Raw genomic sequence first — 277,758 nt, 5'->3', positions numbered from 1 at the left:
CTTTTGGCCTGGTGAACCTGCCCCCCAGCCACCCTTCCCTGCCTGCTACACACATAGGGTTAAATTTATATTACACACATCATTTACACACACAAACACACACACACACACACACACACAGGGTTACACTGCAGTCCACAATACCAGGTGTACCACTCCCCACACACAGGAAGTACTGTCAGCAGAAAGAAGGCACTCACGTTGTTCTGCCAGTGAGCTGGAGGGTTCTGGGGCATTCCGGAACCCTGCAGAGACTGCCACACATTACTGAACTCCTCATCCTTGCTGAAGCCCTGAAAAAAGCAGAGATGGTCACCCCCACACGCAATGCACACGCACACAGGTAAGTACAGTATACTGACACATACGCATTACCTTCTGTGTGTTCTTCTTGTGTGGCGAGTTCCTGTTTCCCTGAGTTTCAGCCCTGAGATTCAAGCCTTGTCTCCCATTCTGCTGCTGGCAGAGTACATCAATCATTCAATCAACCGTCCAATCAGTGGTCTTCATTGACACTGTGGTGTTAAACCCCACTATGCCTGGTGCTCAGATGTGGGCATCTGGGGCCCTTACCTGCGTGGGTATGAAGGGCGAGCGAGGGGAGTGGTTTAGGCCACCCAGCTGACCCTTGTGGGTGTGGTGCGAGGAGGACGCGGGCTGTGGCTTCACGATGGCGGTTAGCTTGTGGCCACTGAACTCCTGCCGACTGCCGTGGGTCAGGTTGATTAAGGCACTCGGGGGCATCCTGTAGCCCCGGCCAGGGGAGCACCTGCGGGGGACAGGTGGGTCAGCATTAGCTAAACTGGAAACTTACCCCTCATATCCCCTTATAAAAGACCCGAGGAAAAGCCTGGTCCAGACAGATGCCTCACCTCATTGCAAAGATGCAGACACAGGGAGGTTTTGTTGCAGATGGAAGCAGAGAGATGTCATATGACCCCACATTCTCAACCCTCTAAACCCTTCTGACTGTCAGGGACACAGGGGCCTACCTGATGGTGAGTCCTCCAGCAAACTCCTCATCAAACACAACTTCGAACAAAACCTCTGCCTCCCTGTCAGCTGCAGGAGAGAGAGCGTGAGAGAGACCGAGGAAGAGAGAGAAAGAGAGGGAGAAGGAGGGATACAGAGAGGGACAGTGTCTCAGGAGCAGCATTTGAGGAATAGCCACTGTAGATCGGGGTAGCGGAGGGCAGATCAGCCACACTCACCCCCCTTGATGCCAATGATGGTCCCCCTGAGACCCAGTGGGACAGAGAAGCTCTCCCTAACGTTCACCACGCGGTCAAACAGCCGGTACTCTGCATCAGGATCTGGGACCACACCAAGCTGCTGCTCCAGGGGCTACACACACACACACACACACACACACACACAAAGTCACAACAAATAAGATTCATGTTTGCAAAGACAACTATCTAGTACTCACTGCATCTGTGCCTGCAGACAGACAGACAGACAGACAGACAGACTCGCACACTCACCCTGAAGAGGAGGTGTGGCTTCACGGTCACACGGACTTTCTTGCTGCTCTTCTTCAGCTGGCAGACAGAGAAAAGAAGACGAATGAAAACCTTTGTAAGATCTGAGACCTGCGTGTTTACTGTCTCAGGTCACAACTGTGAAGCAACAGAAATGCAGCACTTCTGCAGCTACACTGCCATTGGCCGTTGCTTCTGTCACACAGCCATGTCCTGCAGTGATTGGCTGTCGCGTCAGTGACCCCGCCCTACCTTGGCCTTCTCCAGCTCTTCCTCGATCTTCTCCACGATGCCCGCATCAAGGATCTGCAGGTCACATGATGCCCGAGAGGAGGAGCTAACAGGGTGCATTTTCAGCCAGGAGGTGATCTCCTGGACCTTTTCAGCCCTGAGGGAAGCAACCACAAACATCATCACCATCATCATTGCTGTAATCACCTTTGGCAAAATCAACTAATTCTTTGCATTACCCGTTCTCATCCTCTCCAGGCCAGATATCGTCCTCGTAGAAGACGTCATCGTGGCTGTTCCTGGAGACAAAGTCAAACACCTCCGAGAACCTGGCACAACAAGGAGCGGAGAGCACAGAAAGTAGTGATACAGAAACTGTATGCCACACACAAACACCTACATTCACATGATCACACAGGGACGCACAGATACACTCACGACGCACTCACGCACATACACACACACACACACACACACACACACACACACATACACACATACACACATACACACACACATATATATACACACACACACACACACACACAAAGAAGGCTACATTCATTTATTACACACAGACATGGACAAACCTCTCCAGGTACTCAGCGATCAGCTCCTCGACGGCCGCAGAGTAAAGCCACTCCCTCTCGGTCCTCTTGGTGTACCCAGGAACCTCCTCATTCTTCTTGTTAAATTTGAGGTTCAGTCCCACGTTAGTCTTCTGCTCCCCGTGGGGGCTGGTGGGAAAGGCGGAGGGTGAACGCTCAGACGACAGCCAATATGACACTTTAGCCCAGGAGCCAGAGGAATGCAGATACCCCGATTCCACTGTTGAGCTTGAGCCAAGCCAGCTGGTGTAGTCGTTTACCAGTATCTTTTCTATTGTTAGGACCCCTGTGAGCTCAGCCTGTGAGAGATACTGGCGAAAGCCAACATCCAAACGATCTGTGGGCAAGCTGTGTAACTGTGTTGCTTTCAGTGGTGCCAGAGCTGGTAATTGATCAAATAAACCTGGAGCTGATAAAGGTGCAGGCTGGCACAGCTGACTCCAGCAGGCAGAGGCAGACAGGAAACACAGAGGGACGTCAGCCTGAGGTCCCGCATGAACACTGGGCAGTCTCACCCTGCTCTGATGACTACATTCGGCCTGACACCACGTACTACACCTATGGCTGCACGCAACAATGGAAAAGCAAGGGTGCTGCTCCAGTTCAGCCAGCTTTGGCCGCATCCCTACAGTGGAAAAGTGGTATCCGTGTCTCCAAAGAACCACACTCACTTCTTCTTGGAACCTCGTCCGATGAACACGCTGCCGGAGAACCTGGACACCAGGTAACTGGTGATACCGAGCCGCGAGGCCAGGACGTACCCAGGGCTGTACTTCACGGAGTACTTCTGCAGAGGAGAGACAAAGAGCATGAGCTGTGTGCTGCTCCGAGAATCTACACTGCGCTGACTGTATGCTGCGTGCGGCCAATCACTACGCAGACTGTATGCTGCGTGTGGCCAATCACTACGCAGACTGTATGCAGTTTGTAGCTGATCACTGCAGACTATGCTGCAGACTATGCAGACTACATACCATGTCTGCGTGTGTATCCGATCACTGAGCAGACTGTACGCTGCATTCAGCTGATGATGGACAGGGACATGGGAGACTGAGTTTGGAGCACAGATGCTGTGTTTGACTCACATGCTGGTTCTGTATTAAGGCATCAAGCTGAGGTTCACATGGCACAGTGAAAACGACCCGGATCCGCCCCTCACTGATGACATCACCGGACTCCAGCACCTGTCGGGAATTGTAAGAGATCAAATGGAGGTTTGCGTGAATGCCATGCGGTTTGTTATTCTCTAAACCACAGAGCTCTCTCTCACTGCAATTAGTGGCACGTCTGTGCTGTCACCATGATCCCCAGAGCTCAGCAAAAATGACAAGTTGAGGAGTGAATGTTTTAATGTGTGAAATTCCGTTTTGCTCTGCTCTCCCAGCTGTCTCACAGTGCAATACCTTACCACTCAGTCTGAATGTTTAATTAATTTATTTATTATACCCCCCCCCCCCCCCCCCCCCCCCCAAATAGACCAGCATTCCCCTACCACCCACCACACTCTTTCCCACATCGAGCAAAAAATTAGACCCGGGACTCCCATCTCTATATCAGGATTTCTATAGGCTCGGATCTCATCTTCCTGGTGACCTAGGTCAAAGGTCATGGTACTGACCTCTCCCATGGCACCGTAGTATGGATTCCCCACCATGAAGACAGTGGTTGTCGGTGGAAACAGCTCCTCCAGTGTTTTGAAGCGAGAGAAGGCGGAGTCAAAGGCCTTGATGTCCTGCAGAAACAAAGAGCATGGATCAGCTCGTTCTGACAGAAGCATCATGGGAAACGTCGCCGGGGTGATACGTACCTTGACAATGGTCTGGTAGGCGAAGGGCAGGACCTGCTTGGCCCACTGCTTCTCCAGCTGCACTTGGCCGTTCTGGCCGACCACATACTTCCGTCCCGTCAGGAGCTGCCCGTACACAAGCACTGCTGTCTCGTTAATGGTGATCCCCTTCCGCTTACCGTAACTGTCCAATCAGAGGAAACACACTCAGGAAGAGGAGGGACAGAGCCACCATTTAGAAAGTTAAATTTTGAATTATGCATCTAGGAAAAGTGAGACTGATGATCCTAGTGCATTGTGGACTGGAGAATGGGATTATTGATTGTGAAGAAGGTGAAATTGCTGGTTGTGAAGTCAAAGGTGAGGTTTATTTGATAACGTTATTTGACATTTGCTTGTATAAAGTTTAAAGTGAGATTACTGACAATCAGTTGTGGAGTGGAAGATGATATGGTTGGGTATGGAGGTGGGAGGGAAGCGGGGTGTTGCGTACTGTTCAGTGATGGTCTGCACCTCCTTCACCCAATCCTTCTGCTCCTTGTCACTCAGGTACGACACCTTGGTGGGCGGTGGCATGCTGCCCAGGTACAGTGTCTGCACCCCTGGGGCCTCCTCCAAGAAAAACCTGCAGGACAGGAAAGTGACTGAAACACGCCCACCGAGACATGCCCCCACACAGGGCCTGGATGTGGCAGGCAGGAACCCAGCCAGAGCCAGGATGTTTACGGCACAAACGGACTCTTACTTGGTCTCTCCGTCCGACACGGCCACGATCCGGGCCTCCTCCAGGTGCGGCCAGTTCACAAAGATGGACTTGCCCAGAACCAGGGAGGCCACGTAGTCACACTCCTGAGAGAGGACAACAAGCGCAGGTCACTCGCAGCTCTGTGACATCACACTGCGTGAGAATGAGTCGGTGGCAGTGTAGCATAGGAGCAGGGCTCGTAGCCGAAAGGCTGCCGGTTTGATTCTCCAATGGGGCACTGCTGTTGTACCCTTGGACAACATACTCAACCCAGAACTGCCTCAATAAATACAATAGGTAAATATAACAGGTAATATCCAATAGCAAAATAACAGCTAATATGGTATAATAACTATAAGTGGGTAACATGTAAAAAATAGTAATCTCTGTAAGTTGCTCTGGATAAAAGCGTCTGTTAAATACCAATAATGTAACACAATGTGTCTGTGTGCTGAGCAAGTGCTCACCAGCTCGTCCTCCGCTTGGCTGGGCGTGATCTCCAGCATCATGTTCTCCCCTCGGCTGCTCTGCTGGAAAACCACCACGCCGGCCTTCTTCTTACTGAACTGCAGAGCGGGAGAGAGCCACACAGGGGCGTCACCACACCAGACTCGGCACCTTACACATCTGCGCTGCCTGATGATGTCACCGTCCCTCCCCGGCCCCTCTCACCGTGTGACGGATGTGCTTCAGCGTGGGGAAGCCGCAGAAGTACAGCGAGCTGGCGTCCACCCGCCGGCCCGCGCGGTCCCGCGACACGTGCCACGCGTCCATGGGGATCAGCGTCTGCCTGGAAACGGCAAATCACATCACAGCCCATTAACATACATTCGTCCATCACTGGCAGGGGTGTCATGTGACCCACTAACAGCTGTTAAAATTCACGACATCCACGTAACACACTGCATCACCGCTGGCACCAATGCTGGTATACTCTCACACCAGTGCAATGTCAGCTTGGCGCTGAAGCTTGTTCTGTTCATGGCCGGCGGGCAGCGCGTGACAGACAGCGTGTGACAGACAGCGCGTGACAGACGGAGGGGGACGCGCAGCGTGTGAGAGACGGACCTGACGTGGCAGCGTGTGATGTGAGGGAACATGTCCGGCAGTGGTGAGGAGTAGGCGAAATCCAGGTCACCGTCGTAGCGGTACAGCGCGCACTCTGTGTGCCTGTTCCTGGCCTTCTCCGACGGACTCAGGAGGTCATTGTAAGTCTCCATAGCTGCCAGCAAACGTTTCTGAAAGCAAGTGCACACACACAAATATAAATGTACTGCAGTCGACTATTTCTCTGGTCATAGCCCAGTCCCTCAACACTTCATTCTCTAGATCAAAACTGCACTCACGCAGACTAGATCACGAGGGCTTACAGGCTTACAGTTCATGTCACCAATCTGGTCAGATACACCTTGACTCAAGTGGACTCTGAACTGGACTCTCGACTCTCTGGACTCTCACCTCGTCGATGAAGGGGATGAGCACCACCGCTTCCCACTCCTGCTGCTTGCCGTTGAGGTCCGTTTTGAAGTCCAGGGGGTAATACTCTATGATGGATGAACTCTCCGACATCATCAGGTGCTGAGGAGGAGAGATTCATTGTCCATCTTAACAGAAGACAGCACATACAAGCCATGACAGGAGAGCGTGTATGTATGTATGTGTGTGTGTGTGTGTGTGTGTGCGTGTGTGTGTGTGTGCGTGCGCGCACACCTGGTAACACTTTGGCAGCAGGTCCTTGCTGGCTGCAGGCAGGACCCCCAGCAGCTGTTCGAAAGGCATAAAGGGTTTCCCGAGGTTGAACTTCAGCTGCAGCCCCGCAATGTTCCGCACGTCCGACAAAAAGGGGGCGTAATGGTAAGGGTAATACCTAGGACAGGTGGGGGAGTGCAGGTTAGCACCTGAGATCAGACCAGACGAGAGTGACCCACCTCACATGTGTAATCTCTCACCAGCTCCAGGACTGGACTCCATGGTAGTAGTAATGCAAGATCCACTGGATGCCTTCGACATAACATACTGCCTGATTGGCCAGGAACTCACTGCAGGGGGGAGGACACGGCATTACACAGATGCACTTCTACACAGACACACAAACTGTTCCTCTTGTTAGACATTTTTAATGTATTCAGAGGCTAGGAAGTCACCGTCAGCCATGGATCCACAATAACCATTATTTACACATCTCTACACTTGCACTGAGGAAAGAAACAGTATGAAGTACTACACAGAAACGCTGTGGGCATGTTTCGAGTTGGAGGGGCCTAGCATGACAGAGACCACCAGCCTGTGAGAACAACAGTCTGAGAACATCAGGGTGTGAGAACATCAGCCTCTGACTCACTCTGAAACCACTTCCACGCCCATCTTGGTCATGTAGTACGAGCGTTTATACTGTCGGAACTCCGTCTCAAAGATGTCATCATCCTCGCCGTCCTCCTCTGAACAATCTGAGCCAGGAAGAGGAAATGTGTGAGACCGGAGCACAGAGGTTATGGGGAAACATCAGGGGAAACAGAGGAGAGCATGCGCTTTACCTTTGGTGTTGAGGCTGTCCGAGTCTTTGCCTCCATCCAGAGCAGCAAGACAGAGAGAGTTGTCCAGCACCTGAACGCAGAGGGGAGAGAGCTACTTACCACAACTGCACCAGCTGATAAGCATGGCGACCACAGCCTTTGACCTCATCCTGCTCCTACCCACTGCACACAATAGCTGACAACTAAATAATGTTCTCAGCAGACTACTGTTAGCAAGAGCAGCCACTTCCTGACAGGCCTACAGTGAAATAGGCCGTAAGCAGGCCATGCAAGTGCATTCAGGGTAATATTTAGGTGCATTCAGCTGTGTGCGAGTTATGCTCACCTTGTTCCTCTTCCCCTCCTGAGCTCGGGCCTCCTCGGCCGCCAGCCCCGCCGCCTCGTTCAGGTATTTGTTCCCCACTTTGCTCTCGAACCACTTCAGATCCACAAAGACCTCACTGAAATGCTCCCGGTCAAACTAGGGGAGGACAGACGAGAAAGACAGAGAAAGAGAGTGAGGTCAGTCTCTCTCACGCATGAACACTTTCTGACTGCTGCCGCCCCGCCACTGTCACGTCACTGGCCTCACCTCAGAAAGTTTGTCCAGGTACTTCTGAAAGTTGGCGAGGTTCAGGTTGCCGTTCTCATTGAGGTAACCTGGCAACAATCACACAGAGATATGAGCACTGTGGTGGAGGTGTCAATCACAGAGGTATCAATGCATTGGTACAGAAATTAGTGTCACGGCACAGGTATCAAGCCCACAGAGAGATCAGAGAAGTCACGAACATTGCTGTGGGTGAGTTCTGGCTCGGCAGCTGGACGACCCCATCTCCCTGTTAAGGTCATTGACCTTGTGCTGCATGTTCTGTGTTCTGTGCCGCGTGTTGTGTGCGGTGTGCGGTCAGCTCACCTGTCAGAGTGGGCAGCACGCTGATGTAGGTGCGGTACAGGAGCGGCAGGGCATCGTGGTTAATGTGCAGGTGAGGTAGGTGAGGTATGAAGTCGTTGCCCACCAGGAAACCCATCAGGATCCAGTCATCGATAATCCGCTCTAGGTCGTACTCAAACGGGATCTTATTCTGGTGGCCATCAAATACAAACAATCCATTAGCCAGTCCAATGAATATGTTCTACTAATACTGCCACAGACATGCTTACTTTCGTACACAAATGATACTTCTACACCAAAAGAGGAAGTAACCAGTTGGAGAGTTTTATATGTATCCACATTGTTATCAGTGAAGAAGTGTATATTGTGAAGCACCGAAAATGGATGCGGTTTAACTGTCCCACTCACCCTCAGTTCTGAGAACTCGTAATCGATGTACTCCCTCATGAGTGACAGGTGCAGCAGGTGGAAGGTTGTTTCCTCCGGGGCTGTTATTCTGCAGTACAGTCACAGAGCAAGCATGAGAAAGATCTGCTTCACCACCGAGGGAAAGAATGGCAACACTCTGGAGCAGCTTAATGAAGCCATCAATGAACAGGACAGACAGCACATATCATATGGCTTATTAATCTCTTTCATGTCTTTGTAAATGTGCATTGTAATTATATATAATCCATTCTCAAGAAGGATTTATCTGATATTAGAACATTCTATGGTTCCCGATGTTTAAAATTCATAATACTAACACATATCCATGAGCACTGCATGAAACACTAGTGTTCTCCAAGTAAACTATGACTTGTGCTCTCCGTATGACTATGACCGCATGAAAGAAGACTGTGCAAGACTAAATACTGTTCCATATAATCAGCTGGTGATATCACAGTCTGACAGTGGAATGGCAGAATGTTCTGTCTCAACCCTGTATAACAGACACACCTCTTCTGGGCCTTTCTCCCACCAAAGCGAACCTCTTCTCTCAGGAGGGAGAAATGGGGCTCGTGGCTTGTCAGACCCAGCATTATCTACAGGGAGCAGCAAAGAGAGGAAGATGAGCGTGTACATCCTTACATTCACAAAACAATTCCCCACAGACACAAAATTACAGTGAGCAGCATCTGATGCAGCAAGACCTGAGGAGGAATTCTGTCCTGGAATTTGAGTTATATGGAATGCACCCATTTGTTACTCATGTGCTGCCGGGAATGAATCCAAGATGGGACACTGCTGCTGCGCCTTTCACTTTCACTGCTCTGACGCAAAAATATCGCTGCACTGAAGGGCGGCAGAAAGCTGCAAACAGACATCCACATGGATCAGGGACCCACCAGGTCCGCGTCCAGGCCGTAAAGACAGTGCCGGGTGTTGGGGTCGTGACCTGGCTTGGCGATCTCTGAGCGGATGAACTCCATGATCTTGTGCTCTCCTTCCCCGGGAGTCTGGGGAGGAAACCAAAAAATAATTTCACGCATACTGAGAACACAGCCGTCACAAGGACCAAACGCTGCAGGCAACAGCAAGGACTCGAGTTTATCAGAACACCTCGTCATTGGTTACAGCCGTCACCTGGTGTGTGCGCGACAGCTGCATATGTGTGCATATGTGTGCACCTGTCATTCCTTTGCCCTCCTACTCACCTCGTGCCCCGACAGGTACACGCTGACCTCCTGCCATGACTTGTCAGAGGACAGCTTATTGTGCACAAAATACTTCAGCTGCTCCTGGAGCCTGGCCATAAATTCCGTCCCTACGAGAGGTAAAGAGAGAATGAGGCGGTTTAGCATTTGAGATTGGCACACCGTGTGACAGACAGGTGAAAGGTTCAGTCTGCTGGCGGAGGGACTTCACCTGGCGTGATGCAGTTTGAGTCGAACCTGGCCTCTGTAGGGAGAACCTCCCCCTTCTCCAAGGCCTTCTTTATTTTCTCCTCTGCTTCCTTTGCTGATCTGCAAGGGAACAGTGACGTTACCAAGACTGCAACAACCTCGCCAGGATTGGGCAGGACCATCCTGGTGTATTGGCCTGGGTTTAAACATCAAATCATACCTGAATCGCCTCCCGCGTTGCTGATTCATCTTGGCTCTCGGAGCGACACCATCCACAGCCATGAAGAAAACCTTCCGGGGTTTGATGATACGAAAGAGAACCTCCAGGTAGTGGAAGATATCTGCAAAGATCTTCTCCTCAGAGATGCGAAAGTGCACGTCCTCATCATTGGGATGGGAACACTGATGGATGATTCCATTCATGTCCAGGTACAAGTTGTCAAACTCAGGAATCTAGGGAGTAAATGATGAAAATATCCAACAGTTCAATTTGTGTTGGCAAAGACTGATGAGGTGTGCAAAGGTTCCAGCTTTGAAGGGATGTTTAGCAAAAAGATCACAATATATGCAGCCTGTCCATCACAGTGAAGATAAAAAACAGTACTTTACAAGTGAAGCTTCTTTTTTATTTTTCAAATGTTATTTTGAGGGAATTCTATTCCATTCATCTCCAGAAAGATTTACCCAAAAATTTCACGCAGTGCAATAACATGTGTTGAGTTAGTCCATAATGTAAATACCGAACGAGAGGGAGCGTGTGCATGGGCGGATTGTCTTTGGATATACATGTTATCGCTGGGCTTCAAAAATCGTTAGCTGAATATTAACAAGATATTGCTGGACTGTCGAAGAGACTGAGTTTGATTATCCTAGTGAATTTACCTGCGCAATTTCAAAGACATATCGGATCAAACTTTGCTCGTTATCAGTTTCAGGTGGGCGCTCTTTTGAAATGGTATAGTAAATAGGACAGCACTACTTTCGTTGATTGAACGTGCACTCTTGCTCCACAACTTAAAAGTTTGTTTTACCTGAGGTAATGATTAACTGGTTAGCTTAATATCTTAGCAAAGATACTTGTCGCTTTAATATATTGCATGTGGTTTATGTTGGATCATCTCATTCACAGATCCATCTATACACCTCGTTAGTGAAGTAGCTCGCTGTTACAGGCTGTTACACACAAGTTGATTAGCTACGATAGCTATTTCATACACTTTTGTTGCTATTTAACTTTTGTTTTCCTTGTAATAAGTCCAACAGCACATAAGCTCAGCTCAGATGACTTGGACAGACCCGCTGTCAAACATAGCTGGCACACATTTCACGAACTTTACTAGCGTGTACTAGCGTAACAATTGCATAGTTGACCAGTAAATTAGCATCAACTCTCCTGACAAGAATACGATGAAATTAGCAAACTGGTAAACTGACGTTAATTGGACAGTTAGCTATCGCTAAATCTCCAACCTTGCTAATTGTTTAATAATAATATGAATCGCCTCAACGCACGGATGTCTCAGGATACAGAACATGTCACCCAGTCGAATTTAAACAAATACTACAAGTAGAGTCTAATTACGAAAAAGCCTGTTGTGGAAACACTGGGAGACATGGAGGTGAAACTCAAACAGGCCTGCTTCCTAGCTATATTTAGCAACCTTGCTAACAAGCTAGCTATATCGATATCATACCTGATGCTCCTTGACAACTTCACTGAGGCAAGGATATCGCTCCGAAATCCATCGGTAAAATTTAGGTACACCCATCTTCACCAGAAAATCTTACTATAAGATTTAATGTATTTTTAAAAACCTAAACGCGAAAAGAAGTCTTCAAAGTTAATGAAGAAGTTGATATCCTACGGAGTCCAGGTTTTTGTTTCTGTGGTAGCTGTTACTGTACAGGCAGTGATAAACGTCCGGACGGAATCCGTGACGTACTAGCTAGAAACCGTGAACCGACAGATCACAAAGTGACGTTTTTCAAATTGACACAGTGAATTAAATCATCACAACTACAATTGAAAATAAACAGTATTTCGCATGTGCTTTGCAACACCCAATTAGCATTGAATTTATATTTCAATCTAGCAATGCTTTATTTTTCTTCCTGTGTAACTAATAATCTACCCTGAATGACACTCGGTTGGAAAACACAGTTCCTACATTGCGTCAATTGACTGAAGATTTCAGTATGTTTACATAGCTAAGTACTGTTAATAATAAAAAAAATATGTTGACTTCATTTTGCGCTTCAGTTTATGTAATCAACATCTGTGAAATATAACATTAAAAAACACAGACATTTTTGGAAATTTATGCACTCGTTACCATGGCTGCGGAGTAGGCTACTGTTCTATGCAGATAGCTACCTAGAAAAAAAAACTTATCAAAGTAAAACAGCTTGTTGGGCAGAGTTTGGAGCCGATCATATGAAACTGCCTGTGCTGAAAACATTATTCAGACTATGGTGATCTTTAATGTCTTTTGACTATATCTTGATCCTTATTGTAATTTCGCGAGTAACATATATGGTCACTTGCTAATGCGTTTGCTGTAACATTGAAGTTGAAACTGTATAACGTGACTAACACTTTGAAGCGCAGAAGAGTCTCGTTCGGCATTTGGCCAAAGCAAAGTCCAGAGAATAGAAGCTTTTTTACGTTCGTAAAAAAGTACTCCTTACAATAACCCGAATGAAGCAGTTTCTAGAATCGTGAGCGTAGCTGTCATTGTCTAAAAATGACATGACTTGTGTATCAGCAGGTGAATTGGTTTTAGGAAAATATTATGTTAGGTGCATCGTAATACGACAAACAGTTGTGTTTGTTGCTCTGAATGGACTTTGGAAGGGTATGCAAATGTAATCCTGTTACGAGAAGTATCAGAATCATAAAATACATGAAGTCAAACAGATGTGTGTACACAATATATTAGAATCGACGACATATTTTGGTGAAATATAAATATGCCACTGTAATATATCTTTGCACACTCGTATAAACAATTAGGCAAGTTACTAATTACTGGTTAGTTATTTCATTAGGTCATGCCGACTGGCCAAACAGCAGGACTCCAGCAGGAACATCAATCAACTAAAGTAGCACATACAGTACTGCTTTCTTTGATTAGGATCCCTAGCTGGTGTCAAACAACATTTCGATCTCATGTTATTTTTCAGTCTTTAGACAGAACTGCAGTTCTCGCGTGTTAAGGACGTCGATGTACTGTATCATGGAATGTCCTTTCTGCTTATCACAATAAAATTTGCACGGATAATAATAATCTGCATTTACAGATTACATTTATTCATTTATCAGATGCTGTTACAAAGATTTACAGATTATTGCATATAATAAGACTATATCAAAGAAAATACAAAAAATACTTCACAACATACTTGATACAAAATCTTACATTTTTGTAATTTGTGGGGATGTGCATAGCCTAAATAAAGCAGCATGAAAGGCTGTCCATACAGGACACAACTGATCAAGTTCAAACACATCAGTCCCATACAGTACTGAGATGACAAGTGAGGTACAAGTTTTGATACATTACTGCGATGCAAGATACCCTATACTATGCCTCCAACAAACTACACCAAAACTTCACAACAGGGCTGGGAAATTTTATGCTTGGGTAAAGGGGGCTGAGGTGCAGCCTGAAATGGTGGGACACAAGATGCAATCAGGCTCTGTGTGTTTGAAATACTGCTAGAAATAATGTACACAAAAGGGTTGGAGTGACAAGGGAGCGGCCCAAAATAAGACAAAATTAAAAGTGCAACAGTGCATAAGCATGAAATAAGCCAAAATAAGTCATAAAGTAAGATATAAGTCAAAGGTGCAACAGTACACTATAAGACAGTCAGTCGTGGCTGCACAGTGGTGGTTGACATTCTGCTGGTCTGGCACACAGGTAACTCCTTCCACCACTGGGGGGTCAAGAATCAACAAGAGCTGCTGTACAGCAGGAAGTTGCATGTGGCTTGGCCCTTTCTGTGTGCTTGGTAAAGCTGGTTTTCTGGTCTGGCTCTTCGGTGTGGGCTGGAGCAGGACACAGCTGGATCCCTTACTCTCGATCCCTCTTTGAAAATGAGGCCTGGTTCTGTCTCCTGTTGATGTTTGTGGTTCTCCTTGGTTGGATTTGGAGGCAGAGATCTGTGTGTAATGCTCATTGAAAGTCTCTTTAGCTTAGTTTCTGAGTGAAACTAGGCTGGTGAATGAAGGTTTTTGCTGTCTCAATCGGAGTCTTCCATTGTGAGCAACACCGACTTGGATTCCCACTACTTCATTCATCAGGTGCTAGCATCTTAGTCAGTTGACAAATGACACACTCACCATGCGGTGAGGGCTGGGTTCCTGAGCAGACTGAATATGAGAAGAGATATTTAAAAATTTGCTAATCTTTCAGTGGTGGAGAGAGTCAATGTCTGATATACCTTTTCAGATAAGGCAAGTATGGATTACCGGTTACTGTGGATGGTAAATGGGGATAATATGGAGTGTACCTGGGTATTGCTGGGATGAACACTGGTTTCGTATGGGTATTCATACCCTTGGGTAATGGACAATGGAGCCTAGAACACCTACAACACCATCAGTTAGAGATTCATCACAGACAAACACATCTGGCATGAGCACATATGGATTAAGAACAGCAGGAGAAGGGTAAAACAGAACTGTACTGAAAGAGTATGCCATGCCTGGTTATTATGTTATAAAGGGCAACAGGGCAGCAGCCATTCAAATTTTAACCACTGGTTAATATTTTTATGAAGTGGTTTTAACTGTTAGCTCTGCAGATGTAAAGGTGTTCACATTGTGCAACATGTATGCAGTTTATAATGCAGAGTCAGTGTGTGACATGCACAGTGGAGATATTCCTACCTGCTGGAGGTCCTGAACCTTTAAAGTATAAAGACAGAAGTACAAATACATGGTCAACACTTGCTCTGTGACTGGTGAAGTGAACTCAATGCATTGAACACACACAGGTTTATTTTCTTAGATATTTCACACACTCACACACACACACACACAAACAAGTACAGATGAATAACCTGATGTGTATATAGCTACAGATACACAAATAATTTATACCTAAATATGATTACTACCAACAGGAATTCAGTATTGGTCTTTATTGAGCTTTTTGTACTGTTTGGAGATCAGTCAGTAACATCAATGCTAATGGAGTCTTTCACAGTATCACTCACCCTTTTTAAACATGAAGAAGCTGACTAGGATCATGCTGACAAATGCCACTATTACCAGGATGGGTAACAGATATTTCAGAAATGCCTCTGTAACACAAAGCAGTCAAACTGTAAGTTGAGAAACATGCGTGGGAGAGAGAGCGTGTGCGTACTCTCTTGGTTCTTTAGCTCCCTCACATCTCACAGCACAGTTCATGATACCCCTTTTCCACTAACAGAACTAGCCACTAACCACCCAGGTCATGCTGGAACCTACAGCAGTTGGGCTTGACTGCCATGTTTGAGCTGCTTTTCCATTATAATCTCCAGACTATCATATGATAGTTGAATTGAAATAGAGGCTGATGTGGGAGAGAAAAAGGTGGGTGGTGGGTGGTGTTCTGTATTAATCTTTGTGAGAGCAGTTAATTTAAGTGTTCATTTGTGTAAAAAGTGTAAAGTTAGCATAGCTATTGACAACTACACCTGTTATCATACTTAACTTGCTGGGGAAGTCAAAAATGAAAGTTGGATAAAAAACTTTTTGCAGGATGATCTGGACATAGCTTAGCTTAATGGATAGCTAGTTGAGGAAATGTTATACCTTATGCAATATTTCCTCTGTTCTGACAATTTTGGAACTTCACCCACACATGCTTGCAGTTGGGTCAGCACCAGATTGATGTGGAGCTGAGTTTGCACAGTATGTTTTCATTAGACATTAGGCATAAGAGAAGATTAAAAAAACACCCAGACACCAGGAGACAATGTGGGGTCGGTTCTTCAGTGGAGAAGCAATATTAGAGCTAGCACCAAACAGATTTAACTGCAAGTATGAAAAGACATTTGACAGCTGAACAGGAAAATTTTAAAAGACTTGCACCTCTTGTTAACAGGCTATAAAGTAAATATTTAATTGAATTTAATTCTAAGGTTTATTTTGCCCAGTCTTCACTTAACAGTTTCAAATACCTATGAGAGGAACAACTCAAAAGCAACAAATACCTCTCAATCCTACATGATTTATGCCATTCCACCTGCAGTTGTACAACATATACAGTAAATACAGCTTGCCATTTCTTGTTTCTCCTATACTGTACTATCAGGTGTAGCAAATGGACATATGGACTCTTCAGTGGGGCCTCCTTACCTGTGGAAGAATGCTCGCTGCGCGTGATCTCCTTTAGTAACTCAGTGCATCTGTTCTGGAGATGCATACTCTGTAGCCCTGTGCGTGCAGGGTCGCGGTCCAGTTCCTCCTTCATCTGGAGCGCCTGCGGCACAGCCGCGATCCAGGCGTCCCTGGTGCTTTCCAGGCTCAGGTAATTCTTTCCGTCGTACTGGATGCGCTCTGACATTGTCAGCATCCCGTTCCCTTCCACCCGGCACTCCAGCAAGCGCTGATACGTGTGATTGCCTGATCGTACAGACGAAAAACAGACAAAATGAATAAAAAGCACAGAATAAAAAAAGGAAGTAAAAAGCGGTTTCACTAAGTGTAATTACTCGCAGCGGTATGATTGTAGCTTTTGACGATCATCTGCAGGATAATGTCAAAGTCATTTTCCCTGTTGATTGACAGAATGCTGATGCTTTTATTCCATGGGACCGGGACATCGTTGATGGTCACCATCTCCACTGTTGTCTCCGTCTTACCGACGACTCCAGTGTGCCGATATTGAATGATGGTTTCTGCAAAAGTAAAATATTGTTCATACAAAGAAGGATATTTAGGATTCAGTTCAGTTCAGTATGTACCCAGTGAACATTGTGGATTATATTACTGTTGATTGATTTTTGAGAACTATGTTCAACTGTAGACGTCTGGATATTGTCCTGTGATCTGTCTGTAACTACCTGATCTAAAATGTCCTGTATATGACAATACAGCAGCATTGATTAAAATGTGCATAGGCCTAAACAACATCCGAGTTAAACTTTGTCTTGTCGTAAATTCCCGATTATTTGCATTGCAGGATGTATTTTTATTAGGTTATGTTCACTCGGTAACTTTTATTAGACTATGTTCACTCGGTGAACTATATCCATCATACATAACTGTGTCAGTGATCAAATTCTATGAACTTCCGAAAGTTCAAGGCCACGCAGTTTTGTTTCTTCTTCATGACGACAACAACAACAAAATGTGAAATTGAAACTGACACTTCGATGCACATATAAAATGTCTTCTCATACGAATTTCTCCGTAGTTAGCCTTAGTTTCCTCTAGCTGGCTCTCGCAGGCTACATTACAACACCGCTTCATATTTTAATTAATTAAAAGGGAATCATCAGATTTGGAAGAAGCGGTTCATTTTGGAGGCACTAATTTAGCAAAACAGAGCAAAATGACAATCAGTTTATGTCACGTAAAATAAAATGAAAGCTAAAGCTTACCTCTGGGCAGAGCAAGAAATGGATTCCAAAAAATTGATAAAGTGAGAAAAATCCGGAACATATTTTATATGAAAGATATATTTTCAAGTCAGAATCAAAAGCGAAACCAGCGACAACAGCACCTAATTATTTTTATGCTTTGTTTCGTGCTTTCTTCTTTTAATCACGTTAAATAGGTCTTATCGCTCCAAGAGCCGGGGTCGTCTGAAGTTGCCTCTTTGAAAAATAGACGTCTCCCTTGCAGTTAGTTGTGGGTGTACCCGCATGACTGTTTTGTTTTGTTTTGTTGTCTTTTAAAAGGACGTCTTCTGTGATTGGCTGGCTGTCAGGTTGATGAGGAACCATCTAGGGATAAAGGTTTCAGTCATTTAAATGCAGAACTCAAGTCACGATGTTTCAATACAAAGTACAGTAGGCGGGTTTCCATTAACCTGCTTAATGCGCAATTTGAAACCGTGAACTAAAAAACGAGTAATGGAAACACGTGAATTTCAAAAAAAAACTCTCAAATATCGCAAAAAAGTTTATACGCTCGCATGAGGTGGCATTTAAGTCACATGACATGACATCGATTGCTCCATACACTTGAGGTATTTTGTGTGCCTCATAATTGCGCTGTGCAATCTGCAGCGCCTCATGCACATCCAGCAAAGTGATGTACTGCCTCATCAGTTTAAGCATATGGCCTGACACACCCCAAATACACATCTGTGGATGGTGGTTTTGCTCACACCAAAAGTCTCAGCTACTACCCTGCACAGGTAGCCAGTTTATAAAGAGCGATGGCTATGCGTTTCTCGGTTGGAACTGGCTCCCTCTGGCATGATACGGCAGGCGCCATGAGGGGTCCTATTGCGTTGCATAACTCATCAAATGTTAAGCGGGTCATTCTGAAGTTTTGGTTCCACAGGACCTCTGTAAAATCATTGCGGACAATGACCTTCCAGAAATCTGGGAGCTGCCAGGGTTTGCCTTTCCGTTATTGCGTGCATCACATGCTCTCGTCGCCTTCGATTAAACACTACCACGGCTGTTGCGGTGGATGCAATCGAAATTACCGTGCCGACACTTATCAGATGTTGGAGATCCGTCGCCATGTTTAATTGGAATGATTATCGCGAGAGGAGAAAACCCAACTGTAATCGCATAACATCACTCAATGGAAACACAGACCATTCGCAACTGTGATTTGTCGACTTTTTTTTTAATCGCTTCTATATTGTCGTCTGGTGGTGTTTCATGCGAACGGTCTTGAATAAAACCCACACTGTCTAAAACCCTGAATTCCCTTTGTAATCGCAACATAACCCTGCATTTGGTTAGTTATCCAGCAAGTTTTCACACGCTGTCTGTTCAAACAGCTGGATACAGCTGTATAGGCTGCCTTGAAATTTGACATTTGAAATCTGAAGCTATAGACTTCGTTGTAAATGAACATATCTCCCATGTCAATAGAAAACGACTGTGCTACCATCGGCCATATAGCCTACACGTTCCGTGTCAAGTGCCAACATAGTTTTTAAAGTGAAGTGTAACATCTAGCGGTAATCAGGACAGTGTGACCCAAGAGTCAGTGTTGCAAGATATAAAGGCAGAACATTTGGATATCGTGTGCTAAGTGTATCAAGTGTATTGCAGAACGTTCTCTCTGAAAATTATTTAACGTGGCCCTGCTGAACATAAACAAAATTCTGACGGATAAGAATAGAATTACAAAGGGTAGAATTACAAAACATCCCGATTAAACCAGGCAAGGAAGTCAGCACGTCATAAATTGCCAACAATTGTTAGAATTAGCCTTTCACATTTTCAGTGTATCACAGCAGGTTTCTGTAAGCCACGTAGCCCCTCTCCCAAGATGGAATAATGTCTGGACAGAATTTCCCTAATGTTAGACATTGATCCTAAGTGGAATTGTAAATAATGTTTATTGTGGATCTGCTGTTCAGGTATAGTGTGTCTGAAGTTTAATTCCTGCCTCCAGGTCTCTATCAGGCGGAACTATGTGCACGTGTGTGCAGCCGATCTTATTCTTTTTAAAATAATAGTTAGTCTAGCTAGGTAGCATTTTATTATAACACAGTACAATTTGCAGAGGAGTACGGACCCTGCAATAGGCATTTATTTGGCACATGGCCTACCAGTATGTCGTCATGCCTTGGCCCTTTACCGTTCCCTACCCCAGCTATGGGTCAAATAGTGCTGCTGCCCTGCAGCTCGACCCAGTCAAGGTCAAAGGCTAGAGGACCAGCCCGGACAGAAAAGGGTGGCTGAAGGAGTTGTGCCCTCAGTTTCACATAACAAGTCAACAAGATATCTCGGCTGCAGCCGAAGGATGATGACATTTTAACACTTATTTTTACACAGTTCGTGATAGGGTAGCATAAACTAATAATTCAGTTGTCCATATGAATCAAGTATCGAGTCAACAAGGTCCAGACAGGGCAGAGTACTATGAAAGAGCTGAAACAGTTGCTTAAAAACAGTCAAAATGCAGCCTCAGAGTGTGTAACTTTGTGCCTCCAATAACATACACATACAAGGAAGATAAGTCTATATATCAAAATTAAAGTCTTTGTAGTGCGGTGTTCAGAAAAAATGTTGTGAATAAGTCACTGTGCATGCATATTCATGACATAGTTACACTGGAGGAGTGCCTGTGTCAGTTCATACACACAAACACAAACATACGAACACGAACACACACACACACACACACACACACACACACACAGTGATCCAGTTATGTGATTCTGCTGCTCTGGCCATTGTGGGAAGCTCATTCCACCACATGGAGTGCTGAACAGACAGAAGTCTTGCCCAGGATGTGCAAGCCCACAAAACAGGGACACCCTGACAACTAAAGGGTCCAGAGTAGAGTGATCTGACCAGAATGTAAGGTCCGATGATTGGTTGTCGATATGGAGTCTTCCCTTTTGATGCATGGTTGACTACCACCAGCATATTAAAATGGTGGGAGGTCAGGAGGCTGAGACAGATATGTATTTGGAGATCATACACCATGCTGATCTTGCTGATTCTGGATGTGCTACAAGAGCTTTATTGCACCGACAGGGGCCTGGACCATAAACAAACACAATAGCGTTTGCATACAAGATATTCTTGTCTTTAAAAATCAACTCCAGGATGATGCTGCGCAACGTGGCATATATTTCATAAGTCATTGCAAGGAAATATTTACGCATACCAAAGGATTGGCCATCTCGATGATCACTGCATCCGTGCAGCATCAATTTAGGCACGACCTCAAAATTATCCTCCTTAGCGAAACACAGTACCTTTACCGGATTGGCTTGTGGAGTTGTCAATTTAATGACGGAAAGAGAGAGGGTGGTGTGACAAGAAAAATGGCTTCCCTGTCAGTAAGCGAGCCGCAAGAGATGGAAGGTGAGTGAAAACCAGGAGTGAACACAAGTACAATCTGAATTCCGTAACGGTGACTGAGGCAGTCTGTGTTCTTTTAACAAATGTTTAACTTCATGTGGTGTAATCAAAAGCCAAACTGTGAAGTCAGAAATGTCGGGTCGATCAGGCATGCTAGCTGGCACGGTTCACGTTAGCCATTCATTCCCTTGTTTACAATCGTTGTGTATTACCTAACTAGCTAGCTACCAGCGTTAACTCTTGTTTGGCAGGCACACTTCTGAACGTCGCGATCTGATTGATTAATTGCATGCAGATTTTATACGATATCTCGACACCGAATAGCAAAAAACGCATGTAGTTGACCTGAAACAGTTAGCTAGCTAGCTGACTGGCTTGCTATCTATTTTGAAAATCTACATTACAGCTAGCTCGCTACAGCTCGTTTTTGATATTCGGGCATATTCTGCTGCGTCACATCCGCACCTGTGTTGTTAGCTAGACAACAAGACTATAGCTAACCTTGCTAGATTGCTCCACGGCCTAACCCCGTGGTTGTGCTCTGTGTGTGATTGTCATTCTGTGTGTTTTTGACACGCAGGTGACAAACTAGAGCTATGAGGTTGGGTTGCTGCCACCGAGCTAACGTTAGCTAACTGGTTTATTGCATGCGCATGATGTTGATGCGGGTGTAGCTTTCTGAAAGATTACGGTTTGATAGCTAACCGTTACTTTACAGGTATGTTGACAGGGGAGTCTGACCCTTCATAATTTTGGCTTCCTAACGGCCTACTAAAAGTTTCCACCGTTTAAAAACTTGATTGCGCTAAGTTGATGTTCTGTACGTTATCTGTGTCAGAGTGAACCATACACGCCTTTTGCGCCTTCTGCAGCGGATGCAACATCAAGTTTGACCCAGACCTTGTCCATGGGACGGTAAAATAGCTTCAGTGGATGTGACATGTGTCTCTTTCCCGTACATAGGGCCTGGATTGCATTTCGGGCGCAGTCTGTGGATTTTGCCCGAGCTGTCAGTCATTTTTCTAGCTCGCTTAGTTGGCTTCACGTTTCTACATTGCAACCGCTTCGCTAAAGCATTATGCAACGTTAGGAGAAATGTTTAGCCAGTTGCACACCCCGTTAATGACAACAGGCGTCACATGATACGGCAAAGGGATATATCCTTTGCGGTTTACTGTAATATTTTACAGAGATTGCACACTTATCAAAGAGGATGGTTGGGTATCTTTGCATGTAGGCCGTGGCTTTTTTAAGTAGGTTATGATAAGTGCATATGCCGAATAAATAATAATCATCATTATTACTGTTATGCATGTTTCTTTTTTCCTTGCTCCACAACATGCTCAGTTGACAGGAAAGGTGAGTCGGAGGAGTCTGGCGATGAGGAGACCAAAAGGAAGAGTCTAAACGGGGAAGTGGATCCCCAGCAGTCCTCCCTTACCGGTGAGCTCGGCCCTCTACACAGCAATGGAGTCAGGGTGGCATTATTTGTGTCAATAAAATCACATGCTTTCCATTTTGATTGTCTCTCCTCTGCCGCTCTCCTTACCTGTGTACCTCTGTCTCTACCTCTCTACCTGTAATCTGTCTTTCATCCACTCCTACCCTGTCCCTGTGAAGGAAAAGAGGAGATACCGGTGGACATGGACACCATAACTCTTGACCCGGAGGAAGAGGTGAGTTTGGGGTGTAGGTTTGATATTTTAGCATTTTGTTGGTTTCCCAGTCACCTCTCCTGTCAGCCATGTAGCATTTGTTGTTTTAGGAGGCTTCACAGACATCTGTCAGTGTCAAATAACTCATCCAATTTCATAACTAATTTGTCACAACTGCATAATGTTGTCTTGAAATATTAGCATTTTTCATATTTTTCCTTCAAGAAGTCATGTGTCATCTAAGGCTTTTGCAGTGGGGTTAATTCCCAGGCACTTTTGTTAGTATCGCAAACTGTATTTCTCTTCTCTTTCCACTTTTCCTTCCATCTCTCCTTCTGCTCTCTAGGATGTGGATTTGGTTCACTGCAGGATTGGGAAGATTGAGGGCCTGGAGGTGCTGCAGAAAGCCAAGGTCAGCTGGTTCTGTCCCAGGACGAAACTGTGTTGTTTTTTACTGTCTTGCATCCAAACCTCTGGACCTATTTGGTTAGTTTTATATTGAATTGTATTATATTGAATTTGTATTATGAGAAATGAACTCCAGTTTGTCAGTGTGAATGATGCCAGTGTGTAACGTTATAAGCAATGGTACATGGCTTTGTTTAGCAGACATCAGCGTAGCTTGGTTTGCTCTCTTGTGGTCCTGGTCTCTTGTGGTTTTAAGTAGGCCACATCTGGCTCCATCTCCTGAAATAGCCTGAAGAGAAAAAGGTATCCTTTGCAGAATTCAGGATAGAGTCAGAAATAACAAACTGTGTTACTGAAGTATTTAGCCATAATAATTAAAATGGAATTTCTAGTTTTAGTTAACTAGATTTTCAGTTATAGACCTAATCAGCTATTAGTTATATGTTTATGCAACATTTGGCTTGCAGGTCCGCTCAGTTTTGTCATAAATTTTGAACCCAATAGTTTTTTTTTTCTGTTTGTATCAAAAATCGCAAGTTATTTTGCTCTTTATAACCAGTAGCTGTCAAGTTTGATACTATTGTGCGTTTTGCTGCATAAGGCTGAATTGCACACCCCCACACTCCCTCAGGGTGGTACTAGGTTCCACCCCTGGAGCTGGAAGATGATGCTGTCGTACCTCTTACTTTGAATAGGTCTAACTGGAGCCCACACAGTTTGGTTTGTTGTGTGTACAGTACCACAGTATAGTCAGACTTGGGGTGTGACAGTAAGACATTACATGTAATGTATTCAGATAGGCATTGTATACATCAAACATTCATGTTGTGAAATTGATAGGAATATCAGATAACAGTTTACATTCTCACATTATTGCCTCCGTATTATGCCAATATCAAAGTGTTGCAAACACTACACATCTGTGTCATAAGAACTTTGTTTTAGCAAGGTTATTTGAAAGGGTAGGTAAAAAGCCAGGAGACTGGGGAGGAAGTCCGTGTGACAGGACCATTGCTTTGTCCTTCAGACACTGTCTCTGAGACAGAACCTCATCAAGAAGATTGAGAACCTCGAGAGCCTGTCTTCGCTGAGGGAGCTGGATCTCTACGACAACCAGATCCGCCGCCTGGAGAACCTACAGGCCCTGACCGAGCTGGAGTGAGACATGCACACTTTCATGCACCTCTCACACACTTACACAGACACACTTATCACACATGCACATGCATGCACCTGTCTTTCTAACATGTGAACACACACACACACATACTTCTCTCTCCTTTTCCTTCTCACCTGCACACACATCTCCCGTTCTGTTCTTGTTACACACACACACATCCTTCACGTAATCTCACACACTTCTGCCTTGATATCCCCCCCAGGGTGCTGGATGTGTCCTTCAACATCCTGCGAAAGGTGGAGGGTCTCGAGCGTCTTACAAAGCTGAAGAAGCTCTTCCTCCTACACAACAAGATCACCTGCATCGACAACCTGGCTCACCTGACCAGTCTGGAGATGCTGGAGCTAGGTTCCAACCGCATCCGGGTAAGGGATCATCAGTCAAACACACAGGCAAACTACAGACACAGCGGCCATTAATCTAGACAGTTCTGGCTGGCCAATGTAGGAAGAGGCTCTCTTTGTGCTGTGGAGAATGTTTTTTTTTTTCTAGTTCAACCTTGACTCCATGTGGCTTCCCAGCAACAGCACAGACAGCAGAGTACTGAAGTTGATGAATTAATGAATGCAACAACTAAAGACTTTACATAGTCTTCACCAGATGTACATATCTTATCATTTTTACATGTTCCTTATTCATACAGTTAAAGTACCTCGGCCAAAGATTCAACAGCCATGATTCATTTGGGAATCAAAACCAACATTTTCTTTCTTATAGGAATGTTGTTGTTCATATAACTGTTTGAATGTGCTTCTGTCTTGTGGTTGTCTGTGTTTGTGCTTGTCTGAATGTCTGACCATATATTTGTGTGTCTACAGGTGATAGAGAACCTGGACAGCCTTTCCTCTCTGGACAGTCTGTTCCTGGGGACCAATAAAATCACTCAGCTGCAGAACCTGGAGGGACTGCACAACTTAACTGTCCTCAGCATCCAGGTACACATTGCCCTCACCTGTGTGTATGTGCATTCACTTGTATGTACGCATGAGTGTGCATATGGTTGTGTGCATGGGTGGGCGTGTGTGTGTGTGTGTGTGTGTGTGTGTGTGTGTGTATGCGCGTGTGCGCGCTTGTTCTAACTACAGCCCCTACTACAGAGTAACCGCATCACAAAGATGGAGGGTCTGCAGAGTCTGGTCAACCTGCGTGAGCTCTACCTGAGTCACAACGGCATAGAGGTCATCGAGGGCCTGGAGAATAATGTGAGTCCAATGCTCAACATTTACGCAACCTTGGCACAATGAAACCTTAATGCAACAGTGCAACAGGCGCAATGTTAGCAAGAAGTTTAGTGTTAAAATTCGTGCCTACCATTTTGAGTTCACTTCAGTTATGCAATTTCTATATTTAGTTCTCTTCTACCACTGCAGTCCGTCCCTTCAACTGACTGACTGTTGCCTTTTCCTCTAAACCTTTTATCTCCGTCGGTTCTCTGGATTAGAAAAAGCTGACAACTCTGGACATCGCAGCCAACCGGATAAAGAAAATTGAGAATATCAGCCACCTGACGGAGCTCCAGGAATTCTGGGTGAGTGGAGGAAGAAGAACAGATAACAAAAGAGCAGGGATGAGTGACAGTGTGAGGGCAGGGCCACAGGACCTCTGACTAAACCGCTTACTCCCTTTCTTCCACTTTCCCTCTATACTCCTCTCTCCATCTTTGCTTCCGTCCCTATTGCCTTTCCCTCTCTATTTGTCCCCTTCTTTGCTGTCCCACTTTCCTTCCCTCTCCCTCCCTTTCTCAGATGAATGATAATCAAATAGATAACTGGGGGGACCTGGATGAGCTGAAGAACGCCCGGGGCTTGGAGACAGTCTATCTGGAGAGGAATCCACTCCAGAAGGACCCGCAGTACAGACGCAAGATCATGCTGGCCCTGCCCAGCGTGCGACAAATCGACGCTACCTTCATCCGCTTCTGACCTATGCCGTCACGCCAGTGAACTCCACACCTCCATTTTAAACACGCGCACATCTAAACCCTCGCCCCACCACACACCTGCATGTCACACACCTGCACCTGCACCCGCATACACAAAACCCTGTCAAAATGGTGAATCTCAAGGAAGACCACACATTCTGTTTCACAAGCACATACCCACACACTCCAACCTTGTGCTATTGTGTATGGAAGTCTCTTTTTTTATTCAGACCTATGTGGTTGGCTAAATACCTTCTGGAAAGAGAGGGGATAGCTAGGTAGACTCTTTGATGTGTTTAAATGACCCCTCCTACTTGTTCACACCCTTTGCATGTGGGTTGGTGCGTGTCCCTTCTCCCACATCCCACACTGCGTCAGGAAAAACAGTGAGTTCTGTCATCATTTTGATGGCAAGTGGTAAACAAGCTGTGCTTTATCAGCTCTCACCCACCCTCCCCACGCCTACTCACACACACACACACACACACACACACACACACACACACACACCACTCTTGTCCTGTATCAGTAGGAGAGGATTCTACAGCCCATGGAACAGAGGATGTTGTAGTTTTTTTGTTGTTGATTTCTTTTGCACTCTGAGGGATAGCCTCTTTGTCTGTTTTATGTTGACTGGTTATTGTGTCAGTATTTATCAATCTGCCACAGAGCGCTCATCAGCCTACAGCACCTCAAAGGTACAGGTTGTTTCAGTCTTATCTTTTAATTTTGTTTATAAAAAAATTAGCCTTTTTATGGAATAAACACACTAAGAGAATTGCTTTCACTCCCCAGCAGTCCAGAACAGAAAGTCACTGTTTTAGCATGGTTGCGTTTGTGAGGGCATGCCCTGCCCCTCCCACACCAGTTTATATAGAGCACCCTTTATTTGAGCGAGACTGAACATTTGCAGGAATGTTATATAGTGTTTTTTTTTTAACTGTACGCTCGAGGGCCTGATTTCAGGACCAGATGTGATTCTTTTGCTCCCTTACACCTGTTTATGATCACTAGAGACAGGTGTCAGGTCCTTCAGGTGATCTGGCAGACACAGCAACATGCTTGGTTGGGAGGGGGTAGGTGTGTGGAAGTGAAGCAGATGTGTTTTTATGAGCCTGAGTGTTCCAGGCTGTACCAACTCTGACCCCTGCGAACAAGCTTAGAGCCTCAGCCAGCTATCCAGCCAGGGGAATTCTGGGTAGTCTCAAACTGCTCGTGCTTCATAGGATAGCATCAGTCCAGACTTGAAGGTTTCAAAGGAAGACTGGGATTTCTTTTGTTTTTTTTTTTTTGTTTTGTTTTTTTTTAACTAAGTTCTGCAAGTGCTTGGTTGACTGTTTTAACCTGAATGTATTATAAAATATTAAATAATTAAATGAATCCAAATAAAACATGGGCTTTTCTGCAGTCCATCCAATTTCATGATTTTCAGTTTTATTTTCACCTTGGAAGAGGTGTGGTTAACAATGGAGGAAAGCAAACAATGTGCTTAAAAAAAAGTATTTTAAAAAGAGTTTTAAAAGTGCTAACGGCAGCGCAGCACCACTGATTAGACCCCTTCACCTAAATGATATACCCATTTGTATTGCTGGATACTTACAGTGTAGTGCTTTGTACAAGGACCCAAAATAAGTATCTGGGATTTGAACCTGCAAATTTGAATTGTTGCCCCTTCAAGCTGAACATTTCAAAGAAACATTTCTAACTCTCATAAAAGGAAAGGTCATTTAAGAAATTTTAATTTGTTTTGCATTTGAAGGAAGGTGTGCTGAACTACAGGCAAAAGAGGACTTGGGTAAGAAAGAGACCACAGAGAGAGAAGTGGAAACAGAGACCATGTTTACTTAATGAAATTATGCATGTAAGATGGATAGTGACTGAATACCTTTATATCTGAGTGTAAAATACAATAATTATAACGCAATATAATATACATACTTATTTAATGGACTTTTGTTGCAAATGATGTCAATCAGTTAATATCACTTTTCAGTGTCCTTCAAAGGTTGTACAATTACTTGCAGTCCAACCTTGGGACTTGCTGTGCATATTGGTTATAGCACCACTGTAATGGTCCAGTTCAAGTTTTGTTTGTGGGTTTTAGAGTGGGTATTTTGTTGAACCCTCTCTTTGAAGAGAGGGCACAAACCATGTGTGCTGTGTAGAGCAGTGCATCGAATTGAAGGCCACCATTCACGAGTATCTACATTTGCTTACTATTGAACTAAAGATAGAATGGATGTCAGACCGCATACTCGATAGTTCAGAGAACAAAAATACATTACCCATAATACCAAAGGCCTCTGACGCATACCTCCAAGCAGTGTAAGAATTCGCGGATGTAACAGAGCAATGCGCATGCGTACCGTTGTGTTGTTGTCAGCGGCGGTAAGATGGCGGCGCTCGGGGATGCATCAGCTCCGGGGCTGAACGGGTTAATACAGCAATTTACAGCCATAACGGGTAAATAATCTGTTTTCTAAATGTTGCAGTTTTGTTTTCCATATGGTATCTTTAAAGAAAATGTAGCGTGACAAGCACAAACAAACTGCAGAAAACTCGAGAGGGGCATTAGAAACTACCGCCCCCTCTGTCATGCAAAGGGAAAAAGCCTAAAATCGAAAGGAGTCACATAGAGACGGGCAAACGTGCATGATCACCAAAATAACACATTATTCATTTTGAGTTAACTAGCACGATCAAAGCAAAACAATATCATGGTTAATTCAAGCCTAGTTTTAAAGAGCCGTGCATAGATTTGCAATTTTGATATGCAGGTGCGCCGTTTTGTTTAATTTCTGGAATAAAGAAATGGAGGTTGTGTTCAACATTTTCCTGATGTAGCTTGCTGGCAGGCTCCTCCTAACCGTGGAATGGTGGTTCGACATAGCTAACGTTACCCTGAACTGAGGCTAGCGAAGAGATGTGCTCGCATTATCGCAGCACATCTAGAGAGTTAGCCAGCTAACAGGCTAGGTACCTGCTCGCTGAACTTGCCAAATAAACTTCTCTACTATTAGCTAGCTATTTCAAAACAATTTCACGAGGGCTAACGCATTATTTAGGTATATTATATTAATATGACGTTTTATCTTGACAGAGTCAGGAGCACTTGAGCGAAGTGCAGCCTTAGCTAACAAAACTACAGCGAACTAGCCATGCATTAATTGTTCCCTAGCTTGCTACGGCATAATGCCCAAGCTAAAGGCGCGGCATAAGTGTTGTAGCTGGAAAATATATATTGGTATCTGATTTACTGGCCATCTACCGCTGCGTGTTGTGGTAAAATAAAAAATGTAACGTTAGCTAAGTTGATTGCAACATGTTTTAACGCATGCGCACTGCGAGAAGGGACTTGGAGAACAGTTCTTTTGGGAGGCAAGTTGGATTGAACCACAGTAGTATGGTGCACCCCTTCAACTACATCTGGGAACGATATGAATAAGCATGAACTGTCTTGTAGCGGAGATAATTATGATGCACCACATTGAATTCACATTAACGATAGTCGGGGGGAAAAGCGCACGAATAGTTGACACAAATCTTTACAAGCGCATCAAACATGTCTGAATTAAAATAGTATTTTTCACTAGTTCTTTTTCAGATAGAAGTTTTACAGAAATATTTGTGATCCATCTCCAGGCTTGATGTTTTTCATACAATGTGGCTATCAGCTGTATAGGAATGTCCACCTCTCTGATTACCTTAATGATGGAAAGCTATGAATCTCTTCTTTAGTGGCATGATTATTCCTATCAATGGTATGAATCCATTTAAATGCAGTTTATTCTGATTTGCTTAGGTATGTATGTATCCACCAGGCATAACTTTATGTGCTTGCAGGGGCCACTGAAAGCGTGGGGAAGCACATGCTAGAGGCCTGTGACAATAACTTGGAGATGGCGGTAACCATGTTCTTGGATGGAGGGGGGATCGCTGAGGAGCCCAGCACCAGCTCCAGCTCTGCAGGGGCGTCCAGCAGCAGACTGTCCCGCTCGGAGTGAGTACCTCCACTGCTTCAGCAGCTTGGGGGGCGCTGTTCTGCCACTGTTAAGCTGTACTTTTCAGGCAAAAGCGTGTTAAATTAGCCAGAAGTTCTTGGTTCTTGGCTGCTTTCAATTGTGCAGTTATTGATAGTGAGGAAGTTAACACCATATTTGAGTGGACTTATGCGGTGGGTAAGAATCATGAGAACGTTTCTTGGATGGGTCCTTGTGGGACTTCTTATGCGGGGTTGTGTGTAGTTCTGACAATTCATAAATCTTGTAAAACCATTCATACACCAACTTGTTTCTCAAAGCATTCACTCCAGTAAGTGGTAATAGCTGATCAGGTGTTTGGGGTCAGTGCACCTCTGTAGGTGGTCGTGCCCAAGACTACTTGTAGGTAGCAGTGTTTGGCTACACAGGTGTGCTGATGTCTCTGCTCCTCTTCAGGGATGACGTGCGGGCACCTATCCCCCAGAAACAGGACATTCTGGTTGAGCCGGAGCCACTGTTTGGAGGTACTGTGCACCAAAGCCCTTCTTGCTCCAACTGCAGAATGACCAAGCTTTAGGATGCTCACAGACAGTTTTCTTCCATAGTGCCAAAGAGGCGGAGACCAGCTAGGTCCATATTTGACGGCTTCCGGGATTTCCAGACAGAAACCAGTAAGGAATAGTCTCTCCGAGTCTTCTTCCCCTTTCTCTCTGGGTCGTTGCCCTCTCTGCATCTTTGAGCTCTTTGAGTGATTGCTTTCACTGGGTCTATGATTCCATGATGTCATACCCAGAATCTGGGTTTAGCTCACAAGTATTAAGTCTCTAGCCTCATTAGTATCATCCTTGTAGCTGCCCGGGTGACCTCTGACCTCCTAAGTGTTGTGTAATACTCTTTGTTGTCCTGGCAGTCCGGCAGGAGCAGGAGCTACGTAACGGGAGTGCAGTGGACAAGAAGCTGAGTACCTTGGCTGATCTCTTCCGCCCACCTATTGAACTCATGCACAAAGGCAGCTTTGAGACAGTGAGTGCCTGACACACACACATACACAGAACATAACATCTGAGCTGTACATGTACATGCTTTATACATCCAGACGCACCCAGTCTTAGCTGTCACACTTAACGCCCGTGTGTACTAGAATAGAGCTGTATATGCCCTGTTTCGTCGCAGGGATACTAGATGCCTAATCTTTGGGCTTTCACTTTTTAGAAATCTTAATTCAGATGTTGATTGAGCACACAGTCATCTTGTGGTCAGGGTAGACACTCAAATCGGAACCAACGCTGATCGTCTTGAGTATGTCTGATAGCGCAGTGTTGGATGGTGGTGGTGACCATTCCTGTGTATATCTGCGTCTGTCTGTCTGTCTAGGCGAAGGACTGTGGGCAGCTGGAGAACAAATGGCTGATGATAAACATCCAGAACGTGCAGGACTTCTCCTGTCAGTGTCTGAACAGAGACGTGTGGAGCAACAATGCTGTCAGAACCATCATCAAAGAGCACTTCATCTTCTGGCAGGTATACACATTCGCACATGAGCACTGGGATGCAGGGGAGAACAGTGGGCCCCAAGATGAGCTCCTTATAAAGGTAAGCTATGCCAGTTTGTGTGTATATCAGTACTTACCTACTATGTATGTATGTGTTTTTGTGTATGTGCGTTCAGGTGTACCACGACAGTGAGGAGGGACAGAGGTACATCCAGTTCTACAAGCTCAATAAGTTCCCCTACATTTCCATACTGGACCCCCGCACAGGTAAGCTGCCAGCACAGATTATTTCGTTTTAAGATGTATTGTACCAGACTGGGTGATGGTGATTGTTGAACCTTCTGCTCTGTGTCAAATCCAGGCCAGAAAATGGTAGAGTGGAACCAGCTGGATGTGTCTTCATTCTTGGAGCAGGTCACGGGGTTCCTGAGCGAACATGGCCAACTCGATGGGCTTTCCAGTCGCCCTCCTCCTGCTAAACGCGCACGCTCTGTGAGTGTTCAGTTTTCCCTCTTTCTCTGGCCCCACAAGTCTGTCTTATTTGCTCTCCAGCCTCCCCCCCCCCCCGTTGTCTGTCTGCCTTCTTTTCTCTCTTGCTCTCTTTCTGATCCCTCCCCTTCTTCCTGACTCCACCCCCAGGAGAGCTTGATTGACGCCAGCGAGGACAGTCAACTGGAGGCTGCGATTCGGGCATCCCTGCAGGAGACGCACTACGAGTCGAACCCGGACCGGGCGGAGTCCCGCTCCGAGGACGACTCGGAGGCCGAGCCCTTCTCCGACAGCGAGGGGCTCATCTCCGTGGACGGCTCGGATGACGAAGGAGGAGGGGAGGGGCCCTCCAGCGCCCACACGTCCCCCCAGGCGGCTGCCGTGCCCTCCCGGCCAGACAGCCCCGCCCGGCACAGGAAGTCCCCGCACAAAGAGTCCAGCCACAGGAAGGAGGAGAGCAAGAAGAACCACCTGGAGCCGCCAGAGAGGTCGCGGCCGGGGCCGGGGCCGGACCCATACGACGGGGAGAACCACCGCACCACACAGGGCCAGAATTCGGGTTCAAGGCCCGCGGAGACCAGCGCGGAAGAACCGGGTGACCTCAACCAACCTGATGACAATGGTATGGAATGAGAGTGTTGTAAAACATACAGTGTGTTCTTCAGGTTGTCATCGAGATGCTCAGTGTTCCTTTTTCAGTCAGCTGTGGCATTCTCCGCAGGACTGCAGAGGTGCAGTAGGACCCACACTGCCTCTCTGCTTTTATCCTTTCACATTTACATTACATGTACATTTATTTATTTAGCAGACGCTTTTATCCAAAGCGACGTACAAAAGTGCATACAGTAAGTATAGCGACAGTACGGGGACAGAATGTGTACAGTTCCACAACGAGACAGTAGTTCTCAGCTGAGAGCAAGGTCTGTTTGAGGACACAGTACTATCTGATTTGTACAACTACAGCGTTATAGGGCAACTAATACGATACACCTTCAGACTTCAAACAGCAGACTTCAACAACTTCAAACAGCGCAATGAGTGTCAGAGTAAAGGCAGCATATAGTGTCGCCTTATAGTGTCACCAGGACTCAGTGCTCCTCCATGTCACTGGTGTACGTGCTCCCTGGTGTTACAGCATCAGTTAATTTTTTTTTGATAACTCTTGGGTTTGAAATCACACAAGCGGCTGGTCCTCAGCTCTGAGGTGTTTGCAGGTGGCGTTGGTCATAGCTTTGACTGAGATCTCCTTGCAGGTCCAAAGGCCAGGCTGATGCTCCGTTACCCAGATGGTCAGAGGGAGCAGATCACCATGTCCACACAGGCCAAGCTTATGGTGAGTGGAAGGAGATTCTGCCCAGATCAGTGGGTTTGGCAGGAGCAGCCTGGACGCAGATCCATCTGAAAAACAGACTGTGTTTCCCTTAGTTCATCTTGAGCAGTGACAGTTGGCTCCAAAAGGACATAGGAGTTCAAACTATTTTCCAACGTGTTTCTTTCACGCTGGTAATCAGGTAGCAGTCTTGCAGTAATGCTGGCTGCCTATCTAAAAACTTTGTATATGCTCACTTGGTAGCATCTAGCTGTAAGGGAAATTTACCCAACTCTACATATTTTAATGTTCTGCAACATTTGGTTTGTACAGCTTGATAATTTGTAGTTCTTTTATCTTGTGTTTGCCGCCCCGCTACATCCGCTATTGATGTTTAGAGGGGTTTTATAGGTATGTTCTCTAGATGCCAGGCTCCTCCCATAAGAACGTAAACAGTGGATGGCACTCTCTAACAGTGGATGGCAGCAGTGCTTCATGTGTTGTCTTTTTATGAAAGAAAAAAGGATTCTTAGCTCTTACCTGACTAAAGGTAACATATTAGATATTTTTACTCTTTGATAATGTTTTCACTTTTGCATATTGTAATGTCAGTGAACTACACATTTAGCCAGCTAGAATTTGAGTGAATTAATGTGTATTCATGCAGCCATTTTAGCCATTTCTTTTACAAAAAATGTGTATACAATGTATTGTTTAACTTCTAGCTGGCTGGATAGTAAGTGTGGAAAAAACCCCAAGAGTGAACAGAAACAAAAGTTCTCCCTCCTTCCTTTGCACAGCAAACAATACCTCCATCTCGCTGAAGTCTTGAGTGTTTACTTTTAGAGTAATTTCTGTTTGCTGCGGATTGCGCAGTTTACATGCCTTTGTGTCAGCCCCCCCCCCCCATGTCATAGGACAAAGAACCACTTCTGATAGATGTAGGGTGACCACATCCTGGCTACAGCGAGTAGCAGGTAGCCAACTATATCCCAGCTGGCATGCTTTCACACCCACCTCAGCTGTAGCTGGTTTTAAATGGAAGAGACCCTAATATATATGGCAGCATTACACCTGGAATGTCCACCTGGACATGGGTGAAGAGAAATGAGCCAGTGGTCTCTGCAGTGGATTGTTATTGTTACATTATCAGCCTAGTCATTGAATATAGTTGATTGAATATAGTAGATGCTGTCCTTGTATATAAACATGCAAAAAGTGTGTAATCACTGTGTAGAGCAGCTGTTTAGGTGGTGTGGTGTGTTGTGTGTTGAGGTGGTGTTCAGGACAGTTTGTCAAGGTGACGTGGGCTTCATTGTGTGAAAATGGTGTTGAGTACTCTGTTGAGATGGCGTGGGGCACGGTGTGTGCCAATCTGAGCACCAGGCATTATCTGAGCATTATCTTCCTACCTAGTCTACACCCAAGGAGTTGTAGTGCCTAGTGTGTCAGGGTCAAAGGTCAGATGGCAGAACTTTTCCCAACAGTGTTCATGAGAGGTGTATTTCACAGCCAGAGGTAAGATTAAACTCACACTTAACTCCCCCCGTCTGTACAACATGGCCCCACTGTTGCAGTAACCGAGCACAGCCGTACTAACCAGGCTAGAGGGTATGAGCTGGGGCCAAATATAGCTGATCTAGTGCATTGATTGTCTGTTACATTACATGCAATCATGTACTCATAACACAAGGCATCAAGCAATTGTGATGCACGCCCAGATTGAGACCACGGCCAAAGCTGAGGTTTCTCCCAAAAATAAACTCTTATTAGCTCTGTGTCCCTCTGGCTGTTTGCTCTGGTTAGCGATGGCTTGACTGGCTGTGCATTGGTAAAACAGGGAAAAGCCCATCTTGTTTGGAAGACATCTACACCCTTAAGCGTTGACCCCTTTAGTTGTCAGCGCTGATGCTAATGGATCACGCAGCTCACAGAGTACACCTGAGATTAATCGGAACAACAAAAACGAATCTGAACTAAGCAAGCCAGCCTAGTTCCAGCTCTCCAGTGGAAAAAGATATTTTTGGTGGGCGTGTTGGTGTCAGGGCTGTCAGGAGATTTGTTTTAACCTGCCCTCCTTTCTCTCTCTCAGGCGCTGGTGAAACACGTACAGTCGAAGGGTTACCCTAACGAACGCTTTGAACTGGTCACCAACTTTCCCCGGAGGAAGCTGTCTCACTTGGACTATGACATCACACTGCAGGAGGCGGGACTGTGTCCGCAGGAAACTGTGTTTGTGCAGGAGAGGAATTAGTGTCTCCGCCCACTTCCTCCCACTCTTCCTTCTTTTTATTTTTCCTCCATGGATCCAGGAAGACAGTGCAGATCATGCTCCTTCCTCCATGTTCTTACCGAGTAAAACTCACCCATTGCCCATCAATGAATTAACCACACTTTGGTTACTCTACTTGCAGTCACTGATATCTGTATATTTTGTATGGCCATCATTGTTTAATTCAACAAACTCTCAACACAGTCCACTGAAATTGGCTGACAAATACCTTGTACAAACCATAAGCCAATAAGACTGGAATGTGTTGATTATTTGTTGAGCCAAACATGAAGCCCAAATACAGATTTGTGTGTGCCACCTGTGTTTCAGGGAATTAAACATGTTCAGTCACAGGACCTAAGACCTTTTTGCTGATCTCACTTAGGAGAGGATATCATTGTTTGATTGTTTCTTTTTTTTTTGTTTGGATTAATTTGTTAAAGGATTGGTGTCATGAACATCAGCAGCCAGTTAAAAAATCCTCATTGACTGCAGACAGAAAGGATGTGGAGCACTTCCTCTACAGGAATCCCTCGAGTCAGTGGCCCCCATGGTGTTGTCATGGTGACGTGGGACCGTGAGTGCCCGGGTTACCGTAGAAACTAGCCTGAGGTTGGGGATGGATGGTCCTGGGGGGGGAGGTGTCATCGTTGTGCTCGAACCTGCACTGTAAAGGAATGGTGTAGATTGAGGTGTAGTCATAGTCATTTTCTTTCTCTCTCTTTTTTTAAATATGCAGCCCCATTTACAAAAAAAAGTTGTTGATGCTCAAATATAATCATCGAAACAAAGGGAACTTCAGCCTGCTTTCTTCGTCTGCTTCCCTTTTTTCTGTGGAACACTGCTGGAGCAAGTGGGTGGAGCCTCAACTGATGTCACAAAGGGGCGTGCCTGCCTGCTTTAAAATGAGATTTCGAGCCTTGTGATGAAAGAGGAAGAGCATAGTGTGTCTTTGCAGTCTGGCTGAGAAAAATGGTCTTTATGCATTTGGGTGTTTTTGGGCTGCAGTCTGAATGAGCAGCAGGCAGCAGTCATGACCGTGTGACCGCATTTCAGCAGTCCGTCAGTTATACTGATAGCACAATTTCGTAGCGTGACTGCCAAGTAGAGAGTGGTTCCTTGGAGCAGCGTGCATCCAATGTCTGTTGCAAATAAACAAAGACCACGGGTGCATTTTAGGAGACGCCTTTCTTAATTTCAATCACAGAAGTTAAAACACATTCATAAAAATGGCATTAACAACATGCAATATTTGTCATCAGCTCAAAGACCCTGATAATATTGTGATTGCTCAACTGCTGTTCAAAATGTGTGGCTGTTGTGGTCCCTTTCAGGTGACTTACTATTGAGCATTACTGACTGCAGTCTCAAGGTTGTCTATCAGCAGAAGCACAGCTACGGTTATATTTTCAAATTCAACTCTGATTAGCTCACCCAAATTCACCTGCCATGTGCTTGCCATCCACAGTGGACTGCATGGGCCCATGCTGGGTAATTGTTGCCTCTGTTTTCGATGAAAGGGGTTCTTGTGCTTCAAAGAGCATGTTATACACACCTGGACACAACTCAGCCCCTGGGGCGACATAGACCCCTGTATCTCCTGCCCTGTGCATAAGAGAGAGGGGTAGATTGAGTGCTCTTTGTGGCAGTCCAGATATCGGGTGGAAGCAAAACCAGATACCCTTGAGCTTTCTAGAACTGTGGTTTCTCTGTCCTAAAATACAAGTTCACACAATGGTAAATTTTTTTTTTTTGGATTTGACCAGAGGGGGGCAGTGTAAGTGTGGAACATGCAGGCTACTGCATAGTTTGCAGTCAGTGGGGTATTTTTGGCAGTCATAGCATCAGGATAGTTCTAGAATTTTCTCATGCATGTAAGAACAGTGTTGACTGTGACTTTCCATGAGTCCTTCCCTCGGTTAATGACCGATTTACTGTGCCCCTGGTACTGCATCGGCTTTGAGGAGCCGAGGTTTTGGTGACATTAAACTGAAGAGTTCAAACTCCTGAAACGGCTGACGAATTGATAACTTCTTGGACATGGTGTTTACAAGATCTGAATGCCATCGCCTAGACTTGGCCATTAAATGACTCTGTTAGCATTAGGTCATTGCTTTTAGCTCTTGTTTGTTTCTCGACTGGCCCCTGTGGGTAGAGTCTTAAATTTTATGTTTCTCTGCTGCAGGTCAGACCTGCACACCCCCACACAGTGGAGGTCTAGGGTGCGGGTGGGGAATGGGGCCTGAAGAACATGTGTGGAGTTGTCACTGTGAGAGGGTATCAGCAGCAGTCACCTGGTCTGTGGAATATTTGCACAATATGAGTGGAATGCAGTGTGTTCACTTAGGCGTGCACACAGAGGCTCATGTAGTGTAATGTACTGGTTTTATTCAGCACAGTCAGAACATACTGACTGACATGTCTTGTAACTGAAGTGGGGAAGGGGAGGGGTTGGGAGGTGGGGGGGGGGGTCATAATTTTTATACAGAGATGAGATCAGAGTGGGATTTTGTAAATAGTCCCTTTGCAGCGCTTCTTTTCGGCAAACTAGTCGACTGCACGTTCATGTGCAGTTTAAAGAAGTCTAAACCTCTCCTTGAATTTGGTCTTTAAGAGATTTAGTATCTCAACAATGGGAACAAGAGGCCTTGTTATTGTTTTAGATACAGAAATGCAACACTTTCTGTCCTTATAAACTGAAGCATTTTTGTGTTGTAATTTTCCCTGGACTGACTCCCCTGTTCATGTGGGAAAGATGCAGGTAGGAAGACTGGGTGGTATCCTGGCCGGATACCTGTGCTTATTATTATACCCCCTCAGCATAATCCGAAAAATGGCTGCATCCAGCAAATAGGCTTTTTACTGTAAATAATGACAGGGAGTAGCAGTAGAGCTGTGTGTTAGAATGAGTGTGTGAGAGACTGACTGTAAAAAAAGGTGTATGCTTTAAGGGACCAAACGTTTGTTTTTACACAACTTGTCTTAATATTGTAATATTTTACCTGCAAAAAAATCAACCAATAAATAAAAAAGTGCTTTTTCAACACCTGTGTTCTGGCGTCCTCTACAGGGTGCATATGTGACCAAAGGAGAAACCCTTTCACCAAATAAAAATATTTTTCAGTTGTGGATGAAACATGACACAAAGCAATCTGATCTCCCAGGGAGAGAGGAGCAAAATGTCCACCCAGCCAGGGCCATGGTGAGTTCAAACTGGTGGCAGGGCTGGTTTAGACACTCGCTGCTTTCTGGTCTGTTACTTGACTATAGTCACCATGGGTTATGTCAGGGCCGTGTGCAGACCGTGTGCAGGGCAGAGGCGTTAGCATGGCTTAGCAATAGTTGATTTGGCAGAAAAGAGCACCTTTGGCTTTAGGATGTTTGGACTTTTAGGGGACTGAAGCCCCCCGAGCACCCCCACCATGCTCATATGCCTGGGTCATGTGCTGGTTTGCTGTGTACAGGTTTGAAGTGCTCGCTGCTTGCTGTTTGGTGTGGTTTGACGCAGGGTTAGTGATATTATGGCACATGTGCGGCCTGGGAGGGATTGATGTGTGTCTGGTGTACAGTCTACCTGAGTGTAATAGCCCTCTGATTGGATGGGTGAGAAGGCTGAAGCTGAAGCTGCTCTTCTGGGTTAGGGCTCTGAGGACTGAAGCTAAGCCCCATTTTCTGGTGCTTTCTGATCTGGGGCTGGTGTGAACCCTGACTCTGCTTGAGTTTGGCACACACCTGCATTTATCTCCCCGCCAGTGTTGAGCAGAATCTGAGAGGCCTCACCTCATAGCACCTCGACCATAAACCCACCTTCACTCTGCAAAGTGAATATTTCTGTTTGTACGTTATCCCTGCTGACCTCTGACCTCTCGTACAAATGTACCAGGTCAGAGCAGAGTGAGGGAGCTACAGCTGTTCAAACAGTGATGCATGAGGCCCACACAGCTACAGAGGCACTGAACTGTACAGGTGTAGCTGTGAGATGTGAGGATAACGCCACATGCTGTAGTATGTCCAAATCTAGCCTGACATGGCTACTCTGCTGCTCAGGTTTACCTTAAATTAGCTTAATGGATGTCCGCTGTATGCAACACCTTCACAAACCCATTTTTATTTCTTGAACAATCCACAAAATGGATAAACTTACAGTGACTATTAGTCATATGGTAGTTTGGAGCTGAAATGCAGAGCTCAGTGTGTGGGTTGTATTATTTCATTCATACTTTTCTGCTCGCACTCTAGACGAATTGGGATGTGTGCGTATTTCTTGTCCTTGGAGCTAAAGGTTCACATAAGCACTCCACCAGTTAAACCCCAGAAGAGGATCAATGTGAGTTAATGTATGACTGTGACGTGTCCGAAGCTTGACCTCTGAATGAATGCACTATGCTTTTCAAATCTTTGATAAAAAGTGGGTCAGGCACGGTCCAGAAAGGCCAGCCCTGAATCACGTGTTCAAGCTAAAATGCAAAGAGGCCAAATCTGACATTGAGGAAACATTTCTGATCCATTGAAACGAAAGTCCCACATAGTTCTCTGCGTCTGACAGACCCAGCTGATCCAGGATGCCCTCCCTCTCTCATTACATGTGTCTTAAACCTTGCAAAAAAGGCTCTCAGATTAGCCCTGTGTTCTGGTGTGATGACCCAATCAGCTAGGAGCATCATTCTGTCTGGTGTGTCCAGAATCTTTCAGAAAAAATACAGATCAGTCTGTGAAATACCTGTAAACGCTCAGCCTCCAAAGTGTACATCAGCTTGGACTCTACCCTCATCAGTCTTAAGGCATTTTATACTTTTTTTATACTCAACAGCACTGTACTCTAAATGTATGTTATAGTACATTTGCTTAGCAGGTACTGTTATCCAGAGCAACTTACAATTTTCATGTGTTACCCATCTATGCAGCAGGATATATACTGAGGCAGTTCAGGTTAAGTATCTTCACCACAGGTACAACAGCAATGTCACACCTGGAATCAAACTGGCAACCTGCTCCTTACCACTGTGCCATTGACATTTTACAGGAAAAAATACAAAACATCATCTAAACCACCTCTTCCAATACCTTAAGCTCTAAGGAGCCCTAAGAAACAAAACTGATAGGAACTTAATGACAGAAGGTGCCAACTTCTTCATCGCTGTTCAATAAAAAAACAATATTGAACATCTAAATGTGCACCCCCTTTCTTCGCTTCCCTGAGGAGAATGGATTCCCCTTCTCTTCCCCCTTCCATTCATATAGCCTCTTCTGTATACTACAAAACACCATACCTCTATCTACATATTGTCTTCCTCTTTACTTCCTCTTTTATTCTTCAATAATCTTCAACAGTCTCAAGAATGAAGGCAGCAACATTCACAAACCCCTCTATGTAGTTGATTACTTTCATGCATTGCCATGTTATCATGACCCTGCCTGCCACAGTTTTTGCACCTCTCTCTTTGTAATGTTTCTTTCCTCTTGCTGTTGGCACCCCTTTGTGATTATATAATGTTATTGTTCTGTTATTAATTAAAAAAAGAAGCAGGTCGGCGGGGGTCGGGGGGGGGATTGGGGGAAGGGGGGCACTGCAGGGATCCCATCAAATGGACAGCGAGGTGGTCAGTGGGAATTTACATAATGGCAGTTGAGGCACAGAGACACAGGGGTGAAGTTTTTGCCTTTAGGAGCACTGTTCTAATGAGTTTTCGTACCACCCCAGAATCTTGCATGGCACTCAGATTACAGCACAGCCCAAAGTGCTCAGATCAGGACCTGGGCTGAGGCCAGGGTTTTAATCTTACTATGCCAAATGCTCACATACTTGATAAGTACGTGATTTTATTTTGCATGAAGTAAACCAATTATCTCCTATATTGATCATCTTCGATGATATCTATTGAGTTTTGGTTACAGTTTGCGGAGGGAATATAGTTTCAGTGTCTCTCCAAATTGTCTTGGGGACAAGAAGTTTTACAGTACGATATCACTTTTGATAACGAATGGGCCCCTCCGGTATGATATTGAACTTCTGTGTGCAGACAACAGGTGTTGTATGTTATAACATACGTGTCTATTCAGTCATATGTGAAAACATTTAGTTTGGAGTGCAAGAATTTTTGAGTACTACAGCAATTAACCCAACCTGTCACAGTACATTACAATTTGAACCTCTGCAACAACAGATACGTGGAAACAGATAATAACCATCTGCATTTGCAGGTCATAACTGGTTGTTAAAGGGATCATATTTCAAAATCATTTTCCTTACATAATGATAATATTGACCCCAGCCCCTGAGCTGACTCCAGTCACGCATTTCACGACAGCTTTCCTCCTGAACCTGATCTCAGTTCAGGTTTTTTATAAAGGATGCCCCCCTCTCCCCCTTAATCATATTCAGTGGTGTCTGCGTGAAGAGGTGAGCAGGGGGCCGTCTCTCTGGGTCCACTGAACTTTACTCTGCAAACAATCCCAGCAGGCTTTTGGAGAATCATGACAAGGCACTTTCCAGTCCACTGGAGCCAGGCTGCATTCCAGAGAGTGAGAGCAAGGGGAACAGTGAGAGACAGTCCCAGCAAGGTGTCCATTGCAAGCAGCAAGAACACCACACAAGGAACAGTTATTCTTTGTTCAGGTGTGTCCGAGGGCAGTCCTCTGTTGGGAAGGAACTGGCTCGACAAGACCGAATTCCCAAAAGTCATTTGACCACCCCCCCCACCCCCCGCTACCACCACCACCACTACTCTCCCCAAACCTGCAGATGCAGTTGTGCCACTAGCTGTCCATAGAGGAAACCTTTTCACAGCCAGAGATATGTGACAATATTTGTGTTCTAGCAGAGGGATTAGGTGAGGGTGGAGGAAAGGTGAACAGTTCCTTTGTTATGGTGCTCAGCGAATGTTTTCAAACAGCGTTCGATAATCGCAAGTTTGCGGCCATGGGTTCAGCTGTTACCTCAAAGAGGACCCTCTCCCTCCTCCCAAGACCTGGTTCCATGAGTGCAAGTGGGGTCCAGGCCGCCGAGGAAACAGTGCAGAGCGGAGCGTGGTGGCCCTGCTCTCCATCTCCTGTGATGTGAGTTATTGACTGAGCAAACATGGGTCCTCGGTTCCCTGTGAATGCACCTGGTGCACTGCAGTCTGGTCCTGCTTCTATAGGTGCGCAAGGTCAGGGGAATAAACCTGCAAGCACCATTTATTCCACATTCGGTTCCTCTGGTCACCCCACTTATGCTGGCCAAAGAGAACCATTTTAACCTCTCATCTCTGTTTTTTGCTCTGAATGGAGGTGATCTGAAGAATAAAGAATGAGCTGGACTCCAGCAGAAGCACACATTGCCATCGCTGCACTCATTGTACTGTCAAAACATCAGCGTGTCTGTGTGTTCATTGGGAAATAGAGACCGCTTGTGTATATTGTGCGATAACCAGATTAGACATTTTACCAAATTTCTCAATGCTCGCTGTTTGCTGAGGTTGGTAAAAATAGTCAGAAACAAAGAAAGACTGTGCCACATTCCACGGGCCATACAAAGTCTGTTTTTAAAGTAGTTTCATAGTACAAAGTCATGCCACGGGAGTGATCCAGACTAGTCATTTTCTTCTGCTGCAAACCTCAAAGTGATCTGAGATTATGAGCCTGCATAAATCCTTATGGTATAAATGATGTAAGGTACTGATTTGTTGCACAAAGGTGCCTTACTGTTTCCAGTAACACTGCAAGCAGAAGCCCACTGCTCAACCATCTTATTAGGCAGTGTACCACTGGGTTTGCTGCTTTAGGATATGCCTCTGTACCTATGTCTGGACCAAATACAGGATCAGATTAATCAGACTACTTCTTTTCCAAACCACCATTTGTTGCAAATAAAAGGATCTCATACCAGATCCTAAGACCTTGGAGGCCACTGGGTCGTGCATGTAGTAAAACAAGTTATCAGCATATTTATCTATATAGCACAGTGGTGATACTTGATTCTGTGGCTAACAACAGCCCCAGCCCTATCCCTCGCGACATCCGACGATAAGGGGAGCGATGAGATGTATACTTAGTATACTTCAGGGGAGCGATGAGATGTCTTTCTGCTCTGAGGAGTGTTTGGTTGAAGCAGCTGCATATGGCAAAACCGCAACGCAGGACAGCAGCTGTAGACTGGGCTGTCTCAACATACAATATCTATACATGTGCCCATACAAAACGCTAGTTCTCTATTAGTATTCTCTAAACAGCCCTTAAACCGTTTGAGAGAAAATAACTGACCTGATAATGCTCACGGCACATAATCGGGTCTGCTTGTCATAAGCGCTGCAGGGGCAAGTGGCGAGTTTGGGACCTTTGAGCTTTGTGTAACCTCGCAGCAGGAATGGGTAATTGCAATATGTAGTACATCTTTATCTTACATTTCCACATTCCCGCGCGCGGAAATTCCCACATGAAGAAATATCCGACATCAAATCGACCTCTACAACTACCCCCTCCGAGAGTAAATTTGAGCCCCCACATCTTGTTTGTCGCCGTATTCGGTGTCCAGTTATGTTCGCCAGGTATTGGGAAAGCTTAGACAAATAGTGAGCTTTTTTTTCCAGCAAGCTCAGCCCACCGGTCGGGTATAAAAGCTGCAGCTCGCCTAGGTTAGGTCTGCTGCGCTCCTCCGGAGAGTTCTGCTCTAGGTAACAGCTCCGGGACTCGCCGACATGAACCTTCTCCTGTCTTCCCTCCTCCTCGGATGCCTCGGTAAAGTATAGACCCTGCAGTTCCCCAAATACAATTTACATTTATTTTTTTACCTGTTCACCTTTTTTCTCTTTTTATCAAAAAAGATAGGGATAATAGAATCTCTAAGATGACGATGACAGAACTGATTCTTGTTGACCGCCACCGTAATTACTGACTATAATAATGTTGTTGCAGTGATTAGAGTCACACTGTAAGGTTAGTATGAAAAACTGTGTCCGATATTATACTGTCCGCTCACTGGAGTGGTGTTCCTCCGTAGCCACGGCGCTGGCTGCTCCTGCTGATGTCAAGGTGAGATGGTGCCTGAAGTCTGAGGCAGAGAAGAAAAAGTGTGACGACCTGGTGGCGAAAGCGCCGCAGTTCAGCTGTGTGCTGAGAGAAGGGTCCGAGGCCTGTATCAAAGCCATCAAGGTAAAACATTTCGTTTCGTTTGTCACCCCCTTCGCAGCATCCGGCGTATTGTCAGCTCTCTGGTGTATATGGAAATTAGCCATAAGAAGTGATGATAGTGTGATAGTGCCGATCGAGACATCTCGAATGTATGTCGAGACATCTCTTCAGTTGCGTGCTGCTTGTAAAAGTGACTCGATGAAATGGAATGGGACATATACCAACTACTTTTACAGTAACAACACACATTAAAAAAAAAAAACAAAAAAACAAAACAAAACAAAAACCGTGATCCCATAGCAGGTATTAATACAAAAACAGAACCATAATCTTTAGAGGCAGAATCTTCAGAGTAATGCAAACACCAATCTTTTTTGTAAAATGCCATTGAATTATTCACTTAATTAACCAAAGAAAAAACAAATTTCTGCATAACAAATTACATGAACAAACAGGAGACAACCACAAAAACCCACAATACGTGCATTGCATTAGATATTTGAATGAATGTGCTCAAAATAAGAGATAAGAAAATAAAATGATTGGAGTATTTTGAAAACAAACTCATAAAGCATTGGTAGGTCAAGTGAGAAACATTGAAAGTGTTATGTCATGAATAAAGTAGATTAGCTTTTGAAAACTGCAAAAGAAATACTTTTGGTTGTGGTTTTGATTTTTGTATTTTATGTGTAAAATGATTTCTGCAAAGCATGTTATTTAGGGTTGTTTGTCCTTATAGTCTTAAAAACACACCACCGATGTATAACTGTGTAAAAAAACAATGAGGCACAGCAATTGCCTTCCTTGCAGACGAATTCTAGAGTCCTAAGGGGTGTCTCCGGCCCCAGGTCTGGAGAGGGCGTGGTTCAGCATAGCATGGCTTGGTACTGCGTGGATGGAATGTGGCTACAGCGGTGTGTTTTGTGGGTAGTGTTGGAGCATGTGCCTCACACAGCCAACTGTCAGAAAGACTATAACAGTATCCCTCACTCCCTCTCCCTTCTTTTCTCTCACTGCCAGGCAGGAGAAGCAGATGCCATCACCCTGGATGGAGGTGACATCTACAAGGCAGGACTCGCCAACTATGACCTTCACCCCATCATCGCCGAAGACTACGGCAAAGGTAAGATACAGGCGGTGCCACGGCAGCGAATGACATCATAACATCATCGTTATGAACGAGGTCATCCCTATACATTGCAGTAGGAGTCCAGCATCATCAGTAGAGACATGCGTCAGTATTTTGCAGTCATTTAGGAAAGCAATTTTATCGAAGAAGAAGTCCATAAAAATGAGTGCTTTGATACTCCTCAGCATACTTTCTTTAATCTAAATCTAATACTGAGATAGGTTGCATAAAAGAGAGTTGGTTCTCCTTCTTCCTGCCTGTAGACTCTGACACCTGCTACTACGCTGTTGCCGTGGCAATGAAGGGAACTGGCTTTGGGCTGAAGGACCTGAGAGGGAAGAAGACCTGCCACACAGGTCTGGGGAAATCCGCTGGGTGGAACATCCCCATCGGCACACTGCTGTCGCAGGGGCAGATCGTCTGGGGCGGCGTTGATGATGAAGCAATTGAGAAGGGTGAGTAGCCGTACTGCATTTTGGGACTTAAGAGGAGTCTGTAGCCTCCGCCATCTCCATACCAAAGAGTTCTGGGTCCACACTGTAAAAATGTAAAGTTTATAATCCCAGGAATACTAGTTAAGACACACCCACATTCACATAAATAGTGAATGTGGGTGTGTTGTAATGGTTTCAGTGGCATGTCAGCGTAGTAAAAACGTACGTCAGTGTGCTTTGAAACGTGTGAATATGTGTTAGTGTGTCAGTATACTTAAGTGTTGCCCATGTGCTGAAGTATGTTTCAGTGTGTTTAAAGGTGTGTGTGTGTCTGCACGTGGAAGGAGGTGTCCGTGTGTTGAAGCAGGTGTCCGTGTGTTGAAGCGTCTGTGTGTGTGTGTGTGTGTGTGTGTGTGTTTATAAACATGTGTGTGTGTCTGTCTGTTGAAGCGTGTCAGTGTTTTTAACAGTGTGTGAGCGTGCGCACATGTGTCGAAATGCATACCACTGTGTTTAAACATGCGTAAGTATGTGTCCACGTGTGAAATGTATGTCAGCGTGTTTAAACGTGTTTCCTGGTTATGTGTGCAGCTGTGTCAGAGTTCTTCATGGCGAGCTGCGTTCCCGGGGCAACTGGGTATCCCAAGCTGTGTCAGCTGTGCAAGGGCGATTGCTCCCGCTCACACAAGGAGCCCTACTATGATTACGCTGGCGCCTTCCAGTGAGTACCATGCCCTCCACAGGACTGCCCTCACTCATCCTTCCGTACCTACCGTATCTGTCTCACCCGTATCTGCCCCATGCTCATCTCTCTACAGCAGAATACATTACATTCTCACTGAATGTCACCAAATTGTACTCCAGGGTTAAAGCCCTGCAGGTTTATCCAGTCATTCACAAGTTGTTGAGCAAAAAGGTGCATCTCATCTGCAACCCTAACCCTAACGTGAGTCAAAGACGCTGGGCCATGACACTTAGAGGCTGTGTCTGATTGTATTTGAAGGTATATCGTATTAGTTGCCCTATAGGCTGTAATTGTACAAATCTGATAGTATTGTGTCCTCAAACAGACCTTGCTCTCAGCTGAGAACTGTCTCATTGTGGAACTGTACACATCCTGTCCCCGTACTGTCGCTATACTTACTGTATGCACTTTTGTAAGTCGCTTTGGATAAAAGCGTCTGCTAAATAAATAAATGTAAATGTAAATGTATTTCTCATTTATCCTGATGCTAGTGCCCTCCCATGTCCAAGGCGTTGTTTTATTCATGCTGTGCCCTGGTTAATGTGCCCATTGTGGCTCAAAGGAACATGTAGGAGGAGGTAAAACATGCAGGTTAGCAACTGCGGCTTGTTCACTAAGCTTGGCTCCTCTGATATGCCTGTGGCTTCTCCTCCCACAGGTGCCTGAAGGATGGAGCTGGGGAGGTGGCCTTTGTGAAGCACCTAACTGTACCAGGTGATTGAATTCAAATTCAAATTCTAGTGGTGCTGTACTGGCAGGGCTCCACACGACACAGTATTACCAAAGCAGAGTTACAAATGTGAAATATAGGATGCACTGATAACAATGGTGGTGACAACAGTGCTCATAAAGGTGATAATGCTGACTTTACCTCACAGTGGCCTTGATTATGATAATGGCAGGAATAGCGCACGCAATGCTGACTCCGCCTCCTGCTTCCTGTCTGCAGCCTCAGAAAAGGCGGGATACGAGCTGCTCTGTAAGGACGGCTCCAGGAGGAGCATCGATGAATACGCTGAATGCCACTTGGCCAGAGTGCCGGCCCACGCCGTTGTTAGCCGCAAGGACCCCGAGCTGGCCACCCGCATCTGGGAGAGCCTTGAGCTCGTCAAGGTACACGTGTTGGAACCTGTGCCGCCTAACTGTTCAACTGTTACACCTGTACCATTCCCCTGAATATATGATTCTAATATCATCTTTGTGTGTGTGTGGGGCAGGACTTCAATCTTTTCTCCTCTGAGGGCTACCCAGCTCAGAATCTGATTTTCAAAGACTCTGCCAAAAAACTGGTCCAGCTGCCCAAGTCAACAGACTCCTTCCTCTACCTGGGTGCAGAATATATGAGCACCATCCGTGCACTGAAGAAAGGTGAGACACACACACACACGGACACACACAGAACCACGCATGCACACGCGCACGCGCGCACACACACACACACACACACACACACACACACACACACGCGCGTGCACAGGCATACAGACTGTGTGATGAAGGACCTCCAGTATCATTGCTGGCCCTTTGACGTTTCCCGGACCTTGTGCCCACAGACGTTATCAGTGACCCTGTGTCAAAGGCGGTGACATGGTGCGCTGTGGGACATGCTGAGACCGCCAAGTGTGACCAGTGGAGTGTCAACAGCGATGAGGGTGACGGCAGACCCAAGATCGAGTGTGCGCAGGGGGCCTCCGTGGACGAGTGCATCAAAAAGATCATGGTACAGGGGCTGGGGGAGAGCTGGATGGGGTGGGATTCCGCATGCTTCTATCTGAGCTGACCGCCGGAGGCCTTTCAGTAAAAACAAAAGGAAACACAAAGGAAAAATTAGTTAATATTAGAAATATAAGTATTTTCAAGCTGTTTCTTCCCTTAGAATCTAGTGGCGATCAAAATTGACCACACCAAGTTGTCTCAGAAGCAGAGAGCTCATCCTTTCATTTTACAGTTTTTATTCACTCTGACATCAGAACATTACGCTGAGCCTGTCAAGTATATTAGTGGTGAATGGGCACTTGATATCAGACCTGTTTTAAGTTTTATAGTATTCCTACAGCTTCTTTTCCAAGATCCACCACAGCAATTACACAAAACATACAGACGATTGAAGCAAAACACAAGTCAATTTTACTTTTATTATTTGTACCTCCCCTGTGACCTGCTCACCTGCTCTCTGTTCTGTTTCTTTCTGCTAACCCCCCCCCCCCAGCGTAAAGAGGCAGATGCCATGGCGATGGATGGTGGGGAGGTATACTCTGCTGGGAAGTGCGGTCTGGTTCCGGTCATGGTGGAGCAGTATGAAGCAGGTACAGGCATTCACCTTTTCTCCTGTCTTTCCATTCATCCATCCATCCATCCTATTGTGTCTGAACAAGAAACTAAACCTCTATGTATCTGTCTGACTCTTTTTTACAGAGAAATGTAGCACACCAGGAGGTGAGTGTGCTATTCTCAACATGTGCTTGTACATTGCATGGAATCTGCAAAAATTCCCTCTAATCAGAAGCTTCTAACTGGTCCTACTGTCCCCAACAGAGACAGCATCGTCCTACTACGCGGTGGCGGTAGTGAGGAAAGGTTCAGGCCTGACCTGGAGCGGGCTGAAGGGAAAGAAGTCCTGCCACACCGGACTGGGCCGCACCGCCGGCTGGAACGTCCCCATGGGCCTGATCCACAACAGCACCGGGGAGTGCGACTTCTGTGAGTGCCTCCTCCCGGGATACGGGGATCTTGGGTCACAGATCGCATGGATCAGAGGTCAGAGGTCTTGGAGAGTGCTGAACGGGGGTGTACTTTCGTGTACAGCCTTATAGAGGGATGGACCTTACACAGAGTTACAGAGGCCGGGGCTATGGGTACGCAGAATGGACACAGCCAGGTCCCAGCAGATCCTGGGCTGGTGGGGGGTAACGCCGCTCTCTCTGATCTCCTTGTCTGTCCCGTTTCCACTGAACAGCCAAGTTCTTCAGTGCAAGCTGTGCCCCTGGTGCCGAAAAGGACTCCCCCCTCTGTGCTCTGTGTGCTGGCAGCGGCAAGCCCGTGGGGGATGACGACAAGTGTAAAGCAAGTGCCGAAGAGAAGTACTACGGCTACGCCGGGGCATTCAGGTATGGCAGGGCCGTTGTGGTGAGCCCTCTCTCATTTGGCCTGCGGTGCATGTGGGGAATGTCTGTCTCTCTCCATCTGTGTGTGGCATGTGTGTGAGCGGTGTCTCTCTCTCTCTCTCTGCAGGTGTCTGGTGGAGGGTGGTGGCGATGTTGCCTTCGTGAAACACACCATCGTACTGGAGAACTCAGATGGTAAGAGCGTCTGTTTGTTCACCTGACTCTCACACACTTTGCACGTGTGTGTGTGTGTGTGTGTGTGTCTGTCAGGGGCTTGCAGTAAACTTGCCTATCCCTTTGCCTTCTTCTCCAGGACAAGGTGCTCCCTGGGCGAAGGACTTGAAATCCGACGACTTTGAGCTGCTGTGCCCCAGTGGGCCCACCGCCACTGCCCCTGTCAGGTCCCACCTGGGCTGCCACCTGGCCAAAGTGCCCGCCCACGCTGTGATGACACGACCCGAGATCAAGAGCACAGTAGTGTCGGTCCTGCAGGACCAACAGGTAGGAGACCTCTATCACACCCCAACAGCTACACTCTGAAAGTCTGAAAGCTACACCCCAACAACTACAGCCTGAACATTTGCTCCCAACGAACATGCCCCGGCGACCCAGGAGGGTGCTGACATGCATTGTTTGCACGGGGGTTTGCTGAGGAAAACATGTGGTTCACAGATAGCCTTCTGATATTTTCACACATGGTCTGTTTATCATAAAGCTCTTTGCTTCACATCCCAGTGAAGAAGGGATTAGTCCAGTTATTGATGTGATTTACTCTATCACAGACTTTGTATAGATGTTTCAGAGGTGGGTTTTCAAGGCAACTCCTATCTTCCAGACATGTGTCAATATGAAGTCAATAGAGAACTTTTCCATATCCTCCCACAGTCCAAGTTTGGAGCCTCCAGCTCAGGCAGCTTCAAGATGTTCCAGTCGGATGGAGGAAAGAACCTCCTCTTCAAGGACTCCACCAAGTGCCTGCAGAAAGTTCCGGATGGTTCATCTTTCAAGGCGTTCCTGGGGCCTGAGTATTATGCCTCTATGACCTCCCTCAGGCAGTGTGCTAGCAGTGTGTCAGGTGGGCTCCAACTCACACCGCTGTGTCATATTCTTTCATGCTATAAGGTGGTTTGTCATATGTGTGGTAGTGTCACTCTTGAAAAATACAATTTAAATCACAGTCTGACCTAGTGAAACAGCAGATGTTGAGCACCGTCCAGCTCATACTGTTAGCCTGAGAAGGTGATAGCTGACCCTATGCCTGATGGCGCTGTAAAGTGATAACTGACAGCACATCTGGCAGTGGTGTAGAATGGTTAATGACACCCTGGGTTTTCCTCTTTTTGCCCCCCACAGATCTGGAGCAGGCCTGCACCTTCCATTCCTGCCAGCAAAAGGTGTAGAGGAATTCTCTGGAACCCCCCCCCCCCTCCCCCCCGTCCTCCTCTGCCTCTCAGCCAACCACTAACACCCTCTACCAAGAGTGCAGGAGGGGCAGGGATCTCTTTACTTTGCTGAACTTCCAGTTTGTTACAAAAATGTACAAAAGAAAAAAACGCTTTCCTAATAAAAAAGATTTTCCACCCCACAGATGGTGATCCTGATGTTCATATATCTGACATTTGCTGGTGTTAACATTTATATTTGATGTCTGCATTTCTTTGCATGTTTACATATGTGTGTGTGTTAACTTCTGCAATACCATATTTGTGGTTCACATAAGTGATCAGAATTCTAAGCCATTAAAGTAAGATAGATGAAAGCCAGTTCCCTGGCCTTACTGAGAATGCCATTCTTATGAGTATTAAAATGAGGGAGGATTCTTATATTCAGTCTGGCATTTAGTCAGTTCAATATACTGACATCTATTTTAGGATTAGAGCATTACAATCTTCATTCTTCCATTTAGAGCTGATATTTTGAATGCCATATGCATCCACACACTACACACCCTGTGTGACACACTGATGGAAAATGGTTGGTCACTGATGGTTCAAAGATCAAAAGATAGTCAACACATATCATTAGGTCCCCATATAACCGAGGAAAGGTTACAGAGGCACAAACTCAATGCAATCCTCCATTCTGGCTCATAAGCTCTTGACAGGAGTCCACAATTTCATTATGAGTGTGTTTTGTTCAATAAATGAAAAGGCAAAACCTACACAGCAACAATAGCAATGTGTTCAACATTTATTCCCTGATGTTTCAAGATGTCTGCACAAAAATAAGGCACATAATGAAGGTTTCCCACTGCTAAAAATAACAAATCAGAAAGAATGGAAAAGGAATGTAGCCTTAAACTGTAAACTGATTGAATGTAGCATTAAACATGGATGAAATGCTGTATTTTACATTCTCACAATACAATGATGAATGTAGAAACAAGCATATCATTAGGAGTATGTACGAGTCTAATTGTTTTGATTTATCGTTGAATTAATGGAATGCTGAGTGTAATTCCAAGAATGGGATTATCACAGCGAGGAAAGATCAAAGGGTACAGACACAGCAAGGGTGACGTTTTCTCTGAATTTGAGACAGATGTTATAGTTTGTCTTTCAAACAGTGAAAGGTTAAACCTTTACCATGATGAACAGTGACCGCCTGATTCATCGTTTGGCGACATTGCCCTTCTCATCCAAACTCCTGTTGACGCTGGGGCTGCACTTCGTGAACTCCAAGCACACAGACAGTTAGATGTGCTTCTTCTTCTTTCCCCCCATGGACACTAGTACCCTCTGCTGGCCAATTCTGAGACATCAGGGAGGTATAGCACTGTCTGGGTTACTGCTAAGAACCCGTAAAGGAGAACTCATCCTGATTGGATCTGTGGGTGATGGCACGATGTTCATTAAACTGGAACGAACCAAACAGTTCACCCATCTTTTATAGCATGTTGCTGCTCATGCCATCTTCAAACTTAGTATATCTCCCTCCTAATATCTATTTGAAATGGTATGCAAGGTTACTGCAAACTTTGCAGGATTGGTCTATTTTATTGAAGTCATTTTTATGCGGAATACTACAAAGTGCTTAAAATGACTGAAATTTAATTGAGTTCCTTAAAAATAACTACAGCGAAACACAAAAGAACATCTCTCTGAAGCAATATTAAACTATAACAGCATTTGTTAAGCAAATAGATGAAATTTGTAGTAATAGTTAGAAAATGTGATAATTTTATTAATGTTTGTGCCAGATACGAGAAACATGTATATTACAGAAGGGGAATTGCGTACAAATCATCCAAGGTGTCCAAATAAATGCATATTTATAATTGCAATCTCGTGCCACACCAGAGAACATCCACTTCAGAGACAAAATGTACTGAGATATCATGTTTTTAAAATACCATACCAAACACATTTGTCATGTGTAAAAATTGTTAAATAATTTCAAAGATTTAAAGAGTTTAAAACACTATTAATTAATTAGATATGCTTTTGATTATTTGAAACCTTGTTGGAGACAGTCAGATCAGAAACGATTTTGCGTTTTAATTAATATTATATAACTTAAACGTAAAATGACAACATTTTATAAAACAAAATCATTGTCAATATCGAAAACAACATACAACATCATAAAGCAATATCGATTTTATTTGTGGTGTTCCTAGAAACAAACAAGCAGATGTGTCCATTTATCACACTCGATACTTTTTTTTTTACTTAAAGGATGAATGCCCGTATGCACAAGCATTCACTCAGCAAACATGGGCAATGAACAGTTAATTTAAATATACTTAGCTATTTATATTTCCCTAATATGATAAAGAGAAAGCTAAGATAAATGCTTGAAATTGTTTAAATAACAGGGTTGTTTGATTTTCTGGTACTACACAACACTGGTGGAACTGCTCGTGAGTATCGGGTAATGCCCATGACTAGTATACACAGTGTTGTGTGATGCCAACATCCCATAGTTGTTACATAACCCCCTAAAACTTTACAGTCAATAAAAGTCGGGACAATTGCAGATTTGAACGTAACATTACCTGCGTCTCTTTGTGTTGTCTCTGCAGACTTTCGACACCAGTCGCTAGGCAGTGAGGCCAATTAATGTAATTATGAAAGCATGGTATTCGAACGCCAACTCAAACCAATATTTTTGGAAATAAACCTGCGATCAATCGATGAGCTGACTGTCATCGATCTGAATACCATATTGATTGATCCTGAAATAAAAATGGGAGGGAGGAAATGTTAGGGAATCTTTTTTGTAACATGCAGGTCCACGGATGCTCATAGTATCTGTATCCCTTAGTAGGCTAAAACAGATGGTCAATAATGGATAAGATGTCATAAAAGATCAACGCAGACACAAAGGCTGACCAAGGACCGCTCAGGACCCCATATCTGCTTTGTCACATAAAAAGGGGAATCGCATGCTGTAATTAACCCGGAAGTACCCATGCGGCATCTGTAAAGAGTCTGTCCGGCTCTGCGGATAGAAAGGTAATGGCATGGCTCCCCAATGAACTCTGCTAAATTTGAACCGTGCGGCGAGCTCACCGTCAATCCGCGTCCATCCACGCTTGAAGCATGGACCCCCAGGCCTGCAGGTCAACCCGGGGGCACATGCTCTGTCAATAATCCTTTCCCAGGGCCGTATTGTTCAAGTTTGCTTCTGTTTTTGTTTTGCACATTTCAAGGGATTTACAGATTGAGCTAAAACACTGTCAGTTCTCACCCCAGTCATTCAATTAAAAGGGGTAGGACATCCCATTCCCGTTGGAGCTTGAGGATATGAACGACTTTCAAAGTGAATTGAACTAGCTGTTAGCTATCTAGCTAATGAAACTGGCGAGGATATAGCTTACGAGGTACAGAAAGGCGAGCCCCATTCTCTCTCCAGTCTTCATAACTTCAATTAATTCCTGGTAAGCAATTTCCTAGGTTACCTATATGTATTAGTTAACAAACTACGTTTAATCTGTCATTGATCGTTTGAAAGAGGTATGGGAACTGTTCTTCAAAAAGGCATTGGAAACCGGCTAGCTAGCAAGCTTTCAGAACCATCGAAAAGCTAATACAGACTAGCTAATGTTAACTTAGCCAGCTAACAACCGAGTAACTCTTTTAACTCTAGCTGTCTGCTGCATTGTGTTCTTATGCAGGTATTTGAAAGCCAATTTAGCAACTCCTAACTTTCCGCTTGCCAGTTAACTTGTTTGCCCTGTTTCTGCAAGCATTTAGCTAACCTGTCAGATTGTACATTACGAGGCGGTAAATTGGCTAGTTAGCCAGCTAATTGTCATGTCGGGAGAACTGTGGTTTATCCATTTGGCATGTAGGTCGCTGGCAAGGCCCCGTGAGTGTTAGTTAACTCAGTAGCTTACCAGCGGTATCCAAAGAAAAAAAAAATCAATAACTCATGTAGCTGGCTGTATTAAGCACTGGACTAGATTCATTCCTGTCATAAATGTTTATGATGGTAACAACTCAAGAGTTTAAGAAGTGCATGAGCTTACGTTAATGTTACGTAGCCAGCAACCAGGTATTTTGTCCGCAGTTTAACAGTTATTTTCCTGTAAATAGATATATTTACTACCTCGTAACAGTGAAAAGACAATCGCTTTCTAATCCAGTAACTCACTGGAATGAGGTCCGCCGCGATTTCACTTCGCAAGCTAACGTTAGCCGGTGAAGTTTTTACGCCATGACTTCTTACTGTGGCATGAATCTAGCTAGCTAACATTAAGCTATCTATCAAACAAGCTGACAAATGTCATTCAGCATACCTGACATCTAAGTAGCGAGCTAACTGAACTTATAAGGACAAAATGTGTTCCGCTGAGCTAGGCAACGCTAACGCATGGATTTGAAAAGTTCTGATGAGAATATGGGGGGATAAATGTCGTTGGTCCCATTTTCATTTACGAAAACTGTCGCCAACAAAGCTAACAGTGGGCTGAGTTAAATACCTGTTAGATAACATTAGCTGGGTGACGGTAATAATACTGGAGAAATAACTGAAGAAATATTTTTGAACGAGCTGGACATCAGCCAGTTCGCTAACAGCAATGCTGCGCGATGTGTGGCCAGTAACCGGCTTTGACATCTGAACCCTGAACGCTTGCAACCTAGCTAGCGATTGTATATGCTATCTGTCTGTCGTTAACAGACGGACGGTTTATGCGTCCATTTGGTCGTTTTTTGGACTACTATCACTTAGTAATTTAGACTGCTAGTTAGCTGTTGAATTGTAGCTAGGGTAACAGGCTACTAAACATAGCTATCGTCTGTAGCTAGCATTTGTACAATTTCTTATCACCCTTGCGGATCAAGGCATTCGTAATTTTAGCTGAGTAGAAATCACTCCTGTGCGGTCAGACATTGCAGGGGACACGTCGGTCAAACATTGATAGTCAGCTAAAATCTAGCCACCTAGCTTGTTCAAGCGACAGTCACTGTCTGTGGCCAAAGCTTGGAGTTGTAGTGAAGGAATGCCTTGCCAGTCCGTAAATGAACTTGGCAGGTGGCATACTGTTCTTCCAACATGCGGCATCGGTTATCCTGTGGCTCGCTAGCTAGCCAGTGAAAGTGTCACGAAGTGAATTTATTTTGATCCATCTGTTAGCTGGGATATCATCCGTCAGGTTAACGTTAAGTGTTGGTGGGGCAATACTCCATTCTTAATGTTTTAGGCTACTGTACAACATTATAGATAGGTTCCCTGTGGGGTGTAGCTACATACATCAGGCTCAGCCTGCATGGTTCCTGAGCACTGCATAATTTTTTTTGTCTCGCAGCCGACAAGCCTGGCGAACAGAAGCATCTTTGTTAACTACCTTTGCATATAGCGAATGTAAATCTACCTTGTTGTTGAATTTGTATATATAGACTGAAAGCAGACTTCCGTGGCGTGGCGTTAACGTGGTGAAAATATTTGCCAGACAGCGTCACGGTACTAAACGCCAACTGAAGTTTGAAATGGCCATTTTGTATGAGCACGCTAATCTGGCGTCCCTTCTTTTTAAGTCACGAGTTGTTAAAAACCTAATAGCATTTTAAAACTATAAAACCTATTATAGTTGGTTATTTTGACCAGCAACGTCTTGGAAGAATGCGTTTGTGCTTTAGTTTAGTGATAGTCTTTAAATAAAGCGTAGACAGCCTCCGTAATGTGTACGTTTTGGGTTTGTGCAAACGTGTGTTAAAAGCGTGAAAGGCACAAACTGGGCACTAGAAGCAGGAACCACGTGGTGCGCTTGGTGCCTGTGGCAGACGCAAGCTCCATGGCGTCGCGTCGCAGTGTCCATCACATTTTACTTTAAAGTGTGGTTTTTTTTTTCCATCATGTCTACTTTATGCTCCAAACTACCATGTGGGCGCGAATGAACATAAATGAGCATTGCCGATGTCACCTGCCGTAGAAGAGCCATGTGCAGTGGGCAAACGATTCTAGAGACAAACGGGACTTTACTGAAAAAGGCTTCTAAATTTGTGAGCGGAAAGAGTCTGCGTTAGTCTGGTCTTTGTTAATTATCCGTCCGCATGGTTGTGGAGTAGTGGGTAGAGCATAGTGGGTAGCGTGACGTTGTAGCGTGAGTTGGGACGTTGCTTTTGTACTCTTCATCTGACTCAGGGGCACCGAATCCAGTTTTTTTGTTGCAGGATATGAAGGAGAAACACTGAACAGCAGCACTGAATCAAAGGTGGGTCACAGATTGTCCTCGCCATACTGGAGGTGTGTACTGTGTCAGTTAGCTGAGAATTGGGTGATTTTAGGGTTAGGTGAAAAGGGTTCAGTAGCCCTGCATCTGTGGAATTTAGACATTGGTGGTGAGTCACCAATGCGTTTAATGATCCAACCGTGGACGCAGTTAGATTGACACATCTGTATAGATTACATTACATTCATTTAGCAGACGCTCTTATCCATGTATAATTAAAATATTAGTGGATCCACACAACTGTCTTATCTAGGCTAAACAAATAGTGTGTGCCTTCCCTCCTCCTGCTATTCCTCTTCTCCAGGACTGACCTCCAGTTGAGCAGAGGTTCTGTAATGTGACCTCTTGCTCTGGGTGTTCCCCGCAGGTCAGCCATCTGTTAGATCGTTAAGATATGGGCTCACTCTCTGACCTGCCTATTGTATGCCATCCCTGTGGAAACTGTAGGCCCTGCAACTGTCCTGGGGCACTGTAAAGGGAGCCCCTCCTACCAGTGAATGATTATTGATCCCAAAAGATGGCTGCCTCCTGTTCGCTATGTAAGCACATGACCATCTGGTTCCTCGGTCCCCATATTCACGCTCTGATGACATCATTATTGATGTCACCATTGGAAGCTTTGGTGTTTTACAGGCTGACCTTAAAACTGCCCATTAGTTTGGGTGCGTAGGTGTACGCAGGCAGGCTTTTTGTATTGCTTTTTAAAAGAGCAGTGGTCAGCATTCAGCTGTCACTTGTGTTAGCTGTGCTGGGTAATTGGGGATGTGGGCAAATGTAGTTATTTATCTCCTTTTTCCCCTGTCCCCACCCCATCTCGCTCCCTCTTCTTTCGCCTGTCTCTCCCCCCCCCCCCCCCCCCCCAGAACGTGACTGTGGAAGAGACCACCACATTGGCACTCAGCCGGGCCCTGCTCCTGTAGGCGGGAGAAGCAGAATCTCACCAGTGTAGGTGGTGTACTGCTCTCATTTCCCCTCCTTCTGTTGAAGTTATCTTGCTGAACTGGTGCTCACTCGCTCCTCCTCAGATTTGTCTACAGATCTGCGGCTCTCCATGCGGAACCAGATGAGATGAACAAAGTGCCACAGCAAATAGCAACACCCCCTTCCGCCCCCCACCCTGCCCCTTCCCCTGGACTTCTACAGGTAAGAAAAACACACAGCCTATGAGATTGCCTTTATGACCCATAGCCTATCAGATGGCAACTTCTTGCAGTGGCTAGGGATGAGAAGATATGAAAATTAGAACAAGTGCCACAATTCTCTTAACACAAAATTTAAAATGCATGTGTGAACAATTTAGCAAGTTTCAGAAACACAGAGCACATTTTCTGCTACAACTAATTCAGGATAAAAATGCGTGATACTGTCTCCACCCTCCCCAGACCGCCTTTCCTCCTGGTCAGCCCACTGGTGTTGTCTTTGCGACCCCATCGGCACAAATGAACGCAGCCCCACAACCTCGCCAGGTATGCCACTCCAACAGCTGTGGAGTTTCCTCACTTCTACCCATAGCAGTGACTCATGTCTCTTTGGACCTGGGAGCTCTGTTCATTCATTTCCTCTCTCCCTCTCACTGTCACTGTCCCTGCCTCCGTGCTCTGCTAGAGTATCCTATTTCTGGTTTCCGTGGCAACCTGACTGACCGTTGTGTGTGTAGAGTCACTTACAACTGACAGGGAGCTGCCGGTTCGGGTAGCGTAGCATGTCTTCCTGCATGTTAGACAGCTGTCTTCTGGCCTTGTACCTCCCTCTTTTGTTGTCCACTTAGTTTGCTGTAAAGCCTCGTGATTTACACCAACGGGTATCAACACCTGGAGCTGGTCCCAACTGTTGAATGCGACATTGGCTGAAACAGGGAGACCAGGGCTCGGACGTATTAGATGTCCGCGGGCCTCTGTGGACAGACTGCCTGTGGCTAATGACATCACTTTGCTCTCTCACATTTTCTCCGCGTCTCACCTGTTCTCTCCCTCTCCGTTTTCCGTGTTGCTTCCTCTCGTGTGTGTTGTGCTGCTGAAGGGAGGATTCAGACCGCTGCAGGTAATGCCTTCTGCCTCCTTGCTCTTCTGCTTCCTCCCGGACGTTAATAGTGAGCACAGCGAGAGCTCACATCAAAATCAAATCCATCGCTGCTCGCACCCGTCTGTCCCTGCCGTCAGAGACGTTATCTGTGTACACTGCCAGTCAAATGTTTAGATACAGCAAATATTTTTATTTATACTATCTTCCACCTTTTAGAATAATAGGAAAGACATCAAAACTGTGATATAATGCAAATGGAGTTATACAGTCACCAAAAAGGGTTAAACAAGTCAAAGATATCTTATATTTTACATTCTTCAGAGTAGCCAAAAATATTTTTAAAAATAAAAATTTAAATACATTCATGCATAAGCATCAATTGCACAATTTATTTGTCTAAGAAACAAATTGCAAACATTTAAGCGTAAATCTTTAGGTCAAAATGTTCCCATTATCTTAATCAGGTGTGTCCAAACTTTTGACTGGTACTGCATGTGAACTGTGGAGCATAATGACCTATTCTGTCCAACTGATGCCCCCACCACACTGCAGCAGTACTACCAGAACCGGCCCGGTTTGCCCGGTGCCTCCCCCCGGGTTCAGACCAGCAGCGCACCGCGGCCTGTAGGGCCGACCCACGTCTTCCAGCCTGGGACACAGATGATGATGATCCCCCAGCAGCAGCTATCGTTTGGAAATTCACAGAACCCCGCCTACCTCTTCCCGCCTGCACAGGTAGCCCCCCCGCCTCAGACACACGCTATGCGGCCATACATGGAGCATACGTCATTACATATGGTATAACTGAACACACACGCACAGTGCATACCTGTAGCTGGTACACCTGTAGCTGTCTATAGCCTTTTTTGTGGGGGGGGGGGGGGGGGGGGGGGGTGAGGGTATCTATGTTTTAGCACACTGCTAGAAAACTTCTGGTTGCTTTCTGCCTTTCAGCCATTTGTAAGAAATGGGAAAAAAGGAAGCTAATATACTACACTATAAAATATTAAGCAATTCACACTGTACATTTTAACATAATTTCCACAAAACATTGCTCGTCATTAGATTTTTTTAATGTATATTTTGTTAATACATATGGGGCAGCAGTGTAGCATAGTGGTAAAGAGCAGGGCTCATAACCAAAAGGTTGCTAGTTCCATTCCCTATTGGGGCACTGCTGCTTCACCCTTGGACAAGTTACTTAACCCAGAATTGCCTGAGTAAATATCCAGCTGTACCAATGGATAACATGCAACAGTTGTAGCCTATGTAACTTGCTCTGGACAGGGGCGTCTGCTAAATGCCAATAACATAATGTACCACAAACATCCAATATTCAGTGCTTCATGATAATTTCTATCAATCACATGTGATTGTTGGCTTTCAATTAGCCTTAAATTTTCATAAACATTATTAAACAAATAGTTTCTAAATGTAATGCTGTTTAACATTTAATTGAGCCTTTTGTGTTGTACAACAAGGACGTTTCCTCGCGCTCTTTGTTTCACTCTGCTTTCAGAGCATGTGAACGTGAGCATTTCGATGTACTTTAAAGAGGGCTGCAGCTGACACCCATACTCTTATCAATAGGCTCCTGCTACACAGAGACACAGATGGGGGCAGTTGATTTCTTGATCAGATCGAGACAAAACTGTAGGCAGTGCGAGAGTGGGGTCCTCGTTTCATACTTGTTCAGCTTGTCAAGTTAAAAGTTGAGCCCGTGCTTGTTGTGTTAGTTTTTTGTCGTTCACCAAGACTCTATTGTATTATGAGCATTGCCAGCCAATGAGGCTGTACTGACAATGCCATTGCGATTGTCTGCTAAGTGGACAGTTATATACTTTTTTATATCAGTGTTGTATTTGTACTTCTGTGCAGCTTTGGGCTTGCTGTTTGGGTGTTGAAAATTTCGCATCATCACGGTGTCCCAAATAACCGCTGTGCGTGGTTTAACCATTGAACTTTGAGCTGTTATTTGACTCACTTGAAGTGGAATTTTGAATGCAGGGCAGAACTTCGACTTGTACAAGTGAATATTTGATTGGTCCTTTGAATTGTCAGAAGATGAAAAGCTAAGTGATCACAGAAGAGTGGATAATGGCTATGATATGACAAATGAGAATGGTTGCCCTGTGATCCTAGCATTCTCTGCAGGTGTGGATGATTAATTGTTATGTTACTGTAGGGTAACTGGGGTCGTAATAGCCTTCCTCCGTAGTAGGCATGGAAGGGAAATTGATATTCAAGGAGAGTCTAGGTGATGCATCCAAGTTGAGCATCTCAGATGGTGTTTAATTACAGAATACTCCTTTGTTGAAATAAATATAGGTTGTTAAATCAATGCTTATATTGAAAAGCCGTGAATCTATCACTTTGTCAGCCATGTTCAATTATACTGCACAAAGGCCAAAGCCTACATTTTACATACTGCAGGTAAACATGTTTTGCCACAATTGTTTGTGCATATTGTAAGTGTTTAGGTTCCTGTCTCAAGGAATTTTCCTTGTGATCTCCCATTTTGCATAGACACACCCAATGTGAATTTTGTCATCAGTGGGTGAATTCAGAAATGCTGTAATTTACTACTGCTGTTTTTTATTTTCAGTTGGAGTTGTTCAGCACAAGTTGCCACTAATTTCCAATTGATTTTCTGTCTCCAGTAACACTATCAGTGCAGGTTTTATGGTTGGTATGGCAGTGCTGTTTGATGAACTTTGGCTTGGGGCCTGCAGCGTGGGTTATTTCTCCTTAGATTGCTGGGGTCATCGCTCCCTTGCTGTGGAATCCCTTACCAGCTCTGGTTCTGTAGTTGAAGATTCCCTGTCTTTGCTTTCCCTCACAGTACCGGTCCACCTATGTAGCCACGGCCCAACAGTACCAGTTGCCCAGCGGAACCCCTGGCTTCTACCCTGGATCAAGCCCGGCAGAATACGGTACGTATTATCTGAGCAATAACGAGCTGCTGAGCTCAGAAATGGGCACAACCAATTTGCCCCCACCCGTTTTAATTCCCCTCTCCCCTTGATTGTGGCATAAATGCGGTCGTAATTTCTCAGGAAAAATTGAAATAACATTAAGCCTTTGGGTAATGTCTCCGCATCTGGGGCTAGTTCTGAGTCCATTGGTTTCATAGGTTAATTGAAATCCTCAGCTAAAGTCAAAATCCTCAAGTGAAGTCAAAAGATCTGTGATGTCAAGGATGTTCAGGTAATGAGGCTCTAGCTTGTGGCTATACTAACATTAACCGTGGAGCTCTAGACTCTTCTCTGAGTGGACAGGACCGGGGAGGGTGCAGTCCTCTTCCTTGCGGCTATTTGGAATGGGGGTAGCTCAGGGGGGATGGAGGTGGAAACCCCTCCTCTGTACTGGTTATTGTGGGTGTGTGTTCGAGAGCTGTTGGTATTTGGTATGGTATGGGAGAGGTGGGGTGGGGCTGTCTGTGTCTAACGGTGTACGTGTGGCACTAAAATGCTGCGTCACTCTGCTTAATCTGTAGCTCCTCTCGATCTCTCTCACTCTGCCCGTTTCCTTCTCTCTGTCCCTCTCTTTCCTTCTCTCCTGTTCCTCCCTCCTCCTGGTCCCCTGCGTTTAGAGCCCCCTCTCGGCAGAGGAGGGCGGGAGGGCCGGGGGAGAGGGAGCGGCCGAGAGAGCGGTCTCCGCGGCGCTCCTCCTCTCGGCACCCAGCGCTTCCCGGGTGAGTGAGCACGCGGCGGTCCGCGCGTGCCGGTCCGCGCCGCTGATCGCCGAGTCTGCGTGTTTCCCGTACCCTCTCACCCACCATCCGCGACGTGCTATTGATCGCTTTCCCTGACGCCCTCTTTCACCCGCTTCCGTAGACACTCTCTCTCCGCCCTCTTAACAGCCTGTCTCACCCCACTCTCATGCGCTCCCTCTCTCAGCCGCTTTCACTTAAACACTATCTCCCTCTTTCATCTCCTCCGTCTGGCCTACACTCTCGCTGCTCCTGTAGTGACCCCCGCTGTGTCCGTGTTCACTGCATGCCTTTGCTGTGAGTAGATGACATCTGCATACATTGACCAGGTTCAAAGTTTGAAAGCAGTGGCTGTCTGCACCTGTGCATGTCTGTATTTCATTGCATAACTATGCTTTCCAAGGTTAGTTTTTTTTGGGGAGCTAAAACCCACATGTATGCTCAGGGCAATACCATATAGCCAGGTCCTGACAGGGATGATAATTTAAAATTGAGCAACGAAGGAAAGCATAGCCTTGTGGCAAAGTGAATTTAAATGAGCAGTACAAAATGAGGCCACAGAATTCCCATCAATCATTTTGGACTGCGGTAGCATACCTTGTGGAGGAAGAAAGCAGTTAAAGTTAAAGAAATGCAAAAGGTCTGGCGGTGAGCGCTATTATTATGATTTAATTATTTATATATTTATTCATTATTAATTTCATCGTTAATAGCTCTTTCTACTTAAAGCCAGATCTGTCAGACAGGCAAAGATGAAAAACGGATGAGCTATGTAAATGAAGACCCCTCTTGAAAACAGCATTTTCTGTATTTTCCCCCTGATCTTTCAGATGTTACAGGGTTGGAATTCACCATATAAATTGATTCTGTGTTATTTTGTGTATCTAGACGTGGCAGTACAGGCAATACAGATTGTCTCCACACTTGCCCAATGAAGAAAAAAAAAAAAAACAACATGTAGCCAACTTTGGTGGCATCGTTGATAAAGCTGAATGCTTGAAGTGAATGCTCTGGGCAGACTCAGATCTGTTGCTTTAGGCTTGTCTGTCACATGGGAACAGGGTGTTTTTGGAATTTATTACAGTACTGAGTGACACAGCTTGGGCAGCATGTTCTTATTGCCCAGGACATGCAGACTGTAAGGATAAGCGCTCAGCAGGCAGTTAGCATTCCCCCTTCATTTTTTTTCCCCCATTCTTTTCCTCCCTCTGTCCCTCTCCCTCTGTCATCCCTTTCTCTCCCCCCTTTCTCCCTCTTTCTTCCTCCTTTGCTCTCCCTCTGTGTCCCCCCTCCTCCCGTCGCTTCTCTCTCCCTCCGTTCTCTTCCTCCCCCGTTCCTCTCCCTCCCTCTCTCCCTGCCTGGATCATGACTATATTTAGTCAGCTCCTCCTGGTCGGCACCACAGACTGTAATGTGAGTCAGCGTGCGTGTGTGAGAGGGAAGGAGAGAAGAAGGGAGACTGGAGGAAGAGGCTGGGTGTGGGTTTTGACTCGGGTGCGCCCCGCTCAGAGAAGGTAAGGGAAGAAGAGACAGGGCTTCCGCTCGCCTCCTTCCAAACCCGGCCCCTTTCCTCTACTTTCTGCTGTCTCTGTGGCTTTGGCTGTCCAGCAGTCCGGGCATGTCTGAGGTTAGCGGTGCTTAGGTCCTGCGTGGACGGCCCCTGTCCACGAGGCCAAGGCGAGAGAGTGTGTGTGGCCCTGCGTATCCCTGAGTGAGGGCATTCTGGCGTTTTCTCTCTGAAGATCTGTGCTGTGGTACCCCCCCCCCCCCCCCCCCCCCCAGTATGGCTGGGTTTGGTTTCAAGTCGCTTGCTGAGGTTTTTAAGGCAACCTTAAATTTGTGAACTGGTGTTGGCGTCCCCCACCCGCACCCCACCCCCCTCGCCCCGGTCTTGGCTCTTGGCTCTTGCCTCTGGCCTCTGCTGCCCTCTCGATTCTTCTGCTGTTTTGGTCCATCGCCGACCTTCTAGGTGAGGGCAAGGCGAGGGGGTAGTGGCTGGTCTGTGGAGGGGCGAAGACAATGATGTGGGAGTTATTTGGCGGCCCTGTCCGCATTCTGGACGCAGGTGTGTGAGGCTTGAGGTGATTTCCCAAAAACAAGAGTCAGAGACACCCCGGGTCCTCTGCTTTACACCCCGCCCGAGTTAATCGATGACCTCTAAGGGGGTCACTGCTGATCACCGTGTGCTGTACCAGCTTTGCAACGGAAGCGTGAGAAACCCCTGTGTTCCATCCCAGTGCTGACCGCTGTTTCTCTCCACCCTCCCTAAAAAGGAGCCTACTACTCAGCCCAAGGGCAGTACTCCCCCGCCGTGCCAGCTGCGCCCGTCATCATGAACGCCGCCCAGCCCCAGCCGACGCCCCCGCAGCAGCAGATGCAGCCCAAAAGGGAACGAAAGCAGGTACCACACACCTCCACCTGCCCGTCTGCCCGTCCTCGCACCCTTAACGCCTGCATCTTCCTCCACAATGTCTGTCTGTCTGTCCTCTCGCCCTTAACACCCGCATCTTCCTCCGCAATGTCTGTCTGTCTGTCTGTCCGTCCTCTCGCCCTTAACGCCTGCATCTTCCTCCGCAATGTCTGTCCGTCTGTCTGTCTGTCTGTCCGTCCGTCTGTCTGTCTGTCTGTCTGTCCGTCTGTCCGTCCTCTCGCCCTTAACACCTGCATCTTCCTCCACAATGTCTGTCTGTCTGTCCATCCTCTCGCCCTTAACACCTGCATCTTCCTCCACAATGTCTGTCCGTCCGTCCTCTCGCCCTTAACACCTGCATCTTCCTCCACAATGTCTGTCTGTCTGTCTGTCCACTCACCCCTTAACACCTGCATCTTCCTCCACAATGTCTGTCTGTCTGCCCGTCCTCTCGCCCTTAACACCTGCATCTTCCTCCACAATGTCTGTCTGTCTGTCTGTCCGTCCTCTCGCCCTTAACACCTGCATCTTCCTCCACATGTCTGTCTGTCCGCTCACCCCTTAACACCTGCATCTTCCTCCACATGTCGGTCTACTCACTAGAGCGCAAGAAGGCAGTTATAGGGCCTCCCACCACTGGCCACTGCAGGACTGGTGGTCCCTTTACCTTGCACTGTGTGACGTTCTGATGTGAATTGTCATCTCTCCAGAGGCGGACACCCCGGCTTCAGAAAGTAAAAGTCCTGCCATGTATTTGTTCTAGTCATTCACTAAACAAGGTGATTTCACTAATTAGCTCCTCTACCTGGCTGAAGAGTTGTGCTAATTAAATTCAGTTGGTGTAATGAATGGCTAGAACAAATATGTGGCAGGACTCTTACTTTCTGAAGCTGGGGTGTCCACCTCTGCATCTCTCAAGAGCTCATACGTCTTTCTTAGGCTTTTTTCACAATTTTTTTTCTTGAGAATTGCCTTTTGTACATTAGGCCCATGGCACTGCGTCTCGCTCCTCTCCGTGGAACAAATGCTTTCGCCAACTGAGCCCCTCAGAGACTTAAGCCCACACACAAGATGAGATGTGTGTGTGTTTTCCCTGTTGGAGAGAGCAGCTGTACGTTGTGTAGGAGGAAAACAGTAAAACAGTGTGTCATAAATGTATGTATAAACCTAGTTGTATTGTCTGTTGTGATGTATTTTCAAAACCTAAATCCTGCAGTACTTCACATACGTTTCCAGGAGGTGGCGCTATTGGGGCACTTGTCCCAAGTACACGGCTCAAGTTACTGTCCTCTGTTTTGACTGGAGGCTGCTGCCATGTGCTTGAGCTCGTGCTCATTACCTGTCGTGAGCTGTTCGGACTGGGCCGGCCTGCGTGAGCTGAGGCCTAATCTAGCTGTCAAGATAATATAATAATATAATAAGTGAGCCACCTCAAAAGTTGAGCAGAAGCTCCCTTTTAAGTAGAGAGAGGTGGGTGAGTTTTTGCTCAGCTGTGTGTAAAGCATTTTTGAAAAGTGTGGCCGCAAGTGTGTGGTATGAGGTATCATATGTTTGCAGTGGTGAAAGCACTGAACTTGTGCAACCCCCCCCCCCCCCGTTGCTGTGCTGGCAGCCGGCTGCAGGGGGAGGGGGCGGCAGTGAAGGACATGTCAGCACACTGCGCGGCTCCACGTTGCTTTACCCCCGCCCCAAACTGATCCCGGAAGCAGATGAGCTCTGAGCTCCAGCTGCTGCTGTGGCAGTAGCACCCCCCCCCTCCCCCTCCCCCCTCTCCCTCACCCCCACCCCCACCCCTTACCGGGGCTGAGTGAGGGAGCACAAGAGAGAAAAAGAGAGGAGAGAAGCAGAGGCAACGGGAAGGAGTGAAAGGGAGTGAGGAGGAAAAAGTTTGGGGGTGTTAGTTTGTCAGTCTGCCCAAAAGCCCTCCCTCGTGTGCAGCGTGTCACTCGGTGGGAGGAGGCGCATTCCATCTCTGCCGCTCGGCCAGGGAGAGAGAGAGAGAGAGAGAGAGGGAGAGGGAGAGAGAGAGGCCCCGTCCCTGGGAGAAGCGCAGGCAGGCAGCCCGGCAAACCTGAACCGTTGCCCAGCCCTCTGCACAGCGCGTGAGGCCGGAGTCGTACTCCAGTCCCAGGATGAGAGAGGCCTGCTCCTGGGGTCCGTCTGCTCGCGAGCTCTCTCCGCTCTCTGCTGTCGGGGCTTCTGCAGGTAACGGGGCCGTGTGCCTCTGTGGCGCACGGGGGCACCGGGTGTGTGTGTGTGTGTGTGTGTGCGCGTCAGTGCCTTTCCATCATGCGGCGTGAGGAACGTGAGAGGCACAGAATACTGCAGACATGCAGTCAAATGAGTTTTAGTGTGTAATCCTGAAACGGAGTTTACGTGCGTGCACACATTTGTATGAGTGTGTGTGATCTGTGGAATGGGTTTTTCTTTTTGGCTGGCCATGAGCGGTCGTTCCCTTGTGATTCTGCCTTCATGTGTGTTGTGGTATTGCCTCCACTCGTGACGGCGGAGTTCCTTTTTCCTTTTCTTTTTTTTTTTTTTTTCTTTTTTGCATTTTTTGCATTTTTTCACCCGTTTTGTAATCACCGGTTAGGCTCGTCTTCCCGTGACAACCTCTGCAGGAGCGTAGGGCGTAGCGAGAGCAACATATGCATGCCAGACGCAACTGTTTTTCATAAGCCGCGTCCCACCAGGGAGAAGAGGAAGACGCCGAACCGAGGAGAGGGGCCTGTCCTGCACATAACCCTGAGCAACCCGTATGCTCCTGAACTGTGGGGCTCCCGCTCATTGTGGGCAGATGACACTGCTAGATCTGAGGTCTCAGCCTGCACTCTGGGCTCAACGCCTTATCTGACGGAGTCGCTCAGAGGGGCCGGGGCAGACTGGCCTGACTTCTGTTTTCCCCTGCCTCACCTGCTTCTGCGGGAGAGAAGATCCTGGCAAAAGTCCCCTCTCCACTCGCTGTGTTTACCGACGCCTGTAGGGGGCAGTAGAGTCATAACCCTGCTGTCTTCTCTCTCACACGCAGATTAGAATACGAGACCCCAACCAGGGTGGCCGGGACATCACAGAGGAGATCATGTCGGGTGTCAGAACTGGTTCAACACCCACCCCCCCACAGGTAAGCAAATCTACTTAAGTCTTGTGTCTGTGCCCAGCCACAGGGGGCAGCATGTTAGTTAAACCTGAAGTCCGTATATCTGCTTGTGAAGTCAAGCTCCTCTTTTCTCCCACCAGTCTGCGGTCTCTGCGTCAGAGGGAGGCAGCCACGCACAGGTGAATGGGGAGAGTGCCCTGCCCGCCCCCACAATGGTCAGACCAGGTGAGTGCGTTTAGGTGTGACAGATAGGGGGCAACAGATAGGGTCAGATAGGGGCAACAGCCCTGGAAGGTGAAATTTGAGCTTCTTTGTCTGGTCACGTTGTGGTCATGTTAAAGTTGAGATTCCCACTTGAGCATAAGTTGGGGGGGGCTTCTCAGAGCAGGGCCTCTTTTACCTGACCTCTTTATTCCACTCACAGATGATGGAGAGAAGTCCTTGGCCCCAGCTGGCGGAACCCCCACCCCACCACCCTCTAGGAGTCCTGCGCCGGTCTCCACAGCGCCCCCTGCAGATGAGAGTCAACCTGACACAGACAGCAAGGTCTCCACCCATGATGAGGTGCCCGTTCCCCCAGGAGAGACTCCTGGTGACACTCCCACCATACCCTCTGTGAGCCCAGCTTCTGACAGGGTGGACACCCACACGCCACCTCCTGCTAGCGTGTCTCCTCCTGCTGCCATTGGTGACCATGCAGTAACCATAGCAACAACGGAACAGCCACCCGCCCCTGAGGTGGACAGACTGCAGCAGGAAGAAGAGGAGAAGGAGAGGGCAGTAAGGGAGAAGGCGAAGGAACAGGAGAGCGTGGACCTAGCAGTCGTCGAAGCTGATCCAGGCTCCACCCCCATTCCCGTAGCCATGCCCACCAACCCACCGTGCAAAGCTGCAAATGGTGTCAGTGCAGAGCTGCCGGAGTCCTCCACCATGCCAGAGGGCGCTGCGGAGCCACAAACAGCCCCGCTTCCGGAGCTGCAACTACCCAACGGTCATCCTCCCCTGGCACAGCAGGACCCGGAGGGGGCGTCAGAGGACAGCCCCGTCGCCGAAACCGAGGTCGCCCAGCCACAGGACACCCCTGCCATGCCAACACCAGACGTCACCCCTGACACTACACCGCATGTGCCTATAGAGGAGCAGAGGGGCACGCCCCCACTCCCGACCAGTGCCCCTGCTGGGGAGACCTCTATGCAAGGTGAGCTTCTCAGAGGCTGTGGGTCAATGCTTCTCAATCTTGTGTAATATAGTGTCCCTGCAAAAGCGGCCACACCTGCTTTTTGCAACCTATTCATTGCCCCCCAAAGACAAAAAACCTTGAACAGCAGACTACGTGAATTGAGTACCTTATTAAAGTACCTTAATATATATCTAAAGTATAAAAGCCAACTGCTTGTGCAGTACAGTTGAATTAACATGCTCAGTTTTATATGAGTTGCTCAATAAATGGCTAGCCAGCAGTTTCGTCTTGCTTTCAGCTAACCACAGATTTGCTTTACAAAGTCGGAGGAGTCAATGCAGTCGGTTCCGTAAATTGTGATTTGTTTCATTTTTTCTTACCAGTAATCTGTCAGTGAATGTTGAATGTCTAAAATAATGCCACTAGCATTTTGCGTTGCCTTATTGTATGTAGCAAATTGGTGTCAGCGGGGTTGCCCAGTTATTATAGCTGTGTAAATTGGATGTTTGTGCAGTGACGAGCGCTCAGTATGTTTGCGCTTATGATGTTGGAGGTAGCCTAGGCATACCTGAGGTGCCTTGATGCCACACTGCTGTCGATATCTACTGGTAGAGATAGATAGTTGCACTCAAACTCTGATCTGGATGTGCTTCGGCTCTTAACACAAAATGGGTGTGTCAGATATTAGGGATTGGCTAGCTTATCCTGGATCAGTGCTTTGGGGCACACCCTGCCCAAAGCAGTGTCTGTGTGTGTGTGTGTGTCTGTGTGTGTCTGTGTGTGTGTCTGTGTGTGTGTCTGTGTGTGTGTCTGTGTGTGTGTCTGTGTGTGTGTCTGTGTGTGTGTTTGTGTGTGTGTTTGTGTGTGTGTGTGTGTGTGTGTGTGTGTGTGTGTGTGTGTCTATGTGTGTGTGAGAGAGAGAGAAAGTGAGAGAGGGAGAGAGTACTGTTCCCTAACTTTCGCATGGGAACCAAGGGAGCACTGATTCCAGTGTTTCTGCAGTCCTGGCCATGTGTGATGCCACACGCCGGGTCTGTTAGCTCAGTCACAGTGGTGTTTCTGTGCACCCACTCCTTGCCCCCTCTCAGCCGCAGTGTCCGTGCCAAAGAAGAGGAAGAAGCTGAAGGACCTGAACAGGAAGGAGGCTGTGGGAGATCTCCTGGATGCCTTTAAAGAGGTGTGTTTGCGGGGGGTAGAGCGCTGTCTGCTTTTTCTGGTCGAGGATATTGTGCTGGGTGGTGGAGAAGGAGGCGAGGGAGACTGGAGATCTTTAGTGCTGCTGTCAGCTGGTTTAACTTCATTATATGCGGTTCACTTATAATAGCCAGTTTTGTTGTCATGCTTCATTTGTGCATGTCTTTCTCATTTTGACAGTATGTGCTGGTAGACTCGGGCAATTTGTCATGAGCATGTTCATGTGGCGGGCACACTTGCTGCCACCTAGTGGTTGCAGGCTGAACCTACAAGATGTCAGTGCAGGATGTTTTTCTGAATGTTGAGTGTAAATGTCATATTAAAAACCCCCAGGAGCAGGTGGTGGAAAGTGCCCCCGAGTCAAAGCTGGTCCAGGCAGAGAAAGAGGAGCCGTCCCCCGCCCTGGCCTCTGATGGACCCCACCCTGCCACGCCCGCGGAGGAGACCCCCGCTGCCAAGCCTACAGAGGAGCCAGATGAGACCTGGGAGGAGAAGGAGGACAAGCTGGATGCCGGGAGCGTCGAGCCTGAGGCCGTCAAGCCTACGGACCTGAAATACCAGTACAAAGAAGGTAGCGCTCTGCCAGTAGTTTGCTGGTGTTTCTGCTGGTTTTGAGTGCTTGACTCACTTTCTCTCGCTCCCTTCTCTCTCCACCCCAGAAGAGTGGAAGCCCCTCAATCCCGAGGCGAAGAAGACGTACGACCGCGAGTTCCTGCTGGGCTTCCAGTTCATCAGCATCAGCATGCACAAACCCGAGGGCCTGCCGACCATCAGCGACGTGGTCCTGGACAAGGTAGCGTCGTCTGCCTCCTGCTGGCTTGGTGGACTTACTGCGCTTTTCCCCACAAACCCATAAGAATGGTCTGATTGGTTCCTCTCTCTTTCCAGGCCAACAAGCTGCCACTGCGCCCCCCGGACCCCGGTCGTATGACTGGCATGAACTGCGGTCCTGACTTCACCCCCTCTTTCGCCAACCTGGGAAGGCAGTCCTCGAGCAGCAGAGGCCCAGTGAGTATATTTGCCTTTTTACTTCCTGTGGAGGTGTGGGTATGCCCCACCCACAACTCAGATTCACTCTGACTTACTTGGTCAGATGGATTCACTCATATTTTATTCATTTACTTGCATTTACTCAGATTCACTTTGTCAGATGGATTCACTGAAATGGGATTCACCTATTCTGAACAGATTTCATGCAGGGGTGCATTGGGGGTATACTGACTGTCCTCCTCTTCTGCCCCCCCCTTCCCCCAGCCCTCTGGAATGAGCGGCCCCCGGCGCTCACAGCAGGGCCCGCGCAAGGAGCCGCGGAAGATCATCGCCAGCGTGTCCCTCAACGAGGACATCAAGCTCAACAAGGCGGAGAAGGCGTGGAAGCCGGCGTTGAAGAAGCAGGCGGGGGCGGAGGAGCGGGGGGAGGAGGACCCCGAGGTTGCCCGCACGCAGGAGCTGTTCCGCCGGGTGCGCAGCATCCTCAACAAGCTGACGCCGCAGATGTTCCAGCAGCTGATGAAGCAGGTGACCGAGCTCACCGTCGACACCGAGGAGCGGCTCAAGGGCGTCATCGACCTCATCTTCGAGAAGGCCATCTCCGAGCCCAACTTCTCCGTCGCCTACGCCAACATGTGCCGCTGCCTGATGGGGGTGAGCCGATGGAGCCATCTGTCCAGCTGTCTGTCCAACTGTCTGTCCATTTAGAGTCTGTTGATGTGTTTGAGATACTGAGGAGCCACCTCCTGTCTGTCACGTGTCCTGAATATGCGGTTTTCCCTTTCTCCTGTCCTACCTACTCTCTGTGACATTAAGGAGTAGAATAAAGGATCAAAGCTTCTTTTAAAATCTTTGTTTTTCCCCAGTTGAAAGTCCCTACCGCCGACAAGCAGGGAGTCACTGTGAACTTCCGCAAGCTGCTGCTCAACCGCTGCCAGAAGGAGTTTGAGAAGGACAAAGACAACGACGAGATATTCGAGAAGAAGCAGAAGGAGCTGGAAGCAACCACTGTGGTAAACTTGGGTGGGGAGGTAGTGTGGCTGGGTTTATTATAGGGGAATTAGGTAAGGGACAGACTAAGTTTGAGTCAGGTGTGGGGTACAGATGGAGTAAGTGTCACAGGCAAAGGGCAGTGGGGTATGAAAGTGGCTGCTCATGATGGTGTGGAGCCACCCTGCATGTCAGAGGTCATTTGTGTAATTCTAGGAATCTATTCCAGGGTTGTCGTAGGGTAAAAGGACAGGTCATCAGTCCTGTACAAGCGTGGAAGACAAAGCAAATGTAAAAATGTCTTGTTTTTTTTCCCCTTTCCCCCCTTTGCTTGGCTTTCTGCGGGGTCCAGGAGGAGGAGCGGCAGCGTCTGAAGGAGGAGCTGGAGGAGGCCAAGGACAAGGCCCGGCGGCGGTCGCTCGGCAACATCAAGTTCATCGGCGAGCTCTTCAAGCTGAAGATGCTGACGGAGGCCATCATGCACGACTGCGTGGTCAAGCTGCTGAAGAACCACGACGAGGAGTCGCTGGAGTGCCTCTGCCGACTGCTGTCCACCATCGGCAAGGACCTGGACTTCGAGAAGGCCAAGGTACCGCGCAGCCTGTCTCACGTTACATTACTTTATTGGCATTTAGCAGATGCCCTTATCCAGAGTGACTTACATAGGTTACAGTTTTTACATGTTACCTGTTTATACAGATGGATATTTACTGAGGCAGTTGTGGGTTAAGTACCTTGCACAAGGGTGTAACAGCAATGCCCCAGTGGGGAATCCATCCAGCAACCTTTCAGTTACGAGCCCTGCTCCTTACCACTATGCTACACTGTCTCCCCTGTATGTGTAGCCCCGTATGGACCAGTATTTCAACCAGATGGAGAAGATCATCAAGGAGAGGAAGACCTCGTCCAGAATCAGATTCATGCTGCAGGATGTGCTGGACCTCAGACGGGTAACATCCCCCAACCTCACCCTGGTGTCCCTCTCACCCTCCCCACTCTGTATCCCTAGTAATTGTTCCCAGAGGAGTTTCTGGCGGGTCCTCTTCTCACTTAACCCCTCTCCTTCCCAGAACAACTGGGTCCCCAGGAGGGGCGACCAGGGGCCCAAGACCATCGACCAGATCCACAAGGAGGCGGAGCTGGAGGAGCACAGGGAGCAGATCAAGGTGCAGCAGCAGCTCCTTTCCAAGAAGGACACCCGGATGGGCGGGGGTGGAGGCGGGGGCGGGGGCCGAGCTGGGCCGCACCCCATGGGGGGCCGCGGCAGCCAGCCGCAGGAGGAGGGCTGGAACACCGTCCCCATCTCCAAGAACCGCCCCATCGACCCCAGCCGACTCACCAAGATCACCAAGGTGAGGCCCGTACCTGCGCTGGATCGGCTTCGTATGAAGAATCTCGAATCTGTCTGATCCTCTGTCCCAGCCGGCGTGCTAACAGGCTGGAAGCTGTTTCAGTACAGTAGCTTTTCGGCCCTGTGCAGTCTTTTGCTTTGATTGATTGATTTAATTAGGTTAATTTGATTTTGATTTAATTTGAAGTGGCTGCTTATTCTGTCCTCCTCTCTCCTCAGCCTGGAGCTCTGGACCTCAGCAATCAGCTTCTTGCCCCCGGAGGGAAAGGCTCCTGGGGTAGCTGGGGCAAGGGCAGCAGCGGGGGCTCAGGCTCCAAGCCCAGCGGGGAGTCAGGTACGAGTGTGTGCTAATGCACGCGCGCGCATTGCACTCACACGCATGCACATAGACGCATGCACACAGACACACACATACATATACGCAATGTCACTCACATACACATATAAGCAGTGTCACTCACTCACTCACTCACTCACACACACACACACACACACACACACACACACACACACACACAGACAGACCGACTCACATGCACACACCCACATACATATCCATATGCTAACAGTGTGTCTCACATACGTACATACACATACTGATGCTGACATGCATATAGATGCACACAGGCTGTGTCCACAGGTCAGAGGTTTTGAGAGTATTAGTTTTAGTTGTTTATTTTTGAAAAAATTGCCCCTACAAAGTGATGAAGCCAGCATCTCTTCAGTGTGGTGCAACGGTTAAAGCGTCAAAGGTAAAACCCTCAGCCTCATCTCGCCCACAGCTCCAGAGACGGGACGTCCCACCACGAGCACCCTGAACCGCTTCTCCGCCTTGCAGCAGCCCTCCTCGTCCGCCCCTCTGCCCCGCCCTGCTGAAAGCGAGCGCAGGGTCCCTCAAAGGTCAGCGCCTACCACCCCCCCCCCGTCTGCGTGTCATTTTTCCAGGCTGTCTTTCTGCCTTTGGAGGATCATTGCCGTAAGAAGTCATGTTTGAAGCAGTCAGGCGTGTGTGATGCTTTCAGACCTCAGGAATATGTCACTTCCTAAAATTTGCCAGTGGATTTTTTGATCAAACCCCCCCCTTCCTGCAGGAGCAGCTCCAGTCGGGACCGAGGGGAGCGGGGCGACCGGTCCGAGCGTCCGGGCCGCGGAGGTGGCGACCACCCGGAGCGGCGGGAGGACAGGGGCTCGGACCGCCAGCGGCCGCCGGTCAGCAAGCGCAGCTACAGCCGGGAGACGGAGCAGCGCGGGGCCGGCGACAGCCTGCGCAGGGTCAGCAGCATGACGGACGAGCGGGACCGGCACGGGCGCGAGGCGGGTGAGAGAGGGGGGGAGGGGACGCACGCAACCTTCACTCCGACGCGCCGTGTCCTTGTATGCCGTGAGCCGTTTTTAATGGGTGACGGACGGACGAGTGACGGACTCCTCTCAGGGTTTTGTCTCTTTTTTCAGGGAATCAGTATTTTTTCAGTGTTTGTCTGTGCTTTTTCTGTGTTTTCTGAGAGTAATGCATGGTATGGTACTGTATGTTTATTCACAGCTGAGCGTGGGTCGGCCTCCATGCCCCCGCCCGCCCCAGCCAAGCCCGCCATGAGCGAGGACGAGCTCGAGAAGAAGTCCAAGGCCATAATCGAGGAGTTCCTGCATATCAATGACATGAAGGTCAGCCGGGGCACTGCCGCATTTAAATGTTAACGGTGTACATCAGTCAGTAAATTGCGTAAATCGGCCGGTCACCACTCCCCGTTAAACCGCTCCCTGACCCTGCCTGCTGTTCTCCGTTCGGCCTGCAGGAGGCGCTGCAGTGCGTGCAGGAGACGAACTCGACGCAGTTGCTGTTTGTGTTCGTGCGGAATGGCGTCGAGTCGACGCTGGAGAGGAGCACCATCGCCCGCGAGCACATGGGCCTCCTGCTGCACCAGCTGCTGAAGGCGGGCACCCTGCCCCCTCAGCAGTACTACAAGGGGTGAGGGCTCGGGCGGGGGTGAGATTGGGGATTGGATCCGATGCAGTGCTGACGGCTGAAGGAGTGTGGCAGTGTACATGGCTAAGGCTGTCACTGCGGATGCTGCCCTCCACACGTTCAGGGTGACTTAGCATTTGCTTTGTCTGTGGCGGTGGCTGCAAGCGGGTGCCTCTTGCTTTGGCAGAATTTCTGACGTTCGTGCTGATAAAAAGGACGCCGTTAAAGGGCAGCGGTGTGGCGGAGTGGTAATGAGCAGGGCTCATAACTGGAAGTTTGCGGGTTCGATTCCCCGCTGGGGCACTGCCATTGTACCCTTGGGCAAGGTACTTAACTGAAAATTGCCTCCTTAACCTAAAAAGTAAATATCCAGCTGTATAAAATGTATAATTGTAACCCGTGTAAGTCCCTCTGGATAACAGCATCTGCTAAGAATGATGATATAAACCGGATGTAATGTAATATAAACCGGATTTTGCTGTTTTCTCTGTTTTGTGCAGGCTGCAGGAGATCCTGGAGGTGGCAGAAGACATGGCCATAGACATCCCCCACATCTGGCTCTACCTGGCTGAGATCATCACTCCCATGCTGAATGAGGGTGGCATCCCCATGGGCCAGCTCTTCAGGTCAGTTCACCACCCACCGCGTCTGGAAGGGCCGAAGCAATGAGAGAATGTTTAAGCCCTCTGACCCCTGCTTCTGTCCCCCATGCAGGGAGGTCTCAAAGCCGCTTGTCCCACAGGGCAAGGCTGCTGTTCTGCTGGTGGAGATCCTCTCCCTGCTATGCAAAGGGATGGTGAGTACCGCCTGACCCGCTGTCGGCACCGGCGGGCCCATGTCCTGGGGGTGAGGTGGTGTTGCAGACCTGGGTCGCATGTGGAGTGTGTCAACTTGAATACATGTACTTATGTTCTGTTTTGCTCTACATAAGAGCATCTGCTAAATGAATGTAATGTTATGTCACTCTGGACGTGACACTAACAGTGTGTGATTGCCTGTCCTTCAGAGCCATAAGAAGGCAGGACTGCTGTGGAGAGAGGCGGGCCTCAGCTGGAAGGACTTCTTGCCCGAGGATGAGGATGTCAACAAATTTGTAACAGAGAAGGTGAGTGAACAGCAAGGAGCAGAGAGGCTGAGGCTGACAGAGATAACGCTGTATGCGGGTAGCAGGGGCTGCCTAGCATGGGAGGGGCAAGCTGAGATGGGTGGAGCTGAGTTCTGATAGGGGCGCTGGGTAGAATGGGAGGGGCTGAGTTGTATAGGAGGGCTCTGTGTGAAGTTCGAGCAAGGGGTTGAGGTGCTTGGATTGGCTGGGATGGAATGGGCCTGACTGAAGCCGTTTTCTCTGCAGAAAGTGGAATTCACACTGGGAGAGGCCTCTGAGAAGCCCAGCAAAGTAGAGATGTCCTCTGAGGAGCTGTGCAGACGCCTGGACAAGCTAATGCAGGAAAACGTCAGCAACCAGAGTATCTTTGACTGGGTTGAGGTATGTGTGACCGCATATGCGTTTTAGCGCTTGTGTTCCTGTGGGTATTTCCACAGAACGGATGCTTCCTTTACTCGTGTACACTCACTCACTTCTTTAAAGGCCTTCTCACCTGTGACCCTTTGACCCTTGTGGTGACAGTGTCATGACCCCTTCAACAGGCAAACCTGGACAAGCAGCAGATCAACTCCAACCTGCTGGTGCGGGCGCTGATGACCTCAGTGTGTCGGTCAGCCATCATTGGTGAGCAGGTCCCGTCCACACACCCTTGCTAGACATGTGTCTGCTGCACAAACATCAGTTGGTTGGGGAGCTGCTGTTCCGTTTGGAGCTCCTGATACACACTTGAGCTCAAGAAATTTCATCATGGTTGTTAGTTCATATCCTGCATCGGAGAGCAAGAGCTTTTAATGTTCACAGAAGTATTATTGGAAGTGAAATGCGCTCGATTGTCCAGCACTCTCAGTGTGGTCTCATGTTTCAGTGGGATTTGATTACTTTCAGTTTGCTTCCCGGCTCGGCTTTGATGATCACATTACAAGCCACACCCAGTGTGACAGACAGACAGGCAGGAGTGTGTGTGCATCTGTGACTAATTGTCTACGCCCTGGCCATTACATTTAGCAAAAATGACTGTACTAAAATGCCATCTGTTCGCATGGTTCTGTAACTGTACCGTGTTTTTGGGGGCTGATCTCTCTCCAGGTGAGAACCCTTACAAGGTGAATCCTGCGCAGATCAAGCTGAGGGCCAAACTGCTGCAGAAGTACCTGACAGAGGAGCAGAAGGAGCTGCAGGCTTTGTATGCCCTGCAGGCCCTCATGGTCAAGATGGAGCAGCCAGCCAGTAAGTACTGTGTCTGTGTGTGTATGTGTGTGTGTGTGTGTGTGTGTGTGTGTGTGTGTACACATTAATATGACTGTATGTGTGGATGTGTGTGTGTGTGTTTGTGTGTGTGTGTGTGTGTGTGTGTGTGTGTGTGTGTGTGTGTGTGTACACATTAATATGACTGTATGTGTGGAAGTGTGTGTGTGTGTGTGTGTGTGTGTACACGTTAATATGACTGTATTTGCGGAAGTGTTTGAACCTGTGTGTGTGTCTGTGTACACGTTAATATGACTATTTGCGGAAGTGTTTGAACCTGTGTGTGTGTGTGTGTGTGTATATGTGTACAGGTTTGTAATTAAAGGTGAAAGCACACGATTGAATGTGTGTGCGTGTGCACTCCAGGCTGTGTGTGAGCGCTGTGCGTTTCCTCAGATCTGCTGCGGATGTTCTTCGACACGCTGTACGACGAGGACGTGATTAAGGAGGAGGCCTTCTACAAGTGGGAGTCCAGCAAAGACCCCGCGGAGCAGCAGGGCAAGGGCGTGGCCCTCAAGTCCGTCACCGCCTTCTTCACCTGGCTCCGCGAGGCCGAGGAGGAGTCCGACAACAGCTAGGCCCGCCGCCGCCACCTGGAGCACTGGAGTGGAAAGGCGTGTGCAGAGCAGAGACAGCCGTGATAAATCTATATGAAAGGGTCTTCCGAGTGATCATACAATCATTTATTTTTATTTCCTCATTTTTTTTGTCCTCTCGCCTAGCAAATGACTAAAAACATGAAATGAAAGGCCAGGATATGAACTGGTGGCGCCATCACTCCGGTGTTTCGTGGATTGATCTCCAGTTTTAAAGCGTAAATCTACAGTGTTCCTGATGTTCAACGAACAAAAATAACCCGACAGTATAAACTAAGGTTGCTTACCGTATGAATATTTCATGTATTATGTTGAAGGGACCTGATGGATATCATGTGTAATATGTGATGAAATATGGAGCTCTGAAGTAGGTGGTTATATTTTTTGTCCTGAGATTCAGATCTTTCACCTTAAAGGAAGAATGCAAAGGATGTGAACAAGCTGGAGCTATCTTTTTTGGACATTTCTGATTGCAAGCCTTTTTTGTGTGTTTTTGACTTCCTGTTGACCTCAGGGGTCCTTAGGGGTGGTGTTGGGGGGAGTGGACATTGACCTTGGCTGCTGGGGGTTATCAGCATGTTTGTTTGCCCCCCTCCTCCCCTCCCCCAACCCCATGTCTGCCTTTGACACCTACAGTTCAGAACCGGGGGTCCTGCAGATGTTTTAGGACCCTCAAACAAGCCTGTAGTGGATTTTAAAGAACAATCATTAAAACTTGAACTTATATAGAGAAATCAGCTTTAAAAGAGAAGCCGTACACATCCTATAGCCTTTCTGCTTATGTAAGCAGAAAAAATTCACAAGAGTTCTGTAAATGTTTTATTTTTCAAAAATAAAGAATGCTGATGTAGTGCTGTCATTATTCTTTAATAAAAAAGGGGGAGGGTGAGCCGAGATGTTCGATCTTGTGCTCCGTTAGCATCTTTAAGACTTTTTATGCTGGATTAAACCATTATGTCTGGCCCTGGACAATTTTGGCAGGTGTTGTCATATCTACTGTACACTGGTTTGCCCTTTTTTCAGTGACAGCTGCTAGTTTAATCCACGGCTCTGTATGAGCCCACAGGATTGACATGTTACTCTCAGCTTTCCCTTCATTGCAGTTGGTCTTCTGGTTAGTTTTGTGTGTGTGTGTGTGTGCGCGCGCGCGCGTGTGTGCGCGTGCGCGCGTGTGTGTGTGCGCGTGCGCGTGCGCGTGTGTGTGTGTGTGTGCGTGCGTGCGTGACATTTAAAAGCAAAAAAAAAAGTTTTATCCGAGTACAAGAGAAACTTACAGTTTGCCTTAGTGGGCCCTTGCTCCCATGATGTCTTACTGAAAGGTTTTATCCAATGAGCTGTTTTACATTATATCCACTAGAGAGAGCCATTGTTGTGTGTGTGTGTGTGCCCCAATGTACATACAAAAGCACACAGCAGGTTGTGCACAGTAGTGGCGTACAGATGAGATTTCGGAGGTGTGTATCGAGCTGTGGAGTTAAGGGCACAACCTGCTGGAGTTCATTTAGAAAAGGATGTATTCTGATGAGATGCACAGAAGGGCTGCAGTTGACTTTAACTGACTTTAATTTGGCAATTATCTCAACCTGTTTTTTTTTTTTGTTTTTGCGAGATTAACAATCGCGCCTGTTTCTGTACAGATCGCCCATTAGCAGACGATCTCTTTTATCTTAATTGCATCTGATGTGGCAGTCCGGCCTTTGTGCACTTCTTATAGAGTCATTTAGTTCGACGATAAAAAGAGATTGGTCTAATTTAAAGACAAACCCCTGATCTTTTTGTTCAGGCAGAATGACTCAACATAATCCTGTCTTAAAATTTAAAAATAAAAAGTGCAGATGCTACCACATTAGACAGTCGAGAAGCAATAAGACGCAGATGCGTGATTCTTACTATTTCATATCTGACACACATGACAGATGTCTGTTAAAATGCAGAAAACATTGGAAGAGGGTCATACACACCCCCGGTACTCGCCAGGTTACCCACAGTTCTGTGCTCCTTTGTGACAATGAGACTGCATCACTCTGGAGGCCCGTCCTAGTGGTGATGGCCTGTGGAAATCCTCTGCTTCGGTTCGACCAGATTTCTGCATTGAGTGTGGAGAGAGGGGGTAGATCCCAAACTGCGGAGGGAGGGAGCACCCCACTGCCCTCTGCCTTAGTAACCCAATTATTGTTCTACTGTTGTGAGAACATGAGTGTTGGGAGGGTGAATGATCCAGGATCAGCTAATATAAATCTAATTGTATCACCAAATACTATTATTTTGTATGGAAATCTGAATCTGGTTCACTTGGGGCTTTTGCCAAATGCCCACACTTCAAACTGGTAGCTGCAGAACCTGCCTTGGTAATCGCTGTCCAGGGACTCTGAAACGGATTTGGGTATTGGGTAACAGATACTGCCCAAATTCCACACCGTTGCCCTCTACCAGCCTGAATATATTGTTCTAATTTCAGAATTGCATGAGAAGAAAAATAGTCGGGGGAACTTCAAGTCTTTATTCTGTCTCATGGCAAAATAGCAAGAGTTTTAACAGAATTAATGGCCTGTATTCGCTCTCGCAAAACTTCTGTTAAAATTTCATGTCTAATGCAAATTAGTACAGATCCTGTTGCATTTGGCGAGTGTAAAGGCAATGGCATAGTGTGTATGACTTTTGTGTGGTCACATGACAGAATCTACCCATGTCTTACCAACTGGCTGCTGTTTCTTTAAGGCGTGTAGGCATTTAAATGTAGATGTTTTAACAGACGCTCGATGTCGATGACGCTGTCAGAGAGACACTGTCACCGGAGCGCCTGCAGAATTCGGGTTTTCAGCAGCGCCAGCGGATCCTCCAGCTCTCACTAAACCGAGTGAGCGCGCAGGGCGAGCTTGAAGTGCGTTTTTCACCGTTAGCGGGGAAGGTGCTGTGTGTCGGGAGCCCTCTGCAATCACCTTTGTAACCGAAACACTTTGTATGTGCAATGCTTTTGACTGCATTAACCCAATTTGATTTCAAGGTAAGTCAGTACCGCTTCTTCTTGATACGCCCCTTCTGTCGTCATTACTGCTTTACACGAGAAATGGTGTGATATTTTTCCTTATCGTGTCATTTTGAATTGACAGTCTGAATTGCCTTTACGATCAACTGCGGTGTAAGTATTTGGCGGATAAAGAAGCGAATGCGAAAATTGCAGCATTTTGTTCGAACGCACCACAGTTCATTTATATGCAGCTCTGGTTTTCTGTTGCTAGGAGACAAGCTTCTTTGGTTGACTTCTCGATTCGTTGCGAATTTAAGATTGTCGTTTCCGTCGTTCTCCTTTCAGTTATCTTTCCATTAATCTGGGGGGTGATGTCCACTTTATCCCCGCAACGTCTTGGGTCTTGTCTTTCCCCTTGTGTGCGATGATTCATTCGAAAGGCCCTCGTTGAGACGATAAATCTCTCTCTCGTTTCATCCACGCGCTCGCACGATCACAGGCGCGCTTATCATTCTCATGAGCGAACAAGAAACATAACCGCCGTTCTGCAGCGTCAACAATGCCCGGCTGAATTTCCCCCTTTTTTCTTCCACCGTTCACCTTTTACAGTTTCCCCCAATTATGCATAATTTATTAGACTTCCAGACGCTTAAAACGCTGCGTAGACAAGGTAGCATGGCTCATTTCACTGTGTTGCACTTTTAAACGCGAGCACAAATCAATGCATAACGAGCATGCACGCACCTAGACTTTTTAACTTTGCAAAATTAATTGCATGAAATTACCCATAAGAGGTAGTGACATTCTGGTTCAAGAAATGCTGTATTTTGAAGTATTCCTAGCCTATATGCTATGTCCAAAAATTGTTTTTAAATCATGAATAATTCCTTGTTATTGAATCAATGGTATTTCCTTTTCTGAATATTGCATTGCCTTCCTCTTGACGAATGTATATTTTTACAGCACGGTATTCTGTAACAACCACGGAAACAGCTGTTCAGATACCTCTCCACCAGTTTCTCATTCGTTGAGATTAGGAAGTGACACCAGAGCAAGTTAAACAGTGACAACAGCACCGCATTCGTTTGATTCAGGATTAAAACTGCTCAGTTTTCCTTCTAAGCCCCGCATAGAGCAGTCAGTCACAAAACAGACAACATTTCTGCGACCAGATAGGAAAATTACCTATATTTTAGCCTAGAAGCCACCATTTTCCACTCTCCCTCTCCCACTCCCACCTTTATTCACTGAGGTATCACCGCTGTGTCTTTTTGACCCAGTTGCTATTTCTTCGTGTGTCTTCGCAGTGGATCGAGGAATAAAGACGAGTGGAATAAAGTGGTCGGTTTCAGTGCTGTTACCATAACAACATAACAGGGTGAGCCTTTAAAACGTGAGGCTTTAAAATGCGCAAAATAGTCGTCTGTTGTGGGGGTACACTCACGCTCACACGAGCACGGGCAGGTGGATCCCCTCAGCACAAACACCGGAAACACACGTTTGCTCATTTTACTGTGACATGAAGCTTTTGTTCTGTAATGCAGGGAATTCAGATCCATTGACAGTCCAGGGCGGAGTTTTGTCTTGTGCTTCTGCAGGTACAGGCCATTTAAACGATGTGTGAGCCGTTAGGCCGGCTAAACACTGCACTTTCGAAATCTTTGTCATACTACACAACTAAAAATCGCATGTTCATGGTAAATCTCTTCACCATTTGCGCATGACACGCCCCCTTCTCTGTCGTCCCTGGCTTCTTCCGCTATGTTGGGTCCAATTTAGTAAGAGTAGGCCTACCTGGGGAAGTTAGGTAAAGTGCATTAGCTTGCTTACTATGGACTGTTACTTAAGCTCCAACGTGGACAATCGGCCACCGATTCGCAAGAATACTCACCGACTTTGCGCACTTGTTGCTTTAACAACTCAGCGCAAATACGCTTCTTGTGCATATTAAAAATTTATTTGAAACATTTCCATTGCAACTCTGCGTTCGTGTATCAGACTTCAAAAGCACGGCCTTAAATATAATTAGAAACAAAACTGACAGTTAATGGGTTGCGCATTGTTCTCAGCTGTGCAGTCAAACGCCTAAAACGGTTTCAAAGGTTGGATTGACTGGAAGAGGATAAATAAACAATGTCTATATTGACTGAGCTCGGCGGTGGTTCGGCCTACCATTTGTACTGTTAGTCATTTGTTCGTTTTAGCCCGGGAAGAATCAGTTGGAGATCAGTGTGTTGTCATGGAGACATGAAATGAGGTGTGCGGGGTCACAGCATGTTAGTTTGGGAGCGAGATGGTCTGTAGTTTAAAACCAGCGTTTTCTGTGTGGGTATTGGTTTCTTTATTGTGGGATTCGTGTTAGCTGAGACTGTACTCCTGCAAGTGCTAGGGAATTTGGATATAGCCCCTTTCGGTCAACCTGTGGACATACCAGTTACGCCAGTGTGTTTGCATGACGTAACACTGCATTTACGTTGCCCTACACGTCTCCCTACACATTGATCATTAACGAGGACTTTGATTAATAATGAGAACACGACAAAACCAAAACCAGCTAAATAGTCACCTCCTATGGAGAACTGAACTGGGTCGCTAATGGAGTATGTGTGTAGGTGAAGACGGGTGCAGGATTGAGATGGGTGCTAAATGTCACATTTTGTATGGTGAAGTTCCTAAAAACTAAATATAACGTCCAGCTAATTATGGTAACGACATCCATAGCTTGCAGGATTACATACACTGTATATCTGTGACAAAAACACGTTTACGTGGAAAAAACGAACCTTAGAAGAAAAGAGGATGATAGTTGACCATAATGATATTATCAAATAAGGCGAAATTTCACAACCTCCAAAACTGCGCCAGGAATGGACATGGAGCACGTGAAAGTTAGGAGTGAAAGTATCGCTCTGCATTTTACCTGCATGACATGACGAGGCAAAGCCTTCAGGCTTGTGCAGTTAACATTCACATGAGCCAGTCTCATTCGCAATCATGATCCCTTTCAAAACGTTTCGGGGGCCATCGATGCGCATCTTCAAGAATAGGCTTCTGTGAAAGGGTTCTGCTCTCTGATTAGGCAGGACCTCTGATTAGATTTTATGTTGATCGTTGTTGGTGAGTGTACTGACTTTCCTTTCGAGAGACCAAGGAGAGCCCAACCCGAATTTAGCGCGGAGGGCCTTCTTTGACTCTGTGCACTTGTGGAATGTCTGGGTCTCATTCGTTCGGGGATTAACACCCAGAGCAGCCAGAGGGCCGGGGCACTTTGTTGTCCTTATCTTTGAATGTGACACACTTCTCACGTCACCAGAGGCCTGTGGTTAAGTATCCGTTAGCGGTTTAAACAAAAAAATCTCCTTAAGGATGACTGACAATTCTCCTTTTATTTAAGCCCTGCACGTGCGCAACAGTACCGTGTTTTATCCGAATAACCAACCGTGCATTTGTACCGTAGTGTTTATTGTAGAGAATGAAGATTTGTGTGACTTAGGTGGGCGTATTTAATTTAATCACACATGAAAATATTGCAGAGCAACACGCTGTCCGCCAGTAATCAGCATGGGTGTACAAACTGTCCAAGCTCGTGCATAGTCCGACCTAGTTCAGTGTCTGTGAAATGCGATGTGATACATGGCAAGAGAAACCAAATAATCACAGCTGACAATCGCTCTCAGAACAGCTCTTGGCGATCTCTGTAATTCATGATCTGAGGCAGAAGATAATTTTCCCAACCTCTCTTGGTTTAATAATCACCTAATTAACCAAAGCCATCATAGTCGTTAAAGAGTAATTTTGCTTCAGGTTTCCATTTGTATTTTCATTAAATTCATTAAATGTCCACTGGTTAGTTTTCTAATTATTCGCAAGTCATTCAAAAAGTAATTAGCAATTATTTTTAATGCCGTTCTCAATCTGAATCTCAGTGACATTACGTGTAATACGTCATGCTTTCAAATAAATGCTGTTCCTGCGTTTTTACTGTGGAGGTTTGGACCGTTAACCTCCATCAAATGAGCTTTTTATTCGTCAACTGCTTCTTGTTTCGTTGATTTCTTTTTCTGTACTCGCGGTAATGTTCATTTTGCCACCATAATTACACCTCAAGCTTTTAGGAAGCGTTTATTGCACGGCAGACTGTGCAGGGCTTGTGTTCGGTACCAGTGCGGTAGGGAGGTCGAGCAAGCTGCAGACATTAATGTGAAACCTCCTGAACTTCTCGATACCTGTTTCACCTGGAAAGAGCGTGATACAGATTGACACAGTAATTCTTCAAATAAATGTATTCTAAGGGACAAAGCGCTCATCGGCTGTTGCTCAGTGCTCGCAAACTGCAAGTAGATTTATAGATTAACAGTTGAGTTCCGATGAGGAGTATGGTTTTTCTGTTAATTACGACCATAAATCCAGCTAAAAATCCACCTTTTAAATACATGGTCATGTATTTAAAAGGTGTATCATGTAATATTATGCTTTTGGTAAAAACAAAGATACATAAAATACTTTACGTAATGACACATATTCTTTTAGCCTGGATTGGTTTAGGAGAAATGTGGATTGGTTCCAGCATTTCAGGAGAGGGTCTAGAATTATATCGAAGATGATGCATCAAGAGAGGTCAGGATCCTGTGAGGAGCTGGACCCTCCACAGGATCCGCTCTCCAGGGCTTGGTTAGACTAGCCTGGGCTTGTCTTTCACAGTGGACGCATAACTCTTAACTTTGAGGATTACAAATGCAGCTTCGTCAACGGGGTAGATATTGCTATCGCTGAGCGATCTTTTTCCGAGACAACTACGCTTATTAGGTAGCAATAATATTTGCTTTTTCCTGTCATAATTCTGGGAGATTAGAATTAACATCTGGATTGTTGCTGAGTTTGGGTTCATGAGACGGCCCAGTGCGAAAGCATACTATGTGCATGTTTACGTGAGAAAGCTGCCACTGAGCAGTGCAGTGATACAGATAGATTATGTAATTAATAATGGAAAGACTGCGTATTGCCCTGTGAATTATTCTCAAGCGACACCTTCACTATTAAACTGACTTTACGGTGATAATGATCATCAGGTTGTAAGCAGGTGCCCACAGTTTTCTTTTGACACAAACTACATTGCATTGAGATATGGCAGTCTGATTCGTAGCTGACTGAAAAACGACTTTCATTCCCCTGTCTGTAACATATGGGGCCTCAAATGCGCCAAAACTTTCTTAGCGATTAAGCGGCTTCGATTTTTGCCCGCTTGGTTCCTTCGCTGCATCCAGACGGCGAGCGCATTACTCTGCTAATGAGGATCTAGTTTTCCACAATGAGATAGGGAACCTGGAGCCGCTTAAATAGCCATAGCTGCAGCCATATGTTTGTTTGGTACTTGATGTCCTCTGTGAAGTATTGCGACCGAATGACTTCACTGGCTTAAGGACTTTAGCATCAGCTGTTGCATCTCACCGGGTACATTATCTTCAGCAGTTACTGTAGCACAATCACTTCTTCTCGGCGTCTGTGCCTCGCAAGATCCCTGTAGAGCAAACGGAGACGCTCGGTTTCCATAGAAAGAAAAGGAAAAGGGACAGGAGGCTGGCATTGGAAGCACTGAGCGCTGCACGTGACGTCATCTGTAAATCTCCCCCCGTATCCTGGAAGAAATCGTTCCATGGTGACCGGTTGCTATAGGAATGAACCTTTCCTAGTTGAAAGTTGGAAGATGGAGATTCGTTTTTCCGCACGGGCGAGCGAAGGAGGCCACTGCAAGCGGCGACGCTGCATGTTGGTGAAGAAGAACTCGCTCTGCAACATTTCTTCTGCGGAAAGGCAGCTATTCTGCGAGAGAACCAGGGGCGTCGTCACGGAAGAAGGCATTGGGGTATTATATTCATTTTAAAGATTTTAAACCAATATATTAATTCCGTTTTTTAGCTATCATGTGCTTGTGTTGAGATTTGCGCATTAGTATGCAATACATCTCGCAGTCGTTCACGAGCAGCGAGGTCAGGTTGTGTTGTCAAAGACAGGAGCTGTCCAGTGCTGAAACCTGTAGAGAATTGCGGTCTTCGGTTACAGCCGCGCACAAATTAGTGGCATTATTTTAACAGTTATGCAAGTCTATTTGTGTATAAATTATAATGAGTATGCTGCTACAATACACTGTCTTGAGTGTACTTGTAACTACCTCGTCATCGTCAATTCTCATGAGTATTTTCCAGGGAAATTGTAGGAAATTCTTTTTTTAGACTGTACCAGCGAGAAAACAGCAGTCAGTCACGCCGCCGAGACTAATGTGTGAATTGTAGTAACGGAGTAATGGCAGATTCAATAGGTCTGCGATGCTCGTCAGACTATGGGGCTGTCTCAACAGCGTGGTAAATCTCAGAATTAATGCGCACAGTTTGCGCACTGGGAGTCAGTTCTTTGAGGTCAAAGTCGCAGCGTCTGAATCGATTCCACTGCTAACCCGCGGCGTTCAGTAGGGCAGTAGGGTGGGTGAAAGGTGGCGTGGGTCAAATAAATAAACACCAACCATCGGCACAACATTTTCAGAAAAAAATATTATTTAGCATGTTCCTTACACAAGTCTTTGTGGCTTTGTGAATTGACAATAAATAACAATACTAACCACAACAATAATAATTCATAAATACACAGAATCCTCAAAGACATCTGTCCTGTTCATTTGTTATTTGGATTGCTTTTGTAGTATGTTCAGAACACCTGGTTCTGCTCGGCGTAACGCCTGTCAGCTTCCTATAATTTCGAGCACTGCGCGCAGTCTCAGGGGTTGCTAGCGATTGCCTGTCGTTTTCTTGTCCGTTGCCGGTTCTTTTAAATGCGAAAACATCGGGACAGAAAAAAAGGAAGACAGTGATGATTAACAGTGATCCCCTTTACCACGTTATGCTTTTTAATCTAAAAATGAGCATTCTATTTGTTGGTTGCGTTCATTTCATATTACTGTTAAAATAAAACATTTTTCATAGCATGTTAACAGTACTGAAATGAGGCAACCTGAGATTAAATATAATGGGGAGTGATATCACCTCCTGGAGGGATAGCCGCAAATCACAGATTCTGCTATTACTCCCTGATAATTGTCTCCTCTAGAGATCCACAGTTTATGGTTTCTGTTTCAAAGAGCAGGCTATTGATTGGATGGAAATCCAAATAACCTGTTGATCTCGGCATTAAAAAGCTTCAGGTTGGAAGCTGTCTTACTTTCAACTGTCTATAATTACACAGCATCTGTCATCTATATGCTCTTGCAATGAAGCATGACAACTTTAAGGAAGACATGAAAAAGTAATACTGCCTTAATTTCCTACTCCATTAAGCCCAAATCACTTTGTAGGAGGATTGCCTCTAGAGGGCAGTGTATTGCTGATACAGTGAGAAACCTGGGTTGAAAAAAGGAAGGTTGGAGTTTATTGTCTTTTCCAGACAGGTTTGACAGTGACTAATCTATGTTTTCTGTGCTGCACCATTGTGGCTATTTTGTCCCCTCCAGCTCCACGGCCTTTAATTAACTTACAGAATTTAATTAATTTCAGTGAGTTTATATTTAGGTGTGTGTACCCTTCTATGCACAGCGATAAACACTTTTTGCTTTCCAGGTAAATGTTGAAGAAGCTGCTGACATGCTGCCTAAATCGAGGAAAGCGCTCACAATTCAAGAGATTGCAGCGTTGGCCAGATCGTCCTTAAACGGTAAGGAGAAAATGCCTCCACCCGAGCCCAAAGGTAGCACCTTCAGCACAGTTCTCTTCTGAAGATTCTTTGCAGCATTTAACAGCCTGCAAATTCAAACCTTAACAACCAGGGAGACACAGGAGGGTATATTCTGCTGTGCTACTGTTCTGACAGGAACACGGTCACACATCTTTCTCGTGTCAGGTTTTCTCTCTCTAAGAAACACACCGACAGACCTATACTGGTCAGACTCTGGTGTTTAGAAAACAAAGACCTCAAGCACAGCAAGGCTTCAGACTTTGCTTTATGCATTCTATAACTGCGACACCCAGACACCCAGCCCTCCCTCATGCCGTCACGGTGTCTCTGCTGCAGGTATCTCCCAGGTGGTGAAGGACCACGTGACGAAGCCCACAGCCATGGCGCAGGGGCGGGTGGCGCACCTGATCGAGTGGAAGGGCTGGTGCAAGCCCAGCGACTCGCCCGCCGCTCTCGAGTCCCACTTCAGCTCCTACTCCCACCTGACCGAGGGAGAACAAGAGGCCCGCTTTGCGGCAGGTGAGTCTCTCCATCCCCGCCTCTGTGTACCCAGCCACACCCATTCACTGACCCCGCCCTAACCACACCCATAACCAAAACCCCTCCCCTATACTCGTCACACAGCTGCTAGCCCCTCTCCCCTGCGATTTCACTCAGCTGTTATCCTCTCTCCCTGCATCTGTCACAGATTTTAGCCCCTCCCCCTGCAATTTCACTCAGCTGTTATCCTCTCTCCCTGCACCTGTCACAGATTTTAGCCCCTCCCCCTGCAATTTCACTCAGCTGTTATCCTCTCTCCCTGCACCTGTCACAGATTTTAGCCCCTCCCCCTGCAATTTCACTCAGATGTTAGCCCCTCCCCCTACACCTGTCACATAGATTTTAGCCCCTCCCCCTGCAATTTCACTCAGCTGCTAACTCCTCCCCCTGCATCTGTCACACAGATTTTGCCCCCATCATCCTGCACCTGTCACACAGTGATTAAACTCCCTCTGTCATGCCTGCTCACATCACTTACTCACGTCTCTAGTCCCACCTGTCAGCCAGCTGGCCCAATGTCAGAAGTGTCAGCAGATTGCACACCATTAACTCATTTGAGACAGGGGGCAGCTCCCTTAACCTCGGCCGTCTTCCATCATTACCTCCGCATGGCACCTGTATGGCTCCCTCCCTTATGGGCAATGTGATGGACGTGTTTCCACTGTGAGGAGTGAATCAAAACCTGCTGCCAATGACTATGTAACGCTCCTACATGCAGGAGCAGCTGTAGAATGACTAAGTAAGCGCATTAACTCCAGGATGATATGAATCAACTAGGTTTTAAATCGCAAGTCTCTTATTGCACCTGTGTTGGGAGGACTCCTTGGTGTGGCTGTGTGGGAAAGCGCATAATACCCAGTGTAGAGCAGCTGAGTGGCTGAGGTGACAGATGGAGCTGTTTGATCACTAGCTGCGTCGATACGCGAACGTGAGAATGAATGAATGCAGGTCTTCAGTTAAGGGAGGGAGGGAGAGAAAGAGGACAAGAGCACACACACGTGCGCGCACACACGCAGTCACTCAGCGTTTGATGCGGATGAAGGTTAACCGAGAGGCATTTGCAGCATCATGTCCTTGTCCCGTGATGAATTGTGAAGTCACCTGTACCCACAAGGAGCTGGACTCCCTCATTTGGAGTCGTGGCAATGCGGGGCAGCGGACAAAGGGGTGAGGACCTTCATCAGTCATTTGGCAAATTGCTGGGGGGGGGGGGGGGGGGGGGGTGAAACAATCCGTTCCCTGCTGGATCAGGGATCACAGTGAACTGCAGCACTGAATGAGCAGCTCATTATTGTGAGCAGACGGGCATTTCATACCTTACCTGAACCCGTCGCCCATACACTGTGTGTGCAAGTGTTCTGCCTGCGTTGATTATGAGTGGCGTATGTTCCTCGTCCCCCCTCAGGTGTGGCGGAACAGTTTGCCATTGCTGAGGCCAAGCTCCGCGCCTGGTCGTCTGTGGATGGAGAGGACTCCAATGACGACTCCTATGATGAGGACATCCTGCCCGCTAACGACGCCCTGACAACCCAGAGTGGAGGTATGGACTGGTGTACACCTGTACAAACCTGCACACTCATTACCTGTTACACAACCATGCAAATCTTCCCTATTACACTCCAGCATGGATGCTACCTGCATTTACCAACTCATAATGTGCATGCATACACCTAAAACAAATTAGTTAATCTATGATCGTATGACAACACTGAAACCAGCTAATAATGACCTGACGGAAACAATGACACACACCAATAACACAGTCCACCTACATACACAGACAACACACTACCAGGAAAGATCGGGCTGAAACGCACTTCAATTATGTGTGGAATACACCAAATTGGTGTTTGGGTGTTAGGGGAAAATTGGTGTGACATAGAATCCTAAAGGGCTTTTTTGCAGGATTATTGTACAGGCTTCTGCTCACAATTCTTGTCCCACTGCCCCACTTTGCATTGTTTTGCTCCCCCGTACACGTCTCTGTTCGCATTTTCCTTTCCCCTGCAGGTTTGTTATAGGTCCACACACTTTTGTGTCTACGGCAGAGTTAGGCTCTTTTACAAGCTTGGTTCACGCAGTGTGTCGGACTGAATAAGCGCTGTGTTTGATGAATCTTTACACAACCCCCCCTCATCCTGCCATTTATACTGCACCCTCCCACCCCCCTTCGCCACAAATCTCTTCCCTTCTCCTCCTCCACTCCCTCCTTCCTCTGTCCCTCTTCTCGATCTGTCTCCACCTCTTCATCTTTCTCCCTCTCTCCTTCTTCCCTTACCTACCTTGGCCTTTCTCTCCCTCTTTCCTTTTTCCCTTTCCTACCTTGGCCTTTCTCTCCCTCTCTCCGCCTTTCTCTCCCTCTCTCCTTCTTCCCTTTCCTACCTTGGATACCCCCCCCCCTTCCTCCTTCCCCTCGGTCTCTCTCTCTCTCTCTCTTTCTCTCTCTCTCTCTCCCTCTCTTTCGCTCTCTCTCCCTTCCCTTTCCTACCTCGGATACCCCCCCCTTCCTCCTTCCCCCTCGGTTTCTCTCTCTCTCTCCCTCTCTTTCTCTCTCTCCCTCTCTCCCAGTTGTTCTCATTCCCCTCTGCTCCACCCACAGACCCCGCGCCCTACCCTCACTGCCCACAGGACCTGTGGTACAGACAGGCGTGCCAGCCGCAGGCGCCGCCCCCAGCTGAGAGCGACTCCGCCCCTTCCGGGGCCCCCGCCGACTCGCCCGACACTCCCTGCTCCAGCCTCTGCAGCCTGGAGGACCACCCGCTGGCGGGCGACTCGCCCGGCTCGCCCGCCCTGCCCACGGATCCGGCCGCCGACACCGAGTGGTGCCCGCAGGGGGGTGAAGAGCTGCTGGCGCTGCTTCAGAGGGCGGGAGAGGACTGCGCCTCCTGGCGCGGGGGCGCGAGCGAGGACTCCATCTGCACCCCGCCCCGCTGCCGGTCGTGGCTCAGAGAGGAGGACGACTCCGAGAGCTCCTGCTGGGACACCTCGGCCCGGTGGGGAGGCCGAAGGAGGGTCTCCGACGAGCCCTCCTCCGGCGTGTGCTCCCTGGAGGAGGAGGAGGAGGAGGAGGAGGAGGAGAGGGAGCGGAAGCAGCCGCGGCAGTGACTTGGACGTCCCCCCTTCGGTTTTTTTCAGTCATGTCGGTCATGTGAGTGCTCTCCGTTCTCCCTCTGATGGACACGCCTCCCTTCTCCCTCCCACGCTTCTGCCCCACCACTCCCAGCTGTGAAACACATGGACCAGTGAGCCTCACCTCAGCTGGAGTGGTGTGGGAGTGGAGTAGCAGACAAAAAGTGATCTGTTTTGTGGGGGGTGGAAGCGGGTATAGAATAATATGTAAAAACTTTTGCATGTGTGGTAAGTGCTGAAGTGATGATTTGTAATTCCAGCTACTGTGTACCCCAATACCTCCGGCCACCCCCCCAAACTCCGTCCTGCCCCTCCAATAACCACTCCCCCCTACCCTGACCTCATCGCCCGGGCTCGAATAATCAGCGTCCAGCAAATGAAAGTCGGCGCTTGGCATTGTTCTCCTCTCCTGAAGGACTACAGCATTCCTCTGGCATGGCTTCACACAGCATGCCGGTAATTATCCAGTCACAAACAATAGCAAGGAGCTGCTTGAATAATCTCAAGCTGGTGAGGTTACGTCTTTTTAAAATGTTTCTCATACTAATGACAAAAAATATGCTTTTATTGTACTAGTTTTCTATCATTCAGTTTGTTGTTATTATGGTTATTAGTATGATTTTGGTCTTGATGACGTATTACTGCTGAGAGTTGTAGAGTTAAAATACACGTATTGTCTTAAAAAAAACGGAATGTTCCAAGAATTGACCCTAAGATGCTATAGAAGTAATAAGTTTGGTTTAGAAAAAAATGGAGAAAAGGGAAACAACTGAACCAGTAGTCTTCAGTGGCGCAGTAAAAACTGTGGATGATATCTCAGATTTTCTCTATTTTTCTATGCTTTGTCTGGCTTTGATCTCCTTGACTGTGCTGTGTCTGTAGTCTGCACGATGCTAATGTGGCCGTCAGTATCACCTCTCTTTTTTATCACTGTGTGATATCCTCTACAGGAAGAAAAAATACATTTTTTTAAAGAAGGTCCCGTGTTTTTGTATTTTGTTTGTGATGTTCCCTGTAATGTCATTCCCTGACAGAATTATTCTTGCCCATTATTAAGGGCTGATGTGTTGTAAATCTTGTATTTACATTTAGACTCTGATAAGCACTCTAATCCAGAGCGCCTTACAAGGAAAGGAAAATGTAATTGCATAAAATAAGGCCACATGGATAACACTACACCCAGAAACAGGCAGAGAACATTTGAACAAAAGTGTGAATGTGACTCACAGCGCTACAGTAACCAGCGCCATCCTGAACAGTACGTTTCACAATAATCAAGATGTCAGCAACATAACAGAGTATGAATGTGTCAATCACCTGAAAGTGCTCCAGCAATTAGATGCAGTCTGAAAAGGCGGGTTTTTCGTCTGTGCTGGAAGACGAGCGGTCACTCTGCTGTTGGACTGTTGGAGGCCCGTTCAGTGTTCTCTGTGAGAGGAAGACATGCAGTAGACCAGTGATAGCTGGTCATTCTGGGTGAGATGCCAGCCTGCGATGTATGATGAGACATGTGCCTGATGGGGAAATGAGAGAAATACTCGTGTCATCAGCACAACAGTAATATGAAAAACCCTAATATGAAATAATGGAACAAAGGAATCTTGTATACAGGGAGAACATGAAGTACATAGCCCTGGGGGACTCCAGTAGAGAGGCTTTGAGAGGCTGATACAAAGCATCTCCAGGTCACCTGAGAGCAAGGTCCAGAGAGGCATAATGTAACCTGCTGAGAGCAGTGTCCCAGATGCCCATCGTTGCCAGAATTGAAGGATACGATGGCCACCTATTTAAGAGGTGAGAGATGGGTCCAGAGAATCAGACTAGAAAGGAAGCCACTGTTGCAAAGTGAAGTACCCTTATTGAAGAAGGTAGTTTTGTTAGTGACCAGCCATGAAGCCAGATTGATTAGCTAGCCTGTTTCAGGTGATCTCTATCTCTCTTTCCCTCTGTGTCCATTATTATCTCAAGCCTTGAAGCTGCATGACTTTAGTCCCAGTGAGAACCTTAACAAGTTTACTGCGATGAATATGAAAACTCAATGCATCCATTCTTAAATCACACAACAGCTGAATGCTATAAACACAAACAATAGGTGGACAGAAAAAATCCAGGCAACATTAACGAGAGGGAAGGTGATGTGGTATGTCTAAGAGTAATGTCAGGAACTTCACCTCTCAACAAGCTAGCAAGACATGCACAAGCTTGGTAACTTTCATAATAATTATAGTAGCTGCAGGCCAAGAGGGAGACACACTATGACACACTCCCCAGTTTCAAAACCCATGAGTAATGTCAGTGCAGGCTCCAACAAACAGTAGCCACCTAGTGTAGTGTGCTATATGCTCAGTTCATGCTGTGTGTTCTGCTATGGGCTCATTCTGTGCAGGCTTGAGGAAGAATCCCCCGCTGTGGAAATGGAGCCTGACATGTTGTTAAGGTGACATACCGCTTTACCAGAAAACACACAGAACATTTTCAACCTGAAAGTGAACAGAATGTACCAATTTATGTGTCAAGCAGGGGGGAAGTGCTTCACAATGGGCTGCTCCATTTCCTTCAAACCTAGAAGGGGAGGCAATAAAAAACAATGTTTTAGAAAATTACCAGAGTGACCCCCCCCTCCTCTCTTTTGTAGGGTTAAGGTCAGTGATCATGTCCTTGGGAGTTAATTAAGGGTCTTTAGTACCATCGATCCATTCCACGGCTCCATGGTAACCACAGTTCCATCATTCTAGATCCCACCCCCACTATGAAATGTGTGTGACATGCTAGTGACCCTAATCAAGTGACTAATTTTGGGCTGGTACTCTTGAAGAAAGCCATACACCTAAGAACATTCCTCAGTACACCCAGCTGGAGAAATATATGACACCCATGCATATAATATATGTTGCAGAGGTATGTCTTGAAATTATGCATGCTATGTAACCAGCAGGCTATGAAACTCAAGCACACACAAGCACACCTGACATAAAAATATGACAGATAGTAAAAGGACCCATTGGTTAGCTTTATTCATCCCTGATGTACAAAACACAGTTTTTTGTTGTCTGTTTATATGCACAGTATTTACAGATGTGGGTATCAGTTAGGCATTAGCTATCCTTCAGTAGATGACAAGCTACAGAATAACACAGACTTCTAAAGTAGTGCAGTCATGAACATTTTTCTTATATAGTTTGTACGCCTTATACATTCTATGTATTTACAAAAATTGTCTTGCATGGACCCAAACCTTTACATTACATTAATGTTATAGTAATCTGACTTAACTGGAGCAGGGCATCACTTCAAGAGTGAGGCTGACTCCCCCCACAACGTGCTTGCTCGTGATTCCAGTTTCTACTATTCCGGAGTGGCAAACACCCATGAACGATCAATACTGTATACTGTAACTGCTCAAACAAGTTTCAACACAGTTCAATTAACAAGTTATCGTCAACAGACAACGACAAACAGTGCTAGCTAAGTGATGACATCCTGACAGTTTGAATGCAAGAATAATAATTAAAATGCAACATTGGGGAAAAATGAGAATAATAATGACATAGGACCAAAAGAAAACAGAAGCATGTCAGTAATAGAGTTCTCAGACAAAAAGTCAAAATTAAATCATACACCATGAGAACATATGTTTATCCTTGTATATTTAAAATTAAAACTTAATCAACAGACAATTTACAATCGATTGAATAAGGAAAGAGGAAAGCACATCATTCCAGTTGTAGTTCTTTAGATTTACAATGAAATACACATTTATATAGATATATTTGTATATATCTATGTGTCTCTATATGTATATATATATATAGAGAGAGAGAGAGAGAGAAGATCCCACACTCACTGCCCCACAGAGGTGTTTGCTTTGCTGGTAAAGGTGGGCGGGGCTGGTGGCTGAGGTGGCCTTAGTCGGTGCAGCTCGGAACCCTCTGACAGTGATACGCTAGGAAAGTGCTTTCATCATACTCTCTTCTTACAAACAAACGGGAATCAGTGCCATTTATTATCACGAGCATACCAGTTGTGCATTATATTTGAAAGTTATGTGGGTTTGTGTAGCTAGTGAATGTAAATGGAGTAGAACCGAATAGCTTAGGGTGGTGAGTAACATGGTGGTGATTTAGTGGCACAAGTTTGTTCTGAAGACAACTACCATTACGCTATCACAGAATCAGCATTATAGTCCTGAGCAAAATTCAAAATAGATTTAATTAAATTTCCCCCCTGCAATCACCTTCCTCACACAAGTCAATCTCCCCCGCTCTTCATACGGAAAGACAACAACTTCAAAAACATTTCCTTAACAGGCAAAACATCCGACAAATTCTTGGGCTAACATCTTGGCTATCAAGCACAGCTGTTAATACCTTTTGGCACCTCTTGGTGACTATCCTGGATATTTTCTCACAACTCAACATGCTAAATGCTTGCAAGTAATTATCCTTAGAAGTCCTTTCGCTCTGTGATTCCAAAAGACAAAACAGGACTGAACACCTCAGAATGACCAATCAAAGAGCAGAAGGACTTGACGTGGACCAAAATTCTATTTACTATCAATTATCCAAGATAGCATTGATGAAGCACCTGACAAAATAAAGGCAAAGCAACAAGAAATGTACAGTGATTTTGCCAAGGGATAAAGGCATTTATTTTGCGTGTATATCTACCTGGTTGTGTAGGTTTGCTCTCCAGCTGCACTTATGACTCATGCCAGCTCTGTTATGTTTGTTGAAGAGTGTGAAACATTTACATATTGTTTCTGCAGAGGAGCTTGTTAGCTGACTGGCTTTCTTATGGTCTCCCTAACTGGCAAGCTAGATAACTAACTCACTAGGGTGATGTGAGATAAAGCAAAAACTGTTCAAATCTTGAAGTCTTCTCAACTCTTTGGAAATTTTGAATAATTAATGTTTCCCTATTGCTTTTGCAGTTTCGATCTTGCATAAAGCACTGGATTGCATTCATCGCTACAGCAGTATCGGAACCAGTTTCCTCATCACTCCTCCTGTCAGTCAGACTATGATACATACAATCAAATCATGTTTGGTAACTCCATGCAACTAAATGGCACAATCTTACTTCTGGTTTGCCACCAATAACCAGATATATTGCAGTCTGTCTTAATTTTTTAACTGTGATGTCACTTTTTTCTAGCATATTGCTGTTTTCAGTACCAGTTATTGCACAATGATTTCTGTCCCCTCTCTGCTCTCTCCGCCTAAGCTGTATTTACAGAAAAATGTAATCTTGTCAATGTGAACGGCATTTGCAGCAGGTGAGCTTATGGGTAAGGTGCAGTTCAGACACACATTCACACATGCACAAACATACACGCCTGTACACACACACACACATATGTGCTCACACGAGAAGCCCTGAGGTTTCAACATGATTCCCTTTTCGGTTGCCCTCACTTTCAGTTTTCCCTGAAGTGGGTGGGGCTATGTTCGTAGGACTGCTCTGATTTGTCCTTGTTATGGTGGGAGGGACTGTATTTACATGGGAGCTGTGATTTAAACTCATTATGGGAGGGGCTGTATTCATATGGGTACTGTGATTTAAACTCACTGTGGGAGGGGCTCTGTTCATATGACAACTGTGATTTGAACTCATTGTGGGAGGGGCTGTGTCCATATGGCAACTCTGATTTAAACTCATTGTGGGAGGGGCTATGTTCATATGGCAGCTGTGATTCGTCCTCGTTGTAGGAGGGGTTGTGTTCATACGGCAACTGTGACTCATCATCATTGTAGGCGGGGTTATGTTCATATGGCAACTGCGATGTGTTCTCATTGTGGGAGGGGCTATGTTCGTACGGCAGCTGTGATTCGTTCTCGTCATGGGAGGGGCTTTGCTCGCATGGCAGCTGTGAAAGGTCCTTATTGTGGGATGATCTTTGTTCATGCGAAAGCTGTGATTGGTCCTCGGCGTCGGAGGGGTGGGGTTCCCGTGGTAGCGTCAGCCTCCTGTGGCGGTCCCACAGCTTGTGCAGCTCCGTGGCCTCCGCCTCTCTGCTGCTGGTGCCGCTATCACGGAAACTGGCCAGCGGGGGCCTCACTTTCACCCCCTTCACCGTCACTGAGCCCTCGATGGCCTTCCGCAGCTATACGCAGGGAAAAAGAAAAAAACAGAGTAATGAAAAAGAGAATGATGTCATTGCCTCGGGGTGAATGAGAGCTGGAACAACCTCACATCTTTCAGGGAGACGACTCCAACTAGTCTCCCGATGCTGGTGACGTACGCGTGGTCCAGACCCAGCAGGGAGAAGATGGTGTGGGTCTGTGTGGGTGGAGCACAGGAGAGATGGCACTATTAGAACAGGCAACACTATAGGTCTTTTAAAAGTGAGAATTTTGAGACTCGCTTATCGCAGAGGTCTCACAGGATTTCTCTGTTTCACCCCTCTCCCCTAACCAGTCTCCTGTGTTTCTCTTCCCTCTCCCTTCCTCTCCATTCCCCTCTCACTGCTGTCTCCTGACAACCGAGCCAGAGGGAGCACCGAGTTTGTTTATATTGATAATTTATGCTCATGTCTTCGCTTGTCAGACAGGTACACGGACGTATCGGACAGGTAGACAGAGGAAACGGAGAGGTGGCAGCACCTTGTGCAGTGATGTACGCTCCACCAGCTGGAAGGGGGCAGGGTCGATCTTGCAGTTGTTAAAGTTGACGGGCTCTGACAGCTGCTGTTCTTCCCACTCAGCGATCTACAGGAAGAAGACCCGGAGCCAAGTCGCTCATTCCAACGAACGGCTCAGCAACACTCTACTGAGGTGATAACTGACCAGTGTTGAGCCAATGACTGCTCATTGATTACTCAGCTGAGGCTGTGACTACATCTTGAGAAGATGATGAGGAAAAACTGACTAGAGGTGACAGATGGACAGCTCAGGGGCTATAGCACACACAAGGAAGGACAAGGACCATGTTAGGGAGGGGGACAGTACACACTGACCCCTGAGGTGGGGGGGGGGGCAGCACAGATAAAATTCAGATTCACCTCTGCCTTGGTCATGTCATCCTCCACATCTGAGACATCCTGCAAAAAAAGGAGGGGGGGGTCACACTCAGGCATGCAGGAAACACACAAGCACACAAAATAGGAACACAAACACCATGAAATAAACTTCATGAATAAAACAGGTAGGCCCTGGATCATCTTCAAAAAAAAAGCACAAAAGCCAGAAAGAGAAAGGGAGGGAATGTAGTTGGATATTTCCCAGTGAGAGAGAACAGATATCATTTACAGGTCATAAATATTTCACATCAGAGAAATCAGCCACACAGTTTTTGTGCCAGATAGGAGAGGGAGAGGGAGCACAGAGGCTGAGCTTGGCAAATTGAAAGGATTGTTCTGTTTTCACATTTTGCTATGAGTGTGTTCAGAAAGTCTTCAAAGCATTTGGTGAATATCTTTGCATATCGAAAGCATTTCAGGTCAAACTAATAGCCTCCAGAATTGTTTTGGAATGAAATAGAATCAGAGCCGTTGAGTTGTGTTAGTTCAACCAATATAGCCCTTGATGAATACATTTTCTGGCATTGCTAAACATACCTAAACAAACAATTTATCAGTTTATTGCAATATATTTTCTGCATAACATACACACACACACACACACACACATTCAAATACACAAGCTCATATAGTCACACACTCACACCCAAGATATTGTCCAGACGGAGATGCCCTCTGATTGGACAGTTTCTGGAGACTCTTACCGCAGTGGATATCCTCACTCTCTTTGGCCTCCTGCTCTCAGGAGCTACAGAACCACAGTTGTTCTTCCAGAAAAACAGAGAAGGAGAAACGGAAAACAAATATCAGGTCACCAGCGCAGTACTGAGGTAACACATCTTCTGACATCCCCAAAACTCTCACACACAACACAGCGCACGCCCTGCACGACTTGGCTTCACGATGCAGGAACTACAGGGGCCGCTATGAGTGTTAGCTCCTGTGAGATTGGAGTTGCAGACGCATTGCATTGTGGGAGGTGGCACCTGTGCATGTGGGAGCTTGAGCATCTGTCTCACCTCCACAGGCCCCTTCTGCAGGTTAGCACGAGCACTCCTCAAAGCACCTGTGAGGACAGACAGGGTGTGAGTGTGTCTGCGAGTGCGTGTAAGCGTATCTCTGCGAATATGTGTGTGGGGTAGAGTACATACAAGATGATGTCTCCATGTCTGTGATGGTGGGTTCTCTCTTCAGGACAGATTTTAGAGGCTTCTGGGAGCTGAGAGAAGACCTCTCTGTAGAGATCTATGGAGGAAAACTGTTATTACACACTTGATCTCATACACTCACTCATATATACACACTCAAACACAGTCAGGTACCTAGACCTACACAGACACACATGTACACCCACACGCATGCACACACACACTTATACAACCAGTCCTTTGCTCACCAGATAGTGGACCTCCTGGTCATCTTCTAGGAGGGTCTCTTGGCTGTGGATCTGCTCCTGCATGGAAAGGTGGCTTACACACACCTATACACCTACATACACACATGTACACCCACACGCACACAAATGTACACACACACACACACTCACGCACCCTGACCTGTCCCTTGCTCACCAGGTAGCGGACCTCCTGGTCATCCTCCAGCAGGGTCTCCTGGCTGTGGGTCTGCTCCTGCATGGAAAGGTGGCTTACACACACCTATACACCTACATACACACACGTACACCCACACACACACACTCACGCACCCTGACCTGTCCCTTGCTCACCAGGTAGCGGACCTCCTGGTCATCCTCCAATAGGGTCTCCTGGCTGTGGGTCTGCTCCTGCATGGAAAGGCAGCTGCGGGTGTCCTTGGCGCGCTCCCTCAGGTACTCCATCCTCCGCGGGCAGCCCAGCTGCTGGGAGAGCAGCGACTGCAACTGAGAGCGCTCGATAGAGCCCAGGAGGATCATCGATTCTGCGGGGGGGGGGGAGAACACTATGTCTGTCACTGGGGAAGAGATGTATTATGGGACTGTGTATCACAGCAAGAGTGATGCATTATGGGGCTAGGTCTGTCACAGGGAGAGAGGTGCATTTTGGGAGTTAATTGGGCTGCTTATGACTAGGGCTTACATTTTTCAGTTTCATCCAAAAATAAGCGAAATTCATACCCAGCGGCCTGATTCAATCATTTATTTTAACCAGTAGCATGCAAGCAACATGTGGTACCTTTCAAACGTGCACAGCCTGCTTCAGTTCTGAGAAAACCACACTCACTCTTAAAGCTTCTGGATTACTTTTTGTTTGCAAGTGCAAATGCAGACTGTATTGTGTTGACCATGGCCTACCATAGGGCATACAACATTTGAGGAAAAAGAACAGCTGGAATGAGGTACAAGGCAATAACCGTACTGTAATTATGTCAAATATCATATGACATCAAGCTCCTGTTCATTGCAGATACCACTTTCCAAAACTGTTAGTACATTACATTTATTAATTTTGTCATGGTCATTATTACCAGTTTGTTGGAGTGTTGGCACATTTGTTTTGATTTTGTTCTTTGTATAAAACTGACAAAAATGGGCACATTAGAATCATTGTTTGTTTTTCTTAAAACAATGATAACTTATTTTAGCAAATAATTAATAAGTACCAAAGTACCTGAAAATTCCCCTCACTAAGGGACAAATTAAACTGCAAAATGAAAGCCATAATTTTCGATACACCCGGCTAGAGCTGACACCTGCCACTCACCGTGGGGGACCAAGGACCAGGGACATGATTTGCCACATAGCAGGGGAAAATATGAGCAATCTGTGACACAAACAACTAGGACAATGTGAACAGTGTGTGAGTGGGAGGTGGCTGAATGTGTGTGCATATGAGTTTTAGAGTGAATCTGAGAGTGTACATTGTGCGCATGTATATTTGACTGTGTGTATATGTTTCAGTGTGAATATGTGCCTTTACCTCATGCTCATTGTACAACAGCTGTATATAACACAGTGCAATAGTTGTATATAACTAATAGCTGTACAGATCCACAGCCTGCACTCATATATATTTTCACCCATGTCCTTGGCGCAGTAGCTGTACATATAAACCTCATCCATTCCATCCTTTTTCCATGTATGTGTCCTGCACTGCTGTTGTTGTTTGTTGTATCACCACTGTTGTTTGGTATTTGTTGTTGTCACCTTGACGTTGTATAAAAGCACTACGAGAGACACTGGAACCGGAGTCAAATTCCTTGTATGTGCAGAAGCATCCGTGGCCAATAAAGTCTGATTCTGATTCTATGTGTGTTATTCCATGTCTGTTATTTCCTCTCTCACGGCACAGGTCACCCCCCCTCCCGGACCCACCGGCCGACTCCACCAGCGCCAGGGTCTTGAGGTGCCCCGTCATGAGTGCATCCTGCAGGTCCCTGTAGCAGCAGTTGAGGGTGATGTAACGCACGTCCTGAACCATAATGTCCTCCACGCGGATACTGTACCTCCTGAGAGAGGGGGAAATGAGGGAAGCGTGGGGGGGGGGGGGGGGGGGGGGTGAAAGAGAGAGAGTGAGGAGGAGGGGAAGGGATGGGGAGAGCTGTGCCCCATACAGACACGCGTTTACCCCCCTCCCCTTCCAACATGTTCCTGACCAATTTAACACATTTTCTGCTCTTTAGGTACTCACAGTGCGGCACAAACAACAAACAGATGTGTCCTAACATTCTGCACTTACAGATGAATGTTTAAATTAGAGGAGCAGGAAGTGAGAGCTGCAGACTAGTCTGGAGGGCTGCAGGCTCCGCCAGCGAACGCTGGAGGAGCAAATAATTTGTTTACTTAATTGACCCTAAATCATCCGCTGATTGACCTTGAGGCTGAGGTAATTACGCATCAACACAAGCACACAGACGTACACACACTTAAGGAGAGAGAGAGATAGATGGAAAAGGAGAAGAGAGACAGGGAGAGGGAGAGAGGGGGAGGTAGAGAGAGGGAGAATAGGGAAGAGGTGAGAGCGGGAATGTATTAAGAGACAGAGGGATTGAAAGAGAAAGGGATGCAGAGAGAAATAGAAAGAGAATAAAGGAGAAGAGAGAGAGGGGAATGAAAAAGGGATGCAGAAAAAGGGATGCAGAGACAGAGACAGAGAGAGAGAGACAGAGAGAGAGAGAACAGATGAGAGGAAAGAGAATGGAATGCATTGAAAGAGAGAGAGGGACTGAGAGGCAGAGAGAGAAAGAGACAGAGAGAGAGAGACAGACTCACTCGTGGTGGCCCCAGCCCAGCTCAGGGAGGTAGGGCAGCTTCTTGATGCGGATGATGGAGTCATACAGGGAGGGCTGGAGGCTCTGGGCGACCGCGTTGGCCAGGATCACCGCAATCATCACCGGCAGGATGTGCGAGATCTGGCCGGTCAGCTCAAACACGATCACCGCTGTGGAGACCGTGTGGGTGACCGCTCCAGACAGGGCTGCAGCACCTGGGCCAGGTAGAGGTAGAGGGATTTGTTGTTACCCCTCTGTCCCTCGAAGCAGGGGTCCACTCAGAGGGACTAAGCACACAGCACAGAAAAGAGCTCCTGCCATCCGATTCGTAATTATAACCGAATGGGTTATGTGACATCCAGCCAGTGATCTAGTCTGTCACTACATTGCTTTGCTCCCCAGCTTACCTGATCCACGGTAATGTTTGGCCACAGCGAATGGACAGCCAGGCTCTACACATCAAGGTGTATGAAGAGAGAAACCCTTTAGCGACAGGCAGAGCTCAACTGTAGCATTTAGTTTACAAAAGAGGCATCTAATCCAATTACGGCTCTTCCGTTTAACCTCCAATTCTTTAACAGTAAATCAATGACAATGTTCAAAATCCCTGTGATCGCAACTCCTATGGCAATTCCACCGAAGTGGGGTGTCATTAGTGCCACGTCGGGTGTGCATCTCCACCACTGGAACAGAGTAAAATTATAATGAGCACGACATCTCATTAAAATTTAAAGCTAAGTGGCACTGAGAATAAAGAACAGGACACCTTAATAAATAAAGATCTGTTGGTGTGGCTGTTTGAAAGAGGGAGACAGGAACAGAGAGAGAGAGAGAGAGAGAGAGAGAGAGAGAGAGAGAGAGAGGCAGGAACAGAGACAAGAACAGAGACAGAAAGAGAGAAAGAGGAACACAGAGAGAGAGATAGGAACAGAGAGAGAAAGGGAGTGAGTGAGAGAGCTGGAGAGAGAGAAAGAGATAGGAACAGACAGAGAGGATAAGGAGATGTTACACAAGGGAGAGAAATAAAAAATAGAAAATCAAGGAGAGGATGGGGGAGTAGGCCAGATGGCGTATTGAGTGTGTGGGATTGAGCACACAGCACTCCCAATATGTATCGGGTTATTAATAATGCGTGGCACAGTACCTCTGACACAGCGTGGATGGTTATTAATAACCCTGTCAGCTTTTTAATGAGTAGATGAGAGGCCCCTGAGAGGCTGCGTGGGATGTGGGCGTGTTTGTAAATGCTAATGCTAGTGCTAACACTGATAACTCCCACCACCACAGGAGCGCACTCCCGGTGACCTCAGACTTGCCCTTTTGCTTGGAACATCCGTCACTCCACATCCGAGCAGACATTAAAGCAGGCCTGGCGCCATGGAGTGCACGGCCAGGCGATGAAATCAGGTTCTGTGTCTGACCAATTAAGTCAGCATTAAGGCGTCAACTTTCCTCATGACCCATAAAATACTGAAATCACATCGAAAAAGAAATGTGGTTGTGTCTAATTTGGGGTAGTAACTTCACTTGACTGCTGCCATTGCTGTTCCCTCCTCAATACAAAAAATGTACTGTGTAGCATAATGGTAGGGAACAGGACTCATAACTGAAAGGTTGCCAGTTTGGTTTCCCACTGGGACACTGCTGTTGTACCCTTGGGCAAGGTACTTAACCCAAAAATGCCTCAGTAAATATCCAGCTGCATAAATGGGTAATGCAAAAAAACTGTAACCTATAAGTCGCTCTGGATAAGAGCGTCTGCTAAATGCAAATAAAGTAATGTAGTGAATTCAGGGGAACCACTAGAGAGCAGGCAGCAATTTGCAACATCATTCAGAAACGGATGAATTGTTCAGCGCTGGAATACTTAACACATCATGTCATTTTTTGTAGCTGCACACATTGATCAGAATGTGGCTAAGATTATGAATAGTGGAATAAAAACATGTTATTGTACCTCAGGTTTTGTGGATTTATCTGCATGTGGAAAAATGGTCCACCATAAAGACAAAGGCATAGCATGGCATGTGTGGCACATAAAAAAGGTTGCTGGTTTGATTCGCTGCTCAGGCACTGCTGCTGTACCCTTTGGCAAGGTACTTAACCCAGAATTGCCTCAATATCCAGCTGTATCAATGGGTAACATGTATACAGTAGTTGTAACCTTATTTAAGTCACTCTGGATAAGAGCGTCTGCTAAATGACGTAATATGACGTAAACAATGTAATGTAATGCAATGCTAAGGCCCTTCTGTTGCGTAAGCTGCAGTGAAACATGCATTTATGTTTAGGGCTTCAAATGCAACTTGTAAAAATACTTTTACCACTGAAAAATTCCTCTCAGAGCACAGGCAGAGCACACACGAAAACCCCACTCACTCCCTTTGGCCTTTTAGAGAGACCTCACCTGGAAATTTCACCAGGAGTGGTAAGGCAGGGTGCCAAGACCTGCTTTACTATTCAGCATTTTGATCTATGAAACGGTTGTCTAATTAGCTGAGATATTATCACAAGTTTAAGTGTTTACTGGTTGTAAGTATTTCAGGCTACCTGTTTTAACAATCGTCCAATCCCTAAGCAGCAAATGATCATGTTTTAATGGAGGAATGGAAATATACTCTCTGAAACTGGGTATCACATTGTTTGCTATTACTTTGACTTCTTTTATTTTGTTCTCTGTATTCTAAATAACCAACTGCTCAGTGTGAGCCATGCAACTCAGCATTTTATGAAAATGTAAAAATGATGTGATTAAATGCTGAAATCATAGTGACTCTTGCCCTCTGGCTACATAGCAAGCCATTTAGATCACCAGCTAGATGTTCCCATTAAATAGCAAAGAGATATGTAGCAAAGCTACCCAGCTGACACATCGATGGCATATATCATGTGGCTAACACGGTACAATTTAAGATGAATTTCAGTTACTGTGAGTCATGTTCCCTTACAGTGTGCATTACATTAACATTTTCTATGAAGGAACCAACATAAAAATACATAATTCCAGGTTTGTGTGCCATGATAATGTCAGTTATGACATCAAATCTACGTCACATTAGTCAATGAATGTGTGCATAGTGATTATAAAGGCATTATGTGGTGGTGATGTATGAGTCTTTTATAGAAGGTTTTATTGACATGGCTGGCAGAATCCCAGAATGACAGGAGAGCTTTATTACGTTACAGACAGACGTTAGACAGGAGGGGAGGCAGGAGCAGACTCACCCACAACAGCATACCCGCCAGGCACAATGGGGTAGATGCTGCCGTCAGAGTGGATGCCATCAGGGAACCAGGTTGCCATGATCTCCCCCACCAGACGCCCAAACGCAGCACCTGCAAACACATACACTTAAGGTTCATTGCGTGTGCACACGCGCACGCACTTACACACACACACACACACACACATTCACACGTACACGTACACACATGCACACACACATGCGCACGCACACACACATGCACACACACACGCACACACACACACACACACACACACGTATACATACACACACTCATGCTCAATGCTCATATTGCATGTATATATATTCACATTCAGAGCCCATCTCACATACACATTCATACCCATTGTCCATCTCACACACACACCTATGAGGAAGACTGGCATGAAGGCTCCACATGGCACTGGCATTGTGGTTGCCAGAGCTGACATCCAGAACTAAGAATAGAAAGAGAGACAGAGAGAGAAAGAGAGAGAGGAGGGTGAGAAGTAAGCATACCAAGTGGAGTAACAGCTGTTACAAATTCAGAAAACCTGTTACAGGAGCAGCATCAGACTCCCTGGGCATGCGAGGACGAGGATGAAGAGCCCTACCTTCATGATGATGAAAAGCATGAGGGTGATGAAGACGTTGACCTGCGGGTGCTTCCAGGCATGGGCGTGGCCGACGTAGTCAAACTCGTCCGCCACGCCTTGCTTGGTCCAGGTGCGGTTGTCCAGCAGAGCCACTAGCGACTCATACTGGGTTAGCTGAGGGGGAGGGAAAGGACACAGCATATGAGTATGGTGACTACATTTCCCAGGATGCATTGCTTCAGCTGTAGGCATGTCCCTTCACTGATTGGCCCTCTGTCCCTTGTTTGTATAGCTTTGGGTGACACCTGAGTAATGGATTCAAAGTGGCAACAAAGAGTACTTCAATCACTGTCTCATACAGGCTGTGCAACAGCATTCTCACCATCTTTAAAAAGGTCAGCCTGAGTTTAGAGTGACCATCAGTGCAGAGGAGAGAAGATACACTTCAGTAAAACATAAGGCGTGCTTGATATTCCTGGACACAGCTGCAGAGTGTGAACCTGGTTGACAGCCTAATGAAACACATGTTATTCAGTTGTTTAGGTGAGTAACACAAGGAGCTGAGTCACTTGTTTATTAAAGAGAGAGACAGAGAGAGGGATGGAGGCATATAGAGAGGGGTAGAGAGGAAAGAAGAGAGTGAGTAATAGATACAAACAGGGAAATGGAGCGAGGAGAGTAAAGAGGGCAGAACCCGACACTTTCTAAATACAATTAAATTACAGGACTGCGGTCCGGAGCGCAGCTGAGATAAAATAAGGTACTTCCTGTCAGAGAACAGAGTGCTATTTAGAGAATAAAGCACTACAGGAGAGCCGGCGAGAGGCCCCGCGTCAGAGTAAACCGCAGGGTTTTCTGCTCATTAGACAGGCGAGGCGAGCGGGAGCAGCGGTGCTTCCTCACTCCACCGGGCCATCCGATCACCACAGGAGCACAGCCAGACCAGGAGAGCAATGGAGAACCCCAAATACCCTCCAGCATGTTGCTTTTCCTGACAGACACAGAGGCATGTACATCCAGACAGACGGACAGACTGACAGACAGAGGGACAGACTCACGAGAGGGTTGGAATCAAGTTTTGTCTCTCTCACCTGTCCGGCCATGAACTGTCCGAACCCAGGGGGGAAGGTCAGAGTGGACACCAGCAGAGTGACAACGGCTGGGAACAGTAGCCGGCTGGAAGGGAGGGATGAACAACGAAATCACGACACTTTCATACTGAAATCATAATCTTTATGAGAATGTGTTTGAGGGTGTCTGTATTTGTTTGCGTGTATATATCTGCATGTCTGTGTGGCCTATGTATGTGTATCTATGTCTGTGCACACATGCGTGTGTATTCATATCTATGTGTGTGTGTGTGTCTCATGTATCTGTGTGTCTGTTTGAACTCACTTCTTCATAAGGACCTTGCTGACGGTTTTCTGCTGCTGAATGAACTGGTCAATCAGTCTGTTCAAGTAGACAAACAGCGCCCCCCCAAATCCACTCACAATCCTGAGGGTGAGAGGGAGAGAGAAGGAACCTTGTAGATGCTGACCCTACATAACCCTAAACACAAATATTGACAGAGTACATATAGACTCAGAACAAAAAAAAAAACCTTAACATAGTGCAGACTCAGTGACCTCAGCCTGGCAACTAAAAAGGGAAGGTGTCTGTTTTTGGAGAGAAACTGAACAGATTGTTTCTTTCTTTTCATCCTTATTTTGGGAAATCTGTATTATCCTTTAGTAATAATCTGTCACAGCGCTGCTGTTCATTCTAAATCCACGGCAATGCTGCATGGTTATGGTTATGTCAATAAAGCACATTCCAATTTGATTTTGAGAGAGAGAGAGAGACTGTCATGTCCAGGGCACCTGCAGGTTCGGACTGAGAACGTAATGGTGAGGTTCAGATACATGAGAGCTCAGAAAACTGGCCCAGGAACAGGGCAAGCACATTAAGCTGTTTTAATATGGTGCACCCACCCGAGCACAGCAAAGGCTGGGAGCTCCTGCAGGTCGAAGGGGAAGTCCAAGCGGAAGCGTGTTTTAAACAGGGCGGTGATTGTCTCTGCAAGCAAAGAGATGCACACACACAAGGATTCACAAAATGTAGAACACAACATCTCATTTACACAGAATACACTCTACTCTCTACACATCTCTTCTTATTTCAGCAGTGTAGTATTGTGGTAAAGAGCACTGGCTTTGGCCCAGGGGTTACTGGTTCGATTCCCTGCTAGGGCACTGCTGTTGTAGCCTTGGCCAAGGTACTTTACCTCTTACCACTTTCTAACTGTATAAATTGATATCATGTAAAAACTGTAACCCACATAGGTTGCTTTGGGTAGGAGTGTCTGCTAAGCAACTAAATGTAAATTTCATTTATCACAATATTACTGAAACACGCACACACACATGTGCAGACATGCACAGTGACTCACCCTCTTCATGGTTCCACACGGCCAGCACTCTGAAGATGAAGGCACTGAAAGTGGCTGCAAAGAAGCCCCTCCAGTAGTTCCTCACAGCAAAGAAGGTGGAGGTTACCTCTATGCTGAAGAGTACACCTGCAAACACACACATACACGCACACACACACACACACACACGCGCACAGACACACACACACACACACACACACACACACACACACATACACATAGTAACACACTTGTGCACATACACACCCAGTGAGAGGGCCTTTGGTGTCACTGGTACAGGGGAAATGGCCACCTCCTGTTCGGTTTGGACTCACCTCCAATGGGAGCAGCAAAGCAGCAGCCCACCCCGACTGCGCAGGCGGCCGACAGCATCTCGATGTTTCGCAGCTCGTTCTGCAACGGCAACGAGAACACGACAAGAGGGCCAACTGAACCCCGCAGAAGGCTGTGTGGAGATATAATGGGAAGGTGTGGAATGTTGGGATGGAATTCTGGGAAGGGATGGAACAGTGGAGGTGGAATCATGGGAACAAAAGGAATGTTGTGGGAATCCTGAGAAGGGATAAAACACCACAGAATCTACAGGAGGGAAAACCATAGATTTTGGATGGCAGGTAGGCCATCAGGTGAGTTTTGGGTGGGCAAGGCATAAACCATACATGTACAGCACCGAGACTCAGAATGACCACAAAGACCCTTTGGTCTGACTGATAACAAATGCTTAATCTATGATTTAACATCATTTGAACACACACAATTAAGACACAACTTTATACTGGCACACAATAAATGGACCAGCTATTATCCTTATATTGTCTTCCTTATTATATTCTTCTTCAGCTTCTTCTGCTTCTCTGCTGCATAACAGTATCACAAAATGTCTAGTATACCTTTCACCATTGGTTTCTCATATTCTGGAAATAACCATTTCTGTTCATCGTAGCCAATTCCAAGTTAAAGACAATATTAATACTTGGACCTGGTGTCTTTCTTCGCCTCACAACAGATCTAGGATCAACTTCAGCATCCACAATCCTTACCCTAAAGATTTACAGTGTTAAATGTTAAATGTTGATTCGGATGTGTGCAATGTTTTGATCTGTGTAGACCTTGATCACCTGAATACCAAGTTTTGGGTTGAAGAAAAAAATAAATTTGAGTTCAGATCTGTAAACGTAATGAAACAGGCCCAGTCTCTTTGACAATTTCAGAAATGAATTTCGCAATTTCCTTGTTCGCTGACTACTCCAACCAAAATTTTGCTTTTGCAAATACGAAGAAAACCACTGATGTGGTCATGAATTTTATAAACTGTGAGGATGGAAATTTCAACAGAGCTAGACAGTCTACATTTTCGGCACTGGCAAGCCGGTTCAATAGAGTGAAATTTCTTTAGGTCAAAGTGAGACATTACTAGCTCAGTGTCCTTACCCTGTGCAATGCATGATTTGAGCAAGATTTATTGAATGTTTTTTCATGTCTTTTTCTTACCAGGGATTGGCTTGTTATTATTCTTCTGTTATTGGCTTGTGATTGTTCCTAATTCTTTCAGGACTGCTGAAGCATACCACTCAGAAAATGAAAAGAAAAATGAAAATATTTCCAATTGAGTTTTAAAGCACGATTTAATGATTAGGACTAATTGAAGATCACAGAGTGATGCCAATGAGGCATAACTTCTAAATCTGCTGATAATATAGACACATGCATGAAGTCACTCAATTTACATTGTATGAAAACATTTCAGTTGGAGTAGAGAATGTACAGAAATTAATATTTATTTGAAGTAAAGTGTTTTGAGGAACTATGTTCCCCACATAACAGGAATTGTGGCTTCATTTTGAATAAGTTATTTATATTAAACCAATTTTTTGCTTTTAAAGACTTATGGAGAATGTTTTTGTGTTGTTGTTGTTGTGTATGTAAGTAACTTGGTGTCTTTGTATGCTGACAGTGTTCTTTTGTGGAGATTCTATTTATGGATCAGACATTTGACTTGGTGTTGTTAACATTGAAAATTCTGTCCTTTTCAAAGCTGAGAGTGCTGCATTTTGCTGTCTCATCACTAAGGATGCATGAAGGGGGGGGGGGGGTGACTACAGAGAACAGCACTTAACAAAAAGACAGGACATCTAGAGCCTGTAGCTATGGACACACAGAGGGAACACTAACCTGACAGCTTCCATCCTGTGCAATGGTCTCTGGAAATGTTTGGTATGTATGGAATGGAATTCTGGAAAGGGGTAGAATGTTGGGGTAGGTCACCAGCGTGAAATGAGACTGACTTCTGAAATGGGGTCCCAGGACAGGTAATGATGATAGCTTGAATCTTGCATCTCGCTGCCTACCTTGTTTGCTTCAAAAGGCTCCTCCTTTGGCAGCAGGACAGAGAGAAAACACAGAGCAAATTATATTCTCCATAGTAACTGTCCTGCAGCTGACATTCTTCTTTGGGAACAGCATAGCTGCCATCACCCATTGTCGTAAAACTACATTCCACACGGTAGTACACATCACGTTTTAAAATATCTACTATGTCCTTTGAGCTATGCTGTGAAATATATTTTTATTATATGTTCAAGACAAAAAAATTCTGTACACAAAGCGTAATAACTGATATATTTATGCTTAAATTCTTGAAATTTGTTTCTTAGACAGATATAAATAGTTGATGTTTATGTGTGAATTTTTAATTAAAAAATAGTTTTTGACTACTTTAAAGAATCTAAAATATAAGATTTTGAATAATCAATATAAGTTTTTATTTGTTTGACATTTTTGGCCATTGCATAATTCCATTTGTGTTATTTCATAGTTTTCATGTCTTTACTATTATTCTAAAATGTGGAAAATAGTAAAAATAAAGAAAAACTCTTCTATGAGTAGGTGTGTCCAAACTGACTGGTACTGTATATGCAGTGTATGTTTATCTTGTGGTGTGGATAGCGGTAACGTAACTACAGGTGTGTACTTCACAGGCAGGACAGGTGTTCATCTGATGTTGAAGTGGGGTGTGGGGTGTATACAAAAATCTCTCACCATGTAGACCCCACCGAACAGTGCCATGAACTTGCTCAACAATGCAGCGCACAAGCTAGCAACGTGAACAAAGGGACCCTACAAAGAGGAAGAAACCAGGGAGATGGAATTTTACAGATGTCACAACACTGATTTAACCATTCTGAGTTGAGGCTTATGTCAGTTACATCTGAACGTAGGCTGGAAGTGAGGTCTCGCACCTCCTTCCCCAGGGGCATTCCGCTGCCCAGGGCGCAGGTCAGGCCGATGACTTTAGCCACGAAGGTTTTGAAGGTGAGGTATTCTTTCAGCACCACACCCCGAAGAATGGTCTTCATCTCCGGTATCCCCGAACCTGAGGAAGAGGAGGGGGCAAGAAGAACAGGAGGGTGAAGGAGACATGCACTGCTGTGTGTATGCGCGAGAGAGTGAGACAGGATGTGTGTGTGTGAGAGCTTGTGAGAATATGTATATGTGTGTGTGTGTGTGTGTGCGTGTGTGTGTGTGTGTGTGAGTGTGTGATTGGTTGTGACTGTGTCTCACCCACAGCTTGTGGAGCCAGTATCTGGGTAAATCCAGCAGAGAAGGTGATGAGAACCACAGGGTATGTGACCCAGGCCAGGTACTGCAGGAACACATTATTGTCCAGACCCCCGTACATCCACTTTTGTGCTGTAGAGACACAAGGTGCAATTGGGCGACATTTCCATCTCGCTTGACCAATTACAGGCCTTCACACTGCAGCACAGACAACCCTCCCCAGCTCTCCGCCCCATGACAGTTCACCCTATTCCTCACATAACGAGGTGACTGAATCATCGGTAGAACAAAGGGTTATACAGCATATTCCGTTCTGAGTGGAATGAAAACCCTCTCACAATGATTTCCGTGTGTCATCTGTCAAAAAGTAAAAGAGCTGAGAACAGACAATAAATGCGATTTGACCAGAACACCACTCGCTTACCTTATTACTCACAGTACTTTTAACAAGGAAGAGATGTCATTATCTTCTCCTAGAAGAAACGGTTTCAAAGCCATTTGCACAAAATTACCAGCATAATGCCGAATGTAAAAACGCCAGGACCCCCCGCTGATGATTAAACTCTCTTATTTTCAGAGTTTGGGCTTTCACAAGTTTCTTCCCTCAGTGGCCCCACGGCTGTGAGTGTGTGTGAGTCCGTACTGTGAGTGTGTGTGAGCGTGTGTGAGTGAGTTCACACTGTGAATGGGTGTGAGTGAGTGCACATTGTAAGTGTGTGTTAGTGAGTGTACATTGTGAGTGTGTGCAAGTCCACACTGTGAATGTGTGTGAGTGAGTACATACTATCAGAGTGTATAAGTGAGTCCACAACATGAATGTGTAAGTGACTCCAACATTGAACATGTGTAATTTCGCATGATGAATGTGCGTGAGTGAGTCCACATTATGAATGTGTGTGAGTGAGTCTTTGCTGAGAGTGTGTGTGAGAGTTCATTCTGTAAATGTACGTGAGCAAATCCACCACTTAAGCAAACAATAGCTAAAATTTTAAACTTTATGTCTTCACTACCCTGAACCATCCCAGTTTCAGGTCTGCAGTGAGTGTGGTTAAGCACCACACTACAGTTACAGACCTAAGAGGTAAAGGACAGCTCACCCCAGACTAGCGCACACCCCCTTTGAAACGTCAGAAAATAAAATCTAACCCCTGGCAGTGCACTCTCTTCCTCCCTCTTTATCCGTTTCCCCTCATCGCTCCTCCCCTTCTCCGCTCTCTCTCATCCCCCCTCCCTCTCCTTCTCCTCCCTCTGGCTCACCTTGCTGGAAGAACGCGATGGCGTAGTCCATGAACCAGCTCACCAGCGCCATCACGAGGCCCAGGAGGATGAGGAAGATCCAGTCCTCGCCCACGCGTGAGATCACGAACCTCTGACAGCGCGATGCGCAGGCTGCATGCGGGGGGAGAGGGGCAGAGCACACGCACAGCACTGTCACACCTGCTCTGCGAGAAACTACATAACCCACAATCCCACAGACAGGGACCGAGCACATTCCCCCAGTTATTCATAAAGGACTTATACAAACAAAATAGCTAGGGCTTTGTCAGTCAAAAGGCAGGGGACTGGACAATGGAATCAACAACTGGTAACTGTTCCAATTTGATTTTGATTTGGTGTTCGATTTGATTGCCTGCTCCATCGGGATGAAGTGTCTTAGAGCAGAATAACAAGAGGATGTGAAGAAAACTGAAGGCATGATGTCAGAGAGTTGAAAATACATGAAGTCACATTTGAACCAGAATCAAATCTATGAAAGAGAGGATGAGAGAAGAATGAAAAGGATGAGAGTGAGGAAAATACGAGATGGAGTGACAGATGAAAAGAGAGATGAAGAGATGCAGATGAAATCAACAAATCATTTACGATACAAAATCACTGACATCAAGAAAATAATAATGATTTCATTCATTAAGTAAACATGTATACGTTGATTTCATACCTTTCAGCTGCAATAAATAATTTTAGTACGAGTTAATAAAACACACAGCTGTTTTTTTTTCATTCTATTAATTGTTTAAGCTCTGGCAATAAATTCGGATATGTCACACCAATAAAGGATTTCAAAATGAAATTGGAAATAATTGGGACGGAGATCGGAGAAAGCAGAGCGGCTTCCCCCTCTCTCCACACAGCCTAAAATTGAATATCTCAGGGGAGACAGATGAGGATGTCAAAACCACATGGCTCAAAGTGTCCAAACATTTTCCCCATTTTTTATATTAAAGATAATAACAGGACATTCTGGGGTGGATGGAGCTGTCAGGGTATGAGTAAGCGATGGGTTTTTAATCACCCGTTCCCCCCCCCCATCCCGCTCCTCTCCTCTCCGCGCTTGTTTGCCTCTCTCCGTCTGCTTAATGAGACGTCCTCCCCTTGCCGTCTGATAGCTGGGGGAGAACTGCGTCTGCTTAATCAAAACTGATATGGCAGCCGGCTCTTTGTACACACTGCCGAACAAGATACTGCCAAGATACCGCGCTGAAAATGTCTCTCCCTGTCTCTCCCTCCTTCCCTTCCTCTCCATCCCTCGCTCCCTTTCTCTCTCGCTCTCTCGGCGGGGACAGCGGAGAGGCCAAGACGCAGTCATGTCGTGTCCTGTGTGCTTGCGTGTGAGGGGACACAGCTGTGCGTGTGTGTGTGTGTGTGTTGGGGAGTGGGGGGGGGGGGGGGTAAGATGTCCATGAGGGATGCTACCTGCTGAGAGGCCCTTTAGCCAGTGATTCCACGGCTGGCTGGGCTGCGTGGGCGATACCGCCAGGTGGCAGGTGTTGCTACCGTATGCTGGATGACACCGCCAGGCGACGCAGCGTTCGGCTTCTGTTCGCCGTACTCAGCTCAAGGTCACATTCCAGAAAAGAAACTACCTCCGACTTTCAGCCAATGACGGTCAGCGAGAAACAATGACACTGACACAGGCTAAATGACAGCCTCCGTCCAAGCAGGGACACAGTTTACCACCATCTTCCTCTGTCTGTTTCGCTGTTTCCCTCCATCTCTCTGGCATGATCGCTGTGTTTGTGTTCATGAGCGCGCGTGAGTGTGTAATGCGTGTCAGCAAGGGTTCGAACCAAATAACACAGACTCAGCGGAAACACACGTCAAATATCTAAACACACAGGCGCAAAATTGCCACTTGATATAACTTAAGACTTGCGCTAATCAGAACTTAAGAGGCTAATCAGAGCAGCATGCGTGTGCGTGTATGAGAGCTTATGCGTCTCAGCCTGATTGCAGCAGGTGCAACGGGCACTTTAAAGTCTTCTCAGCTGACTCAACAGAAATGCACAGCAAATCATCTGCATTTTAAGGTTGGGGAAATCTACTTTCCATTTTTTATCAGTGACATTCGGGGGCTGGTTCATCCCTAAGTGGTCGAGGTGACGAAGGAGATCAAATAAACACAGAAAGTAACAGGCTTCTGTAGCCAGTGATTTTGAAATCATTGAGCCCTCCTTAATTAACACATTAATAATTAACATGCATAGTGAAATAATGAAGGCAGAAAGGCTTCATTTTTTTCCACTCCTGTCAGATGACAAATTTCAATTTTTAAATCAAACACATTTATCTTTTTCATATAATTATGAATGTATTTATTTCTTCATATGGTAATGGTTTAAGATTCCCTTTAATTTACCAACATTCCGAGAGCTAGAAAGAATTCTTAAACTTGTTCAGTTTCGTCAGTGATTATTGGGATTTGGATCTTACAGTGGAGGATCTTTAGCCTGAAATAGGGACTTAACCCTTAATTTTAAAAGTTGGGGCTTTGTAGGTTTAGGATGTTAGGTTTTTTAAATAGGTTGTTTATTGTTCTGCTTGATTGATAAGTGGTTCAAATTAAATACATAGAGAGTGAAAGGAAAGACAGAATTCTCAATCCTGTCCCATTTGGAAAAATACTTCAAAGACAAAAGAGGCAGAAGCACAATATGTCACGGCCTCTCATACCCTTAGAGACAAGTGCAGAAAGCAAAATTATTTGTTGTATTGAATTAATTGCATTTGAATTAGATTTTTTGATTTCTTGATTTTATGTTAACATATATATATTGGTTTTTTCCCTGCTGAATGTGATGATTTTGAGTTAGAATTGGACTGTCTTCCAAAATGCTGGACTAATAAGCATATTTACAGCGTACAAACTTTAAATTGTAAATAATTAATTAACATGTACCCAGAACAAAGGAAACTTTCTAAAGTTAATGGCATAATTAAATCAATATGTGTGCAATACAAATATGGAATACAACTGGGCAAAGCAAGGCAGTGCAACACTATTCAATATCTATACTGATAAATATTTACATCAGAGTTATCAGTATTACTGGGGGAATCCTAAGGCCACAAAAGTTAAGTTCCTACTCTGTACAGGTGCTCTGAACCTATTGTTACCCAGGGGTCTTCAGAGGAACCTAGACCTGCTAGAAAAATACTACCAGAACAGAGCCCTGGCACTAAATTGCAAAAAGAGAAAGATTGTGGTCTTCTAAAAAAAAAAAAAAAAAAAAAAAAAAGCAATATCTCAGGAAATTAGACATTGCTTTAATATGGGTAACACCACCCCACAACAAATATTGAGTCACCGTGGATGGTAAATCAACGTGTGAGGGAGCTTTGCACTGGAATTCAGTGAATTAAATGAAAAAGCCCATAGAGCTTTCTATACAATCAAAAAATGATTGTATAATATATATAGTCCTGTTAATTTTGGTCTAAAATATTTTGATAGAGTAGCTTATGGGAAGTAAAATACATGGTTCACTCAAATAGCAACACAGCATCACATAGGAAAACACCCTGCATGCAATCCTGCATGTAGAATTCAGTTTAAAAAACACTGCAAGTATAGAGCTGTAACTCCTAATAATGCATTCTTAAAGTCTTAGGTAGGCTTAGGTAAATATCCAGTTTACATCAATTCCTGAGAGAGGTGTGCATTTTATAGAACATTTAAAATAACATACTCTTTACAACACAGAGCTCTCCAAACCCAGGAGTGGACACCAGAAACATGTCCCCTTTGTCTGCCGGTCCTGAACCTCACTACACTAACACACACTGACACAAATCAGCTTCAAGCCAGCACTGCTTCACATCGGGCAATTACAGTTAACTAGGTTATAAAACAAATGAAAAACTCCTATCTGGATTATTGCAACAAAGAAACTCAATCCCAAAATAAACATAATCGTAACCAGATCTTACACAGGGAATAAACACTGACAGAGTATCCCCCCACTGTCAGAGGTACAAAGCATGGACGTGACTAAGTGAAGACTCAGTGACCACACCCTTAAGAAAGAAAGACACTTAAGAAAGACAACACAAAGTCACAGTTTGCTAAACAAAGACAGACACAGAAATGCACGTCCTCTCACATAAAAGGAAAGCAGAAAATATTTCAACATAAAAATAGATTTTTTTCAATTTCAGAATAAGTGCAGAATAAATAATAAAATGCAACAAGTCTTTCAAGATCAACAGCCCCACTAGTAGGACAGTATATAGCCACAGCTTGGGGGACAGTGAAAAAACTAACCAGCTCTAACAAATGAATGATCAGACAGACATATATTTCATTCTAGAATTGTATACAATTGATTTCTCTAATTGAATCTTTTTATTCTTACCATGTTTAATCTATGTGAATGTTTAATTCTGCATTTGTAATAAGTTCCTGTTTGTTCTGCATAGTGTACTTTGGCATTATTTATATAATGGGTTTCATTCCACGAAAGCATACTGAATTGAAATGAATTGAATTTTATTTAATTGAACTGTGCAGAACTGAGAGGGTGTGAGAGGGAAGGGTTGGTCACAGGTTGTCGTAGCGATGGGGGGCATGAGATGCACTGCCGGATGCCGTCAAAGGTAAGGGTGGAGGGGCAGACAGTCCTCTGTGTCCCACACTCATCCATGTGCTCCACACAGGAAATGGGACCAGCATATCCTGTCATCTGTCATGTCCTCACCATTTCCATGACGGCTGATTTGCTCGCCCTACTCCCTGCATTTCCTAACTGCAGGGAGAGGCTGGAGGAGTGAAAGGGGGGGTAGGAGGGAAAGAGAAAGAGGGAGAGAAGCAGACAGAGACCAGGGTTTTACTGGCTTCCTGTGCTATGGTCCTGCTGATGTCACACTGATTGGTAGAGTCCTGCTGTGTGGGAGAGCACAATATCGATGTACAGATGCTGTTTATTTCATGTGTAGTACTGTGATGTGTTTTGCATTCTGTGATCTAGTGACTGATATATGGTAGCATACTTGGCTTCCCTTGCTGAGTCAGGTTGCACAAGTTAACTTGGGTTAGGGCTTGAACAGTGGTTATGCTCACAGTCACTGGTCTGGAAGTGTTGTTAGCCTGTTCTGACACTGTTGCTCATTCAGCTTGAATGGATACACTTCTGTTCTTTTGTGCTGGAAGCCGCTCTGGATAAGAGTGTCTGCTAAATGGATGTAATGTAATGTGTTTGTACGGTGCTCTGTTCTGCCCCTCCCTTGCTTTTAAACACTTTAATCATCATCGTTTCCTGGTAGTGTCCGGTGATTTGATTGCATAAACTAGAGAGTGCCTGTGCTTCAGCGCCCCACCCATACCCATCTAGGTCACACACCCTCCCACATGCACCCTGGTCAGATTTCCTTTGACCATAACCATAACCAACCCACCGAATGATCTCTGAGCGCAGCGGTGAAGCCAGCCGTAGGTCAGCATTACCCCTCCGCTCTCGTCTCCATTTACGAAGACTGAGCCCGTCCTCTGCTGGTAAACCAGCGCTACTACATTTTCCCAGCACTTCTGCATTTCTCTTTGCCGTTGGCGACGGCTGAAGCGGAAAAAAGTGACTTTCTCTGTCACCCTCTGTTTCTCTTGCTCTTTCTCCCTTATGTCAGTTCTGCCACCATCTCTCTCCAACTCATTTCTCAAGAAAACAAAGTTTGCAGTTGCTGACCAGTCGGTCGTGCTGGAGAAGGCAGACGAGTTACTGTGGCACACTACGGTGGAGTACACCAAGCAGGGACAGGCCAGACCTATGCTGGAAGTCCACCTTAAATTAATGTAAATTATAGTAGCAATTTCCATGGTGGGCACAAATCTCATTTGGGTCAAAAAGACAGTGTAATTGTACACCTGCCAGGGGTTAAATGCAATTCGGAAACAGATTGGGTCTGTTGTAAGGCGAATCTGGGTGTCGAGTACACCTAAAGTTCACAACACAAATCAATCTGCGAACAACCATCTGGGCCCCCACACTGTCCTTTCTGTCTCGGCGGGGCGTACGTCCTACGGGTCCGGCGAGGAGCGGGCGTGGGACGTGGGCTCAGGCTGTTCTCCGCGGTAACGCAAACCGGAGTTGTCACCGAGCGCCCTGAGGTTTCGAGCAAATGGCGCGTCGCGGACCGCCGTGGAGAACGCGATCAGCGTACACCGACTCATCGCAGCGGCCTGTCAGAGTGTCACTGCCAATGAGCGCTGCCTAGCAACAAGGATTGTTATGTCTTTATTTACACGGACGCACATCGCTCCCACTGGACGCGGGTACAAACTGCGCCGATTTTAGACTTGGTGCAACAGCTGTAGGGGCGGATCAGCCAGTCAGCTGTGGGAACATTGGATTTGGCACCTTGAACCAAGTTTTTTACACCCAGGTGGTGCATGCAGTCTCCGGGGCCCGACCGCCCGGGAGCAGCTGTACACATGTTGGCTGAGCGGATAAAGCGGAACAGGAGAGAGGCACATGAGGTACAAGACCTACAGCAACGTGCCAGAGCACTAACACTGAACTGACAGCAGGGGGTGCTCTATCCACACCAGGGCACAGCGTGAAAAGATTAGACTGAGTTCCATTGTAGGGCTCGCTCCCTACAAAATAAACGACATGACTTCAACAGAGATACCACACAGAAAGCCCACGCTGTTGCTCTTTATATGACTTACATCAGCTAACACCTTTTGCTCACAATCGATTGTGCAAAACAGTAATACAGCTCTGTACCCCAGCTCCGAGTCCTCCCAGTCTCTTCAGATGGACTCTTCTGTATTGCCTTGCACCTGCCGCCCCCCCCCCCCCATTCCATATCTTTCATTCCATGCCCTTCCCTCCCTGCTGCTCCCCTCTACCAAATGCCTGCCCAGCTCGACGGTCATTCAACGGTCATTCAGCGGTCAGTTCGCGGTCGGCCGAGCGGTCAACTCACTCTTGCACTTGACGCAGCAGTTCTCCTTGTGCTCCAGCGGCTCTGCGGTCCGGCTGCGCTCGTTGGCTGGCCTTCGCGTGCCCCCTTCCTCCCGCTCCTGGGTGCACTCTCCATTCATCTGCAGGGAGGGAGAGAAGGAGGGAGGGAAAGAAGGAGGGAGAGGACGAGAGAGGGAGAGAGAGAAGGAGGGGGGAGGGAATGAGAGAGGGAGGGAAGGATGGATAAAGACAGAGAGAAAGTCAGAGAGAGAGAGGGAGGGAAGGAAAGAGGGAAAGAATGAGAGAAGGAATAAAAATACAAGAGAGGGAGGAAAGGCAGGAGGGAGAGAAGAAGGGAGAAAGAAAGAGAGAAAGTGAGAGAGAGAGAGAGAGAGAGAGAGAGAGGGAGGGAGAGAGAGGAAGATTCGTTGCTTGATGCCACTTCCTATTTTAGCAAAATTGCTGTCTGTCACACCATGAGGGAGAGAGAGGGGAGGGAATCAGTAAATACGAATACAACAGAGCCGGGGAGGGTCTCAGTGTCTGTCCCCTTCTCTTTTTTCCCCTCCCCTCTCTCCTCTCGCCTCAGTGACACAGCTGCTCACCAAAGCATGTGCCAAGAGTAAATAAATAAATAAATGAATAAATAAATATGTGATCCGGCTGTCTCCCAGCTGTATTTGTCTCCTTCTCCGTGCGGTGTGACTGCAGGGGACGAGCAGATGTGTCTGTCACCCACAAGCCAAGCGGCGGCGCGAGGCGGGCCGTGACCTCTGACGGCCGCGGCACGTGACCTGCGGGCTTGTTCCGTGGGGCGGCTCTGATCCGCTCCCCCCCCTCACCCGGCGCAGGAAAGTACCTGCAGCGAGCGCCGAAAACGCCCGGCTCCTGCACGCGTGCCTGCTGGCTCGGGTCCCGCGAGGCCGAGTCGCTGTGAATGAAGCAGCAGGCTGAGACTGCGCTGGGATCAGGGGATATCGGGGGATGAATGAGGCGACTTTCTGCTTTAGCTGTGGAACAGAGGCCCCAGTCCCACGCTTGTGGCTCATATCCACCGCCACGTGGAGGGAAAGTGTGGGGGGTTCTCTCCGAGGGCGCGGGCTGCAGACGGCTCCTCTGCACTGAGGCCCCCCTGGGTGACCGGGTGGGGGGGTGTGTGTAGCAGGACGCAGGGGTTTGATTGACAGCGTGTCTCAGGGGCCAGAGCAGAGCAGGTGAGTGGGGCTGTGTTTACCTCTTCCCCCCTCTCTGTCTCTCCCTCCGCAGTGTAAACACACAGACACCCTGCCAGCCGAAGCCAGCGGCACATTGAGATGAGGATCACGTCGCAGCCAGATTCTCTCTGCTCACATGAGCAGGAGGAACACCAGCGGAAAGCAAACCAGCCCGCCTCTCACCCAGTCTGCCCTGCCTGCACTCGCCACTGGATGAGCAAGGAGCTCGCACACACACACACACACACACACACACACACACACACACGCGCACGCGCACACACAGACACAGACACATAAACACACACACACGCGCACGCGCACACACACACACACACACACACACACACACACACACACGCACGCGCACGCGCACACACAGACACAGACACATAAACACACTCACAGATACTGTCAAATACACATGAGCACACACACTCACACACATGCACACACACACACACACACACACACACACACACACACACACACACACACACACACACACACGCACGCGCACACACAGACACAGACACATAAACACACTCACAGATACTGTCAAATACACATGAGCACACACACAGACATGCACTTGCGTGCGCTGACACAGACGCAAATAGAAACACACAATCACCAATACTGTCACATACACATGAGCACACACATTCACACACAGAAACACACATCCATGCATGGACACAGACACACACATATACACACGTGCGCACACAGACACACATGTGTGGATTTACACAGACGCAGAGAAACACACAAACAAACTCACCAATACTGTCACATACACACGCGCACACACACACACACACATAGAGACACAAACACACTCACATATACTGTTACATGAACATGTATGCACACACACATGCACACAAAGACATGCTCGCACACATACACACCTTCATTCCATATCAAATTAAGCTGCTTGATCAGCAAATGAGTTCAGAAAGCTAATAATAAAAGGGCATTAAGGTGCAATAATAGAGCATAGTGCAACTGAATTTATATGTAAATAAAACTGTGTAATCTGTTCAGTCTGTTTAATATTGAATTACACTGAAGAAATTAATTACATGGCAATACTGTAGTTATGTAACTACAATTTCCAGAGCAACATGCAATATTGGTTCTCAAATAAAGTCAAAGTCAAATTAAGGGGTCATGATGTATGCACAGGTTTAAATGGTGGGTTACAGAAATGTGTCAGTATTGTATTATCTGTATTATTGGAATGTAATGATGAATTGCAACTATCCCTTGTTTTAACAATTAATTGTGGTGATGAAGCAGCTTTGGGGCGCAAAACAAATTTCTGTGAAAAGAGACAGCAAAGAGTTATGTCATCTCATCCCTCATATCATAAACACACACACACAGGACTGGACTGTACCTGATCTTGTGTGCAGCCCTGGGGGCCATTGAGGGGCATCGCAGTTACTTTGTGGTGATTATGTGTTTAAATTGGATCCGTTTATCACCTCGGTTGCAAGTCCTCCTCATTTTTTAAAATGACAGTAAAGGACCATCTGTACTGTGGCCCCCTGGGGCCCCTGCTGGCAGCAAAGCGCTAACACACTGTAATTCACACAGACATTAAGCACAGCATTATCTGTATCCATCTCCACCTTGTTATCTTCATTAGCTGGAGTCCTGCAGGCAGGCAGGGCGTATGATTACCCCTCTGGAGTTACACCTTGAACGATTTGTATAAAGGTTATGTTCAGCCACTGTCACCCCTGACCTTTGACACTGAGTACCTCAGGCACCTTAAGTGTCAGAGTTTCTAAAGCAAGTAAGTGAGCCCATAGATGTCTGACAAGCAGTGAACAGTTGGGTATTCCTCTAACCCAGGACACATGGCATGAAAGTATGCCATCATTATGAGACAGGAAGCCGTTGGAAGCTCAACGCTGGCTAGAGGAGCAACGCATTATGGGGGTCTGTCCCACTGAAGTTGTGTCCCAATCCAACTCCCACACACCCTTCCCCTAGCCCCTACCCACTCAGTCTTTCTCGTGCATACATGAATCCACCACATTCAGGGGTGTCCCAAAGTTTAGGGAGCGCATTTCCGGGAGGGTTGAGTGGTTATTTAGCCTTCAGTTGCCCACTTTTAATCAGCAAACACCTTTGCTGGCTGCAAACCGAGGGGCACCGCACAATGGTTTGCATTACATGGCTTACAGGTGCATTGGTTACATACAGGTGTAGGTGCACTTCACAATAAAAGTATTAAATGTACTGGGAGATGTACTGATGTACTCTATATGTTCCCTCTGATTTCAATAAACCCAAATACTGTATCAGCCATACAGTAAAATGTCAAGGTGGTTTAGGTACTGTACCAGTCAAAAGCTTGGACATACCTGATTAAGATAATGGGAAACATGCATAGATGTTGATGCTTATGTATGAATTTCTTACCAAAAATTTTAAAAATATTTTTGGCTACCTTCAAGAATCTAAAATATAAGATAGTTATGATTTGTTTAATACTTTTTTGGTCACTACATAATTCCACATTTGTGTTATTTCATAGTTTTGATGTCTTTATTATTATTCTAAAATGTGGAAAATAGTAAAAATAAAAAAAAACCCTTCTATGAGCAGATGTGTTCAAAGGTTTGAATTTCAACATTTTGATAATTAATGATGTTTTTTAATACATATTTTTTAACACCTAAATTGAGAGAAATGGTTCAATATCTTACACATGCAAGTGATCACACAAACTGCCATTATTTGCTGCACCAAAGGCTAAGACAAATGTTTTCGCAATTATTTTATATTTTCCTCACTGTCTTGTAGAAAAAAATAGGCAATGATGACAAAAGCTCTTGAGGCAACTGCTGGTAGCACAGATTTTTATGAATGGGGATGTGTGTCCCATTGAGTGTTTTTAAATGCTCCCTAAAGCCTAAAACCCTTGAGTGGGTTATATCCACTGTCAGCAGCACATGACATAGAGAACCACACACAGGAAGGGGCTAGAGGCTAGGAGCTGGATAGGGATGCAACCTCTGTCACATCAACAGAGATTGTTCTGACCTGATCTCAGACACTCAGAATATTATCACAGGCGTGCCCCGCAGCACAGCCAATCAAATCCCTCAAATACTAAAAATAATGAATATGAATGAATGAATAATGAATAACGAAGTCGAATAAAGTCAAAAGGTCCACACACAGAGCCACAGTAACAACAGGACAGTGGTGGGTGGGAATTTATTACATTACATTGTGAAGCCGCACTAGTTTCAGTTAACCTGCTGGGGTAAAGGTGACATTACATAATCATCTTCATGAGAGCCAGCATCCGGGGGAAAACTGCAACCGTCAGCAGAAATCGCAGCTCCTCAGCTTGCTTTCCAGTCAGGGCCAGGGGGCATGCTTTGGGGGAATCTCCACTTTTAATCAGCTAAAGCGGAGATGGATTTCAGTATCACTCCTCTCTCCTCTCTCCTCTCTCCTCTCTCCTCTCTCGTCTCTGCGCCATTCCCCAAAGGTCCCTCTCACTCTTTTCTCCCCCTCGTTCTCATTTTCCCTCCTTCGCTTTCTTCCCCCCTCCCCTCTGCCCCTCCCCCTCTTAAAGGCCGTATGACTCACCTAGGTTTTTCCGGCCAGCAAGATGACCTGTCCCAGCATGCACTGCTCTTGCCACCTGCTCCTCGTTTTCACAGCCGCAATCTGCGGCACGGGGGAGTGTGACCAGTGCAGCCCTGCGCAAACCCCTCCTGCCCCAGTGCCTGCAGCCCCGGCCAGACCACGTCAAGAGAGTGACAGGCACGCCCACACCTCCCCCACCTTGCCCAACAACTCTGCTTCACATTGTGTAAATGACTGCACTAAACCATGTAGCTTACTCAAATTGTTAGTATTTGCTAACTATAAAAAATTGCCACATATTATATAGTTACTGTAATAAGGAAATGAGTAAGATTCTTGTTGGTAGCCCTGTACCATTGCTGTGTTCCTGAGCACAGTGTGTGTGTACTGAAGCATTAAACATTGGGCAGGTTTACTGTGGTGTAAGGCAATGTTGGTCTACTCGAAGGATTAGACACAATTTTGGTTTACTGTCGTGTTGGATACAGTGTTGGTCTACTGGAGGATTAGAGGCAGTGTGGGTGTACAGGGGTATTAGTCACATTGTAGGTGAGCAGTAAAAACATTAAATTTAGTTTCATCTACCATTTTAACTGCACTTGATATGGGTCCTCTGCAGAAGCTGAAATATTGTTACCTCATCTGTACTGACACCGGTCAGACCACCGGTAGACAGGTATGGTGATGCGAAACGCGAATGACTGGACAGGACCAAACTCAGAAAGATAAGGTGACAAACTGGATGTAAGGAGTCGGAGGGAGAGAAAAAGAGGGACACGCTGAACAATGGGGCTTCTGTCACACTTTCCTCCTGCTTTTCACTGTCCGTCTCTTTCTTCCTTTAATTACCTCCGTCCCCATCTCTCTTCCCCCGTGAGCCACTAAAGCGTGCTTGAATCTCGGAGTCTGGCCTCGAGCAGCCGGCCTCACGGACACTGTCAGGAGGCATTTGCTGCGCTGGATTAGCTTTACCTTATTTACCCCCTCTTCAGCGATAAAAGAACCTATAGGTGAAACAGGACGGTGGATCCCTGAGTGTGGAGGGGAGCGTGGCATCCCACTCGTTTCCCCCGCAGCCTGCAGTGTGTCTGAATCCCATCACGGTCTCACGCAACACTAACAGAGAGAACAGCTCAGAAATGCATCTCTCCCTCCTTCCCTCTCCAAAAAGGATTACGTTCCTGCCATGAGGCTTGTGCTTTTCATGCACTGCGGGTGAATTTGTGAGTTTCTTAACCTGCCCAGGAGCAGTTCAAGGCAGTAGGGGAGGTGTTCTTTTGCCAGCTTTTCTTTTCAGAACAAAATATGATCGCCCAATGTGATTGATGGCCAGTTTGCTTGACTTCTTGCTTGGTTAGGCTAAAATGGTGACTTAGGGGACCCAGAGAAACAAATTCCAGGGAAGTGAAAAGGCTGTTGAAAGATTGATTTCCGCTCGCCTCAAGTTTGAATTTCCATTTAATGAACTCATCTGACCAGTATCGCATATGCTTGATAACTGAGTTTTGATAACTGTCTGTATGTAAGGTAGACTGAGAAGGTATCTGGCCAAATTACTGGAAGTTTTTTTGATTGCAAGTTTTTCTGTCAGTTTTCTCCTGCTGGTGCGTTCTCTCTCCATGGGTTTTTTTCTGACTGTACAGCACCAGTGGGTGGGAAAGATGACGCATGAATCAAGTAATATTCAGAGGACTTGCGATGGAGTGAAAGAGAGAGAGAGAGAATTTGACTTTTAAAAGCCCTTTTGAAACGGCAAACAAAGGGCAGGATTATTTCCAAATCCGTCTTAAATTCAGCCACCTTAAGACCAACCCCTCCACATGCACCCTGCAAAGAATGCCTCCTGTCACCCATCTTTTTACAGACACTACAGTGTCGATTGTCAACTTATGAATGACAAATTTAAAACTTAATCCGGCTGTGATTGTCATTCTCAAAACTGCCATCATCACGTCATTGGCCCTCCTGTTTAGCCTTGTGTTACTGAAATATAGCCAGGTTTGACGGCCCTACCATAAAGATGATCACTGAGCACAGCACTCTCCTCTCTTTGAAGTATGGCACACCAAAGAGTAAACTCGGGTTATAAGGGCTGTCATATGTAACAACACAACCCACTGCTCAATGAGAAAGAACTGTACAACTCTTCTCTGCTGCCCTCAGGTACCAGCCAGTTCTGACCATAATGTCTGTACTCTTGATTACATCTTCAATCACCTGGAGCAAGCCCAAATATGCAACGTACCCACAACAATTGAAAGGGCATACACATGAACACACTCATAAACACACACACACACACACACACACACACATACAGGCAACAAATGACAGGCATATTATAGGATTAAGTCATGACTAAGAGACACCCCTCACCATAACAGAGTGACGCATCAAACCCTGCCTATTTTTATGTGGATTATAAAACAGAATCATTATGAAAATAATTGCTTTTAATTATCTCAAATCTGATTAGTAGATCAGGTGATTAGCCTTGGTGCAGGATATGAATGATGACTCTTTTTTCAAAGATGAATTGAAATGTCATTTGCATAATGGCAGGTTGGGGAGGAATACGGGGGTCTCAAGACCCCTGCAACATCAGAAGGGGCATAACTATGCATGAATGGATTACGTGGGTTATCAAGGCTTCTTTAACAAGAATTCTAAGTCTCAATTTTGAAGACCGACAAGCAAGCAAAAGATGGATTCCTTACTGATTGTATGCTATCGTGGAATCTATTTCAATCGTAACTCACAACATGAGGACATACAGATAAGTGTGTGTGTGTGTGTATGTGTGTGTGTGTGTGTGTGTGTGTGTGTGTCTGTGTGTGTGCCTGCCTGTGTCTGCATCTACTTCTGCATCTGTGAGTCAGTGCATGTGTTAGTTTGTTTAGCTGTTTCTCAGTTTGTTAGTTTGTACTGTGTGTTTGAGTGGGAGGTGAATGATTTTATGCCCTGGTTATACACTTAATCCCTCCGTAGCTGTGGGCAGAAAAGAGAGCACCTCTCTCACACTGACAGGGCCACAAGAACCCGAGCTTTAGATTACACATAGACAGCTCCTGACTGACAAGTAACATCCAGTAGCTTCACAATAATGTACAGCACATAAAATGTCAACCAAGACTAAATAATAATCATTTTGTCAATGAGTAATGGGTACATACTGAGTAATGGTTCGGTACTGCACAACTGCTCCCTTAAAATCACGGCAAACTCTTCTCTTCTGACTCCCATCTCTGCGGAAGAAAGGGAGTGCTGGTATCCAGCGTCCCCAAAATTGCTCATAATTCCCAGCCCTGGTTCTGAAAGACTACAGTCCAGCTGGATTTTGTGTGTCTCTCTGTAAGACCATCTGGCCTGAACCTGCCACTCTCTCTGTGTCCCCTCTGAGGCTCCTGTCTATGGCAGTGTGGTTAAGTGGAACACTGTGGGCCCTCCAGGACCGGAATTAGGGCTGAGCCTTCTGCCACCCCTTCAGAGTCCCCCAGGTGCTACGGGGCTGTCCCAGTTCAAAGAGCATCCCCCCCCCCCACCCCCAATGCTGCATGTGGGAAGCAGAATAGGAAGCGTTGCAGACCCCGGTTGACCCAAATGCACGTGTGCACACACACACACACACACACACACACACACACACACACAAGCAAACAAAATACATGCTTACATCCAACACAAAAAGCAACAAACCATGCACATCCGAATAACTCAAATAACACATCTACAACATATATAACACACGCGCATGTACTTGAACCTATCGAGGGTACAGTTGAAGACACTAAATTAAGTATCCCTCATTAATAATAGATCAAGTAATGCTCTGAATATGGATGTAGATATATTTTCTCTGGGGTGCTATCAGCCCTCTGGTTATGTGCAGCCCCAATTTTTATATTGCTGGATGAAAAACCAAATTTCCTGGGTGCAGTTCTTCTGATTAACTGTCAGCACAGTAACAGGTTGAGAGCCAGCCAACACCCTAGCAGGTGCTAACAGGAAGTTTTCCTGGACTGCAGGGGAAACGGGTATATTTACCCCCAAAAAAACCTGAGGGCTGTATTTACCCCCCTGACAGCTGTCTATCATTCAGGCTGGTGTGGGTGCAGAGAGGGATATGCTAGCAGCAGAAGCACAGCTTCAAGATCAAGGGCTAGTACACCAGCACAGGTTGAACAGGCCAGCAGTATCAGAAGCAGTAAGATCCATACAGCACACTGCCTTTGTCTTCTTCAAAGGTGATTTTTTTGTGTTTGATTCTACAGTAACATGCATGTGTGTGCATATGTGTGAGTGCATACGTGCATGTGTGTGTGCGTGTGTGTGTGTGTATGTGTGTGTGTGTGTGTGTGTGCGTGTGTACATGTGCGTGTGTGTGTGCGTGTGTGTGTGTGTGTGCGCGCGTGTGTGTGTGTATATATGTGTGCGTGTGTGTCTGTGTGAAAGAGGAGGGAGAAACAGACTGCCTGCATGCAAGAGTGTGCCCGCACATCCACCGTTTGACACTGAGATGTCCTCAGCGAGCAGCATTGAGTGCTTTTCTCTCTCCCGCTCTCTCTCCACCCCCACTCCCCTTTCTCTTTCCCACACAGAGTGGCTCAGTCATACTCAGCCTGCTCCTCTGTCTGTGCCAGAGAACGCGTCATATCTCTACATTTAAAAACCTGCAATACCAGCCACTGAGGGCCCGAGTGTGATGATTCAAAACCACTTAACTCCACGGAACACGGACTGTTCTTTATAAGCATTTGTACCACATTCATGGTCTTACCATTGTATATTTATTTACTCTTAATTTTACCAGGTAATCCCACTGATATCAATACCTTCATTTTCAAGACAGCCCTGGTATGATGAACCTCCCAGCACTCAGAGTGAGAAATGTCTTGGATTGGCTGTGGTGACATTAGAGAACACAGTAACACAACAGAAGAAAGAGTGTAAGGTAAGGCATCTCCTCAGACAGACCCCCACAAAGCATTGCTCCTGTACTCATCTCAGAATCTTTAGATATGTTCATCCCTCCCCCATCGGTCTGTCTCACATTTTAGCATTCTCTGTGTCACTGCGTAGGGTGTGTGTAAGGTGTGTGTATTTGTCCCGCCTCTTCAGAACTTCTCTAGATCCAGGTGCTCCACAGCCCCCAGCACTGACACACTGACACAATTATTGCTAACTGAACTAGAACTTTCCAGAAGTCTCACCTGAGGCCTTTAGAGTTTATTTCTAAAATAAATTGTTTCTTATTTTCTTTGTGTCTAACTTTTCAGTACATGATATTTCTCTGTTTTGTACAGCTAGTCAACGAAAAAAAAAGCGAAAAAGAAAAAACAAAGTCAAGCATTACATAAAATGAACAGAAAATGGAACACCTCTATGTATTTGAAATCATTCGGGGTAAAATTAAAGGAGCACTGCCAAGAACGAGAAACGGTAACGTCCTGAAATTTCTTTGAATTCTTGTCCTCTTTCTCAGGTTTGAAATAGACTTCTTAGAAATTGTTGGGGAATTGGACTTGTTGCAAGTCGTAACCTTCGTAACCTTGAGCAGGGCTTCGCCTTTAAATAGGCTGCTCAACTGTATGAATGGGAGACGTGTAAAATCTCAATAAGCACATCACTAAATTCATAATTTTACAACAATCTCCTAAAATGATTGCGATTTCCATTACGACAGAAGGTATTTGGCAGACACAGAAATGAGACACAGCGGCTGTGCGAATTATGGGTGGGGAAGATACGGATCGCTTATCCGCGTACTTACATTTCCTCCTCCGGTGTCTTCGTAAGCGATGGCCCCAATTATAATCCCCCAGCCGTCACCTGTGCTCCCTCCATCTCTATCCCGCACAGAAAGATGCGGGTGGAAAGGAGGAATAATCCACACACGTCCCACGGGCTGCCACGGGTAAAAGAATGGACGGTGTAGCACTAAGTTCACCTTAGTTTCACATCGGTCTGTGTCCAACAGAACAGGTGGTCAGGTCTGGTGTGTCAGAACCGTCTTTGGAGATTTTGATCAGTGCTTCACTGTCACTGGCTAACCGGTTTTGTCGATTCGAATTCTGCACCCCATGTCTTCCAAACTTCCAAACGCCTTTCTCCGGGTTCGTCTCTCTCTCGATGACAAACGGGAGCCGTGGCACAGTGCGAAAATGCTTAGTCTGACTGCGTGTCTGATTTTAGGGAAAAGGAATTAACCGGCAGCCGGGTGGCCGAGCGCTGACTGTGTTGCAATGCGGGTTCCGTCACTGCCGCGGCTGTGTGGACGCCGAATATCCAGACACATTTACTGCTTGAACAGGTGTATTTATCATTATTGCTGTACGTCCGTTAAATGGTCAGCACATTAGCGTGTATGACCGATTCGCTGTGATATTCCGTACTGCTGTGGCTTTCCTTCGTCTCAGAGCAACCTATACGCACGAAGTTTAATATGTCTTGAAAGGATGTTGTGCAGTAGAGAAGACATAAAAAGGAATGGAGAAAAATCTGTCTTGTCTGTAGTTCATGTGTAATGGATGCAAGAGTGAGTGTGTCAGAAATGCAAACTGAAAGCGCCTGCTCCATGGCTTGGAGCTGTCCACGGTATGGCGGTGATTGCGTGCCGAGCAGGGATTTCGCACACTTGGAATGGTAATGTTGTTGCGTAGCACATCTGTGACGCCTCGAATACTGCAGAATGAACGATCTGAAGACTGATTCGGCAGCAGCCTACGGCTCCTTACTGCCATTTACATTTTAGACTTTGTGGGTAGCAGGGGGGAATACTGAGTCTTTCGTGCGCCCGACCAACGGAGGTCATGTAGACAAATGATCAGTGGCTTCTCCAGCTGTAGGCTTAATTTGTTGCAACGTCAGAACCCTGTTCAGTGGCGCAGATAAGAAGCTAGCAGGTGGCACGAGGGTACTTCAAGGAATAGTGAGCGCGTGACACTTTACCGCAGTCTTTAGCGCCACATTCGCAGATTTTTCCAACTATGAGCCGTCTATTACGCCCAGAAGAATTGGTGTAAAACAAACATAATCACTGAACCGGTCTGTCTGCCGTTCCAGGGAACAGAGCAGCCGCACACAGGCCAGGGGCGTTAAGTCTGACTGTTATTGCCTTTACTAAGACCCGTGGTAATTAATATTAAACCAGCTCGCCATTAGTGGACGTGCATTTTTACACAGTGAACTAATTTCATTCAGGGCACGCGGCGACCGACGTCCCATTCTCGACTAATCAAAAGGATGTCAGGTGAAAATGCATGTATGTAAAAAGGGGTTCAGTTTTTTATTTGCTGACAGCTTTTCCTGAGCCTTGACATATTGACCGATACAAATAGATACGAATAAAAATACTCAGAACACACATTCCAAATGCACCTTCTGCCAGTTTCTTTATTCTAATATTCTTGATTTTTTGTAACATGCGTCTTTGTTTTATGAAATGTCATTTATTATCCAAACATGATCCTTCCCGCGACACTCTGATGATTTAAATAATCCCCCCCTTAAGTTTTCCTAAACTAAAAATCACATTAGACCTTACTTTCAATTGACGAATTTACTTTCAATTCATCGTTGATTCTCTAAATGCAATTGCTTCCCACAATTATTAATACTGCAAACGAACGAGAAGTTATTTGTGTATTTGTTTGAATGTGGCTGGTTTTATTAATGAAAATATTTAACATTTAATATCCAACTGATTAACATGTAAGCAGTTATACACTGGAAGTCACCAAGGACATGTGTTACAAACCCGCGGCTGTCGCCTGACAAACGCACTGTATTGTCACCCCACTAGGTGGAGTCATACACCACTTTTAACGTTTGAGTGCACATCACAAGGACTACACACATTTCACACGGCACGAAGCGCATCCTCGTCGTGGCCTTTGGCTGCGCAACATATGCAGGTGCACCGTCCCTGCAGATATTGTCCCACGCGCTGCCACTTAACCAAGCGCCGGCTCTGAAACAGTTTCAGATGTTTTTACATGCAGTAATAGTGGGTTTGGTTTGTGGGTTGCATGATAAAACGGTCGTGGGTCGGGTTTCGGGGGACAGAAAGGGCCTGGATCGTTTTGGATTGCCTCCGTGATTCCTATTTCCGTCAGGGAAGGGATTCATTCGCTTGTTTCCTCAACAGATTGCGTCTCTTCTGATAACTCACTTCACGTAAATTCTCATCTGTTGTGCGAACGTCAGACAGGAGACCATCCCATGGTCTGTTTTTTTAAACCCTTCTATCACCAAATTTTTCCTTTTACTTTTCACTTTCTCTTGTATTAAGCACGTTACGTTAACAGGAAGCATCCTGTTTTCGCTGTTCCAAGGAAGAGGAGCTGGCAACAGACTGGGGTTCAAGTTTGCGTCACTAATCTCACAATATAGGAGGAGTAACCGATTGGACACTTAAAAACCGCGGACAGTTAGTCAGGAGCAAACAATGTTAGTCATACAAAATGTACAACTATTTGTCTAAAGTATTGTGGTGATCTGTTTTGGAATCTCGCAGGGTGATAGTGTTGTCGCAGATCTTTCTAAGCTACACTCCAGAGCACGTGCTACCTGTTCCAAACTATGTCCGATCTGTTTCAATCATGCAGATATGGGTTGAACAACTACTGACTGCTGTATGTTACAAAAGAGCCACATCTTTTTGTCTGTTGTTTACAGTAAAGCCAATGTGAATGACTCCATTAAAATGATACTAAATGAATAATCAAAAAGATATTAACTCGTACAAAACACTCAATGATTCACAAAAGAGGCAACGCCTAATACAAAGCCCTGTAGGTTGCAGAAAGCCAAACATTAGTATTGTTAAGTGTTATTCAACTTTGCGCTTTTTCTTCGTTCCCGTATACACGCTTCCGCTCAAGATTGACCATTTTGGGAGAAATTCCCGGATCTGATCAGTTGTTGCTCGCCAGAGAGCACGTCGCTAAAGCTTAGTAGTAAAATATTAACTTTACTTACAATATCATGGTTTGCTTTTCTTTTTTTCCTTTCTACGCGGCTGAAAATAACCCCCTCTATGATATGTTCTTTGACTTTAAGGTGTTTTGTGATTATCCATACATACACTGCAAGAGTTCAGAGTCGTTGTATAAATCTTTCTTTCCCATATTAATAGTTTTTGGTAATCTCTCCGGTGGTGAGGAAAGATCTAACAACAGGATCCAAGCCAAAAATGACATAAAATATACCCCCCTCACGACTCACTGCGTCCCCCACCATGAGTGGCGTCAGAAGCCAGAGTGAGATAGGAAGACGGCGGGGGTGAGCAAAGGCACTGATCTATGCGGGGGTGTGAAGCTTTTTGGACGAGCACGCCGCTCTGGCTGTGGAGATTTCGGCTGGTAGATCTGGAGGAGTTCTCAACATTTAAATGGGAAGCACGCGCGTAAAGTACACCAAGAGGGACCTCATGCGCATGGGAACGGGGGATGGATTTAAGCAGTGAGTATATAAACTGTCCCGTAGAAATTCATCGTGATAGTATAGACGCATGAAGCATCGCCGTAGCGATCCGTCGGAATATCCTAAATGTAACTGAATGGTAAGAGAGTCTAAACTTTTAACCTTTTTTAAGAAACACTCTTATCTTTGTATTTTTTTGTGCCAGTGGAACGGAAACCAATAGTATTATGTTGTTCTAATCCATTATATAAAAGACTGAGTACCAATCTAGAAATGGGTGGTCGGGGCTGGACTGCTGTATGCCATTTATGAGATTTGAATGAATCAACTTTGAATGACTACTTCAAATCAAGACTTCTTTTGGATAACTTTACACAGTTGTCATTCCATTTTACGCAAAATTGATTACTGATTAATGTACGTCAGATACACTTTGGGGAACTGAGCAAATGCTATCACCACCTATCACTGTATAGTTCTGAACCACGTGCTGGCCTGAAAAAAATATCACCTGGTTTGCCTATGTTGTTTCAGCTGGAGGACTGCAAATACAGCAGCACTGCTTTGGCTAGACTATCCACCTGATCTTGGCAGTCATGTGCAAAGTCAAGTTAAGACGTGCTGCCTTCAGTGTGATCACGGTAGCAGTGTGGAGCGGTCAGGGTAGTAAGGGCAGCAGTGTGGAGCAGCGGTCAGGACAGCAGTGTGGAGCAGCGGTGTGGAGCAGCAGTCAGGGCAGCAGTGTGGAGCAGCGGTGTGGAGCAGCAGTCAGGGCAGCAGTGTGGAGCAGCGGTGTGGAGCAGCGGTCAGGACAGCAGTGTGGAGCAGCAGTCAGGACAGCAGTGTGGAGCAGCGGTGTGGAGCAGCAGTCAGGGCAGCAGTGTGGAGCAGCAGTCAGGGCAGCAGTGTGGAGCAGCAGTCAGGGCAGCAGTGTGGAGCAGCGGTGTGGAGCAGCAGTCAGGGCAGCAGTGTGGAGCAGCAGTCAGGGCAGCAGTGTGGAGCAGCAGTCAGGGCAGCAGTGTGGAGCAGCGGTGTGGAGCAGCAGTCAGGGCAGCAGTGTGGAGCAGCGGTGTGGAGCAGCAGTCAGGGCAGCAGTGTGGAGCAGCAGTCAGGGCAGCAGTGTGGAGCAGCGGTGTGGAGCAGCGGTCAGGACAGCAGTGTGGAGCAGCGGTGTGGAGCAGCAGTCAGGGCAGCAGTGTGGAGCAGCAGTCAGGACAGCAGTGTGGAGCAGCGGTGTGGAGCAGCAGTCAGGGCAGCAGTGTGGAGCAGCGGTGTGGAGCAGCAGTCAGGGCAGCAGTGTGGAGCAGCGGTGTGGAGCAGCAGTCAGGGCAGCAGTGTGGAGCAGCAGTCAGGACAGCAGTGTGGAGCAGCGGTGTGGAGCATTTGCCAGAGCAGAGCATGGGCTTCCATCTCCACTTTTGCCTGTGAGGTCACCAAATGACCATAGGGGTCAGGAACTCATGACTTGTCATCTCAGAGCAGTTGCTGACTTTCTTGTTTGAATCTTTGAACTGTAATTCACAACATTTAGCTTCACTCATATGAAAAGGGTAGTGAAACTATTCTCAAAAATCCTCCTGACCAGCCATGGTCCTGGAGACAGTCTTCTTCACTAAGCTTTTCCATTTTTGATTGTCTAGGACTCCTGCTTCTGGTGTTCTGTATGGTTGCTTCTGAGGTCCCGGACATTCAGACCAGACCAATCGACTTTGTGTGTGATGACCATGCCAGGAGAGACATGAACATGGTGAAGGAGCTGGAGGCTGCCATGGTGAGGCCACTAGAACAGCTCTACTGCCTGCTGTCACGCGGAAGACATACAGCTCTAAGCAGCTGCACTCTGTTATGGGACACGTTGTCTCCCCAAGCAATTTAATACAGATTTCTAATTTCTCTTGTTCCCTCTCTCTGCCTGTGCATTTGTCTCCCCTTAGAATGACTGCAGTGGTTCGGCCCTTCTCCCCTCATCGATCCAACTGCCTTGTGTGAAGATTAACAAAGCATCTTGGGAAAAAAAATCTGTGAGTTTTCAGACAGCCTCCCTCCCATTACCCACCCCACCTGCTCTTTATTGTTTATGAATGTCGTAATGCTGTACAGAGCTGTGTGTGTGCGTGTGTGTCTCAGTATACAGTTTGCATGTGTCCATGTGGCTGTGTGTGTGCCTCCCTAGATGCAGGAGAAGAGGGGTGACATCCTGGCAGCTCTGGGAACTCTGGCACAGGGTGTGCGGGTGACAAGGATGCTGACCACGCCCGGGTGTCAGTTCTCTCTGCTGGAGCGGCTGGAGCACAGCATCACCAACTACTTGCACATAGTGACACATCTAGAGCTCACGGTGAGACGTGCACACAGACACACACACACACACCTGCTTCCTCTAAATTACTGAATCTAATTGGAGCTTATTTTGATTCCATCAAGTTTGGTTGAGAGTCCATAGGTGGCTTCTGGGAGTGGTTTTAGCAGGCCAGATGAGGGTGCGATTCCTACAGTAGAATCTAATGCTGCAGCTGAGTGAGGGGAACATTCGGCAGCAACATGTGATGCATTCCAACGGAGATGAAGACCCAGACCCACTTTTTTGACCTGATATGATGGTCAGACGTCCACACTAGCCAATTAACCAGCCCCCAGTTTGGATATAGAAAGGTTGCCATGCATTAACCAGACGGGGACTACATATTACTGATGGATGAGACAAGTTATGGCCCCCCTCCTCCCCCAAGTCTAAGGCACTTCTATGCATCCTCAGAGGAAGGGCTGTATAAAAGCATATTATTATCTCAAGGGCTGACTCATTAATCATGCCCACAGATACCCACTGGACAAATAATGAGCTCCTGTAGTCCAACACTTTTGTTTTCCCATAAAGAGGGAATTTCCTGCTTTCCCAGAAGCCCCTCATTAGCCTCCTGATCCTCCATGAGTTTGACCCCTGTGATCTCTGCTTTCCTTCCCCAGGAAGGACTGCTGATACTGGTGCATACTCTGCTGTTGACGCAAATACAGCCTCAAAAAGCATTACACCGTAAAATCCAAGATTCAAGGAATATATTGCTAATGTTGCAAATGGACACTGAATGTTTTAGTATTTTATATTGCTGTTGATTCTCATGTCATTACTTCATGCTTGAAGAATATGTTGTAAAAAAATACATATACTACATTGTAAAGTCTGCTCCCCAGTCATTGGAAAACATTGTATGCATGAAAATTACAATATGTTATATTGTATGATATGCAACATATTTTGCCATATTTTTTTTACCACGTATTATATACGTACGCTACTTCTTACTAAGAGCAGTCTATAGGTTTTAAATGACTTTAAATCACTAGTCCTGCTACATCATATGAGGAACAGGAATGATCACATTCTACTTGTGTTCACGTTCTGTCTTCAGTCATTGTGCAGTAAGCCATTGTATGGTCACTCAACATGGAGAGTGTTGCGGTTTTGCAGGTTTGCTGACTGCCTCTCTGGTTCTGTCCATCCACAGGGTGAAGCGGAGAGCCCGGTCACCAGCTGCCCCAGCCAGGTCACACAGAACCTGGGTCAGGTGCTCCGGCACTTCAGCTGGCTGCTCACGGGCAAACTGGAGTGGCTCATAGCAGAACTGAAGACCCAGTGCCAGACAGAGAGGCTGACTTCCAACCTCTAACCCCTCCAGAGGGATTCAGTGACTCTGTATCAAGGTGCTGCTGAGCTCCATTTCCTTGGCATTACCATCACCATTCAAGCTGTAGAGGGGCCCGGCTCCAAGCAGCCCTCACAACCTTCAAAGCACTAACCGACCCTGTAAGTTTGGAAACAGCACCCTCTGCTGGTGAGGTGTTGGATGGACCGCAAATTACCGAACCTTTTGCTAATGCAGAGCTGCCGTGGAAGTGTGTTAGCTCTGGACAAGGACAAGAAGTGTTGCTGCTGGACTACAATACATGTTTGTGGAGATACTTAGATCTCATTTTTAAAATATGTCTTTACATGATTATATTACTGCATCAAAGGAGGACAAAAAACGGAAATGAGACTTTTCTGAGGTAGACACACTGAGCACTTTTACCTCTCTGATGACTGGAAAAAGACAGAGACCATCTGTGATGGATGTGACACCAGGGCAGATCAGGGGGAGGCTTAAGCAATATGCCAAGAGGCTGTGCAGGGCTGGCTCTCTGGTCTCTATCCCAAGGGCTTATGCTTTCAAATTCCAGCTGCAGCCAATGAGAGAAATGGCACCTCTTGCCTTTTAAAAAAGATCTACACAAGTGACCTTTCTTTGAATTGCTCTGCCGAAAAATAACTGTCTTCTCTGGATTCATAAATGGAGGACTATAATAAATGAAATGCATTGATGGAGAATGGCAAAGGTGAAAAAGTGAGTTTCACAGAGACTGATCACCAGAAAGTGTGCGTCTGTAAAACAGTACACAGTGTTCCCAGAACATGGGGTTGAATATATAACATGGTTTTGTAAAACATTGTACTTTACACTCATATATTTCGTTGCACATTAACCTTGTTTTTTATTTCATGGTTTTAATTGTTCATTCAAACAAGTGGAACATGTCAAGGGCACTTTTTAAAATGTGAAAATTATCATCAAGATCGTTATTATTGAAGTAAAAAAACCTTTACTATGTTTTTATTCATCACACTATGTGTACAGTTTTGTACTATTTTAATATGTTATTGTATTATGTACTGACGTTTTAAATGTTTAAATTGCTTCTGTCAGAATATGTGAACCTCCAAATATCTTTTCACAAATTCTGCAAATGTTTTATAATCATGTTGGCCATTAATTTTGCACTGGCGTATGATAATGGGCTTTATATGAAATGTAAATATATCAACTGAAGACGTTTTCTCTCACACTGTGATCGTATATGGTTAAAACAGGTTGTTGGGAATGCACGGAAGATATAACTCCTTATCCATGGATCACTCTCAAATATCACCCATGTAGGTTTTCGAAATAACCAAAAATCCAAACAAACAGGATTTATTTATTTCGAAGCCAATCTGAGGGAAATATAACTGTGAATAATGGTGAATTCTGACAGGCCTACACACTTGTGGGTTTAGATCCAGCTTGAACCAAACCTTCGGCATCTTTAATGTTGATTTCACTTGATAAACATGCTCCAAACTCCTGCTTAGGTTGATCACCATCCTGGGGAGGGAAACATTCCTCATTAAGCGTAATCTCTACATTTTTTTCTTCTTTATTTTGTTTACATTTCATTTAATACCATGAATTAATTGTATCATCTGTCTTTCTGATAAGCAAATATATCATCATTATTAGCAGTTGTACTACTCGCGGTAATAATAAGAAAAAGGATAAAAGTAGGCCTACACTTTTGTACATCTTGCTTGCTTTCTCATGCAACTCAGACCGATTCTGTACCTTTCAAACGGTGGCCCGGTTTTCGCAAGCATCCTACATTTTCATTGATGGCAGCAATCGTGTATTTCTGTTACTATGCTCATGCTGTCAAGGTTCCGTCACTCTTCAAGAATATTTTGATGCCCTGAATTATATTGGAGTCTCTCGTTAATCTATAACTTTCAGTAGGTGGCGCTAAAAACTAACTAAACTTTTTCTTTGTGACGTTAATCAGATCGCAATTAAGCGCACATGATACCTAATTTAGAAAACTACGGTGTTTATTTCCTTGTTTGATTGTTTAACCAAGTGATGTGCCTGCCATTTAGCTTAGTTATGCATCATATACGATATTGTTTTCAAATATATAGTTTAACTAGCTACAGGACAGAGAGTATTAAGAATGGGCATTAATTACATGGTAAAATGTGTATCAGCAATTAAGACGCTTTTCTACAGCTTGGGAAATTAATTAACTGGGTGGAAGCGAAGGCTCGATCATGTGACTCCAGCCCCCAAAAAAACTCACAAATATCACATGAGAGGACCACCTAGGCGGCTGAACAAGTGGAAAGTGGAACCATGCGCTGAGAACTTTAAAATGCGAGCGTCGGGGTGTGGCGGTTTTTAATTTTAATTATTCTGTCGCTGACCGAGAGTTTTACGGGTACATTAATCTTGACACACTCTGGGTTATAAATCTTTCTTGATTGTGTCTTATTTTGGACAGTGTTGCAAACGACGAAGTTTCGTTGCGGTGGACAGATTTTCTTATTAGGCACGTTACATACAGCGACGGTTTTTTGTTTGTGGATTTTATGTATTTGCAGTGATTTTTTTTTTACACCGTTTTTCACCCCTCTCGCCATGACGGAGCGGACGCCACTCCTGAACTATCGTCTCTCAATTAGCGTCCATGAGTCGGAAAACCTGCCCATCCCCGCTGGGAGCACGGCGAAGCCGTCCCCGGCGGTATACCGGCGGAAAATGGCCAACGTCCAGCCGCAGAAACTTTCCACCTTTTTCGGCGTAGTTATACCAACTTTACTCTCAATGTTCAGCGTCGTTCTCTTTCTCAGAATTGGTGAGTGGATGTGATTCATTCTTGCACCGTCACGTATCCGTTTAAGTTCAAACGTTCACGTTCAGACGGGCGCATGTTTATAGACTCCCTTGTACACGCCACAGGTATATTTTTTTGTCCGGAAACTTAATTATAGAAATGTAGCTGCAAACAGCAGCCGTGAGCTTGCCAAGATGGATAATCAGAGGCATGTAATTAGGAATTTATCTAGCGCGGACGTGGAACAGCAAATGCTGATAATGGTTTTTTTTGTCACTCCAGAAGTAAAATGGTAAGGTGTCCCAAAAGCAACTCAAAACCGTTCAAGACTTGGTTAAAGCCTTATGGCTCCAGGCCACATTTTGGCCACGCACACATGCCTAGAGCCACGTAGAACCGATGAACTGCGCTGTCCAACAATGGTGGGAAAGTGTACATCAGATTTAAATACGACTTAAGTTAAGTTAAAACTGAATTAAAGTTGGTAAATAATACTGATTTAGAATGAAAGACATCTGTACCTCCTGGTAAAAGGACATGTCATATATTGCTTGCTTAAATTACTGCATAAGTAGCTAACAAATGTTTTGTTTTTTTTATATTCACTTGAAGGTTATAGTTGCACACAGAAGGAGCATTATCTCACTTGAATTTGTGTCTCCGTGTGGGCGCGCGTGTGCATGTGCATCTGTGCAGAGGTGTGTCCCTGCGTGTTTGTGCGCCTGCCTGTGCTGGCTGTCTCCTCACTCTTGTGCTGCTCGTTTCTGCAGGGTTTGTGGTGGGCCAGGCTGGGCTGTACCAGACCATCGCCATGTTCGTGGTGGCGTACTTTATCATCAGTATGACTGTGCTTTCAATCTGTGCCATCTCCACCAACGGGGCGCTGGATGCTGGGGGAGCCTACTGTATCCTCCCGTCTCTAGACCCTCCCAATCTCTTGTCTCTCACTATCCCTCTCACACCACTTCCCCTCAGTCTCCCATCAAATCCTGCCTGGTCTCCCTCAATATTCCTTTCCTACTCTGACCCCCATCCCTGCCCCTTCCTCCTCCCCTTCCTCCTAACCTTACACCCCAACCTCCCTTATGGAAAATGAATCTGTCTGAATACAATGTGAAGGTGTGCAGGGAGAAATGGACTGTATGACCTTACACCAGGCGGTGGCCTGACTCCATCTCTTTGTCTGTCACCACCACTCGGCCTAGGCAGCCAAATGCAATGCGTTTCCATCTTGACTCCTTGCTGCAGACATGATCAGCCGCGCCCTCGGACCAGAGTTTGGGGGCAGCATTGGGATCATGTTCTTCTTCGCCAATGTGTGCGCCAGCGCCCTGTACGTGCTGGGGCTAGTCGAGGCCATTCTTGCGTCTTTTGGCATTCCAGAGGGTATGTTTGTTCTGATACGAGTTTGGGGAATGGTGTGAGTCAGTCTGCTCAATGCAACCTCCTTTATTTCCCAGTTTCCTGCAGAGCTGAAACCCCAGAGCCACAGACATGGCTAACACATCTGAACTGGTGATTCTATAGCCTACCAGCTCTTAATTCAAAATCGGATCAACAGAACTGTTTAAAATGTTGCTTAAAGTGCTCAAAAACTGGGTAGCATACATCAGAAAATATAACCAAATGGCTAATATTCATTTGCTGACTAGTTAAGCATTTAAGTGCTTTTAAAACTCACATGGCTAAACTGAATCAAAATTGGAGTGTTTCAAATCATTTCTTGCTGTAATGGTCTTTAAATTCCTGCTGTCAGCAGTGGCTAAATTTTTTTGTGCCCCTGTCCTTTCCCAGATGGGATGGTGGCCGCTGTGAATGCCCAGCGGGTCCTGCCGGGGGGTTACTGGTGGTCCCTGCTCTACGGGACGGGCATCCTCCTGCTCTGCCTTGTGGTCTGCCTGGTGGGCGCCGACATCTACGCCAAGGCCACCTTCCTCATCTTCCTCATCGTCATGCTGGTGCTGGGCATAATCTTCATCAGCTTCTTCGCCGTCAGCCCCCGGGTGGTGCTCCTGCCCCCGCCTGCTCTCAACTCCTCCGGCCCCGTCAGCGCCAACTTCACCGGCTTCAAGCTGGACACCCTGCTGGGCAACCTTATGGGTGAGAGCATGCAGGGATTTGGGGTTTCCTTACTTTACTTTCTGCATATTCGCAAGTAGTATTGCAAATTTAAGTCCAAAGACCAAGTCCTAATTATCCCAGTTTAATTAGCGTGGCGGTCTCCAGTTCAGTCATAGCATTTTGATGCTCCTCTAAGTGCCAAGGGAAGTGCTATGGTTTTATCAAGCCCTTTGGAAGGTGCTTGGATGAGCTGAATGTACTGTTCTGTTGACTTGAACCCACAGCCCCCCCCCCCCATTTTAGAATATATTTGCCTGTGATATTTGGAGTGTGCACCCTGGATGTCCCCCTGTTGAGACTTCTGCACCTGTCCTTACTCCTGCAGGTGATTACACAGTGGACTACACCACGGGCACCATGATGACTTTCGCCACAGTCTTTGCGGTATTGTTCAATGGCTGCACTGGAATCATGGCTGGATCCAACATGTCAGGTGAGTTGGTGGCATGCCAGCAGGGGGCAGCATGGAGCCAGGACAAAGTACTGCTCGCTCTCAGTGAGCCTCTCACCCTTGTCATGGCTAGTTGTATAGGCCCACAGGTTCTGAGTGCTGCTGAGCTGTGTGTGTTGGGTAGTGGCGGTTATGCAGGAACAAGAGGCTGCTTTAGAGGAGTATAGTAGGGTGGGGGAGGGGGATGCTCTGGAGTTGGGTGGTTTTGATGTGCAGAGTTTACAGTGAATTAAATTGGATGGAAACGCCGTTGGTAATGCGGAGGCTGTTCTCTCTCTGTCCTTGTTCACCTGTCATAGGGGATCTGAAGAACCCCAGTTACTCCATTCCCCGTGGGACCATCACCGCTGTCATCTTCACCTTCATAATCTACAATCTGCTGAGTCTGCTGGTGGCCTGCTCTTGCGATCGGTCAGTCTTTCGTTCCATCTGTCCCTCTACACTCACAATTATTTCTCATTCAGGAGGTCTCAATGAATCTTGGCTTTCTTTGCCGCCTTGCCTTGTCTTCTTACATTTTTAAAGCATTATTGTGAATTGTTTGTGTATTGTTTTGACCCCCCCCCCCCCAATCCTCAGTATTCTGCTGCAGAGGGATTACAGTTTTCTGGGGGATATTAACATCTGGCAACCCTTCGTGACAATCGGCTTGTACTCATCCACCCTGTCTGCCGCCATGAGTAACCTGATCGGGGCGTCCCGTATCCTGTACGCCCTGGCGCGGGATGACCTGTTCGGTGAGGCCCTTTCTGCTCCTGTCCTCAGTCGCCCTGTTGACTTGGTACGACAACAGAAAGCGGGTGTGTCCCACTCAGTTCCCCACCACAGCGGTACGCCCTTCAGCCAATGTGCTACACTTCAGCCCTGGTGCCAGGCCACGAGTGCTGGGCAATTGAGTCTCTGGGCCCTTTCTCTCCATTTCTTTCTGGCCCTCTGCAGGCATGTCTTGCGGTTGAAGCAGTCAGGTTTCATCAGTGTTGGCGAGAGCTCTGCGAAATGCAGGGGTGGATAAGTCTCTTGATGCGCTTTCGCCTCTACCCCTTCAGGCAGAGCTCTGTCCCCAGCGAAGATGACCTCTCTGAGCGGGAACCCCTGGATGTCCGTGCTCATTTCCTGGTTCCTGACCCAGGTGAGGGTGGTTGGGGGGTGATGCTGCAGTGTGGATTTCTCATGAGGGTCATGGCCTTTCATCGCTGGTTACAGGTGGGTGGAGGGATTGTTGGGAATGTCAGGAAATGAGTTATGAGGCTCTGGAGTAGGTTTAATCTGCCATGGCATATTCCAGCAGGCCATCTGTGCTAGGTGGTTAATGCTGGCATTTAGTAACGATAGTGTATGGTATATGTTACTGTGTAAGAAGACCTATGTCTCTCCCTCTAGCTGGTGCTGTTTGCAGGGAAGCTGAACACCATCGCCAGTGTTGTTACCATCTTCTTCCTGCTGGTGTATGCTGCTGTGGACCTGGCCTGCCTGGCGCTTGAGTGGGCATCAGCACCTAACTTCAGGTACTACCCCCCTGACCTCTGACCCTTGCTGCAGATGTTTCCCACTTTGGAACAATAAAACCAACCCTCTACCACTCCCTTTCCCAGGCCCACGTTCCGGTACTTCACCTGGCACACCTGTGTGCTGGGAATTCTGGGATGCGCAGTAATGATGTTCCTGATCAATGCCATCTATGCCTCAGCCAGCATTGCCTTCATGCTGCTGCTGCTACTACTTATCCACTATCTATCCCCCACCAGCAGCTGGGGCTACATCAGCCAGGCACTCATATTCCACCAGGTATATACTCTTACACACACTCGGACTGCAGGTATGTAGAGTACCAGTCAAAGGTTTGGACGCACCTGAATAAGATAATGGAAACATGCGTTCAAAGCCATTTTGATCTAAAGACTTATGCTTAAATGCTTGAAATTTGTTTCTTAAATATAAAGTTGATGCCTATGCATGAATTAGTTTCCATAAATTTAAATATTTTGGCTACTTTAATTCAAGTAGTTTTTTGATCAAAGTTTTTGGTCACTGTATAATTCCATTTGCGTAATTTCATAGTTTTGATGTCTTTAACTACTATTCTAAAATATGGAAAACGCATCCCTGGGGGATAAGTTTCGCCCTGCCCTGACCTTGTACAGGTGCGTAAGTACCTGCTGATGCTGGATGTGCGGAAGGACCATGTGAAATTCTGGCGGCCGCAGGTGCTGCTGATGGTGGCCAACCCCCGCAGCAGCACCGGCCTCATCACCTTCATCAACGACATCAAGAAGAGCGGGCTGTACGTGCTGGGGCATGTGGAGCTGGGAGACCTGGGTACGAGAGCGGGGCGGAGGGGCGGGTAGGACAGAAGGGACTTGGCTGGAAATAGATGTGATTGGGGGTGATGTAGGAAGGAGTAGGAGTTGGCCGGGGGAGCTGCATCGATGTTTGTGACGTGTGTCTGTCGTCCACACCTCCACAGATGCGCTGCCCTCTGACCCCCTGCAGTCATGGTACGACTCCTGGCTTTCGCTGGTCGACCGGCTCAATATCAAGGCCTTCGTCAACCTGACGCTGGCTGACTCCGTCCGACACGGAGTCCAGCACCTGCTCTTCATCTCTGGCCTGGGTCAGTCTGTCATTAAGCCTCTTGCCTTGTCATACCTTTGCTTGTCCCTCATGCAGTCATTCTCTCTGTCCTTTTCCCCACTCTTAGACTGGCTCTTATGCTCTCTATCCCCATCTGCAGGTGGGATGAAGCCAAACACTTTGGTTCTGGGTTTCTATGATGACTGCCCTCCTCAGGATCATCTGCAGGACCACCCACTGCTGGTGGGCAGCTCAGTGGACACCCTCTACCCACCCCAGGACCCTGAGGAGAAGCTCCACTTCCATTTCCCTGCATTGAGGACTGGCGGTGCCAGTGGGGACAAGGCACTGGGGGCCCAGGAATACGTGGCTGTGATTGCCGACGCGGTGAAGATGCTGAAGAATGTGGCGCTGGCACGGTACTTCTGCCGCTTCGACCGGGCGGAGGTTCTGAGCAGGCGTGGCGGGGCGGGGGTCTTCGTGGACGTGTGGCCCGTGAACCTGCTCCGCCCGGACAGCACCAGCTACGTGGACACCTGCAGCCTCTTCCTGCTGCAGCTGGCCTGCGTGCTCAACATGGTGAGGGCGTGGCGCAGGGCGCGGCTCCGCCTCTTCCTGTGCGTGGAGGAGGGGCGGAGCCTGCCCGGCTCGGAGTGGAAGCTGGAGCAGCTCCTCCGTGACCTGCGGATCGAGGCGGACATCCACACCGTGCCCTGGGACCAGGTGGTGGCGCTGCACTGGCAGAGGAAATGCGAGGAGGCTCCTTGCTGCGAGGAGGAGGATGATGAGGAAGGCCTGGGGGATTATGTCAGCAGCTTCCCCAGCAACACCACCCGGCTCACAGACGAGTACCTGCAGGCAGTGAACCGGCTAGTGCTGGAGCAGGCATACCCTCCTCCCGCGGTGCGCTTCCTGTACCTGCCCCGCCCGCCGGCCGACACTCGCCGATACTCCGCCTACCTGCACCAGCTGGATCTGCTCACCAGAGACCTGGGCCCCACTCTGCTCATCCACGGGGTCACCCCAGTCATCACCACTGACCTTTGACCCTGCTTATAGGAAGGGGAGTTGGATTGGTCAGTTTGTACTGTAAAGAAAATGCTGCAACTCAACTTTGAGAAGAGATGTGATGTTTTTCCTTTTCATGCTTGTATAATGGTCATTGGCAAAATCCCATTATGTTTACAGAAGAGAATAGCCATGTGGAATGTACTAATAAGCAATGTATTTTAAGTGTTCTATTCTGGTGTGCAAGTCTTTTTGGGGGTTTGTCACTGTTTAACCATAGTGTGTTATGGTGACTTGGACACTGGTGTTTAAGACAATTGTGGTTTTCAAATATTGTATATTTTAATGAAAATTATGTATTAATAAATAAATGGATATTTTAAGTAAGGATGTTGTATTCATTGTGTTCAACTTGAAGTGGCTGAGTAATACTGTCAAATCTGAATGGTGAATATCCATATGTATAGCACCAATGGATTGTTCTGAAACAATCTGATCTGTAATGGTCTTGGAATCTTGGCCCAAGTAGCCTCCTACTTTTAACAAACTCCAGCACACTTGCAAGACTTCTTAACATGATTCTGGGTTTTGTTGCTCAGAGACTGAAAGGACCCATGCTGTCAGAGACCTGGGCCAAGCCATTCCCATTTTTTTATCCCTGAATCTCTAGTCCCAATGTAGGAAAAGCTGTGCTTTGGGTGTAAAGCACTTTTAGTTTATGAACATAATTTAGCTCTGTCTTGTCTAGCCAGTACTTTGAACACAGCTGGGTGTCGGTTATTTTAGATCAGAGACTTTGACATCATAGCAACATCTTGCTCAATGAACAAACCCACTCCTCAGTAAATGTGTGCCTCTGTTTCTCAGTTCTCACAGCCCAACTAAAATGAGTGAGTCAGAGTTCAAACTGATCTGTTTATTACTGAAAAGGCCTTTATATAGTTTTAAGATAGATATTTACAAGTCCAGAGAAAAGGATAGGGTCTGAGTGTAAGTCTAGTCACTGTGACTGCTGGTCTGACAGGACCTCAAAACAATCTTTAAAACAAAATGGGACAAATATCTGTCCAAGTATATACAGAGGATAACTCATGATCCCCACCCAGTCCTGGTGCCTCCAAAATGGTGAAAGTAGGGAGGCAAGACGGTAATGCTACATTCAGACCTCAGATAAAAGTGGCCCAATTCCAGTTTCTTCCCTCAGATGTGACCCAGTTCAAATGTTTTTAGAACAGTGTGAAAAGTGAAAAAAAAACACAAAGTTGCATCTTTTCAGTTCTACTGTGGAACTTATTACCAACACTGGAAATAAGTTGGGTATCCACCTACGTTACCTGCATGCAACCTGTGTGTCAACATTCAAATCAGAATTGAATGTGTTTAACATGGCCAGGTGCCTTTTACACCACTCTACAGATGATAGATTACTCTCATCATAATTCTGTGTGACTACACAGACAGCGTCTTTTGCTGTTGTTTATATGCGTGTGCAGGACAGGTCAGGACAGAAGTCTGTTTACACTGATATCGGATATGGGGCACTTTCAAAAATGAATATAAACAAACAAAAAAAACTGGATCCGAGCAACAATTCGGAATTAATCATTAAAGCTTGCAGTCCAAACTGCAGACACCCAGCTCGAGTATGGTGATTCAAAAATGGGCAGAATCTCTCAGCTGGCTCAAAAGTGATTGGAGGACACATTATGACACGTGCATACACAAATGGCCTGCAGTGTGTCCAATCAGATGAGGTTATAGCTGAGATCTCATAGTGCTTCTCATTTTCACCAAATACAATCTCGCTGTGTAGCAGCATTACTGAATGTGTACAGGGTACAGCTGTCCGACCACCGGGACTGTAAAAACTGTAGAGCAATGGGGCAGAAGGCTGTGCTCCTCTCGTAGCCATCAGTGAGTGACCAGTCCTAAGGCCCTGAGTGAGAGGAACTACCAACTGACTGATGGCCGGTGTATCTCTGCAGTTCAGGCAGAAGGTTAACTTGCAGCAGGAAGTGTCCTTGTCCCAGGACAGGAAGCGCTAGTCACTGAAGCGCTTGCGGGGCCCGGAGCGCGCCCGCCCCGACCGGCGGATGGTGTGCTTGGCGTCGCGGCAGTGCTGGCAGGTGAAGACGTCGGGCACGTGGTTGCGGCGGATCTTGGCGCAGGACAGGTGCACCCAGGTGCCGCACTCGCCGCACTCGATCATGGGACGCCCCGCGAACGGCTTCATGCAGAAGCAGGTGATGAGGTCCCAGGAGTCTTCCTCTAAAGTGAGGAGAGAGAGAGGAACCCTCAGGTCTGAGAACAGCCAAGAAGAGACCACCTGATGATTCAGGGAATAAGTACAGACTCACAAGTCATACATCAAGTTACCTTCAATCTGACTGTTGCTGGCCGATAAGTCCTCTGTACTGTCGGCTAAAATAACACAAAACATACCTCATAAATGCATTTAGTTACAGAAGCAGAAGATGAGAAGTGAGTACTATGGTGAAAATGACTGATGGACAAAAGAGAGCAGGAGACATGAAGGCAAAGAATTAACTCTTAACATTTAACTTGAATGAATACACATATGTCCTATTGTGCTGGAAGTCGCTCTGGATAAGAGTGACTGCTAAATGCATGTGATGTAATGAATTAGGCACTGACCGGAGATGGTAGTGGCGTTGCCGTCTGCGTCTTGGGCATCCTGGTCCATGTCGCTGCCCCCTTCGGTGTGGTATCCCGTGTCCTGGTCATCAGCGACATACCCCCTCAGACACCTCTCAATCACCAGGCGAAGGATGTCCGTGCCCCCGCCCTCTCCCTCGCTCCCCTCTCTCTCCTCCATCGGCCTGCAGCCCCTCTTCCCCCTCTCTGCCTCATCCTGCTCGTTGCTCTTATGCTTCTCCTTCTGCACATGCACAGTCCCATCCATCGCAGTGAGGTCCTCTTGCTCCTCCCTCTCTCCAATCTCCCCGGGAAGGGCTGTGATGTCACTGCTATGTGGTTCTGCGGTGTCACGGTCAGGCCGGTCACCCCGCTGGCCGATGAGATGACAGGTATCATTTGCGAGGTGAACAGGAGGAGGAGCTCTGTCTGTGTGGCTTTCCGCGGACCTCTCCAGAACATTCTGAGGTTCTGAGTCAGGCCGCTGTTTCTGCGCTGAAGATCTACCCATTCCAACGTGTGCGTTCCCACAATCCCCTGCACGGGGCTTGGGTGGGGGGAACAGCAGGGTGACAGGTTTGCAGTCTGCCACTGAACTCCCTCCCACAGTGTTATGGAGAAGGGTTCCATTTCTCCACTCAAACTGGGGCATCTGGTGAGTTGAGTTTATGAGGGGCTCCTTGGTTTTGGGGGACTTCAACCTCCTTCTACGAGGCCCTTTGTCCTCATGCAACACACCTCTCTTCTGTTTCTTTCTCTTTCCTTTCTCAGCTGTCTCTCCTTCATTGCCTCCAACCCTCTTCGCCAAAATGGGGCCACAGGGTGAGCCAGGGAAGGAAGAAGAGGAGACCCGGCTGTCACCATAGTTTGGGCTGTCTTTTGGTGTGCTGTTATTACACTTCCATTCCTGGAGGGGGAGGCAAAAAAAAAACATTTTCGGTAGAGGCAAACATTTTAAAGTACCCAGAAAACTGAAAGCTAACTTCGCTCAAATTTAATTTGTTATTTAACCAAATTTAACCCCAGCTAAATAAGCACAACCACATGCACAGAACCGAAAGCAACATTTATTTTATTGTGGCATTTTATACGGCAGGAAGAAGCACTGTAGGTATACAAGTTAAGAATAAGTAACAAAGTACGGCCATAATGTGAGGTTATGCAATAACTTTTCTTGAGCTGTTGAATGCGTACTGCATACCTCTGAAGGATTAGGGATATAACCAGTGTACGCCAACACAAAAGTGCAGAACTGGTTGAAGTCCTCAACCGTACGTTTTCTCTTCATCGGTGGCTGCTGAAACAATCAAATAATACACACATTGTTATCGTCGACATTGCACCACTTAAGAAACAGACAGATCGTCAAACGCACATCTCTTTTCCGAACAAAACACAGGGTATGGGGAGCGCGCAAACAGTACGTGAGCTTGTTTGAAATGCGCGCTCACGGTGTACCGAAGCAGCGCACGGTAGGCGGTGTCTGAGCTACAAGGGGTTGCAATGTAACGAGTCACCATCCAATAACTCCAACCGTATTACATAAGCGATTCCCAAATGCGTAACAATCGCCTGGCGTTTCGCTTTTGGATGGCTGGTAATCGATGGTGATGCTTTTAGACAAATTCAAGTAAAACACGTAGGCACCAACACCGATATTCACAACCTTGGTCAGTACCTTTCTAGTGTAGCTAATATGTATCCCACTTTGTGTTGTTACAAAATCAGGAGTGTAAACTACTTAGTTTGCAATAAAATGTCTTCCCTTTAGACTTCGAATAGCTTCAGTTGACAATTTTTCGGTTCGTCAGATAACAACAGACGTTTAAAGACCAAAGTCAAACGTAAAGCTGTGGTTTGGAGAAAATGTATCGATGTAACGGAATTTCGTCAAATTCGGTGTTTTACTCATATACAGAAACCCGTCACACGATACATTTTGTTCAATTGCCGTTTACCGCGTCCCTTACAGCTATTAGCAAAAATCGTTCACCGGATAACCACCCACGAGGAAACACTGGTTTGATATTAGAAAACCGAATGCAATATTTTTAATTTATGATACAGAAAATCAAACGAAGGAACGTTTGGTTAAATCCATCTACTAAAAGTTCAGCCTGTGACAATGACCAGAAAAGCAAAAATGACTTGGGTTAGTAATCATAGAAACAGTCTTTTGTTTGTCTTCAGCGTCTGCCGAAAAGCTAACGAATCAAAAAAAAAAAAAAACACCTTGAATAGCCTACTTCCATCCATTTGGTGAGCGACTTGGAAAATCTCACCTACCGCTTTGGTCTTGTCGATTTCGACGTTTAAACACTTGGGTTTCAAACTGGTATGCCTTAACACCTTTCTTATCAACTATGAAAAGAATCGCTAAATAATGGAAGCGCGATGAAAACTGAAACTGGAATCCGTATGACATACAGTGTTCCAACAGAAAGAAAGCTCGGAGCTTAAGGTACAGACATCTGAAGCAAAAACAACTTTTATTTTCTTCATTCGCTTTGTGTCCTTTATGTAGCAGGCTTACACACTGGTTATCAAGCACACACGATACAACTCGCCGACATAGTACCCCCTCCCCTTTTCTGACATCTTAAACATAAATCCTTCTTTTCAATAAAGATGGCGACGGCGATATTTAACCTGTCGTGATATAGACGACCACGTTATAATGACAGATTAAACAATGGAAGCATATACATAAAAAGGTGTGTCTGCCTTGTGATGATGTCGGCTGTGCAGCCTTGTCAATAAAGATCACCATTTACTGCCTGCGTTTCAGAGATATAAGAAACTCCTAATGTCATAGTTTCTCGTAGTTACTCTGTAAATATCCCATGTAACACAACCGCAAAAGAGGAAAAAGCTCGGACATACATTTCCGCCACATTTCGCGGTGACAAACAGTAACGGGGACTCCGCGACTGCAGGCACACCATTAACACATTTGTTTTCGCAGGGCGCAAAAGAGAAGTCAAAGATCGTTTGTTTTCATAGGACTCATAACAGTTATCATTGAGACTGATCATACATTCTTACCTGGGCTATCATTGGTAGTTCCAGCGGAAGGTCTTGCACTGTAAAGATTTGCTTGCTCCTCAGCCAAGAGATCCTTAATTAAATCACGCCGCTGAGGACGAGTTTTTTCAAGTTCAAGTGATGATACAATGACACTGTTTTACTGAATGAACACGGGGGTTGATATGGCGCGGTGATGATCAAAAACACGACGAGACCCCAATCCAAACATGCTGGGGAAAAGGAAAACGGAAGGTCGAAATATCTAGGAGCGAATGGCTTTAGATTAACCCAGCTTTACCGTCTTCGGCACGAAAAACTCCGGATGGAATGTGTGTCTGTGCATTCACGACACAGTTGCTGAAGCGGATATCAAAATGTGCGAAGAAAATGACCCGTCCAAACCAAGGCGATGTGTCAAATTGTCGCCAATCTCTTTCAAACGGAAAAACTCCCCTCATCGGCACACATTTTCTGAATGTCTCGGAAAATAAGAACGGTGTGGTTGTAACGGATGACGAATCTGCATGAAAAGATTTGTCATTTGCATCGTCTTTTTTTTTCTCCGAGATCGGACACACTTCGGGGGGGGGGGGGGGAATATGCAAAAGTAGCTGCACTCGAGAAAACGACACTTAAGACTTCACACGATCTGTTCTAGTGACGTCACTTTGGTTGACACAACTGAGCCACTTTACTCAAACGAATGTGGCAGAGGGGGTACCTCCGAAACGCTCAAGTACGTGAGTGAAACAAAAGTGCAACACAGTTACACTGTCATACTATCCAGATAATTTCAAATTTATTTTTACCCACAACAGCACATGGTCAAGACCTTATGAACGCATCCAGACGAAAACGACGCGTGGGAAGGTATTTGAGAATTCCCCCCATCGCATTGGTATTAGAATGTCCAAGTGCTGGCAAAATGCCACAGTAATCGACCACTTTTGCGGATACTGTTGGGGGTTTCAAGTAGGCAAGAAATTTCTTTTGATCAGATTGGATGATTCTGTTCCGATTTTATGTACTATGGACACTTTCCGTTTATATGGACTGGACAACGGTCGATTGCATGGATTACGTTTTTCTTGTGTAAGGTTTTCTTTGCAAGCGACGAGTAGCAGTCGTGCAAATGCACGCCCCCCTCACTCGTTCACCGAGAGAGGGGGTTCCCCTCACAGACGACACAAACGAAAACCTAGCGGCATCCGAGTGTTACCGCTACACGTAAAAGAGGTCCTTATTTTCAGTGCACCTGTTTCACCTACAAAGAAATATGAACTTCTTTGTTTAATCGTGGGGTTGTGATAATCCTAGGCAAACCGTCCCCCTTGGAGCTCGGACCAACAACTTTCACTTCACATAACTGCCTGAGGGGAAAGTTGTCTGTATAACTGACAGGATACAGGATAACAGGAATTAAGAATGAATTAAGACATTAAGAAATCTACAGATACATCAGACCCTTAAACAATGAGCAAACTCACTTGTGTTGGAGGGTACCTCAGTATTAGTGGCTTATATATAGACAGCAATAAAACCTTGTGAAATGAGACATATGTCATGGTCAAATTAGAGAATAACCTGGTCCAACAGAACCACACTCGCAAGATTCATATGCTTCATCTATCACTGTACACCGAAAGACCCTCACTTCCTGGACAAGAGAGGAGCACAGCATCTGTCAGATGGTTCACCTGTAATCTGTTCACCAGCATCTTTTCAAAGTACAGAGTTTTTCCATCAAAGTTTAGTAGTGTGATATGGAAGAAACGCCTCCTCAGTCCTTCTACATAGCTATTTATTAGCATATTATTATGAACATTTAAATCAGGTATTCATAATTTACGTACAGCATCAAAACTTGAGAAACCATGCTCATTTCTGATGGTATTCTGAAATGCACGTATACAGTACATGGACACTGATTTTCCTCCAGTGTGGCTGGCTGGCTTGTCTATACAGGGGGGTACCAGGGCTAAGACAAAAGAGGATTTATTTGGCTCCATAAGAACCCCAGCTGTCACACATTCTCCCAACCTTTCTGTAACACTGTGACAACATAATGTTTGCAATACAATGTCACACCAGTATTATGCATTCAGCTGGGATCGTGTCAAGTTAAGAAGGGACAGATCAGCATGACCTGGTTTCTGCCACAACCCCCCGCCCCCCACACACGCACACACACAGGTTTACACACACACACACACACACACACGCACACAAGCCTGCCTAACACAAATTAATGCAGCCCCACCCCACTCCTGTTTTCTCACTCATCTTGTTGCTTTAATTGCTTTCAGTCTCCTGGTGAAAGTGACCTGGATTTTCGCCTGCTGTTATCAGCCTGCACAGAGGCTTCCAAGTGTACTGTACTGTAACCACCTCCTCCAGCAGTCACAGAATGGTCCTTACCCCCACCAGTACTTAATGAACTAAGGCCAATCCATGGTGTTGAGAAAGGGGGGGAGGAGGCAAACTGGGTCAGGGTATCACCTCAGCCAGGCTTGTGCTGGGCTTCTGGTCAGGCTGAGATGCCCTCTGGGTTGACTTGGTGATCAAGCTGAGTTGCTGTTTATGTTTAGCTGGCAGTTGGGTTGAACTGGCAATACAGTTGAGTTGGTGCTGGGATGTAGCTGGCAGTCGAGCTGAACTGATGGACGGGTTGGATTGACGGAGCAGTTGAATTAGGCAGCTGTAGTTGTAGTCAGTTGGCAGTTTCTGCATGTTTGCGGAGACGCTCCGCCTGTGCAGCTCTTGTGTCCTTGGCATGCACCCTCACAGGTAGCCCTCCTTTCGGAACTGTTCCTGCAGGATGTCCCGGTACTCGTCGAAACCGCCTTCCACGCGCCTCACCTTCCCCCCCTCGCACACCCACAGCTCCTTACACACCAGCCGGATCAGCCGCTCGTCGTGGGAGACCAGCACCACCCCGCCCTGAGAGAGAGAGAGAGAGAGAGAGAGAGAGAGAGAGATACACACATACAGACAGGGAGGGAGAGAGAGAGACAGAGAGAGAGAGAGGGGGGGAGGGAGAGAGAGAGAGAGAGCGAGAGAGAGAGAGAGAGAGGGGCACAGTGATTACCTCTGTTTTATTCAATCCCATTCTGGGAAAGAATTAGTAATCATGCCGTGATATAGCCATCAATTCTGAGCCGAGAGGTTTAATCCCCCTTGCACACACACATATGCACATGCACAAACACACACACACATATATTCACTGTGTATGTGATGTTCCTCACCTTTACTGTAGTAGGAATCCACCCCGCTCATTTCTTATTAATCAATACAACTAACTCATCTGTTATGCTTTCCAGGTTTCAAGACCATCTTGGCAGCAAATTACATCTCATACAAACCCTGCAAGGCATTTTACATTTGAATGGAGAGAAAATTCAGACTTGCTGTGTCTGTTGTGGACCAGAGCCAGAGACTAGTAATGTTGAAAGGATGACTGTCTATCCCTGTCCATGAAATTTTATGAAATAACAGCTTCCTCATAAAAATGCCAAAGTATTTGTTGGTCAAAAATAGCCACCTACACATGTTTTGAGAGCTTATATTGAGATAAAAGCTAATGACTTGTTGAAGAGTGTCAGTGACTCATGTGTGCTGTTTGATCTTGAAATGATTCATTGCATTTATTTTGCATGCCAAATGCAGTGTAAAGTCAGGAACAACATGAAAATCTGGTGTTTTCCCTTTAACAATGCATATCTGTTCTTCACCAGTGCACCGCCCCCACCTGACCTAAGCCCCCAATGAGCGCTGGCCAGCCATACCCAGCTGACCTATCAGACGGTAAATGGAATTTCTATAGCAACAGCAATGGCACAGCAACTTCACTGCTTTCAATCTTTTCCCTTGGTGTAAGTTTGACTGCCCAGAGGAATGGCTGGTTTAGACTTAAGTTTTAAAGTTATTTAATAATTTGATATTTGTTTAACTCGGTTCAACTATGAAGAGTGGCTTCACAGGGTCAGGGTTAGAGAAGCTGTACCTTGAACTTGTTGAGAGCTTTTGCCAGGGCCTCAATCGTCTCCATGTCCAGGTGGTTAGTTGGCTCATCCAGGACGTAAAAATTTGGGCTGAGAGAGGAAGGGAGAGAGGGAGGAGTTGGAAGAAAAGGTGGGGTTAGTAGCCAGGTGCACATTGACACAAACTCCTCAGAAAAGATTACATGAAAACTGAAAGAAAAGACCTTAAACTGTGCTAAAATTAACACACAGAAAGGGGGCAGAGGGGAATCACATTACAGTGTGACAAATGAACACAGACATATGGGTACACATTAATGCAGACAGACAGCTTCGATAATACAGACACACACACAGGCAGACAGACATGAACACACACACACACGGACATGTGGACAGATGGACTGACAGAGGGACACAAGGATACACCGATTCTAAGGTACCAGGGCATGGTCATCTGCGCAAAGGCCACTCGACTCTTCTGGCCCCCTGACAGACTAGCCACCGGTCGCATGGCCAGCTCTCCTGTAATCCCATACCGGCCCAGCTGGTGCCTGTACTCCTCCTCCGGCCGGCCTGGGAGGAAGCCAATGGCAGGGGGGCGGGGGAAAAGGGTGGAAAAGAAGTAATGAGAGGAAAAGAGAGAAGGAGGGTGGGAAGGGGATTTATAGACACTCAGCTCTGTGTGTTTCAGTGCATAGCTCACCATGTGTGCATGCATATGCATATTTTTATGTGTGCGTATGTGTGTTTAAACAATATGTAAATGCATCCAATGTAATGTCATGCAAACAGTACCTGGGAACTTGTTGAGCAGCAGCTCCACTGAGCACACATTCAGGTCCAGCTGGTCCACATGGTGCTGGCTGAAGTAACCGATCTTCAAATTCCTGTGAAAGAAACTCTTATTTACTCACACACCGATCCTACATGCACATATACGCACACGCATGCTTCACCCAGACAGACACGCTCACACCATGGCTCCCTAATGAGTATGGAGGCTCATGTCAGACTCACCTGTGAGCGTGTCGGACGCCGTTAATGGGCGTCAGTTCCCCCATCAGCAGTTTTAACATGGTGGTCTTCCCTGCTCCATTCTCCCCAACCTGAGAAAAGAGAAAGAGATCAACAGAGTAGGAAAGGAATGGATGGAAAAGAAAGGTACAGAACAAGATATGAGGGGGAAAACCATGAATGAAAGCATTAGGTGTAATAATGACAGTGGTATGATTGGAAGCTATAGCAGCAGTACTGTGGCAGCAGTACTGTACCAGTAGCAACAGTATTTTACCAGTAGTAACAGTATTATAGCAACAGTCCAATAGCAACATTACAGTGACAGTAGTATTGTAGCGGTGTCAGTGTTAGCATTAGCATCTCAAAGCAATACATACGATGCAGATTCGGGACTCCAGGTCAGCAGACACGCTCAGCCCGGCGAAGAGCCGCTGGTCTGGACTGTAATAGAACTCCACCTCATCCAGCTGCAGCACCGGAGGGGACAGCTTCTCAAAGTTATCCGGGAACCTGACACGTGCACAGACACATGTACACACCGAGAGACATTACAATGCAGCACAAACAACACAACCTGTGGGCCACTGTATATTAGCTGCGGTAACTGTATTTGTAAAATCCATGACAGTGCCTTACTTTAACGTGACCTCCGACTCCTTTTCTATAGGCTTGAGTTCTGGCCTGGAGCAGAGGGAACAGGGTGGGGTTAAAGATTGAGATACAGGTGGCCTAGGGAGTGAAATGTGAGATGGGTAGTGTAAGGCTGAGACTCACAGTTTCTCCAGCAGTTTGAGCTTGCTCTGCACCTGTGCGGCTCTGTTAGCATTGTACCGGAATCTGTCAATAAACACCTGTGGGAGAGGGAGAGACACTGAGACGTGTGTATGCCTGTGTGTGTGTGTGTGTGTGTGTGTACGCATGTGTATAAGTGAAAGTGTCTGCATATTACATTACATTTAACTTATCTACCAGACACTCTTATCCAGAGCGACCTCCAGCACAAAAGAACAGAAGTGTATCGATTCAAGTTGAATGAACAACAGTGTCAGACCAGGCTAGTGAGTGTGAGCATAACACTATTCAAATCCTATGTAGGATTAAGAGTGTGCTTGTACATTTGTGTGAAAGTATGTGAGTATGTGTCTGTGTGTAGCAGTGTGGTGTTTGACAGTCTGTGTGTGTGTGTGTCTGTCAGCATGCTGGTGTGTGTCCTACCTGAATATGTTCTCTGTACTGAAGCTGAGCCTCATACTCTCTCTGCTGGTTCTTCAGACGGTCCTCCTTGGTTTTGACAAAGTTCTCGTAGTCGCCCCGGTAACTCTCCAGCCGCTGGGAGTGTAGGTGAATGATGTCAGTCACCACAGCGTTCAGGAAGTTCCTGTCGTGGGAGACCACCAAGATGGTCGACTGCCACGTCTGTGGGAAGGCGGGGCACAGGCGGTCATTTACAGAGACAGAGGACTACAGAAGTCAGTGTGTCACAGGTATAACTGTAGAGGCCAAAAGGACTAGACACCTGCAGGTAATTCTCTAACCAGAGAATGGCTCTGACATCCAACATGTTGGTTGGCTCTATGAGGAACAGAGAAAAAGAGCACAGACTGGTTAACACTACAAGGAAACCATTGTTCTCTGTCAGAATACCTGCATTGATCAATTACATATGAGCTCTGGCATTAGATCATTTCAGCGAAAAAATTCCACTCACCATCAAGTAACAATAGGTCAGGCCTACAAAGAGAAGAAAATAATATCTTAGTCACCCTTTGGCAATGGTTTAACTTATATATAATAAATCTGAGGGGCAAGGACTGAGGTGTAACTCACCTAGCGAAGAGAGCTCTGGCCAGCGCTAACCTCATCCTCCAGCCTCCAGAGAACTCCCTGCACAGAGAACACACACAAAGAGAGAAAGAGAGGTCATATGATATTACATCACTCATTTCCTTGGCAAGCAGCCTTCTCCATTTTGACAAACACCTCCAATTTCACAAACGATCATCAAGAACCAATCTCCTGCAATTACTGAGATGAAATGGGGTTTAAACCCAAAACCATCAAGTCCTGGGCACACCCACCAGCCCACGCATACTGAGTACCTACTTAGTTGGCTGCTGTTGCATTTTTGGGGAGAACCCCAAGCCCGCCAGGATCACTGAGGCTCTGAGAGAGAGAGGGAGGTGAATTAATTAAACACAGCCCGCATATGTAACCCCTGCCAAAGGAGATAGGATGGGAGCATCTTGCCTCCCAGCCTTACCTGGCAGGTGCCTTGTCTGCCTCGATTTCCTCCAGTTTGGCATAGATTTCTGACAGACGGACGCTCTCCAACCCATCCGCTCTGAGAGGCAGGCAGAGACGTATAGACAGGTCAGTTACCTGGAAACAGTCTGACACCTGGGGACCATTGTTATCTTCATTATGTGACCTAAACTCTTGGCCATGCATTTCAAACAACATCATAACAACAAACAATAATAATACAAATACTGTCTCAAGTCAAAATGCAGACAATGAAATAAACGCTTCAACACTAGGAGGCGCCAGCAAAGCACTCATTACTCTTTAAAAAGTAAAAGAACAATTTTAAAAAATGTTTACCACACTTCCCACCCCTGTACCATACTTCAACCCCAAATTTGACAAACGTCTTCCTCTTTCCCCTAATCCCATTCCCTGTGTATTGGTTTGACATTCAACTTGAATGGATACACTCCTGCTCTATTGCGCTGGAAGTCGCTCTGGATAAGAGCATCTGCTAAATTAATGTAATATAATCCCAGTCCACTTTCAACCTACCCTAAAAAATTCTAGAAAAAACATCTATCCCCCTATTCCCAGCCTTTCAATACTAACTTGCTTTGTCACCGATTGATGTGGCAGGGGGACGGTGTGAGAATGTGAGACACTGGATGAAATGTGTGAGTAAGAAAGCGTGTGTGCGTGTCTGCCTGTGTGCCTCCCGCGGGCAGCACACTCACGTCCCGCTGGCGATGCGGGCGTTGAGCTGCCGCTCCTCCGTCAGCAGCCCCTCGCGGACGGTGTCGCTCTGCAGGACGCTCTGCAGGGCGGGCGTGTCGTCGCCCTCCACCTCCTGCTCTACGTGCAGGATGGAGATGTGGGCCGGCACGCGCAGGCTCCGGCTCGCCAGCATCTTCAGCAGGGTGGTCTTCCCCAGCCCGTTCCGCCCGACCAGGCCGTACCGGCGCCCGCTGGCCAGGGAGAGCTCCGCCCCCTGCAGCAGGGACCTATCGGAGAGAGAGAGGGGAGTTTCACCCAGGACTTATGCACTAATGCACTCTGCCCATCTATCCATCAGTACTTCCATCACAATGATCTCAATCCATGTTTATTCAACAGCACTTTTCAGTAAGCACTTCAGTAAGGCAGGGAAAGGTAATTGTAAACTTATGATTAGTTGCTGTGTAGAGAAAGGGGAAGGCTAGCATACAACTGTGACCTAAAAACCATTCTGTAGCAGTGAGAAAAAGCCAAAATAGCAATAAAGGAATGTGAGACTGGGCTTCTGAGTGGCTTGGCTGGTTAAGGCGCTTGTTCCGTTCAGGCTGAGTCTGAGCTGTGACATTTTCATATAATGACTGTAGGAGTATGTAGAGGTGTAACTTTGTCATGCTCTAACTGTTTATGACATGCCTGTGAGTTGCTTGAAAGATGTCATTTGCTCTACTGTGGTGCACTAGCAGGAGCTGGCTGCCTGCTACTGTACTAGAGGGCTGCATTCATCTTAATTAAGTACTCTTACACAACCACAAAAGGCACTGCAAATAGGTGAGCTTTGTGTAGTACAAATGAGGACCCCAGAGTGGGTGAAACAGGAGAAAGGCATAAAACACTTAAAAAGGACTACAATATCTACAGAGAGAGACAGACTCAGAGAGTCAGTATGCAACATGGCAAGAGAGAGAGAAAATACAGACATACAGGCTAATAGAGAGATGGTCTCAGCCAAGGTCATCACTCACCGTTCCCCGAACGACACGTCGAAGTTCTCAATGCGGATGTCGTAGCTGCGGTTCTTCCCTGATGTATCGACTCGGTTGTCTTTCTTACTGCTAGCCTGACTGGCCGACGCCTCCTCCAGGACTCTGAAAGAGAAAGCGTCCTTACCCATCAGCCACCTCACCAGCAGTGCCCTTACCCACCAACATTCTGTGACCGTGCGCAAGTGGGTGTGCATGCCAGCAAGCGAGAGAGCATGCATGTATAACTCACAGCGGGCTGGACGTTTTCTGGGAGTCTTTTTCACTCCTCTTCTCATGCTTGGCTTTCAGTTTGGCCTCTGCCTTCTCCAACTTCTTGGCGTCCACTGTCTGTGGCGAAAAGGTTAATAGAAAGAGGTAAGTAGGAAGCGGAGAGTGAAGGGGAGGAAGAAAAGAAAGAGATGGAGAAAGAGGGAACATCCAGTCAGAGAATCAAAATCTTGGAAAAAAGTCTTCTGTCTATCCTCTATTGTTTTAAAAGTGAACCGCCATGGAGAACACAGCTAAGGAAAAAATGGCTCCAGTCCTTACTGTGTTCTGGTTACGCTTCAGCATCCAGATCCCATGGACATCATCAGAGGCACTGACTGAAGGAAAGGACCAGGAGAGACAGGGAGGTCACAATGAAGTTCATTCAAGCTGTGGAAACTTCATGTTCCAGACTTCACTATGATCTAATGTTCACAGCAGGGGAGAGACAGAATCCTGTGTACTAGCTGAGCAGTGAACTGTTGGCCACATTGACTCTTACCACATTCTGCATTAATCTGGGACAGCTGCACTGGAGCGTCCAGCAGCACCTGCTTCTGAGTAGGGAGGCAGTTATTCCTGAGGGGGCAGAGTGAGGGGGCAGTTACTACTGATGGGATAGACAGTTGGGCACTTATTCTAGAGGGGGCAATTAAAGAGGACACGTTTGTAAGGTGTGACAGCCTGCTCAACTCACAGCTTCAGTGTGTTGAACATCTGCGAGCAGATATCTCGGATGTCCTCCTCATTCTTACGGTCAGCCGACACCTCCTGCAGGACGCCTCCGATCGCGTCAAACACCTCGTCACCATCCTCGAAATCCGCCCCGCCGCAGTCCAACACACCTGAAACACGCACACACCAGCTCATGATCCTAGGTTGCGAAAGAGTCACAGTGTAGTTACCCTTGATGACTCACTGCGCGTGACGTAGTGGCTATGCGACAAATCCATGCCGTTGGTGATGCTCAAAAGATCAGCATCTTATATCTGTTCTATCAGTTTTAGATCCGTCGGCGACGGATGAGAGGGCATTACATCCCACTTGTACTACTGCAATGTGGAAGACCGACTGAGAACCTGTACACCGCAGTCGCCGCTAGCGTACCGACACTCACTTTTTTTTTAGCACATCCAGTTCGCGGAGGACAGAGCTGCGCTTGCTTTACCGTCGTTTTGTTGTGCAACTTCATTGCGAAAACTTATGGACACAACAGTCTTCGCTGATAAGACATTTTCAACACATATACTGGTGATTTACAACGAATACAGCTATCACGTTAGAAGTGCTAGTACGTCCACGTTTATCTTTCCCCCTCCTATTTTCCTATCGCCAGCAGTGATCCGATGAAGACAGTTTTTATCTCAGACAGTTTCTTCATCCCCATATTTGTGTGTTGAATGGCATTATTATTTGGCAGCCTTTCCGGGACTAGCGGAACCCGTCCGGCTCGCCCGAATACCTCACGCGGCTTACCCGTGATATAATCGAAGACTTCGGTGTCGATTTCTGGAAACTCGCTCCTCAGAATATCCACATATGTCGCCATGATACACCGGCTACGTCCGCAAGGAACGCGCATGTGCTCTTCCACAGCAAAGCCTACCTTTGTGCAGTGCATTGTGGGATGTGTAGTGTACAAACGTGATGTAGCTATTTAGAGTGCACTTACTTGTGAGAGTTAGAACTTAAGGTGAATCTGTTAGGCTTTGAAGCCTATGTCTGATGTTTGAAAGCCTATTGGTTTGGCCATGACTCTTATTTTTTCTGTGTCTCTGTCTTGGTCCACAAGTAAGTCATGCAATGCAATTTTTCCTCACATCTGGTACACTTTTTAGATCATAGTCTATAGATAGATGCAAGATCTATGCTCCAATATGGCCACAGAATGTGTCTCACACACGTCAGTAACATTCCACAGCACTCATTCAGTTCACATTTAACACATTTATCAGCTATATACTGGACAGTTATGAACAGCCATGACAAAGTACAATTTTATTTCTAACTTTTCACATCATTGCATTTATTACTAATGGAATCTTGATATGTGTTAAATACGTTTTCTTGACCTGGGTCATAGGCAATGCTCCTTATATTCCTGTAATGCATTTTTCACACAATTCATTCATTTTACCAGATGTTTGGCAGACGTATAAGGCATGGCCTCTAGATCTGTACACACCTGTTGTCTTACCTTTTGGTCCCTGGTTGTGCCCAAAATACTTGCAAAACACAATTTCTGCATATATTTTTACAGCATTACTTTATCATGCTCATATCTGGCAAATGTATTTCTCATGGTGTCTAGATTTGTGTGAAATACTTTCCATTGCAGTAAGTCATAATTCATATCCATTATGGCAACCACACATATTTTTTACATGAATCAGCAACTATTCAAAGCATTCACACATTCATGCAATAGCATACAAATTTTGTGTGCAAAGTGCTGGTAATGGCTCTTTCTTGTGTTCATGCTTAGCCATTTAAAATATTGTAAATGCTGCTGTTATCTCTCAATATGCATAAGCAAGATTATTGCATAAATTTTATCAGTACTTATCTTTATGCAATATGGCATGAAGGAATACACAGATGTTTTTGTTGGAATCATTTGCTTTAGTTTGTGTTTTTAAATGATTTTAAATGTCTATTTATCATCATTATTTACAATATTTGTACATTTTTTCTTGTTACAACTGAAGTTATCAGAATAATTAAGAGTGGCATTTGTCATACAACACACCTGTGATCATACTGAGGGTGGTCAATAAATGTCTTTGAAATTCATTAAAGAAGCGCACTGATGTCGTTTTGTGATCTATCTCAACTCACAAGATGATCTGTGGCCAGGGAAAGTGATGAACAAAGTCACAAATCAAAACTGGTCATGAAATTTCAGCTCACCTTGGCATGAAATAAAAACCCATATTGTAACAATTCCGCTTTCACTTCTCTACTTCCTCTCTTATACCGGTCAGTGGAATCCTCGAAGGAGAAGTTCTTATGGGAGACGTTGTATGAGCATAATAACAGCAAAAAATAATAAATGTAGTTTATGCATTTATCAAATGATGAATTACATTTAAAGACAGCAACCGTTAAAAGGTGAGAACTGCACATTTTAGTGTGACATAACACAAACAAATGGATCCAATTTGTCTCCTTTTGATGCATTACCAAGCAAGTGATTCTAATGACTTTCTATCAGGATTAATGTCAAAAGAGAACCAAATTAACGCAATTACCTCTCTGTGACAATGTATTTTACGCACAAACACACTAATGTCATGCAAGTTTTTATGTCCCGTGTCACACATGCACTAACTCACTGCCCACACCATCTGCAGCCTCTTCCCTGCCTCTAGCGGCCCTCAACACTCGGCGCATGCGTCCACCTATTCTAGTGGCTGAGGGACAGAGACGGTGGGAGAGTGAGCTAGCTGTGTAATGGCGGCCGTGGTGTTGCTGTCTGCGGAGAGCCCCGGCCCCAGCTTTACGGTCGGCAATCCCGGAGAGGCAGCAGTCCCCGGTAACGGACTAGGGGCAGCAGGACCGGCTTCTTGGAACCGCGCCCTCGATAGGGCCCTGGACGAAGCGGCGGCCACCGGCTGCCTCAATCTCAGCGGCAGGAAACTGAAGGAGTTCCCGAGGAGCGCCGCTAACCACGACCTCTCAGACACGACCCGGGCCGGTATGCAGCGATCGAGGGCTGGGATGGGGTTGCTGGGGTAGTCGGGGGCATGGGGAAAGCTGAAGAACCTAAGTTATCATTCCTAATAAGCACTGGGTAACGCTGCGTTGAATCTCGTTTCAAGTGGACAGGTGAAGAGAGGCAGAGGGAGAGGCTGATTTCAGCGCAGATAGAGAAGTAAACACGGGCGTGAGAGTTGGCTTGGGTTCTGTTTACGAGTTCGGGACGTTAACTCAGTGATGAAAGTTTTGAAGTTACTCTAGCTGCCGCTGGTAACACAACAGGCATGGTTCAGCTCCGACTGGACACAACGCACAAAAAGGAAACGTTTTGCATTTTGTTTTTAAACGGTGGCTGGCTAGATCACCAGCCAACTACAGGAGTAGAGTCTAATTATGAAGATGCGGAAAGAACGTTTCTGGCTGTTTGGAATGTTACAGGAGCGAAGCGCAACAACGTTGCTTTGAACGTTCTGTACACATCATACGTCACCAGCCGACCTGCACCGGCTTGTTGCGTGTGTATCTGTACATATTTTGATATGGATATCTGTAGTATGCATTCAGATTGTGATAACACAGCGTTTATATCAGACTGGGTACACTTGACAGTGCTGTCCAAAGTGGCGTTTCGCCACTCATTTGACGTGGCTTGTGTCTGTGGAATCACACCCTGCAAATGCAAGCGCGTGAATCTAAGATGTTAGCTGGATAGTTTTATGGTCAGAATGCCAGCAGCTTGTCTTTATTTACATCTTTACTGTCGTGTAGGAGAAACACTGAGACTTGCCCGGTTTTGAGTTTCTGTTGTCTTCGCAGGCTGTGTGAACATTTGAGTGAGACGAGCCTTGACAACCTGTCACAAATTGTAGCACCAGACCCCAGACCGTTACTGACAAGCACAGCACGCACTCGAACGTGCAAATGCAGTCGCACACTTTCTAACTGAGTTACACGCACTCTCAAGCAGAGCATTCATCAGTCTCCCGCGGAACCCCGTGAACGTAATGTTATGCCTTTATGTCTGCACAGCTCACATTTTACAGATCGTCCATTCACTGACGCGATTCAAGCCAAATACATTGCACAACGGCAGTGCCTCATATGGGCCCCAAAACCTAAGGCTTCGGGGAAGAAGCCTAGCTCCTTAGTCATAGCACCACGCTGCTGCCCAGTTCTGGCTTCAGGCCTGTCATTTCTACAAATGAAGATTTTTTTTTTTTTTTATAAATTGAGTTACATGTCTCGAGCGGCTGTCGCTCATTTCGGTCTTCATTTCTTGGGTTTATATAGGTCAGCCGTGGCTGTGAGACAGGTCTGCAGTCCAGACCTGGTAGGAGGGTCCTGAGAGAGCTGCACAGCACTGAGCTGGGCACGAAGCGCGAGAGACAGTGTGAGCACATTGTACTAATGAGAACAGGCTGTTCTGCCTGTCTTGGCCCGTCATTTTTCCCATGCCTAAAAATAATCAAATAAAGATACATTAGAGGCAGAGATGGAATAGTGGGGTGAAAGGAAGGAGAACAAAAGTGGGAGAAAGAGTCAGGGTGATGTCCAGACCGGGTCACAAGAAGGGACTAATTAATGTGAGAGTGTTTTTGCAGATCGCCTCAAAGCAACACCAGTGCCGGTACCCTCTCACACACAAGAGAGAATGAGTTAGACGGGAACTGAGAAAGGGACTTTTCGCTTAGTAACACTATGGCAGTGAACTGTGTGAAGGCTAAGAGTCACCGGTAATTTTGGCAGTCTGGCTGGTTATTGCGGGTTGATGTCATTTTGTGCATATAAAGGGGGAGCTTAAGGAGGAGGAAGGAAGGCTGGACAGATGGAGGTGTGCTGGCTCCCTCAGGATCTGCCATAACTCTGAGAAGGCCATACTGCAGACTGCTGTTTTTATATAAAGCCAAGAATTCATGGTATTGAACAAAACCTATACCTAAAATTCTAAGTTTATTTTCAAGGCAGCTGTATATAGCCAGACTTAATTTTGAAGGGGCGTGTGTATGTGTCTGAGGAATGTATATCCTGAAAGACAATGTAGCAGTGTATCTTGAGATGAAAACATTGGGAAGAGATGATGTTTATAAAGTTGGGTTAGTGCTCATATTTCTCTTGGCTCTGTTTATCTCATAGTACTATGAGGAAGCTGGGTTTTCCCTGCATGTAATCCCCTTTCACATGCAGAATGGCATAGATGAGCTTCCAAGCTGTTTAAGCAAGTGTGGCTGTTTATCCCAGCTGAATGAGTGTGGCGCTCCCAGACTCAGGCATGGCAGTGCGTCACACGTATAAAGTGTTTTAGGAAAGGGAAAAGGGGAGTGTGAAAGCAGACACAATGGTGATTCTGTATGTGTGAGTGCGTGTGTTCCTGCGCACGTGTGTTTGTGTGCGTGTCAGAGTCGGAGCGCGGCGTGTCTCGGCGGGACGGCCCGGCGCAGGAAGCAGACGATGCCGAGGGCCCGCCGGTGCTTCCTGCATCCCAGGCCACAGCTGCGGGGATAAATATAGAGTCAGGCTGGAAAAGCCATCACCCTACGCTACGCTATCGCACAGCACTGTGCAACAACACCACACGGTCCCATGCAACAACATACAGGCAGGCTGCACCAGCGGTACAGCACAGACGGCGTCGTAGACCCACAGCACATCAGGGGCAGACAGCTAATCTGAGTTAGAAGCGGAACAGTGTGAGTGTTATTATTAGACCTGCGTGCTCAGTATAGCAGCCACATTCAAGGGGGGCTGTCAAGATACTGTTTTGTGTAATGCTTTTCAGCCGTTGGGCTGCGTGGTTTCTGTCTCTCTCTTTATCGTCTTAGTCACAGTCCTATTTTAGCTGCGCGGACCTCTGTGTGTGAGTTTGTGAGGGTGTGTGTGTAGCAGTTGTAGAATTCACTGTAAATGTCAGACTGACTGCGTGTCTGTTCTTTATCCTCTTGGGTCTGGACTGTGTTAAGAGTTTCGAGAGGGTAGAAAACCTGCTGAACTGCAGGCCTTAAGCTTGACCTTTCCGGTTCACTCACAGTGTCTGTGCTGTGTGTCTGATCTCTGTCCCTTTCTGTACCCCACCCACCCACCTTTTCTCTGTGCAGACCTGTCCCGGAACCGGCTGCCGGAGCTTCCCGTGGAGGTGTGCATGTTCGTTTCCTTGGAGAATCTGAACCTGTACCAGAACTGTCTGCGCTCACTACCTGAGAGCCTGATCAACCTGCAGGCCTTGACGTACCTCAACATCAGGTAACCAGCGGTTACATACGCACATGCACACACAGCAGGTAGTGTGGTTGCATGTTGTAATTTAAGTTGGACCGATTGTCTTGCAATCTCCTCCTCTCTTTCCCTTAACTCTCCTTCTCTCCCCAATCTCCCCCCTCTCTCCTCCTGTGCCTGTCGCTCCCCCCAGTCGGAATCAGCTGACCACCCTACCAGCCCCGGTGTGCAGTCTTCCCCTCAAAGTTCTAATCGCCTGCAACAACAAGCTGGTGTCTCTGCCAGAGGAGCTCGGCCAACTGCGACAGCTCACAGAGCTGGTGAGTCACCATTACAAAATCACACTGTTATAATTCTACACTGTTGCACTATCACACTGTTAGACTTCTACACTATTAAGCTATCACATTGTTCGACTTCTACAACCCTGAGTTATTACACTGTTAGACTTCTACACCATTAAGCTATTATACTGTTGGGCGTCTATAACATTAAGTGGTTACAGTGTTGGGCTTCTATTCCATTAAAATATTACCCTGTTGGGAAACTAGACTCTTATTCCCCTGCACTGTTAAACATTACATAATTGTGCTCTTATATAGACTGAAACTTAGACTGTTAAACAACTGTTCCATCGCTTTTTTTGCAGTTTTATTTACTTTTTTACACTGTTCTATGCATATGCTCCCATACTGCCCAATGTGTGTAATGTTACACTGCAGTGCGGTAATGCTGATGTGATATTCGAGTTACGCTATACTCACATTGTACTGAAGGTATTATTTTACACTCTGACTCGTACAGTGGGAGTGAGTTTGGCTCACACTCAGTTTCCTGCTGTCTCTTTCAGGATGTGAGCTGTAATGAGATCCAGACGCTTCCTCATCAGGTCGGCCAGCTGGAGGCGCTACGCGACCTCAACATTCGCAGGAACCACTTGGCGCGCCTGCCCCCAGGTCTGACCCTCCGCACGTTTCCACAGTTACGGGGTCGCCCAGGGCTCTTTGGGCCCTGGCTGTATGCGGGTGATTTTGTGTTTGGTTGAATGTAGGCGTGTTAACGTTTTTCCTGGTGTTGAAGCTACGTTTTATTGACGTTCTCACAGAGCTGGCAGAGCTGCCGCTGGTGCGTCTGGACCTCTCCTGTAACAAGGTGACGTCGATCCCGGTGTGTTACCGCAACCTGCGGCACCTGCAGAGCATCGTGCTGGACAACAACCCTCTGCAGAGCCCACCTGCGCAGGTACCGCGTGCCCCGATTCAGCCTGGCCCAGGCAGGGACGCCTCCGCTTTCACTGAGTTTCCTGACAGCCTCCGCCCTGCCGTAGTAAGAGCTTCTGTTTTTCTCTCCCTGACTCTCTGTCTCCCAGATCTGCATGAAGGGCAAGATTCACATTTTTAAGTATCTGAACATGGAGGCGTGTAAAACGGGGCCTGAACTGCAGGACTTTGACAGGAGAGCGCTGGCCTGCGGATCCTGGTGAGAGCGGATGCGTGCAAGCTCGCTCAGTCATTCACTCACTCGTGCGCACACACTCACTCACGCCTGCCCATTCATTCACTCACTGTCTTCTCGTTCACACGCACACACACACTCACTCTCCTTCTCTTATGCATACTTTTTCCCCTCACACTCACAAACAGGTTCCCTTTTTCTTACATTTTTCTTTTTCTCTCTCAAAAACAACACATCTCTCTCCCCCACCCCTCCCCTCACACACACAGTCGCACACACTCTGACGTGTTTCTCTCTCCTCAGTGTGGATGAACTGTACCCTGGCCGGTCTTATGGAGCCTTGGACTCCGGGTTCAATAGCGTGGACAGCGGAGACAAGAGGTGGTCAGGGAATGAGGTAAGAAGCGGAAACGTGGACACCCAGATGGATGGACAGACAGACAGACTCATACAGAGACAGACTCACTCAGACGAAAAGACAAATATTCATGTCCTTCCGTTTCTTCTCTCTGCCTTACGCATGTCACTCTCAGTCAGCCAGCCAGAAAGGATAAGACCTTGGAATCCTCCAGTTACAGGAAAAACTAAGGAATGCTTCTGACAGCTTCTGCAGTACTTATGTATTACTTTACTGTGTATTATACTCACATTGAAAGCGTAGTCACCATAGGTTTCCGAAGACTGAGAGCAAAGATGGAAAAAAAAAAACTTGAGCTCTAACCAAAACGCCTCATGCAAAACGCCCACAAATATCCAGGCGCAGTTAAAGTTAGCCGTGCTATGTGACTGTGGTTTCCTTTGTTGTTGCTCAGTAAATAGTGCTTGTTTTTGCATCAGGTGAATCTGCACCATTTACTTCCCTCTCTTTCTCTCTCTGTTTCCCGCTAACCCCCCCCCCCCCCCCCAGCCCGCAGAGGAGCTGTCGGACCTGCCGCAGCGGGTGGCAGAGATCACCAAGGAGCAGAGACACCGCAGGGAGAGGGAGGAGAGCAGGGGCATGGCCAACGGCAACGGTGAGGGACAGGAGGAGGGACAGGGACGGGAGGAGAGGGAGCAGTTTACAGTTTGAGCATTTTTTATTATAGACAGAATTACAATTTAAAAACCAAACTATAAATATGTATTGTTGAGAATTGTTATGTAATGTTCACATTTGCCTCAGTGATAGTCATACACCATATAGACTCATACCTCAGGTATGAACAGCGGCAGTCTGTATCACTGAGATGTTTAATAAACTGTGTTTACATAGGTTATTTTCTCTGTCCGAATACTTGATTATTTTTAAAATGCCCTATTTTTCCCTGACTCTCTGAAGCAGCATACCTTTACGGTGGTCTTAGTTCAAGGTTTATTGCTACTTGGTAAAACTGAGCTGCAAGGCAGAGAGTTTGTGCCAGAGAAGTATATGTGGGGCTGGGTGGTGTGGCTCAAATTTTACCATTAAATGTGTTTCTGCATCTTTGTGCTGCCACAGTCTGTCTCAATGACGGCTTAATTTTTCACACTAACACTTTTGTCTGTGTCTTCCTGTATGTTTGTGTCTGTTTCTTTGTGTGTGTGTCTTCCTGTGTGTGTGTGTGTCTGTGTGTCTGTGCTCCAACAGAAGCAGAGATGGAGCAGATAGACTTCATCGACAGCAGCTGTGTGGAGGAGGAGGAGGAGAGGCAGAGACGGAGGACGGACACCGCCAGCCTCAGCACCCAGTTCATGGCCTACATCGAACGACGAATCACTAGAGAGGTGCGTGTGTGTGATGTAAGAGTCCATGTTTATGTGTGCATGTGTTCTTTGTTGGTGTTTTTATGTGAGGTGTATGTGAGAGGTCAGTGTGTTACTGACTGTTGCTCTGTTTCCTGTCAGCGTTCACCAGTGAAGCCCAGAGACACAAGGACAGATGAAACTCACAGAAACGGCGCCCTCAGCAGGTATACACACACACACACACACACACACACACTCTTTCACACTTGCACAAACTGACCATACAGAGCACATGTAGCAGTGACAAATCATTTTGAAGGTGTTGAGCTGATTGTTTTCTCTGCCTTACCTTGACATGAAAATGTAATGGGTTATATGTTTTGAGTTTTCAGTGTGAATCAAATAGGGCATTGTCATTCAGATCTTGTTTGCAAAATTACTTTTGCTTTCACACTTAACACTAATGTGCAACATGCCACAATGGAGCTAAGGTTAATTAACAGTGTGCTGCAGAGTTTATGACTTTCAGCTGTGCAGCACTGGGGATGCCTTTTTTCAATGGCTTATTCCCACTGACCTGTGTCCGGGTGCATTTGAACATCGTCATGTAATTAAGTCATTTTCAGTTACAGCCAATTTTTTGAGCCATCAAGTCGTAATTAAATATGGTTTATGAAAATGAGCCATAAGAGATGCGTTAGCACAGTCAACTAGCCCACTGAAAAGCACAGCACCATGTGGAATGTAACACAATAATTGAACTCACCCCCCTCTCCTTCTACAGGAGCTTCCTGAATGGAAGAAGTGTGTCGCCCTCTGCTGGTCACAGTCAGGTACTGCTGCAGTCTCTTCTCATCAGTTCAGCCATCCAACTCTTTTGACAGAATGACACAATTTGCATTCTAGTTCCGGCTGTATAGAAGCGCAGCCATTTCAAGATGGAGTTACATTTGATTTTTTATGCCCATGAATCTGCTTCCACAGTGTGCAAGGTTGTTCCAGTACCAAGAACGTTTCTCGTGTCTGTGTTGTCGTTAACCATCATCTTTTGGCTAAAATGAATCCTGTTGTCTCCCTCTTTGGGTCAGCGGGGTGCAGGGGCGGGGTCAGGGGTAATGGGAGTGGAGCGCGTGCGGAGAGAGGCCCAGCTCGCTGCCCTGCAGTATGACGAGGAGAGGCAAAGGGGGCGCCATTCCCAAAAGGAGCCCATCATGACTTACGCCAAGGTCAGGAAGTCTCACACACAAGCACGCTCACACATACACTCATTTCTGTGGCCACATGTTTAGCGGTAATATGAGTTAATATGTAAATAGACCTTTAATTAATATACAGATTATTCCGGGGTGTTAATAGAATTAATGGGTGTATGAAATCTGATGTGGAAAATTAATCCTAATGAATAAATCCTGGGCATTAATTAACAGAATTGATTTGTTAATGGTTTGCGGGGCGGAATATTGATGCTGATGGATTAGTAGTGGGTGCAGATGAAAAGAGCAGGTATGGTGTTGAATTCTGATGCAGGCCATTAATGCAGGACCATGCTTCTCTCTCTCTGCAGCTCAAAGCAGCACAGAGCCCTTCCAAGCAGAGTCCCACAGAGAATGAGGTGAGTCTGTCTGTCTGTCTGTCTGTCCGTCTGCGTCTGCCAGTCTCTCACTGTCTGTCTGTCTGTCTGTCTGTCCGTCTCTCACTGTCTGTCTGTCTGTCTGTTTGGCCCTAGGAATAATTTATGTCGTAGTTCTCTGTATTTTTGAACTGGAGGGCGATGTGGTGTTGAAGGTGAGGGGGAATGGAGGTGTAGTTTAAAGGGTGGATGGGGATGGAGGTGTAGTTTAAAGGGAAGAGGGGAATGGAGGTTTATTTTAAAGGCGGGGGTGGAGATGTATGAACACAGCTTTGTAATGAGGGAACAGAAGTGTTGTGCGCTGTGAGACCCTGAATCTGTTGCGTATGTTTGGATGTCAGTCTCACCACTGAGAGGAAGTCATGTCATTAATCGAGCCTTCTCGTCCCTCTCCACCTGACATGCTGTGCTCACTGTCCCATGTCTCTGGCCCCTCCTCCTTCCCCTCCCTCTGTTCCCCCAGAACGCGTACCCTTCCAGACGCTCTACCCATACAGACGACTCCGCCCTCTTCATGGTAAGAGCGTGTTTGCATGAGTGACCCCTCCCCCTTTTCCCATTACCCAAAAAGGAGTAGGATCGGCCTGTGTGTACAAATTAGCCTGTGTATAAGGGCCATGAATAGTCTACCCATCACTTTGTGTTCCTCTTTTCTCATACAACTTACATGTCTATTGTTTCTCTGTCAGTCTGTGTTTATCTGTCTCTGCATCTGTGTATACTTGTGTCTATGCGTGTGCACAACCTGTGTTTCTGCCGTGCTCAAACTCACTTGTGCACGCACGCACACCCACTCTGCGCGCACACACACACACACACACACACACACACACACACACACACACACACACACATTCACTCACTCAGTCATGTATACAATCCCACACGCTTGCATGTACACGTCTACAATGGACACACACACACGCACACATACATGCAGCTGTTGTAAGTGTGCCTCCATGCTTAACGCTTAACAACCATATAGATACTGAATCATTAGAGCTATCTTTGAATATAGTGTCATGTGGGAAACACTGCCACTAAAGGAATAAGGCCTGTCATAAGGTGTGCAACCATACACTGTTGTCACCAATTTCTAGTTAGATATTACTGCAATCAGTGCAAGTGGTTGCTAATGAGCTTTTGGCACTGAAAAAGTGCATGTGTCACAAGGCTATTGCTTTCAATTCTTAAATTGCTTTCAGTTACCTTCAGTTGTAGAACTTCAGAACTGTTTTACCACTGAACTTTTTCTTGCAATGTTAGCAGGGGGAGGGGTCAGAGTTTGCGGAAGCAAGGTGTAGTTAGGTTCAATAGGGTGCTGTTCTTGGTGCTGTCTGTCATCAATGCTTTGGTGTAGTGTGCATACATGTGTTCACAACTAAACAATCTTCTCAATCTTCTCCTTTCCCCGCGCTTTCATCCTGACCCCCCTTCACTCACCTGGACCCCTCTCCGTGATCTCCCGTGGTGTGCTGCAGAGTGAGGAGCGTTCCCCCCTCTCCCCAAACTCCTCTGGGCCCCCCTCAGGTAAGCACCCACCACACTGACCCTTTTCACTCTTCATGCCGTAATTCACTTCATATTTTCACTCCAAAGAGCAGGAAACGTTAAGCTGAGCATAATGCATGTCCTTTTTGGCAGTGTCTTGTGTGTGTGTGTGTGTGTGTGATTGTGGGTGGATGTGTGAAAGGGCGGGTGGCTGACAGCGTCTGCTGGTTTTGTGTGATACTCCACAGAGCTGAGCGAGAGTTTATGTTCAGGTTGAAGTGGGAGGAGGAAGTGATGTGTGGCCTGAAGGATGCTGGCATCTCTGCATGCGTCCACAGTGTGGACAGTGTCTCTGCACCCCTCACTTGCTCCAGCACCCCCCTCTTGTGTCTCTATGGTACTCTTACCACCCTGCCCTCCCAACCCCCCTCCCACCCTGTACGTCTGCTTCCTGTTTACCCTGCAGTCATCCAATCACCTTCCTGTCCTGGCCCCACGGCCCTACCTTCCTGTCGGGGCCCCGCCCCACGGCCCCAAAGCTTCCTGTTCCGCCTCAGTCAGAGAGAGGAGACCAGGAGAGGTAGGTCGGGGGGGGTCATGAACCGTGACCCCGCCTTGACTGGATGGATTGTATCAGTGCCTGGAGTGGCGTTGCTGTTGATGAAATGTCAGATCATGTTAATTAGCGTAATTAGCATGTTGATCTTAATTAATCATGGTAATTAGGAAATTACTCTTTCAGTTTTAGTGATTAAAGAGCAATCCTGTTCATAAGTATTGAAGTGATCGTTTTAATTTGCAGTGATTATGAACGATCTTGTTCATTTGCATTGATTAATGAATGAGCCTGTTAATTTTCAGTGATTAATGACTGATAATATTAATTTGCAGTCATTAATGACTGATACTGTTAATTGTTACCCATGCTGTGACAGGGTGAATGTGTGAAAGTGCTTGGGTAAATGATACATCTGTTTTTTGTCTATATCTCTTCATTACCATTCCTTCAGCAGAGTCAGGGGTTCCCAGGTCAGAGCCTGAAGAGACCACGCCCCCTCAGGCCCAGGGTCTTGTGGGAGAAGAAGCAGAACTGGTAGAGCAGCTACGAAAGGTGAGAGACTGTCCCCCCTATTGAACAAACTGTCCTTGCCCATCGGTACCACCCTGTCACATCAGATACTCTCCTCAGATGATTGATTGGCATAGGGATGCTAAGCCTGACGGCCATCCGCGCTTTCCCCCACAGAACATCGAGTCCCGGCTGAAGGTGACGTTGCCTAGCGACCTGGGGGCTGCGTTGACCGACGGGGTGGTGCTCTGCCACCTGGCCAATCACGTGCGGCCACGGTCCGTGCCCAGCATCCACGTGCCCTCTCCTGCTGTGGTGAGCGTGTCCTGCGTTGCTCTCCTACTGTGCCCTTGTAGCTCCTCAGTGTGTTCTCTTAGCACCTCTCAGCCTCTGCGTGTGTGACCGACCCTCTTCTCTTGTCCCTTGTTCTGTCCAGCCCAAACTGACGATGGCCAAGTGTCGGCGGAATGTGGAGAACTTCCTGGAGGCGTGTCGCAGGCTCGGGGTTCCCCAGGTGAGAGTGAGGGGGTGTCTCAGTGTCCTTACTGTGTGCGTGTGTGCATGTGCGCATGTATTTTGGGCTCTGCAGTAGCAACCCATCTCACATACTCAAACTCAGATCTAGAACCAAAAACTTATTTTCTTTGACTTTATGCCTGTTTGCTGCTACTAACAATTTTTCTTTCTCTCTCTCTCTCTTTCTCTCTTTCTTGTCCCTAACCATAATCCTTCCCTCATCTCCCTCTTTTCCTTTCCCTCCCTCCTTTATTGTACATGATAGCCCCGATGTCAGGGGTGCCTTTGCACTGTAGGGCAGGTACTGGGGAGTGAAGGCATGTGTGTGTACAGGAAAGTGGAAGCCCTGCTTTCTCTGGCACCCCCTGCCCAACTGGCTGCTTTTGCACTCTTCTACCTCTCACTGTGTTCTCTCTACTGCCACCTGGTGCCTTGTTTATGAAAGGCAGTGCAGCCTGACGCAAGACCAAAGAGCAACAAGTGAAACTTTGTCTTAGACATCAGAGGTCTATCTTGTGGTGTTACCCCCTCTGTGTCACCCTAAAATTAACCCCATCAATGTCCAACACTAGTTAAGATTTCCAGGTTCATTCCATCATTGTGTTGCAGTTATAATGTTTTGAAAACTCTAGATGTGTTACTTACATGGTCCCTGGAACAGTAAGAACATAATGTGACAAAGTGAAATTATGCTAGAAGTCTTGCATAGTGCACTTTAAGGCCAGGAGAGCTTTCTGAGCATAGCTATATGTAAGAATTTACCTGAGCACATAATTGCCTTAGCAGAGATTGCCTGGCCAGATGGTTACCTGAGAGGAGATTACTTGAGAGGATGCTTACCTGAGTGGAGATTACCTCAGTCGATAGTTTCCTGAGCAGATAATTGTCTCAAAGAATAATTTTCTGACTCTTCATGTGGGTTGTCATTTTTCAGAGTGGGTTATTTTTATTCTGCAAATGGAATGTTGAAGTGGTACTGAAGTGGTATTTACAGATAGAGGGAGAGTGAGAAAGAGAGAGAGAGAGAGAGAGAGAGAGAGAGAGAGAGAGAAAGTGTGTGTGTGTGTGTGTGTGTGTGTGTGAGTGAGAGAGAGAGAGCATGACACACACACTGTGTTCTCCTTCCATAGAGTACGCCTCTTTCTCAGTGTAGCAAACAAAGCAAAAATAAATACAATGGAGAAAAAAAGTCAAAGAAAGAAGTTGTGTGATTTCATCATGTATGTCCCAGAATCCTGTGCGCCTGCATGGTGTGACTAAAAGAGCTGTAGTGCTGCACTGTGCCTCACAACTCCACTCCTCTTGTTTGCCTGCTTTGGTCAGTCTGTCTGTCTCTCTGTCTTGCCCTGATCTACCATGGTATCATTTGTTTTGGTGTCCTTTATTTACAATCTGTTTCCATCCAATTCATGGTTGCTTTTTGATTTGGTATTTAGTTTATATTAGGTTACAGTTACCATCATCATAATTATAATTTATAATTTGCCCATCCATTGAATTTTTTGTTCCTTTGTTGTTTTATTTTTCCTGTCCCTCCCCCTTTTACCATGCCCCCCCACACACCTGCACCAGGCCCAGCTGTGCCTTCCACTCCATATCCTGGAGGAGAGAGGGCTCCCCCAGGTGGCCGGGACAGTAAGTGCACTGCTGGAGCTGGCTCCCCCGAAACACTCCCCCTCCACCTCAGTGAGTGTCACCACCTCCCTCGCCATTTAGGATGGGCAGACGGACTGACGGACACAAGGAACCACGCATAGATCTGACACTCACCCTCCCGAGCCCTGGACTTCGCCCTCCCCCCTTCGACATGGCCCCCCATCCTGGTGGGAGGGCACCCTCACACACCTTCTCCCTTTGCGGCGACCCCCTTTCTGCAGAGAGTGACCGAGAGCCTCCCCAGCACCCCAGAGGGAGAGGGTGAGGAAGAGGAGAAATTTTGGGTATTATGACCTTATGTTCTAGAGCCAGAGCCATCAGGTCAGGGTTCTTTTCCTCAGGACTGACAGACAGGACAGACAAACAGACACAGGGGCAGCCACTTTGGACAGAGAGAGTAGAAGAGAAAGACAGTCATTCTTCCTTTTACATTAAGTTGTCTTCTCAGTTTATTTCCCTTTGGTATTGCCTCTGTCTGTGTAGGGGAGTTTTTCATCCCTGGTTTCTTTTTGTATATTATTATATTATTATTAAGGTCAGAAGGCAGAGGTCTGTGTGACATGGAGGGTTGGGATGGGAGGGATCTTGCTGCCTTGGTAACTTGGAGGATATTTATTTCCTCTGTATTCCTGTGTGTCAGTGTGTCAGGTGACCTGGACTGCCCAGTCCCCAGAGGGGAGGTTGACACAGCTGGCTCATCCCGGTTTGATGGAGCGGCTAAGAAATTATGTCCTTTTAATTAAAGGACTGTGCTGGGCAGAGATGTGGATTAAGTGAATGCACCTGATGTATCCATCTCTTTGCCTCCAAAATTTTATATCTTGTGTTTGGAATGTTATTATGCCTTATCCCCTTTGGGCAGGAATCTCTGCAGTGCAGGAGCGCTGAAACGACACAAGTGCAATTCTCTGATATGCACACACACACAGCTAGCGGCTGTCAATTTATCACACTACAAGTCCCACGGTGCACCTCTGTGGGCGCCAATTGGAGAATAGGCGCTATGCCACTGACATCATCCATGCAGCTCACAGGCACTTGACGAATTGCAGGATGCCTCAGAGTGGTGAGGTGAGAAAACCCTACCCAAAAACCCACCCCTACCCTCATAAAACGAAGCCAGTTTGTTATACTGCTGTGGGCTCCTGGTCATTTTCAGACCTGGGCCTTAGAAAAACACCTTGCTGACTGAGTCACTCAGGAGCCCTGTAATGTTCATAAATGCATAGCTCCAGTTTGTACCTGTCGCCAGGAGATCAAGGCCTAAATCACACGTAAGCCTGGTGTATGAAATCAGCCCCTTAGGGTTCCCATTTTACACCACAGTAAGAACAGTACAACACTACACCGCAACACAGTGCAGACCAGGGTCTAACACTGTTTAGCAACAATAACGCAATATACGCAAAAACAACGGAATTCTGCATAACTGAACACCACACACCCTGACACCTCACCTCAATCAAAGCACTACACTACACACTCCTACATAGCACTACACTTCCCAGCATGACACAGCACAGCAGTACCGCTAGGAAAGCAGCTGCTATGAACCCTGCATGTGGTCCTCCTCCCCCTGAGAGAGGGGAAAAGGAGATGTTAACAGGGTTAATCACCTGTTATACAGCAGACAAGCCCCCAACCTCTAAGTCCGAAATGGCTCACCCTCTTATATCCAGTCACCGCATCTGCAGCAGACAGCACAATGCTCTTTGTGTTTTTAGTGAATGCGTGTAGAGGGGTTTTGTAGAAGAATGGGCCTGTAGGCATGCACAGCTGTATCTACTCTTTTTCAATCATGTTACACCAACTCACTGACGCAGTTATTTTACACCAGTTTACTGATCCGAGCCTGCTTCACAGACTCGTTCGCTCAGACCTGTTACCCTGACTCACTCCTGATGGACCGATTAGATGACTGTTACAATGACTCAGGCTTCCTACTCAATCATACTTTTATCAGGTTAATTTTTGTCAAATTTTATCAAATTTTTTTATCAAGCCCCATTGCTTTTTACACCATTTAGCCTTTTAGTACAATGTACGTACCCGCTTTCTTAAAGCAGGGATCGAGTTTGATTCCAGTTTTCTTTACCCAGCTCAGTTGTGTACAAGTGTTCAAAAGTCTGACACAGTGAAAGATGTGCTTGGGTAAACTGCAACAATGTGACTCAAAATGAATGCTGCCATCATGAATTGTGTTCACTGGACTTCAGTGACTGCCTGCTACTGTTAATGCAAAAACAGCAGGAGGGACATATTCGTCAAAATGTAAATTGTAATAATGTTTGAATGTACCGAGTAATGGCAGAGCTTCCAATTGAAGTGGTTAATCTGTGGTGACTTGCAATCTTAACTTTCTTAATGACAGTTTTCTGGGGTGAATACATTATTAGTTAATGACAGGTAGCAAATTTAGCACTACTTAGTGTACGTACCAACACAGAGCCGAATTGAGTGTACGTAGCCCTGTGTTTTGCTACACTTACTCAGACTTGACTTACAGTTAGAACATGTACTGATCCTCCAGTATCTAAGGGATGCAATTACACAGGACACACAGGCAAGGTGAGGGACCAGAACACAGCCCAGCTGGGAATTCTGGGAAGGGTTGAAGGGGGGGGGAATGGTCTTAAAGTGTATCACTGCGAGTTAAAGTGACCTCTGACCTCTGTGTGGACGTGTAGGAGACAGGGACGGAGTGGGTTTTTTTATGTGTAAATATAAGGGGGGATTTCTGTTTTGTACACTTATTCCTCTCCTGCATGCTGGGTCCACATGCACAGTTTGAAAAACATGGAACATAAATGTAGATGAGAAAAAAGTAACATCTTAACTTTCTTTTTTATAGACTTCAGGCTTTGAAAAGGGAAGTTAAAGATGATTTATTTGTAATTATTATAAATGTGCTTTTCTTTCTGTATAGATATTTTTTATGTTTTTACCTGAGTTTGTGTGTTGCAGCTGTTTCCCTGGCCAAAGCCACGTGACCCCACTGTAGGGTCATTCACTCTGTGACTCTACAGTACATACACATTCCGTTCATTTAAATGTACTGCTTCCTGTACACCGAAAAGGACTTCTTCTCCTTTACAACAGAACCTTCTCTTGTGTGGAGTCTCTTTTAACCTTTTTCATGGCTTTTTTTGAACAATTGATCATCACAAAAAATGCTGTATCTGGTCTGAAATAAGAGTGTATAGAGAGAGAACTTCCTGGAGATTCTATTTGTTATCTTTTTGAAATGGTCCAATAAAATGCAGTTTCCCATCGCTGCCTGTGTGTTTTTGTTGGATGCACAGTGTAGTTCAGTGGGGCGGAATGTCAGTCCAGCTGTTTCCCCACTACAGACTTTGGGTAGGTCTTTTAGAAATACAGCTGTCGGATTGAACTCTGTTAAGGTACAGGCTAAATGTATGGATGAGCAGAGGGGCGTACTGGATTGGAACAAATCTTTGCTGAAATACAAATGTATTTACTTGTGCTTTAAATTACTCCGACATGTCAAAATAAATACATAAATGAAATGTAAAGAGTGACCTTTTCCAAAAATGGAAACAGAGGGGAATTGTGTTGGTTGGCGAACATGTCCTTTGTATTTGTAGAAAAACTTGACATGATCAAAACACCAACAGTTCTACACAAATATACATTTCTGAGCTTGCTAAATGTGTGCATCATGGTATGTGCACCATGGTACTCCCCTGCAGTATAAACTTAAAGAATGAATTTTTAAATGCTCAATAGCTTTTATTCAAAGAGTTACTTATAGTCTTTCTTCACTTTCAGTTGTATTTTAGCTCTCCACATTCTTGCAATGTCCTCCTTCAGAGTCTGGTTCAAAATGGAGATTTCCTGTGTAAATAAAAGAAAGAACTCAGAAAAGCTAACATGCTAAATTAACCTGCTGAGATGTAAGGCCGAAGTCACCTGCGCTAGGACATTTACAGCAGGAGAGCCACTGTACACAGCAGCAAAGCCACTCCATACCTGAGATCTCAGACCAGGGTTGGGGGAGCCATTAGCTCTCTGCAGATGCTTCAGGGAGTGGCCAGGGTCCTCCAGCACCTGTTCCGTGCCAGTGATGTTCATCGACCTGAGAAGCAACAGATCCTGTACCAGGAACAGTGGTGAGGAAACCAGTGTTGCTCATACAACAGGCACAATGCCATAATCAGATTAATTAAAATGAAAAATCGTGTGTCCTGGTTGAAATTCCATGTGATACTCTTTCAGATGTGGAATATTGTTATCAGGACATTTGCAGTGGTTAAGAGCCAGACCTTGAAATCCCAAAGGTTGCTGTACTGATTGGCAGTGTGGAACTGAGTTTGTGTCAATGACCAGGTTCCTTAACCTGTACTGCTTTGGTAAATGCCCAGGTGAATGAATGGACAATATAAAAAAAATAAAGCTACTTAATTTCCCCTCAGAAAAGGGAATCTGCTAAAAAAAGTAATGCATATCTGCATAGCTGTTCCCCATATTAACCCCAGGGCTGAGTGGACTTACAGCTGACTGATCTGAATGGAACTTGTGCAGCCCTGCCTTCATCCCATACACCATCCTCCTTCCCTCTGAAGTCTGCCGCCAGAGGGTGCTGTATTTGTTCATCAGACCCATGAAGCGTAGGCCCTCACCCTTCCCTGGATTCACATCTGAAACTACAGAGCCACCACATAATTTTTTTCTATGTTATTTTTTTTAATGTACTGCTCATATACATCAGCCGCAGGTGTGTTTTTAACTGACCAGAGAACCCCTCAGCCTCCAACTTTGCTTTTTATTATCTTCTGGGACCGACAATAAACAGATTTGTTATCCCACACAAATCCCTGCAGCTAAAGCAGTAGTCATGCACTTTGCTCAGTGTTAGACAAAGCTAGCTCTCCATTGACTCTTTTTTTTTTTAGATCCGTTAAAGACTCAGCTATGTTGGATAGGATGTAAGGGCTGTTTGTTTCCTGCTAAACAGAGGTCTTCAAATGAATTTCAAAAGGTGAGACATCATCATGCTCAGTCCCACCACAGACCTGGGTCTTTCTCAGCCTCTGCTGCCAGGAGACGGTTGTCAACCTGCAGGGTCTCCTTCTGGGGCTCCAGCCTGTGCTCCTCCAGAACGAACTATTGAGATTTAGAATTTAAAAAAGCATCCGAACAACCCTCCTTATCATTATCACCTGGGTGTTTTGACCCTTGTGGCTTTTATTTTATAAAGCTTGTTGACATCACAGAGTCTTTCCAGAAATGAGTTTACTACGCTTTAGTTACTACAACAAACATGTTACTGGAAAAATGTTCAGGTAGCAAACATACTGTACCTGTGGCACTGTTTCATTGTCACTCTCACTCAGGATGGGTACGAGCTCAGAGTTTCTGTCATTGCTCCTATTGTCAGAAATCTGCTGTACAGTGTCTGTCTTCTTTTGCTTGTCTGGACGCAGTTTTTCCCCATCCTGTAGCAGCTGACTGGAATCCCCGACAGTCTGGTTATTGCTTCTATTGAGTTCCTTTGAAGCCAGAAAAGTAATCCCAAGGGAAAAGCTCATAAGAGAACGGTTTACATTTTTATGATTGTAACTATTTATAAAAAAAGGTAAAAATGTGGGAATGCTTCTCTGATATATTGTTCTCAGCTTTACTCAGCAACTACATGAAGGGACAGCGCTGCAAGTACACAGAACAGATTTTATGTCTAATGGGTTTCACGGTGAGATATTTATCCTTTTCTTGTGCCATACTCTGAGTCTGTCACTCACTTGAAGCTCCTGATCTTTCTCCTCCAAAGTTGTGGTTAGGTTTTGCACATTAGCCTCCTGGTCCCGCAGTTTTTTCTCACACTCAGAGAGCAGCAGGTCCTTTAGGGCAATCTCCTTTTCGGCCTCCACCAGAAGCTTCTGCAACTCCTTTCAATGAGGAGCACCAACATCACCAGGAGAAGGAACATACACTTTCCTGTTCACACAGAGTAGTATCTCCCTGCTCCTGTGGTACTGTGATAATATACCACATCAGGCATGAGTCTGAAACTTCATGTGGGATTTCGCTTAGTTGTTTGGGAATGTTTGGATCATGTACCTCAAAGTCCTTTGATTTCCTGTTCAAGGCATCCCGAAGGTCAGAGATAGCTATGTCGCTCTCCGCAAAGACACGAGATGTGTGGACCTCTAGTTCCTCCGCTGCTTTTTCAAAGGCGACCCTCACTTTGTGCAATTCCATGTCTTGCCTTTTCTGCCGAGCATCCAGGTTCTACAGCAAAAGGCATAAACCTGAGTGACTCACTGAATAAATACAATAAGACACGTTCTAAGATCTCAAAACACACAATCTTGATCATACACCTTTACGTGCTTAGAATTCCTCTCAAGCTCCCCCTGCAGGTGAGTTATCACAGCGTCCTTCTGGTGCAGGGCGCCAGAGACTCTGGCCTCCAGCTCCTTTTTTGACAGCTGCAGCTGTTCAAACACATCCTCGATGTGGGCAAGTTCAAGGTTGCTCTCTTTTGACAGCACATCCAGACCCTCGAAAAATAACAGAAGCGAATTGAAAATACAACCAGACAGACACCACCTGTGTAGCCATTAAGTCGTACAGCCCTCAAACTGTTGTTCTACAATTCTTGAAAGATGAGAAATGATTAGATATTTGGAGATTTTTATTAAGAAAGAACAGGATGAAGTACACTTATCTTATAGATACTTATAGCTGAACAGATATATTTGTGTCCAGAAGCCCTAAGTTCAAGCCCAGTATAAATACATTTGAGCTAAATAGATTGTGAAGGCCAATCACACAGAGTACCTTATTTCACTTCTGGTAGATGCTCTTAGGACTGATATTGGATCATCAATCACAGCCCTCAAAAAAACCTACAACTATTTTAAGCAAAATGGTGTAAGGTTTATGTTTGAGAATCATCCAGCTATGTTGGATTTGTCCAACAAGAAAAGTGTAAAAAAAAAAAATGAAAAAAAAAGGATAAAAAAAATGGATAAAAACTGCCAAGAATGAGAAACAGTAACCTCTCCTAAAAGCTGACACCACATGTTGAATGATTCTTTGATTTTGTCTGTTGTCATCATTTCCATTTTCCTGAAAAAGGGAACAGACATTTAGATCTCACTGTGCTTCTGTTAAAAGTCAGTCTTAAGAGGCTACTGCCTTTGTCCTTACTGTAGACACAGCAATTATATGTCAGCAGCAGTTGGATGTCATGTATACATCCTGCTTGATATGACCACAGCTGTTCTGTGGTCTCTCTTTGTAGAGGTAGATGAAATTCTTTCTTCATGTTTTAGCTGAGAAAAAAAAGAATCTGTACTATATCATAGTCAAAACATTGCATTTGAAATATAAAAGTAACCAATATTTGTTATCTCTTCATAACACATTTTTAATATTTTACTGAGTATGTTAGATATGGTATTACTTGTATTGATCTTTGATTTTTTTTTTTTAACCATGGGAAGAGTCTACTTGCCACAAAGTTAGTATCTGCTCCTTTCAAGTGTCCTTGTGTTTAGAAACAGACAACAATAACAATACAGTCACATAATTCAAATCATAATCTAAATGGAACGATCCACAAAGGTTCTTCCACCGCCCATAACCGGTCAGAACACAAATCCCCAAGATTCTGAACGTAACATGTCCTAATAAGGTATTATCCTAGTATCCTTAGGTATCCTACTAAGGTAAACTATTGACAATTACTCTCTAAAAATGTGGTTCTTCATCAATGTAACGCTAAGGGCCATTGGATGACGTTTAACATTCACATTCCTTAGTTTCACCGTGCAGATGTTATAATGCAAGCTCATTTGGAAGTTCTGAAGTTTTTCAATAGCTTTGCAACATTTTTTTTTTTTTTTTTTTACTATTTTTATGTCCTTCTGTTGTTACAAGTACCCCAATGAAATTTTTTCATTGTTTTTCATTGCAATGTTTTCCTTCAGTATCCGACATCGTGTTAATACTACTAATAATAATAACAACAAGAAAAAGAAGCACATGAAGAATGTATTCATTACACAATTAAAGTGCGACTTCGTTTACATGTAAAACTGCAAACTCGTTTAAACCTTGTTTTGTTTGCGGGATAGTTATTACATACATAATACGACATTCATTATTTTTATGTTCATTCCGGTCAGTCGACCACAGTAACAACAATAAAACAGAATTTATTAAATAATAATCCCCAAAACTGGCTGTCATTGTATGGTACAGTAGTTTATGTACAATGTTTTAGTCAGGCGCTGCCGCGGCCACTCCTGGTCCTTCTGTTCGGCGTTAACTTTCTGCCGGTCTAAAACGAGTTTCTTTCCTCCATATTTGATAGCGGTGAAGGTGAGGAAAACAAGAGATGAGCTAGATCAATGAGGTGTTTTACAGTCATGGCGATAGTTTGGGGTGATAATTCCCCTTGGTCCATATTGCGATGAGTCCTGCATTTGTGTACACATTTATATGTGTACTGATGAATCCAGGATGTCATGGATGTTTGCAGGATTTCGTCTGAAGCGGGGCCGTGTTACAGTGAGGAATCGCATGTACCAGTAAAGTACGCCTGTCATGTTTTATGTAAACGCCTGGAGATCGATAATGGTTATTTTCTCAGTTTGCAATTTTAAGTATTTCGCAGTGGTCACTATTACCGCATAATTAACACCAAGGATAATAATCAAAGTTACTAACGTATAGTAACGTTATATTTGTTAGTGACTTAGTTATCTAGCTGAAGGTGCCCTGTGTGTAAGGTACCTAGGCATTGCCTTTATGGTCAGAATACAAAATTTATGAGGTATTGTCGTGCTGGTAAGTTATTATGCGGTTTGCTGGTGTCAGTTTGACTCATGCATGGGCTCCTCCAACACTTAATTTCCTTGTCTCTGTTAACTTAGGGTCTGTCGTGCCTGTACAGTGTAGCTACCTACCTCATAATGCCGGGCAGGTGAGTGTATCTACAGCAGCCATCATTGTTTTATGTACTATTTTTTGTCGTTATGTGGCTTTTTACTAGCAGCGTATTTGGCTAAAATTTGAACGACTTTTATGCTGTTGCTAATATGAACTCATTTAAGTGTCTTTGCCTTCTATGTGTTGCCCGTTCATTGTGTGTGTAATGAATGCGGTGTCAACAGAGGCATACAGCAACTCTTGCGTTGGCCTTTAAAGGGTGTCTCCTATGGCATCTTTGAGGTTACGCATGAACATATGTTGGGTGTTCTTTTAGTGCATTATATAGTGTACGTGCAAAACAGGTACTGTACTTAACTATTTATCAATACTTTGTATATGGGTAGTATTTGATGAGGCAAACTGTAAACCTTCAAGCTGTTCCAACATTGGAAATGACAGGCCAACACCCACAGTGTTGCACTGTTACCCCTGTTCGGTGGGGTTGGGAAAATGTGAAATGTGTGAAGTGAAAAGAAATGGTGTTCTATGTGATGTGCTCCAAGCTGTCTTGTAATGTAATGTAATGTGAGGTATAGAGAAGTGACCTGCTGCAGGACCTCGTACTCTAGTCACATTCTGCTGCAACTGCATTCAGAACTGGGAGGAAGCCTCCAGTGTTGTGAATGGGCTGTTGGTCAGTTAACAGCATGCTGACTCTACTTCTTCCCCTCAGACTGTGGAGTAAAGCCATCTTCGCCGGGTACAAGCGCGGCTTGAGGAACCAGCATGAGCACACAGCCCTGCTGAAGGTGGAGGGGGTGTACACCCGCGAGGAGACGGACTTCTACCTGGGCAAACGCTGTGCCTATGTCTACAAGGCCAAGAAGTGAGTGTCTCCTAAAAATGACAGCACTATAGGTCCACCTGCTTCCCTGTCTGACTACTGACCATTGTGTATGTTGGTGGCGGGGGGTGGGGCTTTTATCGTGCTTTGCCTTTTAGTGTTGCCTGTTCATTCCACTTGTAATGGATAAGGTGTCAACAAAGGCATACAGCAACTCTTGTGGTGGTTCACAACTCTTGTGGAGATGTCCACAGTGGCGTCTTATTCAGGGCTACGACAAGGATAAGCGTGAGGTAACGTGTATTAGGAAGCAGGGTAGGTGTTATTACTGGTTGCTTTTGTGTGATGGAGTTGCTATGATTATCTCTTCACTCACAATAAGTACTATTCTCTGATTCGCTCAGATACTTCAAAACAAATCAAGTATTCTGTCAAATATGAACTTGAGTATTGTAACTGTTGTTATAATTTACTGTAATCCTCCTGCCCCAAATATATTCCGAAGCACAACTGGAAAATGAATGTTCAGAAACTGAATGTTGCTTTAGCTGCTTAGTCTGATGCTGAAATTGGATGTTAACCTTTCTAAGCTCCTATTAAGTGGAAGAAGTAATGTGGTACACATTTGTGATTTGATGCACTTGTAAGCCAGTTGTAAACAGGTAATTTCCAATTTGCCCCTCTAACTCACTGAAGCAAATCAAGGTTATTTATGTCTGGCTGAGTTCAAACAAATAGTCTTTCACATAGCATTTGCTAGGCTAAATGCACTTTACAGAGTACTCCATTCACATTTAATTTCAGACTAACCTTTCTGCATTTCTTTGAGTCAGCAGACCTTTGGTTGATGTTCCAGTCTGAATACTTCAAATAATCACTGCGGCCCTTGCATAGAGGAAAGCAACTCGCAAGCTCCTGGTCTGGTTTTTTGACTTCAGTAGATTGTGCCTAGGGAAGTGGGTTTCATAAGGTACTACAGCCTGTTAATTTTACTCATTCAGTGGTGCAGCAAAGCAATGCTTTCAGTCTATGGCTGAAGGAAGCGAGAACAGTCCTGTTGGTACGTGCCTAGTTAAGCACTGCATTGTGCTACATCAGTTACCTCACCACCTTGTTTGTTTCTCTACAGGAATACTGTAACCCCTGGAGGCATGCCCAACAAGACAAGGGTCATCTGGGGCAAAGTTACACGTGCCCATGGCAACAGCGGGATGATCCGCGCCAAGTTCAGCAGCAACCTCCCCGCCAAGGCCATTGGACACAGGGTTCGAGTGGTGAGTATCTCTCACTGGCCGCTACCTTCCTGATGTGATCCTTCCCCTTCCACTGTCACCATTTGGGTGAGTGGCAGAGAAGGCTCAGTCCAGTTCAGCCGGACAGCCAGTTCCCTGCATTGACTGTGCTGTGGAGACTTTGCTTGATGATCAGTCTCACTTCTTATTGGCAACTTGAGGGCATGGAGGACTTCACAGATTCAGTCCTTGTCAAGGTCCAGTTGACCCCCTCTGCTGTTGGGTGAATTCCCATCATGCTTTGCCTTCATGTGTTGCTGGTTCATTCCACCTGTAATGAATGTGGTGTCAGCTGAGGCATACAGTAACTGTTGTTGTGGTCTAAAAAAGGCTGTGATATGGACACCTTATGCAGGACCATGACAATCACAAGTAACAGGTACAATACACCATCTAGAATTCGCTGTTTGCTGTTGGTTGTTGACTTGTGTAACCCAGCAGTCTTTCTCATGGCCTGTCACTGAATAAAAGATGAAGTGGAGTGTGTTATGTGTCACAGTAAGTGGTCTGTCAGCTTGGTGAATGTGATGTGTGTTTTACACTTGTAAGCTTCACTTGTAAGTCGCTTTGGATAAGAGCGTCTGCCGAATGAATAAATGTAAATGTTCATGGCCTCTTTATTCTCTTTCAGATGCTGTACCCGTCACGGGTGTGACTTGCTGCCATTTTGTACAATAAATAGTCCAATCACAACTTTGTGTGAGGAGTTCTGATTTTGGGAAGGAAGGGTTAGGGAGTGGGGATATCTGTATTCTATCTGAACAGTTCTGGGATGTCCTGAAATGGCAAAAAATTTGTTTTCCCTATATGAAATCTTTTTTAACTAGCCTTTTCGCCCCAGTGGATTTAGGTCTTAAATTTACAAATACATTACATGTGTGTGGTAATGATTGTCTTCATAAAAGATTACTTTTTTGGTAGAAAGGGTACTGCTTTCTACCCAGATAGGTGTTCTAAGTCTCTACTCTCTTGACTGTGAATCTTATGGGTATTAAATTTTGGTGTATCCCTGTCAAAATATCTTAATCAAGTTGGTTTCAAGGGTCATGCCATCCTATCGGGTTTAGCCCAGAACTGAATTTAAGTCCACTTTCTGTACTTATGTGTACAATATGAAACTGTGGAAACAATGGTAGAGGAAAGGATGTCTCTCTCCACAACATATATTGAATGGTAAAACTTAACGTTAAGTGTATGTTAAGTAATGCTATGTAGCCAGGCAGAGGTACCCTGGATGCCTGTGTGGTCTTAGCAGATGAAGTAGTTGAAATAGCAGGTAACTAAGCAACTGAATATGAAGGTAACTGCCAAAATAAAGGAAAACTTGATTAAATGAGGGATACAAAGTATATTGAAAGCAGGTGCTTCCAGACAGCTGTGATTCCTGAATTAAGCTATTGACATCCCATCATGCTTAGGTTCATGTATAAAAATGCAGAGCAGGCTCTGTTTCCCATTATTTTGAGAGAAAAGGGAAGAGAAAGAAAAGATCTCGATGACTTCGAGAGAGGTTTGATTGTTGGTGCACATAAGTCAGGAGCTTTGGAGAAGAACACTGCTCAACATATTTCATGAAGAGTGGTGAAGGTGACGCTGGTGTGGAGGTCTGTGGGAAAGACTAGGGGCAACTGTGGTGGAAAGCCTACTCCTTGACCCTGTGGTGCCACTGTGCCTTGCCACTGTGGTGGCAACTGTGGTGGAAAGAGCCTACTCCTTGACCCTGATGTCTGTACATTGGTTTGAGATCCAAGGCTAAACAATGAAGGGTGAAGGATTCTGGTGGCTCTGTTAAGGTATGGGCTGGCGTGGTTTAGGTCCACTCAATCCCTTAGAGGACAAGGTAAATACCAATAAATACAAAGCCACAAAGTGATCACTTTCATCTTATGGTGAAGCTTTTCTGTCATGATGGGAGTGAACTCTTCCAGGATGATGATACTCCTATCTGCAGGACATGAGTGGTCACTGAATGGTTTGATGACCATGAAACAGATATAAACTGCATGCCATGGCTGTTTCAGTCACCAGATCTCAAAGTGAGCACTTGGAGTCTCTGGAGCAGCGACCAAGACAGGGTTTTACATTATTATCAACAAAACGCCAACTGATGGAATTTCTCATGGCAGAATGGTGTCGCCTCCCTCCGGTACACTTCCAGACACCTGCAGGATCTATGTCAAGGCACACTGAAGCTGTTCTGGTGGCTCGTGATTGCCTGGCACCCTATTAAGACATTTTACATTGATGTTTCCTTTATTTTGGCAGTTACCTGCGTTTTGATTGTTCTGTAATGAACCTGTACTCCAAAACATTGATTTTCTTCATGCTTTGGTTCTTAGTTGCAACTGGACCATGGGCTATAAAGAGAAACTTTTAAAATGGACTGTTCAGTACAAATTTGGTCAATTAATCTATTGCTCTGGTTGCAAGTTCAGATATTCTAAAACATTCTGCCACGCCTGACGTTTTCTGTTTAATTAAGCCGTTGATCTAAAAAGTTTTTTTGGTACTTTGAGTTCACAACCAGTATCAAAGGTAGAAGTGTAGGGACACAGTTTTTCCACCAGAGGTCGCGCTAGTTCCACTGGTGCACTGATTGGAGCCTTCTGGCAAAAAGAGTGATGAAAACGTCGGGGGATAATATTGCAAAATCCAGCTGGACACCGTCACTTTTCAGACACCCAGAATAAAGCATCCAGTATGGCACTGTGAATGTAACAGAGCACTTTGAGAATAAAAACATGTCAGTCGCTACATTTGAGCAAGCTTTTTGCATAAAAGACTTTATCACGTAAAAAGGCAAAGTGCAAGTGTGAAAAAACCTTTACCTAAAAAAAATATTATCCCCTACATCTAACGATTCCCACCAAAACAGGAAATAGGCCTAATGTCTGTTCATTATAGTAAAGTAAAAAAAAAAAAATCCAGTTACTGATTTAAAATAACATCTCACCATGTAATTTTTCTTACAACCACACCACACAACCGACACGAAACACTATTTTAATGTCTATTTATTATTATTATTTTCCATTGTTTCGTTAACCTATAACTGAGAGAGTAGGCTATCGTCTTTATCATAGGCACTTATCGCTCTGTTGGTTTGCATTACTGACCATGGTTCACTACTCACGTCCAAAATCGAACATTTCTCGAAAACGTATTATGGAAATTTGACTTGGGTCTACAAAACTCTAGGGGCTATGTTTAATAAATAGGCCTAAGAAATACAAACCGTTAGTCACTTAAATGTGTAGCCAACAAAGATTCTGTGTGCATTATTTTGAAAACTTGCTGACAGCGTTTTTAAACGAACTCACTTTTAATGATGTGAGTTTTTAATGAACTTCTTTCGGCAACTTTGGTAAGCACCGCGCGCTGCAGCACCGTTCCCTGAAATTCTTTCTCCATTCCCTTTTTTCTCTCTCCTCTTTCTCCCTGTTCGTTTTCTCCTCCTCCTGCAGAGGGAGTACCGTGGAATACTAAGGGGCAGGTTTTATTCACGCACATCGGCACACAGCTGGTAAAGAAAGAGAGAGAGATCAGCGAATGCACGGCCCAAGGCCCTGGAAAAGAACGCACCGTCGAGAATAACTTTACTCCTGTAAATTGGAGGAGGTATCAAAGGAAAGGGATATACAGGTGAAATATTGGCCCATTTAAAGAATCGCGGTCGTTTTTGTTACACTTCATTGGTGTTGTTCGTTAACCGGCCATTCGGGCAGCAGACCCGTCTCCAGCGCAGACAGGGCAAAGGATTAACTCCAGCCAGAGAGTCGAGCCAGAGGGGAGCCGGCGCCGGGGAGGCAGCTAGAGCGACCTGGGGCTGGATGTGCTCGGCTTCCCCCTCCCCAGCGGCCCGCAATGGGGGAGACCAAAATTATCTACCACCTCGACGACCAGGAGACTCCGTACCTGGTCAAGCTGCCCATCGCTGCGGACAGGGTCACTCTCGCGGACTTCAAAAATGTCCTGAATAAACCCAACTACAAGTTTTTCTTCAAATCTATGGACGATGACTTCGGGTAAGATCGAGGATCAGTTTTCATTTTCTGCCAATATATAAGGTATCACAGATGTAACAGGCTTGTCTGATGTGATTTTGCAAAGCCGTAGCTTTACTTTTTCCCAATTTTCTTTTATCAGCCAATGCTAAGCATGCTACTTCTTTTTTGTCGGTATCCATCAGTACTCTCTTGGTTTATTCTGTTTTAGACTTTTGGATTATATTCATTCTCCGAGACTTGGGCAGCGGGGGTTAGGTGGAAGGAGTTTCGGGGGAATGTTCGGACGCTTTGCGATTTACATAAAGGAGTTAAAGTGTCATGGAAGCCAGTTTTTTTTCACCATGCTAACCGCGTCCATCTTGGAAATGGACGACTCCTATATATGGCTATTGGCAGCGCTGGGAAGGGGGGGGGGGGGTTACTGTGGTGCAGTTTGTCTTGGAAGTCTCACATTTTTAGGAAGGAGGGGTCGACGAGTGCGAAAAGGTTGTTTTTTTCGGTCGTGGTCGGGGGGTCTGTATGGTGTTCAAGGTCAACTCAATCCGTTGATGTTCTGGGACTTAAGAGTTACGGGGTCAGGTCATTGCAATAAAGCGAAGCTCGCTATATGCTTAGCGGGGGTGGAGGTTATGACATCATAGGTGATCTTAAAAGGAAAACAATGACGACTAGTCATAAGTGCAAAGCTCGTGCTGTAAATTATGACAGAATATGGGACGGTTCTTCTTACAGCACGCGTGCAGAGGACCCTTTTTTCGTTCACGATTGATGGCATTTTTCTGTCACATCGCTTTTGAGTCGACTCGTTCTTCATGCTAGCCCATTTTATCTTTTTTAAGCATTTAACGTCTTCAATTTAACTGACGATGCATAACTCGCTGGAAATTTTGAAAGAGAAAACGTGAAAATGGCGGATTAGGACGCTATGGGAGGGGGTGGTTGACAGACGGGATTCTTTTGTTGTCAAAAGAAAAAGAAAAAAATGTCTCCTTTTGTCCTATTAGGTTTTCCCACACTTGGTTAACAGCGCTCTCGCTTGGCGGTGTGTGTTTCATTAGCGGCGGGGAGGAGCGCTAGCCGAAGCACCTGGAATGCCGAGTTGGAAACAGTGTATCGCCCGGGAATACAGCACGTTGTTCGTTGATACAATAAGCAGATGTAGGCCGGGGGCTCCGGTTGTGAATTATGGTCAACTTTTAGAGTCCCTCCCCCCTCCCTCTCTAAATTCAAATCCATACAAAGCAGTGATTTTGTTGTTGTTGGCAAAGATCGCGCCACGATAGGATTCTACATGCACACACAGAAAATAAATATGCCTTTATTCTGTTATGTCCGCCTCGCATGTGGTCGTTGTGTGGTATCAAATCCAGCTGTATCCGCTTTCAACGTAGGCTACGCAATTGTGGACAAACCGGTGCAAATGTTCGACGCACATGTTTGCCGTGCTGTGACATAAAGCATGTGACTGCTAAAATCAGGAAGACCGCAATACATCCGTAGATTAACAGTTATCATTTGAGAGTATGGGTCTTGTTTAGGGGTGTAACAGCAGCATCAGGCCCGTGACCTGCTGGTTTTACGCCCAGTTTCCTAACCGCTGCATCATGCCCCTCCACCATTCACAACCACATTTTTAACAGCATCCCTGCAATTAATTGCTAAGGTGCAGAGCAGTATGTTTAATTGCGTTATGTATAGTAGCTATTTGCAAGTCATGTTTTGGGCAGATCTCGGAATCAGTGACTTGAACCGGGCTAGTGGTTGTTCACCTGGTACTGTACTCTTCGCTCTCTGTCTTTCTCTAGCCTCTTTGAGTTGAGCCTCTTTGATACCACTGTAATCACATTATAGCTGTCCTAAATCCTCACACCTTCACACACAAGCATACAGCAGCTGCCACACATGCTCACACACACACACACACACATGTGGACTCTGTGTGGAAGAGAGGGTACCCCACTATGCTATTAATAACGCCAGCACAGCCTCCGATGATTGATGCGCGCGCTAGTTTGTGTGTGTTTGGCAGCTACATCAGGGATTCCACACCAATGGCTGCTGGTTAAGTTTTTAAAAATAGGTGCTTTTCATCATGGCCAGTTGTGTCTCCCACATCACCATCCCCGCTCTTGCCATGAAACTTTTTTCCTTTCGAGCTGTCCCATAGGTCTGGTTAATGCGTTGCTCTCCGATTTTTTTGCCAGATATCCATCACCGCTTATGGACCTGCCCCGAGGCTATTTGTTCATGCAAGCATCACATGAACCGCACACTCTGCTACTGTAAATGTATTGTCACAGGCATTGGGAGCCCTGCAATGGGCAGCAGTGTGGAGGTCAACCTCCTTTGCTAGTGAGCTCAGGGTTCTGTTCGGACACCCCTAATTCACACTGCTGGGCAGGTCTGAACCACTCCCTGAGAATCCATGCAAAGTGGCCATCGTTTAACAGTTATCCAGTATAGGAGCATTTGCTAGGAAAATCAGTGAGGCCTGTTTATTATTCAAATGTTTCATTAAGTCTTCTCTCATTGAACAGAGGAGCTCCCGTCTTTATCTCTACCTCTTTTGTTGGACAGCAAACCTGCTCAGCTGGCTGGACCGGTCGCCCCCCTGTGTTTGGGTTGATCGGAGGTGAATAGTGATTGACACCTCATTAGGGTGGAATGTGACACCGGCTTGTAAAGTGTGTGCGCGCTCTGTGAGGGAGAAGGTGGAAGAGGGGACAGGCGAACCTGCTGCCTTCCGCAGACTTAGCGCTTTGCTGCAGAGATTCCTAAAACCCAATTGCGGACATCTGGGGCGCATTCGGTAGGCTGCGAGGCCGCGAAGAGCTGTGACTGTTTTTCTCACGGGCAAGCAGTTCGCTTGAAACCATGTGCAACACATTTCGGTGGTGGTTCTCTTTTACCCCTTAGTTTCAGGGGCGTGTCAAGATGATGTAGCACTCGCTGTAGTGTTTCAGCCATCACAGGATGGCCATTAAGCTCCTGTTTGGGATAATACAAAACAGTCTAAGGAGGGCGCGGACAGCAATAAAGGACATAAAGCACTGTGTTTGTCATCAGTACAGTTACTATTGTTTAACTATAGCCAACATTACTAATTGTAGGCCTTTGAAATTAATTGGAAGGATTTTGGAAGACGAGTCCAGTCCTTGGCTAGAGATAATTAGTCTTTGCTTGCTTCGTTTTTATTTTTGAATAGTAATCATGCATTCATTTGAAAAATCAATCCCTCACTCCCACTAGCAGGGTCCATTGGGACTGGGCGTGCAGATGTAACTCGTCCATAATAAATGATGCTAAAGCGCTAACTTGTCGCAGTGAATCATCAGTCTGTCGAGTTCCCGCTAACGGGCGGCTGTCAGAGTGAAGTGAGCGGCCCTTTCGACGGGGCCGAGCAGCACCACGCTTGGCCGGTCAGAGAGCACCGGAGAACACCGCCTTCAATCAGGGTGCTGCGGAGCGCTGGGTTCTGTCAGCAAGCAGTACATCTGGGGAGAGATCCTGGACTCTGACGGGGTTGAGGAGAAGGCTGCTGCCAGGAGGGTGTTTGTTTTGGGAGGCGATTTGCTCTGGCCTTCCCATCAGTGTGTGTGTGTGTTATGTGGACAGTCAGATGGGAACCCATTGCTCAGAAGTAGAAAGCCTTTCTCTCTCGCAGCCTCGTTCACCCTCCCTCTCTCACCCTCTCCATCTCTCTCTTTCTTTCTTCTGAATCAATGTTTTTTTTTTTCCTTAAGGAAGCTGACCTACTTTCTTCTGTTTTATTTCCCTGTCTTGTCTTTTCTTTTGTGTGTGTGCATGTGAATAGTGAATGTTTGTACAGCAGATAAGTGAGTAAGTTTAAGTATAAGGAGTTTTTTCTTTTACACACACACACACACACACACACACACACACACACACACGCGCGCGCTCTTCTCCTGCCCCCTCTCTCTCTCTTCTCCTGCCCCCTCGCTCTCGTTCTCTGCGCCTTGGGCCTTATTTTTCTGCGCTGAATTAAATTTTGCAATCTAATCAGCGGGGCTCATGAAAGCCCAGTCATTTTATGAGCAGTCAATTCCATTTCCAGATCAATAGAGCAACCGCACCTGACCAAGCAGGACCAACATCCACAGCTGCCCACTCGGGAGGGGGGGGGGGGGACTGGACTGGAGCAGGTCAGTTCAGGAATGCATAGGTTTGCTTTTAAGAGGGGGGGCGGAGCTGGGAGACTGAGAAAGTTTGTGGTTGGACATTTCTCATTTTTTTTCTTTGCAACGGCTTTCAGTAAGGCATGCGTTACTAAGTGCTTTGATTTAATTTAGGGATAATCACCAGTGACATGTAAGTTAAGTGGTGACAGGAAGTTTCAGTACCTCAGGGTGACACTGGGCCTGTGACGCAAGTCAGAATGTAGGGAGAGGGTGAATGTTTTGGGGGTATGGGTGTTAGTGGCATGCTCGGTTTAGCTGCTGTAGAGATAGAAACAACATCAGTCCCCTTTCTGTATGTGAGAGGCTTAAAAGAGCTTGCTGCGTCCTCTGGACCGGTGCTCCATTTGTTTTAGGCCATGTTCATGCTGCTATCACTCACAGGTTTGAAGCTTCAATTTCCATAGCATGAAGCAACTGTTTTTTTTACCAGAGACAGGATGACAGCATATTTTTTTTGAAGTTGGCAGAGAGGTTGTGGGATTTAAAGGCTTTGTTGTGACACTCTCAGGGGACTGAAAACTTCCCAGAGCTTCCACCGTAAGGGCAGACAGGCTAGCCTCAGGGATGCTCTCTGTAAAGGTAATCTGAGGGGAACATCATGTGGCATGGCTGCTGTTTGGGAACACAAGCTTCTTCCTTATTCAGCTGATTATGAATGACAGGGCTTTTGCAGCTGTTATAGGATGACATAAATTTGCATTAGAGGAAGAAGTGGAAGAGTGGTGGAGAGTTTAGGTTGTATGGTGATTTAACTGTAAAATAATGTTAAAGTGCTATCAACATTTAGTATTTAATGGAAATAATAAATAATAAGTGATAATACAGTAATGACAAAAGTGTGTTTGGTTTAAGGGGAATATAATAAGGAATGAGAATAAGGATTGCTGAGTTCCAATATTAGCCCAGAACAGAGGCTGTATCACAGAATGAAGATCCCGTCTAGATCCTATATAATCTCCAGGATGAGGTTTTTAATAAGACACTACTACAGAAGCACATCCTAATGCCAATGTTGGTATTCAATCATATATCTCCCCTTATAGCCCAGCTGTTGTACAAATGTGTGGATTCTAGAATCCATGTGCTTATTTGGTCTGTCATGAAGTCTGTAACAGTCTTTAAACGAGTCCTGCTAATCAGCTAATTAGTAATAAGAGTAGGAGAAAGCTGGCTAGAATATGAGGATATGACTGAAGTAGGCCAGCTGTTGGTTGGTAGCATAAATCAAAGTTATGAAAGAGAACAAAGGGCAGGACTTTGGATTCTGTAAGCCCAGGATGAGAAGGAACTGTTTTTTTCCCTTTTCTTTGTAAAAAAAAAAAAAAAAAAAAGTGTAGAAATGACCTTTTTTCTTCATTTCAGAGTCCCTTAGGAAACCCAGAATGGGATGTAACCCATCTAGCCACAGCAGTGTAGCTGTGGGATCGAAAACAAAATGAACTTTTCAAGTGTTCCAAGTTAGGAGAAACAATTATCAAATTGATACAGAATTCGGTTAGGATTGGACAATGTAGTTAGGGTCACTTGCTCTGTAACAATGAAGGTTCCTAAATGTTGCATCTTTGAGTTAGGACTGGATTTGACAGTGTTTCTGGAATATGTACTCTTGGTTTTTCAAACTGAATTCAAGAGTTTTGAGGGGTATTGAAATGTGATGCCTTGAAACAAAGGTGGTTTAAAGATTCAGCTGAACTTCCACCAGCAGCGGCTTTTTAAGGTATTTCTGACAGCCTGTTACCTTTCTACTGTTGGCCTCATTAGCAAACATCTCCCTAGTTGAATGTACCTCAAGCTGTCTGTTCTTTACACTCCAAGTGAGGTCTGCTTTCTCTCCTGCTGGAGGGAGGGAGAGGGGAGAGGGAGAGAGAATGTTTTGTCAGGTCATGGTAGCTATGGGCTTCAGGGTTATACCTGCCTGAGTGTAGGAATGACTTACTGTGCCCTTGTGTGTGTGTGTGTGTGTGTGTGTGTGTGTGTGTCAGAGAGAGTGTGTATGTAAGAAAGCATGTGCAGGAATTGACAGTAGTGCTGGCCTGGACCTGTTTAACATCATTAGATAGCTGACTGCAAGAGCCTGGCATATTTCACTGCAGTTGGTCTGTTTATAGCTAGCTAGCTTGTCAGACTATGAAAGAAAAAAAAAGTAGTGACAGGGAAATGTGTAACATTTTTTTCACATATGGAGAATATAGCTACCATTTAGCTAACTAGCTAACTGTGATAGCCAGCAGGGTTTTCTTCCTCCTTCCTAACATGCTGCCCATTCTGAGGTGGATAACCTAAGACTCGCTGTTTATGTACCAAATAGTTTTCAGCAAATAACCTACATTTTTTTCAATTGTTTTTACACAACTGCCTTCACAGCATGTGGCCTGGCCTTTGCTGAACTTTGCATACCACTGAAACTGGAAAATATTTTGGGTGCAGTATGCGTTCTTGTAGGTTTTGTGTCCAATGCGGTCTTTGTTTGAAATGGGTCTGTATATGGGAGCAAAATGAAATTCGTCAACTAAATGGTTTTTGTTCAAAGCAGAGTAATTTCTTTCCAGAAAAGGCAGTTATTTGAGGAGATAAGATAGGAGTGTAATTCTTTTATTTGATTAATTGTAGACTCTTGTAGAGGTATGTTCTTGGAATTTAATGGCATACGTAGGCCTAATGCTTACTCTAGCTCCGGCATGCCGGTGCGTGGTTACGTATAATGAAGATGTACTACTTAGTTGGCATTGGAATTTAAGGTAATAAAAACTAAACTAAAAATAATCAGAACACCTAGTAATTGTTTTGACTCCTCCATTTGTCTGTGCCACCTCTCAGAAGAGATGCTGGGTGCCTGATAGTGAAGGTTTTCCTTCTTAAAGCAACATAATCTGGTCAAAACCCAGCATATTAGAAAATTCTCCACTTACTTCCATTCACGTTTTTTGTTAGACAATTGCTTTACTTTTTCTAGCTTATATTTTTTTTTCCTCCAAAATGACTAGCCCAGTTTGTACAATATTTTCCCTATCATCAGATGCTGTGTCTCTGTGTGTGTGCTTGCGCACAAGCGAGTGTGTGAAGGTGTGTGTCTGGCTCTATAACTCTCGGCTGGCCAGGGCCTGTATCTGGGCCAGGGATCATAAAAGTGTTTGGTTTTTGGCCGCGCTGCGCTAATTTCTGATTCAGATGTGCCTAAGGAGACCTAGGTCCTGGGGAGGGAGGGAGAGAAACAGGAAGAACAGAGAGAAGGGCTGCTCTCCTTTATATAATCGTCTGCTCACTATCACACATTCACATTGTTTTATTTCATATGGTTGGCTAATGGCAAGCAGATAATTATGTGAATACATGAACATAACAAAGACAAAATAGTTCTGCACAAGACCTGTTCTGTAGTGATGCTTGTGAACATGCAGAAAGAAAGACACGGGCAGACGTGGCACGTCCTGGCCAGGGTGACTGACAGACCTGTGATATTTTGGGTGACAAGCTCAGCTCCTTACACAATAGGCTGTAGTCTAATTTTTATGCGCTTGTAATGTGGGGTCTATACAACTCCATACCAAACAATACATAACCAAACAAGACATTTTAAAAACAATGTTCAAGTTAAACATTACAATACAGACCTCGGAAACATGTCATGATTAAAGGCTATAGTCTTAAAAGATAATGTGAAATAATGTGCTGTCTAATTTAATGTAAAATATCTCACTTCTATATTCCTTCATTGAACAGTTATTAAATGAACCAATGATCCTAAAATAATTTTCCTGTTTTTTTTTTTTTTTTTGCAACCAATTTATAAGAAATTCTTCAAGATATGTTTTTAAAACTCACTGCCGACATCGAGTGTAACTGTTACTACACCTCAGTGGGTACGTCATCTGTGTGTTTTTTTGAACTGAGGAAAAAGACTGTTACTATGGTAATGGAGTCACATGAGGTCATTGCGTTTTCAGAGAGCAGCTGGGAGAAGTGTGGGTGGGACCAGGGGCGTACCGGGCACGTGTAAAGATTTTACTGTCACTTGGTTTGATTTGATTCTTTGGATGTGGATGGTGTTACTTATTGCCTGTGTGAGTGAGTGTGAGTGAAAAAGGGTGAGTGTGTGAGAGTGTGTGAGTGAAAAAGGGTATGTGTGTGTGTGCAGCCATCAGTGATAAGATGATGTTTGTTTCTGATGTTTGTGTTAGTCTCTGATTTGTGTGCTCACACCTTTCTGTCAGTCAAGCCCTGCTTCCCTCCCCCACTCATCCACAAAATTTAGAAAGCTGTATTGGTATGAATTCATAAAAATAAGTAGTAAGAATAGTATTGCCTACTGGGTAGTTGTTTGCACAGCATTACATGTAGATGCTGCAGAAGTGTGCAGAAGTAGATGCTGCCCTGTCCTTTTTTAAATGGATTTTTGTATTGTTGGAGAGGCCTGTAAGTGGTCCCTTTATCCCTCAGGCTCCATCAGGTAGGTGAACATTTCACTGATAACTCTCCTCTCCTCCTCCCCTGCTCAGATTCTGTTGGGCAGGTAGGTATAATTTGTGTTGCAGTCTATAATGGGGGGGGGGGGGGGGGGTTAGGAAGTTGGCCAACTTATAATTAGGATTTCAATGTGGATTTTTCTCTAAGGCCTAATGTCTGAAGTATGCTTTGCCATTGTTTATTCACTGCTAGGTTGAAATTTCAGAAGAACATTTCCCCTCGGACTTAAATGGGCATATTTATTCAGTGTTTTAATGTCTCAGTGGCTCAGTTTATTTTTTTTGAGAATCTTTGTTTACTGCCAGGGCCCATGCCTGACAGTGGTGCTCCAACAGTACCACTGTTAGCTTAAGCTCCTGTTCCATGGGCAGCACCAGAACCAACTAATGTGCATAGAGGAGGAATTTGGCTGCTTTCCTCATAGAGGAGAGAGAAGATTCTTCCAACCCTGTGGCGGTGACTCATGACCTTGAACATCATCAGACGTGGCTTCACTGCATGCCAATGAATGAAGAAATCTGTTCTTCTGTTGCCAGCCCTGATGATGCACTTAGACTGAGTTCTATATGCTAATCTTTCATTAAACCTTGTGCCACTTTTGTGTTATGTAAGGATGAATGCTTTTTCTTATTTTCATCAACATGTTTTGCTTTTAGAATGTACATTATATTACATGCATTTAGCAGACACTCTTATCCAGAGCAACTTACAGCACAATAGAACATTTGTGTATCCATTCAAGTTTAATGAGTCACAGTGTTAGACCAGGCTAACAACGCTCACAGAGAAGTGAATGTGAGTATAACACCATTCAAGCCCTACCACCAGTTACCTTGCGCAATGTGCCTAGGTAACGGAAGCCAAGTGTACTAAGATTGACAGGGGAAGTAGTATGAAGCTTTTGTAAAAATCCCTTTTTTTTTTTTACTGAAGACTTCTTAAAGAGGTCTAGCTGTCTGCTCTGTATTAAATTGCACAGGATTGCCTCCAGGTTCAGGGTGGCTGGAATGAGTAATTTCTTGAGCCGTATTCTGTGTCATGAGTGCTCACTCCCCTCCTCCTCTGTCCCGCTTGTTCCCAGGGTGGTGAAGGAGGAAATTTCGGATGATAACGCGAAGCTGCCATGTTTCAACGGCCGAGTGGTGTCCTGGGTGAGTCTCCCTGTCTGTCCCTCCATTTCCCAGTCAATTCTCGTGCTCAGTTAAACACTGGGGAGGCAAAGAGTATGTTGGCTGCACAACTTACCACAATACTACAATACCTTCACATGTAGTTTACACATCATTTAAAAATATCAGGCAATAAAAAGTTACAATTTAACAAACCAGCAAAGTAAGTTGTTAATTAATTATTAACTATTAATCCACCACTTTTTTCTCCCCTTCTTCTCTGCCCTCATGGTAGCTGCTGGTCCTATACCAATCCCATCCCACCAAAAAAGGTCCCATAGACGAGTTAGAGCTGCAAGACATGTCTTTGATCATATAAATGAACAGTGTGTGAGGCTGCTCATGTCTCTAGTCATAAGCGTTGAAACAATGAGCAGAGCAGGAAGGAGAGGTAGAACACACTTCATTCTGAAAAGCCTGAATCACTCGGGGACACGTGGCCAACACCAGCTTCGAGGCGATGTGCCATAATTTTACGTATTGGAGGGAGTCAGATAGAGGGAGTCAGTTACCACTCCATACAGACAAAGCTTTGATGAAACTCAGCTCGCCTTGTACCGTTTAAGACAGTTTTCCTCATTGTCTCAATCACATGCACACTCACTTGCTTACACACTCATATTCTCATTTATGCTATCTGTATGTCAGCTTGCTCATTGAATCTTCCTCCAGAGGAGTGAAACAGAAGATGTATTCTCCATTTCCTGTCCATTCCCTTCAGCCATAAAACACAGATTTCCAACATTCCAACTTGTCCGCCCAGGGAATTAAAGTGGGTTTCACAAATATGTAGCTCCTGCGATGGCTTGGCATTTTTATGCACAGTTGGACACTCCTGGAACTGTAAGTGGAAGAAACTCCAAAGCTGTGGTTCTGGAACGCCACATTGTATCTGACAGAGAGATGGGGTCCCCTGGTGGTCAGAATGGGGAACTGCATGGCAGTTTTTTGTTTCTGCTGTATGGGTAGTCCCTACTTCAAAGCAATTGAGGTTCGGTAAGTTGTATGCTCATGACGTTCATAAAAATGCCACAGTTGATTGTTTTACGTTACAAATTCCAGATTTACAAAGAGAAAGAGAGCTTGTGTTGTCTTATTTTAGCTTGTTGTATTCATTCAATGAGAAGGAGCTGAAGGCGTTTTTTGGTCCTTTGGACCAATCCTTGATGGTCCTAAAGAGCATGATTTAAATCTTGGTGTACACTGCTTCCTGTCTTTCCTTAATATTCTGAGTGAAGTATTCCATATTGTGACATGAGTGACGTCACAATACTGAATATTTTTGCTACACTTTATAAGTAAGTATATTTAATGCTACAGAAATATTTACATTTAACATTGAATGAAAAGCTACATATCAAAATATGTCAAGCCTTTTTTTGTAAAAAGTTACTTCTAGCCTAGCAACATAAGCCCCGCTTACAACAATGCGTCTGTGGGAAAATAGGATTCAATCCATGGTGATCCGGTTTGTGATGGGGTTTCCAGGAACACGCTGTTTCATAAAAACGGGGACCGTTGTGCTTCTGAACAGAGAGGCAGCCATGTCCTGGCTGACCTGCCTGATTGGATTAGCTAACTGGAATCACAAGCTCCTCAACAACACCCCAAAATATCAATGTCTAACAAGAAGATTGAATCAGGGTGGGAGGGGCCGGAGCAGCGGACACAGACTCCGCATTCCTTGATTCGGGAGGAACGGGGGATCAGGGAGGGGCACTGAGTCAATGAGTGTGTCTGTCTGTCCATGTGGCTCAATATACTCATTCAAGCTCCTCTGTCACCAGGACGGTCTAGTGACAGTCATTACAGATAGAACATTTTTGTGCCCCCCCCTTCGATTTCACACACTCACACTCCCTCCTCTGACATGTATAAACGTACATGGCTCTTTGTCTCACACGCCTGCGCTCACACACACCCCCTTCACAAGCGTCAGTGAAATCTTCATTGGACAGTGTCTCCTTTCTGACCACCACTGTTTTAGCCATCTGTTTTTACTCATTGTACTTTATTCGGAGTTGTGCAATGTAACCGTATAATTCACCTATGAATGTTAGCCTCTGTTGCTGAAACCCTTTAAAACTATTAGCTGCAGTAATAAAATGAAAATAAAACAAAAAATGCTTAAAACATCAATATCGGACAACACGAACAATAACAACGTCTCCCCTTACATAGAATCCACGGTGTATTCTTTGGTCTGGCTGTCTTACTGATGCTCTGTCTGTCTGTCTCTCCTCAGCTGGTGTCGGCCGATGGCTCCCACTCAGATGGGGGCTCTGTGTGTGCAGACAGCCAGGCAGACCTTCCCCCCCCTCTGGAGAGGCCTGGAGGCATCGGAGACTCCAGACCCCCCTCCTTCCAGTCAGTACCATACATCTGTGTGTGTATGTGTGTGTGTATATATATGTGTGTGTGTGTGTGTGTGTGTGTGTGTGTGTGTGTGTGTGTGTGTGTGTGTGTGTGCGCGTGTTTTTCTGTCTGTATCCCCATGGACGCTCTGTCTGCCATGGCTTCTTATCTCTCTGTTTGCACCTGTCTGTCTGTATGTGTTTGTGTGTGTGTCCTCCTGGCCCTTCCTGTCTGTCAGTATGTGTTTCCTGCTCACTCTTAGCATAAGGTCAACATCCATGAAACAGAGTGGAAACTGCAGTCGAGCACTCCCTCTGCTGGTGAAGCCTGGGCACTGTGCTCAGTTTTCCACACTGCTGACAGCAAAAAAAAAAACTGGGCAAGTAGATTATAGCACTTGACAACAGATTATAGTAATAATACCCTGGTAGCAGCGTGCTGCCGTATAACCTGCTGTCAAGGGAGATAAAGCCGAGCAGGTCCAAATCTCCGCATGTGGAAGGTGTGTGTGTGGTTATGTATGTGTGTTTGCTTGGGTAACAATCAACGTAGTATGTAAATTCATATCAGCAGTTGAAATGAGAGATCCTCTGTAAGTGGATTAGAATGACCCCTGGCTCAGGCGCTGTGTGAAACGACACCAGTGTGGTCAGACTGAGGCAGCACCACTGGGAATTCAGCGCAGCTGGCCTTGTACACACGTGACCTCACCAGGTGACCTGTAAAGATGTTTGCCAGCGGTGGAATGAGCTCCCCACAACAGTCAGAACTGTTGAATCAGTGTCTGCCTTCTGCCGCAGACTGAAAACTCATCTGTTCAAACTGCATCTTTGTTCAACTAACACCAAACTCCAAACATTCATGATATATCTTCATCAGACACATTTGCTATATCATCAGAGTTCCCCTTGCATATACTATGGACTTAACTGAATATGACATGTAGTGTAATTATTACTACCATCTGGCTGAGATTTGATTTAATATTGTGTCTGCTCTTAACCTAACCATCTTGTATGCATTTTAGTGAGTCATTGTGGATGACATCTGATAAATGGCTAAATCTAATCCTGATGACCTCCTTCTTTTGTCTTTCCTCCTTTCTTTCTCTGTCCCTTTGACTGCCTTTTCCCTGTTTCCCCATTCCGTCTTCCTTCCCTCCCCTCTCTCAGTGCAAATGCGGTGGGCAGTCAGGATAACCTGGACACGGAGACGGAGACTGAGTCGGTGGTGTCGCTGCGGAGGGAGAGAGACCGAGAGAGAGAGAGGGAAAGGGAGAGGCCGCGCAGGAAAGACACGCACGACCATGGTGAGACACTCCTCAGTCTGTCGGTGTATATATATATATATATATATATATATATATATATATATATATATATATATATATATATATATATATATATGCGCCTGTACTTGGCTCTGTCTTTGTGCTTATTTGTCTTTTCATCTTGAGTCCGTATTTATCTCCTGTGTCCTTCCTCTGTCGCCCTCTGCAGGTGGGAGGATGAACGGTCACTCGCGGCCAGAGCGGCGTGCGGACCTGGCGGGGTATGAAAGTTCTTCGACAGTGATGAGCAGTGAGCTGGAGTCCACCAGCTTCTTTGATTCGGAGGACGACGACTCCACCAGCCGGTGAGAGCTCTGCGTGGTACTGCCTCGAATGATACTGGAATGTATGAAATATGTATGTATGAAATATGTATGTTATATATTAGCCTTTAACTTGAGTTGAATTGGAGAAAGGAGGTGTGATGCCAACATGCAGTTTCTTTCCAAATGTAGCCAACAACAGCCTTATAAAGTTATGGTCTGAGGATGGACTCACCAGTTTTGTATTGAGCTATAGGGTGTCGACCTCAGCTCCAGCCCAGAGTTCAACCAATCAACCGTTTCCGTTACTGTGAAACGTTCTTCTTGGCTGTATACGTGTGTGGGCGAGTGGGTGTGAATGAGCGAGAGGCCACAGAAAGAGCAGAGGGTTTGTCGTGACTTTGTGGCATGGGCCTGGCATCATGGAGAATGATGTCACAGTGGGAGTGATGTCATAATCGGAGCGATGTCGTGTCTCTCCCTCAGGTTCAGCAGCTCCACGGAGCAGAGCACCTCGTCCCGCCTGATGAGACGGCACCGCCGTCGCCGACGGAAACCCAAAGCGTCACGCATGGAGAGGGTGAGAGAAACAGACACCCCAATCCAGAGCTGCCCTCAGATGTTGCTGTTGTATAGGTGTGTGTCCTCACCTCTCTTGCTGTCTTTTTTTCCCGTCTTTCTCTCTAACTCCTTCCCTGTCCCTCTCTCCAGTCATCCTCGTTCAGCAGCATCACAGACTCCACCATGTCACTGAACATCATCACTGTCACGTTAAACATGGGTGAGTATGTCCATCTGTCCCTCTTTGTCCCCCGGGCTGTGTGTTTCGGCAGTGTCTCACCCCCCCCCCACCCCTCTCTCCCTCTCTCTCTCTCCCCCTCTCTCTCTCTCCCCCTCTCTCTCTCCCCCTCTCTCTCTCCCCCTCTCTTTCTCTCTCTCTCTCTCTCTCTCTCTCTCTCACTGTAGAGAAGTATAACTTCCTGGGCATCAGTATAGTAGGACAGAGCAACGAGAGGGGCGACGGCGGCATCTACATCGGCTCCATCATGAAGGGCGGGGCCGTGGCGGCTGACGGGCGGATAGAGCCGGGGGACATGCTGCTGCAGGTGAGGGGGGCAGGGACACGCTCTGGCAGGCGAGGTGGGGGGGGCGGCAGTGGGAATGGGTCTATATAGGTTTCAGTGTGGATCTTTTCGTCAGTGCACCGACAGAAAAACAGAGGGAATGGTCTCAGCTTTCCTCCTTCCTCTCTTTCTGTTTCTCTCTCTCTCTCTCTCTCTCTGTTTTCTCTCGCAGGTGAACGACATCAACTTTGAAAACATGAGCAACGATGACGCGGTGCGGGTCTTAAGGGAGATTGTGCACAAGCCAGGGTGAGAGACAGACGGACAAATGAATGGACACGTAGGCACTCAGCTATGGATCACGTGCAGAAATCAGTCACTGTTTAATCACTTAGCTGTTGCCTGTAAGACCCTTGAAAGTATGTGTCTTGAGAAGAACCTTCACATTAAGTTTTTTTTTTTTAAAGAAATTGCATATTGCTAAGATTCAGAAATGTGTCTTTATACCCCTGTGAGACGTGGTCATCACTGTCACATCACTTCATACCTGCGTTTCTAAATTACTATTCTTGCCATTGGGATGTGCAATAATACAGGCATTTACTAGTTCCAATCAAAGAGAACTGCAAACAACATTGTTCATTTTAGGTTTGCAGGGTTTTGTATTGATGCGATAATTAGTAGCATGAACAACATGAAACTGTCTCTGCAAAGCTTATTTTTGGACACTGGCAGTTTTTTTCTGTCAGACTGACTGTCAGTGTGTGAAGCGTGTCGGGGAAAACATTGTAACCCACAATGCTGTGCTGCTCGAGTAAGCAGAGAGAGAACAGAAAGGGTGTTCCTCATGTAAAGTCTACGTTTTCCGAGTGTCAACAGCTGTATCACTCTGTACTGAGTAACTGTGTCAAGGGCGTGTTTATTCTCTGTGTGTTGGCAGTCCCATCACCCTGACTGTGGCTAAGTGCTGGGACCCCAACCCCCGAGGCTGCTTCACACTGCCACGGAGTGAGTATTCATACGCTGGTGCCTCCCCCTTTTTCCAAACCCCTCCCCCATCTCCGCCTAAGAGTGTTTAAGCGTTGGATCCTCCCTCGTACCCATGCTCCTCCCATTCCCCGTATATGGTGTGGTGTGCGGATTGTCGCACATACCATAAAGTGTTTGTGTGGGTGCGTTTCGAGGTGTTCCTTGGTGTAACTATCTTCTTCCTCCCCCTCCTTATCTGTAGAGTTGAACTATATGACGTACTGCCCCGCCCAACCAGGTACCTTGCTGGTGCTGCACTACCTGCCCCTCAGCCCCTCCCCCCTGCCAGCCCCCTCTCTAGCAGGCCCTCTCAAAAAAGTGTCTCTCTGCTCCCTACTTAATCCCGCCCCCTCTGTCAGCCCCGCCCTGCCTCTCAGCCTGGCTGCCCTGTGGAGGATGGATACCTCCTTTGAATGCCTGTCTGTGTTTTTCCTTTTTGTCTGTGCCCTCACTGTCTGTCTTGCTGTATATATGTGAGTGAGTATGTGTGTATGTGTGTGTGAGCGTGTGTATGTGTGTCCGTGTATGTGTGTGCGCACAGGGGGGTGTTCAGTGTAGTGATGTAAAGGCCTCTCTTTTTCTCTGTTCTTTTCTGTTTTTTTAAGGGGAGGAGAGATAAGCAAGACAAAATGGCAGTGAAACTGTTAAATTCTTTATTTGTTTATTTTTTCTGTTTCTGTCTTTTCTCTCTACCCCTTTCTGATGTCATATATCCAGGGATGAAGGGGTGTACAGTCTGACTGTGTGTGTTTGCATGCATGTGTGTGTCTGTATTGCATGCATGTGTTAATTCTGTGTACCTTACTTGCTATTTGTCTTCAACCCACACTTCACACACTAACCCCCCCTGTCTCTCTGCAGGTGAGCCGATCCGGCCCATTGACCCTGCTGCGTGGGTGTCCCACACTGCGGCCATGACGGGGGCGTACCCAGTGTATGGTATGAGCCCATCCATGAGCACCATCACCTCCACCAGCTCCTCCATCACCAGCTCCATCCCTGAGACTGAGCGTAAGTGGTACCCCCCCAAACCAGCGCCCCCAGCCCGCACCCCAAACATCCCGCCTGGAACGCTTTCCCCCCTAACCCCACCCCAAATCTGTGCTTAAACCTGCATCCTAATTCTTAGCCCAGACCCGCACTCAAATCCACATTCAGACCGGCACTGAACTGGAACCTCTGTTCTAACCCCCTTTATTCCCCAACCCTCCAGTATGAGTCCAACTGTCCACAAATATACTTTCCCCAAACCACTGCACTTTCTAACCCCCTTTACCCTCAGACACCCAAACCCCCCCACCTACTCCTTTAAACCTTCTACCCTGTCCGTGCCCTCACCCCCCCACAAGACTTCCTTTACTGACCACTTCCACTCCTCACCAGGGCCAGCTACAGTCATACCATACATCCTGCTACCCTGTGCATGCGCTTCTGTAGAGCAAGCACACACACACACACACACACACACACCCTCACACTCACTCACTCATGCCCTACACACGCTCACAGACCCTCGACCTCACACATGCTAGCTTGCACTTTCCCATGCTATGTTTCCGTTAAAGTGAGTACACAAGGTGTAAGTGGTGGAGTCCTTGTTATTCGTGTGAATAGAATACCTGTGTCACAGTTACTGACTGAGGGGAGTAAGAACAGGTACATTTCCCTTTATTCATGATATAACACGAGGGACTCTACACAAAACCATGGAAATGGCGGGTATGGTGGCATCCAGAAATCATAACAGAAAGTTGGAATCATAATTCTCAAACAGTGCGTAACAATGTAGTTATACAGATGTATACATATCTGCTATACATATTTCTGTGTGCCCAGGTTACTTCACATATTTTGCTCCTGTATGCAGACATTTTATAGCAACAGGTCAATTGCTTTTTGAAATTTTTATCCACAAATATGGAAGGGTGAACATACTAACTTCTGGCCCATGCTTCTCATTAGCAGACAAATTCTTATCTGTAATTGGGGTTTAATACTATACATTTTTAGTATCCCCTCACACATACATCTTTCCAATTACTGACAAGCCCTGTTTAGGAAATTTGGCATGGAATGGCATTGAGGTAACAGTATTTCAGTTTGCAGGAAGTAGGTCATCTTATATCCAGCTTTATTGCAAGTAAGACCACAGTGGTGTAAAATGTTTCATTTTTCTAACTCTTCACAGATACCACTTGGCAAGTAGATTGATTGTTATTAGACCAGTGTGAAGTGCAACACGCATGTATACTTAGCCAAAGTAGAGGGCAGTGGAGTGCAAGTGAAGAAATGGGGGGGAAGTGAGCAAAAATTTGCCATTGGGGACGCTGTCACACACTCGCACATGCCCTCACACTCACACACACACACACACACACACACACACACACACACACACATACAAACACACACACACATACACACACACACACATACACGCCTTCACATACAAGCACGTCCGCTTATGTTGGAGCCTGCTGGAGCTTGCTGTTGCCCTTGGTTGTTTGTGTTATTCTGTTTGTCGCTTTCATGCAAGCAGCCGCACACGCAAGCGCACGCCCATCGCTGGCTGTCTCTGTCCTCCTGTTTATGGGTGTGACTCACTGTTCTGTACGCCCCTCCCTCCCTGGCTACTAGGCTTCGACGACTTCCACCTGTCAATCCACAGCGACATGGCGACTGTTGCCAAGGCGATGGCCTCCCCGGAGTCGGGACTGGAGGTGCGAGACAGGATGTGGCTAAAGATCACCATTCCCAACGCCTTCATAGGTACGATTTGCCTGTCTGTCTATGACTGTTTTGTAGCTCCCACGCTACATTGCTGTTGTGACATGTGATCTGCGCGTTTCTGTAATCTGACCCCTCCTCTCTCTTTTCCCCAGGGTCGGATGTTGTGGACTGGCTCTATCACCACGTGGAGGGCTTCACTGACCGCCGGGAGGCGCGCAAGTACGCCAGCAACCTGCTGAAGGCCGGCTACATCCGCCACACCGTCAACAAGATCACCTTCTCTGAGCAGTGCTACTACATCTTCGGAGACCTGTGTGGCAGTGAGTATCTGTCTATCTGCCTGCCTGCTTGTCTGTCTCATCACTCACTTTGTGTGCAGGATATCTCCTTTGATTTATTGAATGAAATCGCACCTGAATCCACTCCCTCTACCTTCCCTCTCCCCCCTTGTCTCGCTCTCAGACATGGCTAATCTCTCCCTGCAAGACCACGATGGCTCCAGTGGAGCCTCTGACCAGGACACCCTCGCCCCCCTGCCCCACCCCGGCGTGGCCCCCTGGCCCCTAGCCTTCCCCTACCAGTATCCCATCCCTCACCCCTACAACCCCCACCCCCTGCATGAGCCGCCCTACAGTTACACCGGAGGCGGGGGTAGTGCGGGCAGCCAGCACAGCGAAGGTGAGAGTTTTAGCGGCACACAGACCGACTGCATGACTGAGAGATACGGTGTCTCACACACACACAGTGCTTCAACATTAATTGATACACTGACACATACAAACATTACCAGTCAAAAGTTTGGACACACCTGAATAAGATAATGGGAAACATGCGTTCAAAGATGTTTTGATCTTAAAGACTTATGCTTAAATGAAATGCTTGAAATTTGTTTCTTAGGCATTGATTTCACTATTTATAATTGTCTATGTGTGAATTTCTTTCCAAAGAATTTAAGTATTTTTGGCATCTAAAATATAATTTTGATTTGTTTAACACTTTTTGGTCACTGCATAATTCCATCTGCATTACTTCCTAGTTTTGATGTCTTTACTGTTATTCTAAAATGTGGAAAATAGAAAAAATAAAGAATAAAAGTTGTAAAAACGCACAGTACCTGTCACAATCATTTACATTGTACAGTTGGCTATTGCTGAGAGAAAGTCTTAACTGAATGTCTCTCTGCCCTCCCTCCCCCTGTGTTTTAGGGAGCCGTAGCAGTGGGTCAAACCGCAGCGGGGGCGGCAAGAAGGAGGCTAAGGGTGGAGCAGGGGGGGTGGAGAACAAATCAGGGGGCAGCGGCAGCGAGTCGGAGCAGAAGAGGGAGAAAGCCCCCAGCGAGCGCTCCGTGGCACCCCCTAGCGAGCACAGCGTCCGCAGCACCCACAGCCTGCGCAGCACCCACTCCCACAGCCTGATGTACGGCCCCTCCGGGCTGCCCCCCCAGCCGCCGCCGGGCGCCGCGCTCGCCCCACCCGGCTCCCCCCCGGGCCGCGACCTGGGCTCCGTGCCCCCCGAGCTCACCGCCTCCCGCCAGTCCTTCCGCATGGCCATGGGAAACCCCAGTGAGTTCTTCGTCGACGTCATGTGACCCGTGTCAGGTGACCCTGGGGGACAGACTTAGATGCTTCCTTTCACCAGGAGAAGGGGAGGGTGAGGATGAGAGTGAGAGAGAGAGATATGGAAGGAGAGAGGGAGAGGACATGCGGCTCTCTTCTCTCTCGGTCGTGTGTCTGCTACTTTCTTCAGTGAAGAAGACAGGAATCAAAGTGACTCTCATTTCACGTTTTCCTTCTAGCCTCTTTTATGCCCTTTTTTTCCATGGGTCCTATGGTCGTGGCAGATTTTTTTTTCTCTTCCCTTTCGTTCTCCCTGTGTCTCCCCCGGCTTCACATTTTTTTCTTTGTCTAAAAACTTAAAAGCAAGAGAAGAAGGAAGCGAGGAAGAGCAGGAACAGGAAGAGAGAGCCCTCTCTGATTCTTAATGACTGGATAAATGACTCATTTCAAAATGAATGAAATCAAAAACAAAGACTAACGCTGACTGAGATGATTGTTGTTTTGTTTCTTTTTTTACTTATCTATAGAAAAAATGGAGAGAGTGAGAGAAAGAGAAAATCTGAATATTTTAGTGCCAAACACTATATAGCAGGAGTTTATTTGCCGTTGCCTCGCATCTGCAGGGAGAATGTGTGTGTGCATGTCTGTATGTGTGTGTGTGCGTGCATGCGTGCACGTTAGAGAGGCAGAGAGTCCCTTGGTGAGACTGTTGTAACAGATATGATTTGTCTGTCTCTTGGAGATGAAGGTACCGTTCAGCCTTTGTATACGTTTTATTTCAAGAGTAATTTGCAGTATTCTCCCCCTCCACAGACATACACGCACACTCTCACAAGTGTCCCAGCATTTGCTTCTGTTGCCATGGAAACAGCCATCCAGAGTTTCACATTGGTCAGTCATGAACATTCTGGAATACTGCTCCATTCAATCGGTTGGGAGGTATCGGTGCCGGTAGAATCAGTCGTCCACATGTAGCATGTTTTCAGATGTGGAATTCTGTATATGTGTTATCGGTAAGAAATGCATGTGACTGTGGTGCCTGGCCACTAAGTGCAATGTTCAGCATGTCTGCACAGGCTAGTTGGCTGTATAAACTGATACATAACAAGACAAATACCCAAATAGCCGGACGTGGGAACGTATAAATTTAATATAGCATATGTTTGCCTTGAAAGTTGAAGTAAACTTCAGTTTGCCTGTGACCAGTTCCTGTCAAGAGTGTTTGCTGTGTGTGGTTCCTCATTCAGCCAGCACCCTGTGCTCCTGCTGAACTCAGCTAGGCAGTTCATCAACCTCTCTTTCTCCCACTCTCACTGTCCCAAATACATTTCAGCCGGTTTTAAAGAGTTTTTTTTTTATTTGTCATCATTAACATTAACAATTCTGTATCTCTTTTTCCAGTTTGTCTCATTGTAACTTTGTACATTTTCCACTTCTGTTCATTTACATCTCCAGGTCTGAATTATTAGCATCTGATAATGTATAGTGCTAAACGGTCAAGTTTCATACAGACTGTACTGTACGATGTTTTATGAAAAAAAAAATTGTTTTTATTTATAAACATAGTTTTATTGCCTAAATATGGTGGTCCTCTGTTTCTTGTGTTCTGTCTCGTATGCTTCTGGGTCATTGCCGGTTATCCCCTCCCCACTCCTGACCCAACATGAACTGTGGTCTCAGAAATATAATTAATTAATATGATAGGAAGTCCTCACTGAGGTATGTGTGGGAGGGGGTGAATAAACATCTGCAATGTAAGGCATGTGATGTCTTCCACTGAGCAGCAAAGGAATGCAAGGAAGAGGAACATTCGGTCTGGCATGCTAATACACCCCAGGTGTGAAAGGGTGAAAGAGAGAGACTGTCCTCTAGCAGTAATATTTCTCACTTTTCTCACTTGTGTTCTGTTTTTGTACGGCTCAGACAACCCCACCGCCAACAAACACCACAGGTACACAAGAGCACACTTCCCACAAATCCCACATTTCTAAGGAAACAAAATTTCCTAATGTCTTTGGATCCACTGTTTTTCTGTTAGCCATCTGTGGACCTAATAACCCACAGTCCTGCTGTTCTAGGAGGAGCAGATGAAAAAAGGTCTGTGTGTAACAGGAACAATCCCTTGGGGAAAAGGGAGTGGACAACACAGACAGGAAACTTATTGTGCAGATTTAGGGTGGAAAGAAAGAACTAGGGGAGGATTTTGTGTGTGTGTGCGTGTGTGCATGTGTGTGTGTTAGAGAGAGAATGTGTTTATTTATGCTCCCTTGTTTTTTGTATGTGATAAGTGATTTTTTTTTTCAGTATCAGTATGTGTTTTATACCTCTTGGCATGGAAGGCCCAGAAACACCACAAAGAAAAATACTGTTACTTTGAGTTACTCAGGTCACACACATGCATAGACATAGGAAAGACTGTGTGCTGTTCATTTATGTACGAGTGGCCTCAAGTGCCCCCTAAATCCTAAGTCTATTTACTATGTTCCTCTCCCTGCCTCCTGCACTCTTGCCCTCACCTACCTAAACACAGTACTGTGAACAAGTAATTCACAGCAGCTTAGCTCCTCTTGGCCTCCCTAGATGGTATCCATGAAATAAGTTTAGGTTTTATTAACTTGTGTGTGCTTTAATTAGTAGCATATAGTACTATACAAATAAATCTACATTGAGGCGTGATGTCCAGACTTTTTTCCAACATTGAACGTCAACACGTCGTGACGCCCGTCAGCTGATAACCTTTCTTAGGAAGGAAGGGGAGGCAGACATCTTGAATTGAAAGGGAGGGTAGTGTATGATCAAGTGAACGGGAGAGCGCAAAAGGGATAAGGAATACCGCTACGCTGAATAGCCAGTGAAGGAAGATAGGTAAGCGCAATCGTCTCAGTCGTGATACTACAGAATTCTCCCCTTACGACATGATTGGTGGATCGGTCACGACAGAGTAATTCAGACGAACATTAATACAGGCTAGAGAGCTACCTAGTCAGCCAGCGGGCGAGTAGCTCGCTAGTAGATCATGCTAGCCTGTTAAGGCAGGCTAGCATGATCTGAAAAACATCAGCGAAGGTCAGGAGAGGCTGAGGATCTGTTGAGGTCAGTAAGTAATGCTTTGAGCGACTCGGGTGTATTTGGCTTTGCTATAAGATTACAAAACTGTTACATTAAAGACGTGCCAAGCTGTCTTACAAGTTAGCCACTTCATGAGACACACGATCGGTCTGCTGTAATGCTAACTAGCCACTAGCTAGCTAGCCTGTAACCATACCACGTCTACCAGGTGAATGGTCAGCTAGTCATTTAAGATATTTCAATTAAATGCACCTTTGCTCATTTTCCTCACCCTCTCATTGTCATCATTGTTAGAGTTGTGCTGCGTTGTCCAGTTGGGTGGGGAAAAAAGATGCTAGTGCCCTCAGCGATGATGCGTCGGCTTGGCTGTCCAGGGCGGCGGACTTTGTTTGCGTGCTAACTTAGACTGTTAGCTAGCTAGCAAGGCATCATCGAACGGGAGTGTCAGTTGGCTGATGCATGATGTGTAGTTAGCTAACATTAGCTTTACCAAAGTGAATTTCATTCATTCCGCTTAAAAAATATTGTTGTGTACTAACTCATATCCGTCAGGTGGCCATTGTAGCTAGGCAGTTAACGTCAGGCTACCCAGCTTGGTTTTGTTAGAACTGAAAACATTAGACTAGGTAGCTCGCAACAAGGAATTTCACATAATTCAATCAGCAAGCTCTTTTCTTCCTCTGAACATTTGCATTGTTTGTTAAGGTGGTAATTAATTCGTAAAACGTTACATGGATCAGCGTTATTTAGGTAATGCTTATTAGAAAATGGACATGGCCATTTCAAGCTAGTTAAGATCACAGCTACTTAACCTCCACCACACGCACAGAACTAGCTAGCCTCTGAGCACCCAGAGATCAGCAGCGACTGGTCCAAAACTCCCAAAATATATGGGGCAGCCCGATTGTGGTCTGAATACACTATTCGTGATGAATATTAGCATTACTGACAAGCTGTAGCTCTTGCAATGTGTATCTAGTTTCATTCGCGCATTCTAGTTGGCCTCCACCGCTGCTGAAGTAACCGCCCGATCGGCAAGCTAACCGCGCAATCAATGACCTTGGCTTTATTACGATTAATGGCTTCGGTCTAAGCATGGTTTTCACCGTGATTACCCTCCTAGTGCTCTGTTTTTAGATGTCAGACTGAGCACGGGGGGTAACGTTGTCCAGCAGCTAGCTACGTGTATTTGGTGTTGGTGCAGAAAGGCTTCTCTCTGTTTCCATGCCTGGGTAGCCGCAGCTCCACTTCATAGCAGTACCATGCGTGGAGCGTGGTGGGTGGAGGGGTGAAGCATTAACGTTATATCACCCCCCTCCCGTTTCCATGGCAGTCTACGATAGGACGTATGGAGCCGGGTATGAGAGCAACGCAGTCGCCCTGGTGTGTGTGTGTGTGATGCGGGTTGGGGTGGGGCAGTGTACGGGCAGCAAGCTGTCAGTCCGTCAGTGGTGAGGCAGCAGTAGTGATGATAAGAGTGGGGATGCCAAGCACCCGCTGCGCCGTCGTTATCTCTCCTTGTGAAGGTGGGACATGCTGTGTGTGTGTGTGTGTGTGTGTGTGTGTGTGTCGGCCTGACCCTAGTGTTCAGAGTCACTGTCTGCGTGCAGGAAATAAGTGCTGTCCCTCAGGGTGTCACATCGGTCATGGCAGCTCTCTCCTCTCTCTCTCCCCGCCTCTGTCCCTGTGTCTGTCTCCTCCAGCGTAGTAAACCTATTAAGGTGTATTTATGGAGGATGGACCAGCAGGATTAGTGTCTCACCTCAGGGTTGAAAAGGGACTTGCCTTTTGTCTTGGTCGTTTTTTTTTTAATTTCTTATGGGGCTTAGTAGGTTATTATGATTAACAAAATTCATGAATCATATTGCAGATTTCTGTTAAGGATGCAGCAGTTTGAGTCAGCAGCTTTTTTATGCACATACTAAAAAGTTATTTGTTCGCCTGTCTTTGCCTCCTGTGTTTATCCTTGTCTTTCAGTGTAAGGCACTGAGCTGTGTGTAACAGCATGTGTGGCAGCCGGAGTGGAGATGTTTTGTATGTTGGGTGCGCAGTTCATTTCCTTTCTGTTTCTGCCCTCCAGGTGTCTGGGTTGACCATGGCTAGTGATGACTGAAGCAGTGCCACCATGATCGGAGGACTGTTCATCTACAACCACAAGGGGGAGGTACTGATCTCCCGGGTGTACCGCGATGACATAGGGTGAGTAAAGGGGCAAGTGGGATGTGTTGGGGTGGTGCTAAGGGTGACTGTTGAGAGGTTGTGAGATAGTTGGCAGAGGTGTCTCCTCGTCTCTTGGCAGCCCTTTGTGTTCCAGATACTTGCATAGTATCTGGGGCTCTGTTGGAGCTCACAAGATCACAGTTAGCGCATATAAGGGGCGTGTTCACAAGAGCAATAGTAGCGGTGAAAGTACAACTGTGAGTGAGCCAAACTCTAGCTGTGGTGGTCACTGTTTCTGCTGTGGTTGCATAGCATGGACAGCACCTGGGGAAATGTTGCCCACAATCATGTTTCTTCTTCGTTTCACAAGCCCTATGGCTTACTGACCTGTCAGTACTTTTGTTTCTACAAACTGACCGTCTTCAACTCGGTCAATCCAAGAGCTCCATGACACACATTCAGCCAAGAAACCCATTCGTGTTCCATACGTGTTTGTGTGCTGTCCTGGTGAACTCCTTCATGTGCTTTTCCATTTGGAATGGTCTGTGAAAAAGAGCAGAAAGTTGCCTTGTTTTCTCAGGAGAGAAACAGCACCTAAGCCTTGCTTGTTTGTGTGTGTGTACACTGTGCGCGTGTGTGTTTTTGCCAGGTGAAGTCTCGTGTGTATTTCTATCTAATCCTCTCTCTCTCTCAATCTGCCGTTCCTCCCTCCTTCCTGCCCTCTCATTCTCCCCTTTCCTTTCCTGGTGCCATATGTCCATGTCCATCTGTCCATTGGCTGCTGTAGGAATAGGTAAGAGACGCACGGCAACTGGTTTCCCCGAAGCACGTCACCTGCGATGTGTCCTCTCCCTTCCTTCCCTCCCCCCTCCCTGAGCACTGCCTCACAGGGCCAGCAGGGGGCAGTCCGGCATGGGACCGTGGAGTGACCTGAACACAAACTGCCTGAAACCCCAATCCCCTCACCCCCACTCCCACCCCCTCCCTCCTCCTTCTAGACAGGTGATGGAAATGTTCCTGTCCCATTCCCTTGATTGACTAACATAAACAGGGGATTGAAAAAGCCACCACAAACAGAGTGGGCGGAGCTTTTGCTGGAGACAGGAAGTAGCATGCTTGTCTTGGGAAGAACATGGATTGATTCCAAAGTGATCTCTGAATAGCACTTCTGAGCGGAGCAGAAAGCAAGGCTGGCATCCCCTGCTCTCGAGAAATGCCATATTGGTCACTCATGCACAAGAAGAGTTTACACGAAGCAACAAGCTTTAAGGATTATTAAACTGTTCCAATTGTGTCAGTATAAAAACTGTTGACTTGAGTTTTACATTTTCAGAGCACTGCTAGAATTTCAAGCTGGCAGATGCTGAACCATCTGCAGCCTCAAAAAAAAGAAATAAGGACTTGTGTTTGTTAGTGAATGGTTTCTACTTTTAAAAATATTATTTTATTGACATTATTAGAGTTAATATAATATTCCATAGAATATTCAAAGACCAAGATACTGGATAGTTTTAGTTCTAGTGGAAGGGTGTGTACAGCATGTCAGGCTGAAGGAGACAGTGGTAATTATAGTCTATCTGCACTCTTCAGTCAGTGAGGCAGAAGAGATTAGCCTTCTGAGGCAGAGTGACATCCCTCCACCCATCCCAGGATGCACCTGGCATTAATCAGCCATATGTAGCTGCTACATCAGTTTGTAACTGAACTGTGAGTTGTTTTGGGATAATATGTGACAGCGAAAAGTAAGTGTATCTGTGTATGTATGTGAAGCTCTTTCTGTTTTCTCTCTTTCTTTCTCTGGTGTGTTTGTGAAGCTCAGTGCACACAGTGCTTTGGTATGAATCACCCCCAGTATGAGTGAGTCACTGCAACTGCAGCTGTGCCATCTCACTCTCTTTCCCTACCCTATTATCCCTGTTTTTTTCCCTCCCGTCTCTTCTGTCCTGTGTTCACATCTGTCTTCTCCTTTGTCCCCTGTGTTCACACCCTTTGCTGCCCTCCTTTCTCTGGGTTCATATCACTCAGTTGTTCCCCGTTCTGAGTTCACATCCCTGCCCTCTGTTCTGTGCATTCACGTACCTCTCCTCTCCATTCTCTGTCTGCGGTGTATGTGTGGGGGTGCCGAGGATGTTTAAACCGTGCGCTCATTCAAACCGCAGTTTTCCAGATTACGAAAACCTCCCTCCCTGATCTAATGTCGCTGACGCACTCAGACCAGCCTGTTAACGCGTGAGCGTGTAAATGCGGGGTGCTGTTAAACTGCTTGCTTTCGGGGTGAAACCGAAGCGGTCGACGTGCCGTTCTCTCATTTTGCAGTTTCCTGCAGATTCTGCATGTTCCAGAGCCCCACCCTTCTCCCCAGGAGTATCAGTGTAATAACGCTCTCCCTCTGTTTTTCCCTCCGTCTCTCTCCTCCTCCCTGTTTCACGCGCGTTTCTCTCTCCCTCCCCCCTGCAGACGCAACGCGGTGGACGCGTTCCGCGTGAACGTGATCCACGCCCGCCAGCAGGTGCGCTCGCCCGTCACCAACATCGCCCGCACCAGCTTCTTCCACGTCAAGCGCTCCAACATATGGCTGGCGGCCGTCACCAAGCAGAACGTCAACGCCGCCATGGTCTTCGAGTTCCTCTACAAGATGTGCGACGTCATGACGGCCTACTTCGGCAAGATCAGCGAGGAGAACATCAAGAACAACTTTGTGCTGATCTACGAGCTGCTGGATGGTAAAGTGACACCCCACACACACACACACACACACATACACATGCACCCTGCACCCTCCTGTCAGCACTAAACTAGTGACCAGTGTGCTTCTGCTCTCGTCTGTGCCACTTCCCTCCCTCTTTGGTCCCTCTGTCTTTCTTTTTTTCTTTATTTCCTCCGTCTCTCTCTCTCTCTCTGTGTTTCTGCTATACTGTGTGAAATGTGATATATCTCAATTTCGCTTGTTTGCTTTCACACACTGTATGTGGTGTAAAATTATTTCGCTGATGTTTTCTCAGTGTGTGTGTGTGTGTGTGTGTGTATATATAGACATGGGGGATAATGACGTGAAAACCTCAACAGGAAATAACTAACACACACACATTATATATAATATAATGTTTCACGTCATTATTCCCCATGTTTCACTCAAAGTAAAGAACATTTCTTTTCAGGAAGCAGACATTTTTGAAAAGGCTCTTCCATTTTTCGGACGTATAGATTTTTTTCTGCTTCTGTTTTGCAGTAGTTTTTTTAGGTTTTGATTTTTTTGACGTTTCGATGAGAAAATCACTGCCTAAAGAAAGTGCTGCAAACGGACTGTTCATCGCTGGCTGGCGAGCAAAGAGCAAGTTCAACTCTTCAGTAAACACATGTCTGCCTTTGCATTACCATGCCCCCTCTATTACATACATATCATACATCGAGACGTGCGTGTTCGTTGTTGAGTGTGGTGGGTAATGTGGACTTGTCGTTGGTGAACTGAGGGTTTATGGGGTTGAAACCTGGGGGATACTGTTATTGTACCTTTGAATGTGGTTTTTCCCCCTGAGTTGTGTGATATAATTTTCAGCTGTGCAAATGGGTAATGTGTGAAAGTATAAAAGCGATACAGCCCTCTGGGTGTGAATTTCTGCGAAACACGAATCCAACAGTGGATCAAAGGGATTGGTGCTGACCTCTTGTGGAAGGAGAGGGTAACTCACCCATGTGAAGAAGCAAAATGGATTTATAATGGTTTGTGTGGTTGTGCCACTCTTTGCACCACACCTGCAGAGATCCTGGATTTCGGATACCCTCAGAACTCTGAGACGGGGGCCCTGAAGACCTTCATCACCCAGCAGGGCATCAAGAGCCAGGTGAGGAAGAGGAGGGTGCTGACCTGCACTGCCTGTGCCTGTGTCACCTCAAGGCAACCTAATGAAGACGACTTGGATGTTCTCAAGTCAGGACAGAGTATAGTTGTCCTTAAAGGAATGATCAGAATGGTTCAACTGTAATAACTTGGCATGAAAATTAAAGTGCACTCACTGCTTATTGGCTAAGCTGACTCTTCGGCAAAAACCAGTGAGAGATTAGTGGAGGTTCAGAGGGGAAGGGTTAATGGGGTTGGTAGTCTGGGGATGGTGGATGGTGTCTGGGGATTTTAATGATGGGATTTGTTTAGTTTTTTCCTGCCACTGATGATCTGCAAGGGACAACAGTGGTGGTACAGCTGAGTATAGAGGCTGAATGTTTGGTTTGATTATGTTGTGTAAGTGTCTGATTATTTTGCATGTTTTTCCCCTCCCCCGGGTTGACCCTGGCTTGTGGACCATCCATCTCCAGCACCAGGTAAAGCAGTCTGTGACTTCTGCTAATCTTAATAAATTACGTTAAAGTGGGTTGACTGCAGTCTTGGTATTGTGGAGTTCAGTGACTATAGACGTGATTGAAAAAAATTAAACCTGCCTTTGCTTTTCCTCTCCCTCCCTCTTCCTCCTTCTGTCTCTCTTCCTCTCTCCATTTGTCTCTCTCTCTCGTCTTGCCTCCCATATTCTCTTCCTCCCTCACTGCTCCCCATCCCAGACTAAGGAGGAGCAGTCCCAGATCACCAGCCAGGTGACAGGACAGATCGGTTGGCGTCGCGAGGGCATCAAGTACCGCCGCAATGAGTTGTTCCTGGATGTACTGGAGAGCGTCAACCTGCTGATGTCTCCGCAAGGTAGTGCTGCCCCCTGCTGGTGGAGGACCCGTATTGCTTGTGTGTGTGTGTGTGGTGCCTAATAGTGGCAGCTGTGGCGTAAACCTAGCGCACATATTGCGGTTCTGGAACATTGAAGTCAGAGCTGATACACCACATGAGTTTAGAAAGCAGGGAATAAGGCTTAGCACCTCATTAGGGCTCGGTATCGACTCCAGAGCCAGACATGCCACCCTCTGGTCACTGATGCCACAGTAGCTATTTGCGGACAGTGTAAGTATACCCCCATCCTGCCTCAGTTTAATAAATTCCTCATCTTCCACATCTGTTTTCAGTTTGGCACTTCCACATTCTCTGTGTTATTTTTTTCTCATTCCATGGTTATTACTTTTTGCTGTGGTTCTACAAGGAGGGCAAACAGCTCGCATAAAGTCTGCCAGTGAGTGCCTGCTGTGTGACTTTCAATGCAAAAAAATGTGATGGTGGCATGCAGGTGTATCTAGGGATTGCATTTACCTTGCTTCGGTCGTCACGGAGAGACAAGAATAATGTACAGTTGATGATTCCAAAAAGAGGTTTGACTTAAGGGGGAAAAGCATTAAAAAGACTTCTTGATATACACAGCGCTCATTAATCATCACTAGTAGTATCTGACACTGCGTGATCTAAGGTGTGAAGCGAATGTAAATGTACATTTACATTTACATTTATTTATTCAGCAGACACTAAAAAGAAATTCAGCATCTATGCACAGTTTTACCAAGAAACATGATAGATACATAGAAGAGCATTAGGAAGGCTAAATTTGGACTAAAATCTGACAGCAGTACCCCTCTCTCCCTCCTCCCCAGGTCAGGTGCTGAGCGCCCATGTCTCCGGCCGGGTCGTGATGAAAAGCTACCTGAGCGGGATGCCCGAGTGCAAGTTCGGCATGAATGACAAGATTGTCATTGACAAGCAGGGAAAGGGCGGAGCCGCTGAAGATGCCGGGAAGAGGTGAGGGGGAGGGGAGCATGTAACATAAAAGGCATTTCAAGTTCGTTCTCATAACGCGGTGTTTGCACAAGCCCGTGGCTGTTGTCTCATGATTGTCAAAGAATATATTCTGAGTCAACCTTCGATATTCCTCCTCCAGTAATTTTGATTAGTCGTTTGCCGAATGTTTGGATCAAAGTTATGGAGGTTCTGATTTGGCCCATTGCAGAAGTTTGGTGTGTGTGTGCACGCTTCCATTGATCATTCACAGAAGAGAATCTGGTTTATGTATTTCCATAGGCATCGTTCTCACACCACTCCACAGTTTTACATTTTGCGTGTCTGTTTTAATTTGCAGAGAGCTAAGAGTGTTTTGCTTTTACTTTGCCTGTGTTAGGTATTTGACTTTTATTTATTTGTAACTTAGGTTTTAACATGATTGTTATTTTTATGTGTATTGTGAAGTATTCAAGTGATTTTCATTTTGCCTGTGTGGAGTATTAAGATGGCTATTGCTTTCAGTTCTTAAGTGGTGCTGTGCTTTTTTTTTTCCTTTTTTCTTTGTCTCTCCCCCTGTATGTGCTGGACCTCAGTGATTTGGGGGGAAGGTAGTGTACTTTACCTCTTTCACCTGGTCCCACGTCCACGTGTACTGAGTCTGTCCCCATAGTCCCTCCCATAGTCCTTCTGTGTGGGTTCTGGGGATAGAGTGGTCTGCAGCCACACTGCAGTCAGGCTGAGCTTAGTGGCAGACACTGCGTGCGTGCGTGCGTACATGCCCGTGTGTGTGTGTGTGTGTGTGTGTGTGTGGATGGATATGGGTTGTTTGTATTGTCAGTCAGGTATGTCCTCTCTTACCTGAGTTCACCTGGAATTCATCAGAACCATGATCACTCCCTCTGTGTTTCCTGTTCATATAGATGTGAATCCAGTGCTGTAGCAGGTCACAATCTTATAGTGTGGCAGCAGTGCAGAAGTTTTGCATTTTGTGTGTGTGTGTGTGTGTGTAAGAGAGATGGTCCTTCAGGCCAGTGTCTCATCTGTCTCCATCTCTCCTCTTTCCCTCCTCACCCCATCACCCCCTCCCTGTCCTCTGCTCTGCGGCGCCCCCAGCAGCGGGAAGCAGTCCATAGCGATCGATGACTGCACCTTTCACCAGTGTGTCCGTCTCAGCAAGTTCGACTCGGAGAGGAGCATCAGTTTCATCCCCCCGGACGGAGAGTACGAGCTCATGAGGTCTGTGACGCCTGTGCGCGTCCGTGTCCCAAATCTGTGTACCACCTCGGTGATATATGTTTGGAAAAAAAGAGTTTGATTAAAGGCGCAGTATGTGTGCCATTGAGGTTGTTTTACATTACATTTATATTACATTACTGGCATTTAGCAGACGCTCTTATCCAGGTTACAGTTTCTTACATGTTACCCATTTATGTAGCTGGATATTTACTGAGCAATTGTGGGTTAAGTACCTTGCCCAAGGGTACAACAGCAACGCCCCAGCAGGGAATCAAACTGGCAGGCTTTCAGTTATGAGTCCCGCTCCTCCCCGCTATGCTACACTGCCACAATCTGCTGTTGTACTGAAACACAGGGAGCACTGCCAGAGCTCTGACCCCCTCCCCCTCTCCCTGCAGGTACCGCACCACTAAGGACATCATCCTTCCCTTCCGGGTCATTCCGCTGGTCAGGGAGGTCGGCCGCACCAAGCTGGAGGTCAAAGTGGTCATCAAGTCCAACTTCAAACCCTCGCTGCTGGCACAGAAGATTGAGGTGAGGGATCGGGGCTCGGAAAAGGCGGTGCAGTGACGTACACGTACCCTCTACAACACGGTGTCACAACGGTACCTTTCCTCTCTCCTCTTTGTATCCAGGTGCGCATCCCCACGCCTCTTAACACTAGCGGGGTGCAGGTGATCTGCATGAAGGGTAAAGCCAAGTACAAGGCCAGCGAGAACGCCATTGTGTGGAAGTGAGTCCTCACGCCACCTGCTCTCTTTATCACCTTAATCTCTGCACCATCTCAAACCATCTGCTTTACTCATCATTGTTTCCCTCCTCTACCCCAAACCCTTCAGCCTAGCATCGCAATGTGTTGGATTCTGTGATCTAGTGATCACGCGACTGATGTACGGTAGTACGGTAGTGTGTGCAGTTGGCTTTCCTCAGTTTCTTGGCTGTTTGGTCAGGTTAGCACAAGTTAACTTGTGGTAGGGCTTGAATGGTGTTATGCTCACAGTCACTAGACTGGGAGTTTGGTTGGCCTGGTCTGACGCTGTTGCTCAGTCAACTAATGGATACGCTTCTGTGCTTTTTGTGCTGGAAGGTCTGCTAAATGAATGTTATGTAGCCTCTCCCTCCACCATCCCAAACCATGAGCTCTCCTCCTCAGTTTGTCTCTCCTCTGTCAACATCTCTCTCTGCCCTTCCTCCTGTTCAGCTGATGTGGGTTCATGTTACTGCGTGTCCATGCTTGTAGGATTAAGCGGATGGCTGGGATGAAGGAGTCTCAGATCAGTGCCGAGATTGAGCTGCTTCCCACCAACGACAAGAAGAAGTGGGCTCGCCCCCCCATCTCTATGAACTTCGAGGTCAGTGTCAGTGAAACAAAACGAGGATCCCAACCGCAGAACAGAGAGAAAGAACAAGCCCAGAACAAATTCTCTCTCCGTCTCTGTCACAGGTGCCCTTCGCTCCCTCGGGTCTCAAGGTGCGCTACCTGAAGGTCTTTGAGCCGAAGCTGAACTACAGTGACCATGATGTCATCAAATGGGTGCGCTACATCGGGCGGAGCGGCATCTACGAGACGCGGTGTTAACAGACCCCCGAATCTTGCGTCCTCTCTTTTTGCTCCACCCACCCCTTTCCCATTACTTTCCCCATTACCCCTCCATCCATTTCTCCCCCTTTCTTTCCCTCCCTCTTTCCTTCTCTCCTCAAGGGCCAGGAGACAGTCTAAAAATGGGAAAACAAACACAAAAATAATTAAAATGCAAAAAAAAAGTTAAATATCTAAATTGGTCCTGTGGAGGAAGAGTGGAAGTGAAGAGTGTAACGCCTGATGTACCATCTGAAAAACTCACTCCTTGCAGAGTGTTCACTGGACAGACCTCCCTCGGGCACACCTCAGTTTTGTGGTCCTGTGTTCATTTTTAACTTGCTTTTTTTTTTTTTTGGCCAGTCAGTATTAACTCCTCCTGCACTTCATCACTCTCTCTCAGTCTTACATTACGGCACCCTATCTCCTCCATAAGGCTTCCCTACTCTCGCCTCTCTTACACTATAGCTCCGCCCTTTTCCTCACTGTGCAATTGTATTGGCTTGTATAGATTAGGCAGCAGCCCGGTATGCAAATTCTGCTTTTTCATTGGTTTTCCCCTCCTTCACCTCTCATGTGTCAGTAAGGGGCTGCAGTGGGATAATTCCCCCTCCATATCTACGCGTTCCCCTGTACTGACCCTCATCCTTCTCTCTCATCTCCGTTCCTTTCCCTCCCGCCCTGACCCGCTCCTTATCATTGGTATTGCGTTTTCGATGGCAAAGCTGACGGTTTTCTTAGGCCGTTTTATTTTTTTAACCCCCCCCCTCCGTGTCAGGGCTTCAGCTTTCAATCTTGTGACCAAATAGCTTGAAATGTAAAGGACAGGTAAATGCAGTGATGAAGAGAAGTCTCTGTGAGAGCGGGGTGTCAGTGAGAGTGGCACGGGGGCAGTGTGTGCCCTCTGTGGCCTGGGGGTGTGGAGAGTGGGCGGCGGGGCGGGTTAAAAGGGTGGCAACAGGACGATACGAGGCCCACTTCGGAAGAGCCGTGCCCTATTCTGAAGCAGTTGGCACATAACCTCGCAAGCACATTTGACCTTTAACCCAGACAGAGGTTCTTCCATGTTGCTGCTGTATGTGTGTAAATACAGCCCAGGTGTCTGGTTCAGATTGGCGCACCTTTGTTTCAAAAACAAACATTCCCTGATGTGTAGGTGTGCCTGGCCAGCGTGCCCCCCCCCCCCCATCTCTCCACGTCCAATCATGGCTCAGAGGCGCACAGAGGAGCAGGTCCTGGGTCAGGCTCACTTGCGGTTGTGATCGCATGGTTCATTCATCTCAAACACTAAAGTCCGTCCTGTGTGGTATTCCCCCCCGCCGCCACTCCCTGCCCCGCCGTGGCAGAACGCACTGCCTGGCGCTCGGGTGGCGAGGTCCCTCGCTGGAGACTTGCTTCCTAGAGTTTGGCTGCCTTGGCTTCAGTGTTCGATCTCAATATGGCAACTCTGTGTTTGTCCAGTTACTACTAATAAAAATCACATTACAAAGCCACTGGCGTCTCTGTCCTTGAGCACAAGTGTCTGTGTCAATGTGTGAACAGAGGGTTGTGGGTTCTAAGTATGTTATTTGCAGTGAAAGCATGGAGCAGTATTAATGTTCTGGTCATTCAATCCACTGCATACTAGCCAGACTTGGGAGGTACAAGCCTGAATCAGCTGAACCAGTGCCTCGCATTCAACTTGAATGGATACACTTACGTTCTATTGTGCTGGAAGTCGCTCTGGATAAGAGTGCCTGGTAAATGAATGTTATGCACTGTAAACATGGTAGAACAGCCTTAGCATTGGCCCACCACCCTTACCACATTACCTGACACCCCACACAATCTATTTGGCAATAATGTACATTGCACTAAATATGCTTTGGACAGCAATATATTCCCTTGAGTATTCACTACAAGTCCTCTAGCAACTATTTACAAATACACAGAAGGATACAATTATTTTGAGGTTGCTTCTTTTTAATTTATATTTAATTTTCTATTTACTTATTTCTTGTTACAGTGTCTTGTACATTTTGGAGGCAAACAATAAACAAAAGCTAAACGGTGAGTGACCAGACCTAAGAGTCACACGGACATACGAACATGGGCACAGAAATGGACGCAGACGTACTTATCTGCTGGAGCTGGGGTTTACAAAACACATTGAGAGAAAAGAACATTCTAGAAAATCCTCTCAAAACATCTACTTTCAGTTCTCATTTCAGGACACTGATGCTGGCGGGCAACTACTGGCCTAAATTCCACACGTTTTTATAGAAACAACTTTCAGACCTTTCAGATCAGTGCAGACCAGCATTCTCAAACTAAAATGAACCATGAACTAGTTTGGTATCTGAAAGGCAGAAATCTATGTTTTGCCATATTTGCCAATGTAAGTGTTCAGTATACAGATCCTTTGAGTGTGTATTTCTAATGCCACAGTTCACTGTGGAGCTTTCAGAACATAACCTGTGCCCCAGAAATCAAACAGGTCAAAACCCATGAACATAAACCCTACTAAAAATTATATAGAATCTAAACTATATGATGTAAATACACATACTGTAATTAATTTTTTACATTTTTGTTAAAATGTAAATGGCTGTACAAAATAAAATTGTACAAGTGCTCACAGCAGATTAACGGACAGGAAGAAATGATTGGATGTGACCTCATGAGAGAGGTGTCAATGTTTCGGTTACATCTGAAAGAGAACTTACAGACACAAAGCACAGAGAGGGATGGGCCCTGTGTCCAAACCTGCCACTTTACAAAAGTGTGGAAATAAGAAAAAATAGTGATAATCAAATTCACACCATGAAACCTCATCTGTTATCTCTATTAAAAAAATTTAAAATATTTTCAGAGGAGATTATGGCTTTATGCTTTTCTGTTTGAGAAGTTTTACATTTTGCACTGCAGAATGAAACGGATGGCGAGGAAGGTCATGATCTCACTGCAGGTCCAGTGAATACAGTTCTGAATACAGTCCCCAAACACTGATCCAGGACCAGCTAGCCCAGACCCAACCCTTTTGTGCAAAATTGGAAACTGATCGAGGGTCAGTGCTGCAGGGGGAAGAAGGGTAGAGAGTGTGTCTGTGGGGTGAGGGAGCGTTCCGAAATGAAAACGGTGGTATTCCTGTGTGTGCTTATCTGTGAGGATGGGGGGAGGGGGACCCCAATACACTTCTGTCCCCCCCTGCCCCCAGCAGCAGAAACACCAGCAGTGACTAGTGATTGACAGTGGTTAACGTATGAGAAAGGTTTAAAATGTGTGCAAAACAAAGAAAAGAAAACATACTACATTTTAACTGACACAACACAAACTGACACATCCATGTGAGTGCTCCCTCGTAAACTGTTGTGCTGGGTGTTGGGGTGGAGGGGTGGGTTGTAGGGGCCGGTCAAGTGAATTTGCTGTCTCTCCCTGACCCTGCCAAGATCACTATGAGGTGATGCAGGTAAGGACACACCGTGTCTGAGTGACAGCTGATACAGGTGCCGCTCACAGCTGAGGGCAGGCCTCAGGGACCTGGAGGGCCAGGCGGACCTCGATTCGCCCTGTACCTCAAGAACGGACATGAAATGATTCGGTCGCGCAGTGCAACCCTGCACGATTCCTACAGCTGCATTTTTTTTCTTTGCTTCTTTCTTTCCTCTGTAAAGCCTTGACAGGAAGGGAGAGGAGGAGATAGGACAGAACCCGGGGGAGGAAGTGTGCACGGAGAGAGGAACGGAGAAACGAAGAGAGGAGGAGGAGGAGCGGCGCGAGGGAGGCGGAGGCCCTAATCGTCGTCCTCGTCGTCCTCGTCCTCGCTGATGGGGTACCCGCGGGCGGCGCTGTGGTGTGGGGGGGAGGGCGGCGGGGACGTCCTTGTGAAGAAGGGCAGGCGGAAGGTGGGGGAGGGGGAACGCTCCCGCGTCGGGCTGCTGTTGGGGCTCTGCCTCGGGCTGATGGCCTGCAGCATCCGGCCCTTCCCCTCCTTCAGCATGTGCTTCTGTAGAGAGAAGGAGAGATGACTGTAAGCAAGATGTACAGCACTAACAACCCGTGTTACAAAGCAATTAACACATTAACTCGGCTCCCGTGGGCTCTCAACAGGAAACTGGTACTGATCTCTCTGGTTTGGACTCAACATTTCTACAAAAATGCATACATCAGACCGTTTGCTGCAGGTTGCTGTCATGCAAGGTCGCTAACAGCCACAGTGAACATAGCTGACGATGCTCCTGCTCACCAGTGCCCCCTCTGGGCCGAACATCTGCAGGAAGTTGCCTATGAACTCGCGCGACTTCTCCTCCCACTTTTGGATGAGGTCGATGCTCTTCTCCTCCACCTTCTGCACGAACTCCTTGGAGCGCTCCTCCACGTCCCGCACCTTCCGCTTCACCTTGTCCACCCGCTCCTGCAGGTGGTACTTCTTCTCCTGGCAGACAGGGGGCGACACCGGTAGCACCACAGGGTCACTACATTTCTCATCAAAGCTGTTAAGGACTGAAAGAGCTTTACACTGTTCAGACAGGCCAAACTGAGAACACTCGTGGCTGTGACCTTTGTCACGTCGAGCCTTTGTTTTCTGACTGCCATGTCATTTTAGAGTGTTAATCCAGGCAATTTATAAATCAGTGCAGGGTAACTGCAGTTCACACAATGATATATAAAACCACAGTGCAAGGAATGTTCTGCACGAGTCTGATCAGCTGCCCCCCGTGACAACGGGGCACATACGAACACGTCTGAGCAGGTGGGACTCACGTTGATGAAGCTCACGTTGAGCTCCTTGGCGGTATACCCTCGCTGGAGGTTGCGTCGCACATACACGTCGTAGTCGCGGACGATGCGCGTGATGATGTCAGAGGTAGAGATGCCCTCCGTCCGCTGGGTAGGGGCAAACATGCCTGTGGGAATGGACAGAGAGCGCCGGTTACACAGAGAGCGAAAACACATGTCACTCTCTCCGGCCTCTCCCCTGAGTTACGGTGCCCACCTGCTTCCTTGATGTGCTTGTAAACGTCATCACTACCCGCAGAGGAGTATGGGATATCGTCATGGGCAACAAAGTCAATCTGTGGAGCAGAGAGGTGACAGAGGCTGTTATCTAACTTTCTGCCGCCTGGTGGCTTTGCAGTGGAAAAGCGAGACAGTGCTATCTTTGGGCAACACATAGTCTTTTACTACCAGCAGTAAAGGAATGATGAAATGTTAAAAGAACCCCCCCCTCCCTCCCTATGTTCAAACAACAGCAACTCCTATCTTGTCATTAATCTTTGCACTCCCTCCTTTACCCGGTGTTTGGCTAGGAACTCCGGCGTGAGCGTCCAGGGTGCGTTGCGGACGACTTCATCCACGTAGCGACAGTGGCTAACTGCATCGTAACGTTCATCCTCATTCATGACTGTGAAGCCCTTGAATTTGTGTGTCAGCTCATCACTGCAGACTGTGGAAAGAGTAAATATTCCAGAACTACATTTTTAAATATAGGCCTACTCATACAAATCTCAGAGTGGTGTAGATATTATTTATCAAATATATACAGGAAAGTGCATCATACTTTCCTTAACAGCATTTACTCACTGACAGACAGACTGACAGACAGACTGGCTGTCAGAGGCCTGCAGACCAACATAAGATTTCTGATTCCACAAACAAGATTCTCTTGAGAGATTTACAAGAAGGAGGGACAGGGTAAGAGACGGACAGGAAGAGAGATAGAGAGACTGGAAGAATGAACAAGAAGGTGTTCCTCACCACCCACTATGAGATGTGTGTTTGGGAAGAGACACTTGGCCTGCATCAGAGCGCGGGCGTGGCCCGAGTGGAACACGTCAAAGATCCCGTCTGCGTACACCCGCACCGGCCGGTCCACTGTGGGTTAAAGGGGGGGACGCTCAGTCATAAAAACTACAGTGAGGTTTAAATGAAAGACTCACTGCCTACACAAGCACAATCACAGGTCTTTCAAAGTTATATGCAGGCAACTGGTACCGTGACCAGGTCCTTAGTGGGATACTAGTGTCACACCCTTGAAGGGGGAAGTCATCTTAACCTGTTCAAATATATTATGATATAACAATGTATAAATTCAAAAGATGAAATAAATGTAAGGTGTACTGGGTGTACTCTCCTCAGTGTTAATAGCACAGATTTCAGCAATAACTCAGCATGATTTCAGCAATAACCTCCTGCATGTGTAGGTTTATGCAGGTAGAGTGTGGGTATAACAATTTGTTTTGAAGGTGTGTGTATACTGTGTTAGTGTGACTCACGTGGGGTGCCCCTCCGGGCCTCCTCCATACTGACGCGTTGATAGGGTGTTGCTTCATTGGACACTAGCTGATCTGCGAAGGGGGCAGGGTCCCTCAGGCCCTGGAATGTAAACACACAGGTAACAAGCACAAACTGATAATGGTGGTAATGACACGGGCTCCTTCAACACACCTTTTTACCACATTCTTGGGCCTTTTACATGCTTATTATCCTCTTACTACCATTCCATTCTCTAACTTACCACGGTGACACGCGGGACCTTCCCTGGCCGTTCTCCCTCCTCCGCCTCTCCGTTTGATCCCTCCCTTCGCCTCTTCCTAGAGATCAGTTGTTCCGGGCTGTGGGGCTCCATGTCTGTGTAAGGCAGGTTACAAGCACAAAGTCAGACCCATTACAGTCTGCTGCCGTCCTCGGCTCATCAGACACCAAGCTTAGTTTGATTTAGATGCCACCGTTCCGCAGTGCTGCAAAGTATCTAGGTTTAACTGGTCGGGTCATATTACATAACCCGGAGTTGCTGACCTCTCCCGTGCCACGGATTCCTATGAGCTGGGACAGACCAGCCGAACGAGACATTCCAAGCCCATAGCCTATGTGACAGATAAGGAAGAGGGAGGACGCCCGAGATTCGTGACTTGCCTTAATGCACGACTATTGCCAGCTACCCGAAGATAAATGTATGCAGCCAACCGGTTTGTTAATGCACAAAACAAGGAAAACTAAAGACATTTTTCCGCAGTTGCACAAACCAACCATTTTTATGCATACATTTCAGTTCTACTGCGGGTTCAGTTATCTCACTGGAAAAGCTCCCTGCGTGCCTGATTTTAAAGAAATGCCGGGGAAAGACTATAAATCAGACCTCAGCTCAGAAACCGAAACAGATATTTACTGAAGTGGAGACTCACTGGCTAGCAGTTCCGCCAGAAATCGTATGGAAGGAACCTGTCACACAGATACAGGTTGCGAAATGCCACCGGGGCAGCGCTGGAATGGAAAAAAATCTCTTACACGCACAGAGCACAGCTAGCTATCGTTAGCTGGGCAACAACCTGTATGGAGCTCGAAATCGAAATAGCACCTTATGACTACCCAGACAGCTAAACAGCTAAGTCATGAGCAACTGCAGTCAGTGTCCTTGTTCGCAGACGTTCATCTGCAACAAAACAGTCACTCTAACATTGATATTGCGACAAGGGCAGAGGCACGTAGCTAACTTAGTTAGCTACAGACGACATTCTCCAGCGAATAGACTCCAAAGTTCATTCAATAAGGATAGCTAGTTATCTCATACCACACCTGGCTGGACTGTTAACTCAGCTAGTAAGCTTATTACAAAGACGTATTGTTCGACTGGCTACCCATCCAGCTAACTAATTACTTCGCACGACAAAAAAGCATGCAAACGCTGGTTGACAGCACCCGCACCTCCCAGATTTGCTAGTAAGAAAGCCACTGAACAAACATTTAGGTGGGGGCGGTGGTTGTCTTCTGTCGGAGTGACACTTCTAGATATGTAACGTTAGACTCTTAATGTCACCGAGATGCAGATGTCCAGTCCGATAACTTTGTACTACCAAGCTAACTTGACGTTAGCTGAATAGGTGACGTTTAGCTATTTAGCTGTCCACCTTGCGTCTAATGTTTTAGCTGGACTATATCAGCTGCTAGCTATCGTACCGCAGGTGCCAATAGTCAGATCTGAAAAGCAAGCATAACGCAGCTAACTTAGTAAATTTACTAACGTTAGAGATTCAGCTCGCTGACTTTCTAAGCGACATTGTATAAATAGCTAGCCTACCAAACAACGCGTTCAGAAACAGCGACTGCAAACTTTTTAAGCAAATCTTAACCATGCGCTTCATGAGTTGAACTGAGCTCCGTGATCGCGCTTTTGAGATCAGGCAATATGACATGTCGTGGGTATTTACTGGCTGGCAAACCAGTAGATTTGTTCCTTAGTTAACTCAGCCAGTAATACACCACGGACATTCGCTAAGAAAGTCGGACTGAAGTCACAAACCCTTATGAAGCACTCGGTGTCCGAAGAGTATATTCCCGTGATACTCTGTCCCAGCGTTGAATAACTATCTACTGATGGCCCACGGCCCGTCGGTATGTCGAGGACTGAAGGCCGGGCGTGTTGATATCGGGAATTAGTTGGGTATTTTTAAAGAGACAGCAGACCAGCTGAGATGACAGCCATACAGGAACAACAAGCCAACCGACATCCCTGTAGGAAGTGAGGTGTCCTCAAAGAGATACCATCTGTGTATCCGCCCATCTGATTTCGTGCTGCCCCCTGGTGGCCGATTCCGAAAACGCATCAAATGATCGGGAGCAATTTTTTTCATATTTGTATTAATCTCAACCGGTTTTGATCTCAACAGATATTACACTGTAAAACTTCCTGCATGAAAAGCCTATTAAAGTGGCTAGACATTTCATCATATTTCACTCAGAGGTGCCCTGCCGCTGGCCCTGAGGTAGACATAACTACACATACTGGTGCCATCTGGCAAATCTTGATGCTGGAAACCTGTTTCACCAGCAAGGTTAATATCAATGAGGAAAGGCCAGTGGTCAATGACCATTCATCTTTATTTCATTGAAAATGTTAATGTGCGTTTTTGTCAGCTCATAGTAGCAATGGGGTTTATGAGGAGTATGGTATTAACCTCCAGTGTTCTTTCGTAACAGCACATATTGTTTTCAGTACATTCTGGCCTGTTCATGTCACTATGTTGGGTTCAGGTGTTCCAGCTGCTCACATTCAATTAACATTTAGAGATATCCAGAGACATCTCCTGTCCTGTACACCAACAGGGAATAACATGTACATACCAGAGAAGTAAGGGTGAAGCAAATATGGGTGAGAATGTTTGAAAAGCAGGCTCTCTCCTATTACCCCCTTGAAAGTAAGCATCAAATTATGCTTATCACTGTGCTTTTGCTTACAAAGACATCTTTGACTGGGTCATCTGAAAACACACAGTCTAGTGTTCAATGTGTATGTTGGTGAAGTACGGTCTTAGTTTACTGAAAGTTTTATTTTGACAAATACACATACACAAACCATACTTTTTCTGTTTCCTTTTTTTTAATTTGTTTTGCTTTTATCAGCAGAGAATGCAAGTTTTTCTTTGCACATGGCACACAAGACTGCAGACAGGTTTATTCTTTCGATATCTTCACTTCTTGTAGGGTATGTGCACCCTCTGGTGTCTGGAGGCTGTACAATTCCAACCAGTGCAGAAATGGCACAATGGCAGAAACTCCCTGTTCAAATGAGCAGTTAGGAACAGCTGACGTAATGAAAACCAGCCAGTCTCCAGCTCCAAAGATGCACACCCTACTTTAGGTAACAAAAACATGACAATCAATGGACGTACAGGAGCAGAGCACATCACGATCACAGAATTAAGATGCATAAATATAGAGGAAAAAAACCTACGACACACATTGCGTACGATTAAGTTTCATTTGCATACAGTCGTGGAATGAAGTCACTGACATTTTCTGACTGTTTGTTTCCTGGACTCATGCAAGACTTGTGCTGTCAACCCACTAATATGACCAGCACTAAGGTCAGCAGCATACTATTCCCAATAGGAAAAAAAAGAGAGGGACCAGAAACAAAACCATCTAAAATGTACTCTCCTTCTTTTAGAATAAAGAGGAAATCATATGCAATTAGACTGGAATCATGTGCAAAGAAGGCAAACGAGAGTCCAGCCTGGTCAAAGCTGGACCATACAAGCGGAACATTTTTTAATATTATTTTTTAAAAAGGATTACAAAGTTGTGCAAGACTGACAGAAAAGATCACCCTCTTTGATCGCGGGTCCCGGACTGGAATGCAGGATTGTAAACAGTATGGCTTTTTAAAGCATGAATTTGTTTCGGTTTAAGGCACAAGGAAGGAATGACCAGACGGGTACACAGCTTGGCGACGCCAAATCAAAAATAATAAAACCGAATAAATGATACAGAAGGACAGGCAGCCACAGACAGGTGTTCAGCCTCGCCAGGCCTGGTGTAACCATCGGAGAGAGGAATGCTGGGATATCACTGGACTGTGAGAAAGGTGGAGGACGGCCGGGGACAGATGAGGTCACCATCTTACATGCCCATCCGGATGCTCTGGATGATCTGGAAGATTGCTGTGGAAGGGGGGGAAAAACAACAGCCATCTCAGCTCAGAGTCAGCTCTCACTCAAGAGCACTAGTTATAAGACTGTTGTGAGGCAGGACGGATTATATGAGGAAAATGAGGGAGTGAATGAGTGTCCCTGGAACACTTTTCTTTCCAAGGTGAATAATCACATTTTCCTAATTCATGGGCAATAATCAGAAAAAAAGGCCTCTCTTGCTATTAACGTCAACACAAACAAAGAGACAATGGTGAGGCACATGGACCTAAATGTCATGAAAAAAAAAAAAAAAAACATGAAACCACACACACAGACAAACACCCACACACGCACATCCCACAGTATTACACAACCCCTGAGTCATAACCTGTGCCGAACAATTTCAGCCGAATTTGAAGAGCGTGTTTTGCGGGTTTCCATTGCGGTGAATGGAGTGGAACTTACGATGAGTATAATTCCCCTCTAGCTCACAAAAACATCACTGCTCTTGGCTGCCATCCCAAAAGGCTTATCACAAATTGAGTCCTGACCAAAATTAGCCAAGCTGAGCAGTGCTTGTGGACACACCTGCTAACAGTGTTTTCAGATGGGCAAAAATGCCAGCAAGCCCAGTCCCTAAATACCTCCTCTCAAACTGTTTCAGAACTGCTCCACAGCAATGAACTCAGAGACAAGTGAATGTGGAATTACATTACACTGCATTATGTCTGCTTAACAGATGCGCTTATCTGCAGGGACTCACAGCTTACAGTGTTTACATGTTATCCATTTATACACTAATGGATACTTACAGAGATGAATATCCACTACGTCTGCTTAGCAGATGCTCTTCTGCAGAGCGGCTTACGTGGCTTTTAATTTGGTTATCCATTTATAGGCAATTTGAGTCGTTTTACCTTGTTGTGTTGTGTGTCAAATGACAGTAACATAACGTAATGTACAACAGTGAGCCTCCAGGGAATCAGACTGATAACCTTGCCTCTTACCACTACACCTCACTGCTACCCAATTAATGTTTAAATTAATGCAAGAACTGACAATATGGGTGCATGAATTTGTTTTGCCGAATGGAACTGCCTATCAACAAGGTCTCTACAAGGTCAGAGTGAGACCTGGGTAAGAAAGCACACCTGTGCACCACGCAGTGAGAAACACGCGAGCTGCTATCAGGCTGCCCTTGCTCGCCAGTTGATATCGGTCTTATCGCAAGCTCCCAAATCTAAACTCAGAGCGCTGCGTTTTCGCAGAGCAAGCTTAAGAACTGTTCTTACTAGCGCAAGCTCTCCATACCACAACTGTTAGGTCACGTTGTCCCAAAGCATCTATACGCCAGAATCATTAAGAAAATCACCAGTAATATGCAGCCCTTTCCCACATAACTTGACGAAAGATCCTAGTAACTTATTCCTGATTAAACTCAGAAAAGGCTGCCTCGTAAGGAACATCGTATGAGTAACAGCACAGCTGCAACTTGTCGTCAAAAGAATGTGTCAGCAACAATGCTAAATTAAGATCGTGATATTTATCAGTCTGCTTTTCTGCACACTACATTTATCGCGTAACGTTGCACCCGCACGGTTCTTCTCAAGTGATAATGCAACTCGTTACTAATTGGCAAGCACACCAATGCGCATATATAGAGCCATCTGACAGAATGAGAAATACGGCTAAATGCGCTAGCTTGCATTCAATATTTTTACATCATAGCATTTCCAGTTCTTCGACTGAAATCAAATTCCTGGCTGACGAACACAAGTTGCGTGGGTCGGGCAGAGAGGGGGTAAGGAATGAACTTTGTACCGCTCTGTGTGGTATTTGCTCACTTGGCATCGGTGGGGGGTTGCTATTACTTGATGGGTTTTTGATTTACTCACCTGATCCACACACGACGAAGATGAAAAGCGCCAGTAGCCATGGTCCAACGGACACTTTGTCATCCTGGGAGTTTCTCTGCGGTCCAAACAGACGAATCAATGAAGGTGTTTTACACAGGTAAGAAAAATACCCTACAAATATGCAGTACTTTCCCGTGATACACAGTAATAGTCGCAAAATACCTAACCTTAACCATCTACACACAGGATTTGCTAGCTGCACTAACTTAGCTAGACTAGCTAAGATACTTTTACATCGAAACTACGAGTCAGCTAACGAGCTGGCGGGCTAGCTATATACACGTCAAAGTCAAACATTCCTTTCGTGTAGCCGTAGCCAGCTGGCTAGCTAACACGGACAGCCCAAGATTTATTTTTGCCATTAAACAGTCAAATCCAAAGTAAAAACCATGTATGAACTTTAATTGGTTAGCTACATACCTAACATGCAGACCAAATTCTAACCCATTACCCAAGTTATAATATCAAATAAAATGTATAACTTGACTAGCTAATTAGCAAGACATAGCACCTAGCTAGCCATCCAAGTTACTATGATGAGTAAACCTGCGGGGTATTTCAAATGTACACCAGTTCACTGGTACCTACATCTTTTTCAAATAAAAATATTAACAGTCTGCCTTAAATCTACATGCTATGTAGGGAGCTCAGGTAAAAAGTGAAAGGTAAATTTAAACCACACGCCAACGCTGACTCCTCTACATTGGGTGATGATGATGATCGTATGCAATCTAAACCAGAGAACAGCCCCAAACTCACCGAACTTTTGGCCACGTTTCCTCTCTGTGTGATGTTTTTGCTGTGCTTCTCGTTGGCCATACGAATTCTCTGTTTTGCTACCATTTTCAGGGTCCGGAGAGATACTGTAATTGTTCAGGAACGGATAAGTCGAAACTGTTTCGCTGGATTTTAACTCAGCTGACCGCACTCGTACCCCGAAGGAGTGACAAAGAAGACCGAAATGTCTACGTACACACAAACTTAAGCCTTCCCACCGAAAGGCCAAATTCCTCAGTCCGAGCTGGCCATATCCTTCCGCGAGCCTGTGGTGTAACCTAGTCCGCTTTACGAAGACTTGCAAACCCAGTTCAGGAAGTGTAGCATTAAAGCGTGCATTGCGATGAGGTGCAAACTGCAAAGCGTACATCGTGACAATATTCTGATGAAATATTATGGACTTAAATCTTTTTGATTATATTTGCAGGCTAATGTCATAACTTTTTAAAAAAGAGACCATTACAATATTCCAAAGGAGATTCTTACCCACAAATTAATTATTTTTTACACATAATAATCTGCATACGAAAATGTTCAACAGCCACAATTCTAATATCGAAAATCATTAGCCCAACAAGAAAGACTGTATAAGTATGAAGGGTGTTCCCACAGCAACAAAAACATAATCTGTACTGTAAATTAGTTGCTGCACTACAAAACAACTTCACAATGAATTCAGTAATGGCATCATACATATTCTGCACTGGTACGAACTAAAGTTGTATGCTAAAACATAGTAATCTCATACAGTAATTGCATGGTACCACCAAAAAGTCGAACATCTCACGCTGTGATGTACAATCTCATCTTCAGGTTTTCAATGTAATTTGTACTGTATGTGATGTACAGGAACGCATTGAAAGATGGCTAAAATGGCAATTTCAAATGCCATTCTTGATCACCGTTATTTTCTTGATCTTGCCACTGTTACAATAATCAGTGAAATAAATTCGGGGCGCCAACAACATACAAGGATACGTCATCAACCTCAGTAACATATAGAACCGCTTAAATTGTGTGGTGGATTGATATCTCCGAGTCTCTTGTGGTGACACGGTCTCTGTCGGGATTTGTCGACGTGTTTCTCTCCTGTGCTGTCACGTGGTGCATTTGTGCTTTTCAGTCATCCGGCGCTAAGTGCCGCTCCTGAGTCACCGCTAAAGTTTCACTGAAAAATGGCAATTAACTTTAACACAACTGCAGAAGAAGAAATCGCTGTTCCTGACTCAACACAAGGGCTGGGAGTTTCGCCGTCTGATCTGAAAAGTTAAAAATGTTTACCCGATTATACGTTTAGCATACAAATGTTGAGGTTGACACCTGCCACTCTTGCAGGTGTTTTAATTTTTGTGCATTTGGTGTGACCGTGAGCATTATGTTCAGCACTGTGGAAAGTAAATCTCATTATTCTAAAATCCATTTCAAAGAAACATATCTAACTCTGCTCAGCCCATTCTATTAGCCAGTTAATAAATCAAAATATTAACCTTTCCATCTGTGTAATCTCCTTGTCCGCCTTACAGCTCAGACCTGAGTTCAAGTCTGAGTGTATCATTTGCTGACAATGACCAGAAGCCCTTAAGGGTTGAACACAGTTGGCCTCATTTTGCCAGGATGCCTTGGATTGCTTTGGACAGGGTTTCATCACTGTACCACTCCAGGCAACCTGTAACTTGTCAGCATTGATTTAGATGTTAGCTAGACGGGAAGCTGGCAGGACTTCAGCCCCGTTGTCTGACTCCCGCTATGACATTATTGCATCTTGATATAAAAAAAAGCTCTCTGATCCAGAGGCTGGAACATTGTAAAACCGGAAGGTTTTGCCATGAAAGTTTGCAGTTCTCCAATGATAGCCTATAGAAGGGGGTGCTTTTAGGTTCCGAGATGCCTTATTGAACAGTTCAGGACCACAGCTGCCAGTCCAGTAAAATGCATGGCTGCATCCTAATCCAATCAAGAGGTACAAGTCAAATGTCAATGCTTGTCAGGTGCATGTGAGTCGCTCAGATGACAATCAGGGAGATCCTGTTCTCTGTTCAGATTTTTCCTGGTGCGCTGTTGGCCTGCATGCATACTGCTACACCCCAGCCCTCCTGCATGAGTGCAGGGGATATCACAGTGAGTCCAGCCTAAGGTACAAATGGGAATTACAAAGAGAGGGAAGATATTAAAAACAATCTGTTTCAGGATCCACTGTGTGCAGAATGTCTGCATGTTTTCTTATTCCCACCCTATCCAGATGGTCAACCGATTCACCATGTCTACTATCAGCCCAACAGCTATTATTATCTTTTATGTTTGCCTGTTTTGCAATTTATGTGGTCTTATGATACAGACAGTTAAACAGCTTTTATTTTGTTGTTCAATGGTGAGAAACTGTGAAGTCTTTTCTGAAGACGCGTAAGACTACATTACCCAGCAACCACAGCGTCACGTCAAAGGTCACGTCCCCTGTTACCCTTGGCTTTTTAAGCAAACGCTTGAAAGAGTGCGAAGCCGAGAAGAAACAGAGACGGGGACGGAATGGGGAAGCGGTGGCTGTCTTTTTCACTCCTGTTTATTGGAGTATTTTCTCTGTACTGCGCCACCGCTGATAACGGTGGCGTTAAAAAATTAAAGATGCAGTTTGCGACAGGACCTCTTCTGAAATTTCAGATCTGGTAAGAGAAGGGGCAAACGGAAACGCGCCGGTTGTACTTATCTTAGATAAAATATTAGCTAGCTTCACAGGCTTGCGAAACGAGGCCGACATAAATCCGGAAGGCGTTTTTAGCCAGCAAGGAACCATGCACTGTTGTGCTAGCTAGGAAGCTGGCCAACCTTGAGAATCCCTTCGCAAAACCTAGTTTGCTAATTTGGTTAATCTGCAACGACAGTCCAAACGACATACCATTTGCAAAACTGTTTTCATATAGTTAATGTTGGCTAGTTACCTAGATATTTTTTGGTAGCAGGCTGTTTCTGGACGCGTGCAACGATTATTAAATAAGGTGATGTTAGAAGATGGCTAACAGTAGGATAGCTAGCTAATTTTTAACTTAATCCTTGGTTAATCCAATGAGTGAATTGATTGCCTTTGTCTGTTAGCAAAACCTAGTTTCTGTATGTCCATACAGCGATATAGCTAGGGATCCCAAGGACCCTAGTTTTGCGATTGTTCATGCTATGAAACCGTGTTGAGGTACGTTCCTAGAATGCTGTCAAGGGAATATTTTATTCTTGTTGTGGATGGTTTCATCCAAGGGTCGACTAAGGCAAACCTACACGTAAAGCTCGGTTTCAAGATGCATCTTATTATAGGTTTTAAACCGGTTTAACACATGATCAGTCGTGGAGAGTACGTTTTCCCCACTTCAACGGTAAGCCAGTGATCGTAGCTTTTCTCTTGTTTAGCCTTGCCCTCTCCTTCCCAAGAAATGTCAGAAGAGGTCGATGTTTCTCAATGTCTGTTGTAACGTAGGCTAGGGAACATATGCATCTAATGGAGGAAATCCTATCAAATCCTATCATTTTTTTTACTTTGATGTAGTTTCTCTCCACTGCCACTGCCGTTTAATTAATACAATTAGCAGTTGGAGGGGTGTTTGTCTGATCGCTATTATCCTGTTATTATTATTATTTTTTAAATTATCTTAAGCACGAGCAGTGTGGTGTAGTGGTAAGGAGCAGGGTTCATAACCCATCAGTTGCTTGTTCAATCCCAGTTTATCTTAAATTGTCTGTATAATGTAAATGAACGCATCTGCTAAACTAACATTGTGTAGTGTAGCAATATGCAATAGTTATGGGCAAGCTGGCCTTTGTGAAGCACTAAATGAGTAGTCATTTGGGTACTTATTCTTACACTAGGGTACTTACTCGTTAGCTTTGCCAGCTATGTTGTACCTTCCCTGGCCAACCATTGAAACCTTTTCATGCAGTGCGTCTAATACTGTTGACTCTTTGTGGTTTTTCGCTTGTGTTGTACTCTAACTCACATGTAAGTCTCTTTGGATAAAAGCATCCGTCAAATGAATGAATGTAATTGTAATGTAAACGTACACCGCTTCAGGCAACACGTACTGTTCCAAAGCGCTTTGCTCTTCACTGTGAAATGCTGCTTTCATTTCCTCCGTTCTAGTTAGTGCAGTTAATTGCAGATTTGTTTGGTATGTGGGGGAAAAGTGTGGTCATGGCAGATTGACTGTGTGTAGTGTAAATTTGCACTAGCTTATAGCTGCTGGTTGCGTGCATAATTGTGCATGCCACACAGTGTGATTTTTGTGTTTGTGTGTGTGTATGTGCGCATGTGTTTGTGTGACTGGCTGGGATGAATGTGTGATGCATGTTGGGGTGTGTACACTCTGTGTGTGTGTGTGTGTGTGTGTGTGTGTGTGTGTGTGTGTGTGTGTGTGTGTGTGTGTGTGTGTGTGTGTGTGTGTGTGTGATGTGTGCACTCAGTGTATCTATGTGAATTGTGTGCACATGCTTTCAGTGCACCCCCTAATGCAGTCTCATGTGCTCCCCAGCATTTCCTGAGGGTACCGGCGGGTGTTTGAGGAGTACATGCAGGTCCTGAACCAGCGTTACCCAGACATCCGCATCGAAGGGGAGAACTACCTGCCCCAGCCAATTTATCGGTGAGTGATTCTGCCAAACATCAAAGCAGCGGTGTCTAGACCTGCGCCACGCAGGGCAGAAGAACCGGTCTCTCCCAACCGGTGACACTCGCGCTCGGTTGTGACATATGAATGAAGTGGAGAAACCGAACTGGTGCGAATGAGTGAAATCTTGCATTCCCTGTCCACAGCCATATCGCTTCCTTCCTGTCCGTGTTCAAACTGGCCGTGATCGGGCTCATCATACTAGGCAAAGACCCGTTTGCTTTCTTCGGCATGCAGACTCCCGGCCTGTGGCTCTGGGGACAAGAGAACAAGGTGAGAGGTCATCGCCGGGGACGACAGGTGGGGTGGGGTGGGGCATGGCTTTAGGGCACAGGGTCACGGAGCAGAGTGCTTTCAGCTCTAGTCAGGGACGATTTGTCCTCCTTTTTCTCAAGCTGCAGTCAAAATAATACACAAGCACAAAATGTAAATGTGTGAGCATGGGATTTACGCCCAGTGTACATTGGCAACGTGCTTCATTAGGCCGGAATAACAAAAGACTGAACATATGTTGTTTCTGATCTGGTGAAGAACCTTTTCTGAAAGGCATATGTAAATTACATTTGCGAGAAGAATTGATCTCAAAGATCAGCAGCTGTGTCCTGAGGGGGGACCCCAGCGTGGCGTTGGTCCCGCCCAGTCAAGCTCTGGGATTCATCCGTGCTCCACGCTAATGACGTCCCTGTGGATTAATGGCGTCTTATTGACCCTGGTGAATACTGTGAACTGTTTCTGCCAGGTTCTGACAGTTTAGTCTGATGTGCAGCTGCGTTGCTGTTGGGCGATTGCTCACAGCATTTCACCTCAATGGCCGCTTTCCACCGTAGAGGTGGAAGAAGACTGGCTCGCTTTGGTCTTAGCTCAGCTCTGCAGTAGAAGAGGGCTGTAAGTGACTCTTAACACCAGTGTGATTACATAATGTTCCCTCTGGAGCAGTTACTTAGGGTTGTTGCTCTTGCTTGAATCCAAACATAAACTGGTTGTTACATGTGGTGCTTTACCCAAGGGCACTTGCACAAACCACTTTGTAACAGTGTGAATTTAGCTGTCAGCTCTCTATGGCTTTCTCTGCAGACGGTGTGATTGAGACCACTTTGTCTAAATAATGGTCTATATGCTTACTGTATTATACAAATTAATTGGTTTTAATTCTGCTTCAGTGAATGTCCAGTGTTTACATTAGGAAGTGCACAGCACAGCTTATTCCCTGTTCCCTGTTGAAGCTTTCTCTGAGGATGTAGAGTGCTGTTTAGGAGAACTATCACTGTTTTTGATTCAATCACTTGTTTGCTTCTTTGGCAGATCTATGCTTGTATGATGGTGTTCTTCCTCAGTAATATGATTGAGAACCAGTGCATGTCGACGGGCGCCTTTGAAATCACACTGAATGGTAAGCTTTTTGGAATTTTATTCCATTATGTTTGTCGACTTCGTCTTCCCCTGTTTTTATTGGTGGCGTGCAGAACAGGATTATGGGACATTAAGTGCATTATTCGAATAGCACTGAGGTCATTCTAAAATTGTTTTTCTGGTTTCATCTGAAGTAGATTTATAATGATGGGTGCTGTCAACTCTGAAGTGACATGCTTTAACCAGCTGTTAACTATATAACCTGCCTTTAAATACACAGACATGCTCTAACCTCAGTGTCCTCCTGTGTAGATGTGCCGGTGTGGTCCAAGCTGGAGTCGGGTCACCTGCCCTCCATGCAGCAGCTGGTCCAGATCCTGGAGAACGAGATGAAGCTCAACGTGCACATGGACTCCCTTCCACACCAACGCTCCTAACACCCGTGCCCGCGTCTGGGAGCCTGTGACCCCCCAGCCCGTATGTCTCCCTCCCCAAAATTTGCACAGGGCTTCTGTCGTCTTGTTTCTATGCATTGTTTAATGTATTTGCAGTTTGGCGCTCCTTAATTACGTGCTCTGCATATGTATGCCCCAGTATACCGTCGTGTCCCTTGCATTGTTAGCGTTCAGATGGAAGCTAAGCCTTTCGGTTACCTCTGTGTTCCCTCTCTCTGCTCCTTCATTTTGTCCCCCTCTCACCTCTTTAACCCTTTTGCACGTGACTTATTTCATTCTATGTAGAGCGCGTGTTACGTGATGTAGTTCGTTATGTTTTCATTAGCGTTATCAAGCTTCTCATAGTTTTCACCGCCGCATTTGCTATACTTTGTAACGTTAAATCACCGTTTCCTCAAAGCTAACGTTACCTAGAATTTTTCCATTCTAGTGTTATAGTGACACCAGTTTCACCGTACGCGTGAAAGTGTTAACCAAATCCAAAGAAAAGTGCATTTCTTATTATTGAAAATGAGTCCACAGCACTTATTTTGCAACATTGTCGACTAAACCTACTCAGTGTCGGTTCCTCCTTCACATTTCTTACTGTGTAATTACATCTCTCTCCCTGCTGGTGCTGCAGGTTTAAGGCGGGTGTGTCCACGGGCCGTGAGGCGATGCCCATGAAGGCCTGCACCAAAAACAGGTCCCCTGCAGGTGCAGGCCGGATGTCCCAGTCGATCCTCACCGAGCCCCGGGAGACGCCCTCCTGCCACGGGGGCGGGTCCACGCCGCCAGGCCGGCCTTCTCGACTACTGCTGCCCGTCTCGGTGCAATAACCGTGTATAGTTTTCACTTTTTATCCGGTAAATTCAGCCCTACCACAGCCCGGTGTCACTGCTGGCTGTGTTTTTATATTTAGCGTTAAGAAGGATACGAAAAAGAAATGCAGTCCGAAGGAACCAGATCATACGGATTTTATTTGAATTGCCATTTAATTTCTGAGCCGTTGTAATTTTTTTAATATATTTCTTTTTATAGCAGGAAGTTGAACTGACAGAGTAATAAAAAGGATTATGACTAACAGAAAATGGTAGTGGTGTTATTTTAACTGATTTATAATATCTCCAGTCTGATGGTTTTGATGTTTCAAATGACTGAGAATGTCTGCCTGAGAACAACCCACACAACGGAAACTCTCTGAGGGGAAATTTTGGACATCTAATTTTCATCTGGTGCTCTGGAGGATTTGCACTGTGCTGTAGGTGACAGTTGACGGGGACAACCCGATTGTATGCTTATGTAGGTATCTCTCACAGATCTCTTTATTTTATAAAGATTTTTTGTTAAATGTCTAGAAAGAACAACCTCTTAATGGTTGGTTCTGATCTGCTGTTCACATGGGTGGTGTATCTCTCTTACTATGCAAAGACCTCTGTTATTTTGTTTAGTGGCAAATCCCTTTATCCCAGGAGACTAACTAGTGTGTTGCATACATTTAGTTTCTTATGTAAAGACAGTAATCTGTTTACAGGCTGGTGTTATCAGGAGCATCTGAGGTAAAGTAGCTGTGTCCCAGTGGGGATTATGTCAGTCATTTTAATCCATGGCTCTGTAACACTGGCCCTAGAAAGCCAGTGTCTTCTGGATATTAAGTGCACATTTGAGGAATTTCATTAGAACAAAATTACAATATGTTTGATAGGTTCAGAGTGTTGGTGAAATGGAAAATGAGCTATGATCACCAACACTGTGCTCTTTCCTCTCATTATTGGGCCTTCGTTTCGTTGTATTCTGCTTACTCTAATAGGTTTTAAAGTAATACTGTCGGTACAGTTTAAGCATGATGCTTTGTCATGAATCATGTGACAGCTTCTTCCATGAAGCAGTGCTTCTCCATTGGTGGTGCATGCATTACAAAAGTTACCACTAGATGGCGCCAATGTCTTTCCAAACGATTTTATAGCTACTCGGTATGGTAGCCTGATCTGTATTTAGCTGTATGGTAGTGTGTGCACTGTTGCATGGTTTAAGGACTTGCATTCAAACAGTACGGTTGTGATTAGAATGTAATGTCATCGCTATGGTATTCTGTTAACCTTTAAAGGAACAATAATTGGTTCTGGATGGACTTTGTCACACCTGTTTTATGTTCTGGTGTTCTGTTCGGAGCTGGAATGAAAAGCAACATGCATGGTGGTTTCCAGGACCAGGTTTGAGGAACACTGGTACTTAGGACTGAAGACTGATGAAGGCAAACCCCGAAAACACCCAGGTGCTGGTGCACCTTGGGCACCACTTGCTGCCCTTGTTTGTGAAAAACTGATCTAAGATCAGCCTGTCTCACCCCAACAGCTTTGAGTGATCATTTAATTTACATCCAACATCAGTTGTGATGGACAAGAAGTATCTACACTAACTCTGTACTAGATGAAAGAATACATGCCTCTTGAAGACAGATGTCATACAGTGAGCAAAGGATCATGGGATTATAGTAGTTCTAGGTTGTGGAAAATGGAGCATACATTTCTTAGATTCAGGAAAATAATAGGAATGCTATTTATTTTTACATCGGCAGGTACTGTACATGATATGGACATTGAAATGGTTCAAATAATATTAAATTTATAAATGTAGTGCATTAGGTGCCTAGATTAGTATTATGCCCTCATATATAATTATATAATGACATATTTTCACCAAAACCTTAATTTTATTTAAATTTTTCTGGAACATAGTGTACCCACTCTGACACCTTTGTCATGTTCTGTTGTGCATATCTCTGGAGGAAGTTAACATTGAAGTGGCTGATTAGTGACTGGCTGCAGTGGGTCAGAGGAGCAGTCAGAGTGGTGAAGCGCCGAGGTGAGGCGGCAGTCACAGGCAGTCCTGCAGACAGGCCAGGATGAAGGCCCTGTCTCTCTCCTCCATCTGCAGACTCCGGCTCAATGCCAGCAGAGCTTTGGCCAGGGAGACGAGGGAGGGGGCCGGTCTGGCCTTCGGGAGTCGCGGGTTCGAGGGGAAACGCAGGCAGTGATGGAGACGCCCCAGAGCCTGGTGCAGCCCAACCCGGCCTGCCAGGAGGAATACTTCCTCTCTGGAAATGGAGGGTCCTCTGGGGGGGACAGAGGAGCTCGCGTCCTTGAACTGATGAAGGGAAGACAGACACATGCTGAGAAAATGTGTATTGACTGTGAAGTCCTCTCATGTGTGCATTGGGTGTGTAGATCGCTCTTACCTGCACACAGCTGCCCACGCTGAACCTGGCCTGGCAGCCCCTGGCGAGGAAGGTCACAAACATCCTCTCCTGCCCCAGCACACGCACCCCGACGCTCTGGTTGAGGGACAGGAAGAGGGGCCGGAGGGGCGTGGGGGTGTCCTGGTGCTCACCCCAGCGCCACCGTCTGGTTCGCGCCCCCCTCTCGTCCAAACACTGCCCCCCTGATATGTCTATGCTCACCCTGTGCAGCACAGAGAAATGGAGAGTGCTTGTGTCTGCACCACACAGCAAATTAAAACACTCAGAGAGCACAGAGATACTGGACCCTTAGTCAAACAGAGTTTATGCTTAAGCTGTGGCTCTGAGGTACAGGAAGCAGAGCCGTCACAGACACAGACACACCACACTGTTGTAGTAACTACCCACGAGACAGGGCTTATCTCAAAGACGGTGTGATGCATTGTCTAGCATTGTTTCTGCTGATAAACCATTACACAGTGAGAGAGAGGGCATGAAGGCAGGACCCCACCAGATGCTGCCGTTGCTGTGGTAGCAGGTGGCCCTGCCGTTGGATTGGAACAGGGCTCGTATGGGCGGCACGGGCACGTGGTCATCCTGCACGATGCAGACCATATCTTCCTGGCCGTCTCCAACGGCGATGAGCAAGGCCAGCTGACCAGAGGGATAGCTGTAGCCATGGTGATAAGGACAGCAACAAACATGCAGACTACAATGCTAGTAAACTAGTGGTTTCCCAATGCTGAGAGTTAGCAAGATGTACTGACTTGTACTGCCCAGGTAATGCTAATATATTACACAAATACATACTAATGTGCTAGTACATTATTATTATTATTATTATTATTAGTCCACTCACTTAACTGAAAGCCTCAGCAGACACAGTTGATTGTTTAATTGAAAGCACATTATTGTAGGCATGCCAGCTCAGCTCAGGGTTCAAAAGGATACAACACTTGTGTGGAGCCGTCAGGAAACACTGTGAGAAACTTGTTTCCATGGGAATAGTATTTCTCCCTGAACCCTTTGCTGTCCTGTGAAAAAGGCAAACAATGCCCAAAAAAGATAACCCTGCATCTGTTTAGATATTAATTATGATGTTATGAACTGGAATTATTTGCTTGGCACACAGTCACATTAAAGGTGGCTTCCAATTCAAATAGTGGCATTTACACATCTTAAATCTTTTTGCTAGTCTTATTGTGATGAATTGTTATACTAAGGGGGGCAACCGTTGCAGCCAGGATTTAAACCCATGCCTCACAGTTTTGGAGTCCTGCAATGAAGCTTTATGAGCAACGCAATGCTCAGAGTTGTACTGTTCTGTCAGACATGTACCAAATTGATCCAATCACATCTCTGTGTCATTCACCATGACAGCTGTACTCATTTGCTTCATAAAGCCTCACTTGCTAGTCCCAGCTTGAGTGCAGTGTTTACTGCTTCAAACTGCTGCTCACACCTCTTCTGCATTGAATATCCAGTAAAACCTGAGTGCATGTGTGTGGAAAAAATAAAGTTTTGCCCACTGTAGGACAGCCAGTCACAGCTAAAGAGGGAAGTGGTGGCTGTTGAAGGCAGATTCATGCATTGCGTCTTTTGGTACCTTCTTGTGTGTTATGCCGAACCCGAACACCCCTGGGCCTGCGAGGACATGCCCCTCCCTAGACTCAAGGTCCTCCTCCATCTTAGAGTCCTGAGAGAGCTCCCTGCCCACCTCCTGGGGCAAACAGCTGGAGAGCTGGAAGCTGATGGTCTTCGTTTGGGGTGTGCCTGTGTGAGTGACAGGAAAGAGCCCCATGACACGTCATGTCACAGAGTTCTGTTCATTGTGGTGATATTTGATGCTGGTTTGAAAAACATCTGCAGGGTGTTTGGGAAGATATGGTGGCGACGCCTGACGGCACTCACTGCTGTCTGCCGGCAAGATGGTGGAGTTGGCTGCCTGGTAGTACTGCTCCAGGTCCCTCTCCTGCTGTCTGAGGATGTGGTCACAATCACAGAGACAAGAGAGCGGTGAGGACAGACTCTCTTCTGAAGCACTGACCCTAGATCAGCCTCAGCTTTCATCAGCCTGTTGCTTAAGGTTCGATTTAGCCCTAAGCAAAGGCCCTAGCCCTAGCCCTGGGCGACAGTGTAGCATAGCAGTAAAGAGCAGGGCTCATAACCGAAACGTTGCAGATTTGATTCCCAACTGGGGCATTGCTGTTGTACCCTTAGATAAGGTACTTAACCCACAATTGCCTCAGTAAATATGCAGATATATAAATTGATAACATGTGAAAATGGTAAACTATGTAGATGCTCTGTATAAGAGTGTCTTCTAAATGGCAATGATGTGATGCAATGGCTGGTCCTGCATTGATGGCAAAATATAGCCAAGGCAAAACTTATTTATTTGCACAGATTTACCATTATGGTTTGTTAGTGAAAGCCTAATTGAGTCTGTCAAAGAGATAAATGTTGAATAATAGCGTAACCATGACACAATTACTCCCCCCCCCCCCCCTTTCTCCAGCCCCACCTGCTCACCTGCGCTCCTCCCTCTCCAAAGCTTTGTGCTGTACCTCCTCCTCCTCGGTGGGGGGGTGAGCGGCGCCGAGAACCCTGTCATCCCCCTGACCCAGCATCTCCAGCAACAGCCTCCACTCCTGGACCAGAGCCTCGACCAGATGCCGGGCCTGGGAGCAGCAGAACTGCCAGAGGGGGTCAGACAAGAACGCGCTCACCATAGGCATGTGTTCCTGGAAAGGGGCTGTGGTTTGAGTGACAGGGATTACCAAGTAAACAGCTCCGGTTTCCAGGAAGTCATGGCCCTGCCTCATACTGAGTCCTCCTGCGCCAATGTGCCTGTTGCTCTGCGCGTGTTGACTCACCTCCAGTCCTGCTGTCGAGCTCAGGTTGCTGATGTCGGGGAAAGGCCTCCCTGCCTCTCCACAGAACTCACACAGTGCAGCTGAGTCTCCAATGTGCTGGCGTTGGGAGGAACAACATGGAAAGTCCAGCAACAGTGACATCATCAGTCAGTGCTGGCCTTGACATTGGGAGGCGTTGTATAGATTTAGTTCGCCAAAACAGCATGTGATGTTGTGGCTAACAGAAACAAAGTCACCAGATTAGCCAAACACTCCCTAACAGTGTGATGGTGCTATGTTGTACTCACTTCCTGCAGTGATATTATCACTCACTGCCAGTACAAGGCTGGGTTGACTGACCCTTATAGTCTAACTGTTTCACTGAAAATTGACGAGGGCCAGCAGAGGTCAGTGAGAGAGTGGTTGGAGGTTGCTGCCTCATGTCCTGCGGATGGCTGACGGGGGGTCAAGTGACTGCATCTCTGTCTCTTGCTGTGAGGAGAGAAGTGATCTCAGACACTGTCCCTGTCTCTACTGGTCCCTCAGTGGTGGAATGAACTCCCCATGGGGTTCAGGACAGCGGAATCACTGGCCATCTTCCAACACAGACTAAAGACCCACCCTTCAGATTGCATTTCGGTTCCACCTCAATCAACGCCCCCAAACACCTGCTGCTTCTAGTACTTGCTGTTTATTTTACGTGTAGTATCGCAATGTGATTCTGTGATCTAGTAACTGATGCATGGTAGCATACTTGGCCTCTCTTGTTGAGTCAGGTTAACTTTGGGGTAGGGCTAGAATAGTGTTATGCTGACTCACTGGTCTGGGAGTGTTGTTAGCCTGGTTTGACACTGTTACTCATTCAGCTTCAATGTATACACTTATGTTCTTTTGTGCGGGAAGTGCCACTGAGTAAGAGTGTCTGCTAAATGAATGTATTGTAATGTAATGTAATGTAATGTAATGTAAGTGGAGAGGATGTGAGGGATACCTGAGGCAGGACGCTCCGTGGATCTGGCACTTGGTCCTGGGACTCCTGGCGGAACCTCAGAATGGCTGGCATTCTGAGCTGGGGAGTCAGGGGGGACTCCGGCATCTGCTACACAGGCAGGCAGACAAATGGAGACAGGCAGAAGCAGGCAGACACAGTCAGACGGAGAACATCTGCAAATGGATGCAAATGCTCTGTGTCATTACCCCAAAACTGACTGGGAATATGGAATATTGGCTAGAATTTTAGAATATTGTGCTGAAGCAAAGATTTTGTTAAGAGTTGAAGCATATCTATGTTAGAGCCGTTAGCACACCCATGTAGCACTAGCGTGCCATTTCCCACATGGTTTGAAACCAGATCACCATTTTTGAATCCCATAGTATCCTTACTTGATTTTTCATAGAAGAGCAGATTTCTCTCAGTTCTTGATGAGTGCACAAGGATATGGTATCTGGAGACGCATAACACACAAACAAACCACCTCTTTGTGAAAGGTGGTGAGGTCTGCAAGTGGGAGACATCCGTAGAGAGCAACATAGTTCCAAAAATATCAGACACCTAAATACATTGGACACAGCTGAATAAGATAATAGGAAACATTCATTCAAAAACATTTTGATTTAAAAACTATGCTTAAGTGCATGAAACTTGTTTCAAGCATACAAATATAAATAGTGAAGTTAATGCCTACATATGAATTTCTTTCCAAAAAATTTATTTTTAAGAAATATTTTTGGCTACTTTGAAGAATCTAAAATATGATAATTGTTTAACACTTTTTTGGTCACTGCCTAATTCCATTTGTGTTATTTCATAGTTTTGATGTCTTTACTATTATTCTAAAATGTCTACTATACATGAACAGTCTGACCTGAAGCTTAGATAATAAATAAATCACATGATTATGAAGATTAATGGTAATAAATGGTAATAAATATCATTAATTAATGAATTTTATTCATTCCTTACAAATGATTGCAATCCTAATGCAAACCAAACTCGCCACTTCCTCAGTTACATCGTCAGGCCTTCACATTCTTCACATCACACACCAGCTCTCATACCTGCTGCTGGCGGTGTATGTTGCACTGATGTTCCTCCCTGATCTCTTGTGCTGGACTGTGTTGTGACATCATCATTGTTGGCCTCAGAATGTACTGCTCGAGAAATTCCTGCTTCTTCCTCCTCCATTCCCTGTCCCTGGGGGACCAGTCTGTGTTCCCCTCGTTGCTGTCCTGAGAGAGACCTTCCAGAGAGAGACCATCCAATCAGAGAGACCATCCAGATTTACTCTCCTACTCCCAGCTCTGTCTGTTCTGCTCCCTACTCACCAATCTCAATTCAATGCTGACAGAGGCAGTATGTGTGTGTGTGTCTTTGTGTGTAAGATACTTGAATTCCTTCTGCACTTGTTTAATGCTGGTCAGGAGCTAGGCTTGTGTGGGTACTATCCAGCTATAGTGTTGACGGTCTCCTTGGAGATGGAGGCGTGTTAAGAGTTTTCTGTTTCTAATGGCCAACAACTGGAATGCAGACCGCACGCTGCTCAAAGACAAAGAGCCTTGGTTCAAACAGAGAAAGGTTTTTCATGGTAGTGTGAGTGCAAGTGGGCAGTTTCACCCGTGCACCGGGTTTAGGGTACAGTTGTCGCAGTGGAGTGTTGGTAAGAGCATTACCCTGAACCTAGTGCATGGGTGAAACCACCCCCCTCAGTTTCACTGTTTTCCTCAACTAATTCCTGTCCATTTAATTGATCATAACTGAGTTTTTCCTTAAAAATAGCCAAAAAAGAGCAAACAACAGCTGACTTCACCAATATATAGACTGAAACTCTATGTGGATTGTGAACATACTTATATAATTCAGCATGATTCAATTGACATAACTGCAAAGTTAAATAAAAAAAAATGTTTATTGGAGTGTACATTAGCAGAACAGACATAAAATGAAATATAGCTGCTAGCAGTGATTACAGAGGCCAAGCACAAAATCATAGCTTCACTATCAATACCAATCAAGGAACAGGCCGTTTGATGACAATACACATATCCTGTATTCAAAGAGTCCAGCAGTCAGTGGGGTGTGTGAAAACTGTTTGCCTGGTCCACTTTGAATGACAAAAGATACAAGTTAGTGTAAATGACAAAAATATGTCTCATAAATACATTACTCATTTAAAAACATTTCAAATAAAATACTCAGTACTGCTGTGACATCATATGTAATGACAGAGCCATCAAACCTCCATTGCTGTTCATGTGACTACAGACTATGAGTTTATACAAATCAGCTATAGCTAACAACCTATTACAAATCTGAAGTGAGGAACTCTTCTTTAGAACAGCCAGCATACCAGAGAGATGTATTATTTATCAAACTTGATACTATTTGGCTGAAACATCAATGCCTTTACTAATGTGATAATTAGGTTGAACCTCCAGTATTATTGCTCTTTGTAAATAGGAAAATACATGTTATGCTAGAGGGTAATATCTGTGCATAGTTTCAGGTCTCTACACCTGATTGATTTATTGACCTGTTATGTGTAATATTTGTTCCCCACATTGGATTATCACTGCAGCTGCTTGGCCCCTTTACAATGACAGCACAGAGGGGGCTGTGGTGAGTGAGACTGAGACCGAAAGTACTTTTCAAAACTTACTTCCTCAGTCTGAGGTAGAAGGAGCAGGTGCTCCTTTGAAGCATCTCTCTGAACATAACTTTACAATACACATATCAACCCACAAAACATTTCGCATTAGTTTCACCTTAGCTCATGTGAAACATTGCCGAAAGGTTTTGGTTGCGATTGAGTCATGGCTAGAAAATGTATTTGCGTGTTGTACCATTCAGATGTTCATGATTAACAAGCTGAAGTTTGACGGCTCTAGAGCTTGTGTTTTAAACCACTCACGCCTGAAGATTTAAGATAGCACAGCGGAAAAGGTGTTTTTTCTTTTTTTAATTTAACGTGCTTTTTGGAGGTGTCTTATCTTCTAAACAGACTTTTCATTTTTCACACTTTTCATTTGTGTGTTTCTTGAATAATCACCGCAGAGGTGGAAATTTTCCATCCAACTCTCTTTCTTGAAAAACAATTCTCAGCAGCCAGGTTCATAGGATACTGTGAAAGTGTGCTTTGTGATATGTGTTTCTGTTTTTTTTTTTTGTCAACAGTCAATTTGGTTCCCTTTGCCATTTCTACAGATGGTGTGGAATCCACCTGCCTCCTTTGATCCAGGCTGAGATAACTGGGTGCTTGAGTTCAAACCTGGAGAAGCAAGAGTTCCACACAGACATGGCGGTTGTATCTCCCAAGCATTAGCAGTACTCATTTAGTCTGTGCCCAGGCCCAAGACTCAAGGCTGTGGGGGACTTTCAGGGATTTGGGGCAGGACGGAGGCGTCCCCCTTGGTCCGAAAAGCCTCTGTGACCCTTTGCCTGAAGCTGTGGGAGAGGTAGAAGTAGAGGATGGGGTCGAAGCAGAGATGCAGCACCGCCATTAGCAGCGTGGCCTCCTTGGCCAGGTAGAGGTGGCGCTTCAGCCAGCAGTCGGTGATCACCCGGTTCTGGGTGAGGGTGTAGGGCGCGCGCACCGCGTGGTATGGCACGAAGCACACCACGTAGGCCAGCGTCACCACGGCGATGCTGCGGGCAGCGTGGCGGGCGCTGGCCTGCTCCTCTGCGCTGCCGCCCCGGCTCCCCCAAAGGTGCCTCAGCACAAAGGCGTTGGAGCAGAGCACAGCGACCGAGGTGTTGAGGAAGACGGCCACGCACAGAAAGCTGGAGAACGTGTGCCAGTGCAGCCCCAGCTCCTGCTTGAACTCGGCGCAGGTGACCAGTGGCTTCTCCGGGATGTCCCGGATGGGGATGACCATGTTGGGCACCATGATGAAGAGCACCACCGCCCACACCACCGCCGACATCATCCTGGCGAAGCCCGCCTCCTGGATGCGGAAGAACCGCGAGCTCGGGGTGAGCTGCAGGTAGCGGTCAGCGCTGATGAAGGTGAGGAAGATGATGGAGGCGTACATGTTGATGTAGATGAGCACGGCGGAGACCTGGCAGTGGAAGATCTTGAGGCCCCAAGGCGCCACGCCGAGGTTGACAGCGATCTTGAAGGGCAGGGCCAGCGTGAGCAGGAAGTCTGAGGTCAAGAGGTTGATCAGGTAGACGCTGATGCATTTCTTGGCGTCACGGCTTTGTATGAACACCCACAGCGCCACCAAGCTGCCCACCAAGCCGATCAGGAAGATGACCGAGTAGGAGACTGTGAAGGGCAGCATGTTGTCGTTAACTGTGCAGTTGACTGGCGCCTCTGAGTTAGGGGCCTCCATGGTGACAGTAGATAGTTGAACAAAGTTCAAAGTGGTAGCCTATGCAAGATAACAAAAACACCAAAATTATCAGCTGCCTGCAAATGCACCATTGAGCACCATTGAAAGAACATAACAGGATCACAGTCAGAAAATTAGAAGTGGTCATTTTTTTAAAGTGCATGTTTGATTTCACCTTTGTTATAAGACAAATTGATACAGCAGATATAAAACCTGCAAGGTGTTGAATAATCCCTATATCACATTTGGTCTAATTCAAGCAATGGCAAATATTTTGATTCAATAAATATTTACATTACTCTATGTAGAGTAGTGGATCAATGGAATGAAGTCGTTAGTCTTGAGACTTAAGTCTTAACTATTGAAGTCATTGTTTGTTTGGCATTTGTGCCTAGGTTGCTATCTACTGTGATGATAGAGAAAGTTAAGTTAAAGCTGTAAGGATACACTGGTGAAAATATTTGTACAGCTTTTACATAGAGTTGTACCTCTCAAAAGGACTATACAACAGGCAAAAATGACAAGATAAAAGCCAAGCTTTGAAAATAGAAGGATGATGATATGCATGGTGTGTCCTACAATCAATGATTCATGCTCTCTTCCACATGAAAAGACACAAACAATTTTCAAAATTATCCTCTCAACATGACAGATACCATGAAGAGACAGTGACAGGCAGAGAAAGATAGTAAAAATGAAAAACATTCTACCAGACAAAGGAATCTGCAGGAGCTGGGCTTCGACATGGACCGAAGTCAAAGACCTGCGTTCGACCTTGTTCTGTGTGTCTTGCCGTTTCCTGTCACTCAGCCCAGGAGCTGAGGTGTCATTTGGCTGTCGGAGTGAAGAACTCTTCGCGTTGTTCAGCCAATCGTTGCCACCAGACTCACAGAAACCACAAATGAAAGCGTCAGATATGAAACTGTGAACCATAGCCCTGTCATGGAGGTGCTGTGACCCCTCTGCTCCTTCCCCCTCAGCCTCGCTGTTCAGTGCGATATCCTACCATCAGAAGCTTTTAGAATGAGGATGGATTCTTCTAGATGGAATTGAGAGAACTATTCTCTTTGTTGTCTTGTGTACTCTAGCGTTGTGGTGGAAAAAAGCCCCCAGAACGCTCTGTCTGAGCACGCTGTCTGTGACTTCCTCTCTAGAGATCTCAATCGTGATTTTTCACTCCTGCCAGATATGATGATTTTCATCTCTTTTGGAAAAAAATTCTCTCAGAAGAATATGTGTATGTGCAGTCTGCTAGTACAGCAGTAGTACCAGTAGTGCTAGTACCTTGAAGTATCTCGTTGCAGTTGCCACAATGTACACGTAGACTGTGCTGGTTGTAAAATGTACCTGTGGATGTGAATAGTTTAACTTTTAAGATAAGGTATGGTAAGAGAATGTGGTTAAATATTTGAATCAGACCATTTTACTACATCACAATATTTTTTCAAACAGAAAGCAAACCTTACTTGCATTACAGCACACTATGACTTTACTTATGTTACATTAGTATAGTATGTATAGTAATTACTTGGAGAACCTCCAATGATTCAGAATTCAAAATATTGTTTCAAATGGGTAAGAGACAGTGTATAAAATAAAAAAGAACATGTGAATGCTAAAAGAAGAGGATTGCAAATAAAACTGAACAGGAAATACTTTTTCTTGCTGGCTTACTGGTTTGTTGCTCTGTAAATATGGCCTTTGTAGAGAGAGCGGATGCCAAAAGAGGAAGTCACATGCACCCATATCATACAGGGGCACCATACAGAGAAGGACAGATAGTGCCTGATTGGCAGGTCAGGAACCCCCCTTCCCTGCAAACACAAATGCACACACAAACACACACACCCCCCCCCCCCCCACCATCCTCCCGGATGGATATATTAGACTCATCTCGCCATGACAACCGCTGTACTCCGTGGTTGGCAATTGCGACTATGTTTCACGCAGCAAGTCATCCAGTGTTTCTCACTGATGTCATCGGAGCAACATACAAGCACCTGATGAGTCAAAGGGTTCCCGAGAGCAGTGAGGCGTGCAACCCCTGCTGGAACACCTGAAGCCATTTGGAGCAAAGACAGTTTGTTCTGCTGCTGTGGGCTCCCGATCGTCCTGAGCAGATAACAGGGCTGGGATCAAACCTGGGCCAAGTCCTGTTATTGTGCCTACCAAAGGTTGATACTTTGCATCTTCTTATTTTGAAACAAATGTTTGTTATACAAATGGATATAAATATGCCGAATATGCAACATAACATCTAATCTCAGTTTCATATACTTCCTTTTGGCTTTCCTTCAAAGCAAGCACATCAAGTGTGTTTTCAGGTACCTCATCAGACATGCCAACTTCATTATCATGACTGTTGAATTCAGTTTGCCACAAGCATGCTTATGAATTATTGATGTACACACCTGTGCAATTTCTCTGACAATCAAGTCAACGATACAATGATATCTAACAGTGCAGAATCCTTTAAATACATGACACCCAGTGCCTAAATGTGCAGCACGTTCCACAGATGTTCTTGGGAGACCAGTATGGCTCATGGCTAGGTGGATACCAGAGTGCCACATTTTATTTTGTTAACAGCACCTGCAATCATACCTTAATTGTGAAGGAAAAAGAAGCTCTTCACTTACATACACACACACATCCAGCACCACATACAGCAGTGTTTCTCAATCTTACTCCTGGAGCCCCCCTGTCCTGCATATCTTCTATCTATCTTTGCTCCAAACACACCTGATTGAAATGACTAACATGCTCTTGATTAAATCAGGTGTGCTCAGCTAATCAAAAGTGCCACTGATGAGTTCAGTCAGGTAGGTAGAGCAGGGAAAGATGGAAAACGTGCAGAGCAGGGGGGGCCCCAGGAGCAGGACTGAGAATCAGTGACATACAGTGATGCCAAACAATAAAAAAAACTCTGGGTTTGGAAAGTTTATCATTAATTTATCTCATGATGGCAAACTGAGTTTATGTGCACGGCACTGTTATGACATGATATTACCGTGAACTTTTTATCTTGTGGGAAGTGAGAGGGACCAGTATGGAGTAATCAAAAACCACAGGATGAAGCAAACAAATCAAGCTATTCACAGAGCATCCTGCACAGGATTCTGGCAAAATGCATTCACCTGTTTGGTGAAAACCAGTTTGTTTGCCAATGTCAGGTCAACATAAGCTCCCACCTAATCTTTGTCTATGGCTACTTGAGCAGGTCAACCATTTTAATAGATGTTCAAACGGGACAGTGAGGGCATCCACTAAATGACATATTTGCCCACGCCTAACACAACACAATGTTCGCATCGTTGGTGGCATTGTTGTTTTGGGGATGTAACAGCAGAGGCCGCCATATTTCCCGCAACCTCTCTCTGAAGGGTCTGCAAAGGTAAATGTATATTAGGGGGTCCAGACAGACGTGGGAGGTGGAGAGCCACAGGAAGAACTTCTTGGCAATTCTCAGTGATGCTTTTTTACAGACGTGGCCACCATTAGTCTGCAGCTGCGTGTAGGGAACACGTACGGCGTGGTATGGCACGAAGCACACGAAGAACACCACCAGGACGATGAAGACCCGCACTCTCGTTTTGCGCCTCCCCTCGTCATTGCTGCTCCCAGAGCTCCGGTAAGACTGCAGAACCTTCTTGGCGATGCACGCGTAGCAGAAGACAGTCAGAAGGCACACGGCCCAGAACATGATCTGGTTGGAGAAGATGATGAACTCGTGAACGTCCACTCCGGCGGGGCTCTTCAGGGCCATGCAGTTGTTCCCCGACGCGTTGGCGGGCCTCTGGTTGGTCAGGATGACAGTCGGAACCACGGTGCCGCTGAATAGCAGGATCCACATGGAGGCAGACAGAGTCGCGCCGAAGGCCAGGGTCTGACACAGCAGCCTCCCGAAGGGCTGGACGATCTTGAAGAAGCGGTCCAGGCTGATAAGCCCCATCAGCAGGATGTTGATGTACATGGAGAAGTAGAAGAGAACGTCGGAGTATCGGCAGGCGAAGGCCTTCAGCTCCTTCGGCACCCCGGGCAGGTCGGCGGAGGCCATAAGAGGGATGGTCAGGGTAGTGAGCAGGTCGGTGGCGATGAGGTTCTTCAGGTAAAGTATGAAGGTGGATTTGGCAGGAATGTGGAGCGAGACCCAAGCTGCCGCGCCGTTAAGAAGGAGAGCAGGAATGAACAACATGATGTAGAGACAAAGGAAGGTCAGAGCCATCACCTTCTCATTGATGTCACAGTCTTGTGGAGATGAGGAGAACAATACACCTGGATGAGGGATCATGGTAGCACTGCCATCAACCTTGAAAAGCAGCATATAAAAACATAAATTTTTAAATCTTAATATGTCTATGAGCTGTATCAATACACTCAAGATTCAATACTTTCAATCAATATTTCTTTAAAAAGTATGGGATGCTCCTTTCATCCAGAGTGCCTGTTTTAGTTATTGCAATGCATCTAATTCAAGGATAAGATGTCATTCATTTGGTCTGCACTGTTTTGTTCTGGGTTTTATCAGTTGTGGGACCTTATGTTTGCAAGAACATTAATTCATTTCTATGCCTCCTAAAGATACAGTGCACTTCTTCAAAAAACCTCCTGTTATTCATGCCTCATTAATGCCTAGTATATAAATAATTACTTATGAAATTCCTAAATTTCGTGATTCATGACTTTTACCAATTGGCAGTTCTTTTTCAGCTTGTATTCTTTTATTTGAATTGTCTTCAGTCCCTGCATATTCACTGTGAAATAATTTTTCCATGCTTGTGGTTGAATTAAATTCAAATGTGTGTTTATTCTACACAACAGTGGATATTGTATGCATTATTGTAACAGATGCCTCATACACAATTAAGAGCCCCTGGATAACTTACAGTATGAGGAATATTTTGGAAAGCAGATAAGACTGAATGTCCTTCTTTTATTTTGCCACCCTTCCCCTCCACCCATTGTTTTATCATATTATGTGTCCACATTAATTAAAAGCCTCAACAAATTCCACATCCAACTTTCATCTTTTACAGTCAATTCCATATGAAGTTGAATAAGCTGTTGCACATCAGTGTAACTAAATGAATGCACCAGTTGAATATTTCACCCTTTTTAATTAGTTTATACTTAAGTCTATAGTCAACAGAATTCACAGCAAGCACTCACCCACATTGTGAAGCACACGATGAAACATACAATTTTCTCTTTTGATTTCACCCAAATTACACTAATGTTTGTTCTAATCTAACACCAACTGGTTGGTTCACTGACTCATGGTTTACGATAAATAATGTCCTCCCTCTGCAACCACCAGGAACTGTTCCATTTCCTGACTTAAACCTGATATTCATCTGTGCTGCATGCACTTTTAAACCATTGTGTTTATATAACAATATTATAATAGCATGCAAATGTACTGTAATAGGCAAATATGCTCCACAATAACTGTTATTCCTTTGTCTTTAGGGGATTGTGGAAGGCTAGCCAATTGTGTTAGAAATAACATGCCAGGCAGCTGGCATTCAGAACCCCCAAAGATGCCATGGGTACATTAGTCCTGAGTGGGAATTTCTTGTCAATTGTTTTGTCATTTCTTGTTACAATGATTTAATTTGCCACATTAATTTATTGTTTTTGCACTTCTCATTATTTTATAACCTGGTATTCTCTCAGAGAATACCAGGTTTTGAAGATGTATGTCTCTTAGGAGTGCATCAAAGTATTCTTCTTGTAAAGGAAGTTTTTGTGTCTAGGACTTGTGATTCTTAGACCGCTCTACTCCCCTGAAGGAATCCCACCAGGAGTAGGGAGTAAATAACACCCAACACTGCAGTGCTGTCATTTGTTTACACACTGTGCTGCAGTGCTGAAAGTAGTAGTCTGTTTGAGCCCTGTGTAGAGCTGGTAGGGGAGCAGGTAGTGAAGCAGTTTTAGCAGTGATGTCACCCCATGAGACTTTGTTAGCTAGCGGTGTTACCTATGGAGCAAGGGGCAAAGTGTCTTTAGCTAAACTTGTAACAACGTTGGTGATATAGACTTTTGCTTTATGACGAGAACAGAGGTTATGAGCTCACTTACGGCGCTGTGGACCTCTTTCACATATGTGACGTTGGTGCCATGGCTGTGACCTGTATGCTCCAAAGGGCCAATATGTGACACAATGCAGAAGGTCTGAGATGGTGGACATCATTCTGAGAAACCTGCAAACTTAATGAATATGTAATTGCCTGATAAACAATTGAATCATTTTTATTGCAAGAATGTTTTTAGTTTGTTGTCATGTTTTAAATTAAATGGTACCAACATCATTGGAGTCACATTAGGTTACGAAAGTAATTACAAAACAGTGCAAGTTCACGTTGTAATACCCTTACTCATGTTACAACATGTGCTTTCAGGGAACACGTGCAGTAGCTGCCTTGATTATTTTTCTTGCACTACACTGACCTCTATTGGCAGTATAGAGGAGCACAGTTCCTCTGAAGCTCAAAACTGTCCTGAAAGTTTTTGCATTCTGCAGTCTGCATTCCTTTTTCTTCAATCCAACACATCTGTGTGCAGACACACTGAGCAGGGTGATGTAACCTGTTTCTCTTGGAAGGAATGGGCATGTAACACGAGTTCCAAGAAGTGCTGCAAGTCAGAGCTAGTTAGCAGTAAGGACCGTAACAATGATCTTTGTCTCCCTTGTATTTGAGATATGAGCAGTAATGAACTCAAACTGAAATGATTTAGGTATTGGTAACTGAGGAACACGTTTGTCATCACCATCTCTGGAATGACAGCTGCATGCCTTACACTGCAGAGTAGTGGGTTTCTGTTGGCGAGCTGTGTGGTGTGACTGATCAGCACTGTAGAATGGGAGTGTTAGTGCTGGTGAGTACTGGACATGATGATATTAACATCTTGGCAAGAATTTGGACCGCACCCAGTTCACTATTTGTTATTCCCTTTATTGGCTTTCTTCACTCAGCCGTTCCAATTGCTCTGAGAGCAATCAAAAAGTGTGGCCATCTTGCGGGCTGCCTCAGCCCACAAAGCCTGGTGTGACGGAGGCTTCGTCAGCCCTTCAGCCCTCAGTGTCCCTCCCTAGTCTTTTCTGATATTCCAGAAGTGTTTGAGACCTGCGTCATTAAATATATAACAGATTAGGAGGGTATTGCAGAGTACAATGGTTGAGAAGTGTGTTCACAGCTGTAAGTACTGCGAGGAAATGGAATTTTTTTCATATGACATATTTGTTAACTGAACTCTGTGGACAGTGTCATTTTAGTGGGAAAAAAATCGGACACCAAAGCTGCGTGCGGATTTTAAATGGATGCCTATGAAATCAAATACCTTTTTATCAGAAGAGCTAAATGTGAAAGTGAAGCACATTAACTCATTTTTGATGTTTGGATTTGTTGAAGTTATCTGAAACAGTAAACTAACCTAGTCAGAAAAACAGAGGGCTGATGTTAAAGGAATGATGGACTTCGCCAGGAAATTTAACATGGATATCTCGTTTTCATTCTGGAATGAATGTCTCGTTTTCTGTTTTAATGCAAATCATACTACTTAGCTGAAAAACTACTGTTGCTAGCTGGTAAGATCCTTAACCTATAGAGGGGGAATGAGAATAATTTGATTATTTACTGTGATTACCAAAGCCGTGCTTACTTTGGGCTCGGCCTTTCCAGATCCCTAACATTAGTGCATAGTTTTGACAAAGCGGGCAGGTATTTTCCCCAACCGCTGGATGACTGTCTCACTCACAACATTTGTCAACGATAATCAGGACCACATGTGTACTTTTTTGTAAAAAAAAAAAAAAAAAAAAAAAGAACGACCGTTGAGCTTGAGTTCAGCTATTTTTCCCTCATGCCCATATCTTTACCATGACATTTAATACAACATTATCACGCACTCCCTTTAAACTTATCGTGTGTGAACACCTCGTTAATAAAGGCGGTTCCTTTTGGTCAATATCCATGTGCTGCTGATGGTTATCTTAACCCCAGATTAAACGCTTGCTTCTCCAGTCTGCTCTCTTTCTCGCACCGAGTCAACTATTGATTTAGCAATATCAGTAAGGACATACCCCAGTTGTGGGTGGAGGAAACCTGAGCGGGTGTTTATTGCTCGCCCCCCTCTTCGGAATGGAGCTTAGTATCATCATGGTGAAAGGTATGGGACCTAGTCGTGACAAACAAACAAGCAAACCACCTCGCTGTCTGCAACCATCGTGCACAGACAAACTGCGAAGGCCGTGGGAAAGGGCTGTTCCTGTTGATCTCAGGCTTGTTGATAATTTTGCGAGACAGGTTTAATGAAACGATTTCTTCACAAAGCTTCGGTTTGAGGGCAGAGACACAGAGAGCGCCAGAGAACGTGATTTGGAGGTTCCTCCTCCTCCTCTGACACATAATGTTCCGGTGTTGTGTTGCTTGGCAGGCGCACGTCAGTGACACACGAGCTTGTTGGTGCCTTTGGTACCGTGAAATCACGTGTATTTTAAGAATAGTTAACTCTAGGATGTATGTGCACCATTGTATGTTTCCTGCCTCTGTGAAAAAAAAAGTTTGTCAAAACGCAGAAAACCAACAACTTACTCGCGAAATTCCTATACATCGGCCGTGCAAAGGTACATGGCACGTGCACTGCACGTGCAAGTTACATACTACGGTTCAGGCAGTAACTGTACGGATCCGTGGTTTGCATTTTTTAAGATGCCTGAGTTTTCACCCGGAATGGCTTCACTCCTGTTTTCTCTCCAAGCTAAACGCGTCCAGTTTAACACGCACATACACAGGCACAGATAAACGGATTCTAACGCTCAGCGAGACCAACCGCCTCGTGAGGTCGCTCACCCTTCTACTAATTTAATTACCCGTTTAGGAACGTGAAGGAAGAGGGCGCAGAGTCAGCGGATAGAAGCGGGACTTCATCGCCTCGCCAAAGCTCTTGCGATCAGATGACAAACACGTGCAATCATATTATTGGCTCTGTTTCAATGCAAACACCAGATTACAGTCTGCCCAGACACGAGGAACTGCTAATGAACACAGCAGTTAGCTTGTTTCTGCATCCTAAACTCATCAGTATTACAGTACAAAATGAGATCAAAGTGCATATTTTTACTTGTTCTGGGAGCGATAACCGCCTACTACATTTACTTGCCTATTCCAGGCGAAATCGAAGAAAAATGGAAGCTAATGATCACTGACAGCTTCTTCAGAAGTCTCAGTCACCTGGTATGTCTGCATCTTAAAGTGTATAATTGTATGTGAATTTAACGAGAAGAGGGAGCGCGCCGATGTTTCACACGGAGTGAGCAGTTATTCAGGATCAGCGCAAGCTTCGCCCATAATCATGGGCACGAGAGACAGTCTCAGGTTCGAGTGCTTTTATTTCACCATCTTTTAGAGTGTTTATGTTTACTCACCTAGCGACAGCTATGTTAGTTTATGCAGCATTTAAAATTTAATTGTAGTTGCACTCGCCTGTGCTTTTAGACAACATCACACTGTTGTTCGTGAGAGGCTTCCCATGCTCCAATCAGCTGTTCCACTGGTTGAGTTGCGAATGTGAAATTTTAACAATAAGGACACGAATATTGTGAACTGGCATACATTGCTCCATGTGCTAAGTTATAAACTCTTAAAGTAATCATTAAATATAAATATTCGCAAGGGACAAGAGGAATGTCAGACGGAGAGTCTCTCAGTCCGTCTATCTGTATTTTTCTCTCTCTCCAGGCAGACCTCAGTGAACTGCTAGGGATGAAGGACTACATGGGCGTGATGATGTTCATCACGATTGCAGAGAGTGTGGTGCTGGTGACAGACGAGCGTGTGCAGGTGACCGAGGAAGTATTTGACGGGGTGCAGGTGGTGGTGTATGAGCCCGGGCACGGCGGAAACGGAGAGCTGAGGAGAGCGGTGATATACCTGCATGGGGGAGGGTGGTGCCTCGGGAGCTCCAGTGAGTACTGTTCTAATACTGCCTAAATGTGTGCGTGTGTGTATGTGTGTTTAATGTGTGTACATGCACCTATACAATTATACTGTCAAAATATGTGTGCCTGTATGTGAGTGCGTGTGTCTAACAGCAAAATTGGCTGTGATCACGTTGCAGTCTCTGTATGCACGTGAATTGTGTGTAAATTGTTTTATGTAACATGAGCTCAAAGAATAATAATAGTAATGTTGTTGTAACCTTGATGGTTGGGGACTGTGCAGGGTAAAGCAGCTTCAAACTGAAACTGGCCATTCATACAGAGGGCCTGTGCGGCCTGGAACATAACCTGGTAGAGGGACCTGTCATGTGACAGGATGTTGCACTATACTTTAGGTAGGTACTTGTGGAGAAAAAACACCACAAGGACTGAACAGGAATTGGAGCTGTGACTTTATCTTAGAGCTGACCTTTGGGAAGGACAAAAAGAGTTTATCACGCTCTATTTCTGATGCTCTTTTGCTTGCTTTGTCTGTCTTTCTCCAGGAATGGGACCCTATGATCTTCTTGCCAGGAAGATGGTCAGCGAGCTTGATGCGGTTGTCATTTCTGTCGAGTAAGCATGTTAGTTTTTCCGACCTGTTTCTTTCTGTCTGTAACTGCCAGAAAAAAACAACCCTCTTGAGGCTGGTATCTCAAGCGTGCCAGGGGCCGAATTCTGGAACTGGAACTGGAAGCCCTGTCACACGGCTGGTCTCAAAGCCAGCGCCCTTACCATTCCAGCTCACATCTTCCCCCTCACACAGAGCAGCAAGAGAACATTACTCTCACCATGACCGCTCTGGCGCACAGAGGACAAAGTAAGGCATTCATAGTCCGTCTGTCCAGCAGCCAACCCTCAGCACACATCCAGCACGTCTCACTCCGTCACGCTGCCATGACCCTGTAGTCCCCGTAGTATACACTGTAATTAAATCATTTTAAAGCAATACATGCATGGTGTTAAAGGACATCACTGAGGGCAAATGTTGATTGGTTCCAATTGCAAATGCATATCTTAGGCACTTGCCAACATCATACTAACCTCAGCTGTTGGAGTATCTGTCACAGTGTTTACATGGTACCAAATGAGTAACCTTAACTTGCTTCACACTGCCACATTCTCACTGCTTAACAACGTTATGTGATAACTGCGCTAGATTTCACTCAAAGGTTTCAGGGGTTAGGTTCTTGGTGCTAGGCACAGAACGCATTCAGATCCTGGGAGCTCAGGTGAAGTCTGTACAGGTATGCTTGTAGTTGGCATTTGGATATGGAGGGCGGTTCTGCAGTTCTGGCAGAGACAGGGCTCCCCTCTGTTTGGAATCGCTCGTGTGTAAGAGTCCCACACTCCCACACTCATTAGCCGCTGAGTGGTATTTGCGCTCTGCTTGCTGTGTTCTCTTAGTGCCTCTTTGTTCAGGACTTTTTTTTTTTTTTATGGAAAGGTTGCTTGGGTGTGACCTTTTCCAGTTACACCTCAGGTTTTCATCTTGAATACACGCTTTCCCCAACTATCAAGCTTTCAGAGCAGGAGTTGGCCATTTCCTGTTTGAGGAGTTTTTAAGGGATGAATTACCCATTGTTTTGTGACGTCAATGTCACTAGCAGGTTTATACCTGTAAGGGATGCATGTTTTGATGGAGTAAATGCTGATGAGGTTTGTCATTTTTTTCACAAACGGGAGTTTTTTTTTTTATTTCACCCCAGTCTTTTTCCTGTCCCTGTGTGAAGCACTCAGGCGTTGAGATCACCTGTTTCAGTCACACCTGTGTCCTGCCCTGACAGGTACCGCCTGGCCCCAGCGCACCCCTTCCCCATCCCGTTTGAGGATGTGTACAGGGGGTTGAGGTACTTCCTCCAGCGCCATGTCCTGGCCCGGTACTCGGTGGACCCAGGTCGCATTGCTGTGTCGGGGGACAGCGCAGGTGGCAACTTGGCAGCCGCCGTGGCTCAACAGGTACTGCTGCCACGCCTGGTGCCCTTCCTTCTCCTCCTCCTCTTCCTCATGTACCTTCCCACCTGGCTCCTTTTTCATTTTTCCTTTCTTCTCTTTCCCTGAAGATTGGCTGTTTTTGGTTTTGTCAAGCATGCATGTCACATTTGTAATTTTTTTTAGTTGGATTATTGTTAACATCAGCATGAGCTGAGTTTCCCTGTGGTTAGGGCATTAATCTTCAAACACGCAGATTGTGTCAGGGTTACTAATGATGGAATTGTATACTATAGAAGAGTTGGCTTACTGCTACAATCGTGGGACTTGCGCAGGAGTGCTGAGGCGAGACAAATGGAATCCTGGGATACTTTCTCATGTAGCCAAGGGCCATTTTTTTTGCACCGCAAGTCACACAGTACTGCAGAGTGGAGGGGGTACCCAATTTAGGATAGGCAATGAGACAAGTAGCGTCTGCTGATATACCCGCTCCAATTCCCAGCAGAATGAAGCCAGCTTGTTCCGCTGCTGTGGGCGCACAGTCATTGTCAGCTGATGATGCAGCCCAAGCTGTAGAACTCCACTTTTAGGGAAATAAGAAAATGTTGAATTGTTTTGCAGTCAGGAAGTCAAATTACCATGTGACATAAATCAAACAGTCTACAATGTACTATGCATGTCTCCCCCAAAAAATCATGTCTTTAATTTTTGCTTGCTTTACTTGTTTCCATGACTCCTAAATCCTTTCAGTGTTTTGTGGCCATTTGAATTGCCACTTATAGCACTACCACATGATGCCACTGTAATTTTGGCTTGTGAACTCCATTTTGTGAAATGTATTGTATCGTCAGCTGAGTGTCATGCCTATTTTTATCATCAGCTGAGCGTCATGCCTATTTACCACAGAGCTCTTCAGGAGCTTCTCAGGAGGTTTGCACATTGCAGTGTATTTTATGGTGATGTTACCATGATACAAAAGCCATTGCTGTTTTCACTGTGTTATTTGGTGATCGTCATTATGCTGTTGTGCTGTAGCTGCAGCAGGATCCTGACCAGCAGGTGGCGCTGAAGGCCCAGGCTCTGCTGTACCCTGTCCTGCAGGCATTGGACCTCAACACCCCGTCCTACCAGCAGAACCAGGACATGCCCATCCTGCCCAAGACTCTGATGGTGCGCTTCTGGAGCGAGTACTTCACCAGTGACAAGTCCCTGTTCCGGGCCATGATGACCAACTCGCACAACAGCCCCAAGTCCGCCGGCCTGCTGAAGTTCGTCAACTGGAGCTCGCATCTGCCGGAGAGCTTCCGCGGGGCGTACCGCTACAGCGCCCCCGCGGCGTCGGTGTCGGCGGCAGGGGCGGCAGCGGCGGCGGGCGGGGACCCGTCCCGCTCCATCCCGGCCATCGCCGACCCCCGGGCATCGCCGCTGCTGGCGCCGGACGGCAGCCTGCGGCCGCTGCCCAAGGCCTACATCCTGACGTGCGAGTACGACGTGCTGCGGGACGACGGCGTGATGTACGCCACGCGGCTGCGGCAGGCCGGCGTCAACGTCACGCACCGCCACTACAGCGCCGGCTTCCACGGGGCGCTCATGTTCACCGTGTGGCCGGCCGACTTCCAGATCGCGCACAGGATGACCGAGGATTACGTCGCCTGGCTCAAGGAGAACCTGTAGGGGCCCCCCTCCCCGCTCCCGTGGCAACCGTCACTGTCACTATCTGGACTTGTCCTTAACTTGGGTCTGTTTTTTTTTTCCTCGATGATGGGTTTTTCCACACTTTCATTTTTGAAAGGGGTTGCTGCTGTCTGTTGTTTAGTTCAACACCACTCCAACGCAGCCATGTACAATTCTGTAAGCTACTGTATATTTTATGTTACTCATTTGTACTGTATGTTGTTTTTTTGTAGTTGCAGATGAACCCAAGGATTTATGGTTCACTGTTTTCATGTTATTTTTGCTGATTTTTATAAATAATTAAAAAAATGTTCACAACTCTGCCTGTTCCTCACTGTTCTGATTACCATTGAAGAATATGGGTTTTATGAGAAGTGCCTGTAATCTAGTTTAAATACATACCAATACCACAAGGGGGCAGCATTTTATGAAATGTCCTCAGTTTGATTATTCTGTGGTTTGGGTCCAGGAGTACTCTGTGGGGACTGGCAGGATATGCAAAGTCTATGTGATTGAAGACCTTAATCTCTGAAAATGTTTAGCTATCAGGGCTCATGGGTGAATTTGTGTGGCTGTTGTCAGAGACTGATGGTTTCCTGGAAAAAAAACAGGTTTCATGCATCTCAAGTATTCAGGTTTCAAGGCCTCAATTAATTGGTTTGAATTTGAAAATAAATCAGTCTGAATAGCCAAAGACCACTCCGGGTGTTACACGTCATGTTGACGATGGAGGTTAGTCATTGTGCGATTATTATAACGCCATGGCAAATGAGCTTTTTTAAATGACTGCATTAAAAAGATGTTCCCCATTTTTTTAGCCACATCATTTCTATTTCCTCATTAAAGCAGGAAATGTCCGCCCTACAGCATTACAGTAAATCATATCTGCAGCTGGCCCACCTCTTGCTTCAGTGTGAATATCCTGATTAGTTTGAACTTGGTCCCAAGAATAAAAATATCCCCTTTTCCTGTGAAGAGAATATTGCACTGTGGTTGTGCATGATGTGCATACTGCAGGTTTTTTGTCATATGTGCATAGGTGCAATTATAAGTCCCAGTGTACACAAAAGCATTGTTTTTTGTTCCCTTCTTGTATATATATGTACATTGTCTGCTTTTAGGAAATATATAAATGCTGCTTTCAAATTGTAGCTGCCATGTCAGTCTGCAATTGCTTTTCTCTAAATATCTAATGGTTTCACTTTACATATTATACAAATAGATATATACTTAGAAAAAATGATGCTTGACTGAGGTTAGAACAAGTCTTGCGTCTCACACAGTTTTCTCCCACATACAGACAAGTGGGTTTGTGGTTGGAGCAAAAGCACAACTTCAGTGGTTCTCTAAACCGGTCCAGCACTGTGTTGAGCCCTCAGCAGCATAGCCATGAGTTTCTCACAAGCAATGACAGTGCATTGAGTTTTGCAAATAAACTGGAAATTGCAAAATCACAATCATAGTGTGTGTACGCAAGTTGGTGAGGAACTGTGTCTGTCTGTCAGTACGATGGAAGTTCAGGTCATACAGGGCATACATGACACACCGTGCTTCCCTCAGGCATGCCCCGCTAAGCCAAGATTACCTACATGTTGTTAGTTCTAATGCATTATGCAATGTCTTTCTCAGGATTTTTAAATGCTTTTTCCCCCGTTATGCAAGCTTTCTGGGAGTTGCCGATTTCAGAATCGCCTCCTCACTGAAACCTCTGCACTCACAGAGTAGCCCTCAGGTGAGATAAATGCAGTCCTCTGATTCACATTCACACGTAGCCAATTACTCATGTCACACTACAAGTCCCACAATGCACTACAGTGAAGTAACTGCTGATTGGAGAACAGATGCTGCCCCACTGATCTGTCATCTGAGAGGCTTGCATGTGGCCGATGTGTTACAGCAGGGGTCTCCAACCTTTTTTTCATCTGAGAGCTACTTTGAAAAAATGAAAGTGGCGGAGAGCTACTCATGTCTTTTTACTTTTATATTACTTTTATATTACTTTATATTACTCACACTTATTCACATAACGTATTAAAACACTCACATTAACCAGCTGAATTAAGCTACTTTTGGAGGGGTGTAAGGGGTTGTTGTTCCTGCAGAATGGTGGACAAGCTTGACCCTTTTCACTCTCCAACAGTTACTACAACACAGTGCCAAGCTCTGAATACAGTGCAGAAAATCATATGATATTCAATGTTTTGGTGCTATCATTTAGTTTCTATCACAATCAGTATGGAGGGGTTTTATCATTAGCCTGCAATCTCTCTTTTTATACACAACAACAAAGACGCATTTAAGATTCCCTTCATGTTTTATTTCACGAATATCAGAGTCCTATGCAAATCACTGATCATTCAGGGAACACAAAAAATGCAAAAAAATAGAACATCGAATGCGAAAGGCAGAATATTTGTGCAACGTCTTTTGCAGAACTGTTTTATTAACTTTCGTGCTAGCAACAAATACTGTGACTAGACACATGACAGACAAATAGAAACAGGTACAATAATTATCAAAAAAAGCACATACCAAAAAAGGAAAAATAATTGACAGAGTTAAAAATTTAACACTATTATGAGGTCATCATCCATCCCCAAACCAATCACCCACCAACCCACACATCCCTGAGATAGCAGTTTCACTTTACAGTGGTACTTCCTGTCATAGGTTTTTATTGTCCATTTAAGGCATGCTTGCCCACG

At 45.9% G+C, this 277,758-nt stretch overlaps 23 protein-coding genes and 2 non-coding genes across 49 annotated transcripts in view; 15 read left to right on the top strand and 10 right to left on the bottom strand.

Moving 5' to 3' along the window:
* Positions 1-11,974, bottom strand: part of xrn1 (5'-3' exoribonuclease 1) — a 16,522-nt gene extending 4,548 nt beyond the window's left edge. Inside the window, exons 1-34 of one of the 3 annotated variants that reach the window (XM_036554290.1) lie at positions 11,780-11,974; positions 10,306-10,538; positions 10,108-10,205; positions 9,897-10,006; positions 9,588-9,698; positions 9,199-9,284; positions 8,668-8,755; positions 8,281-8,449; positions 7,957-8,024; positions 7,711-7,845; positions 7,386-7,455; positions 7,193-7,298; positions 6,801-6,890; positions 6,562-6,718; positions 6,310-6,429; positions 5,920-6,089; positions 5,524-5,641; positions 5,319-5,417; positions 4,852-4,955; positions 4,600-4,731; positions 4,128-4,290; positions 3,939-4,052; positions 3,406-3,504; positions 2,992-3,107; positions 2,303-2,449; positions 1,952-2,041; positions 1,734-1,869; positions 1,485-1,541; positions 1,212-1,344; positions 993-1,062; positions 574-769; positions 376-459; positions 201-293; positions 1-45 (exon numbers count right to left, since the gene is read on the bottom strand). The exon at positions 1-45 is cut by the window's left edge and continues 84 nt beyond it. In XM_036554290.1, coding sequence (XP_036410183.1) covers positions 1-45; positions 201-293; positions 376-459; positions 574-769; positions 993-1,062; positions 1,212-1,344; positions 1,485-1,541; positions 1,734-1,869; positions 1,952-2,041; positions 2,303-2,449; positions 2,992-3,107; positions 3,406-3,504; positions 3,939-4,052; positions 4,128-4,290; positions 4,600-4,731; positions 4,852-4,955; positions 5,319-5,417; positions 5,524-5,641; positions 5,920-6,089; positions 6,310-6,429; positions 6,562-6,718; positions 6,801-6,890; positions 7,193-7,298; positions 7,386-7,455; positions 7,711-7,845; positions 7,957-8,024; positions 8,281-8,449; positions 8,668-8,755; positions 9,199-9,284; positions 9,588-9,698; positions 9,897-10,006; positions 10,108-10,205; positions 10,306-10,538; positions 11,780-11,854 — 3,882 coding nt within the window. In that variant the 5' untranslated portion in view covers positions 11,855-11,974. The remainder of the gene's footprint in view (positions 46-200; positions 294-375; positions 460-573; positions 770-992; positions 1,063-1,211; positions 1,345-1,484; positions 1,542-1,733; positions 1,870-1,951; positions 2,042-2,302; positions 2,450-2,991; positions 3,108-3,405; positions 3,505-3,938; positions 4,053-4,127; positions 4,291-4,599; positions 4,732-4,851; positions 4,956-5,318; positions 5,418-5,523; positions 5,642-5,919; positions 6,090-6,309; positions 6,430-6,561; positions 6,719-6,800; positions 6,891-7,192; positions 7,299-7,385; positions 7,456-7,710; positions 7,846-7,956; positions 8,025-8,280; positions 8,450-8,667; positions 8,756-9,198; positions 9,285-9,587; positions 9,699-9,896; positions 10,007-10,107; positions 10,206-10,305; positions 10,539-11,779) is intronic. The other 2 variants (XM_036554291.1, XM_036554292.1) reach the window with 2 other exon arrangements.
* Positions 11,975-13,707: 1,733 nt separating this feature from the next.
* Positions 13,708-17,866, bottom strand: LOC118795931 (H-2 class I histocompatibility antigen, K-Q alpha chain). 4 transcript variants are annotated; one of them, XM_036554729.1, is made up of 7 exons: positions 17,685-17,866; positions 16,794-16,979; positions 16,438-16,704; positions 15,309-15,395; positions 14,980-14,997; positions 14,601-14,678; positions 13,708-14,460 (listed from the first exon to the last, which is right to left on the bottom strand). In XM_036554729.1, the coding sequence occupies exons 1-6, from the start codon at positions 17,743-17,745 to the stop codon at positions 14,641-14,643; spliced, it is 657 nt and encodes a 218-aa protein (XP_036410622.1). In that variant the 5' UTR covers positions 17,746-17,866; the 3' UTR covers positions 13,708-14,460; positions 14,601-14,640. The 4 variants fall into 4 exon arrangements, with proteins under 4 accessions (XP_036410622.1, XP_036410624.1, XP_036410621.1 ...); XM_036554731.1 differs by having other exon boundaries at positions 14,601-14,669; XM_036554728.1 differs by having other exon boundaries at positions 13,708-14,678.
* A 3,167-nt stretch (positions 17,867-21,033) lies between these two features.
* Positions 21,034-26,384, top strand: ppp1r7 (protein phosphatase 1, regulatory (inhibitor) subunit 7). The gene is made up of 10 exons (XM_036554158.1): positions 21,034-21,092; positions 22,437-22,532; positions 22,710-22,765; positions 23,091-23,156; positions 24,180-24,310; positions 24,535-24,697; positions 25,151-25,267; positions 25,430-25,534; positions 25,774-25,860; positions 26,078-26,384. The coding sequence occupies exons 1-10, from the start codon at positions 21,053-21,055 to the stop codon at positions 26,252-26,254; spliced, it is 1,038 nt and encodes a 345-aa protein (XP_036410051.1). The 5' UTR covers positions 21,034-21,052; the 3' UTR covers positions 26,255-26,384.
* Positions 26,385-28,631: 2,247 nt separating this feature from the next.
* ubxn7 (UBX domain protein 7) lies at positions 28,632-38,210 on the top strand. The gene is made up of 11 exons (XM_036554348.1): positions 28,632-28,716; positions 30,097-30,253; positions 30,690-30,757; positions 30,839-30,904; positions 31,144-31,256; positions 31,608-31,754; positions 31,903-31,993; positions 32,088-32,218; positions 32,366-32,837; positions 33,469-33,548; positions 35,617-38,210. The coding sequence occupies exons 1-11, from the start codon at positions 28,647-28,649 to the stop codon at positions 35,776-35,778; spliced, it is 1,557 nt and encodes a 518-aa protein (XP_036410241.1). The 5' UTR covers positions 28,632-28,646; the 3' UTR covers positions 35,779-38,210.
* Positions 38,211-44,420: 6,210 nt separating this feature from the next.
* tfa (transferrin-a) lies at positions 44,421-51,930 on the top strand. The gene is made up of 17 exons (XM_036553727.1): positions 44,421-44,511; positions 44,774-44,925; positions 45,925-46,027; positions 46,297-46,488; positions 47,059-47,188; positions 47,871-47,926; positions 48,162-48,325; positions 48,430-48,580; positions 48,766-48,932; positions 49,422-49,518; positions 49,628-49,648; positions 49,748-49,912; positions 50,169-50,319; positions 50,444-50,511; positions 50,630-50,817; positions 51,202-51,391; positions 51,670-51,930. Exons 1-17 carry the CDS (start codon positions 44,472-44,474, stop codon positions 51,714-51,716), a joined length of 2,082 nt encoding a protein of 693 aa, XP_036409620.1. The 5' UTR covers positions 44,421-44,471; the 3' UTR covers positions 51,717-51,930.
* A 2,801-nt stretch (positions 51,931-54,731) lies between these two features.
* eif4g1a (eukaryotic translation initiation factor 4 gamma, 1a) lies at positions 54,732-80,663 on the top strand. Of its 8 annotated transcripts, XM_036554058.1 has the most exons (33): positions 54,735-55,198; positions 57,936-57,976; positions 58,858-58,939; positions 59,020-59,137; positions 59,377-59,460; positions 60,014-60,034; positions 60,569-60,751; positions 62,859-62,949; positions 66,002-66,129; positions 69,167-69,259; positions 69,376-69,460; positions 69,660-70,433; positions 71,504-71,592; positions 71,943-72,180; positions 72,269-72,402; positions 72,498-72,617; positions 72,864-73,253; positions 73,466-73,612; positions 73,942-74,178; positions 74,435-74,539; positions 74,660-74,941; positions 75,160-75,274; positions 75,723-75,840; positions 76,032-76,258; positions 76,481-76,602; positions 76,734-76,906; positions 77,404-77,529; positions 77,618-77,699; positions 77,910-78,008; positions 78,255-78,389; positions 78,551-78,632; positions 79,095-79,235; positions 79,650-80,663. In XM_036554058.1, the coding sequence occupies exons 4-33, from the start codon at positions 59,063-59,065 to the stop codon at positions 79,829-79,831; spliced, it is 4,878 nt and encodes a 1,625-aa protein (XP_036409951.1). In that variant the 5' UTR covers positions 54,735-55,198; positions 57,936-57,976; positions 58,858-58,939; positions 59,020-59,062; the 3' UTR covers positions 79,832-80,663. The 8 variants fall into 8 exon arrangements, with proteins under 8 accessions (XP_036409953.1, XP_036409951.1, XP_036409950.1 ...); XM_036554060.1 differs by lacking the exon at positions 57,936-57,976 and having other exon boundaries at positions 54,732-54,773; XM_036554057.1 differs by lacking the exon at positions 57,936-57,976.
* Positions 80,664-82,583: 1,920 nt separating this feature from the next.
* On the top strand, positions 82,584-94,665 carry fam131a (family with sequence similarity 131 member A). Of its 2 annotated transcripts, none has more exons than XM_036554461.1 (5): positions 82,584-82,853; positions 90,422-90,515; positions 90,873-91,055; positions 92,482-92,616; positions 93,676-94,665. In XM_036554461.1, exons 1-5 carry the CDS (start codon positions 82,818-82,820, stop codon positions 94,179-94,181), a joined length of 954 nt encoding a protein of 317 aa, XP_036410354.1. In that variant the 5' UTR covers positions 82,584-82,817; the 3' UTR covers positions 94,182-94,665. The 2 variants fall into 2 exon arrangements, with proteins under 2 accessions (XP_036410354.1, XP_036410355.1); XM_036554462.1 differs by lacking the exon at positions 82,584-82,853 and adding an exon at positions 88,628-88,680.
* A 3,404-nt stretch (positions 94,666-98,069) lies between these two features.
* On the bottom strand, positions 98,070-134,901 carry clcn2a (chloride channel, voltage-sensitive 2a). Of its 3 annotated transcripts, XM_036554207.1 has the most exons (27): positions 134,024-134,901; positions 123,441-123,558; positions 116,496-116,627; positions 115,242-115,370; positions 114,920-115,053; positions 114,720-114,797; positions 114,029-114,052; positions 111,995-112,073; positions 111,681-111,806; positions 111,223-111,307; positions 110,645-110,746; positions 110,341-110,425; positions 109,268-109,423; positions 109,042-109,111; positions 108,655-108,765; positions 105,431-105,644; positions 104,534-104,667; positions 102,950-103,140; positions 102,795-102,851; positions 102,620-102,676; positions 102,375-102,468; positions 102,243-102,289; positions 101,928-101,990; positions 101,206-101,244; positions 100,808-100,912; positions 100,398-100,484; positions 98,070-100,308 (listed from the first exon to the last, which is right to left on the bottom strand). In XM_036554207.1, the coding sequence occupies exons 2-27, from the start codon at positions 123,556-123,558 to the stop codon at positions 99,622-99,624; spliced, it is 3,204 nt and encodes a 1,067-aa protein (XP_036410100.1). In that variant the 5' UTR covers positions 134,024-134,901; the 3' UTR covers positions 98,070-99,621. The 3 variants fall into 3 exon arrangements, with proteins under 3 accessions (XP_036410100.1, XP_036410101.1, XP_036410102.1); XM_036554208.1 differs by lacking the exon at positions 101,206-101,244; XM_036554209.1 differs by lacking the exon at positions 102,620-102,676.
* Positions 134,902-137,702: 2,801 nt separating this feature from the next.
* On the top strand, positions 137,703-141,341 carry thpo (thrombopoietin). The gene is made up of 5 exons (XM_036554934.1): positions 137,703-137,712; positions 139,317-139,447; positions 139,611-139,697; positions 139,850-140,014; positions 141,180-141,341. The coding sequence occupies exons 1-5, from the start codon at positions 137,703-137,705 to the stop codon at positions 141,339-141,341; spliced, it is 555 nt and encodes a 184-aa protein (XP_036410827.1).
* A 2,595-nt stretch (positions 141,342-143,936) lies between these two features.
* LOC118796000 (solute carrier family 12 member 9-like) lies at positions 143,937-150,322 on the top strand. The gene is made up of 13 exons (XM_036554828.1): positions 143,937-144,153; positions 144,903-145,037; positions 145,381-145,518; positions 145,927-146,232; positions 146,579-146,686; positions 147,004-147,115; positions 147,284-147,441; positions 147,751-147,833; positions 148,085-148,209; positions 148,297-148,489; positions 148,846-149,020; positions 149,169-149,315; positions 149,436-150,322. Exons 1-13 carry the CDS (start codon positions 143,937-143,939, stop codon positions 150,320-150,322), a joined length of 2,784 nt encoding a protein of 927 aa, XP_036410721.1.
* A 1,457-nt stretch (positions 150,323-151,779) lies between these two features.
* On the bottom strand, positions 151,780-156,076 carry LOC118796102 (PHD finger protein 23A-like). Its single transcript, XM_036554932.1, has 5 exons — positions 155,984-156,076; positions 154,140-154,235; positions 152,939-153,845; positions 152,660-152,704; positions 151,780-152,551 (listed from the first exon to the last, which is right to left on the bottom strand). The coding sequence occupies exons 1-5, from the start codon at positions 155,993-155,995 to the stop codon at positions 152,325-152,327; spliced, it is 1,287 nt and encodes a 428-aa protein (XP_036410825.1). The 5' UTR covers positions 155,996-156,076; the 3' UTR covers positions 151,780-152,324.
* A 1,726-nt stretch (positions 156,077-157,802) lies between these two features.
* Positions 157,803-166,774, bottom strand: LOC118795539 (ATP-binding cassette sub-family F member 3-like). Its single transcript, XM_036554106.1, has 21 exons — positions 166,695-166,774; positions 165,916-166,063; positions 165,721-165,797; positions 165,501-165,556; positions 165,202-165,299; positions 164,952-165,074; positions 163,950-164,216; positions 163,229-163,309; positions 163,072-163,131; positions 162,796-162,852; positions 162,677-162,699; positions 162,485-162,540; positions 162,184-162,384; positions 161,743-161,819; positions 161,605-161,649; positions 161,346-161,478; positions 160,969-161,057; positions 160,747-160,838; positions 160,392-160,524; positions 159,972-160,059; positions 157,803-158,905 (listed from the first exon to the last, which is right to left on the bottom strand). The coding sequence occupies exons 1-21, from the start codon at positions 166,765-166,767 to the stop codon at positions 158,747-158,749; spliced, it is 2,136 nt and encodes a 711-aa protein (XP_036409999.1). The 5' UTR covers positions 166,768-166,774; the 3' UTR covers positions 157,803-158,746.
* Positions 166,775-168,607: 1,833 nt separating this feature from the next.
* Positions 168,608-184,915, top strand: LOC118795504 (DISP complex protein LRCH3-like). 4 transcript variants are annotated; one of them, XM_036554027.1, is made up of 20 exons: positions 168,608-168,915; positions 172,010-172,154; positions 172,321-172,447; positions 172,978-173,083; positions 173,233-173,369; positions 173,497-173,606; positions 173,886-173,979; positions 174,490-174,595; positions 175,189-175,325; positions 175,446-175,510; positions 176,071-176,119; positions 176,375-176,512; positions 176,851-176,898; positions 177,380-177,433; positions 178,398-178,446; positions 178,874-178,987; positions 179,421-179,518; positions 179,654-179,791; positions 179,913-179,990; positions 181,565-184,915. In XM_036554027.1, the coding sequence occupies exons 1-20, from the start codon at positions 168,672-168,674 to the stop codon at positions 181,706-181,708; spliced, it is 2,181 nt and encodes a 726-aa protein (XP_036409920.1). In that variant the 5' UTR covers positions 168,608-168,671; the 3' UTR covers positions 181,709-184,915. The 4 variants fall into 4 exon arrangements, with proteins under 4 accessions (XP_036409920.1, XP_036409919.1, XP_036409923.1 ...); XM_036554026.1 differs by lacking the exon at positions 181,565-184,915 and adding an exon at positions 180,258-180,780; XM_036554030.1 differs by lacking the exons at positions 178,874-178,987; positions 181,565-184,915 and adding an exon at positions 180,258-180,780.
* A 5,025-nt stretch (positions 184,916-189,940) lies between these two features.
* LOC118795828 (60S ribosomal protein L35a-like) lies at positions 189,941-193,377 on the top strand. Of its 2 annotated transcripts, none has more exons than XM_036554573.1 (5): positions 189,941-189,997; positions 190,552-190,601; positions 191,283-191,435; positions 192,523-192,667; positions 193,317-193,377. In XM_036554573.1, the coding sequence occupies exons 2-5, from the start codon at positions 190,591-190,593 to the stop codon at positions 193,338-193,340; spliced, it is 333 nt and encodes a 110-aa protein (XP_036410466.1). In that variant the 5' UTR covers positions 189,941-189,997; positions 190,552-190,590; the 3' UTR covers positions 193,341-193,377. The 2 variants fall into 2 exon arrangements, with proteins under 2 accessions (XP_036410466.1, XP_036410467.1); XM_036554574.1 differs by lacking the exon at positions 189,941-189,997 and adding an exon at positions 190,004-190,211.
* LOC118796182 lies at positions 190,738-190,866 on the top strand. The gene has a single exon (XR_005005862.1). It is a non-coding gene; the product is annotated as a small nucleolar RNA SNORA13 (small nucleolar RNA).
* Positions 191,542-191,681, top strand: LOC118796183. Its single transcript, XR_005005863.1, has one exon. It is a non-coding gene; the product is annotated as a small nucleolar RNA SNORA13 (small nucleolar RNA).
* A 2,833-nt stretch (positions 193,378-196,210) lies between the features above and the next one.
* LOC118795702 (segment polarity protein dishevelled homolog DVL-3-like) lies at positions 196,211-218,299 on the top strand. Of its 3 annotated transcripts, XM_036554384.1 has the most exons (16): positions 196,211-196,710; positions 206,437-206,506; positions 208,770-208,891; positions 210,052-210,188; positions 210,379-210,514; positions 210,959-211,052; positions 211,184-211,253; positions 211,439-211,578; positions 211,769-211,845; positions 212,477-212,544; positions 212,768-212,803; positions 213,427-213,576; positions 215,203-215,334; positions 215,448-215,615; positions 215,758-215,973; positions 216,501-218,299. In XM_036554384.1, exons 1-16 carry the CDS (start codon positions 196,550-196,552, stop codon positions 216,881-216,883), a joined length of 2,160 nt encoding a protein of 719 aa, XP_036410277.1. In that variant the 5' UTR covers positions 196,211-196,549; the 3' UTR covers positions 216,884-218,299. The 3 variants fall into 3 exon arrangements, with proteins under 3 accessions (XP_036410277.1, XP_036410279.1, XP_036410278.1); XM_036554386.1 differs by lacking the exon at positions 212,768-212,803 and having other exon boundaries at positions 213,427-213,504; XM_036554385.1 differs by lacking the exon at positions 212,768-212,803.
* Positions 218,300-219,605: 1,306 nt separating this feature from the next.
* LOC118795728 (AP-2 complex subunit mu-A) lies at positions 219,606-232,023 on the top strand. Of its 4 annotated transcripts, none has more exons than XM_036554426.1 (13): positions 219,606-219,716; positions 222,001-222,119; positions 224,538-224,803; positions 225,840-225,922; positions 226,392-226,397; positions 226,632-226,767; positions 227,598-227,742; positions 228,315-228,329; positions 228,838-228,957; positions 229,356-229,491; positions 229,593-229,690; positions 230,198-230,309; positions 230,402-232,023. In XM_036554426.1, exons 2-13 carry the CDS (start codon positions 222,046-222,048, stop codon positions 230,534-230,536), a joined length of 1,326 nt encoding a protein of 441 aa, XP_036410319.1. In that variant the 5' UTR covers positions 219,606-219,716; positions 222,001-222,045; the 3' UTR covers positions 230,537-232,023. The 4 variants fall into 4 exon arrangements, with proteins under 4 accessions (XP_036410319.1, XP_036410318.1, XP_036410321.1 ...); XM_036554425.1 differs by having other exon boundaries at positions 228,835-228,957; XM_036554428.1 differs by lacking the exon at positions 228,315-228,329.
* Positions 232,024-234,282: 2,259 nt separating this feature from the next.
* pcyt1aa (phosphate cytidylyltransferase 1, choline, alpha a) lies at positions 234,283-239,015 on the bottom strand. The gene is made up of 9 exons (XM_036554138.1): positions 238,815-239,015; positions 237,033-237,145; positions 236,791-236,890; positions 236,273-236,389; positions 235,810-235,961; positions 235,512-235,590; positions 235,280-235,422; positions 234,762-234,950; positions 234,283-234,521 (listed from the first exon to the last, which is right to left on the bottom strand). The coding sequence occupies exons 2-9, from the start codon at positions 237,141-237,143 to the stop codon at positions 234,309-234,311; spliced, it is 1,104 nt and encodes a 367-aa protein (XP_036410031.1). The 5' UTR covers positions 237,144-237,145; positions 238,815-239,015; the 3' UTR covers positions 234,283-234,308.
* Positions 239,016-239,879: 864 nt separating this feature from the next.
* On the bottom strand, positions 239,880-243,808 carry LOC118795700 (stress-associated endoplasmic reticulum protein 1). Its single transcript, XM_036554383.1, has 3 exons — positions 243,600-243,808; positions 242,820-242,895; positions 239,880-240,954 (listed from the first exon to the last, which is right to left on the bottom strand). The coding sequence occupies exons 1-3, from the start codon at positions 243,681-243,683 to the stop codon at positions 240,914-240,916; spliced, it is 201 nt and encodes a 66-aa protein (XP_036410276.1). The 5' UTR covers positions 243,684-243,808; the 3' UTR covers positions 239,880-240,913.
* A 2,332-nt stretch (positions 243,809-246,140) lies between these two features.
* LOC118795699 (thioredoxin reductase-like selenoprotein T) lies at positions 246,141-251,128 on the top strand. Its single transcript, XM_036554382.1, has 6 exons — positions 246,141-246,277; positions 248,126-248,236; positions 248,407-248,533; positions 249,563-249,650; positions 249,923-250,087; positions 250,688-251,128. Exons 1-5 carry the CDS (start codon positions 246,141-246,143, stop codon positions 250,045-250,047), a joined length of 588 nt encoding a protein of 195 aa, XP_036410275.1. The 3' UTR covers positions 250,048-250,087; positions 250,688-251,128.
* A 1,749-nt stretch (positions 251,129-252,877) lies between these two features.
* LOC118796101 (glutamate-rich protein 6) lies at positions 252,878-257,233 on the bottom strand. Its single transcript, XM_036554931.1, has 9 exons — positions 257,129-257,233; positions 256,159-256,254; positions 255,815-255,978; positions 255,194-255,261; positions 254,889-255,055; positions 254,234-254,316; positions 253,794-253,952; positions 253,283-253,505; positions 252,878-253,185 (listed from the first exon to the last, which is right to left on the bottom strand). The coding sequence occupies exons 1-9, from the start codon at positions 257,231-257,233 to the stop codon at positions 252,922-252,924; spliced, it is 1,329 nt and encodes a 442-aa protein (XP_036410824.1). The 3' UTR covers positions 252,878-252,921.
* A 3,204-nt stretch (positions 257,234-260,437) lies between these two features.
* On the bottom strand, positions 260,438-262,253 carry LOC118795315 (probable G-protein coupled receptor 171). Its single transcript, XM_036553725.1, has 2 exons — positions 262,179-262,253; positions 260,438-261,507 (listed from the first exon to the last, which is right to left on the bottom strand). The coding sequence occupies exons 1-2, from the start codon at positions 262,212-262,214 to the stop codon at positions 260,491-260,493; spliced, it is 1,053 nt and encodes a 350-aa protein (XP_036409618.1). The 5' UTR covers positions 262,215-262,253; the 3' UTR covers positions 260,438-260,490.
* Positions 262,254-264,757: 2,504 nt separating this feature from the next.
* Positions 264,758-265,759, bottom strand: LOC118796100 (P2Y purinoceptor 13-like). The gene has a single exon (XM_036554930.1). The coding sequence runs from the start codon at positions 265,757-265,759 to the stop codon at positions 264,758-264,760; it is 1,002 nt and encodes a 333-aa protein (XP_036410823.1).
* A 4,807-nt stretch (positions 265,760-270,566) lies between these two features.
* Positions 270,567-275,055, top strand: LOC118795971 (arylacetamide deacetylase-like). The gene is made up of 5 exons (XM_036554793.1): positions 270,567-270,704; positions 271,209-271,434; positions 271,954-272,023; positions 273,235-273,406; positions 274,415-275,055. Exons 1-5 carry the CDS (start codon positions 270,567-270,569, stop codon positions 275,051-275,053), a joined length of 1,245 nt encoding a protein of 414 aa, XP_036410686.1. The 3' UTR covers positions 275,054-275,055.
* Positions 275,056-277,758: the final 2,703 nt, after the last annotated feature.

The sequence above is a fragment of the Megalops cyprinoides genome, chromosome 20 (genome assembly GCF_013368585.1).
Source record: "Megalops cyprinoides isolate fMegCyp1 chromosome 20, fMegCyp1.pri, whole genome shotgun sequence".
NCBI lineage: Eukaryota > Metazoa > Chordata > Actinopteri > Elopiformes > Megalopidae > Megalops > Megalops cyprinoides.
The sequence above is the reverse complement of the archived record's forward strand: the minus strand, read 5'-3'. Positions and strand labels throughout refer to the sequence as shown.

Bases quoted from the DNA above. Each gene is read 5' to 3' on its own strand.
- LOC118795971 (XM_036554793.1), top strand. From the start codon at position 270,567: ATGAGATCAAAGTGCATATTTTTACTTGTTCTGGGAGCGATAACCGCC. The intron at 270,705-271,208 runs GTATGTCTGCAT...CTCTCTCTCCAG, and splicing joins TCAGAAGTCTCAGTCACCTG to GCAGACCTCAGTGAACTGCT. The intron at 271,435-271,953 runs GTGAGTACTGTT...GTCTTTCTCCAG, and splicing joins GTGGTGCCTCGGGAGCTCCA to GAATGGGACCCTATGATCTT.
- LOC118795700 (XM_036554383.1), bottom strand. From the start codon at position 243,683: ATGGTAGCAAAACAGAGAATTCGTATGGCCAACGAGAAGCACAGCAAA. The intron at 242,896-243,599 runs GTGAGTTTGGGG...TTTGGACCGCAG, and splicing joins GAAACGTGGCCAAAAGTTCG to AGAAACTCCCAGGATGACAA. The intron at 240,955-242,819 runs GTGAGTAAATCA...CCCCTTCCACAG, and splicing joins CTTCGTCGTGTGTGGATCAG to CAATCTTCCAGATCATCCAG.
- eif4g1a (XM_036554060.1), top strand. From the start codon at position 59,063: ATGAACAAAGTGCCACAGCAAATAGCAACACCCCCTTCCGCCCCCCAC. The intron at 59,461-60,013 runs GTATGCCACTCC...GTGCTGCTGAAG, and splicing joins CAGCCCCACAACCTCGCCAG to GGAGGATTCAGACCGCTGCA. The intron at 76,259-76,480 runs GTGAGAGAGGGG...GTTTATTCACAG, and splicing joins CCGGCACGGGCGCGAGGCGG to CTGAGCGTGGGTCGGCCTCC.
- LOC118795702 (XM_036554384.1), top strand. From the start codon at position 196,550: ATGGGGGAGACCAAAATTATCTACCACCTCGACGACCAGGAGACTCCG. The intron at 211,254-211,438 runs GTGAGTATGTCC...CTCTCACTGTAG, and splicing joins CACTGTCACGTTAAACATGG to AGAAGTATAACTTCCTGGGC. The intron at 211,579-211,768 runs GTGAGGGGGGCA...TTTCTCTCGCAG, and splicing joins CGGGGGACATGCTGCTGCAG to GTGAACGACATCAACTTTGA.
- LOC118795728 (XM_036554425.1), top strand. From the start codon at position 222,046: ATGATCGGAGGACTGTTCATCTACAACCACAAGGGGGAGGTACTGATC. The intron at 229,691-230,197 runs GTGAGTCCTCAC...CCATGCTTGTAG, and splicing joins GAGAACGCCATTGTGTGGAA to GATTAAGCGGATGGCTGGGA. The intron at 230,310-230,401 runs GTCAGTGTCAGT...TCTCTGTCACAG, and splicing joins CCATCTCTATGAACTTCGAG to GTGCCCTTCGCTCCCTCGGG.
- clcn2a (XM_036554207.1), bottom strand. From the start codon at position 123,558: ATGAATGGAGAGTGCACCCAGGAGCGGGAGGAAGGGGGCACGCGAAGG. The intron at 115,371-116,495 runs GTGAGCCAGAGG...GTGTCTCTACAG, and splicing joins CATCGCGTTCTTCCAGCAAG to CACAAAAGTGGATGTACGGG. The intron at 100,309-100,397 runs GTGAGGTTGTTC...CCCTGCGTATAG, and splicing joins GAGTCGTCTCCCTGAAAGAT to CTGCGGAAGGCCATCGAGGG.
- tfa (XM_036553727.1), top strand. From the start codon at position 44,472: ATGAACCTTCTCCTGTCTTCCCTCCTCCTCGGATGCCTCG. The intron at 48,326-48,429 runs GTACACGTGTTG...TGTGTGGGGCAG, and splicing joins AGAGCCTTGAGCTCGTCAAG to GACTTCAATCTTTTCTCCTC. The intron at 49,913-50,168 runs GTGAGTGCCTCC...TCCACTGAACAG, and splicing joins CACCGGGGAGTGCGACTTCT to CCAAGTTCTTCAGTGCAAGC.
- LOC118796102 (XM_036554932.1), bottom strand. The intron at 153,846-154,139 runs GTATGCAGTACG...CTCCCCCTCCAG, and splicing joins ATATCCCTAATCCTTCAGAG to GAATGGAAGTGTAATAACAG. The intron at 152,705-152,938 runs GTCAGTGCCTAA...GTGTTATTTTAG, and splicing joins CAACGCCACTACCATCTCCG to CCGACAGTACAGAGGACTTA.
- LOC118795539 (XM_036554106.1), bottom strand. From the start codon at position 166,767: ATGGCGACATATGTGGATATTCTGAGGAGCGAGTTTCCAGAAATCGAC. The intron at 165,300-165,500 runs GTAAGGACTGGA...TTTTCGCCACAG, and splicing joins TGAAGCGTAACCAGAACACA to ACAGTGGACGCCAAGAAGTT. The intron at 161,820-162,183 runs GTAGGACACACA...CCTCTCCCACAG, and splicing joins AGTACAGAGAACATATTCAG to GTGTTTATTGACAGATTCCG.
- LOC118795828 (XM_036554573.1), top strand. The intron at 191,436-192,522 runs GTGAGTGTCTCC...GTTTCTCTACAG, and splicing joins TATGTCTACAAGGCCAAGAA to GAATACTGTAACCCCTGGAG. The intron at 192,668-193,316 runs GTGAGTATCTCT...ATTCTCTTTCAG, and splicing joins TTGGACACAGGGTTCGAGTG to ATGCTGTACCCGTCACGGGT.
- pcyt1aa (XM_036554138.1), bottom strand. From the start codon at position 237,143: ATGGAGCCCCACAGCCCGGAACAACTGATCTCTAGGAAGAGGCGAAGG. The intron at 235,591-235,809 runs GTAAAGGAGGGA...TCTGCTCCACAG, and splicing joins AGTTCCTAGCCAAACACCGG to ATTGACTTTGTTGCCCATGA. The intron at 234,951-235,279 runs GTGAGTCCCACC...CCTGTCTGCCAG, and splicing joins TCAACGTGAGCTTCATCAAC to GAGAAGAAGTACCACCTGCA.
- ubxn7 (XM_036554348.1), top strand. From the start codon at position 28,647: ATGGCGGCGCTCGGGGATGCATCAGCTCCGGGGCTGAACGGGTTAATA. The intron at 28,717-30,096 runs GTAAATAATCTG...ATGTGCTTGCAG, and splicing joins GCAATTTACAGCCATAACGG to GGGCCACTGAAAGCGTGGGG. The intron at 32,219-32,365 runs GTGAGTGTTCAG...CTCCACCCCCAG, and splicing joins CTGCTAAACGCGCACGCTCT to GAGAGCTTGATTGACGCCAG.
- ppp1r7 (XM_036554158.1), top strand. From the start codon at position 21,053: ATGGCTTCCCTGTCAGTAAGCGAGCCGCAAGAGATGGAAG. The intron at 21,093-22,436 runs GTGAGTGAAAAC...CAACATGCTCAG, and splicing joins CGAGCCGCAAGAGATGGAAG to TTGACAGGAAAGGTGAGTCG. The intron at 24,698-25,150 runs GTAAGGGATCAT...GTGTGTCTACAG, and splicing joins TAGGTTCCAACCGCATCCGG to GTGATAGAGAACCTGGACAG.
- LOC118795315 (XM_036553725.1), bottom strand. From the start codon at position 262,214: ATGTCGAAGCCCAGCTCCTGCAGATTCCTTTGTCTG. The intron at 261,508-262,178 runs GTAGAATGTTTT...TATCTTGCATAG, and splicing joins CCTGCAGATTCCTTTGTCTG to GCTACCACTTTGAACTTTGT.
- thpo (XM_036554934.1), top strand. The intron at 139,448-139,610 runs GTGAGGCCACTA...GTCTCCCCTTAG, and splicing joins AGGAGCTGGAGGCTGCCATG to AATGACTGCAGTGGTTCGGC. The intron at 139,698-139,849 runs GTGAGTTTTCAG...GTGCCTCCCTAG, and splicing joins CATCTTGGGAAAAAAAATCT to ATGCAGGAGAAGAGGGGTGA.
- LOC118796100 (XM_036554930.1), bottom strand. From the start codon at position 265,759: ATGATCCCTCATCCAGGTGTATTGTTCTCCTCATCTCCACAAGACTGT.
- LOC118796101 (XM_036554931.1), bottom strand. From the start codon at position 257,233: ATGCCGGAGTCCCCCCTGACTCCCCAGCTCAGAATGCCAGCCATTCTG. The intron at 256,255-257,128 runs GTATCCCTCACA...TCCCAACGCCAG, and splicing joins CACGGAGCGTCCTGCCTCAG to CACATTGGAGACTCAGCTGC. The intron at 255,262-255,814 runs GTGAGCAGGTGG...CCACATCCTCAG, and splicing joins TTGGAGAGGGAGGAGCGCAG to ACAGCAGGAGAGGGACCTGG.
- LOC118796000 (XM_036554828.1), top strand. From the start codon at position 143,937: ATGACGGAGCGGACGCCACTCCTGAACTATCGTCTCTCAATTAGCGTC. The intron at 147,442-147,750 runs GTGAGGCCCTTT...CTACCCCTTCAG, and splicing joins GGCGCGGGATGACCTGTTCG to GCAGAGCTCTGTCCCCAGCG. The intron at 148,490-148,845 runs GTATATACTCTT...GACCTTGTACAG, and splicing joins AGGCACTCATATTCCACCAG to GTGCGTAAGTACCTGCTGAT.
- fam131a (XM_036554461.1), top strand. From the start codon at position 82,818: ATGCTTTTGACTGCATTAACCCAATTTGATTTCAAG. The intron at 90,516-90,872 runs GTAAGGAGAAAA...TCTCTGCTGCAG, and splicing joins GGCCAGATCGTCCTTAAACG to GTATCTCCCAGGTGGTGAAG. The intron at 91,056-92,481 runs GTGAGTCTCTCC...GTCCCCCCTCAG, and splicing joins AGAGGCCCGCTTTGCGGCAG to GTGTGGCGGAACAGTTTGCC.
- LOC118795504 (XM_036554026.1), top strand. From the start codon at position 168,672: ATGGCGGCCGTGGTGTTGCTGTCTGCGGAGAGCCCCGGCCCCAGCTTT. The intron at 172,448-172,977 runs GTGAGTCACCAT...TGTCTCTTTCAG, and splicing joins TGCGACAGCTCACAGAGCTG to GATGTGAGCTGTAATGAGAT. The intron at 174,596-175,188 runs GTGAGGGACAGG...GTGCTCCAACAG, and splicing joins GGGCATGGCCAACGGCAACG to AAGCAGAGATGGAGCAGATA.
- LOC118795931 (XM_036554728.1), bottom strand. From the start codon at position 17,745: ATGTTCCGGATTTTTCTCACTTTATCAATTTTTTGGAATCCATTTCTT. The intron at 16,980-17,684 runs GTAAGCTTTAGC...TTACTTTTGCAG, and splicing joins ATTTCTTGCTCTGCCCAGAG to AAACCATCATTCAATATCGG. The intron at 15,396-16,437 runs GTAAGGAGGCCC...TTTGTGTTACAG, and splicing joins CAGCGAGCATTCTTCCACAG to AGGCATTTCTGAAATATCTG.